We start from the raw sequence: 235,967 nt of genomic DNA, 5'->3' as shown, positions 1-235,967 counted from the left end.
CCCCGGGGGGTTTCTCCCGGCTGCATCCCCAGGAGGATGCGACCGTGGGGCGGCACATGTTGGGGATGAGCCTCCTGCTTCGTGGCACCAGGAGCGGGATCTCCCAAGTTGTGTCTTCGGCAAGAGCTGGCCGGGCTGCCTGGATGGGGCCAGTCACTCACTGGTGTTGCTGATCCAGCCCCCACAACGATGCTCGGGGTCAGAAATGTCTGAGCAGCGCTCTGCTACCAAAAACATTACAGGGAGCAGGTGTTTAAGCCCTCTGACCCTGCAGACTTGACCCTCCCGTGCCGTCCCCGGGACCTCTCGGGGTAGAGCATCCTTCTGCGCCTCCCCTCTGCCTTCTGTGGGACCAAATTCCCGTCGCCTGCAGTGGGTTGTGCTGCATGGCTGAAACCCTGGGCCCAGGACTCCAGAGACGCATCTGCAAGCTGATTCTGCAGGAGATGAGTTCCCCGTTCCTTTATCCTCATTACCTCTTTTACAAAAGCATGAAGCACGCTAAAATCCCTGATTGTAGCAACTCTGCCCAAACACCACGTGGGGCTGCCTCCGCTGCTGCTAATGGTATCCACACCAACAGAAACCTGGTTTTTCAGCCCAGAACCCAAAGCTGTGGGTTTTGCGAAGGGAGAAGCAGCTCAGAAACAAGAAATGAAGCCATCTGACCCCTGAGAGGGGGAAGCTGGGCAGCACGGCTCCTGGGGTCTGTCGGGAGGGAGGCAATGCCGTTTCTCTCTTACCATGTGAAAATCAAGACCAAGGCATCGGATTTTCTCAGATCCCACAGGAATCCGGTGGCTGGGGAGTCCCATCCCCGTGTCCCCCCTCTGCCAGGACCCGCAGTCACCATGGTGACAAGTGTCAGTGATGGCGTTTTGCCACGGACTGTGGTGACCCCGTTTTCTTTCCAGAAGAGCGACCCGGGCCAGCTGCCAGCGGCACATGGGGTCCGGCGCGGGGGACTCCACCTCCCCGGGTCCAGGGCAAAGACTTTGGCCCCGTTACCCGGGGCCAGGCTGCGATCCTGCTGCACTTGGCCCTTAGACCTTGCACTGCGGGTGGTTTGCTGGGCTGTAAACAACCTGCCCTGGGAAGGGGGCTCTGTCAAAGTCTCCAAAAACCGCAGCGGCTGCCCCGAGGACCCCGCACTCTGCAGGTAAGCTGGTGAAAACTGTGTGTTTCTGTTATTTATTGACCAGCGAGGCGGGTACCTCCTTGGCTGGAGCTGCAGGGGCAGCCCAGGATGAGTCCCTGGGGCTGCAGGTAGAGGAGGCAGCGCCGGTGCTCACGGGCCTTGGGTTATAAAACCACAGCAGATGGGAAGCAGCGCGGGTCGGGATGACTCATCCCTCCATCCCAGCAAATGTCAGCCCCGCTGCGAGCTGCCTTTCACAGCAGAGATGCTGCGCTTCCCCTTGCCCAAAGCAAACTGGGGACTAGAATTGATTCGTGCTGCCCAGAGCCAGGTCTGGCTGCGGGTCTCCATCCTCCCCCCCTGACGCTGCATCCAGGGATGGGACCCAGGCTGAGGTGACGTGCCCCGTTGTACCCCCAGCCCTTCTTTGAATCAGTCCTTGGTTCTCTCTGCCCACTCGGTGGCTGCAAGGCTTTTCCAGGCCATAAGGCAGGAAAGCTCCGTCAAGAGGGAAGAGTGAGGGGAGCAAGGGGGGCTGCAGACCCTCTTTGCAGCTGGTGTTTACAAACAGCAGTTCTCCCAGCTGGGGAGGGTTTGGGGTGCTGGCACAGCCACCCTCATGTGCCAGCAGCCCTGAGGGCAACAGCAGCGTGAGGAGCCATCCTCGCATTGCTCCTGGAAGACACCCGCTGTTCCCCGTTTCTTTCCTCCATGCCCACCTCTTGTCTCCAGCCCGTGCCAGGGGTTGGGGAGAATCAGGAGGGCCCTGGAGTGGTGCTGGGTCGCTGGGTGTGGAGGGCTTCCACCTCTCCCCGCCTGCTTGCCCGTGGCGTGCTGGCTAGCTGGAGGGGAGAGGAGGATGCCGATGGCTGTGCCGCTCTGTCCCACGCTGCCGCAGGGCACGAAGCAACCGTGGCTTTTTCTGCCAGGCGGAGGAGTGTGGCCGTGGGCAGCTGAGCCGCAGCTTTTCTGCTCGCCCGCGGCTACAGCGTGCCCAAGGGTAGAGCCAGCGATGTCACCCGGAGCACAAGGGCTGGAGCAATGGAGATACGTTCCCCTACCACCGTGGCAAACTACACTCCCTCCCCACCCGGGAATTCAGTCCCTGCTCAGCGCTGGCAGGTGTTGAAGGGGGGCTGGGAGGCTTGACAAGAAACACAAATGCTCCAAGAGCAGCCCAGCCCCTTCCCCGCAGCCCAGCTCTGCCCCCGCAGCAGAGCCGAGGCCAGCTCGGGTCTTGGGTCCCGGGAAGCCCCAACGTGTCCAAGCAGCCCCCCAGCCCCAGCGCTGCCCTCCAGGCGTTTCCCCGCTGCAGGGAGCCGGAGCCATGCGCGTGGCCGTCATCGGGGCCGGCGTGATCGGCCTCTCCACCGCCCTCTGCATCCACCAGCAGTACCACGGCCTGGTGCCCTCCCTGGAAGTGGAGGTCTACGCAGACCGTTCCACACCCCACACCACCAGCGACGGGGCGGCCGGCTTGTGGCAGCCCTACCTGACCGACCGCGGCAACCTGCAGGAGACGTAAGTGAGGAGGAGGAGGAGGAGGAGGAGGAGGAGGAAGAGGCTGGTGTCGTGTCCCCCTGGGCATACACGAGGCACTGAACTGCCCGGGCACAGCTCTGTGGGGCTGGCAGAGCCACCACTCTCCTGTTTCCATCCCAGGCTCTGGAATAAAGAGACCTTCGACTACCTCCTTGGGCACCTGGGCTCACCGGCAGCGAAGGAGATGGGACTTTTCCTAATTTCTGGCTACAACCTGTTTACACAGCCGGTGCCGGTAAGGAGCAAGTCACAGCCAGGGCTGGGAAGGGCTCCAGCTCGGAGGCTGCCCGGGGGTGGGCAGGGTTGTACTTCTTCCCAAACGATGCTCTGAATGCTCCCGAATCCTTCCAAGTTTGTCTTGTGACAGTTTGCCCAGGACACGGTGTTTTCTGTGCCCCCGATGTGATACTGGTATGAAGTAAGGGCTGAGCCCTCCGAGGGTGGGAGCCAGCCGTGGTGTGCCACAGCCACCCGCCTGCCCGTGCTCCTTTGGGGCGGGCCGTGTCCCCCCCACGGCTTCTGTCCCGCGATGGCACTGCAATTCAGGTTCATTAATGAGCTCAGACCTTTTTCCTGCTGCAGGACCCATCTTGGAAGAACATTGTCCTGGGATTCAGGAACTTGACACCGAAAGAGCTCGAACTCTTCCCTGGTTACAGGTATTTATCAGTCTGGTTTTTGGAGGGTCACTGATGAGATTTCCCCCCAGGCAGGACAGGTACAGCTGGATGGTCCCTGTCGAGGACGAGAAACTGTGGGCACCCAAGTGGCCTTGCTCCATTACAGCTGCTTCCCTTAAAATAAGCAGGAAACACCTCAAACAAACCAAAAAAGCAGCAGCCCAGCCTATAAACTGTTCCAGCCCCTCTCTTACTTCACCAGATATTGTCAAACTGAGGGAAGAAAATCACCAGGAGGTTTTTTATGCTGTAAACAGAGGGGAAAAAAACAGGCACTTGTGCGGAGGGGAAGCGGGGTCTGCAGCGGCTGTCGGGAGCGCCGGGCAGGAGGCCCCTGCTCCTGTAAACTCGTCCGTACAGTTTCCTCTCCTCTCCTGGTTTCAGCTACGGGTGGTTCAACACATCGCTGATGCTGGAGGGCAGGAGGTACCTGCCGTGGCTCACCCAGAGGTGAGTGAGGAGCTGCCCCAGCGCTGGGGCTGGTGTGGGAGGGCTGCTGCTCCCCCCAGTTTCACCAGCAAGACATGGGAGGCAGGCGTGGATTTTCCTCCTGCACCTCAAGTGTTGCCCCGGATCTTCCTCTCCTGCCAAGCTGGTGGCTGAGTTTAGGCAGCGCTCATTTTAGGTGGCTGTCCTGTGTCCTGCTCTGCTTCTGACCTGCTCAGCTTGAAGGTGCTGATGGCTTCCACGTGACGGCACCCACGGGGCACCCGAGTGTCCTCCCCTGCCCTCAGCAACCCTCACCCTGTGCCCCGCAGCACAGGGATGAGCCGGAGGAGAGGGGAGGCAGGGATGCATCCCTGGGAAGCTGGGAAAAGGGTCTGGAATTCCAGCTCATTGCCTCAGTGGGGTATCAGTCTCCCCACTTTCACCGTTAGCCCAGGAGTGGATTTTTGTGTAACAGAAATGAAAGTGATGGGACACTTGGAGCTGCATCTGAGCGCTTTGAGCTACAGGAGTGTTTGGGACTTGGTTTTGTTCTTGTCATTTCTAACGTGGAGCGGGTGCCCTATCCACAGCAGGAGGGCTCTGACACAGGGCTTAGCTGCTCGCCCTCGCTAGCTCGGGGCCGTTCGGGAAATGAGCCCGTGACTGGAGACCGTTAGGAACCGCTGAGAAGAGCACGGCTGTTCACGGCACGGAGCAACACGCCGTTCCTACTCTGGGTATCAATTATGGGTGCTAATTTGAACGGTACATTTGCTTTTAATTTGGTGGTCACAAATGAACCCGTTCTTCCCAGGTTAATGCAGAGAGGGGTGAAGTTTTTCCAGAAGAAGGTTGAATCTTTCCAGGAGGTGAGTGGTGATGTCAAGCCAGGGCAGCGGGCAGCAGCATCCAGCAAGCACGTGCTGCTCCGGGGTGTCCCTCGGCACGAGTTATCGGTCAGTGTGAGGTTTGTGGTTTGACTAGATGATCTTCAAGGTCTTTTCCAACCCGGATGATTCTGTGATTCTATGAGCAATAGGCCAGGGGACAGCGACAAGACTACACCAAGATCTAGGAAACAAATTCTACCAGGACAGATAAAGGCTCTTGGGCATCAAGAGGTGGCTGAGAGGGGACAGGGTAGAGCCTTTGGCTGACGACGCAGCCAAGCATCAGCAGCACAGCTTTCCTTAAAAACATTCTCCTTGCCTGCACTCACGGGGTCCCTGCAGGAGCCGGATCCGGCCCTTACGTTTATTCCTGACCGGAGTGTTGGACCGAGGCCTTGGCTTGACTTTGATGCAGGAATCTCGTGTCCTCTGTGCGCAGCATCCTCGGAAGCGTCGCTGCGTGTGCGCTGCTCACCGTGTCTGTCTCTCGGTAGGTGTTTGCCCAGGGCGTGGATGTTGTAATAAACTGCACCGGGGTGCGTGCGGGGGAGCTGCAGCCTGACCCGGAGCTACAGCCCGGCCGTGGACAGGTCATAAAGGTGAGGTGGGTGCAGGGCTTGTGTCCCCACTCTTTTTTTCAGAGGAGCCATCCGTTAGCCACCTTGGGGGCGAATCGTGGGCTTGTGGGCTGCACCCACGCTGGGCTCGGGTCCTGATTCCCAGCAAACGATGGTTGGGTGAAACCCTCGTGTGGGAGGGACCCAGAGCAGAAAACCTGGACCCTGTTTCTGGTTCAGCCATGGGGGAGCCCCGAGTCCCCAGCCTGTTTCGTTGGGTGAAGGTGCAGGGAGCCAGAGGCATAATGCTAATAATAAAAAACCATAAAATTCTTGGGGGAAGAGGATGATTATTTGGGGAAACACAGACTCCTCCTCCGCTTGCCTGCCTGCCCTCCTGCTGCCTCCCCGAGCTGGGGACCCCACTCTCCAGCTCTCCCTGACCCTCTCCCCTTCGTCTCCCAGGTCCTGGCGCCATGGGTGAAGCATTTCATCATCACTCACGACATCAGCTCTGGTATCTACAACTCGCCGTACGTCATCCCGGGGTAGGTGCGGGCGGGCGAGGCTCCGGCTGCCGTGAGCCACGCTCTGCTCCCACAGCTCCGGCTCGGGGGCAGCTCCCCGCTGGCATCTGCCCCGCTGCAGCCCAGGCCTGGGTTCACACCCGGCTGATTTTCTGCATAGGAGGGGAGTGGGAGGACGTGGCAAAGCGAGGGGGCTCCCTGGCTGGCACAGAAAGCGCCAGCTCCCTGCACAGACCCCGCCTCGGCTCTCAGGTGTGAGCGGGGCTGGGCTGGTCCTGGGCTCTCGGATCAGGCAGCACCACAGGGCTTCAAAAAAAACCATGGATACGAATGTAGAGACAAAAGATTTCCCCCAGAATATTGGCTCTTTAGAGGACCTGGCCAGGATTGGTGTTTTGCTTTGGTGGGATTTGCCCCTCAGAAAAGGACAGGACCAGGGACCTTGAAGCCCTGTGGTTTTTTTTATCAATAGTGTTGGCAAAACTGCAGCTCACGGTGGGGAAAGACACTTCCAGTTCATCCTCCCATTGAAACCAGTGCCAGGAACCCTTTTTACATGAATAAAAGCCTCCAGTAAAAAGCTCAGCCTTCCCCTCCCTGTTACCCTGAGCATGCCTGTGGCTGTTGGCGAGGCGTCTCCTGAGGGCATCTCAACAGGTTTAGCACCTCCCTGCCACCTCCCTGAGGGAGCCGAGGAGAAATCCCAGGGGAAAACCTTATTGCCATGTCCCCACAGGGGTGAGAAAGGCTGAAACAAGATCCCAGCCCCAAAAGCACCATCTCCCAAGCTCAGCGAGCGCCTGGGCAAAACCCAGCTTCCAGCATTTATTTTGCACTTTCCACCTGCTTCCCACCAGCAGCTTCCTCAGGGGAGTTGGGATCTATTGGAGACGGCAGCGTGTGCGTGTACCCAGGGAGCTAAATTGCAGGATAAATAAATACATGTTTGCTGTTCATCCCGCCTCTGTTTCCTCCCCAGAGCAGCCATCTACCCCTCTTTGGCAATGGCGAGGGGTTTTTTAAGCTGTAACTAAAATGCTGCATTTCTGGCACTTCCCATTGTGCTAATATTTCAGGATTCGGCAATAAGCCATTATGTAAATGGGAACTTTGAATGCTCACAGCCCCCAAGCAAAGTATTCCATGTTGATTTCTGATCACAGACGCAGCTACATATGAATTCCTCTCCCTGTGTTTATTTTAGCTTGAGCTGTCGTAGCTGGGCACCAGCCTCCCAGAGGAAGCAGCCGGCTCCAGTGCTTGCACATGGATTTCACCTCTTCCATGCTGGAGAGCTCAGCCCTGGGGCTCCCCTCCTGCGTGCCCCAGCCTTCATCCCTTTTGTCTTTGTGCTTCCCAGGTTTTGGAAGGTTTTAGAAGGGCCCAGCAGGTCCAACCACCCCCAGCTTGCCCCAGCCTTAACCTGTCTCTCATCCTCTGTTGATCTGCAGGAGTTTTGAAGCGGTGGCCGCAGCAATCAGTTTCCTTGTGTTCCTCACCACAGCATCCTCTTCCCTCCCGCTCTCTTCCCCAGCTAGGCAGGAGCAGACCTGTCTGATAGACGATGAAATCAGCTTTTTGGTTTCCCCAAGCAAGGGCCTTTTGGGGGCCGATAGTATTTAATGCCTGACTTGGGAACAGACTCGCAGGCAGGAGTTTCTCTGGCAGGAATACGTTGCAGGCTCAGGGCATAGCAGGATCCAGACATGACACCCACGCCGAGGGGGGTCTGGGGACACTCACCACCATTTGTCTCCTCTGGCTTTTGGTGCAGGAGTGAGTTCACCATCTTGGGAGGGATCAATCAACATGGCAACTGGAACGAAGAAAACAACGCCCAGGATCACAAAACCATCTGGGAGAACTGCTGCAGGCTGCTCCCCGCTCTGCAGGTGGGTGACCCTGACCTGGTGTCCACCACCAGGAGGTAGAGAGGGGGCTCAGAGAGCCCAGGTGCAGTCGGGCACCGAGGACAAAGCACAAAACCTCTTGATGTGAGGAACAGTTGGCACCTGAGCGGGCCGGGGGAGCCGAGGGGTTTGTGCAAAGCGGCTGTTGCTTACGCAGCGTCAGCCGCCGCGCTGAGAAATGTGCCAACGGTGGGTGAAGTGTGCACACAGAGTAACCCTGGGCTGTTTGTGTGCACCCCACGGCAGCACGTGGCACTCGGCGAGGGTAAATCCTGGGGGGTGGCACGGCTCGGTGCTTGTGTGGGCCTGGCTGCGTTTGTCATGGCACATCTCGGGCTCTACACGTGGCCGATTGGGGTCTGGGGCTTTTGAGACAAGGTCTGGAGGAAAAAGTAATTACTCATATAGCTGGTAAAAAATGAGAATGAAAGCTTTGGGAGGTCCCAGCCCTTTGGTCCTGGTGTGTCTCTGCATCAGAGACAGGCTGGGGCGGGTTCTTCAGCCCAGTCGCCCCTCGCAGCATCACGGGAGCCGGTGCAGCAGCAGGGAGGGGGGAGCCTCAGTCCCTGCTCCCCCCCACCTCACAGATCGCTCGGTGCCGCGACGTTTGGCCGCATAATTTGGAGAAACGTTGTGCAGGTGCTGACGTGGTTTTGCTTTCAGAAAGCAAAGATCGTAGAGGAGTGGAGCGGCTTGAGACCGACGCGGCCCCGGGTTCGCCTGGAGCGGGAGACCCTCCGCCACGGGCAGTTCCAGGCAGAGGTACCGTGCGCAGCCCCCGGCCGCCCAGCGCCATTAACCACCACGCTAATTGTGCATCAGTTGCTAATTGTGCCTCGGTTGCTAATTAATTGTGCATCAGTCACTGCGACCGTGGCAGCACAGCACCAACACCCAGCTCACACAGGGGCTCTTCAGCCCCGCGTCCAGCAGGGCCTCGCTCCCTCTCCCCTCCAATAATGGGTGAAGCTTTGAGACAGTTTCAGCCCAGTGTCAGAGATAAGTGTTGAAGATACTTAGTTTGGATGGATTTTATGGGGAGAGTGGGCAGGGAGTGCTCCTGCCAAAGGAAAACCTGCAGCTGGAGCTTAGTCCTTACAAAAAACCCATATGAGAGAAAACCTTGGCAGAGGCTCTGCTGCTCCCAGAATCACGCGAGGCACACGCAAAGCGTGTTTTGGTGTCAGCATTTAAAGTAGCCGCTGGCAGCCCATAAGTCTACAGCCCTTGTGCAGGTAAGCTTCATGTCTCTGTTTAATAAAACCCAATAAGCAGTTTTTAATGAAATGCTCGGAGCCTCCAGCGCTGACACCAGGTTGTCGGTGCAAAAAAGTTTGGACTTCTCGAGGTTCCTCCCAGTTTGAAGCTCAGCAGCAGCATGAAAGGAAACGTGGTGAAGGCTCAGGGGGACGCTGGTGGGGCTGAAAACTTCAGCTGCCTCTGCGTAGCTAAAGCTGGGTGTCTGGTGTGGAACCTCCCCAGGGAAATGGCTCTTCAAATTGCCGCGCTCTGCTAATATATCTTTTGAGAGAAAGGAGACTGGGGATGGCACGAGTTTATGAAAATATATTCTGTTTTCAGTCGGAAAGTCTCGGGGAGAAAACGATGTATTTAGGCCAAGCCCAGAGCGGTTCGAAGCGACGCTGGGTGTGAATTACCTTGTGGGTTGCTCTTGTTCCTTTACCAGCACAGGGGACCTGCGCTGCCCTGGCAGGCAGAGGTGGAGCTGTGGAGGGCAGCGAGGAGCTGAAGCGCTGTGATTTACCTTGGCAGGAACAAACATTTGGGAGGATGCAGCAGGTTGTGCTCCCAGGAACGCGGCCGAGAGCCCTGCGGCTGCCTGTGGGGGTGGCTGGAGCAGCGGGTGCGGAGGATGCTCCAGGGCCCTGCTGAACCATGCAGAGTTTCTCTTGCCTCCCCCAGTGGCTTTTGTAGGGAGGGAAAGAGCAGCGGGTCGCTGAGCTGAGCACCAGCAGCTCCCAGAACGAAGGGTCAATCGTGTGCTGCAGGCATTCACCAGCTTTGTTGAAGTTTTTTTATTTTTCTGGAGCACAGGTCTGCTGGGGAGCGGCTGGGGGAACTGGGGGGGTTCAGTCTGGAGAAGAGGAGGCTGAGGGGAGACCTCCTGGCCCTCTGCAACTCCCTGCCAGGAGGGGGCAGAGAGGGGGGATGAGTCTCTGGAGCCAAGGCCCCAGCGCCAGGCCCCGAGGGAATGGCCTCAAGCTGCCCAGGGCAGGGTCAGGCTGGCTCTGAGGAAGGATTTCTGTGCAGAAGGGGCTGTTGGGCGTTGGAATGGGCTGCCCAGGGCAGGGGGGAGTCCCCGGGATCCCTGGAGGGGTTGAAGAGTCGGGCTGAGCCAGCGCTGAGGGATCTGGGGGAGTTGGGAACGGTCAGGGGGAGGGTCATGGTGGGGCTGGAGGAGCTGCAGGGGCTTTTCCAACCCGGATGATTCTGGGATTCTGTAAAGACATCGAGGATATTCCCTGTCCCTGAGCCCCAAAGGGCTCCAGCGCAGCTTTCCCAGCACTGATCCCTTCTCTCCTCCCCCAGGTGATCCACAACTACGGCCACGGCGGGTTCGGGATCACCATCCACTGGGGCTGTGCCATGGCAGCAGCCAGGCTCCTTGGGACCATCCTCCAGGAGCAGCTGCTGGCTGGGCCGCCACAGCCCCGCCTCTGAGTTGCCTCCTCACCCCGGGATTATCATGACAGCGGTAGCTCAGAAATCGCAGCAGAAAGATGCCAATAACACAGCAATACACCCGGGCCATCCTCCCGCCAGCTCCAGCACTGCTTCCTAGTGTCCTGTTGTCAGGTTGCTGCCGTCCGCCAGATGGTTTTGTTCCCTCCAGCCCGGCCTCACACAGCCTCCCTAAAGGAAGTGCTTTAAAATACAGACTAATTATCTGTGGCAAAGCGCAACTTCTGTCCTGAGGATCAGCCTGCAAAGGGCAGGCAGGGTTCAGCCGAAATCCTGGCAGTCCCACAGTTTATCTGCGCAGTGGGACAGGGCCCGAAACTGAGCCGGTGCCACCTGAGGTCCTCACGGGCTGCTCCGACACCCAGCATGAAATTAGATTTGCAAACTTCCCCCAGGAGGCAAAAGCTCCTTAGTAGGAAGAAGCTTTGAAGCTCCCAGGGAAGTAACAACAGCTCCAAAAGCACGTGCTTCAGTTACAATAGCTTTTCTTACGCTCGTGCCAGGGCAAAGCACGGGTCTCCAGCACCTGGTTAGTGTATCTAGCAATAGACAGCAGCCGTTGCCTAAAATGGGCTTTCCAAATGATGTTTTTAGCAACAAAAGCAACATGTTCCAGCCCTGCGTCCTTGCCAGGCTCTATATATAGCAGAGAGCATACACAAAATAGCTGTTCTGGTCCCTAAAACTCCCACGGGCCCTTCAGTTTCTCCTTTCCTCCAGCCGTGAGACAGGGCTGGAGCAGCAGCTCTGAGAGGAGCCGCCTCGGGGCAGGTTTGTGCCTCCCGAAGGCCCTGGGGGCAGCTCCCAGGAGGGGGTGACTTTTCAGGGCTGTTCAGTGATGCTGCTAGGGACCCAAAGCCCTGTTCTGAAGATTTTTGGCCGATTTTTCCACGCCGTGTGTCCTTCCTGCTCTGAAATACACCATCACAGAGGAGATGCTGAATGGTCAAGAAGCATCAGCCTCAGACCCGAAGGCTGGCGGTTGTCCCGAGCCCCGCACACGGTGCCTGGCTCGCACTCCTCTGTGCATAAGCCAACTGTTTCTTACTCATCTGTGATGCAGCTTCTCTCTCCCTCCGACTCCACGTGCCAGAAGTAGCTCATCAGCCTGGTTTGTGATGTGAATGAGAGATGCTGCGGTGCAGCTGGGCTCATTTTACCTCCTGGCCATCTGGATTTAAAACAGTCCCGTGAAAAAGGGGCGTTTTCCAGCCACAGCCTGGCCCCGCCGTCGCTCTGACCCGTCTCCTGACGTCCTGCTTCAGTTTTGCCGAGGAAAAGAGAAACTCGTGAAGGTTTTGTAGGCAGCGATGAGCACTGGGTGCTGCTGGGGTCCGTGCACGGGAGAGCTGCTGCCTCGTGGGTGCACACAAGGCTGGTCTGGCTGTCAGCAGCGCCGAGGTCACCGTGCCAGCACAGCCCCTGCGAGACCTTCCAGCCACCTCATTTCCCACTGAGCCCTGTCAGACTGTTGTGTGCTTCTCCAGTTTACACCCCCCGAGCTTTGCTGAGTGCATCTGCTCACTGTCTGCCCGTTTACAAGAGCAGCAATGGTTAGTCTCACCCTAAGGGCCAGGATTTCTCAGCGGCTGCCGCCCAATCCCCTTCCCTTCCTCTCTTCTTTTTGTAAAGGCACGGGAGGGTCGTGTTTGGCCTCTGCTACGACCCCGCAGCGCTGCCAGAGCGAAGCTGCAGGGGGAATTCTCACGCCTGTAGCACTCGAGTCCAAGGCAACAACTTGCTGTCGAAGGCACCGAGGAGAGCAGGTGCTGAAGTGCCTCTGGCTGCGATTTTGGGCCCAACACCAGCGGCTCCTCACGACCTTGAGAAGCACAAAGCACTTTCTGGTTGTCGCTGGACTGCAGGACACAGTCACTTAGGCCAGGCCTGGGCAGCTGCCAGAGGTGACGGGAGACTCCGTGGGCTGCTGCAGTGTGGTGGCCCAGGTTCAGGCAGAGCCCTGCCCGTCCTCAGCAGGCAGCGGAGCCGGGGGGTGCGTTCAGGAGCCTGTCGTTGCCCAGTAGCTGACGCACCTCTACAGCGTGCTTAAAAAAAAAGGAAATTTAAAATTAGGAAAGTTAGGAGCCCCTGTCATGTCTAGTCTGTCTGTCAAAAGGGTTTCCCACTTTATCTGGCAGCTCACCTGATTTACTGCAGCCACGTTCAAAGGAGTATAATCATGAAAAGGATGGAAAAAAGAAAACAATAGCTGGAGAAAAATTACCATTAATTCATGCTAAACCTAATGGTCTGTGATATTGCTTCCGTAAAACGGCATCTGCTCCATTTCACTGATTCCAAATCCGAGCTGTTAAGGACCGTGTTCTCCTCCCCTTGGCAGAGCTGTCAATCCAACAGCCAAAGCGGTTCCAGAGGAGCTCCGCTGGATTCACGGGGGTGCAGCAAGTCACTGCCCAGCCTGTGATAAACCGTTGATTCTTCTGGTCTGAGAGCCTGCAGGAGCAGCTGTGCTGTGATCCGGCACAGCCTCTTGGAGAAACAGGCAGAAATTATGAGATGTGTGATTTTATTTGCAGGCTAATTTGGCTTTTTTTTTTCTAAAAGGCCACAATTTAATATGCACAATAAATGTAATATTCAGGTATCTTGTGCGTGATGCTTTTTCTTCTAAGTGATGGCATGGATAGGGCCTCGAGTACTAATTCCATAGAAACATCCCTCTAGATGGATCATTTCACGTGTCCGCATGCATTTTTCCTGCAGAAGGAAGAGCCGCCTCTTCAGCTTCTGAGCAAACGAGCCTGAAATACCATCCTGTGGTTACATGGTTGCCCACGTGGTGTTGTCAGTAGCCCCCGGCCCGTTGAGGGGTTGAAGAGTCGGGCTGAGCCAGCGCTGAGGGATCTGGGGGAGTTGGGAACGGTCAGGGGGAGGGTCATGGTGGGGCTGGAGGAGCTGCAAGGGCTTTTCCAACCCGGATGATTCTGGGATGCTGTGAACTCACACTCCCAGACAGAAACATTTGGGACTTTCTCAATGGTTTTTTTCTTGCTGATGACTCCGGTTAGAGTAGAGCAGCAGGAAAGGTGCTTTACACCGTTGGCAGCCACAGATGAAACACCTCGGGACAGAAGAGTCACTTCTGCAGCAAGAGGAAGGCAGGAGAGAGGCAGAGGGGTGCCTGGACAGCCACTGCACGCGTTTTCTTGACCAGCACAACCCGCCATCTCCAGCGGCCGGCATCAGCACATTTTACGAACTCACAGTTCCCAACAACGATTGCCTGTGACACAGAACAAAGCTGGAAATACATCAAGTATCAGTAAAGTTTTCCTCTGTAAGCAAACAGCAGCTTTGGCATTTTGGAAAACAGAACGAGCTTTAGAAATGCTCGAGGATGCCAAAAAGTTCACAGAAAACACAGAAAAATGAATATTCTCCCGAAGTACCACGATGCAAACCCTTCTGTACTCACCAACTGTTCCCAGAAATAAGACTCTTCATCCCAGCGGCCTGTCAGCGGCTGCAGAAGCTGTGAGAGGGAAGATGGATGCACGCCGGGATGAGAACAGGCTGTATTGGCACGCAGAGGATTTGCAGATCGTTAGTCACTTTGACTCAGACATGAACAACCTTATGTTTGTAAATCACTGCATGTCAAAATAAGGATATCATTTAAAGGGTGGAGGAATACAGTCAGGGTTCTGCACTTAATTCTATTTTGTAAAAACAAGGTAGGTAGAAGAAAAGTTTACATTTAAAAGTAAATAAATAGAAGGAGCCCTCCCTGCCCTGAAGTCTGGCTCCCCCCTCCCAACATGCGTTTGTGATCTACCCTCACATATTGCTAGAAATTACCCACAGGCAAGAAGCAAAACTGGTTTTTATTGTCCAAACTGAATGAAATGCAAAAAGCAACTAAAGATCTTAAAAGATCATTTAAAAAAATCTTCAGCTGTAGTTATCTGTGAGGTTAGTTATAATGCGAACGTGAATCCTGTGACTTTTTATGACCAAATGCTCAAAACACAGAAAAATGAGAGAGATCTGCAAAGTGCTGAGCCCTTGTGTATCCAGCGGAGTCCACAGAGCAGCATACACCTCAAATCTCTGAACACCAAGACAAAAAAGTTACTGACCCTTCGTAAAAGTTCCGTAAAACAGCCAAAAGCATTTTTACTGAAAAAACTATTTATTTGTTTAACATAAAATATCTAGTGTGGAATTAAACTATCCAATGTTGCATCAGTAACATAGGAACGAAGGGAGTATTTTACAACAAGCTTGATACACACAAAGTTTTTAAACATTAAAATGTATCCAGCTTAGAAACTGTACATTCAAACACAGGAAAACATTCAACGTTCTTTCGGCAAGCATTTAGGAATAATAAATCATTCCATCAAAGCACACCTGGAGAATTATTTTTCCCACAACCGCTTTGCACATTAATATATTGGACAGTTAGCAAAAATCTCTGAATCCCACAATTAGCAAATCTCTGAATCCCACAATTCTGTTTGCTCTGGATTTTAATTCAAAATTATCTCACTTTATTGTTTTAAATGAACGAGCTATATTAATTCCTTTATCGGTGAAAAATACTTGCTAGTGTGTAAAACAATCTTTGGAAGCTTATTATATACATCAATGGTGTTGCCATATAACAAAATATGACTTGTGATTATTTATAGGCTATTGTGTGTCAACCCAAACGTTCTTCCAGTTTTCCAGTGAACAATCTAAAATGTCCTTCCATTATCAGTAACACGCAAGGACCTGCAAAACCTGAACTTCAGTTTCTTCGGTGCCCAAGAGGCTCCCGCTGCTTTCGGCAGCGGTGGGATTGATCCTGCCTGGCCTCCTCTATTCAGCTGATCCAAAGCCCACAAATATCCACCGGGAGATTCTCCCGGACTTCAGTGAGCTTTGGGTGGTGCCTTAGGCACATGGCTGCCTCCAAATCAAAGACCCAGAGTATGAAGATGTCTCAGCAGGACCCATTTCTATCATTAAATACATTTTCAATGAAGAATTCGGAAAAAGTAAAAAGCAAAAATGCCTTCAATTTTTTTTTTTTTTTTTCACTACTGTAAATGTCACAGGTTAAAACTGAACTCCTCAACAGCATCAAAAGGTTTTGCATTACCTATAGATCTTTACCTGGGAAATATTTTCTCTGAAGTAACATATGTGCAAATTTATGAGACATAGATACTTCCCCTAAGCCCCTCTGAACGCACCCTTCGAAGGCCATCACAACACAGTCCTTTAAACCTGTTGAATATTGACTCAGAACAGAAAAGTGAAGTGATATGTGAACATTAGCACTGGAAAAGCAGAATTTTAGCTAAAGGCGCTCAATAACAGACACACAAACCTCACAGCTCAGCTGCAAGGGCCATTCCATCAGGCCAGGGACGTCACGTGCCCTGTATTCCTTCTCACCTCTAACAGGGGCTCCCGGGCGGCGGGACTGTCCTCGAGGCCATCCCCTCTGGGGTGTGCAAACACGGCCGACGGCGAGCCCCCACGGCGAGAGGTGTGGGCTGCCTTCCTCTCAAGTGCCTTCACCAGCAGGAGGAAGATGATGGTAGCACTGTCACTAAAGGGTGAGCGGGCCACGCCGTGCAAAGGCAACGCGGGTTTCCGAGCTCGCTGGTCACACGTGTGGTGTAAGAGCTGACCTAAACCTGTCCAGGATGGCCTGGGCACCCCTCGCCCATCGGAGGGACGGCCCAAGGGAAACAAGCTCATCCACCTCTACTCTGAGGCAGCCCACAGCGCACTCGGGAGGATTATCCAGCTACAACCTGACAGAAGGAGGTGAAAACAAATTTTTTACACCGTGAGAACCCTGTCTGTCTACTGGGGATCGGCTGGAGCTGAGCACAGGGGAGACAGAGACAGCAGAGACAGAGACAACCAAACCAGCACACGGCAACGGCCACCGGAAGGACTGGGAGTCTCTGGGCCACCAGCCACAGGCACGGTGGGATCCCCTGCCAGCTGAACTGCATTTCCCTGTTCCTGGGAAAAGGAAAGTTTCCCTGTCTAGACCAAACCACCTCAGAGTCTTTCCGTGCAGTCACCACCACCGAGTGGTAAACGAACGGACAGACATTTTGGTGCCTTGTCAAACTTGGAACTTTTCTCAGCAGAAGATTCCCCCACACAAAATATCAATAACCTCTTTGGCCTTTTTTTTTTTTATTTATTACTCTGAGTTTCCTCGGTTTCTTTAAGGAATTATCCGCTTCTAATTTTCCTTCAGTGCTACAAACAGACAAACACGTCTTGGAGCATTATACTGCTCTACAGTGCTGTAAAACCCTCCGTGAAAGCTGAACGCCGTGTCCATTTGTATTGCACGCAAACACGGACTCGGTGACCTATTCTGGCCCCACAGAAAAGGGGCCTGGCTCCCAGAATTCTTAAAATATTCTACTGTGCAAAAATTGGTTGCACGCTTACCTGCGTTTACGTGAGACAACTGATCACACATACTATAAAAATGTATTGCTTCCCACAGCCTCGTGATTAGCATTTAGTCCATCTCACCTACATTTGGTTGTGTGTTCCATCGTCTGGAATCCTGAAAATAAAACTGAGACGTGGATGAGACACGTCTCAGCTTCCTGATGCGTTTCCTCGCTGCACATCCACAGGCTCTGAAATCTGACTTCCTGCACAGTGACAGGCTTTGGATAAACAAGACAAACTTCTCACCTGAACTCTGCTACATTCTCTGACAGGAGCGGGATCGTCCACCTCGAGGAGCGACGTCTGAAGGAGCAAAGTTCCTCATCGAAGGATGATTGTGGTTCGGCTCTCCCCATGATTTCTGTCCCTTTATGACATGATGCCAGCCTCATCCCTTTGTCCCAGGCTCCACGTCGCAGTCACTGTGCAATCAGCAGCTATCACAAAGTTCTGCCCAGCTGTCGGGGGGCCAGGTTCTGCTGGGAGAGCCCTGAAGGCAGCTCCACCCACAGCGCTGCACCCAGCTGTTCAGACTGAGGCATTTTTTATCAAAGGTTTTGGCTACACCACTGTGAGAACACACTGAGGCAAACTGAGCAGAAACAGACCTGGCCTCACACAGAAAACCCAGCGAGCATCTCCCCACACCAAGAGACACCGGTACGGCCGCAGCGACCTTCACCGAGGCACAGACAGAGCGCCCAAGGACTCTGGCAAAGTTCGAGAAGTCAAATTCCGCTCCAAACTATCAGGATTTACATTTCTTAGATAAGGTTCCATCTCTGCAACAAACACCACTCCTCACTGACTCAAACTACCTGTATCGGATGGGAGAGACATTCAGAAAACCATTTCCCAGCAATCAGTGCCTGTTAAATCTCAAAGAACAGAACCCATAAGCAAGGGAACAAGAAAGCATTGGTTGGTTTGCCATTATCACATTTTGTTGTTGTTGATGGCTAAAAAGTGCAAGGCAGGCATCTAATTCAAAAAACCTATTCTGTAGTGTATGGAATCCACCGTGTGCTATGCCAGGTACACAATAAATATTAATCTTTTGTTTTTAGGCATCAAGAGTACATTATTTTAATTACAGCTTATACTGAGTTGCATTCAGTTAGCTATTTGCTTGACACGGGACATTTTAAGCTGAAGAGCTGACCATGCAAGCAAAACAGACTCAAGAAAAACCCTTCCTGCTAAACTTGGAATGATATCTGGATCAAATGCCTCTCAATACAGAAGTAAATTTTTTATGAGTGTGAGTAAAGAGCAGCAGAGACACAATTTGCTTAGGATCAACCCAAAAGTTCCTGCGGTTTGACACATGACATTGGCAGTGACAGTATGGTCAGCTTTCTATGCTCAGGGTTGGATTGTTTGTGAAAGATCTTGCTCGTATCATTCATTCTTTCAGCAAGTTTTCATGTCCCGTCATTCCTGTGATCCCGAGTTTGACCTGGTGACCCCTGGAGAATGAGATCCTCTCCCCACCATCTCCTGTCCCCATTCTCTGTGGCTGGACTCCTGTAAGCCACGACCTTTTGTCTCGATGGGCAGGAAGCAGGAAGCCACAGCAGCCAGCAGGCAACATCCACTGTAAACCACCAGAGTTAAATAGACTGAAGATTCCAACATCACCTGAAGAAAAAAAGGCAGAAGATACAAGATAGTACCCCTGGGCCTTAGCACAGAAAAAATACTAATGCAAGAGTAGAAATTTTAATTAAAGTATTGGAAAAAATGTTGAACGGGCGCTGCTGTGTGCTTTCTTTCCTCAATGTTAAACACTGACAGGACAGTCTGGATTACAGGTGCCACGAGGTGCTGCTGCCCTTACGTATTAGACGGGACTTAAGCAAATCACAAGTTTTCGACCCAGCCCTCTGCAGAGCCACTGCTGCTGAGAGTCTTCCGAGTCCTGTCCCCGCAGAGCCTGGCTCTTTCCACATGCCCTGAAGGTTTGTAGCCCCCAGCACCCCAGCGTGGGATCTCAAGAGAAAGGTGGCATTGCACCATGCACAGAAACTCCCCGCCTCTCACAAATCCCATCCTGGGTGGGGGCTTCCAAGGTGTCCTCACATCCACCCAGCAGCCTGCTTCTTGGTTATTTATCCCCCAGCCTGTAGAACTCTGGAGCAAGAGGTAAGTTCAGTGAACGAGCCTGAATTCTCCTCAGGGAACAGGCAACAACAACTCTCCTTCAACACGTCGTGCCCAGATCATCCTTGGTTTGGCCCTTCCAGAGGAAAAGCAGGTTCTGTGTCACCTTCCTGCGCCTTCAGTCTCCAAAAAAGGGGCTTTACCTGTGCAATGAAGGGGGTTATGAGGGCTCCCACTCTAGCCATTCCACTGCATGTTCCCAGGCCCAAAGCACGCGTGGCTGTCGGATAAACCTGTGAACAAAGCATCAGCCCATTAACCCCAGTGGGAAGTTCTCTTCCCTCCAGTCTCCTAAATCAATGGAAATTAATAAGTGGTACTACAGCAAGTTCTGTTAGACAATGACAATGAGATCATCAACTCATATCTGGGGTAAGGTCCATTGTGAAGAGGTCATAAAAATGACTTTCCCACCATGTTCTCACTCCCCTTAAATATTCTCATTACAAAAACAACCTCCTTACCTCAGGAGTGTAAACATAAGCAGCCTGAAATCCTCCTGAAATAAAAGCTCTTGCAATGAAGAGCAGCACAGTAAGAACATTTCTGTGAGAATAAAAAGGAGAGCAGTGTTTGGGATTGTTCTGCACAATCTAACTTGGAGGCAAGTGCAATAAAAACGCTAAATTTGTTAGAACGATTCCTTTTGTTTTTTAATGAACCCTTTGCATTTTTTCTGGACCTTTAGTATAGCAATGATGCCAAACAATCTGCATTCCCACAATCACATCAGTTTTCTAAGTGTATTCATTCTAACTGACAGCTGTGGCTTATTGAAACAAGCAGCAAACGCCTAAGCTTATCTAAATAAGAAAAATATATTCCACATTATGAACGGTGCTAACAAAAACCTGGCACACATGAGAAGGAAAAGAGAGTGCAGCTTTCCTCTTTAAAAAACACGAAGCTACGTACCACCTGGATAGTTGCAACTTTGTAAGGTTTCTTATTGCAAGGTTCCTGTGCTGTGAGGTTTTGTACGATGCCTGAAGAGGTTTAAATCCAGAGAGCTCTCCTCTGGCTGTTCGGGCTTTTCCTTCTCTGGCAGCCCCAAGGTACAGACATCATCGCCCGCATGTGGCATGAAGGCCAGAGGCAGTCAGAGGCAGACTCTCAGAGCTCAGCTGGAAATCTGCTACCATCAAGATTCAGGGCAGAGCTGCCAGCTGAGCTGTTCTTTGGAAAATCTGCATGAAGGACAGATACTGAACAATATAAAAATGTGAACCCAAGTTCTTCTGAAAGTCGGGCCCCGTGTATCTGCAATGCCAGCATCAAGCTCCCCCAGCCGTGCTGTATCCAACTGGGAGCTGGTGCCAGGCTGTGCCTATAGTTTCTCAGGGAATTGTGCCGTAGCACCCAGCCCACCGAGAGCTCACGACAAGTGGAGCAGCCAGAGCAGCTGGCTGGGAGGCAGAGGCTGGGCTCGGCTGAGAAGAGCTGCCCTGGTACAGTCAGCCTGGGGAAACCGAGGTGAGGAACGCCAGAGAGCAGTACAGGAACCAGCTACTGAGGCTCACGGCATCAGATCTGACTTTAAAATTGTCCAACGGTTACCTCCTACTCAGTCACAAGCTCTTATTTTCCCCTTGGCATTGTTCTGTCTGCAAGATTATAGTGAAGGATTTCTCCTCTCCTCCTTCTTCTAGTTTCTTTCCAAACTCTGATGAGAAAACCTAACATCATCCTTAATTCTTTCACCAGTTGAGCACGACCTTCTCATGGCTTTTTAATCCACCACTTCCAGTTCTCCTGCCATAATCAAGAGAGAACATGGATGAATCAGATATACCAGTTGTTGACTGTGTTTTACTTACCTTCCAACGCAGAGAAACAGCAGAAGACTGCAAAATGAGAAGACAAAAAAGGACAGGGCCATGGTTTTCTTGCGGCCTATCCGATCAATAATCCACAGTGTCACTAACACACCTGCAGAAGGACACAAGTCGACTGTTGGGAATTGCGCAAAGGTGGAGGCTGCAGCAGCTTTTAACACAGGCTGGGTTGTTTAGATTGGACATTTTGTTCTCTCTTTCTCTCAAAGACTCTGCTGGCAGAGGCATCAGGCTGGGGTGTAGAATGGATTGCCCAGCCAATGGTGCCACATGAGAACAGAAGCTGCGGGTCCTGGCTGGCGAGTGTGGCTCCCCTGTTCCCAGCCCCCCGGGGCCACACAGCCACAGGCTCAGGGCCCACGCGCTGACGCAGGAGTGAGCAACCCTGAGCTCTGCTCCCCACTGATTCCTGCCGCGATTACCAACGGGAATGCTCAAACTGCCTGACTTATGGCTCATCCAAACAACCCCTGTTCAACGGAGCTGGGGCAGGGTCCGGAGCACAGGTCTGCTGGGGAGCGGCTGGGGGAACTGGGGGGGTTCAGTCTGGAGAAGAGGAGGCTGAGGGGAGACCTCCTGGCCCTCTGCAACTCCCTGCCAGGAGGAGGCAGAGAGGGGGGATGAGTCTCTGGAGCCAAGGCCCCAGCGCCAGGCCCCGAGGGAACGGCCTCAAGCTGCCCAGGGCAGGGTCAGGCTGGCTCTGAGGAAGGATTTCTGTGCAGAAGGGGCTGTTGGGCGTTGGAATGGGCTGCCCAGGGCAGGGGGGAGTCCCCGGGATCCCTGGAGGGGTTGAAGAGTCGGGCTGAGCCAGCGCTGAGGGATCTGGGGGAGTTGGGAACGGTCAGGGGGAGGGTCATGGTGGGGCTGGAGGAGCTTCAGGGGCTTTTCCAGCCCAGATGATTCTGGGATTCTGTGAACTTCTGACCATTGTTCCCCACTCATGTACTACTGCTATATTTAAGGGCTCTTTAGAACTTCATGTTTTCTTTCCATTGTGTTATTTATACGCTGTTATCAAATTATTTCTCACCTGCTCTTTGAGAAAGGAAATAGATCAAGCTCTGTAAGTCTCACAACATTAACTATTCTCTCTTATGCAACTTTTCCAGATCCTTTTAAAAGCCGACGTACAGTAAGTGTGGGGAGTATTCAAAGTTCAGAGTTGCCAGTGTCATACTCACAGTTATCCCTGTTAATATTTCTTACCCCTACCTTATATCAGGATCAAATCAGCCCTTTCAGCTACAGCACCATGCTCGTTTCTGTCCCTGTCCACTGACACCCTTCCCAGAATGACTGTTATGCTGGACAGTCCTCCAGTCAGTAGTTCACTACTAGGTAGTGACGACACATATTTGTCAGTCATAGACTTATAACTTTTCACCAATGAAACAGCTTCTCTGAGCATTTTTCCCTGAAACTGTAATCTAGAACAGTGAAAATAACCTGACCACTGCCTTGCAGTATTATTTCAGATTACTACTGAGAGATCATCTTCTACATCTGAAGAGACACTGGCTATTACACACTACCTTGCTGTTCATTGAAATTCACTGAAAATTGGCTGAAAATCACGACTGAGGCTGGACCCAGAGCTTCAGGGAGCAAGTTCTCCATTGATCCACTATACCCATGATCCTTTTTAAATAGTAATTTAAAAAGTAATTTATGGATAAAAGTTCAAGTGATTCTGCCCCTTTAATTGTTACTCTTCCTCTGAATGTCTAATGAAGTTGCTTGGATAGAATCCATAGTCAGATGGGCCATTATAGCTTCACAAAGCAATTATCAGTGATTTTATCCGTAGTGATCACATGGGCAGCGAGGAGAGCTACAGCTCCTGGGTGTACATCCAGCAGGCCAAGCAAGGAACAGGAAATACATCGCTTCTACCAGAGAGAAGAGCCCACAACCTCGCTTCTACCAGAGCCCGTTCCAATCACACCGAGCCACTGGCCACGAAGAACTGGTGCTTCTTGTTGCCACTTACCAGGGAATTCTGACAGGGTTGTCCAGAGGAGATCAGTGTAGTCTTCTTCTGTCAGATACTCACAGGTCAGGCTACACTTTGCTTTAACTTCTTTCCTTCTACTGGATACTGTGGGAGCAAAAAGACAAAACCAAACATTTAGTATATTTAAGTAATCTCTTCTCACCTTCCTTTACTCCTGCTGTGTCTTTATCACTCTCACTGCTGAAAATGATAGCAGGGATGCAATGAAAAGACTCTGCTGCACAGCAGGTCTGTTCTACCTGGAAGGTAGAGCTGAAACTGAACAGTTTACAATGTTATTTGTGGCAGGATGTCTTACCGCTGCAACCATCCCTGTTGGAACGAAAGCTTACGCTTCCTTAGCCGCGATAATTTTTCACTCCAGGGCTCATGAGAGTGAACAGAAGTAACAGGAAGAATTCCGTTTCTCCCTACATAAATTGGGATACTATCTCATCTATACTTTGAGAAGACTGAATAATACCGTATCTTGGTAAAACCAGTATTTTTAAAGGCTGCATGCTCCTTTGTGGAGGCTAACCAGAGTCAGACCTCTCAAACAGCTAATACACTGTTGTACAAGCTTGGGATCTATGTCTTCTCCCACTGCTACCCATCCTCTTTCTATAACTTTCCAACTATCAGACAATTTTCACTAATTGCCAAGTGTTCTGAATACAATCATGCCTCCTCTGGGAAATCAAACTTTTCAAGGCTCTTCTTAATGCAGTCAAAGCACCTTTTTTTTAAAAAAAAAACAATAACAAAACCCACAAAAACCTGCCATAAAAAGGCGATGGTTTCCCACCACTATCTTTCTTCTCAGCAGGTCTTCACATCTTGAGAACCTGGGAGCTCCACAGCAGCAGCAGTTATCTCTATCTCAGAACTAATTAGGCTTGTCAAATCTGGAAACTTACATTTATTCAATCACTTTTTTCTCAAGAAGAATGGGTAAGTTTTCTAACAGGCCTCCCTTGAAGGTTGCCTTGCTGTTTTATATTTTGGGCTCAGAAACACTGCAGGACCTCTCTGCATTGTGCAGATAAGGAACAGTCTAACAAAAATGTTTAAAATAAGTAACCCTTTAAGTGGATGCCTTAAAATTCAGTCTGCCAGCCACAGTCCTTTCCAAACTAACAGCAGAAGGTGATCTAATAAAAGATATTCCACCACTTAACAGAGTATATTTGAAAAGAAAAGATGGACTAGTACTCACTGCTGCAGACGTCTCCTGCTTGGAAGAACTCTGTAGTTAATAAAACTAACCCATAATATGAAAAAGCATTGGAAAACCTGCAAGGAAGAAAATGAGAGAGGAAGTCTCAGCTGGTCAAACCTACAGTAAACAACATGAATCAAAACTGAACCCACTGCGTGAGGACTTGCACTAAGTGCTACCTCAAAGCTATTTCCCACTAGCATTTAGAAAATGAAAGGGCAATTAGATTGAGAATGCTAGTGATTGGGTGGTTTAATAAATTACAAATCAATACAGGTTGGGTTGGTTTTTTTTTTTTTGAGGAGGAGGAAGTTGCTGTATTTTAATGATACTGTAAAATACGTCCATTAAAAACCATTTAGAATTGTGCTGGCACGGAGCCATTTAGATTTCCTCTTACCATATAAACCAGAGTAACAATGTGGTCCATCTAAAATGGGGTGTAAAAAGGTCCCTCATTTTTCCTCGGTCTTCCTGTTGAAAACAAGCAGAAGTCAGAGGAGCAGAGCACTCACTGGTCCTGGACTGGAGGATGCAGTGTCTCAGGATGAGTGTTTGCTTTCAGCTGAGGGCTCTCTCTGAGGAGCTGGGATCCACGTAAAGAATTCCTCTGCCAAGGGGAATTCTCTAGGAGCATAACGATATCAAAAGCAGTTCATGCACAGGGCACACACACACTACTCCTCCACAAGGAAGGTGAGGACCTGTCAGAACAAGGTGGGGCTGGAAGGAGGGAGAGCAGAACTTTGCCAATCCACGGGTGGCATATGAGTCACGGGGCTCGGGGCCAGCTCCCGTAAATCTGAGCAGCCCCTCAGGGCTTCTGGTCTGGGGTAAGGTACTGAGGAACAGCCCTCCTGCCAGCAGACCCCTTTTAATCTGCCTGGTTCTTGGAGAGAGAGAGAGTGGAGGGCTCATCCCATAAACTTGTGGTTAAGGAAAAGCACTTTCCCACCCCACCCTGAAAACAAAACCATCCCAAACTTGGAGGGCGTTCTTGCGTGGCCCGTCGAAATTACTGACACTGAACCAAGCATCCGTGAAATGCACAGGAGCTCAAAACCTCACTGATCCAGACCTTAGAAAATCAAACCTCCAGCTCTGTAAGACGCTGTAATTACCAAGAGGCTCCTGCCTAGCTTTACAATTTTGCTCTCGTTCAAATCTACAGGTCTCCCTCTGCTGTCCTTTCTTGCTGGCTAACTTGATGACTTTCTTTTAAAAGTCTGCTCTGTTCTGTGGATGCAGAGCTGCTTTATGTGTTAACAGGGGTGCTGAAAAGTTGGCCATATAAAGCTGAAATGAAGAAAAATCCAATGCAATTCCTATAGTAACATGCAGCTCAGAAGTAACAGCCTGAATTATTCCATCCATCAGGACTGAATAGGAGCTTGCAGCTTTGCCACTCCAGAAAATCAGGATTAGATTAAAACTGAGGGACAGCTAAAGAGTCTCAAACTCCATCTTGTTGCAGGAGTTCGGATCTGAGAATTCTGATCTGAGTTCTTCGGTAGCCTCAAGGTTTGATTTTCCTTAATAATAGGGTCTTAGTGAAGTTAAATAACATTAATACCCACTTCTGACTTGCAGGATCTCCACGTAAATAAACTTGAGAAACTAACTCTTCCTCACTGTGAAAGAGGCATCTATGATCACCTGTCATTTTTTTTTATTACCGGTTGAGACACTGAAATTAAACTTAACATTGATTATTTGCTTATAAAAATACATATGAATGTGGCACAGTTTCATTATATCCCACGTTATTAATGTGCCTGTTACCTGTACATACCTGTCTGGAAATAATTAATTTTCCCAAAGGCATTGGAGCTCCATTTTCAGTTGCTATCCGCTTTAAAGTGGCAATTGCTTTTTCTTGATTTCCAGATAATACATCATACCTGGCACTTTCTGGCAACCACTAAGAGAGCAAAGCAGATCACATGCACAATGGTGTCAAAAACAGAGCAGTAAACAAACCGGGGATTTTCTTTGTGGGCTTACAGTGGGAAATCTCCGTGACCCCAGCAGACTACTCACATAAAACAGGATTACAGAACTAATCTTGAACAAGTCATCTTTCTGACAAATGTCTAACACCTCCTTAGGCCTTAAGAAACTGCAAAACCCCACCTTCACCATAAAGTCAGAACTCCTGTCTCAAATCTTTCCCTTCTGTTACTCTGAGTTTATTCTTGAGAAATGTTAAGCATCTGTGCAGGTGCTTTGCAGGACACCTTCCCAGTAGGGAAGGCAAAGCATCCAGGACAGATAACAAGATGCTCTAGGCATTCAAAAATTTGCATTTTAAGCTCCTTTTAAAAACAAGCATGTTATCTCCTGCATAACTGGAGGTATTTCTGAAAAACAATGTCAGTGACTAAGGAATAATAAGAGCTGCTAAACAACCTGACAAGGACATCTGTCTTTGAGAAGAGGGAGTGATTAGCAAATATATTACCTAAGAGTGCACTGAAGCTCATGTCTTAACTCATATATGTCTTAATTTTAGAATCTGACCTGCACTATGCAAATTTTACCCCTGGTTTAGGTGGATTTTTAAAGTGGATAGTAAATATAAAAGTTAGGATTTTGACAAAATTTAAAAATCTAAAGAGCAATCGGGGAAACAGCAACAGCTTTTAATAAAATGTTCATTCTACTGAGCTTAGTTGAAACAAAGTCATGAAATTGGAGAGGTTTCCAGGCCTGATTTGGTTTCACAAAATTCCAGCCCACCATTGTCCTCCAGCAATTACAGTCATATAAACACAGCTCTCACTGGAATGTTTTTACTAGCATCCTGTTGAAACAACAGCATTTTTTGTCATTAATTCAGATGTTTCAAAGAAGACACCAACAGAGAGCTCAAAACTGTCACATTTCCTTCAATCAGGTTACAGAATCAGGTCGAGAAGTGGTGGATTGATGGAACGTACATTTGTCTTTGAGAGAATACCTACAAAACATAGGACAGCGAAGAGCAGAAGTGGGAGGGCAGAAAGAATGAGAAGCCACCGCCAGCCAAGAGTGGGCATCACCAACACTGCTAGAAGGACTTCAAACACAGTCCCAATGGCCCAAAAGACCTGCCAGTGGGAAAAGAAACAGTCACAAATGAGAATAAGAGTGCTCTTAAGGCCTCCTTCTTTGTAACATTCCAAGACGTGCTCTCTAGGGACAGCTGGAGAGAGAAATGCCAGAGACATTTCAAATATGCACCACTGTATGGAAATAGAGTCCAGACATTTTATGGGGATTTGTTTAAATGTTGCAGAAGCTAAAATGATAATTTCTAAAAACCTGGCATCAACTTTCTCTAGACTCTCCGTGTCTAACTGCAGGTTATTCTCGTAAGGAATAGACTTAGCACGTGGTGTTTCTTAAGCAGAATGATTATTAATCCATCTCTCTATGAGTATTATTCCCAGCTACCATCATGAGATTTGTGGTATTTGTTTTCCTTACCAAAACCAACCTACCAAAGCCACAGAGTTCGGCTTGTAGATGAAAGAAGGAATTGATACCTTCTTAGCAAACACTGGAGCTGGCATCCTCTTGCATATCCTACCCATGCAGGATTATTCTCCTTTACATTATGAATCCACTCAGCTCATTTTTTAACACTCAGAATATATTTCTAACCCGGGGTTGCTCGGAGGCAGCCAAACTGTGGCAGAATAAAAGTGACACAGAAAGGAGTAATTCATCTACCAAATTCTATTTATGAAAAATTAATCAGCTGAATGTAGGAGAAGCCAGCAGATATCTTAGGAGACTGGTTTTACATTGAGGAGCTGTTTCAGTTCGGTGAGGTTTTCCACAAGGACGTTCCTTCCAAACTGACTGATGCAAACAAGCAATAGTTGTGTTCTCTGACCCTTCAACCATTAAAGGGCTGAGAATTTTGCCTTAAATAGGGCAAAATTCTGCTCTCTGTGGCTTAGCTACATTTGGATTGAATATGGGGAGCTGAATTTAGCCCTGCATTTACTGAACTGTCAGTTCTCCCCTATCCATTACTGAGTTGTAGATTAATTTCACTGTGAGATTAGGTGACACCCAAATGGTCCCCTGGTGCTAACAGCAGTAACCTCTGCAGCACTGGATGCGGGTGAATTTGCAACAAGGCAGATTCTACAAGAAGAATGGTGTGTGACATGAATGCTTTATGCTGCTTTTGGATCTGGGCTAGTACTAGTGTATGGGGGTAACCCCAGGTCCACACTAACTTGGACAATCAAGATTTGACTGCAGCTATGTGTGAGATTTCCAGTCAGTAGGATTGAATGGATGTAACCAACAGCAGAATTTGTCCCTCCAGGGACCAGTATGCACAGCTACACTGCTCACCTCTATTAATAAAATGCATTTTGCTCTGGCTTTCATTGGAAGGAATTCAGCATATAAGGTTACCCTGTAAAGAGTGAACATTGAGAAAAATGTCATGTTAGCACATTGAGAAAAATGCCACATTAGCACAATGAGAGAGGTTCAAAGAATTCGTTTGCCTTTCATTGAAATTGCCAAACCCACAGCAGTAACACAAAACCCTTCCTAGCCCTTCGAGTCCACAAGACTGCGGACACTGGTTCAGATTCCCCTTTCTACCTCAGAACAAACCCCCTTTAGTTCATCATTTCAGTGTGGGACAGAGTTTGCTCTGTGTGATTTATAACCCTATAGCTGTTAGCTAAATGTAGCAGTTCTTGATGCATATGTTTTCACAACTCTGCTCTGGTCTGGGACAGGCGTTACGCCTGTTATTTTCAGTGTGGTCCACCAGTATTCAACACAAACTCTTGCTGCGTAAAGTATTTCTTTAGGGCTTTACAACTGGCTCAGAGAATTTCACATCAGTCTGCTCTGCCAGGCTGCAGTTCTCCAAGAGGTGAATACTTTCAAGGTTTGATCCTGTACTGGTATAAAATAATTTGCATTCTTTTATTGTGGAAATTCAAAAAGAAGTCATCTAATTCTGCAGAGTCTTTGCTTCATACCTGTGCCAAGAGTAATGGTACAGCTGCTCTGTGAGTATTTCCTGAGGATGAACACAAGGCCCAGCAGCCACTCAAAAAGCTCTCGTCTTCTTCAAACTGTCTTGTGAGACTTGTCATTCTTTGCTCCTACTCTGTTTGCATTTCGTTGACTCACCCTGTTTCTGCCTCTAAACTCCTCAGGCTTTGTTTGATGCTTGTGACAAAACTTCTGCTAACTTGACAAATGGTGGATTGATCTCTAAGTAGCTTTCCAGAACTCAGTTCATAGAATGACAGAATAATTTGGGTGGGAAGGAACCTTAAAGCCCATCCAGTGCCACCCCCTGCCCCGGGCAGGGCCACCTTCCACCAGCCCAGGCTGCCCACAGCCCCGTCCAACCTGGCCTTGAGCCCTTCCAGGGAGGGGGCAGCCACAGCTTCTCTGGGCAGCCTGTGCCAGGGCCTCACCCCCCTCACAGGGGAGAATTTCTGCCTCAGATCTCATCTAAATCTCCCCTCTGTCAGTTTAAAGCCATTGCCCTTTGTCCTATCCCTACATGCCCTTGCAAGTTCATCGAAGCACAAAGCTGCACACAATATTCTATTAAATCAATGAATAAGAGAAGAAGGAAGTAAAATCACGTCATGAAATGTAGAGCAGTCCCCTATATACCGCAGCAGAAAACAGAGGCTGATTAATGCTGTAGAGAAGTATTTTCTTCAGAGAATACTCCACTTCTCTGCAAGTCTGGATGTTGGCACTGTGAATGAATAGTCATACTCAGTGCTAGATAATATCTCGCAGAAAATTCCCAGAGGAGGCTGCAGCTTCTCAGGTGCAGCTCCTACATGGGTGTAGATAGAGGGCTATCTGCCATAGTCAGCTAATTTATTACTGCTGGGTGCTTTCTTTTTAATAGCACCTTTCATAAAACTCTCTCTCTCATACCCATTATGGAGTATACAATTATAGAGACACCCGTGACATTCCACTGAAATTCAGCCACTCATCTCCAAAGCACTACAGCCTACTTAAGGATCTTAGAAAGGAGCTACTTTTCCTGCTTCATACATATTTACTCCTCTGTCAAAGGAATCACTGTTATAGTTAGAACAAGAAACAGACTCGGCAGCAATGGAATCCACTCCGAGTTCTGTAACCGGCTCTTCTTTGCCTCTTGTTAAATCACGTAGCCTTTGTCATCACCCACCCCTCTGTAAAAGGGCACTACTGTGCTGTAGCGGCTCCGCCGGGCTCTGTGGAACACCATTAGTATCTGTCTGCAGTACAAGGCATTATTAACTCTGATCCTTTGTCTTTGTTGCTCTCCCTCCTCACTCCAGTTGTGCTCGGTTGGAACTGCATGGCAGAAACTGCCCCACTGTTGGTCAAACACAAGGACTCTCCTATTTTACATACACGTTTCGCTTCTGTGCAGCTTCTAAAGGTGGGCAGGAGAGCAGTAAAAGAAAATTAATAATACTGTGATGTTCCATCTCAGCTCTGAATCTTTTATCTGGGAACGGTGATAGAAAAGACAGGATATCGACTTGCCTTGTGAAGAAGCCTATGAGCCACCAATCAAAGTTAGACTCTGACTACTCCGAAATAGCACCTCCATGGGGCAAAATATCAATTATTAATACAGATAAAAGACTACACAGAGAGAGAATGGCTATACTCTTCCCTTTACATTTATAATTAAAAGCCTAGACAGAGTTATTTATTCCAGGCAGAAAATTCAGAGATTCTCCTCTTCAGTAAATGGAATGATACAGTAACAGAGAAATACTCTGATGCCACCTTCTTATCAGAAATGTGTTGGAGCCATCGAGATATCTTCAGTGTTTGGGCTGGGTGGTTTTGGAATTCCAGCTCAGGTTCAGACAGGGAAGTTCAGGCTCTGACCGAACAATAACCTGCAATTTTACAATCAGGAGTCAGGGCTCTACTGCTAAATGCTGGCATTTAGGTCGTGACCTGTCTTGCAACAAGACCACGTCATCCCTCATGGACTCTGCCAAGACAATCCAGCAATGCTGTGCTTAGGCACAGCTACAAAACGCTGTCTGTTGTGTTTTACCCACTTCTAGGTGGGCTCCTTGGGCCTCTCATTTTCACCCTAGTTTACCTGAGGGAATGAGGGAAGCTTAAAAGCACTTAAAGCATATAACACATTACATTTAGGAAACCAGCTTGTTCACATAGAAGCCACTGTAAATCTGATTCACCTCAGTATTAGGTTTCTGCAAAGCCTTCTCAGAGTTTAATGTTGGTTCCAAAACGCTTAGAAAAAAATGGGTTTGGGACAACTGAACAGAGGCATGTCTTCAGTCTGACATAAGCATTTTTAAAAAAATTAATAGGAAAGAGAAAGTCTGGACTTGTGAATATTTACTTACGACTGAGGCACTCCTCCAATCCCGAAGCCCACCAGGCCCCGCAGCACCAAGATCCAGCTGTACACTGGTGCAAAACCACTGAGGATCCCATAATAGAGCGTCCACAACACGCTGATCTTTAGGCCCTGTGTTTAACAAACAAGCACGAGGAAAAGAAAGTCTCTGCTGTAACACATATTAACAAAATGTAAAGTAGAGCTTCAAACTCCTTTTATTTCACGGGAGATCAATTCTGGCTTTGCTTAGTTCTGCTTCATAGATGTGGACTGTGACATTTGTAACCATCATGCACTGAAACATCCACACTGTAGAAATATTAAAATATATTCTAGTAGGAGCTGAAGACTTACTGTTTTTCTCCCATACTGGTCTGAAATGTTTCCCCAGAGGGTGGAGCTGGACATCATTCCCACAAACACCACCTGTGAAACACCAGAAAAAAAAATCCTCCCCTTAACATCAAGACAAGTGAGAATTTCCATACGACAACAAACTTCACAGTGAAAGTAGAAAATTTCAGCTCTAACAACAGAGCAAAATGTCCAGGTGTTCTGGGTACAGTTCCTTAGCAGCAGAGACTATTAAAGGTAATTATTCATAGAGTGGGATCTTTCAAAAGTCACTCAGCATTAGCCTAACTTCACTTCCATTGGCCTGAAAGGGAATTTGCTGTTGCTCAGGAACGGGGATGGGTCTCAGCACTGTTCAAGCCAAGGTCTCTCAGCTTCTTCCAGTGGTGGGTCCATGTTCAGCAGTCACCTTGTTTTTGTTGAGGTCAGCAGTCTAAACACAACATCCATAAACCAAACCTCTGCCAGGCTACTTGTCATCACTCACCCTTATCTTACCGGATAATTTGTGAACTACTGAATTAGACCAGGGCTGAATAGTTTTGAGCTTTTGATAAATGGAAGAAAATAAATTATGAGAAATGACCGGAGAGCACAATTTGCCATTAAATGGAAATCATTGTCTGGTTTCTGGGTTGGGTTTTTTTTGCTGAAGGGTTTTCATAATCCACAAAAAAATCTTTCATCTGCTTCACAGCAAGGCCCCACGGAGAGTTTCATTAACATTACTGAGGGGACGGGCAAGTGGAGACAGGAGCAAGTGTCTGCTTTGGAGCAGGGAAGCAACTCGGCACCCCTCAAGGCAGCTTTGCAATTAAAAGCTCCATCCAGTGACAAACCAGTCTGACACTAGAATGTGCACTCGGGTATTATACACACTGTGAGTCCAGCCCTGGAAGATGCTGAGCACTCCAGTGCCTATGAACATATTCATGAATAAAACCTGACTGGTGTTGCTTGAGAGCTGCAAGGCAGAGCTGTTCCAGGAGCCCAGGGCTGATGCAGGACTTCTCAGCCAGCTCACCCCCAGTCTCCCATTGCCATTCTCAGCGGGTCATCTCAGATTGGGAGATAAAATTAGATCTTACAACTTTAGAAAAGTCTGAAAAAAGACCGAGGTGTCAAGGAAAATGTATTGTACCCTTTTCAGAGGTGACACCAAGAAGTATAGTTTATTCCTGTAGATGGAGGGAGAAATAAAATCCTGCTCAATGAAGATAACGGCAAAACCCAGCACCTTTCCCCCATCAGTGGACTAAAAACACAGGAATTTTGTCTGAGAAAGAAGTGCATACTCAAGCACTAAGTGGGGTAAGAAGCAGTTGTGTTTGTCAAAGCTTCTGTCTCATGTCCACCGATCCCTTCTCCTCTGGATTTTTCCCACCAAGAATAAAATTGTGCTGAGCTGAAAGAAGGAACAAGACCTTCCTTCGGATGGGCTGGCTGCATTCGGGCAGGGGAAAGGACACGATCTTAACTTAATTAAACCTACTGAGCATTTTGACCAAGTTACACAACACCACAAATGGCATCAAAAGCTGAAGGAAAAAGAAAAGTAGGAGTTAAAGTGCATGCCACACAACAGTGGTGTATGCTGAGAGAAGGGTCCCAAAACTAGTTTTCTTATCCCTAAAGGCATTGCATGTTTCCAGCATCACAGCACCATACTCCGAGGTGGTATCGTAAGAGCTCTGCTTGCAAAGATCACTGGATGATCCACCTCAAAAAGCAACTGCTTGCTCTCTCTCACGGCTTCCCAGCCTGTCTATGTACAAGCAAGATTAAATTGGTGAGAGAGAAAGATTTTCAAGAAATATAGTAAAAATTTATCAATCTTTTCAATTAATGAATTGGTTTGAATTTTAGGATGAGTCAATTCTAATACAGTTTCCTGAAACTTTGAACCTGAAACTTGCAAAATTTCCTCAGTTCTCACTGAGTTTCAGTTCTTGAAGCTCTGGCTTTAAAAAAGACTCCTATATTCTTCCGAGCCAAAGGCAATCTGCAAGGGCCATCAACAGATTAAACTCTGGGATATAAAGCATAATGTCTGAATAACAATGAGCGGAAAAACCTTACAGAATACAGGAGCTGTCGGTTATTTTTCCTACCGATGTGAGCAATGCAACCTGCCAGCTTGGTAATCGCCACTCACAATGAAGCTGAGGAGCTAGGATACTTAAAATCATCATTTCCATAGCATCTGCCATCTAGAAGGGTAAAAAAGAAACAAGAATAAGTAACTGCCTGAAAATTAGATTGACATAGCAGTCAATAATATTTCTTGAAATGAACCTTGTTTCTGCTGGTGCCATTCCCATTCTGCGGGTGAAACAAAACAATTATGTTCACAAGGGACAGTGGGTGCACATGGTGTAGAGAAAAAGGCAACAGGTGCACTTTTAAACTAATTTCTGATGGTCGTAATGTTTAGTAACACCAGCAGAGACGATTCAAAGAGCCAAACTGAAAGCTCTTGGTGTGTGATTTCGAGGAGGCTTGTCTGGTCAGACACCCAGGTTCACTCACTTCCACATCGGATGGTACAGGGCTGAGCTTTCAACTCTTTTACACACAGATTCAGTCAGAACTGTTAATTACCTTGTAACTTCCTCCCTTTCTCCCTTACACGCTACTTCTGGATTTGTATAAAATAAATTGATAGATCATCCATCATCCAAATTCCACTACTGATTTAGGATCTAAAGCATGGCAGATTGTAACCTTACACCTAGGTGATAGCTGGTAAACACAGGCTCCAGATATTACTACCCTCAAATATACCACAGTAGATGTAAAATATAGTGCTTCAGAAAGAGCAGAACAGTGAAAACAAAGCCTGTCTTTCTGTTCCTGATATCAGGGTTAAAACTAGAAGCACTGGGTTGCCGTGCACCTGAAACTGAGATTGCAGTAATACTGACTAATACAGAAAACAGAGATTGGGATGAATGTGGTAAAACCACTGCATGAAAACTGAGATCTGCTTCTGTAGGAACAGCCTAGTACCCTTTCCATTTGAACCAACCATTTGAAGTAGAGAATCAAAATGATTTACAAGAACTTCAGGGACAGAGAAATCAATCAGTTCCCCATTACCCCACATACCAAGTTTGAGTCCAGCTGTCATTTCAGAATTTCAAGTAAAATTCCTTCATTATTACACAATTATCTGTTTGGAGACTTTTTGCCAACAGAGAACGGCTATGTTATTTGAAATCACTGAGATTCTCTAACTGAGGATCATGCAGTTGACCTTGATAACAACTACTTGCCCATGCTAATCCAGTAATAACAGACAGCTTCCACTGGAACTTTCCAAATCCAATGGCTTCCACCGCATCTTCCACCATGAAAGTATCTAGAAAGAAAACAATTCTAGTGCAGAAGTGTATTCCTCTCCTAGTAAGAGCCATCCCTTGAGACAGCACTTTCTGTGAATTCAATTACTTATTGAGTAGCCTACTGAGTTTACTTATTACTTACTACCCTACTGAGATCTAAAATATAAAACAGAGAGCTACTTAGCTTTTACACAGTTCCTACTCAGGAAAATCTCTGTGTTCTTCAGGAATTGTGCTAAAGCCAAAATAATTCTAAACTCTCCTAGAACATTTTATTCCCATAGAAGTAAACCAGCGTAGCACCAATGACTCCAGAACGTTCAGTGTGTTACTCCTGGGAGTGACTCCACCAGCCACTGGATTGTAGCTTCCTCCGGTGAGAAGTATATAAGCTGCTCAACAGCACACAACACCACTATGCAAGTGATGGAAATGGCAGAAGAATATTTTACTGCATGCAGAGTCAAACTGTAATTACTTTAATCAAGAATTTGTCCAAGACTTGTACATCTGAAAACATACTTTTGTTAAAAACGTTGATGATTCTTGTTTCCCACACATTGTCATGACCTCGTTATCTTGTTCTATCTGAAGATGAGATATCTCAAATTCCTTTGCTCAAGTGCAAAATGAAATATACAACAAAAAACCATTTTGATATTCAAGATAAATCCATTTAAGTCTCAAAGTTTTAACACTTTCAGCAGTTTAAAAAGTACATTCACCACAGAAAAGCTTTATCTAGCTAAGAGTTGGACATCCTCACAAAGCAAAAGACAAAAACACAAACCAAGAAGAAATCAAACAAAATCTAACTGATAAAATGAAGCAGAGATGTCCTAAGCGCTCAGTTTGTGACTTCAGCTCAGGCATTTGATGTGATGGTACTGAAACCTGGCATGCTGGGCTGTGGCATCACTTGCTCTTTTAGGGGCGATGTGCCAGCTGAAATTCTACATGTACCTGCAGACTTGCACTGATGCACTGAGTCTCCTGAGAACTCACTGAGCTCATCTGTGGTATTCTGGCTTCCCAGAGCAGCAATATGTTAATAAATAAGTCCCTAGTAAACAGTCATCCTACAGAAGTTTAGCTAAGGCAAAAAAACCACTTCTTATATCTCCTAAACTGGTGTTACCTTCAGGGCAGCCGGCACTTCTCTGCTGGGCAGCAAGCAGAGGCGGGGATGTACGTTTGTTCTGTCCCTCTTGTCCTCTAGGCAAGGAGGAGACAGAACACTGCAGAGGCTTTAAGCTCAGCCTTGAAGGTGAGCCACGTCTGGCTGCTCCAGTAAAGCTGGCAATGGTTTAGGAGCACCGATCGTTTCTAAAGGAAACTAAGTCAAACCTCCTGTACAAAATAGGTGGTGACAACTGGATACACAACGCCCTAGAAGGGTCTGTTACTGGTAATATAAAAACAAACACGCAAAGCATCCCTCAGAGAACAAGGCAGCTAAAACATGATTTTCAGGTGTCACATAATTTGCCTGTGTGATTGTTTCCTTCTTTTATTTGGGGATCTTTAATTTCTCTAACACAAAGGTATTCAGCCTGGCTGCAACATGACTGAAATGAAGAGGCCAAATCTTTCTCCTTCAAGGAAAACAAGAAATCTACTCACCATCAGTTGGGTTGGCAAATTCTTTTGGCACTGCAGCTCCATCCTCTAGCTCAACAGGCTCTAGCTCTGTCCGAACACCCTCAATCTGGACTTCATGTTCTCCTGAAATGACATCCTCATCTGACCTCGAACTTTCCCCAGTGCGGCGAAACTTGACCACCCTAGGAACACAGAAACAAGGATTAATACTTTGGAGGGTCTTTTTCCAGGTCAAAGCTGTGTCTGGTGAGTCCTGAAGCCCTATTTGGTCAAACAGCAGACAGGTTTTTCCTCACCCTCCCGTCTCTGTTTCACACTCCCAGGGAATGCTGTGACTTTTTTCTGTATCTGCTTTTAGGTAGGGTATCCTGTTGGTGCTGCTGCCTTTGGGAAAACTGCAGAGTACATTGCTCTGTGACATAGTCATCATTTTTGTGCAAAGAGGACGTTATTGTGCTAACTATAGAGTTATAAAAACATACAAGTTATAAAATATGATGAAATTATACATATTTAATGATAAACATGTTTTGTGTGCCTAGACTTTTACTGTGAATTAGACATAGCTGTGTCATTGAATTTCAGGTGCTTTGTCCTTGCAGGAAGAGCCCAAATTCAGTTTCCCACATTGTTTTCATAAGAGTGATTTGTGTCTTAGGAGAAGCAGAACTCCTGACATCTGTCAGATTTTGAAACATTACTTAATGAAGTACGATTCATAAGACAATTCAGTGAATTGAATAACTTTTTTCCATCACGATGATGATAATTTTGTGACTGTAAGTACGACTGCTTTCATCTCATCTTAAAGTGAAGTCTTTAATATTATGTAATTAATTTAATAACTGTATTTTAAGAAACTATTTGATTTCCAATACTTGGTTCATCTTGTGCATTTTTTGACTCTTTGGTAACGCGGTGGGGCAGAATAAGGAAGTGAATCAAAGGACACATCTTTTTGTCATTAAATCCAAGTCAAGACTGAAGAGTGTACCTGCCTGCCAGTTGCAGCCCTGGCATATCAGATGATGGCTGTCACATGAGTGTCTTGCTCACAACTCTCTGTATTTTACATCATTTCTGGCACAAACTGAGAGCTAATTGTCTAATCTCTGCAGCAAAGCCACGGAGAGGATAAGACGTGCAAACAGAACTTTGCTAAATGGACACAACCTTCACATTTTGGTTAGAGTGATTTTGTGCAACACCTTGTGTATATAGAGAAAGTTGTTTCCTGTGACCAAACAAATATTTTGGAACAGATCTACCATATTTAATGTAACAGATGCCTCAGCTTCCTTCACTTCACCTGCAACATCAGTGTAACTTTTTCACCTTGGCAACTGGCAATTTCTTGGACTTCCGTGAAATAGTTTTTTGGAAATAGATTAAATTAGTCTTGCTACTACCTCTTCTGACTTTCAATACCTGAACTTTTTAATTCTACAATACAGATTAGCTGAGAGCCTCTTGAACTTTAATTTAATCCTTTGGTTTAAGTGTCAGCAAAACTAAACTATCAGCATCCTGGCCAATTGCAGCTGCAGCAAACTGACATGTATGACACTTGTAAAGGTGACCTGAAAGACTTGTCATATTTGGCAAGACCCCGATTCTTACTTTCTCTTACAAGTGCTGATGACAAAATCAGCACTTAATGTAAGGGTAAAGTGATGGGCAAGCTACAAAGCTCCTGTTAATGGATATTGGTCCAGCGGTGGACAAGATGACGGAGGAACCACCACCTCCATCACCCACGGGGGTTTTCACAAAGAGAGGAGTAGTCCTGGCCATGACCAGCCATTCAGTCCAGCTTAGAAAGCAGAGGGATACAAAACTTTTTTTTTTTTTTTTTTTCATCTCACAGTCCTGGCACATATATTATTTCCCTGACCACATCCCATCTGGGGAATTGCACATAGTCACTAATGATACTCTGGCAGTAACCTGGAGAGAGAGAGAGAGTACTGTGACCATTTTGTGAGGTTATCACTCATCCTTAGGACTGCCTACTTTGCAGGCTGTTGAGATGTTTTGGGATGATTTTTTCAGATAAACAGGGAATTCCAAGATTTCTATGGGGCAAATATTCCTTGGAATACTTCAGTAATGCTCTCACCTGCAGCAGGAAACTGAAAGCTTTTCTCTGGCCTTTATGTCTTCTTGGCAGACAAATAACAGAATTGCAAATTTTGTTTTCTAACATTTGAAGATCTTAAAGGTAAGAACACAGAACAAAACCCCAGGCCTCTTCAAAATGAACAAGAAAACTACCCTGAGGACAGCAAAACTAGGGTTTATCTCACATTCTGATTTGGGGTACGCAGGAGATCCTTTACTCAGTTATAAAAAAAGACAGAACAATGAAACTCGTCTGAATTCAGGTTCAGATTTAGTTCCACTGAGAAACTGAATTTTAAACTCTCTTCATCTGATTGTTTTTTTAACCTCAATACCTCCTGGTTTGAATTTTCTTTTGCTGACCCTACAGGACAAATACTAAAATTGTCAGTGAAGATAGAACCCTCATATGACCTACAAAACACATTCAGCAAACAAACACTGAAATTTGAGTGCCCATGAGATGACTTTTTTATTGCATAGGGCAATTAATATCAAAGTACCATTCATAGCTTATTTGCAAAAGCTCTACAAGAACCTGGTTTAACTCTACAGGAAGTAAACTTTTATATTTGTATTTTTTTAAAGGAAGACTATTACCTAACTTCAGCAGTCTCAAAGCCTGGTGCAAAGTTCATTGAAGTATATGGACACTCCTTCCTCAGATTTCAGGAGGTCTAAAATGCCATTACTCCATGGGATTATGATGGAAAATCATTCATCCAAACTATGCTGGTAACTGTTCAGTGTTTCTACTAAGCAAAATAAATATGTCAGCAAAAGCCTACCTGGCTTTAAAGTACCTGATCAAAAAAACCTCTATATTAGTTTCTTATTTTGTAATATTTGCTGAAGTAGACCTTCAGAACTGACCATTTTGGAGATGGTGATTCCAGACACTATACAAAGGCAGCAACTGATCTAAAAATTGTAAATACTTGAACAGCAATCTGAGTAGAGAGCTAGCTGGCCACATTCCTCATCACAGGAAATTAAAAAAAAAAAAAAAAAAGTTTATCACTTAGGAACCTATGAAACAAATTGACACAAATGAAGAAAAAAAACCCACACAATGATATTTACTGTTCCATACTTGCAAAATTCTTCACAGCTGAGACATCTCGGCTGCATTTGTTTGTAAGATCTCACAGCACCAAATATGTCTAATCACACCTACACTGAAAGGTACTTTAGAACATTTTTCTGTGTTTTGTTTTAAATATTAGGAAAAACGGCCTAATGAAATCATGTATTATTGTTTATAATGACAAGCTGACTGCATCCGATCTAAGTATTTAAAAATAACTGGAGTTCATGTCCATTTTCCCAACTTATTAGAAATGTTATGGGACAGTTTGCTCTGTCATTGACATGAGCTCATTAATATTTAAAATCAACTTTAAGCATTTATTCCCTGCCTTGCAGAGTCAATGATTCATAAACAGGATTATGTTTCAAAGCCCCTGATAATGGAGCATTAGCAGAAATGCACTTGTTTTTAAAGGAAACATTTTGCATTCATGAAAAGGAGAGGAAATACTGGCGTTAAAAAGCAGCAATGCTTTTATCACCTTTTCGCACAGATCCAGCAACCACATCCCAGCAGCAAAGAGTTCCTCACAAACAACAGCATTTTCCTTGTGCAGCAATGTTTGCTTCTCCAAACCATGCAGCTAGCAAATAATCCGCGATGCTCACTGCAAACACACCTTTGCAAAAAAAGGTTGTGATCTGCAATCGGTTCGCAGAATGAAGGAGGAAGCCGAGGAAGATGCCTTCCCTAGCACAACGTTATTTACAGATGCAACCCACCTTGCAAATGCAATAGTAATGTTTCCTCTCAAAAAAAAAAATAATCTTTTGGCACTTCCACGGGTTTATTCCACAGCTCCTTATTCCTATTACCACCAAGTTCATGCACAAAATAAAAATGAGTGAATTTATGTAACGAATGGATCCCTGCATGCCCTCAGGATGCTGAACCCAGGCAGCTCTATAAGGAAAATGGCCTGCTTCCCGGGGCCTAAGACACTTCCTAGAAATAATTCCCTTAAAAATCGCCGGGATTCCCAATGTCCCTGCAGGCCGTCGTGAAGGAGCCCTGCGCATCCCCGCTCCCCTGTAACGCTGCTACTCACGGCAGCTGTCTCAGCTGGAATAAATCATCCTCCATTGCCGGGCTGCGCCTGCAGAAGCTGCTCTCATCGCTCTCGCACGCCGGGGATGGTGGAGCTGCGGGCAGGCAGGCGCGGGCGGCGGGACAGCTCCGGCGCCGGCCAGCAGCCCGCACCGAGCGGCACGGGAATGGCTAGGCTCGGCTCGGCTAGGCTCGGCTCGGCACAACGGGGCGGGCAAAGGCGGCCGTGGCCCCGCGGCTCCCTCCCCTTCCCGTCGCCGGTCCTGGGGTGCTACCTGCCAGCCTGGCCAGGGCCGTGTCACCGCGGGTCCTCGGCCCCGCGGGGCTCAGCGCCTGACGGGCCGTGCGTCGGCAGGGAGCGGGCTCGGGGGATCGCGCTGCCTAGGAGAGAAGAGGAGGGGATGGAGACATCCGCAAGGAAAGCCAAGGCGAGCTGGCGGAGATGCCTCCGCTCCCAGGAGGCCAGCGAAGGGAGAACACGGCACCAGCTGAGCGCTGAATTTTGGCGAGGGGCTTCACAGAAAATGACATTACTACAGGGAAGGCTTCAGGAACCCAAGGGCAGCTCCTGTATGCAGTCTCTTGTAGTGACCCGGTAGGGCTTCCGAGCGTGCGCTCCTCGGACGCTGAACGGGATTAATTTGTAAAAATCTCAGTTACTTACCTGAAAAGATATCCTGTCACCCTGGCACACTCATCCCTGCAGGCCTTCTCCTTCAATTGGAAGAGACAGTTTATTTGTGCATACCCCTGCATTTACAGAAGAATCCTTTGCAGAGAAAGGCCTGCAGGAGAGAATGAAGAGGAAATATATGCTGGGAAGATGACTAGGAGACATCTGACGTGATTAAAATTTAAAATACATTTGATAAATGTCCTCAAATCAACAAGACAACATCAAATGAAGACACATAAAAAGCAGAAGAGGAATTAAGTTGTACAAATTCAGGTCAGGGAACAACGGATGATGCAAGAGGCTTGGGTTTAGCTATGACAAACCAAACACGCTTCAGTCTGTGAATGGGGGTTGTTCAACTATCACACAGATTTCGTTTGTGATTGCTAAATGTTGACAATGTGAGCAGGTTTTGGTATTTATAAGAAAGGACTCGCAGCTGACCTAGCTAGGGCTTCAGCTTCCTTAAAAAGAGTGAGAAAAATTGTTTCAGGAAGTATTTGTGGCCAGGAGGGGTATTTGATGCCTACACTGTAGGTAACTGTGCAGCTCCTGTGGCCTCCAGCTGTAGATGTGCACAGGACTGGCCGGTGGATCACACAGGACCATGTGGGTATCTCGGGCACCTCAGGGCTCTCTCACATGGCTCAAGATGCCTCTGCTTGGGCAACTGAATACCACCCAAAAAGTGTCATGAAAACCAACTTTAACCGCATGAATTGCATGCGTGTTCTGTAATACAGTCTCAAAAACATTAAAAAAAAGCCTTTTTCAGAGAACAAGTTCTGAGAACATGTTCGGGATGTGTTTGCTATCTACTTCTGCTCTCCCCTTTGTCACCTCTGTGGCCATTTTCTGCTTATCCTTCACAGACACACAGATTTCCATAACCAACATGACTCTTCAGTCACACACCCTGGTCTTTGAATTGGGTGGGGACGTGTTCGGGCTGAAGAATGGCAGAGTTTCAGCTATTTGTCACCATCAAGGAGCTCAGCAGTTTATTTGGAAGGAAAGGCAGCCTGGCCCATAACAATAAAAAAATGAAAGGCCTCAGTAGATAAAGCTGGTCTACCAACACCTTCATGATCTGCAAGATTTATGTTTCCTCTTCAGAAAATGTGGGTTAAAGAAACCATAGTTCAGTGCTTTATATGATCCAAGAATTCTGTTCTGTTTAATTGGGTAAAAAACCGTTAGAAGACGTCAGTATGGCAGGAGGAGTTACTGGACTGAAAGCCCCGGAGCAGAGCAGTCTTTGTAGGCCTTTATCAGAGCGGCTCGATGGAGTTCCAGAATGAGATTTATCCACAAAACACGAGTTCACAGAGGCTCTGGGTTGTTTCTCCCCAAAACTTGCTTGAAAATGGCATTTTATACATTCATTGCATGAGCAACAACTTCCTTTGTAGAATACAACAGCCATACTACTTTTTTATTAAATAGGGTCCAATTTTCCAGTAAAGGTGTGAGATTGGGTCCTCTTAAGCACGCTGCTTCCTTTGTCTCACATATTTCCTCAGAAGGGCATGTTGCACACTCACGCTGCAGCTGTCAGGATGATTTTCTTTCTTCACATCCTTCTTGTCTTCTGCCTGTAGCTCCCCTGTCTCCCTCAGCCTCTTGCTGTACTCTCGTACTCCCCAGGCTGCTCTCCTCTTACAAACAGCCTCCTGCACACGTGGAGCCGTGTCAGGCGAAGGAGAACTGAGCCAGCCAGACACTTTGCTAACAAAGGTCGTTAGAATTAATGTGGGGAGGTGTGAAGCAGGAGCCTGTTACCTGCCAGGCCCCCAGACACGAGCAGCAGCTGCCATCTCGAGGTGCTCTCAAAACCTGCATGTGTCAGTCATTCTGTCCGGATGCCTCCTTTCCTGGCATGGGCATGAAATCCTTCTTTATCTAAACAATTCCCACAGTGCATCAGTTAAAACAAAAAAAACCTAACAGCATGAAGCGGAAAGCAAACAGAGCTGGGCCCTCAAATCCCCGGCGCAGAGGGAGAGGGGCCCTACGGAGGAGCCTCGACGCTGGCGTGTGCTAGGTGGTGGTAAGAGCTGTTCTCTCTCCGCGGGACTTGGATGGTTTCACGGAATCCATGAGGTTGGAAAAGATCTTTAAGATCGCCGAGTCCAACCGTGAACGCCACGGTGCCAAGGCCACCGCTAAACCCCGTCCCTCAGCGCCACCGCTACACGGGACGGTGACCGAGCCCCTTCCCCGGGCAGCCTGTCCCGGTGCTGCACAACCCTTTCGGTGCAGAAATCTGTCCTAACAGTCAGCTTAACCCTCCCCTGGCGCCATTTGAGCCTGTGGGGTTTGCGTCCCACCTCCTCCCCGCAGCTCTAAGCCAACACCCGCCGTCCCCCCAGGAGGCTGCGCGGGGCTCGGTGTCCGTTACACCCGCCTTTCCCCGGGCGCGGAGCGGGCCGCTAACTCCCGTGTCCCCCCACCCTTCCCGCCCCGCCTCGGCCTTAACGACCAGGCGCCCGCCGCCGCCCGTTGCTAGGGGCGGGGTCCGCCCGCCGCCGCCCGTTGCTAGGGGCGGTCCGCCCGCTAACCGGCCCCCCGCTCCACTTCCGGTGCCCCCCCCTCAGCGCCCCGTCCGCCTCCGCCTGCCCGCGGGCCCTGGTTCCGGCGGCGGGACGGGGATGCTGCCCGGCGGGGCCCCGCAGGCGGAGGGGGCGGTGCGGCGGCTGCTGCGGGCCGGGACGGCGGGCAGGTTAGCGCGGGGGGAGCCGCGGCGGGCGGGGGGAGGCCCGGGCGGTGCGGCGGGGCCGGCCCTTCCCTTCTATCCCTTTCCCGAGGCGGTCACCGGGCACCGGGAGCCTGCTGGGCGTCCGCCGCCTGCCCCCGCGCGTCTGATACGCGTCTCGGCAGGCAGCGGGAGCGACTCCCCGCTTGTTTTTTTGTTTTGGTTTTTTTTTCCCGTTTCAGGTATAAAGTGATGAAGAACTGGGGGGTTATCGGGGGGGTGGCCGCCGCCTTGGCGGCGGGGCTGTACGTGCTGTGGGGTCCCATCGCCGAGAGGAAGAGGCGTAGGAAAGGTAAGAAGGGCCGAGGGGCCGGGAGGGACGGGGACACCCCCGGGACACCCTCGGGACTTGAGGCCGGCGCTTCCCGGTTTCTCCTGGGTGTTAGAAACGCACCTATTGCTGGTTTGGATTGTTAGCGCCTGTAAATTATTATTTTTTTTTCCCTTGCTAAAGCTTTTGGTCACTTTCCTGCTTAGAAATGTAACCAATTTAAAAGTACGAATTGAACGAAGGACTTTCGTCACTTACATAATCTATTAATTATATCGATTGACATCCCTCTGAAATTGTGACTCTGTATTTTTGTCCCCTGTGGTAAAGTCACGACTGAACTGCTGCAGATAACACGCTTTATTTTATTTTGCACTTTGGAATGCAAAATAAACATGCTCTTAGTGAGCATTAGCACAAGAGAAGCGAAAGTCTCTTGCTAAGCAGAGTCATACAGAAATACTTATTAATCCTTGGCGAGGGGGATTAAAAACCGGGGGTTTTCGTAACAACGTACTCACCTGAGCAAAAGAGCTTCACTGAGCCAAGCTGAGGCGTCAGCGCTGACCCCCGAGGCTGCTGGAAACCTGCACAGTAAGGGGCTCCCACGCTACATATTGTAACCAAGAGTTTTACAGTTTGTACAGTAACTTGCAGATAATCCTGAACCTTAGTGTTGTTGGTAGAAATTTACTCCTATCGGGGAAAAAAAAAAAAAAAAATTTAAAAACATTTTAGTGGTGTCTCAGAGCCCACCATGTGTATAAATGTTGGAGCAGGATCTCGTTTTCACTGGGTGCAAGTACCAAAGAGGTGGAAAAAAATTTAATTTTAATGCCTAACACAACACTTGCTACTGAAAAATTGTAAGGTTTTCCTAGACTTTATGGTATAAACTCTCACACATTTATTTGCAGGGCTTGTACCTGGCCTTCTGAACTTAGGAAACACTTGTTTCATGAACTCTTTGCTGCAAGGCTTATCTTCCTGCCCTGCTTTCATCAAGTGGCTGGAGGAATTTACAGCACAGTACAAGAGAGACCCGCACCAGTCCACTGAGCATCGATACCTGTCAGTCACTTTGCTGCATCTCCTAAGAGGTATTTGAACGTTTTAATGTGATAAACTAAGAAGAAAATACTTAGCATCGACATTATTGCTTCTAGCCTGCTTCCCTCAAGAAAGCAAGCTCATGTGGTCTCGTATTCTTCTCTTTTTAATCTTCCTGTACTCACTTTTGAACTCATTGGCCAAATTCAACTAACTTTCACAGAGGGGCAGCAATCCCAGAGGTATTAGGTTACTGTACTGAGCCTGAACAGCGCAAGGCCGTGTGTCCCCAAAGCTGTTTGTTTCTTGGCCAAGAGCTGAAGGGTTTCAGGTTTTGTTTGACTCGCCTGGCAATCGAGAAGCAGCCAAGCCAGCATCGTGCGTGTTGCTCCGAAGAAGCTGTTTGCCAACAGGGTGAACAAATCGAGGCAGAGGGCAACAGGGGTGCTGAAAATGTGGTTATGCCATCTGCTGCCACAGGCTGTGATGCATGTGCTGTTCACAGAATATTAATGGTTAAAACTGCATGAAACTGGACTCGGTAAAATTGAAGAAATAGGAAAATATTATCACAGTTAGACGGGCACTCAGAATTCTATATAAAAGAAAATTAATGCATTATAAAATAATTCAAGCATTTTTTTCTAAGCTTGCTCTTTTACCAAAAAATATGGACTATTTTTGGTAATACACACTTTGTATGATGTGGGATACAGATGTTAAAGCCTCTAAGCCCAGTTTGGTAATCTGTCTCAGACTTGCCCCCGTGTTAAATTCAGGTATTAGTTACATCCTCTTTAAGCATTTGAAATTTTTAAGCAATCTGCTGCCTCTCCCTGCCTTCCCTCACAGGGATTTGTTTTAAAGGAAATCCGTCGGACGTTTTCCTGTCTCAGGACATTGTTCAAACTAAAACTGTGCCACTTAAGTGTGTATTGATATAAGGATGATGGGGCATTAATACTGCGGTTTCTGTGACATGTAAAGTACCAATTTTTACCCAATCCACCAGTAAAAATTTGTCTTTCCAGACAGTGTTTATGTTGTTTCTGTATGAGCTGAGAAACCTTTCACTTTGCCTATGTATTAGGTGAGGAGAATGTATGCAGTCAGTTAGCCTGAGTCAGTTGAGTGGTAATTAATAAATACTAGTTTGATTGTCATTGCCTACCTGTCTTAATCAAGAGTAACTCCCTTGTCTTAATCAAGAATAACTTTGCAGTAATCAGTTATACAATACATAAGTAACGTATGGTCTAAAAGAAACAGATTTGTGTTTCTAACTGTTTTTTGTGGCTCCTTCTAACGTTTTTAAATGCAATGTCTCTAGCTTTATCCTGCCAAGAGGTAACAGAAGATGATGTCCTGGATGCAAGCTGCCTGTTAGAAGTTTTAAGAATGTACAGGTGGCAGATCTCATCATTTGAAGAGCAGGTGATTACAGAATTGAAGTTAGACTGCCTGCTACACACCCCAGTGCTTAGAGATGGAATGACAGAAAATTGAAGCTGTGGTACTAACAGCCCTGAGCGTCACATGGGAATCGTTGCTGTCACAAAAAAGTTTGCTTTAAAAAATGAAAGCCACCATGTGATTGATGAATGGTGTTTTCAGTTTGCTTAGATTAACGCGTGATGAAAACTCTGGCTGCTTCAGAAGCTCATAATTACCTTCAGGTTTGGTAGAATGGAGCCAGTAATATTCAAACAGGACAGCTACAGCCCAAACTTGGCTGTAGGTAAGGGCTCTGGGCTAAGGTGCCGCGCTGCATCGAGCGATGGACTCCTCTGACATTGCCAAATGTAGTTACACTTAACAAACCAGACGTCCAATTCTTGGTCTCAGTATTTTCAGCCCCTAAGTGTGTGCGGCTGGCCGACGCACTCGACCAGTTACCTCACTCGTAAAACATGGTTCTGTCTTTTATATTTCAGAGCCAAAGCAAACAGCAGAGATGTCAATTATGCTTTTATTGAAATCAAGGAAAGCAGGCATTTGTGCATTCACTTTTCTTTTTGCCTCCAAGCCTTTTAGTATCTCTTGAGTTTATAAGGCCCAGAATATTTTTAATGATGTGTGCTGTTACAAAGTTCAGCTGTATAGAAAAAGCTTTGTGGCAAAACGGCAGCAGATGCACAAATTATTACTATTAATACATAAGGTGAGCTCTAAGCAGTAATTTTCCCTTTAATTTCCTACTACAATGATGTAGTCATCTGTGTTATCAGTACTCCTGGCATGTTTTGATGTCTTTTGTTTTTTGCTTCCTCTAAGTCTTATGCCTCTATTTAATAGGATGCTCACGAATTATTTCATGTCCTTACCTCTTCGTTAGAAGATGAACGGGATCGTCAGCCACGTGTGACACATCTGTTCGATGTGCATTCGCTGGAGGTGACTTCTTTACCAATGTTATTTTGTTATTGGGAGAAGTTTCCATAGTCTGCCTGGATTCCTAAATGTGTCAAGTATAAAGTGACTGTTTAGAAACTGAAGATATTTTTGTTATGTTTATAAAGCTGTTCTTTAGTACTCTGATAGAAACGAATCAATAGGCCAGGTAATCTAAAGAATAAAAAAATGGGTTTTGTAGGCAAATGTATTTAAATTTATAGTGATACCACTTTCATGAGGGCTTTTGCATTCCTAAATCCCTGGAATATAGGGATTGAAATACTAGAATGGAACAGTAGTCTGTCTTAAGAAGTTACTCTTATCTGCATGACTCAACACATGAAAGAGGTTTGAAAACTGCAAAACGGACATTTATGGAATAGGCCATTTGAAGGTGAAATTTATCTTACCGTTTAGTAGTAAATTTCTTGCAGATGGAAAGTTTCTATCTCTTTTTGTCTAAAATATATCCAAAAGGTTTATAAAATCAGTGATGTTTTTGTTTTTGTACTTTGAGGCAAAGAATTCTGCAGATTAACCATTCATTTTATTAGAAGTGTTCTTTGTGCCAATTATAAATTTGTTGCGTACCAGGTTTTTTGGTCTTCCTCAAATATAAAGAGACACTAAAACTCCCACAATTGTTCTAATGTCAGAAAAGTTTACTGGGGATAAAAAATTAACATATTTAATACTTAATGGTTTCTAAGGTAAGGTTAATGAAATCTTTTATCTTCCTCTGTAGCAGCCAGAAATAACCCAAAAGCAAATAAGCTGCAGAACAAGAGGTATGCTTTTTTCCATTCTGAAATATGAATATTCATAATGTGGTCGCTTTGTTTATTAAGGAGATAATATTAATTGATTTTTGTCTGTATTGGACTGAAATATATCTCTTCAGCTGTAAAAACAAATGTCAGCAGGACAGAACACGTTTTAGAGCAGTTACTTTTGTTACTGTGGGCCAAAAATGTGGAATTGTAGTGATGAACAGAGATGTACTGAAAATAAAAGGACAATTTCAACTTTTTGTTTCAGGGTCTCTTCCCCCTGTGTCAAATCACTGGAAATCTCAGCATCCTTTTCACGGAAGGCTGACGAGCAACATGGTTTGCAAACACTGTGAACACCAGGTATAAGACTGCGTGTCTGGTAATATGTGTATGTGAAAAAGGATGTCTGGCACCCAGAGCCTGTGCTGAAACCACCATCCCTTGTTTCTGACACAGTGCAAAGGTTTGCAGGAGTGACAGCTTAGACTGTTACTCTTTCCCGTACCTGTTATGGTTTTGGTAACCAATAAGAATGTATCACTATATATACTGAAGAAAATGAAACGTGATCCACTTTGTGGGGATAATAGCTGTCTTATTATATTTAGTATTCAGTACCACTGCAAATCCACTCACGTGGGTAGTGTTTTAGGACGAGCTGTTCATTCAGCATGCAGTACTGAGATTGCATATGCAAAGTTGCAGTCCACTTATCCAGAGTAAGGAGGTGAAGGTAACCTGGATAAAGAAAAAACATGGAAGATAAATCTCATTTGTAGATCAAACCGTAAAGGCACGTTTATTACTTCGAGTCTTCAAAACCTTGTGAAGGAATTTAAGTGAGCAGGGGCAGCTTCAGCAGAAACAGGCGCTGTGCTTGGGAAAGTGGGTGGGTTTGACCCGATTCCACCAGATGATTGTGGACAGCAGAGGGCATGTGGTCATCTTCGGTGAGGCTGGTTGGGGGTTTGTTGGTTTGGGGTTTTGTTTTTTTTTTTTTTGGACTGTTATAAATTCCAGCTCACTGGGTATGTGGAATACTTCTCTGCAGAGTCCTGTGAGGTATGATACCTTCGACAGCCTCTCGCTGAGTATTCCTGCCGCCGTGTGGGTACGTATCCCTCGCTGATGGATGATCCAGCTGCTCTGCCTGTTGCCTTCTCGTCCCAGCTTTATCTTCACCAGTGCCTTTTTAAGATGCTACAGCCTAAGTGTAAATGAGTAGCTACAGTTTATTTTCTTGCCTTTTTATAAATGATCTTGTTGTGCTAATACAGTACCTTATCGCTAACATCTTGGTGCAAATTACCAATGAGTACAACAAGCATGACTTTGTTGACACCCATAGTTTTCTGTTCCTCCTGGAGGAGGATTGGGGCCTTTCTGTGTAATCTGAACAGACCAGATCGTTTCCCGAGGGCTGTTTCTGGCAGTCTTGGAAGGTGACTTTCGGGTGCACTGTCTCTGTGGTGATAGTAATACAGGCTTTTAGATCAAGTGATTTCAACCAGAAATTGTTTTCATTTCTTTTTGGTTCTCAAAAACTTCAAGTGACAAAACACTGTGGATTTGGGGGGCAAAATGTGCAGGATGTTTCTGAACTAGAACAGTTTGTTACTTTATGTCTGCTAGCAATTTGTCTTTCCAGACAAGCAGCAACTACTTGCATTCATGGAAACTCGTGATGCGTACCTACAGGATACACTCCTGGACAGCCAGGATTGGGATTTGGACACATTATTTTATTTTATGCCATCGTTGAGGATTATGCCCCTCGTACTCGGCAGTGTGTAGTACGGTTTACAAGGAAGGAGTGCCAAAATTCCATTAAATGCTGTGTTTCTCCTATGTAGAGGGGCAGTGTGCATGAAGTGACCCATGAAGTGCTGGAACTTTAGAGAAAAATATTAACAGGGCCAGGACTGGAGTTGAAAACCCCACAAAAGGAGTCAAACAGGGAGTCAGAGCTATTGTTCTTATCTGCAGGCTGCAGTGTTTTCCATGCTTAATCAAGGCTGAGGAAGAATCCCCATAGTTACATTATCACTGTTCTATATGCAAAGCCATTTTGTCAGTTTCCCCAAGAAATAAGTCTGCGATTCTGTAGTTTTTATGGAAGAAATGATGGAAACATCCTTTCACAAAATTAAGTGGTGCACACCCTAAAATTACTGCAAATAATTTTGTTTTTTTCATACTAAGGGTCGTCCTATGACGCTGGACCACTGCCTCCATCATTTCATCTCCTCTGAATCTGTAAAGGATGTTGTGTGTGACAACTGCACTAAAGTATGTCATTTTAATTTATATAACCTTCTAGCTCAGTTTTAAGCCTGCTGACAGAATCATGGCTTCAGTTTTCTAGTCCTTTCTTGGTGACTTCAGGAAAGCCTCTAGCCTGCCTGGGATTTTTTTATATTTAAAATTGAGTGAAGCTTTATTTATTACTAATATTACAAATAATTTGCTCCGTAACTACAAGGTATTATTTAGATAATATCTAGGATAATTTTTTTTGTTGTGGTGTTTTAAGCAGTGTTTTACAGCTGCTTGTCATATGATGATAGCACAGAGCCAAAGCTTGATTGAAGATGAACAGAAATGGCTTATGACTACACATAAACCTGGAGGCTGGGCTTTGTTCTGTAAATGCCCATTTCTGCTTGATTTTGGTTTAGAATTCTGATGCGTTAAGACAGGCCAACAATTCTTGAGAAAATTCCTAGAAAACTGTAGATAAAATTAATGCACTGAGCATAGTTCTAGTCAGACAATTGCTTTTGTCTGCAGTGTGCAGACCTGCACTATTATGCATAGTCTGATACAGCAGCTAATCAAATGACTTTATTTTTTTCCCTTTCATTTCAGATTCAGGCAGAAGGGACTCTGAATGGACAGAGCATAGAAAACCAGAGAACAACATTTGTGAAGCAATTAAAATTAGGAAAGGTGAGGCAAGCTAATCCTCCAAATCTATTTTTAAATCCTGTCATACAGTGAATTTTTTCTTTGATCTCTTAATGCCCAGTTCTTTGTATTAGACTAGTGTTTTACTTAAGTAAGCTCATACTTCAAATATTTGTAGGCACTGAGGCCTCAATTCAGCCAAACCTCAAACTCTATAGCTTAAAGAATGTTGAGTATTCTCCTGTTATTCAGCAAGTGAGTTTGGCTCAGTGGCAGTTCATGTGTCTCGCATTAATTCTTGATTTCCTCAGTAAGTGAAGTGATTCATATTTACAATATATAATATATATTAAATATACAATATATGTAACTACAATAATAATGATAATACATATAATTACAGTATATAATATATATTAAATAGCATCTTTAGCAATTGCACATTTCAAAGAAATGAAGATGTTCTTAATACAGCGGGTTTAAACAGGTGAGTATGGTGCTAAATACCAGGTGTAATTATATGAGAAGCTCTTATCATTTTTTGCTCTGTAATCATATAATGCAGAGGACAACAGGGCACTGGTCTGTAATTAAGAGCCTCCAGTGCCATGAATAATACTATGTACTTATTGCTAGAGGTTAACCCTGGCAGGACTTTGAATGTCTGATATTTGTAACTACTCGACTTTTTTTCCCCTGGTACTCTCACTGTGCAAAGCCATTACTTAGTGAGTATTAGCAAACGTCTTGCAACCACTCACTCCGACAGATTGCAGTCCTCATTTCTACCTCACAGATGAGATTGACAGGTGAGCTTTTTAGGAATATGCCTGTGTTTTTATCGATTTTTTTTTTTTTTTTTCTTCTTCTTTGAAGAAAACGATTCACGTTAGCTATCCTGCTGCCTAGGGAGCCAGCAGTAGCAGCATTATCAGAAATCTCAAGAGAGCTGTGAGTTGTGTCGTGTCCAAGGGACACTACTACCAATAACCTTACACACAGATAGAGCAGCACGCGAGGGAACAGGTCAGGGGTGCATTTCTTTAGCCACTAGACTTACCCATTCCCTCAGTATGCTTTTAACTTGAACAGCTGCTTCTCTTCACTTAATACGTATTTTGACTCTCCTTTTCTACTCAATGTTGCCGAAGCTTCCTCAGTGTTTGTGCATCCATCTGCAAAGACTGAGCTGGTCCAACCAAGGTGCTCCTCTGAAACGTCATGAGCACGTACAGTTCAATGAGTTCCTGATCATGGACATCTACAAATATCGCATTCCTGTTCATAAATCAAGCCAGAATGAGCTGAATCAGAAAAACTCTGAAGAGACAACACCTGGAACAAAGGATGGGACAGCAGTAAAACCTTCAGGTACTACTGAAAATAAAATATATCAGGTATTTCTACATTTCAGTGATAAACATTCTAATCTGCAGAATGAATGCAAAAGCAGTATCATTATTGGGATCTGTGCAGAGAGGACAGGGGGAAATTCCTTTCCCAGCAAGCATTAGGATACCTCGTTCCACATTTAGAGTTCCGTTTTGATAATTTAATTTGATTCTACTAAATATTAAAAAAAACTTAAACAAACAAACAAAAAATCCCAGATGGCACAGAACTTGTGTATTTTACGTCCAAAGGGTAAAGGAATGTTGAACTCGGGAAGTCCTAGGGATTATCTTGCTAGTGGTCTCTTCTAAGGCTTCAGGACAAGCACAGCAAGAATGGGAATGGTGACTTCTTAAAAAACTATTAGAAAAATCTAGCTGTAGTAGGTCTACCATTTAGGCAGCTCAATATTCTGTTTAGTTTGGGGATTCTGTAAATACGGTTACTTTCCTATTTGTCATGTAAAAACAGTTAGCAGGCTTTGGATAGTATACTCCTGTGCATCTCTCTAAGGGATTGTAGAATGTAATGAATTAAAATAAGTAAAATACCTTCATATTCTTTGATGAAAGGTACGGCAGGAACAGAAGCAGTTATTAGCATTACTAATAGTAGCATTTCAGTTAAATGACTGAGTGTCTACTTCCTCTTGCAGATGCAGAACAGCCATCTGGTCCTAAACCACTCTTCATGAACGGTGCCTGCTCCTCTTCGTTTTTAATGTCCTCGGGAACTTTCCCACTGGCTGCATTCCCTGAATGCAGGTAAGTTAAGAGATTGGTACCCCATCTTCTAATTTCTGTCCCTTCAAATTACGTCTTCCTTTATTCTGTCTTTATTTTGAGGCTGCATAGCCACAGAATTTAACGTCTACCCTAGTTCCTGGGCAGAAATTTTTTGCTTTTTTCCTGGCTGATTTTTAAGGGTTCTCTTTGGCAGGAGTGGAGCACATTACAAGCAAAACTCAAAGTCTTCTTTCTCTGGTGCGTGGTGCAGTAGGTCATCCTTCTGAATAGCCATATTCTTGCTGTTTTCTTCTATTTTTTTCTCTGACTTTAAAACTATTGCATAGATCTCTTACAGATTATTTTCAAACACTTAACAAGCTTGATTTAAGTTGCAACTGCTGTGACTCTGCTTAGTAAATCAGCCTTGATTCTTCTCCTGCTTATCTGTTCTCTTGGCCTTTGAAAACACATATTTTCATGCTGGTGGCCAATATATAGTTAGTTCTGTACCATTTCTTCTATTGGCTGTTGCATATTTTCCATGTGAGGAAGACAGTTCCCACAGTCACTGTGTGAAATGAGAAGCCTGGAAGCATTTTGTGCCAAATGTTTGTTATGAAGACAGTTGTAAAGCAAGTCCTTGAAAGCGCGTCCATTGTTATCTGTGGGTTACCCACTGCAATTTTACTTCTCTTCAGTTAAAAGCACATTCTGCTGGAATAGTTTTTCTGTCCAATAACAGTGCTTTAAGAACTAAACACCGGCACATTGGCAGATTGGATGGAGAACGCTGTTGCAAAATTCAATCAGTTATGCTGTACAAAATAGTAGCCCTCTGAAGCATAAACTTTTAAAATAGTTTGGTTTTCTTGATAATGGAATAAGGCATCACTGCAGCGAAGACCCGGTGCACTGAAATTGCAAGGCGGCGTGTCTGTTGCTGAGCTATCTGCTCTGAAAAGCAAGTGGGGCTGCTTCTGGTATGTTTTGCCCACGAGGGCCGCTGACCCTTTTCTTTTTTTCTCTTTCCTCCTTCAGCTCCCCCGTCTACCTTTACCGTCTGATGGCAGTCGTAGTGCATCACGGGGACATGCATTCTGGACACTTTGTGACTTACCGCCGCTCCCCTCCTTCTCCCAAGAGCCCCCTCTCTGTCAGCACTCAGTGGCTCTGGATTTCGGATGACACCGTTCGCAAAGCCAGTCTGCAGGAAGTCCTTTCTTCCAGCGCTTACTTGCTTTTTTACGAGCGCGTTCACTCGAGGGTACAGCACCACAGCTTGGAGTTGAAGGCTGAAGACTGATTCAGAGAGCAAAAGGACAAAAACTGATAAAATTCCTCTGAGAGCTACGTTGCACCTCTTGTCTGTTATGCAAATAACCCACCACAGGCCCTTTAACTTTCCCCTCCCTCTATGGCAACGGCTGGCTCCTGCTGGGAGTTGTGTTTTTGTACCAAAATTACGCTGCCCAAAGTTGGTCTGCTAAGGTTGTGCAGTCCAAAGTATATCTGTGTTAGAGAAGCATTTATTCTGTTAGGTAGTAATTTTGTCAACATCACAGCTCTGAAACAGACATTTCAAACAGACTTCCCAAGGCTCTTTTCCATATTCTGACGTGTATGTAAATTTTCAAAGAGAGATGCTTAATCCCACACATTTCACCATAGACGTTTTGGAACAGGGGAGCCCCAGAAGCGGTTGACGGGAAGCTGCTGTTATCAAAGGCAATGATTTAAGAAACAAAGTGCCTTGAGCTTATTTGAATAGCTACCATACCACTGTCTGAGTCCACTGCATGTCGGTTGCGTTCTGATAAATGTCTCAAGATGACGGGATGAACTACTGACAGAATCAGATCTGATACCCCAGCTAATTAATAAAGTGAGGCATCTCTACATAACATGCACCGTCCAAAAAACAACTTCCCTGTTCACATCATTTTCCTGGTATTTTAGTTCTTTATACATCATAGCAGTACTTCTGATTCAAAGTGCAGTTCCCCTTTTCCAGGAGAAAAGACAAATTTAAGAGCCAAGACCCTGATTCATTGCTCGGTATCTTCAGAGTATAGCTGAAATCAAGAGACAGAAGTGTGTGCTAGCAATCCGTATTGTAATTTCCTTCGTCACTGAAACTCTTGAATACAGTTGCTTGTAGTACTAACTACAACTTTTAATGCTGTGATTGCAAGGCTACTGTAATCGGTGTTCCTTCCTATTTTAATGCTCAAAACTGCCATTTCTCATCAACCCTCCCAACACACGCTGCCTGGCTTGCGACTGAGCCTTAGAGCTTGTACCAGCTGTGACTGAGCAACCCCAGCCCCGTGTTAACTTAGAGCATGCTCAATGGAATCAGGACTGTCCTGTGAAGTAGTACAGCAGCCTGAAAAGACCAGTGGCACTGCATTAGATACAGCTTCCCATCTGAGTAAAAGTGTCCCTTGTGGCTCTAGATTGTTTGACATGTCAAAAAAATAAAGGCCAAACAAAGCGTGGGAGGGAGAAGCAGGAACAATTATCCTTTTGACGGCTTTTAACCACCAGGAATAAAGTATGTAGGCTATATTTAGCTCTTTTCTATCCTTGTAAGCTTGGAGGGGAAAAAAAAGACTTAATTCATCAGACCAGATTTTTCAGTGTAAAACAACAACTAATTATCAAATGGTAACAACTGGCGGTTTTTAGGGCAACTTTGTACCTCAGATATTCATATTGCTGCTCACAGGTGTTCAGAGTTCCTTCACGGGAGGCTCAAAACCAGCCAAAATAGGAGCAGTAATGGATGTATATGCAAAACTATTTACACAAGTCATCATTCCAGAGTATGGATCACAATTCCTGCTCCAAGCGATGCTCATTATACAGAAGTCTTTATAAACCCACCGATGTACTAGTTTCTGAGAAGTCTCTCTGTGTTAGGCTAGCAGTAGTGTGGTTTTAACCTTTCTATTTTAAGTTATGGAAAAACAAGAAGAAAAAAAAAAAATCCCTAGAAAGATGCAAAAATGCCAAAAATGGCCTGGCCACAGAACTAAGCCCTAAGGGACTCACAGAAGATAGAAGCTCTCCGTTCTGGGCGGGAGAGCTCTGTAAAGCAGCGCTGAGAAAAAACATCACGCAAAGCATCTGCGTCCAGCAGCTCTACCATTTGTACCTCAGAACTTCAAAACATTTCCACTGCCAGCAGCGTATATTCTGCAGTACCTATTGTCAACAGGGTCTGTTTAAGGCTTTTAAGGCTGAATTTTTGTGAAGTTCATCTGAAGAGGTCACTTTGTTTAGAAAGCAGTAATGCTGGAGGTGGGTCAGAGCATACGCACACGACAGACTAAGTCTTAAAACTCATCAGCTTGTAGCAGGGACATAAAGCCAAATATTACTGCGAGCTTGCATGTTCAATATATATTTTTCTTTTGCATAGAGCTGCTTTCCAACAGGCCGGTCTGATGAGGATGAAAGCACAGTCGTTGTAGAACACTGATAAACTGCTCAGTTCCACTCAGCTGCAGATTTACTCTGAAAGCTTCCTCAAGGGCGATAAAGATGAGGGTTGAGTAAGTCAGCATTTGTTCTAGGTTTCCCTGTTAGGAAGGAGTAGATGGTCTTGGCTTAGCCCTCAGCGTGAGGAAGGGAGCAAGTATCAAGCACTGCAGTCCTGGTCCAGAGCTGTGCCAGATACCCCTGGGAGCACCAAAGACCTCTGCAGATGTCTGCCACCAACCCTCCCCTTTGGAAGTCTCTGGGCTCTCTGCAGGCACGTGAGGCTCATCAAATGCTGTCACGTGTTACTCACAAGCTTCCATGGTGGAGAAGGTGTTTAGAAGGTTAAAAAAATATCAGGTAAGACCTGCGGGATGACATCTCTGTGTTTGGGTTATCCTTGTCTTATTTTGTGCATTATTTAAAAAAATGTATGATATTCTAATCAAACCACTGCACTGCTGTTTGTGTTTTCACTTCAGGGTATTTTTGTAACTGTACATTAGCAATAAAAGAACAAACTTATTAGAAAAAGTAGCTGTCCACATGTGGTAGTGTCTTGAAACAAAGACCCAGCTATAAGCCAAACTGCGTTCAGTATATATGAACTTCACATAATCTGGATAAGCAGCGTTCATGAGAAGCTCTTCACGCTAAATACAGAATTTTCTGGTAGCGGGGAAGTACCAGCTCCAAATTTATCTAAACAGACATTAATTCCTACCGGCCCTGCTGCTGAAGGATACAGCCTGTGACTATTCCAGATGCCTGTAGCCTGGTTTTACATGGGGATCAGTTCACATTCTCGCTCAGTACTCACCACTGCCCGGTTCTGCAAGACCTGTTGGTGATTTTGGATGATCTCTCCTCATTCCAGCAGGATTCACTGTCAGCATGGAAGGTGATGGCTGTCAGGTAGCCACAACGGAATCCCTAGGGATAATTATTCAGAGAAACAGACACTCTCAGAAGTTACAGCCTTTCACACTGCATTGTCCATATAAATGAAAGCACCCAGTCCTTCCCCAGGTCACCTTATGCTCTCTGGCTTCTGTTCAGACAAAGGACATGAGGAAGAAGGGGGCCTCCCCCTTCCTCCCACCCCACCACGCTACCGAGCGAAGGAACCCAGTCTCCCATGTCAGCAGAGGAATGTAAGCACAGAAAAAGCACAGTGACTGTAAAAGATGCAGCCAGCCATGTTGCACTCACTCTATTCACATTTTAGTGCTCCTCTTTTTCATGTCAGTCTCATTAGTATTTTATTTTTTTAAAAAACAAGCAAACCATAGCCCATTGACAGAGCATACAAGAAAAGTGTCACCTGTTGAACAGTATCAGCTTCCAGGCTCACTCTGCATTATCACATCTTGTACTTTTATGGTATTTATAAGCTATTTCACCACCATCTCAAGGATATAGAGTATTTTGATCTTTTTGGAAAACTGGATTAAGATCAGTTGAGAACAAACTTCTTCTGAGTAAAACTAGGATATTATTCATGAAAAACATGTATCAGCAGGACTACAGCAACATTTCACGGAGAAAAAGGATTCTTGGCATTTAAGATCAGTAGCTGCAGTCTTTATTAGCAAATTACCAAGTACACTATCATGGCTATCATCTCCTCTCCTGGTTTAATTTGTAAATCTTGTACTTTGGATCATCAAAGACAGCGTTTGAATGAGAAACGTCAGGGAAGAAAGCTTCTATTTTCAGAATCAAAAAGCCTGGTGCTTGATGGCTGAGTATTTCACTTCTTGGCTACAGTCATCACTTTCCGAAACGTGAGGTTGATTCTTGGGGCAAGTACTCTCTTGCGGGTGGGCAGGCTGTGGTACCAGTACACGTTGGTGGGGTACTTCATCAGGAGCAGGCTGCCGTGGGCGAGCTGCAGCTTGATGGGCTCAATGTGGCGCACTGCGTTTTTCCCTCTGGAATCACAGTGCCTGAAAACAAAGTCCCTGCAAGCTCCAAAGGAGACGGACGCGATCGGACTGCGTGGAACCAGTTCTCTCTCATCATCTCGATGCTCACCTATGTGGTCCCCACCATCTTTATATCTGTACATAAAACAGATTAATTAGTTCTTCTACCAATCCAATTAAACGAGTGTAAAACAACTTGTCAGTGACCCGTCAATAGTGTTGCACAAGCAATTTTTCATTTGAACAAGTTGCTTGATGCAACAGGAAAATGGACATACCTGTTAATAAGAACAAAATTAAAAGTATGTCCCGTGTCCAAAGTGACCCGGTCTCTGATACGGTTGAGAACTGGGATCCACGGCTTAGGAGAGAAGGTAACCCCTGAGTAAGTGTATGTTAACTCAGGGTCTCCATAGGTTACCTGCCTCCTCGGAATGTCGTGCCATTTACCAAACACGTGCAATTTTGTCATTTCGCCTGTTTAAACAAGAGATGAGAAGGATCAAAACCAACTCTGTATTGCCTCTGCAGTTCACAGCTTCAACAGCCTCCTTGACTTGGAGCTTCTGTGAACAGAAATGAGGATGCTGATGACAACCCAAAAGCTGTCAGCCACATTCAAGTGTTTCTGTCCCAACTAAGGACGTAACCCTCAAGCCTGACATTGCTTTACTATCCCATTTGAATGTGATGAATGGGACAAGCACCCCCATCATATTCTGTTCAGTTAATGCAACCAGGGACGTCTCATATACTACATCTACTAACAAACTCCTGTCACCCTTCCAGGCCTACCCCTGCTCTTTGGAAACATTAAAACGTGACTGAAACCACTTGAGACACGTTTCAAGCTAAGCAGAATTAACCAAGTGGGATCAGACCCTGTGCTTGCACTTCACTTCTCAGGGCCTGATTTTACAAACACCAGGCGCCTGCAGAAACCTCTCCACCATCTGGCAGCTCTGCCCAGGCCCTGGGAATCATTCTGGGACCCGGCCTGAGCCGGCCGGGCAGGGAAACACTTCACCGGGCAGGGGCACGGGGGGCTGGAAGCCGGGTCCTCCAAGGCCGTTACCTTCGAAATACTCCACCTCCTCCTCCAGCTGCTGGAAGATCTCGTCAGCCTCGGCCTTGCTGAAGAGGAGCCGGTAGTCGCAGCTCAGGCCCTCCGCGCGGATCTCCTGCCAGAGGGGCTGCCCTGAGGCGGGCGCCTCCGGTCGAGGCCTCTTCCCGCCGCCCCCCGCCTCCCCAGAGGGGCGTTTAAGCACGTATCTGTCCATCAGCACCCGCTCGGAGGCAGCGGGACGGCAGGGGGGGTGCCGGTCTCCGCGCAGACACCTCCCGGTGGAGAGGAGCGGCCGGTAACGGGAGCGGCCGCCTGAGGGAGCGCGCAGACGGCGGGAAACGCCGCCGGCGGGCGGGGAGGCAGCGAACGCGCATGCGCCTGGGGAGGACCGCGCCGTGCCCCGCCCCTCGCCGGCAGGCCCCGCCCTCCTGGCGCGCGCGCGCGCTTCCTTTGGCGCCAAACCGCCGTCCCGCCGGCTCGCGCGGCACCGCCGCCATGATCGGGCAGAGGACGCTGCACTCCTTCTTCAGCGCCGCGCCCGCCAGGAAGCGCGGCCGCTCCCCGCAGCCGGGCGGCGATGCGGAGGTAACGACGGGGGAGCGGGGGGCGCCGGCGGCCCTGGAGGCACGGCACGGGGCGGGAGGGGGGGATGGCGGCGTCCCGCAGCGCTGGTGGATGCTGAGGCGGGGGGGGGGGGGGGGGGGGTCACGCACCGCGCGGCCGCTTCCAAAACCCCCCGCGCTACCGGCGCTGCCTGCCTGACTTGTCAATCGAGGCCAGCGCTCCGCCGCTGCCCAATGGGCGCTGAGCACCGCTGGCGCGTCACGGTTGCTAGGCAGAGCGGCTCTCCGCTGGCTGCGATCAGCCAATAGGACGGAAGGGGGCGCTTTCCCGCTGGCCAATGGGAAGCGGGAGCTTGCGCTGTGGGCGGGACCCGCTTGGCGCAGGGGGCGGTGCCGCCGCTGTTTTGCCGCGAAATCCCCGCGTGCGGCGGCGCCGCCCCGGGCGGGGCGGTGCGGGGCCGGGAAATGGCGGCAGCTCGGCTCCCGCTGCTCGGGCTGCGCCTGGGCCGCGCCGCCGCCCCCCGCCCGCTCTGCAGCCGCTTCTTCGCCCAGGTCAGCGCCGCCAAGAAGGCCAAGGCGTCGGGGGATGAGTCGGGCGAGGCCTCGCCGCTGAGCCCGGAGCAGCTGGAGCGGATCCGGAGGAACAAGGAGGCGGCGTTGCAGCGGCTGGCTGAGCGCAGCGTGCCCCCGGGCTTCGGGGAGAGCTGGCGGCGGCAGCTGGGCGAGGAGTTTTCGAAGCCCTACTTCATGGAGGTGAGCGGGGCCGGCCGGCCCCGGGCGCTCCCCTTCCTCCCTTGTGCTTCACATTTGCTAGTAGTCGTGGCTACTGGTCGTACCAGGAATACAGTTATTAGCCATATGGGGACAGTTTCGAGCTCTCGAAGCTTGGTCAAGTGAGATGTTGAAGCATGGGGAAGAGCGAGGAGAAATTCATAAAGAATAGGCTTTGGTCTCCAAACCCTAGAAAATACGTAAAAAGTTATGAACCCTAAAGAGAATGTCTGGGATTGTGCTGAGTTTATTTGACAACTTGGCAAAGTGACTGTTTGGTTCGTTAACTCGGCAATGAAACTCACTTTTGAGCGTCCTGCAAGTGAATTACCTTTGTTATAATACCAAAAAACACACCCACGGGTCAAAAAGACCCCCCCTTGCCCAGGTTAAGACCCTTTCCCTGAGCCTGCATAGTAGTAAAATCATTATGTAAGCCATATTCTAATTGCATGTTAATCACTAACAGATAGGTGTGTTTCGAAAAGTACCAACCTCTGATTTTCTTTGTGTATAAAAGGAGCATGAACACCTGCTGTTTGGGTGCTTGGTTTGTGGGAAAGTCCACGGAGTGCCCAGGCCTGAATAAATAGAATAAGTCTCCTGAGTGTGTTAAAATCGCGTTATGACGCACCAGGCACGAATCTGCTTTTTGGGTAACACCCTCATTTTCCTCCCTTTTTCCCCTGCAGCTGATGGCATTTGTAGCAGAAGAGAGGAAGCGCTACACGGTCTATCCACCCCCTGACAAAGTCTTTACCTGGACACAGATGTGTGACATCAGGGATGTGAGTAGGGGTGGGGGATGTCTCACCAGCTGCTGGTGCGTTTAAAACGATGAAAACGTGCAGTTGGACACAAACGCCTTCACTTGGCATTTGGTCTCTTGAGGATTAATCCTACCCACGTGATGTGGATGCCGTTGTTTCTCGAATAACTTGGAAATCCTGGCTCCTCTTTCATCTCTGATACTGAGATGTGGTTTTATTATTTTATTACCCTCCTGGCCACAGAATTTCCTTTAAAACTTTAGTTGGACTTTTGACCTTACTTCCAGTTGACCATCCTAACATAGGACTTGTTTTCTGGATCTCATACATCTCTTGTTTAACTGATTTGTAATGAACTATAATTTTTAAAAAAGACAGTGTTTAAGCTAATCCCATTGTCAATAAGTTGTGTCCAAAATATCACAGCAGGTGTGGTGTAAAAGTAAAAAGTGAGGAAATTTGCTTGGAAAGTACCTTCACAAGGTGTTTTATTGTGGCTCTTTGAAAATGTTGGTTTTCTGCACTGAAAATATCTTCATCATCTTAGCAGCAAAGCTGTGGTGATGTTAATTCTTAGCGTGAGGTGGGGACGGTGTTCTTGTTTATAATGACATGTCAGTAATTTGTGATTTAACTTCAGTTACTGGGGTTTGGTGTTTTGTGGTTTTCTTTGTGTGCTTGTTTTAGGATAAATCTGTTATAAGTTGGTTTTTTCTCTCTTTTGGGAATAATACTGATCATAACTCGGTGCTAACAAAGGTTTGCTTTCAGGTAAAGGTTGTCATTTTGGGACAAGATCCATATCATGGACCTAATCAAGCTCACGGGCTTTGTTTCAGTGTCCAGAAACCTGTTCCGCCTCCCCCCAGGTACAACAGTGCTCAGTTTGCAAAATCCCTTTTGTTTATAAATTATTTGCAGTTCTGTGTTACTTAGGGCTGTGAGTGAGGGAAGTGGTGGCAAGTGTGTTGCAGCTACTGAAGTTTGAGTTGTGTGTTGCCTAGAAAAAAAAAAAATCACTGCAAAATTATGGATAATTCTATATAGTTTGATATTCTGAAGAGCATGCTGGAGATAAATTTGCATTTTCAGTTGTGCTGAGACCTCATTAAGCTTCTATCCAGGCACACAAAGGGATGGGTCCTTGTTACCCTGCTTCTACAAATGGGTTTATTATCTTAACTGATTGAAATCAGTATTCTTCTTGCCTAGTGTAAGAGCAGTAAGTGGTGCTGTTTGCTCTTATCTTTAAACATGCACATTTAAAATCTTCTGATGTTTCCGTCTGCAGTTTAGAAAATATTTACAAAGAACTGTCTACAGATATTGAGGACTTTGTTCATCCTGGTCATGGTGATCTAACTGGCTGGGCCAAACAAGGTGAGTGAATAGACACTGTAGTAACATGCCCACTACAGGGCATGAAGAAACCTAGCTAGAAAAAAGATCCATGGTTGGAAACAGTCCATATGTAAAAAAAATTTTAAAAAATAATTCAGTTTTGAGTGCCTGTTGCTTAGCAGGTACCTTAGGCTGAAAATTTAGGGTTAGTGAAGCAGGAGAAAGCAGCTAATGCTTGATTTATTTTTTTTCCAATTCTTTTTTCTGTTTGTTTCATCCTCTGTGTGTCTGCTTGGGTTGCTAGGAGTGCTCCTACTCAACGCTGTCCTCACGGTTCGAGCTCACCAGGCCACTTCCCACAAGGAGAGGGGCTGGGAGCAGTTCACCGACGTGGTGGTGTCCTGGCTCAACAAGAACTTGCGTGGCGTTGTCTTCATGCTGTGGGGAGCCTACGCCCAGAAGAAAGGCAGCTCCATTGACAGGGTACAGGTTCCTCCTCATCTCTTCCCTCTATTTTTTTTTTTCTTCAGTTGGGTGGACACTAGAGGGCACTTTCCTTACAGAATTGGGGTTTTCTCCCTGCTTGAACTCTGCTGTCAAATTCAGTTGCCTTTCTGTTCCAGCTTAGCCTTTGCCAGAATTAAGCAACAGAAGTGGAGCAAGTGTAACCTTCTGTTGTCAGAAAAGTGTCCAGCTGAGGACAGAACTGTGGTTTTGTTTTTTTTTTCTAGGAAAAGGCTCATGAATAAATATAAAATTTGCTGTTAGGATGCCAGCAGTTGAAAAATGGCCAGGTCATGACTGCTGTTTTCTGTAGTCCATCCTCCTCTGCTCAGTGGGATAAAAGTCTCAGTCCTCAGGGCCAGTTCTTTGTGTCCTGAGGCTGGTGGCTGAGGAGGTGCCGAGGGGAAATTACACCTGCTTGGTGGGGCAGAAGCAGCCAGCCTTGCCCAGGGAGCTGAAAACATGCAAATCTAACGGGCCGTTTCCTCTAACGCTTCACAGAAACGCCACCACGTCCTGCAGACGGTTCATCCCTCGCCTCTCTCTGTCAACAGAGGGTTTTTTGGCTGTCGGCATTTCTCGAAGACGAATGAATTGCTCAAGAAATCCGGCAAGAAGCCCATCGACTGGCGAGCGCTCTGAGCTCTGTGCAGAAGCTGGTGGGGTCTAATGGTTGGAAACAGCCCCAGTTTCAGGGGTCGTCTCGTTTCTGAAAAACTTTTGTTGGCCTGAGAATTAGTCTTTGGATGTTGATCAAGGAACAAATGACCAAACTTTCAGAGATGTTACATTATTTTAAAAAAATCTTTTTTTTTAAAGAGCATATTGGAGTGTTAGATGGACAATTCTGCTGTTTGAACAGGTCTCAGCCTAGTTTGAAGCACAGAAGAACCCCACCAGAGTTCTCTACTCATTTGTGTTTGTTGTTGTAGTGGGAATATATTTTCAGGCTCTTGTGAGGGGAAGTCACTTCTTACAGGTGAAGCTGTTTACCTTTTGTAAATACCCTGCCGTGCCTCCCATTTCTTTGCCTCCTGCTCTGCAAATCCAGATTTCCTGTCCAGGAGGTGTGGAGCTGACTCCAAGGTAGAAAGGCAGATGCTTTTGGTTTTAGCTTTTTGCTACAGATTACAAGATTTGTCAGAAATGTGGCCTCTTGGGACTGCAGAGACCATACGCTGTCAGAAGTGTTACTTGGTGTACCTGTACTCTCAAGATTTCAGGGTAAATCCCCCCAGCAGCTGAGGGGAGACTGCGACCGAGGCTCTGATCATGCTCTTGAGTGGTTTTGTTGGCATTTAGAGAGGAAAACCTTAAATTTTTAGATTCTTTCTGGGTGTGTTAATCACTTAGGTGAGCTGTGGTAACTGAACTTTGTGGCACCTGCCGATGGCAGCAGCAAAGGTTTATTCGTTGAGATCTGCCAGTTGATGGGCCAACGGTTGCAAATTAAAGATCTTTTAAGATCTTAAACCAGGGAGTTCTGTGCTTTGCATTCACAGGAGCAAATCGAGGTTTCTAGCCACTGTTGAAAATAACTGTTGGGACTTCAGGATGAAGGCAAGGTTGGACTGGGCACTGCTGGGTTTTCAGTCCATCTTGACTTTGTAATTTAAAGGAAGTGAAGTGCCTTGTTTGTTTGGAAATGTTGTTTTTTTATACATGTAAAGGTTTATAAAGGTAAAGGTTTACCCCTGTAAACCTTTCCTTGGTATTTGTTCCAATAGGTAACACTAGTACAAGTGAAGTTTATTTTCTGTGGCTGTGTTGGTTTTTTTCTTGTTTGGTTGTTGTGTTTGTTTTTTTTTCTTCTGCCAAATTGAGTTTTAAATAAAAATTACTTTGTTTATATTGTGGTGTGATCTTACACTGGGAGGAACATGCAGAGAGGGAGGGGGTGCCTGAGGTGAGGCCCTGATTCTGCCAGGGGTGCTGGTTTTGGGGGGTTCCCTCTGGAGGAGGCAAAGCTGTGGGTGCGGGACCTTGTCCTTGTCCCCATGACCAGGCACGGGGCCAGGGCACCTTTGTCCCCCAAGGATCGGGTGTCCTGGCCAGCCATGCCCAGGCCCCCCCTGCTGCTGCTTTACACCCTCCCCTCCAGCAGAAGTTTTCCAGGCGCGTTAACAGGGAAATATTTCTGCTTGACGTTACCGTCACGTGCGAGAGCACAACTGTGCTGCGGCCGCCGGCGTCAGGGGAGGCTGAGGGGGGGCCGGGGCTCCCCCCGCTGTGCCCCTCACACTGGGGTGGCTTGTGGACGGAGTGACCGGCCGAGATCAGCGTGACCGGGAGCCACGGTGCTGGCACGGAGGGGCTCGGCCCCCATGGTGAGTGATCCCTTTCCCCGGGGCAGGGGCTGAGGGGAAGATGGCGGCCTGAGGCGGTTCTCCCTCACCGCCCCCCAGCTTTAACCCGCTTGTAGAGATTTGGGGGTTTGGTTTAAGGGCTCCCCCTCTGCGTGGGGCCAGGGCTGGGGTTGGTGGGGTGCCATCCTGAGGATGCTGCGAGCAGCTGGGGAGGCGGGGAGTAATTCTAGCCCCCTCAGTGCCACGGGAATGCGGAGCAGTGCCGTGCCCCCCGTTATTCCCCCTCCCAGAGCTGCTCCTGTTTTGGGGAGTAAAAATAGTTCTGGCTGAGTCTTCAGTTGCCCCGGCTGAAGGGGGGGTGGCTTGGTGTTGTTAGGGCTGTGGTGTGGGGAGCAATGGGGAAGGGCCTTGGTGTTTTGGGGGGCTGTGACCTTGTCTGACGGGGGGGCCCTTGGTACTCCCTGACAGAGCATCTCCCCCCGCACAGGTGAATGCTACTGGTCACCTTCCTGCTGGTATCGGTGCTGCTTGTCTGGGCCAAAATGTCCAACCCTCAGCCCGGGGAGGAGGAGGAGCTGGAGCAGACCCCAGCAGAGCAGCCGGTGGCTCCCGCCATCACCAAGCCCCCGGCACGGCCGAGCCCCCCGGCCCCCAACCCGCCGCCACGGGCCAGCAAGTGTGCAGTGGGGGAGCAGGAGCAGATCGCCGTGTACAACCCCGCCGCGCTCCGCCGGCCGACCCTGGCCAAATTCGTGCTGGGCTCTTTTGACGACAACTCCTCCGACGATGAGCTGGTCGCCACGGCCTTCAGGGTGGGCAGCCGGCGCAGCAGCCTGGTCGGGGCGGGGGGCACCGGCGCCGAGCCCCTCAGTGTGACCGCGGTGCTGGAGCCCGCTGCTGGCATGAGGTACGGCACGGGGGGTCGGGAGCTGCCGTGGTGCAGAGAGGCCCTGTTTGGGGCGGGCAGATGCTTTTCCTTGGGTGTGTTTCTCAGGGACCCTGTTGATAAAATTGGGGTATGTGTGTGGGTGCTTCTCAGCACTCCAAATTGATGCCCCTGTCCTGCCTCATTTGACTTTAGCATCTCTATTGATGATCTTGATAAGGACATAGAATTCACAGATGACACCAAGTTAAGCAGGAATGTCGATCTGCACAAGGACAGGGAGGCTCTGCAGAGAGACCTGCATAGATTGGATCCGTGGCCAATGTCAATGGGATGGGCTTCAACAAGGGCAAGTGCCAGGTCCTGCCCTTGGGCCACAACAACCCCCTGCATGGCTACAGGCTCGGGGAGGGGTGGCTGGAGCTGTTGGGAGAGAAGGATCTGGGGGTTCTCACTGAGCAGCAGCTGAACAGGAGCCAGCGTGTGCCCGGGTGGGCAAGAAAGCCAACGGCATCCTGGCTTGGATCAGCACTGGTGTGACCAGCAGGAGCAGGGAGGTGACAGTCCCCCTGTGCTCGGCACTGGTGAGGCCACACCTGGAGGGTTGTGTCCAGGTTTGGGCACCTCAATCCCAGAGAGATCTGGAGGGGCTGGAGCGAGGGCAGAGGAGGGCAACGAGGCTGGGGAAGGGCCTGGAGAATCAATCCTGTGAGGAGCCAGGGAAGGAGCTGGGAGTGTTCAGTGTGAGGAGGAGGAGGCTGAGGGGAGCCCTCATCCCTCTCTGCAGCTCCTGACAGGACATTGCAGAGAGGCTGGGGCTGGGCTCTGCTCCCAGGGGATCAGGGACAGGACAAGAGGGAACGGCTGGAAACTGCCACAGGGGAGGGTCGGGCTGGGCAGGAGGAGAAAATGTTTCCCAGCAAGAGTGGTCCGAGAGTGGAACAGGCTGCCCGGCATGGGGAGTCCCCATCCCTGGGGGGGTTTCAGGGCCGTTGGGATGAGCTGTGGGGGATGTGGGGTAGGGGAAAACTTTGTGGAGTTGGGCTGAAGGTTGGACTCGATGATCCCAAGGGGCTTTTCCAACCTGAATGGTTCTGTGACTTGGTGCCACATGAAAAACCCTGATAAAAATATTAACAGCTGCACCCCGGGAAGAGCAGACACTGACAGCAGCTCCACGTGCACGAGCGCAGCAGGGACTGGGGCAGGGGTTGCGCCGTTACTGGGATTTTGGATGTCAAAGAACGGGGTGGAAAGTGCTTTTAGTTCCTTCAAACTCAATTCCCAGCACTGCAGCCAAATGGCCCAGTTGCTCCCGTTTTCTCACAGCTTCCTCTTGCGTTTTGCTGATTCTCTCTGTCCCGGCACCATCTCCCGGTGCTGGGAAAGGCCGTGCTGATGCGCTGGCCGGAGCTGTGGTTGGCACAGGATTGGGGGGCGCGTTGGAAGTGGGGATTTCCTTGTGTGACAAGATGAAATCGGGGTCAGTTGAGGTGGTGAGCATGTGGACAGGCAGCAGCGGGTGCTGCTGATGTTTTCCCTGCGTTCCCCATCCTTCCACGTGCCTGTTCGGTGTATGAGCATTGCTGGGGGCATTTCACGGGGTGTATGTAAACCTGTAAGCTGAGCTGAGCCTTTTCACAGGGCACTTGCACTATTTTTCCACGCAGGTGTTGCTCGGTGCCCGCAGGGCTGGATCTCACAGGGACCCAGTTCGCTTTGCTTCTGCTACAGCTGGGGGGGGGGATGCTAGCACACCCCCTGGTATTGCGTGTGGGGAGGAGTGGGGTACATGGGGTGCTGCTCCTGCCTTCCCTCTGCCCCTGCAACTAATGCAGATAAATTATCCAAGGCAGAAAAGCAGCTCTTTAGTGTATTTGCTATAAGTTGAGATAAAATAGATGAGCTTTGCTCTGTGGGTGCCTTGACAGCAGCTTCTGCCCAGCAGTGGCAGGGCTGTGGGGCAGCTCGCCGCCGTCTGCAGCGGACGGCCGTTACAAATCACTGAAAACAAAGCGCTGCTGCCCAGTTCCTCCTGGCTGCTCTGCTCTGAGTTAAAAATAAAAGACCTTTGGCTGCAGGGACGTGTTGTGAAAGTTGTCAGGCCGGCGGTGTCGCCTTGCCCAGCTGGGGCTGTGGGTGGTTTCCCGCACTGTGCTATCGCTGCTGCTCCACTGGGCTCTAAGGGGGAGGAATTTCCTCGGTCGCTGCCCGAGTCCCGCCGCGGTCAGTGCGGGATGGGGCGGGTGTGCTGGCACCTTTGTCTTGGGGTTCAGGGTGGCAGGAGGGAAACGGGCAGCGGAGCCGGCCCCGGCAGAGCAGAGCAGCGCGGGGGATACGCCGGAGTGCGATAAACCCGATGCAGTGCTCCGGCTGCATGGAAAATACTCTGCATGGAGAGATTGGGACATTTCCCAACCTCCCAGGGGGGTTTGGCGCATTTCCCCTTAAAATAAATGTGTCAAGTGCTACTCGTGCAAAATCCGTTCATTTGGAGGGGGGTTACACCTTCTTCCTTTGCTTATTTATTCCATTCATCCCTGGAATAACAATCACCAGTTCAAAGTCTGGCTGAGTTATGAGGGGTAGGGGGGGGGAAAATGTGAACCTGCTAATTAAAATAGTTGCTTAAAACTCTGGGAAGGCACTTGCCTGGCTGCCAGGGAGGTCCCTGCCTGCCTGCGATGGGCTGCCGGTGTTGCCAGACCCTCCCATGCCGGCCGCTGCCATGCCAGGAGGTGGGAGGCGTGGGGGCTGCCTTATAGCACTGCTGGGGCCACAGCCCTGCCGAGGGACTCGTCCCGCTGCCAGCGGAGCCCGCTGTGACCTCCGGGGATGTGCGATGGGCTCTGAAGCAAGGCATAGACTCCGGAGGGCATGGGAATGCCTTCAGTGGAAAACCACTGGAAGGGTGAGTCTGGCCGGCAGCGTGGTGAGCTCAGGGAGGTGTTCTGGGGTTGTGGATGCTGGGGAAGGGGTGCTCTGTGCCATCCCGTGTGCCTGGTGCCCTTCCTGCCACCCACCCAGGCGTCCCTGGGGGACGTCGGGGGTAGATGCAGCTCTGCAACAGGGGTTGGTGTGAACCAGGAGCTGCACGGGGGCTTTGGAGCAGCCCTTGGCCACTGCAAAGGGGCGTTTGTGCATGTAACGATCCCCACAGCATGTGGGGGGGGTGTCTATGCTTGGTGCTGCATTTTGGCCCCCGGGGAGCCTCCCTGTTCGTGCCCCTTGGAGCAGAGCGCGGTGCACTCCCAGCTGTAAGGGGCATGGCCATGCTGCAGCAGTAGCACTGCTCTGGGCACGGTCCCACACGCTGGCCAAAAACCCCCAGCAGCTCTTTGCTCCCTAAAAACCCAAACCCAAAACCCTGGGGCTGCTGCAGCGGGGCCTCGGGCTAGTCCCTGCGGCTGCAGATCCACTTGTTGCGGTGTTTGAATGAATGTTGGTGCTGGGGGGGGGGTGTGGGGGTGTGTTTTAATTGCAAATCACGCTCTGTTCACCCCGAACTGCTTGCCCCCTATAACTCAGCCGAAAGTTTTCCTCTGCAGTGTTGCAGTGGGTGTTAAATGTCGCTGGGGAGATCCTGGTGTGTGACAGGGAGCTGGTAGCAAGGGAGGTGAATCCCGGTGTCCCCTGCGTGTGCCTGCAGGGTGAAGGGTTTTATTGCTTTCCTCAGAAGAAACCGTGGAGGGGGCACAGCCCCCCTGCTGCAGGCTGCCGGGCAATCTGTGGCTCCGGGGAAGCCCGAGCCAGCAGCAGCACACGTCGTCGTGCCGGGTGGGGGTTTGCTCACGCAGACACGGGCTCGCTGACAGCTGTCGTGTCCCTCCGCAGGCCTAGTATGTCCGGGCTGCACCTGGCGAAGAGGGGCCGCGAGCACAGGAAGATGGATCTGCAACGGGATTTCACCGTCGCCTCGCCAGCAGAGTTCGTCACCCGCTTCGGGGGCAACCGTGTCATCGAAAAGGTCTTTCCCCGCGCGCCCCTGCCTTTGCCCGGGTTGGGGGTTGTTGCTTTTCACGGCGGCATCCATGAGCGTTGTCCCAGTCTCCCGCGCCCGCCAGGCTCGGAGCGATGACAGTCTGGGGCAGCTCAGAGCTGTTTGTGTCCCGGCTTCACCCGCTCTTGTGGGCTGGGAGAGGGGAAACCCTCCCAACACTGCCCTTGCACTGAGGCTGCTTGCGGTGGCTTTGCAAAGGAAGGCCGAAGTCCCCCCCTTCGTTAGCCCCAGTGCTGCTGTTGAGGAGCCTCCTGCTCCTCCCGCACGTACAGCCGGCTGTTGGGAAGCACCCCGTGCTAGCGTGGCTCCGTGCCCAGCCCTCACCTCCGTGTTGCCATCCCTTGGGGCCACACACCCAGCCCTGTACCCCAGCGGCAAGGAGAGGTTTCAACCTGACACCCCACACCCCCCTGTCCCCCCCAGGTCCTCATCGCCAACAACGGCATCGCCGCCGTGAAGTGCATGCGCTCCATCCGCCGCTGGGCCTACGAGATGTTCCGAAACGAGCGCGCCATTCGGTTCGTGGTCATGGTGACCCCCGAAGACCTCAAGGCTAATGCGGGTAATTCCTAAAAACATCCCAGCGAGGGAAGTTCCCTGCCCCGGGGCTGAGCTGGGGCAGCTCTTTCCTTCTCCCTGCGCTGCTGCCTGAGCCGTGGGGGGGGGGCTATGCACAGCGCAGGGTCACACGCTTCCCTTCTGTGCATGCAGATCCAGGGGTAATTAATTTTTTCCCCCCTCCAGCCTCTCTGGGATGGAGCATTTGGGGAGGGGGGTGCAGAGGGCAGCATGTGAGTGGGTCACAGCTCGGGGGACTGGCTCCCCCCGCCACCATGTGCTGTCTTGCAGAGTACATCAAAATGGCAGATCACTACGTGCCCGTCCCCGGGGGCGCCAACAACAACAACTACGCCAACGTGGAGCTGATCGTGGACATTTCCAAACGGATCCCAGTCCAGGTAACAGCCGCTCGCGGGCCTCCCACCTCTTTGCTGAGGGAAGCCGCTAGGGCAGACGGGGCACTCGGGGCGGGGGGGACACATCCCTCCGTGCGGAGGAGCTGGGCACGATGCTGCAGCTGGTGGGAGGATGCCAGCACAGGGGGGTAAGGACTCACACTGCTCCTTCTCTTGTGCCAGGCGGTGTGGGCTGGCTGGGGACATGCCTCGGAAAACCCCAAGCTGCCCGAGCTGCTGCAGAAAAATGGGATAGCTTTCCTAGGTAAGGTCTTGCTGCCTTCCCTGTGCCAGAGGGAGCAGCCGGCGTTGGGCTAGCGTGTGCCTCTGTGTGGCTGGCGTGGCAGCCCTGCAGCGTGGCACTCCTCAGGCCTGTTTTCTGGAGCTGTCCCAGGAATTCTGCTGTTTTCAGGGTTTTCCCTGTAGTTCTCGTGCTGATGCAGAGGGTATTGGGTGGGAGCGGACCTCGTGGGCTTCCCAGCCAGGGCACAGCCAGGGCTGCTCTCTGGAGAAGGGTTGAGCTCCGTCCTGAGCTGGGCAGTGGGTTTTGGGGGGGTTTTCCACGCCCCCACTCTTTGCAGAAGGGCTCATGGGGCCAGCTCAGTGGGGAGCAGCTTTCTGCAGTGTCTGTGCAATGGGGAGGGCCCGCTGGCCCAGCTCACCCCTTTCCTTCCTCTTCAAAGGTCCTCCCAGCGATGCCATGTGGGCGCTGGGGGACAAAATCTGCTCCACCATCGTGGCTCAGACAGTCCAGATCCCCACGCTGCCGTGGAGCGGGAGCGGTAAGTGCCTCCCCCAAAGCCCCACACACCCTCCCCACTCCCTCATTTCTCTCCTCCCTGCCTCTCCTTCTCCCCAAAACCAAGCAGCAGGGTTGGGGTCCCCGGCTCAGCTGGCTGCAGATATCAGGGACCCCACTGCAGCTGAGCAGCTGCTGGTTTGTGGGGGGGGGGTTGGACATGGGGTGCATGGAAATGGGAAATGACATGTGCCAATGTCCCCAGCTCCCTGGGCACAGCCAGCCTGCCACCCCAGCCACGTAACCCTGGTGCAACCCCTGTGCCCACAGGTCTGGTGGCCAAGTGGTCCGAGGAGGCCCAGAAGAATCAGCAGACGATCAGCATCCCCCTGGAGACGTACACACAGGGCTGCGTGAAGAACGTGGAGGAAGGCCTGGAGGTAAAGCTGAGCCCGTGGGCACCTGGTTGTGTCGTTGCCCATCGTTATTTCTCCTTGGAGCCTGCGTGCCCTGGCCCTTTTAGCCTCCCAGTCCACGTAACCAGGAGGCAAGGCTGTTCCAGGGGAAGTTTGTCCCTCTGCATGGACGCACCTCGGGGCAATCCTGCTGGGGGGCGCACGGGGCTGGGGCAGGGTGGACTGTTGGGGTCCAGAACACTTCAGTCACCCCTGTCCTTGTCCCCCATCAGGTGGCCAAGAGGATTGGTTACCCACTGATGATCAAGGCAGCAGAAGGCGGCGGGGGCAAAGGCATCCGGAAAGTGGAGGCAGTGGAGGAATTTGGCACCTGCTTCCGGCAGGTGAGAGGTGCCCGGAACCCCCATCCCCGTCCCACCCTGGGCACGCAGCAGGGCCTGCTCCTCCCCAGGCATCTCACACTTCCCGCCTGCGCTCGCCGCAGGACCTGCCTCCGTCTTGGGATGGATTCTGAGGGCTGATGCCAGAGCACAACCTTCTCCCCTGCTGCAGGTGCAGGCGGAGGCGCCCGGCTCCCCCATTTTCCTGATGAAGCTGGCGCAGAACGCGCGGCACCTGGAGGTGCAGGTGCTGGCTGATGAGGATGGCAACGCCATCTCCCTCTTTGGCCGTGACTGCTCCATCCAGCGCCGGCACCAGAAGATCATTGAGGAGGCCCCCATCACCATCGCAGCACCGTCCGTCATCGAGGTGATGGAGCAGGTGGGTGGCCCTGGTCTTGGGGCAGCACGAGGTTTTAGTAAGAAACTGGTCTGATCCTTGCTGGGTTGATTGTGGGGTTTGGCACCCGAGGCTCCAAAGGAAGAAGGGAGGGACCCCTGGAGCTGAGCAGGGAGCCCAGCCCTGCTCGTCTCGGTGGGTCCGTGCAAGGACACTGCTGCTGGGGACACCCCGGCTCCGGCGCAGTTGACCAGAGGGTCACTGCTGCGCGCGGCGGGCTCGCCCTCTCCCGCAGTGCGCGGTCCGGCTGGCCCAGACAGTGGGCTACGTGAGCACGGGCACCGTCGAGTACCTCTACGGCCAGGACGGGAGCTTCCACTTCCTCGAGCTGAACCCGCGGCTGCAGGTGGAGCACCCTTGCACGGAGATGATCGCAGATGTGAACCTCCCTGCTGCCCAGCTGCAGGTACCTGAGCGCGCACGGGGGATTTGGAGGTGAAGCAGTTTTGGAATTCAGGGTGAAGTGCTGGGCTGGAGCCTGGTGGAGAGAAGCTGCCCCAAATACCAGCATTAGGGTGCAGGTAGAAGCAGTGTAGCAGCCCTCTTTGCCGCTGGCTCCCCCCTGGGAGCAGCTGCCTGCAGTGTGGTGCCTTTTCCCCTCGCTCATCATTCAGACCATCTATTGATATCTCCCAGTTGTAATTTTGATGCTAGAGTCTTGTTCTGGCAGCTAAAATCCTCCTGGTTTCTCGTGCAGATCGCAATGGGTATCCCCTTGCACAGGATAAAGGACATCCGGGTGCTGTACGGGGAGAGCCCCTGGGGGGATACACCCATCCTCTTCCACAGCCCCACCAACACCCCCGTGCCCAGGGGCCACGTCATCGCCGCCCGCATCACCAGCGAGAACCCCGAGGAGGTGGGTCGGGGGGTTGAACCGGGCACGGTCCTGCGCACCCAGACACCCTTCCTGGGCCTTGATCCACATGTAGAGCAATAAACGACACGGGGCTTCCCCTTCCCTGTCGACGCTGCGTGAGTCTCAGGCCTGGTTTCTCCATGTCTTCTGCTCTGTCTTTGGTCAGGGTTTCAAGCCCAGCTCGGGGACGGTGCAGGAGCTGAACTTCCGCAGCAGCAAGAACGTCTGGGGGTACTTCAGCGTGGCGGCGGCCGGGGGGCTGCACGAATTCGCCGATTCCCAGTTCGGGCACTGCTTCTCGTGGGGAGAGAACCGGGAGGAGGCCATCTCGTGAGTGAGGCGGGGAGCGGGGGTCCGTGGGAAGACTCCCAGTCAGTGCGTGAGCTGGGAGAAGTGGTTTTTATCTGAGAGGAACCAGAATGGTGCTGCTGTGCTGTGCAGGGACTGTGTGGCCAAAACTAAAATGTTTGGACTTTGGTGCTGCAGCCCCAGTTCATCAACCTGAACCTTAAGAACACATCACAGTGACCTGCCAAGCACGTGCTTGGTGCCAGCGAGCAGCAGTGTTCGTTCATTCAGTAATTAAGCAACATGTATTGAGTCTGTCTTCCACATTTAAGTGTTTAAATAAGTCAGTGATGACAGTGGGGCTGTTTCATCCAGGTGTGAGGGCACCCAGGGCTCGGGACCTCATCACCCCAGTCCCTGCGTTTCCCTGGTTTCCTCTGCCGAAATCTAAGTGCCACCTCGTCAGTCGTTAACGGAGAATTTTGCTCCCTAAAAGGAACATGGTGGTCGCCCTGAAAGAGCTGTCTATCCGCGGGGATTTCCGGACCACAGTGGAGTATCTCATTAAGCTGCTGGAGACGGAGAGCTTCCAGAACAACGAGATAGACACCGGCTGGCTGGACCATCTCATCGCCGAGAAAGTGCAGGTGGGGGAGCCTGGCTGCCCCGGGCTCGCTGCTGCCCTTCGGGTGTAAGACCCAAACCCTGTTTTTTGCCCCCCCCTGCAGGCAGAGAAGCCAGACACGATGTTGGGTGTTGTCTGCGGTGCCCTGAACGTGGCAGACGCTGCCTTCAGGACCTGCATGACCGACTTCTTGCACTCGCTGGAGAGGTGCGGAGCGGGGGCTGCCCCGGCGTGGGGGGTCACAGGGATTGCGTGTCCTGGCAGCCCCCGTGGCTCTCACAAGTCAGGAGACCTGAATTTTTCTCTCCCTGGGCCATCTTCCTTCCCCTTTTTGCTGCAAGAGCTTTGCAAATCCAGAGGCAGTGCCTGTGGCATCACAGCAGCCTGGGAAACGGGGTGGATCTGCTGTGACCCGCAGCTCCCGCTCCTCAGCTATTGCTTTATCTGGAGAGGAGGAGGAAAAGTTCCACACTGTTGGGAAAACAGCTCTGAGGGGGAAGCGGCTTGGCTGAACAACAGCTTGTGTTTGGCTTTGCGCTTGAATGCCAAGGTTATTCCTCCAGCCTTGGAGGACGCCCGGGGCTCTCCCCCACGCCCTCATCGCAGCGCGTTTTGCCGGTGTCTGGCCCGTCTCCAGACACGTTTTTACAAGGCTCTCACGTGAGTCATTTAAAGCTTGTCCCCTGCAGTCACCTTCACACCGTCCCGCAGTCAGCTCCGAGCCCACCCAGCCTGACCCCGACCCGGCAGTGCCCCTGGCGTCTGGCACACCAGGCTCCCCGGTGCCTGACCCGGGCGCTGTGTTTCAGGGGGCAGGTGCTGCCCGCAGCCTCCTTGCTGAACATTGTCGACGTGGAGCTCATCTATGAGGGTGTGAAATACGTTCTCCAGGTGAGGGCTGGGCCCTGCTGCTCCTGAACCGGCCCCGGGGACGTGTGCTCCTGCCCCGAGGAGAAAGATGCAATAGATACGAGGTTGTCCTTTAAAAACGTGCAACCTAAAAATGAGGTTAATAACCTCATTTTAACTAGATGGATGTTTTCATACATCCTGTTGCCCCGAGTCTAATAAAGAACCTTTTTTTCAACTCAATTAGTTGAACTTGATGCAAAAACTCCCTACTCAAAATGAAAGCAGCAGGTGAGCTGTGAGTTAAATGAGCTCTCTGGTGCAGCCTGAGGTTGCTGCCTCCCACCCTCCCCGGCACAGCCCGTCCTGTGACAGTCTGCTGCTCCTTCACCGCTCCTCGCCCCGAGCACGGGAGCTGCTCCCCTATCCCCCCACCAGCCCCCGGACAGGCCCTTGCACATCTTTCAGAGCCCCCGCTCGCTACCCGCAGGTCGCCCGCCAGTCCCTGACGACGTACGTCATCATCATGAACCACACTCACATCGAGATCGACGTGCACCGGCTGAACGATGGCGGGCTGCTGCTCTCCTACGACGGCAACAGCTACACCACCTACATGAAGGAGGAGATTGACAGGTACCTCCTCGCTGGGCCCCCACCGGCCCTCCCCGCTGCCCGACAGTTGGTTGGTGAGACCTTTGCCTCTCCTTAAGGTACCGGATCACCATCGGCAACAAAACGTGTGACTTCGAGAAGGAGAAGGATCCGACGGTGCTGCGCTCGCCTTCCGCGGGGAAGCTGCTGCAGTACACGGTGGATGATGGTGGCCACGTAGCCGAGGGGAACGTTTTTGCGGAGATAGAGGTAAGTTTTGCAGGAGAGCCTGGGGGAGCAGGGACGGGGAAGGGATCCTACCCCTGTGCTCGGCACTGGGGAGGCCGCCCCTCGCTGAATGGGTTCAGTTCTGGGCCCCTCACCCCAAAAAGGCCATTGAATGACTCGAGCGTGGCCAGAGAAGGGCAACGGAGCTGGGGCAGGGTCTGGAGCACAGGTCTGCTGGGGAGCGGCTGGGGGAACTGGGGGGGTTCAGTCTGGAGAAGAGGAAGCTGAGGGGAGACCTCCTGGCCCTCTGCAACTCCGAGGGGGCAGAGAGGGGGGACAAGTCTCTGGAGCCAAGGCCCCAGCGCCAGGCCCCGAGGGAATGGCCTCAAGCTGCCCAGGGCAGGGTCAGGCTGGCTCTGAGGAAGGATTTCTGTGCAGAAGGGGCTGTTGGGCGTTGGAATGGGCTGCCCAGGGCAGGGGGGAGTCCCCGGGATCCCTGGAGGGGTTGAAGAGTCGGGCTGAGCCAGCGCTGAGGGATCTGGGGGAGTTGGGACCGGTCAGGGGGAGGGTTGTGGTGGGGCTGGAGGAGCTGCAAGGGCTTTTCCAACCTCACTGATTCTGTGGTTCTGATTCTGAGCTCTGTCCCTGCGACGCTGGGGGACAGCCAAAAGGAAACCCAGCGGTGTTGCCGCAATGCTCGAGGTGCTCCGCAGCGTGCGGGTGCCGCTCACTTGGTGACCGTTTCACCCGTCCTCACCCAGGTGATGAAGATCGTCGTGACGCTGGCGGTGGAGGAGGCCGGGCGGGTGCACTACGTCAAGCGCCCGGGCGCGCTGCTGGAGGCGGGCTGCGTCATAGCCCGGCTCGACCTGGACGATCCCACCAAAGTGAAGCCTGTGAGTCTGCTGGTTCCCGGCCGCGCTGCCGTCCCCTCCCATGCAGCATCACGCAGGGCACTGGGGGATGAAACAGGAGCTGTGCTGCCCGGGGCAGCAGCAGGGAAGCGTCCCCGTGCTGGTGATGTTTGTATGGCTGTGCTGCGTCCCGCGGCCGCCTGCGCTGGGGCTCCCCTGGCTGCTCCACGTGCTGCAGCGTTGCTCTGTGTAAGCATCCCGTGCACACTGCCTCAGCGGGCAGAAGCTCACCTGCAAGTTTTGAGGGTGTCTATAGCACTCCGTCTACATCTCCAGTTTTTCCGCATTGTTTTCATGATGGGACACTGGCAGAGACATGAAGCTGAATGTTCCTCTGTACCTAACCAAAAGCAGAGACTGGAGGGGTTGTGCTGGTTTCTCTGGGGCAGGTCCCAGGGGCCTCTGTCCCATGTCGGCAAGGACCTGGGCCAGCCCACCTCTTTCTGCTCTCTCCAGGCACAGCTGTTCACGGGGGGGCTCCCAGCCCAGCAGACCCTCCCCATCACCGGCGAGAAGCAGCACCAGGTTCTCCGCAACGTGCTGGACAATCTCACCAACGTCATGAACGGGTACTGCCTGCCCGAGCCCTACTTCAGCACCAAGGTGGGTGCTGGAGGCAAAGGCCATCCAGGCGTCCTGCCCCGTTGCCTCACGTTTGCCCGTGACGCTGAGATGGGTGCGGGCAGCACCAGCTTCTGCTCCCCACAGGTGAAGGAGTGGGTGGCACAGCTGATGAACACCATGCGGGAGCCCTCCCTGCCCCTCCTGGAGCTGCAGGAGATCATGACGAGCATTTCGGGGAGAATCCCTCTCTCCGTGGAGAAGTCGATCCGGAAGGTGATGGCACAGTACGCCAGCAACATCACCTCCGTGCTCTGCCGCTTCCCCAGCCAGCAGGTGAGCAGCGTGGGGGCTGCCCCCCCCCCCCGGCTTGGCCATCGTTTCTTTTCTAGCTAATTCAGAGTTTCTGCCTGTATTTAGCCCTGCTAAGAAATATTAGAAAAATTCAAATGAGCAAGGGAAACATTTGTGGTTTTACGCTTGTGCTTTTATAGTTGTGCTTTCATATTTATTTGTCACGTTGCGCTTTTCATTTGGGGGGAAAAAAAAACCCAAACCCAAACAGAAGGCTCTGCGGGCAGCAGCGCTGTCCCCGGGCAGCCGGCAGCCCTGCGGCCACGGCAGACCCTGTGCCCTCTCCTCGCAGATCGCCAACGTGCTGGATGCCCACGCGGCCACGCTGCAGAGGAAGGCTGAGCGCGAGGTCTTCTTCATGAACACGCAGAGCCTGGTGCAGCTGGTGCAGAGGTGAGCCCCGCGCTGTCCGTGACACCCCCCCGGTCCCCTCGCTGCCGCCTCCCCGCAGCACGCTGGGCTCTCCGTTCCCCAGGTACCGCAGCGGCATCCGGGGCTACATGAAGACAGTGGTGCTGGAGCTGCTCAGACGCTACCTGCAAGTGGAGACCCAGTTCCAGCACGGTGAGGGCTCGCGGTGGGGGGGGTCTGGGGGGCTCTCTGGGGGGGTCTGCAGCGCTCACCATGCTCTGCCCCGCAGCTCACTACGACAAGTGTGTCATCAGCCTGCGGGAGCAGTGCAAACCCGACATGACCCCCGTGCTGGAAAGCATCTTCTCTCACGCCCAGGTGGCAAAGAAGAACCTGCTGGTGACCACGTTAATTGTGAGTACAGCCCGTGTCCTGAGCCACCAGAACTAAAGGCTGGTGGCAGGGAAAAGCCCGTAAGCCGAGGCGAACTGCATCGCTGTAGGACGGGACGCGGCTGTGGGTGGCTGTCACAGCCCTCTGCTTTCCCCTTGGAAGCAGGAGGACACCTGAGAAATCACTTTCCTGCATCCCCAGGGTTTGGGGTTTCCATTCAAGTGTCTGTTCCTGCCTCATTGCGGGGACTTCTCCCCTCTGTAGCATTACACTGCAGCACTTGGTTCAAAGAGCAGAATTTTGCCCCTTTATCACCTCGGCTCTTGTCCCTGTTGCCCGTGTGGGGTTGGGGTGAAGCCACCCCGCAGCGAGGGGCCCGACCCGAGCCGTGGGGGGTGTTACAGGACCAGCTGTGCGGCTGTGACCACACGCTGACGGACGAGCTGACGGCCATCCTCCACGAGCTGACGCAGCTCAGCAAGACCGAGCACTCCAAAGTGGCACTGAGAGCCCGGCAGGTCAGCCAGCCCGTCCCTGTCCCTGTCCCCATCCCTGTCCCCGTCCCTGTCCCCTGCTCTCCCAGTCTCTTCTCTCTCCCCTTGCAGGTGCTCATTGCCTCCAGCCAGCCCTCCTACGAGCTGCGACACAACCAGGTGGAGTCCATCTTCCTCTCCGCTATCAACATGTACGGACACGAGTACTGCCCCGAAAACCTGAAGGTTGGGAATTGTGTGATATTTTTTTTTTTTTTTTTTTTTTTTTTTTTTTTCCCCATAGAGGAAATTTGGCTTCTGGATGGCTTTGGTGAGGAGGAGGAGGTCTAGCTGCAAGAGACTTAGCCTTAAAAATAGCCCAGATAAAGCAAGCAAAGCCTTGCTGCAGTGTGTTGCTGCCAGTCCCCGGCTCCTCACCCCCTTTGGTGGGGACTGACACGGATCCACGTCTGGGTCCGGCGCTGTCCCCGTGGTGGGCTGGTGGCCAGTCCCACACAGCCCCACATTGAGGGGACCCCTCTGGAATGTGCCTCCCCCCATCCTGCAGTAGGGCAAGGCAGGGATCCCGTTTCATCCTTGCCCTAAATTTTGCTTTCTTCCCCCAGAAACTGATCCTCTCGGAAACCACCATCTTCGACGTGCTTCCCGTCTTCTTCTACCACACCAACCAGGTGGTGCGCATGGCAGCGCTGGAGGTGAGAGCTGGGGAGGGCCACGGGGGGGGCATGTGAGCCCTTGAGGGGTGGCGTGGCTGTGTGGGGGGGCAGCAAGGCCACGGAGGTAACCTCCTGCCACCCCCCTCCCAGGTGTACGTGCGGCGCGGGTACATCGCCTACGAGCTGAACAGCCTGCAGCACCGGCAGCTCTCGGATGGCACCTGCCTGGTAGAGTTCCAGTTCATGCTGCCCTCCTCCCACCCCAACAGGTATGGGGGCCCCCCCCGCGCCTGTCTCACTCCCCTGGACACGGTTCTTTTTGCAAAACTGTTGGGTTTGTATCATCTCCTCCGTGGGGACGCTCAGAGGGGGCTGCCTGCCGTGCTCTCCCTTGGCCAGCGGAGCGGGTTGAGCCCTCTCCGGGTCAGGGCCCCGTGGGGGACCTGTGTGGTCCCTGTCGGACCCAGGGGCAGAGCCTCTGCCCCCCGCCGATGGCTGCCGTGCTCCCCCGTGCAGGATGTCTGTCCCCATCAGCGTCTCCAACCCCGACCTGGCCCGGCACAGCACCGAGCTCTTCATGGACAGTGGCTTTTCTCCCCTGAGCCAGCGGATGGGAGCTATGGTGGCCTTCGACAGATTTGAGGACTTCACGAGGTGGGGGTGCAGGGGGACCTGCCCAGCTGGTCATGCACGTGCCTTTTCACAGAATCAGAATCCCAGAATCATCTGGGTTGGAAAAGCCCCTGAAGCTCCTCCAGCCCCACCATGACCCTCCCCCTGACCCTTCCCAACTCCCCCAGATCCCTCAGCGCTGGCTCAGCCCGACTCTTCAACCCCTCCAGGGATCCCGGGGACTCCCCCCTGCCCTGGGCAGCCCATTCCAACGCCCAACAGCCCCTTCTGCACAGAAATCCTTCCTCAGAGCCAGCCTGACCCTGCCCTGGGCAGCTTGAGGCCATTCCCTCGGGGCCTGGCGCTTGTTTTGGGTGCAGCTGCAGTCGTTAGAGAGCAAAAGAGGGTGGAAGAGCCAAAGGTGGCAGCATCTGGGCAGCACTCGGGGCAGCTCCTGTTCCAGCTGGAGGCTGGGGCTGGGTTATTTTAGGGTCACAGTTACCTGCTGGGGATGTGACCTCTTTTGGGGAGCCTGGGGGAAGCTGTCCTGGCATGGGTTAAGCGTCTCTGCACGTTAACCCAGCAGCACTCAGAGCTGTGACTTTGCTGTGGGCTGGCAGAGCCCGGCTGAGCTGGCACGTGCCCCCAGGCCACTGCGCCAGCACCTGCGGGTCCCTGGGACTGTCCCCTCGGGCGGGGGGGGACACAATGCACTCACCTGTCACCCCATCCCCACTGTTTGGGCAGGAACTTCGATGAGGTGATCTCGTGCTTCACCAACCCGCCCTCAGAGAGCGTCCTCTTCAGCGAGCCGCGAGCCGCCGTCTACGAGGAGGAGGAGGCCAAGGTGGGCGCGAGGCTGCGGCCGCCCCTGCGGGTGGTGCCGGGGTGGCAGCGGGGCTGCTGCTCGGGGTTCACTGCGGGGGTTTTGTTGCCAGAACGTCCACGAGGAGCCGATCCACATCCTCAACATCGCGCTGCGCTGGGCTGACCACGTGGAAGATGAGAAGCTGGTGCCCATCTTCAGAGCCTTCGCCCAGTCCAAGGTCTGTGGCTGGGGCCAGACCCCCCCCCCCCTGCAGACCCTGCAAGCCAGGCCACCGCACCCCAAGGCGCTGCCTCATCTCCACGAGGTGCCCCCCAAAAGCTGCACCCCACAGCGGCCACTTGGGTTGTTTGTTCCCTCGGTGGAGATGTTTATACTCTTGTGACCAGCTGAGTCTTCTCTTTCCATGTAGAAAAACATCCTCATGGACTGTGGCCTCCGCAGAATCACGTTTCTCATCGCCCAGCAGGTGAGTGCAGGCTGAGCCCTGAGACCCTCTGCCTCCCTAAACCACCTGGAAACGTCTAAAAGTACCTGGTAGATGTAGCACTGAGTGATGGAAGTACCTACAGTGCATCAGGAGTTGGGAATTAATTAATGAGGGATTCGACGAGTGATTTATCTCCGATATTATCCTTTATGCTGCCAATGTCTCCAGTAACGTCTGGTTCCTGTGTGGGTGCTTGATAGCTTTAAGCTGCCTTTAAAAGCTGTTGATTACTCCCAGCTCTTTTCCCTTTAGGGGAGGAGGAAGCCTGCAAGTTTGGGTATTTTTAATGAATTCACTGAAAATCGGAAAAATCCTCAGGATGATTCACACTGTGTTCTCTCTCTGTTTTCCTCTAGAGAGAATTCCCAAAGTTTTTCACGTTCAGAGCCAGGGACGAGGTAAGAGCCGTGGTCAGGGCAGAGCCCCCCGGGTGCTGGCTGCCCGCCCGCTCGCCCACCCCTCCCCGTGCTGCTCCAGTTTGCAGAGGATCGCATCTACCGGCACCTGGAGCCGGCGCTCGCCTTCCAGCTGGAGCTGAGCCGCATGCGCAACTTCGACCTGACGGCCATTCCCTGCGCCAACCACAAGATGCATCTCTACCTGGGGGCTGCCAAAGTGCAGGCGGGCGCCGAGGCCACCGACTGCCGCTTCTTCATCCGCGCCATCGTGCGCCACTCGGACCTCGTCACCAAGGCAAAGCGGCGCCGGGGTGTCCCCCTCGGCCCTGGGGTGTGAGGGTGGAGGTTTGAGAGAGTTCTGGGTGCAGGGGTTGCTGCGGGTGCCTCTGAGCACCCTGTGGTTGACTGCAGGAGGCTTCCTTCGAGTACCTGCAGAGCGAGGGTGAGCGGCTGCTGCTGGAGGCGATGGATGAGCTGGAGGTGGCTTTCAGCAACACCGCCGTCCGCACCGACTGCAACCACATCTTCCTCAACTTCGTCCCGACGGTCATCATGGACCCCTCCAAGGTGTGTTTCTGGGTGTCCTGCTTCCCGCTGTCAGCGTGTTGCTGATCTGGGGGTGGAGGCTGCGTTATCCCCCGTGCTCGGTGCTGCTGCGCAGGCAGGCAGCCGCCCCCCACGCTGGCTGTCAGCCCTGGTCCTGTCCAGTGCCCACCAGACGCTGGATGAGGGATGCATTTGACAGCCCCAGAGGTTCCTGCAGCTTAATTGCTGTGTCAGACCTTCACTGTGGGCAGTTTGCTGGGGGGGATGCTGAGATTTCACACTTTGCAATGATCAGGGCTTTTTGTACAGGCTTGGACAAGCAGTTTGCTGGAGAGCAGGAGGGTGAGCAGCAGGCTCTTCCCCCAGGCCATGTGCAGTCTGAAGGAGGGGGGCTGTATCCCTTCAGGAGGGGGGCTGTATCCCTTCAGGAGGGGGGCTGTATCCCTTCAGGAGGGGGGCTGTATCCCTTCAGGAGGGGGGCTGTATCCCTTCAGGAGGGGGGCTGTATCCCTTCAGGAGGGTATGAGGCACCATCTTTCCCAGTCCCCGGTGGAGAGGCTGGATGGTAGCACCAGGGGCTTGCCCCAAGCAAATCCGAAATGGCTGTTTGGGGTAGAAACACAACGGGGCTGCTCCAGCCTTGGCTTAAGGACAGCGTTGTCCCCGGGGCCACGGACCTGTCTGTGCCACCCCATGCCCAGATCGAGGAGTCGGTGCGGTCCATGGTGATGCGCTACGGCAGCCGCCTCTGGAAGCTGCGGGTCCTGCAGGCCGAGGTGAAGATCAACATCCGCCTGACGCCCACTGCCGCCGCCATCCCCATCCGCCTCTTCCTCAGCACCGAGTCCGGGTACTACCTGGACATCAGCCTCTACAAGGAAGTGAGGGACCCCGGCACCGGCAGCGTGAGTAACCGCAGGCGGCGGCTGCGGGCGGGAACCCAACCACGACTGCTTGTGTGAAGCTTTGGGGTGGTTTCTGAAAAAAATCCTCGAGCACCTGCAAGGCTGGTCTGTCCCAGAGCCCCCGGGACTGCAGCAGCGTTCCCAGGGCTGGCCCAGTTTCACTCCCCTCTGTGCTGTGTCCAGTTGGGCACCTCAGGGTGATGTTTATGGCCTTGAGCTGCCCAGGGCAGGGTCAGGCTGGCTCTGAGGAAGGATTTCTGTGCAGAAGGGGCTGTTGGGCGTTGGAATGGGCTGCCCAGGGCAGGGGGGAGTCCCCGGGATCCCTGGAGGGGTTGAAGAGTCGGGCTGAGCCAGCGCTGAGGGATCTGGGGGAGTTGGGAACGGTCAGGGGGAGGGTCATGGTGGGGCTGGAGGAGCTGCAGGGGCTTTTCCAACCGGGATGACTCTGGGATTCTGTTTTGCTCCCAAATGGTGCTGAGCCCCAGGGGTGTTGCTGGTGTGTAGTCAGGCAGTTTTTGGCTTGAGAGGTGAAGGTAAAGGTTAGGGCATTACCAGTCCTTTCAGCACAGTGGTGTTGCTCTCCATCCCCTCAATGGCAAAGAGCAGGGTGGAAAATCATGTTGTTTGGTCGAGAAGAGCCACAGGCACAAGTATCTTGGCCAGGCAAAGTTCAGCAGTGCCCCAGCCTGGCGGGGCTCTCGCACTGCAGTGTTGCGGAGAGGACTCGCCTGCCCGCCGAGGGACGGCAGCCAACGCTCTGCGCTTGCCTCCAGATCATGTTTCAGTCGTACGGGGACAAGCAGGGGCTGCAGCACGGGATGCTCATCAACACTCCCTACGTCCCCAAGGACCTGCTCCAGGCCAAGCGGTTCCAGGCGCAGTCCTTGGGCACCACCTACGTGTATGATTTCCCAGAGATGATCAAGCAGGTGAGTCTGGCTGAGCAGAAAGAAGCTCAAATTATTGCAATTTCTTTTCCTCCCCACCCTTCCCAGGTATTCCCGTCTGGGGAAAAGACTCCTCTCCCCTGAGCTGGCAAATGAGAAAAAGAAAAGAGCCCAAGCGCCAACATTTTGGGTTAGATGAACCATTTCTAAACTGATTCCAAGCTCTTGCAAATTGCCGTAGTTGCCCTCCTGGAGGATGTGAACCAGAAAGCCCCGTGTGAAGGAGGCCTGCAGCAGGGTGGAGGCTCTAACAGAAAGTTTTGCCCAGCCCAAGTGCCAGCCAGCTGCAGGAGCGTGTGTCTGCGCTCGGCAGTAGCCTCGGCGCTGCCGCAGCCCCGCGCTTTCAGCTCCTCCTGCGCGTGGTGTCTCTGCAGGCTCTCTTCAAGCTGTGGGGCTCCTCGGAGCTGTACCCCAAGGACATCCTGACATACACCGAGCTGGTGCTGGACTCGCAGGGGCAGCTGGTGCAGATGAACAGGGTCCCTGGAGGGAACGAGGTACTGGGGGATAATTTAGGAACAAGGCAGGGGGAGGTGGGAGTGGCTGGTGGCTTCCCCGGTCTGGCCGTGTTTAACGCCCGGGGGATGCTCCTCAAGCCAATGTTTTGTCTGTCACCTAACTCAGTCTCCAGTCTGACCCCATTTCCCTGGAGGAGCCCACCCCGTGACCCCGTGCTGTTTTGGGGCAGGTGGGGATGGTTGCTTTCAAAATGAAGCTGAAGACCCCCGAGTATCCACAAGGCCGGGACATCGTGCTCATCTGCAACGACATCACGCACAGGATCGGCTCCTTCGGGCCGGAGGAGGACCTGGTCTTCCTGCGGGCCTCCGAGCTGGCGCGGGCCGAGGGCATCCCCCGCCTCTACATCGCTGCCAACAGCGGCGCCCGCATCGGCTTTGCCGACGAGATAAAGAACATGTTCCAGGTGGCCTGGGTGGACCCTGCCGACCCCTACAAGGTGTGTGAGCACCTCCCCTGCTGCCATCACGGAAAACGACAGAGGACTTGATCTGGGGAAGGACGGATCACAGCTAAACTGGGACATACAACGCTGGGATGGGTGCTGGGGGGTGAGCCCGCACCCAGTGCTGTGGAGACGCTTCCCTCCGCTTTCCCCAGTGGCACGGAGAGAAAGGTGCCAGTGCTGGCGTGGCTGCTCTGCCCATCCCTGGTCCCCGATGCGTGGGGTGGGTTTGGAGAAGAGCTGCATCCCACAGGAGTGTGTACATGGGGGGCTCCACTCCTCCTCCTCCTCCTCCTCTTTTTTTTTTTTTAGGGGTTCAAGTACCTCTACCTGACTCCCCAGGACTACACGAAGATCAGTGCCATGAACTCGGTGCACTGTGAGCACGTGGAGGAAGGGGGCGAGTCCAGGTGAGCTCTGCTCTCCCGGGGGGTGCACAGAGCCAGGCCCTGCCCTAACCCTCACCAGGATGCAGCTCCCACGTCCCGGCTCAGCATCCTGCTACGCGCCTCATGCAAGCGAGTGCTTCCCTCTGTCCTGCCCACACCACCGTGGCTCTGCTTTCCCTGCAGGTACGTCCTCCTGGACATCATCGGGAAGGACAATGGGTTTGGGGTGGAAAACCTGAGAGCTGCTGGTACTATCGCCGGGGAGTCCTCTCGCGCTTACGATGAAATTGTGACCATCAGCATGGTACAGCCGTGGGCCCTTCCCCTGCTCCGCTCCTCCCCTCTCTCCTACTCGCTTTTAAGGTCACCCTGTGGGGAATAACCGGGTACAACAACCGGCCTGGTGCAGCCTGCCCGTGCAGAGCCCTGCAGAGCATCGTCCTCCCAGTGCTCGCGGGCTCTGCTCCAGCTCTCTCCCCAGTAACCCCCCCGTGTCCCCGTGCGTGTGCCCAGGTGACCTGTCGTGCCATCGGGATCGGCGCGTACCTGGTGAGGCTGGGCCAGCGCGTCATCCAGGTGGAGAACTCCCACATCATCCTCACCGGGGTCACGGCTCTCAATAAGGTACCGCGCTGCGGCGCTGTCCCTCACGCCGCTGTCTGCGTGGGCTCCTGCCCTGGCCCGTGGGAGCGGGTGGCAGTTCCCTGCGGGTCACCTCATGGAACCTGCTGGAGGAGCTGCAGGGGGGCTGCAGCCGTGCTCATCCCGCTGAGAACTGAGAGAACGTGACCCCACGGATCTGCGGGGCCGGTTCATGGTGCATCGCTCCGGGGCGGGGTGGCAGAGCTGCCACGGGGACTGTTCAGCTCCGGTCCTGGGGGCACGACCCATTTCTGGGCAGAATCACAGTGGTTTGAGCTGATTTGAAACCTGCTGAGCTTAAACCAGCGCACTTGTGGGTCCCTTTAGGTGTCTAAAGCAGAGTCCTTTCATGTTGACATCACCCTGGTAGGCAGAGGTGGAAATTCAGCCTCAAACCAGACGGAATGTGCCCGTACAGAGGTTTGATTTAACAGAGAGGGATCTGTGTTTCTGTTAATGATCCTGCCTAGGTGTTGGGACGTGAAGTTTACACCTCCAATAACCAGCTGGGAGGCGTGCAGATCATGCACAACAACGGTGTTTCCCATGTCACCGTCCCGGATGACTTTGAAGGGGTCTACACCATCCTGCAGTGGCTTTCGTACATGCCCAAGGTAGGAGGGTGCTGCGGGACGGCGGGGTGGGCCGTTACCCCCGTACCTGCCTGGTGACCTGCCCTGTGGGCTCTCCCCTGCAGGATAACCGGAGCCCCGTGCCCATCACTGCCATAAGTGACCCCATCGAAAGGGAAATTGATTTTGTCCCCTCCAAAGTCCCCTACGACCCTAGGTGGATGCTGGCAGGGAGACCCCATCCGTGTAAGTGAGGGCAGCCTGAGACCTCTGCAGCAATGCCCCCAGATGCGTTGGGTGGCCACAAACCCCCCATTCTGGCAACAAAAGGTGCTTCTTGCTGTGGGTTGGTGCGCAGGGAGCCCTTCCCACCGTTGTGCCTCTCGGCTTCTTCCTGTGCTCTGCAGCTCTCAAGGGGACATGGCAGAGTGGCTTCTTTGACCAGGGCAGCTTCCTGGAGATCATGAGGCCGTGGGCTCAGACCGTTGTGGTTGGCAGAGCAAGGTACGGCCGGGAGCAGGGGATGGAGCCCGAGGGTGGAGAGTGAGCGCTCAAACCCTGGTCGTGGCTCTGCTTTTGGGGTGGTGGAGGGGGAAACACCTCTCTGGAGGGGCTGGGGTGCAGCACGGAGGGGAAGTGGCCTTTGCTGAGACCACCCTGCCTTGTGCAGGCTGGGAGGTCTCCCGGTGGGTGTCATCGCTGTTGAGACCCGCACCGTGGAGGTGACGGTACCCGCGGACCCTGCCAACCCGGAGTCGGAGGCGAAGGTGCGTGGGGAGACCTTCGTTCAGCCGAGTGGCTGAGGAGGAGCCTGGAGGGGAGAGCAGGGGAGCAAGCTGAGTGTAATCCTTTGGCATGTCTTGATTTTCCTTAGAGATGTGAAACCAAGGGTGCTCGGTCAGTTTTCTTCCAGCTCTTGCACACCACATGCCACTAACCTGCCAGGGTGGTGTGCTGGAAGCGCTGGCACCACTCCTAGCACTGCTGCTTGCCATCTTTTGCAGATAATCCAGCAGGCCGGGCAGGTCTGGTTTCCTGATTCTGCTTTTAAAACAGCCCAGGCTATTCGGGACTTCAACCGGGAGCATCTCCCGCTGATAATCTTTGCCAACTGGCGAGGCTTCTCCAGCGGCATGAAAGGTACCTGCGCCTGGGCTGCCCAGACCCCCGTGCTGTGACATTCTGCCGGCACTGCTGCCACCCCACGGGTCCTGGGCTGAGCCAGCCTACCAGGATCCTGCCTGCACCACGCCGAGACGTGGGCTTGGGCTGGGGAGGTGATGGGGCGTTGCCAGGAGCCGGGTCCCAGGGCTTGGTGGCTTCCTGCTGGGCTGGTTTTGGGGTGCTTGTTTGGTTTCTGCAATGGAGAAGGCAGCTTTGGGCTACTAGGAGGAGGCAAAGGGCAATATCCTGGCTCACAGCACACCCAGCCACTAAGTCCCTTTGGCTTTCAGACATGTACGACCAAATGCTGAAGTTCGGCGCCTTCATTGTCGACAGCCTCCGGGATTTTAAGCAGCCTGTCCTGGTGTACATCCCACCGCACGCGGAGCTGCGGGGAGGCTCCTGGGTGGTCATCGACTCCACCATCAACCCCCTGTACGTGGAGCTCTACGCGGACAAGGAGAGCAGGTCAGCGTCCAGAAAACGCGTGTGGAGATGTGAGAGCCTCTGCTTGGGGTCTGCAGAGTCGTAGTCCTGCTGGCGGAGACCTCCAGTCACTTGAGATGGGCGTTCTTTTACCCTTGAGTTAATCAAAGCCATCAGCTGAAAGTTCTGGGGCTCTTTGCGACCGGCGTGGCAGGTATCTCCTTGGGGATATCCTGCGTCCAGCGAAGGCTGCAGGCCAGTCAGACATGGTTCTGGGGGTCAGGAGGCCTTTTCTCTAACCTGAATTAACACATTGGAGCAAGCTGCAAGGAATGGGAGGATAGACAGGAATCCTAGACGGAAAACAAAACCCTTTTAGGTTTTCTGTCTCCCTAATTCTTAGGAGAGAGAGTTGCCTGGACCTCTTGTCCCAGGATTTATTCTCCTGTGCAGATCAGTCCCTAACTTACCAAACTTTCCTTCCAGGGGGGGCATTTTGGAGCCTGGAGGAACAGTGGAGATCAAATTCAGGAAAAAAGATTTGGTGAAGACCATGAGAAGGATCGATTCAGTGTGTGCCAAGCTCGTTGAGCAGCTGGGTAAGGGAAGGGTGTTTTGACTTAATTGGGCACTGGTCATGGTAAGTTAAAACATGAGGCCCAAACAGCCCAGTGGCAACCAGGAAATCCTTTAGTGTTCCTCTGGGAGAATTCTGTGTGGCTTTTCTGAGGGCGGAACCTGCCAAGAGGATGTGGTGGTACTTTAAAACACCTGGATCTCCTGGGGGGTCCATGAACGGTGCTGGACTTTTCTCCCATGCTCTGAGATCGAGAATGGTGACAGCCACGCTGATCAGTGCCCGGTGAGATGCCGCACAGTCGTTAGAGCTGCTCAGCCTTTAACACGCCCGGGGCTCCTCTCGCCCTGTGACCTGCCTGCAGGTCTGGTGGGACCCACATGGTCCCACAAAGTCCCTGTGAGTGCCACCTCCCGCCTCTCTCGTGGCAGGGCCGAACACGGTGCAGCCCTCCGTGGCCTTGGCCCTCCGTGGCCGGGGTGTAAATGCACCGAAGTGAAGGGCCGTGACGCCGGGTGCCGCGTTTCCTGGTGGGGGTGGCTGATGTAGGAGCGCGGAGCGGAGCCCACCCCCCGCAGTGGCCTGTGGGCTCCCTCTGAGGGGTGACGGGTGGGCTGCTCAGCCTGGCGTGTCCCGCAGGGACCCCCGAGCTGTCCGAGGCGCAGCGCAGCGACCTGGAGAAGCAGCTCAAGGCCCGGGAGGAGCTCCTCCTGCCCATGTACTACCAGGTGGCCGTGCGCTTCGCCGACCTGCACGACACCCCGGGGCGCATGCAGGAGAAGGGCGTCATCACGGTGAGCCGGGGCGGCGGCGGGAGGGGGCTCCAGGCAGTGGGGTTTGCAGCAGCATGAAGGCAGGAGGCCGAATCCCCTCCCGAGGGGCTGGGCTGCAGCTCAACGTCCTCCCCGGGCGCCGCTCCCTGCCGCAGCCCGGCAGAGCTGCCTTCAAACCTGCTGCCCGCCAGCTCCCCTTCGTTCTGCGGAGGCAAACGTGGGCTGTGTCCCCGTTTCTGCAGGACATCCTGGAGTGGAGGAACGCCCGCTCCTTCCTCTACTGGCGGCTGCGCCGGCTGCTGCTGGAGGAGGTGGCGAAGGCGGAGGTGCTGAAGGCCAACGGCGAGCTGAGCCACGTCCACATCCAGTCCATGCTGCGGCGCTGGTTCATGGAGACAGAAGGAACCACGAAGGTAGCCCCGACCCCGGCTCCCCGCGGCATCCCTGCGGCCAGGGGGTCCCCGAGGGCTGTCACCCTGCTGCCCCGTCACTCGGCCACTTCGTTGGTGCCTCCTCGAGGGTTTGAACATGCGACGTTCTGCAGCCCGCGCCGGGGTGGGCGGCCGAGCAGCGCCGGGGCTGTCTCTTCAAATCGGGTGACCTCAGTTGGGTGCTGGTGCTCGAATAGACATTTTCTACCATCAGATAAAACTTCCCAGGGCAGAAGGAAGATTTGGGGCCTTTGCATTTGAGCTGCTCTCAAATGCAGGTGCCGTGACACAGCATCGCACTGTCAGTCCTGTGCTTGCTGATCTGGGAAGTGAGGGTGTGCAAAGGAAACACGTTTTTCCTTAACTTCTTACGTTTTAAACAATCCATGAAGGTTTCCTGAGTTTCAATTTTCAGATCAAGCCTTTTACCCAGTGGCTGTTACATGGGAGGGGGGGGAGTGTGATGTGCTGTGCCATGTGTGCAGGACTGAGAAGAAAAAAATCCTTTTGCCTGGTTTTGTCACGGGAGGAGAAAGCTGGAGGCTGCAGCAGAAAGGGGGGGCTCGGGCTGTGCAGGCAGCAGGACCCCCTGCCCACAGTGCTGCTCCCCCCAGGGCTACCTCTGGGACAACAACCAGGTGGTGGTGGAGTGGCTGGAGAAGCAGCTGCGGGAGGACGACAGCACCCAGTCGGCCATCCGGGAGAACATCAAGTACCTGAAGCGGGACTACGTGCTCAAGCACGTCCAGAGGTGAGCGCGGCGGGAGCCGGGATGCGCAGGGCGAGGCCAGCCCCTGGGTTGGGGAGATGGAGCAGCTCTTGCTTCAACCTCCGAGGCAGCTGCCCTCTCCCCTCTTGCCTTGCAGCTTGGTCCAGGCCAACCCCGAGGTGGCCGTGGACTGCATCATCCAGATGGCCCAGCACATCACCCGCGCCCAGAAGGCCCAGCTCGCCCGGCTCCTGTCAGCCATGGGTGACGACGGCCCACCTTGAGCTGGGGGTGGGCAGGGGGGGCACCAGGACACGCTGCTGCTGCTCAGAGGCCAGACCTCCCCTCCCCACCCAGTTCCTCAGCCCCTGAGCTGGAGCCTTGGGCTTGTACTTGCCTAAATCAGCGTTTATACGGTCTTGCCGCCTGTGCAGCGTCCCCTCTGGCGCTGGGTGCGTTCCTCAGAGGGGCAGCTTGGCAGAAGATAAACTTGTCCCAAGCGAAGTCTGGTGCAGAAGTTTGGTTTTAAAAAGATTCTAAAAATCTTTCACTGTGTTTTAGTTGCAAGCCCTGGCCTTAAACTTTAAAACAAGCACCACGAGACTGGTCAGAGCGGGAGGTACAAACCGCCCGGCCCAGGCACCCCGGGGGAGAGGGACGCAGGCGGAGGGTCCGTACGGCCGTGTGGAAGCTGGCCAGGCACTGGCACGAGGAAGTGTAACCCTGCTTAAGAAGCAGTCTCAGACTGACGGTTTATAATAAACTCAGGAACTGTGAGTTGGTCTCATTCTTCCCCTTGCTGGGGAGCGATTGGTAAATGTGACTAGGAGGAGCTGGTAGCCCAGAAGAGGCACCGGCGAGCCACGCTGGGAGCTGTTCCAGGGGGAGCATCAACGGATCCACCACGGTTTGAGTGACCCGACTGTTCCTCTTGCCCATCTCGTGTCCTTCCCGGCTCCCACCGCAGCTCCTTCGGGTGTTTTCAGCCCGTGGCTCCTGCGGAGGATGGAGAGGAGGGAGGACGCGGCTCGCAGCGACCCGGTTCCTCCGCGGAGGCAGGGTGAGCTCTGGCTGCTCGGCCCTGTCCCCTGCTCCACCTTGGCTCACGGCAGGGGACGCCGAGCGTGTCCTCGCCAGTGCGTCGCTTCGCCGAGTGGCGGGGGAAGGCGTCGGACGCCTGGGTCGAGGCAGGGTGTGGAGATGTTGGGCACCTCCCTGCTCCTGCCTGGGCTGAGGGGGTCCCACCCGGGTCTGCGGGTGGTCTCCCTGTCCTGAGGGGGTGTGGGAAGGGCCTGATGAGATGATTCTGGTTTCAAAGGTGTCACTGCACTTGATCAGGGAAGGGGGTTGGCTGATGCTCGCTGCACGGGAGCCAAACCGCGCCTAAAGCGCGCGCAGCTCTCCAGGAAGCTTTCCTGACCTCTCCTCCTTTCGCCAACATCTAACCGTGTGGATCTGAGCCGCCTCGGCCGCTGTGCAGCCCCCGCCCCACAGAGGGCAGCTCCTGCCAAGGCCTCTCCCTGAGCCAGAGCTGGGGATGCTCAGGGACCGGCCAACAGCACCCAGAAAGGTTCGTACCCGTAAGCTCTTGTTCTCCTGGAGGATTCGTGCCGGGGACAAACCCTCGCCGTGGCCGTGGGGTTGTGCCTGTGCTGGCCCCAGAGCCTGGGGGAAGCTGCTCTTTGAGTCGGGCACTTGCTTCCACTTGCAGACGGGTGCTACAGACACTTTGTGTACCGGCGAGATGCTTTTCTGGCCGTGGTGGCGCAGCAACACCCAAGTCCGATTGGAGCGAAGGGCCTGGAGGCGGCGGCTGCGGTCACACACGTCTGAGCTGTGTCCGTTTGTCCCCCTCCGGAACCTGCGTGAAGCTCTTCCCTCGCTGGGTTGGATTTCCAGCAGCAGATGCCTGGGAACTGCTGTTGAAGGCCGAGGTGCAGGGCAGAGGGGTGGTAACGCAGCACAGCGAGAATGACCCAGGCTCAGCGCTAAGAAATATTTATTTAAAAAAAAAAAAAAAAGACATCACAGATGACACCAGTCCCAGCAAACGATCACTAATCACATTTGTCCTTGAGCAATAAGTTAGGTGGCGGAGCAGCGTGCCCTTTTGGGAGATGCAGGCACAGGCGTTTTCCAGCCCCTGATTTTCAGCGGGGGGGTTCCAGCGTCCCGCACCCCCGCGGGGTTTTCAGTCCGTGGAGCGAAGCTGGAGCCACGTTCTGCCCCCAGCCGGGCTCTGCGGGGCGGGGGGAGCCGGCGAGCACGGGGGTACAACGGCGGGAACGCGCAGGAACAGGCAGAACGTGGGAGAGAAATATCACTTCGTGGTCACAGAGGTGTAAGTAAACTAAAGGCTACATTCCAACATACAATTTCCGTTTTATATTTGCAGATGTTTCAGTGTGTTCTTTGCAATGTTGTGATACCAAGTATAAAGCAGGGTTTGAAAATTTAAACTACATTAGAATCAATTTGACTTGGTTAATTAGGAAAAACTATTATGAATCGGTATGGTCCAGCTACAATATTTGGTCTCTGAATTTTTTTAAAAAAACCCCATGAGTTTCACAGTATCAAAAGTGCTTATTTAAAAGAAATGTAGTGTAACAGCAGTGATTAAAATTGTTTCATTTTTGATTATGAATAATTTAGTGGGTGTAAAACGGGTTACTGCAGCATTTTTAAAAATTGAACAGTGCTCAGTTTACATAATTTCTTTTCTCTTCATGACAATAAATATAAATAAATTTACAAATAGTAATACTGCCTAGCACAAGAATAGACAGAAGCACAATACACAAGACTATAAACAAATCTAATCTTTTTATAAAAAAATCCTAAAAATAGGCATAATTCCTAAAATCTTCTAGCCAGTGATCAGTTTAACAGTAGTACCGCTTCCTTCTTGGGGTGAGGACTTTGTTTTTAAACCTAGATGTAACGGTTGTCTGCTATGGGTCTGACTTCTCATTTTTTAGTATTTTTGCTCCTTTTTTTCCTACCTCATAACAATAAATTAGCAATAGTTACGTCAGAAAGGTGTTAGTGGTGCAGGAGCCTCCAGAAACCGCGTGAGGTCTTTGTTTCATGGCGACAGTTATTTGGCAATTTAAGTAAAAAAGATCTACACGGTACAGGATCAACCGTTTTGGACTCCAACTCAGTGCTGACCGGCCCGTTGGCTTCTCTGGAGGTGGTGGCCAAACTGTTTCCACATATAGTCCAGATCACAGTGTCGATGAAATGTATTTACCTCAATCCGAGTATTTTTTAGCTCGGTTACATTCTAGTGAAAGTTCCTGCTGACTGATGCCTTCCGGCTCCTTCCTGAGAGCTCACCAGTGCTTCAGCCAAGTGTCTGTGCCCCTTCCTCAGTCTTGCCCTGGGTGAAAGCGGTTCGACTAGTAGCAGTTTGATTTATTTTGGCATCACATGCTTTATCCTGGTAAACAGCCCCCACGTTCCACATGTCTGCAGGAGGAGCTTTTTTTTTTTTTATTGCTTTCAGGTCGGATTTTAACAGCTGGGAGAAACCGTCCCCTGCGTCAGAGCTCCGTGGAGCGGTGCAGGACTCAGAGCAGAGCGATGGGTTTGTTGCCCTGGGGGTTCATGTACTGGGCGGCCGCCACGTTGTCCAGCGTGGTGTAAGTGGTGTAAAGGCCGGTGACCTGCACGTCTGCGAAGGAGCGGTCGCTGCCGCTGGACACCGGGGTGAGGCCGGGGGGACCCAGGTCACAGTCCGAGAGGTGGAGCGGCGAGTTGCTGAAGGCGCCCAGCGTGTCGAGGCTGAAGCTGTCATCTTTCATTTCCTCCCATATGTTACCTTTAAAAAAAATTAAATTCTGGTCACAGTGACACATCCAACCCACCCGGGCACTGTGTGTCCATAACTAAGGGCCTTCAGCCCCCGCTTAGGCCCATTCCTGCCCGCAGATGCTACCAGCTGTAGCACAAAGGCAGTAAGAGAGTCTGGTCCCCCAAATCCCCCTGATTCCAGCGGGAGTCCAGACCTTTCCAGGCAGCATCTACCTCCCACGTGCTAACCAGAACCCCAGGGGCCACACTTGCCATCGCCACGAGGCAGGGAGGTTCTTCTACAGAAGGGGGAAACTGAGGCACAAAAGGAGCTGTGGTTTCCCGGGGCAGAGGGATGTGGTGTCCCAGGTCCAGGGCCGCCCCCACTCACAGCCGGCTCAGCGCCTGCCCTTGAACCACGCAGGCAGCTGCTTGTCATCTAGCAGAGGGCAGAAACGCCCTGGGCAAGGCCAGGGAGGTCACGCCGCAGGGACCAGCACCAGGTTTGAGCTGTTCCATCCCACCCCAGAGCATCCTGGTTCTATATTCAGTGATTCCCCTTTCTCCCTTACCTTGCAACGCAAAATCCATAATGCTTGGGTCGAGAGCATCCACCTCGGTGCTCATGTCTGCCGTCACGTTGAGGAAGTCGGGAGGTGCCCGTCCCAGGGGGTGGTGGGGCAGGGGGCTGCGGCTCACGTCAGGCAGGGTGTGGAGAGGAGGCGTCTGCGCGGGCGCCGGCGAGTCGGGGGCGATGCGAGCCTGGGCCTGGATCTGGTGGTGCAGGGGGATGGACTGCAGCGAGAGCGTCATCACGGGCTGGGGCTGCAGCTGGGACATGGGCAGCCGGCCCTGGGCCGCTGCCAGGTGGTTCAGGGCCGAGACCTCCGGCTCTGCCTGTTTGCTGGGCCGCCTGCAGTGCTCGGGTCTGTCGGTGATCAGCTTGTCTAGCTCCCCTGCACAAGCAACACCACGTCCCGAGGGGGAAAAAAAAAAAAGAGATAGTTTAGCCCATTTGTTCAAGCAGAGCCCGGCCAAAGCGTTTCACAAATGAGCACAGCCACGTGCCTTTGCCCTAAAACTGAGGCAGCAGCGTCCATCACCGGATGAGATGCAGCACAGAAGGCAGAGAGCAAAGAAACGCCCCCACTTCCCCACCCTTAGCCCTTACCCTCGTTGCCTTCCACGCTTACCCCTACCTGAGCTAAAGGAATGATCACACGAGACTTAGACAGGGCAACCAGGGCACCACCGACGGCAGCTGACCCGCAGCTGCAGCACTGAGCATCCTCAGCAGGTCTCCAGCTCATAGGGCTGCTCAGAATTCTGCTTGTATCGCCAATAAGAGTCATACGAGAGGCTCCTGACAATTTCAGTGGCACTTTTGTTTTTAAGCAAAGGAGAATGTAGTTTATCACTGATGGTATGTTACAAATTTTGCCAATATTGAACTCCTGAAAGCTTCAGAAACACGTGTCTTTACTACGACTTTCTCATTCTTATTTATAAAGGGAGAGTTTCACAGAGGAGCCGGCAAACAAACTGCATCAAAACGTGACGCTATTAAACACTAACACTGGAGGCAGCATAACTCCTCAGGAGGCCTTGAACATGCTACAGAGGTTAGCATGGGGGAAAAGGACAAGCTGTTTTGAAGCTGGGGATGGATTTGTGCTGAGGGCCCCTGAAAAGAGCCGTCAGTTCTGTTACCTCCTCCTGTCATCGCCCTGTGGTACAGCCTCGGGGCAGCAGCAGTGACTTGGGTGTGGAGCATGGGGTGTTTCAGCTCGAGGAGGCGCAAGAGCTCTGCACTAGCCAGCTCTGTTCCACAGAACTTATTTCTTAAAGATTCCCGTGTTCCTGGTCAACCAGCCCTTTGTCCCCTTGCCTCTCACGGGCACAGCGAAAGCGTAACGCCAGCCCTACCCGGGTTGGCCATGCTCCTGTGAATAGCAGCTAAATCCTTCCGCTTCCACTTCTGCATCTCCTCTTCCATCTTGTCGATCTTGGCAGGGTTGAGGGCCCACAGGCACCCTTTGCGGGAGGTGCCGCTCATCTTGTTCTCCACCTTCTCAAAACACTTATTCAGAGACAGGTTGTGGCGCACAGAGTTCTTCCAGCCATCGGGGGCTGTCTGAAAGGTGCAGGAGGATGTTTTAGTGAAAGAAGCCATGAGTAAAGTTTCGGAGGTGTTCTAGTCCCCCCCCACCTTCAGGCAGACGCGTACCTTGAAGTAGGGGAAGTGCTCCTTCATGAAGCTGTAGATCTCGCTCACTGGCAGGCTGCCTGTTTTGCTGTTCTTCAGTGCCATTGCAATCAGACAGCTACAGGACAGAGAAATACAGGAAAAAACAGACTGTGTCTGCTGAGCCCTCATGCCACCTTCTGGTCTAGCAACCCGGGGCCTGTCTCTTAAGACACAAACACCTGGCTGATGGTGGGATCACCCTCCTCAAACGCTCAGAAGTCACCCTGTGATCCTGCAGGTTTTACTCCCCTGTGGAATTACTCTACCCCTGTGCTGATGTCCAGGAAACAGTTTGCTTGTTCACTCCCGCTACCCCTCCGAGGCAGCTTCCACGGAACTCCTGGGCGGAAGATGGGACTTTTGTTCCCTTTGAAAGGAACCAAACGCTCTCGTGCTACCACACCCACAGTGTGAGAGCCAGCCCAGCACAGGCTGGAGGTAAGAAGCTGTTCTGCTCTCTGCTCACCTATACGAATAGATGGGCTTGGGATAGTGCTTTGGCTGCAGTTCCTGGGCAGAGTGAGGAGCCAGGCGTGGCTGCGCATAGTGTGGCTGAGTCCCGTAGGGCGTGTTGTAGATTGCTGCTGGGTTACACTGTATGCAGAAGGAAAACCAGGAAAACGTCAGATGCAAAACGTCCACGGGTATGGAGGTTTAGGGATATTTTACGGTTTTTCTTTTAAAAGGGTTTAGACATGATCTTGGAGGGTATTTCAAGACACGGACCACAAGAAAATAAGAGTACCTGTTGTGTGTTCTGCGCCAGGGCAAACACTTGCTGCGAATGAGGAGGAGGAAAGAGTTGTTGCTGTGTTTGTAAACTGGGAGATGGCTGCCCACCTACAGCGTACTGGCTCATCTGCTGAGATAAAGACAGCAGACGTGTCAGTCTGGAAACTACCAACATCTTTTCCTAAGAAGTGTTGCAGTAATAAGCCATCGAGGCCTGCTCTTACATTTGCTCCGTGTGTTGAAATAGAATTCAGCCCCAGGATTCCCTGTGGCAGGCTGGCCTGGACATGAATCATTGCTCCAGGTGCGCCTGTCGAGTGCATGTTGCCTGCCACAGGACCTGTTTTGGAGAAAGCAAAGGCAAAGAATGTTCACGTGAAAGTACACTGCAGAAAAGAGAGCTGACATTTATTTTTAATAGACGCAGTTGAAGGCAGCTAAGCTCTGGAGTGGATAATCACATCTCTCTGTGGCTTTCCATCCCAAAAGAACCCAGAGCATTTCACAAACGGCACAGATGACATCAGCTGCTTCTAAAACTTGTTATGCAGGGAATGAAAGATGACAGCTGTTTAACAGTCCACAGCGGTGTTACAGACACAGCATCTTACAAAAGGAAAAGAAACATATTCAGCACTATCTGTACCCCAGAAGGATTTCTGCTCCAAAGCAAGCGGGATGATACGCTGAGGTCTCTCAGCAGAATGCCTTAGGGAATGAGTGTGTTTACCTAAAGGATGTTCACAAAGGAAAGAAAGGCATTCAGTGAACATGTGCTGTAAATCTAGATGAAGCAAACAGGGATGGGGCAAATGAGATACTCTTCATTTTATCAGTGTTGAAACAAACAAGAAAAACTAATTACCTAATTTCAAAGCTGTTGAAAGCCTCTGAAATGCAAGTCTTAAATACCTTGGCCCAAGTTCACGCAACAAGGCACCAGCAACTGCACAGAACAGAAAGGCCAATCGGATGCTAAGATCTCTGTTGTCACTGCTAGGGTGCTCTGCCTCTTGACGTGAAGGAAATGTATCAGCAACAGCCTTATCAGAAGACAACAGGCTCCAGGTCTTCTGACAGGAAGCAAAATGCACTTAAAAGGAATCTACTAAGAGGAAAGCTAGCCTGGGGACGGGGGGGAAGAAAGGCCGTGTGGTTTAAAGAGCGGTTATTTAACATCCTCGCAGTTTACCTGTCTGTTGTAGCATGGCGTTCTGGGCAGCAAGGCTGAAATCCATTCTTCCACTGGCCATCTGTTGTAACCGAGGAACATCAACAGATGTCAGCCACGACAAGGACTGTAAGTCACTGGGGAGGTCATCTTCACTCAGCTGGGAGGGGTCAGAAGCTAAGAGTCTGCAAAACAGCACGAAAGGTTAGCAGAGAGCGGGGATGCTGCTGCACTGTCCCTGGTAAGAGGGGAGATGACTGGGATGCCGAAGCTCACGTAGGTCAGCGGGGAAAACACGTCAGGCTGGAAGTGAGTTTGCAGAATTCAGGCACGACCTTTGGTTTCACAGCTGGCTGGTTACTGTCGCCCTTCACCTCGTCATGTGGTCCTTGGTACAGCTGGAAACATTTTGGTTAAGAAAACTTCCTGTGCAGTATTGGTAGGGGAAGAAGGCATAAGAACCTGGAAGAGAAACTGCCTAGAAACAAAACCAGAGCTGATTCATTATTTTCACATTTGTCAGAAATTTGCACTTGCTTGGCCTTGATGTAGAAGAAACCTGCCAGGACTTTTTACTCTGATAATTTTGCATTAACCCTGAAATCTCGTGACCAGCAGCCTTGGAGGGAGTTTCCGTGCCCCACTCCTCAAGGACCCGTGTGCTGGCTGCACCACCCCGAGGGGGCTCTTCCCAGGCACCGCATCCCGCCGCTGCGGGTGGATCAGCGGAGAGTTGCTTCACGAACAAAACTTTACAGGACGATGTCTTTCCATTCAGACACCTGAAGTTACCGATACTTAACAAGGAACCTATTTCTTTTAACAAGGGAGCAATTTCTGAGGCAGTTTTTGACATACTAAGTGATCAGAATGAAAAGCTGGTGGCTGAACGCACGGTAACGCCCAGCCTGCCTTTAGCAACAAAACTGAGGCATGACAACGACAGGCTGGTTTTGGTTTGAAGCTCTGGTTTTGGTACGTTCTTCATGCTCCATCCCACCTGCTTTATTTTGCTTCTGATCGAGTGCGTGGTACAAAACTGAAATATGGAAATATATTTACAGTACTCAAAGATTCCTGTGTGGTCAAAAACTCTCAGTTAAAGTCACTAAAAGAGCGGTCACAAATAAAGGGCTAAATTAATTTTACTAATATTAAACAGTATTACACAAGTCACGGGTATCTTGAGGAGTAAAGCGGTAGTTAGAGCATGTCGGGAAGTTATCATTAGATACCCAGGGTAAATCCAAAGGGATTCAGGACCAGGGAAACATCTTTCTTTTTCAGAAGAACATAGTTTAGTTGGATGTAGTTGGTTTTGCTTTCAAAACAAAGGTTTTAAAGAGCTCTCTCATAGATGTGCTGAAGCCAGCTGCGTGGTACTAATGCGTGTTCGTTGCCAAATGACGATGCAGAAGCCTTAAATAAATCTGGTCTCTTGCTAAAGCATCTTTTATGTTTTACACGATTCTAAATCAGCTTAAATGAACAAGGCAGGACTCTAGTGCCTGGCTGCCCAGGAGCTTTCAGCTCCTCTATTCATGATTTCCAGAAACACGTATCAAAGTTCCCTAAACTATTATCTGGGAGATCTTTAAAGCAGAATGTAATTTATTTGTTTGTGAAAAGATTTTGAAAAGATGAAAAGGAAAAAAAAACCCACAACACCTGACCAGGAGCCAAAAGCTCAAATCCTGGCCAAAAAACAACTTCAAATCTCTCTCCCAGCCTACCCTGTTTTCTCTCTCCTACTGTAGTTATAGTGCAATAATTAGCATTGCCATGGTTACCGCTGTTCAGTTATTTTGTGAGGCCTGGGACTTAAATACATAAAAAGACTATCAGGTGATGGCTCTCCCGGCCCCGAGATTGGCTGGATTGGAAGTAAACAAGAGCATTAAATGATTTGAAAACTGGGCAGGCTCATGTCGTTTGCAACAGTTGGGCCCATTCATGGGAAGCCGATAACCCATTGTGCGGCCAACGACTGCTGCCCGGTGGCACGTGGCCTCGATTGTTTTTGAGATTCTTGCTTAATTGTTTTTTTTCCCCCCCCCCTCCTCCTTTTTACAAACTTCACATTAATCTGGCTGAATGACAGCCGACACACAACACACATCCACATGCCATCTGGCACCCCCAGTCCCTGCCAGTCCTCCCAGACAAGTCAGCTCCTTCAACAAATAACGGGGTCAGATGGGCGGCGAGGGTCAGCGCCCACTGCACACGCCTCCTGTCAGGCCATGAATCCGCCACATGCCCTCGCCGCTGCTCCGCACGGGACGAGCCTCCCCGCACCGCGGGACTCGCCGGGGGGCTCCGCAGCCTTCCCCTGGCTTTCGTTTTTGGGGAAAACAAGGGCGTCTGCTTCCCATTCAGCCTCGGTGCCCTCACGCTGGTGCTCTCTCCAGGCGTGGCAGTGACTGGCCGTACCCTGGGCACGGCTGGATGTGCCCTCGGAAGCTCGAGCTACGACTCTGCTCCTCGCCAGTGGGTATCGGGCAGCCTTCCCCGCTCTGCAGCCTCGGGGTGCAGAACCTCCACGCGCCCTCCCTCTCGCCAGGCATCCAAGGCGGGGGAAAGGAAGGCGACTGAACTTTTCAGTGGATGCAGCAGTCATCAGGCTCCATCTTAAACAGATGTGAAGACGCAGTAATACGTAACAGCGAGACAAGCGTGTTGTCTTTTTCCAAGACAAGGCTGTTTCCTTCCCTTCCTCATCCTCACATGGCACGGCTCTTTGAATTTGAGCTTACGGTTCTCTTAAAATCACCTCTGGCTCTTCACTTACACATTTTTTTCAAGCGGATTTGTTAGAACAACTATTTCCATTAAAACCGGGGAAAAAGTTATATTTAATCAGAATAAAATATTTCACATTTAAGGATTATTCTTCGGGTTGTCTTCAAGACCAATGTTGAAATTTCATAGATCTTAAAGCAGGTGAAACCCCTTACAGCATGCCCGTTGCTGTCTGACTGAGGTGTTTTAAATGCCCAGATATATTCTGCAGCATAAAACCAGCTTATCTGACAGCACGCAGGCTCAATGTGGGTTCTGCTTGTAGTGAAAAAAACACTAATCTAACTGCCTCTGGAAAGAGAGCTATCCCTAATTTTAATTATGTTTTAATCTTACAGGGTTCAATCTTCCTGACCTGAAAGACTGCCTGTGCCGAGCCAGCTACAAATATCGAAGTACGTACTGTAATATCATGTGTACTTTGATTCTCTTCCCCTCCACCGCCCTTTTCGTCTCACGTTTGAGGGTAAACTTCAGGAGTCAGAGATCCTGTCTTTAGATGGGTGTTCACAGCCCCTGGCACAATGGGGCACTGTAGTAAAAGCAGCCATTTCCTTTCAATGCATGTAAATGAGATAAATAGTGATACGCTATAATTAATGCACACTACTGAAAACGTCCCCAGCTGCACATTCCCCAGGGCCGTCTGGTACAGACGCTGAACTACTAAACCCCTACGAAGAAAAGGTTACAGTCACACCAAACGTGTTGCAAACATGATATTATTTTTAAAAGGTGCGGTGAAATGACGCAACTCCGTTTTTTCCCCCACCACCACTCTCCTTTCAAATCTCTGCAGGAAAACTCCCCCTGTTTCTATGTGTTTCTATCCTAAAGGCACCTGTGTTAGTGCGGATCCACGTGACGCTGTGGATGTGTGTCTTGGTTGTCTGTGAAAGTGCCCCGAGAGCTGTGATGGGTGATACAGAAACGCTCCGTGGTGTCTTAGTCTTTGTTTTCTGCTCCATCATGCAGTGCTCAAAATAATTACTTAGTCAGGGCAATAGATCTTGGCCACCAGCCCGCCCCCATGAAGTTTACTCTTCCAGAATCAGGGAAAAAAAAAAAAACAACAAACCTTTCCAGATCTCCTGATACTGAGCACCAGACTTTCCTGCCTGCAGTCACCAAGAAATCAGACTCCTGCACATCTGACCGAGCTCACTAGAGCCTGTCAGCAGGGCAAAATTATCTGTTAGACATACCCGAAGATATCTCTACATTTTTTCCCCCATCAAATACATACTGCTGGCACAACAGCTAGCTAGATGGGATGAAATTCATTCCTGGCATAACCTCGTGGGAATGTGCAACTAACATCTGGGCTGAATGTAAATCTATATCCATAGATCTAGCTTTACCATCGTTCCTCACACTGAGCTGTTCTAATGAGCTGGACCTAAGGTAGTTCATCACCGCAGAAACTGCTGTCGAGGTGAACTATCCACTTCTAGACCTGCAAACGCCACTGTATGATGAACTTCTCACCAGAGGCTGTAGGAACCATCTCTTCAACAGTGTCTCAGAACAGTCTGCCAAACAAGTTTTTTAAGACTGAAGGAAAGCTCGGCAATGACAAGCATACCTGAAGATATTTCATCTCCAGATAGGTTAGCCAATACCTGGGGATTCCAGTTCATGATTCGGCATGCAGAGTTCCAGATTTCTATGCATATTGAACCATTCACACTTCAAGGACCCTGTCTGCTTGCTTGCTCTGGAGTCTGTCCCCAAGGATACAAAGCACTCAAACTGGTTGATGTTGTAGGGCGAATCTAATCCTAGAGTGCATCATCGCCTCCATCCTGAGCAAAGTCAGACCAAAACATTGTGGTTGCATTTGGCATATTCACCTTCAACCGTAGATTTAAGATGTCTCTCACTCAGTGGACAAGTTTTATTACCATTGCCAGCACTGACATCTTTTTGTTTGTGCTTAAGTAATACAACTGTTCAACAAGTAGGAGCAATCAGGGGTGATAAATTCTCAATTAGCTGTTTGCAATGGTTTATCCAGTGTGAGTGACAATTGAACAGGAAGAGTCCTAAGAAAACCTCTTCTTGAAGTGGTGATGAGAAACTGTTTTCTTTTGTCCGGGCTTACGTAATGCCCTCAGAACAAGCGTGGTGATTTCTCATGTGTGAAACAACTCAAGGAAAATATTTATGTTTGGTGACTCTTCAGCTGTTTCCACAGTGAGAAGTATTCTCTGTTTTATTGAAGGAGCCAACGTCACCGTCTCCTTTTGCTCCTCACTCCACCCACTCTGCTCCTTCCCTCTATGCGCTTCTCTTGCCATCTTCCTCCCTTGCAGGTGCTTCTCCCCTCACTAGGTTCTGTTTTCCACACTCACAACTACCCGCCTCTCTCCTCTCTTGCTTCAGCCAGCTGCTCTCACTGCTGCTTTCCATCTGTGGTTCCTCTTTGCCTCTTGAAGTCACAACCCCTATCCAGTCCCAAACCACCAGGTCACCTTTCTCCTCCCTGTCTTCAAGTTCTTTGAATAATTTCTGGCCTTGCTGGAAATAAGAACAGAAATTAGGCAGCTTTCCAGGGACAACCAGAAAGTCCCTCCTCAGCTGCAGCTCAAAAAGCTTTGGATTACAGGAACCAAAACTAGTGAGGAAAAAGCAAATAACACGATTACCCTGTCAGGTGTTGCTGTTCTCCTTTCCTTACACCATGGTTCAGAAGGGAAGAGGATTCTTCAGAAACCTTCTGCAAAGGTACTTAGCGCTAACAGAACAGGCTACAGATGTGCTCCTGGAGACTTTTATACACTTCAGCTCCGGATTTCACAACGCCTCATTACATCATTTTGGTATGAGGTGAAGGGAAACTGAATTACAAGTGACCTACATGATTTGCTTAAGCCTGAGAGGAAGTTAGCAGCAGTGTCAGCACTGCTCTCCCAGCCACTCGCTCCCTGCTGTGCCTTACCCACATAACCACCCCTAGGTTTGGATTTGCCAAATGCAGCCAGTATCTGACTCTGCAACCTGTTTTGTTAAAAAAAAGAACACCACAAACAACCCACACCAAAACAAAACCTGTGACTAATGGCCAAATAAGCCTCTCCTCGATGCAAAAATGTGTTGGAGTACCTGGCACTGCTGGAATGTTTTCTCTAAAAACCAGTACCTGGAAAGCTATTTTTTCCTTTAGCATTGCTTCAGGTGCTGTTTATTAGCACTGATTTACTTGCCTGGGATCTTGTGTAGTTATTTACTCCAGTGTAAAAGGGATAGAAAATATACTATCCTTTGTTTTGCACTGTTTTAAGAACACGTCTGGCTTGCTGTCTGCAAGAGCACGCCAGCAATTCTGCTGTCCGCCCATATGAGACTTCTTCAATGAGTAAAATAAGAGTAGGGTGCCCTGAGCATCTCAGATCTCACAGGAAGGCTGGAAAAGTCCACGTTTCTTTTCTGCTTCCTTGTTTTGAAGGGGAAGTCAAGTGCCTTTTTTTGAGGTAAGACATGAACTCTGTTCTGGTTTCATTGGAGGCAGACGAGCCTGAAGCCTGTAAGATATCGCCCGGGTGCAAACCAGTCCTCCCCATCTCTGCTTGTAACTGCAAGACAATTTGAGGAGCAAGGGCCACAATTTTTGATTAATACCGATTAGCACATTTCAGGAACTGCATAGGAAAGAGTTGAGCTAATCCACTTAAATCAATCCACAGTGGCCTGAGTTTGACTGATTCCTAGGAGGTTTGTCACATTTTTTTGAAAGAATGAAGCAACTACTGTGATGAAATTCCTCCGACACATCGAGTCATTATCTCACTCCCTGTCAGACACACATGGTGTCAAGGGAATGGACACTGACATTTTCTTCAGGAACAATTACGGTTTCGTTAGTTATGCATTTGTAACCCTTTGTCTGTAGAAATTTCCTTCGTGCAAACTCCCAGACCCCGTCCATCTCCAGAGGTGACAGTCAGGAGCCCTGAGCTGTAGCTCGCTCTCCAGAAACCAAAGTGCAAAACCAGATACGAGACTACTGCTTAGGGCAGCTAACGTGCTGTGTGTCTTCAAGAGAAAGGCTTTCCACATTTTTCACCACTGTAATGCAGTCACGTCTGGAATGTATGGAATACAGCCATTGCATGTTTATGTGCCTATGCTTCTTAATATGATTTTTTGCTAAACTAGGCTAGCATAGTTAGTACCAAAAAAAATTAATCAGACTATCTAATCAGCTGATGAATATAGACCAATTTTTTAAGAACCAGAGGGACAGTTAAAATGGGGTGAAGGAGGATGTAGCCTACTAATATGTAATATTGAATAACAACTTTTGATCAAAAAAATATCTATCTAAAACCAAATTCCTGCTTAACGTGTATAGAAAATGCATTGCAAGGCCTTCAAAATACTACATAAGGCTTCTATCAACTGGAAATACATAGTGATATCAAAAAGTAGAATGTGGTCCGTACACAAAATATTGAGCTGCAAAACACGAAGATAGTTTATCTTGTTGATCTAGGGTTAGCTTTACATCTTAAGTTATGTTATTTCTTCAAATAGAATTATATATTTCAGTTATTTCCTTCAAAATACAGATGCCACACTTTTACCCAGAGCGATGATTTGATTCGTTAAATTTGGATTTTCACATATGCCAAATAATCCATAGCAAGTTACTCTTTGCCTCCCTCCTAATGGCCAGTTTTTCATGTCAGAATTTATTGTATGATGTATAATAAACCACGCTTAACTGTACCTAGTTAGGGAAGGGGATAGTCCCTGAGAAAAATAAGCACGCCGCTGCATTTGAAACCCCAGAATGTTGAATTAGGATAATATCGAGCCTTTTTTAGGAGAGAAATAAAGGTCTGTAAGTGTTTTTACAGTCTTAGTCCGGGCCCACCTTGGCCTCACATCTGCCTCCCTGGGGTTTCTACTGCTCAAGACCTGCAGGTTAAATCTGATTCTGCAACTTCTGTGTGCCACAGTAGATCTTGTACTTCTCTCGCACCAGTTACGTATGTCAAATCAAATCAGACTGCAAAAGGATAGATTGCAGATTTCAATTCAAAACACTGCATTCATGGGCTGAAGAACCTCATTTCTCAGAGATCACCTCCAAGCCCACTGAAGGCCATGGGAGCTCTCCCCTGGTTTAGTAGCCTTTGAGTTGGCTCCTATAATTTATCACCATTTACATAGCTTTGTGCTGAAATAACCACAAGAGAACCACTGCATAGTAAACTTGTAGTCTGCCTACTGCTTTGATTTAAACATCAAAATATTTATGCTAAAACGTAGTGTTAGATTGTTAATTATAATTAACAAGAATGCAGTGTTAAGGGTTAAAAAATCCCAGTGTGTCACAATTCTCTGCTTTTATCCCCTGAAATGTAAAAAGAACTCATTAGAAACATTTGCCTCTACTACAGTTATGAAAATATTGAAGGTAGTGGTATTTTCTTCAGCAGAGTGAGAGGCATTTGCTAATATGAAGTATGACTTTGCATTGCTAGCCAGGCAGTGACAGCGCCATAAAAACTTAGGTATCAGAGAAGTTGTGATGGCCCTTAATCATTCCCGGACAACGTGATGGTTTATATCCCACGGCTGCATTGGTGGAAGGGATATTTGTCTAAAATCATTTTACTACGGTGCAAACAGTCCCTGGACTTTGCATAGCAGTCTGATCCCCATCACTGCTCTATGTGCTACATCAAATTCACTACAGATGCTTTGGATCCACAGAATTCACAGATCTGTTAAAATCAGGGATTTTTTTTTTTTTCCTCGTCCATTAAAAAAAAAATTTAAAAATCCTATAGTTTCAAACTGTAAGCATAAGCTGGATGAAAACTTATTGGTCTTTGGTGGTTTGATCCCCTGCTTCCACGCCCACGTGCTCCCTCCCTTTTCAGTGTTTCCTCCTGCACTCTCGCAGGAAAGCCTGGTCTCCTCCAAGTCCCACTGTCCCATTGAAAGATTCCAAGTGAGACAGAAGAGTATTCTCCGCACAGCCCCAGCCTCCCACTCACTAATTGGAGGCCATTCCCCATTTTGTGGAGCCTTGATGCTCCCCCATGGAGAACTCGGGACTGTGGGTTCCAGTCTTGGACTGTGGTGACAGCAGGAGAGTAAACAGAGCTGATAGAATTTGACAGGTCTATTCTTTTCTTAAAATCATTCAGTCTAAAAGATTTTCTTTTACATAATCCAAAGTGTTTTCTCATGAAGTAGGACAAATACTGCTCTGCATTTATGGTGCAGTTCAGATTTTATGCATTTTTATCAGAATTTGCCACTATTAAATGAGGTCAAATAATTCATTTTAAAGCTGCATTACAGAAATCACAAGTGGGTTAAAAACTTTAGAGAACTAGGATCTTTGAGTGCAAAATGTTTAGCAGAGATTTGAAAGTAGTTTTTTAAAAGCAGCTGATTCCTGAATAGAAGAAGAAACTCTTACAAGTCCTTTACTGCCAGTAAGATAAATCCTATCTTTCTCCCCCCCAAAAGAGAGGGTTTTTTTTCTGCAGCTATGAGTTAAAGAATAGTTCTCTCCATAAAAAGGGTCTTTGTTAAGGTGGTAAGTTCCTCAGGGCACTGGAGATACAGACTTATATTTAAGTACCCAGAAGTCTCTCTCATACACACCCTTCATTAAATACTGAATAATTTCTTTCCAAATATTTACCTAGCCAACAAAAATGCCTACAGCAAACAGCGCTTTAATAAACAGCAAAACAGAGTTCCACAAACCTTTTTCCTCAGTGGCTTCAGAGGGTATAACAAATCACTTGTTGAGCTGCAAGAGTCTGCAGCGCAGTGTTTGCATTTTGAATAGAGAGAGGCTGACAGAAGAATACCTGCAGCAGACCACTTTTACCCGTAGAAATGGGTAAAAAAGACCCTCAGGCTGGGAGGAAGGCGATAGTGTCTCGCTCCTCATTTTAAAACAAGACATTTTTTAATTATTTTTTTTTTTTTTTTTTACTGTGAGAACTGGATCATGTTCTGCTGTTCTGTATTTCTTGGAACTTTGCATCATGTGACAAGATGTAACCTAACTTAACCCAGCGCACTGTAATTCATGCAGAACCATCCCGTGACTTGTAACAATACTTCTAAACAATAAATGGAGGCATAGCGGTATAGGTAAATTATCAAAGGCTGTTGACAAGTCCTGGTTTGTTCCCACCGATATTAGAAGACCTTTGACATGTCAGTGCTTTGGAGTACTGCAGAAATACTTGTTTTAATGAAAAGGCTCTTCTACTGTCTATTGCACTTGGTTTAGTCTCTCCGTGACTGCTTCACAACAATGCAAAATGTGATCCGAAAGGGAACTTTTAAATAATTATTATTTAACGAGACTATCCTTCTCTGGCAACACTCATACAGCAGAGAGAGCTTACTGGAAGGTCAGCCCCAGGCTCTGAAGGTGTATTTATCAAACATAGTTTGGTATCAGAATACTTTCAATAGGAATGCTTCTAAATAAGTAACGCATTGTAACCGGTCACCAGCTTAGAAGTCTAGTTTAGAGTGGAGAAATAACGCAGTTAACTTTAAAAAAAAAAAAAAAAAGTTGATTTCTATATGTTAAGGGGGATTTTTTTAGGAAATAATGACAAAACAACATCAGTTAGCAGGCTGTGACAGTGCGGCGCGTATTTTTGAAACCGAGAAATGCCTCACCTGTACTCCTGCGAAGGGTGGTGATTTTGCCCTGAATTCCTAATGATTCCTGACATTATGGACGGGATATCACTCTCTATCATCTCCTTGGCAAAAGACAAGAAAACAGAGAGAAGCCGTTCAGGCAGGAGTAGCTATCCAGCACTTCAGCAGCGGGCAGGGTAGCTGAGGAGGGGACCAACACCCCCCCTCCAACCCGGGGCTACAGGAAAGCCAAGCCCGATTTATATTACCTTTCCCTCCCACTGGTTTTGCTTGGGCCAGGCAACGGAGTAAAATGTTTTACGGGGGAAAAATAAAATTAAATTGAAAATAAAATAAATAAAATAATGCTCAGGATGAGAACTTTGCCCCGATGGAAGGAGCATCTACCGCCTGCGGGCACGGCGGGGCAGTTCGCGTGTCGGGAGGCTGCCGGTACCGGTAGCACCGGAGGCGGCCGGGGAGCGCTCCCGCCTCGGGGCTGCTCTCAAACTCCCCGAAAAGCACCCGCGTAGCGTTTAGGAAAAGCGACCTGCGGCAGCGAGCGCCGGCCCTCCCTCCCACCGGGGGGAGCCGAGCCCCGGTGCCGGCGGAGCTGCCCCGGGGCGCTCCCGAGCCCTTCACGGCGGCGGCCCCGCAGCCGCCCGCTGGTAGCCGAGGAGGATCCCCGCGGCCCCGCCGCCCCCCGACACCCCGCCCCGCGGCCTGCCCGCACCTCCCGGCCGAGAGCTCCGTGCTCCTTCCACAAACCTGACGGGCCGGGGCCCGGGGGGGGGCCGCCCGGAGCTCCGCGGCTGCGGCCCGGCGCGGCGGGGTCTCCCTCTGAGGGGGAGCGGGGCGGGAAAAAAAAAAAAAAAAAAAAAAAAGAAAAAAAAGCGGGGGTGGGGGGGTAGGGGGGTAGTGTTGGAGCTGGCCCTGTGAGGGGGATGATGGAGCCGGCGGCGGCGGCCCGGAGCCGCGGCGAGTCGGCGGCGGGGCCGGGCTCCAGCCCGTTTTTAAATTTCCCTCTCAGGAGCTGTCCAGCCTGGAGCATGCGCGGCCGCGGCCGCCCGCGGGGTCAGGGCCGGGGCAGGGCCGGGGGAGCGCGGCGTTTCCCGGCAGCCGCCGCAGCCCCGACCCCCCCGCACCCCCCCGCTCCTCATCCCGGCCCGCCCCGCCAGCGCCCGGGGGAGCGGGCTGTGGGGAGGGCGAGCGGGCCGGGGGGATTTAAAAGCAAAAGAAAGCCCCCTAAAAATATATAAAATAATAATAATAAAAAAAACCAACCCACAACAGACCCAGCCAACTTCTTGCAACTTTCCAGAGGGAGGACGGGGAAGGGGAAGGGGGAGGGGGGACCCACCCAGCGCGTTCAAACGGGCACCGGCGGTTGGGGCGGGCAGCGGGGGGGACGTGTGAGGGGGAGCGGGGGCAGCGCCTCGCACGGAGCTTTGCGCCGGTGCCCGGTGCCCGCCGAGCCGCGGCGGGAAGGGGAGGGGAGGCAGCGCCTGGGTCCGCCTCTCCCCCGCCCGCCCGCTGCTTTCCCCGCCGCTGGGCCCGCCGGGCCCGGGCCCGGCCGCCACCCCCTGCCCCTCCGCGGGAAGGTGCCCGGGAGCGGCGGCGGCAGGATTCCCTCAGGCGGGCCCGGCGGCGGGCAGCGCCCGGGGAAGGGAGCCGGGGCAGGGGCCGTCCCGCCGCCGCCTCAGCGGTGAGGGGCCGCGGCGCTGGGCTGCGAGGAGACGGCCCGGCGCGGGCTGCCGGGGCGGGGGGCGAGAAAATGGCGGGGCGCGGGGGCGAGGAGGAAGCGGGTCCCTGCCCTCACGGAGAGGGGACGGCTCCCCCCGGGGGCCCGCGGCCGCGGGGGCCAGAGGGTTTTCCTCGCTGTGCGGTGGGCAGAGGCGGAGGGGAAGCGCCTTCTCCCTGGCGGGGAGGGAAGGAGCCCGCGGAGCTCCCGGCCATCCCGGGGGACTGAGGGTGGTGCGGCCGGGAGAGCCCTGGGCAGGCTGGGGACCGGGCTGCGGGGTGCCTGGTAGGCGTGGGCACCTTTATTTACCTAAATTAATACATAAACAACAAATCGGAAATAGAAGGATTCTGACAACCATACTTCACTTACTTTTTCACCAGAGGATTTTAAGTGCAGTCTGGCAGTACAGGCGTGAGCGCAGGGCAGCGTTACCTCCAGGTACCAGAGAGACGGGGTCAAACGCCTGCACCGTGGTCAGACCTTGTACCAGCGGAGGGTCAGTCCCAGGAGCTTGCTGGGTCTTCTTGAGACCAGATTTTTCTTCCTGTTAGCCCATCATCAAAACAGGTACCGGCCCGACTTGCCGTGAAAAGTGGCCTTTATGTAGAAGCGGTTTGAAATCAGTGGTGAAACCAGGTCGTTTGGACCCTGCATAGCAAGGCGTAAATGTGGAAATACTTTAAAATACTTGCAGAATGAAAACCCAGAAGATCTCGTGAGAAATTTATTTCCTTGTGCTTGCTAGTTTACCTCATGGTATAGAGGGAACGAAACATGAGGACAGGGGAGATGCTTTCTTCTGCTGTTAATAAGAATCTGTTTGCTCTGATGAGCATCAGATCCCTCTCTGTTAATTACTGTCAATAGAAATTGAGAGTAATCAATACTTCTCAGCATCAAGGCCTATACCAGGCACATCTGAAGAACCAAAAAGCAGAATAAAAGAAAAAGTCAGAGTACTGCTAGAGCCTAAGGCATAGAGTTTGCACAGTTGCAAGTGTTCCCTTAATTACAGTGATTATGTTGTGTTGTTTTTGTAACATGACAAGGTCATCATACAGTCATTATATACTTACCTTGTAACTTTAAAAACACTTTTTAAAAAATGCATTCCTGTATCTTAATATTTGCAGGAGGGGTAAAGGTAAAAATACACTATTTCTTTTAGACTTTCTTGGAATCTGCTCAAGCCGTTATGTTGAACTTTTTGCTCGACTGGTTTCCTTGTAGCAGGACGTTGAGTGCAGGGATTCGTTTCTCTCGTTCCGGTGATTTGCATGCCTCCTGCTTGGAGGGGCCAGATTATAACAGGTAAGGAGTGGAAGGGTGGCTTTTACCCGTCTTGTTCGCTAGGGGAGCTTAAACTGAAACGTGAGGGGATAAAGAGCTTAGTTCTCCAAACAGAAGGTTACACAAGTTGCAACAAGGGACGTTCTAGTTAAAAATGACGAAGAAATTTTTCGCAAGGAGGGTAGCTCAACACTGTGGCAGGGCGCAGAGAGATGGTGAGTCTCTGCCCCTGGGGATATTCAGAATTTGAGTGGACAGAGCTCTGAGCAAATCGATGTTTGGCCCTGCTTTGAGCGGAGGTTTGGAGCAGAGGCCTTCGGAAGTCCCTTCCAACCTAAATTACTCTGTGACTCCGTAACGGTGGCGTGTGGTACTTCTTGGGAGACAGGCACATGGATATTTGTTGTGACTCCTTAGCAGAGCAGGTGGTGGAGTCTGCCAGTTGCCAGCTAAAACAATGTTAAAATTACCAAACAGATTTAAAAGCAGAGTTTGCTCAGTAAGCAGCAGGCCTTAGAAGTTACCGTGCATGTTTTTGCTGTTACATCCCATGTATTTTTTTCAGAAATTCTTTTGACTGTTCAGTGTTATGTCACCTCAGAGTTTGAATACAGGTAAACTGCAAATGGATGATTGGCTTTAGAGAGATCGACTGTAGCCAGTTTGTCCTTGTTTTAGGTGTTTTCTCGACAGTTAATGTTACACTGGAGCCGTTATGCTGTCCAAGAGAATAGTATGAAAAGGAGTATTAGTGTGTCTTGTTTTCTTACAGATGTTAGCTAGGTTCCTTTATGTGATTTAAAATGAGAGAATACAAGATATCATTTATAGTCTTGTCTACATTAAGGAATAGGGCAAATTCACCTGATGGAACTGATGTCATTTTTACAATGAATATTAGCAGAGAAATGTATGTTAGATATTTCTATTCATCCAGTTTCTACCTAATTTATTTTGGTGGCATGTAAAGACACACGTAGTCTTTAAGATAACATAATGTTCAGCAATTAAATTCTTCCTTTCTTTGGAGGTACTAGGTTGTAGCAAATAAATAATGCAATAAAACAAGAGAGGCAAAAGAGGGATTTGCTTTGTAAAGGCATTGACTTCCTTGTGTATGAATTTCTCCTAAAATTACCTTGAATTTCTATAGACTATCATTGAAACTGTAGTAGCTTCCCTTGGATGATGAACTGAATTCATTTTGCTAGCAGCTGAGGTCATTGTAAAACAAGTTTGTTTTATTTTCCAAGCTTTCAAGTGTGCGTTGAGACAATTAAAAAAAAAAAAAAAAAAAAAAGCGCAGGAGAGTTGAGGAACCCTCAAAAGCAGAGATTTATGAGAACTCTGTGAAGACTTTGATGATCTCCGTGTTCCATCTAGTCAGGCTGTAAAATCAAAATATTTCCCCCACCTCAGACCAATTTGGACTGGAACTTGTAGCTTCTATGTTGAACTCAGTGTGGCTGAAAAGCAGCTTCATGTTTACTCAGCATCTTTTTTGTCAAAGGACATTAGCGTGTCCTGACCCTCAATCTTCTTACTCCTCACTTGGCATGTTTTCTGATTATAGTTTTCATCCTTCTTCAGCTGAGTATCTAAAATGTGTGGAGAAAATAACGGTGTGAATGAAGATCAGTGCCCTCTAGTGAAACAGGGCGCTTCCAAAAGCGGGTAGTGCTGCTTAAAAAGGAGTAATTTCCTTGCACACTTCAAGCCAGCTTTGTTTTATGTGAAAGAGTGGATTCTTTAGCTCCTCCTTTATTTACCCAGGGCCTTTACAATTCATCCCTCCATTCCCCTCTGTACAAAAGCGAAATATTCTATTTACACTTTAAACGGCAACTTCATCGCGCCTATTCTCAGTGCCTGAAGAAGGTGGGAAGTACGTTAGACTTCATCCCCCCCACCAGCGCACAGATTCTGAGTTGGTGTTTGTATTCTTTCCCTCAGAAATAAAAAGCAGCTATTTCAATTACCCCAAGGTTCTTTTCCCAAGACATGTGCATTCATATCTGAATGAAACTAATGCGCAAGCGGATTCCCTACAACCCATTTTAAACACAGGAAACTTTACAAGCTTCCTCCTTCTATTACGATGCAAAAGCACTGACCGTTTTTTTTTTATTATTTATTTATTTTAGAATACTGTATCGTAACAAATTATACTTAAAAATCATTTAGTGTGAAATTGCAGATTAATCCCATGGGGATGGGGTTTTAGCACTCGTCTAGCCACTTGGGAGCATACAGATGGTGAATCTGAGTTGTACAAAAGGCACAATCACTGATTACATGCATGGATGTAACGGACAAAAAGGCCTTCCTCACGGCTAAGGTAAGGAAAACATGCTGGAGGTCCTAGTGCCTGGCTTGTTCAGAAAAAGCTGCATTCTAAAATGCCTTTATTGTTGAAAATATTCATAACATGCACCACAAACAGAGGGAAACCTGCTTTTTACTCCTTTTAGGATCCCATTTTTACTTTCTAAGGCAGTTACTCTTTTCTCACTCTTTTGTTGCTGTTGTTTTGTTTTATTGCATCTTTAGGCAACAAACAAATGGTGATTCCTTTAGATGGAGTTTGGCAGCTTCTCTCGCTGTCCTTGTTACTGAAACTAATGCCTGCTGTTCTCTGTTCAGCAGGGAGAAAGCTGTCATGCTCTGATTGAAGTACTGGGAGTCTGCCCCGTAAGAAATTAATCTTCATCCTCATGAAGATGATACTGCTGCCCTGTATAGCCGTGAAGTTAAAACTGCCATCTGACCTACTCACTGATTTTAATGTGAAATTGTTAACACTTAGGAACAAAATCCATCATGCTGTGTGATCCATCATAGTGCGTCCGGGTTCGTTAGGGTAAGGTGTGTCATCAGAAGGAGAAGTGTCTTTGCTGGTATCCTGACTTCATTTTTCTATGGGTTAAGGTGTAGTTTTTAGAGTGCAGTGTTACTGAATAATTCTGAATTTTAGGAAAAAAAAAAATAGTTGGGGATGGCTGCTCTGTTTACCTCAACTCCTCTCATTATATGTCTTTTAGAATTTCTGTAAAATGCTGAACAAAACTATGATTTATAATGTCTTTTGAGGCTGAAACCATCTCCCTGCTGTACATTTGCAGAGTGCCTGGAAAAATGAGCCTGGGGCTTCTAAATACCCCTGTAACACAAAAAATACAGAGCCGTTGTGATGTGTCTGCCTTAAGAGCTGGCAGAACCACAAAACCAGACCCACTAGGACACACAAAGCCCGACAATCTGTTTATAATTTAGCCACTTAAACCTGAGCATAGCACAATTTTATCTTTGTGAGTGGTCTACAAGAATATTTTGCCTTGATACGTGTCTATTTTGGGGCGAAACGTAGTTTATAGATAGTGTAATTGTGCAGCGCAGTGGTTATTATATACAATATTACGAAGCAAGTGTTGTGACAGGAGAATTCTGGTTGGCTGGCGTGTTTTCCACCACTTCGAATGTCCAACGTAATTGCTCTTATCACAGGCTGTTAGCAAATTTTAACCCTCAAAATTTTATTAAGGAGAAAGTGATCTCGGAGAAATGTAGTTTCAGTATATTTTTACTTAGCCTCCAGCAAAATAGTTACTTTCAGGAGTACAGTGCCTAATGCGGGATTGTAGAAATGAGAAAAATTAGGACCGAAGCTAAAATTGCTTCCTTGAACCATTCTGTTGTCTGTAGATGTCGTGTATGACAATTAGTATCAGCGTGTGCAGGAGGTAGTATCAATATCCCCTTCGTAAAACATGTAGGTGTAAAAGGTTGGAATAAAAACCTACTCTGACCCTTAAATTTTGATGGCCTAAATTTAGACAGTGAAGTTAGAACAAATCCCTGTACTATATAAGCACATTGTTAATGCTTTTATTTTGCGTTTTGGGGATAAAACTCAAACTTTTACAATGATCTTTTTTTCAATTCTAGAAGGAAATCAATATGCTGCTGACTGAGGGATATAATTTATGTTGTCGTTGGAAGAGACTGTTTCAGCAACAGATGATGCTGCGCACAAAAATGTTAGTTTTGATCTTACTCTTCCTGCAGGCTGCGGTTTATTTACAGCTGAAGAACACTGCAGAGAGTCATGTGTAGGTGTCACCTATTTCTTCACCGTAGTAACGAGCTTGTCCTAAAATATATATTTCTGATTGTTTTCAGCAAATCTGCGTGGATTGCGTTGTGCTGATAATGGCAGTGAATGCTTTTATGTATACCTACGCTGACATAAAGTTTTTCCTTTTTGTAGATGAAAAGATAGGGAAGAAGAGAAGAGGAAAACTTTGCAGCTTCCTGCTTTCAGCTTTGGGTAAATATACAACTTTTTGTCATAGAAGCAATGAGTGTTGAGCCCATGAGTACTTTGGGAAATGCATCTCTGAGGGGCCGTTTGTTGCCTCAGTTGGAGACGCAGCTGAATCTTCAGCCCTTGAAAGATTAAATGGGTTGTGTCACAGAGCGATGGACACCCAGAGCATGACTGATTAGTGGCAGAGAGCCCACTTTGGTCCACCTTGCCTCGCAGCAAGGCTGCTGTGATGTCAAACCTTGGCGGAGCAGAATTAAGTTTGCCCAGTCCGTTAGGCTGAGCCTCACGGAGAGGCTGAAGATCACAGTCTGGCCATGCTTAAACCGATATTTCTTACATAGAAATGCCAGCGACAACAGCTAGAGAAAGGCCAGAGTCTAGCTTGGGATTTAAAGTTTTGCAGAACTCAAATCTCCTTGATCACATTAGGCTTATTAACCATGACTGGGAATACTCAGTGGAGTATTCTTCAAGGTTTCTGGAGAAAAACATTAATAACAAATACACCATTTTTTCTTGGTTTCTGCAATATTTTCAGCATATACACTGACACGTTTTATCTCAAAAGAAAAATAACACCCATAGGATGTCAGGGTAATACTCTAAATACGTAAAGCCCAAATACAGTATCATAAAGAACTTTCATAATCCGTGACAGAACGATTGATTTCCATTTTCTTCCTAGCTTCTGTAAATCTTAGGTGAACACGTAACTAGTTTTACACGTGTATCGTACCTCATCAAAGCAAATCTATTTTCCTGCCAGTCGTTCAAGAGCATCGGGTGTTTTCTGGGATTCCTGGTTCTGAGGGTGGAGTATTTGCATAATTTTACAGGTGGAAGTATCCTGCAGAAACCCACACTGTGATAATTCCTTTGAAGTCAGCGAGACTATCGACAAGAGCGAGGATAAGCACATACATATTTTTCTCAGGACCTAAGACTGAAAAGTTAAGATTCCTTCTCTTAATAAGGCCATCATCAAATTAACATAATCAAGAAGTAGTCGCTTCTATTACACACAGCTTCTCTAGCAGGTATCCTGCTACCTCAGCATCTCTGTTCTAAACAGTACCGCAATTTAGATGAGTGTTGTTTCACATTTACAGAAATCTAATTAAACCATTTCTGCACCTTCCCTGACCAAAATTCTTAATTTCAGTAATTAGAAGACACCACAGTACAGACACGCTGTTTCATCAGATTTTAGGCTATGAGACTTAAAACTAACATTTTCAAAAGCATTTCATGGTTTGAAAGAATGGTCAATTAACCTTCGGTTTCCTGTGGGGAACCCTGCAAAGAACTGTCAACAGTTCAGTTTAGAGAGATTTGTCCAGTGACCTACAAGGCCACTAAGTTCACGAATGCATGTACCAGTGTCATCATAGATTTGTTTCCTGGGTTACTATCACGAGAATAAACCAATTGTTCAGCAGTTTCTGCTACAGTACGTAGGTGACCCACTGAACAGTGGGAAGTGCCTCGGTGCTACGATGCCCTCCAGTACAGCCTGTTCAAAGCTAGCACAGGAAAAACGAAAATCTCTGGTATCTTCAAGATGAATTATGTGTCTCTTCCTTCTTCCTTCCATAAGGTTCTTTTTTTTTTTTTTAAGATGAGGCCAGGGGGGAATTCATTGACTGCCTGCTGAGTTTCTTTGTATTTCGAATTCTCTTCAAATGGCAGTGTAAGATAAACATCTGATTATTCTAGTGGTGACAGTCTTCAGATTTAAGTGATAGCAACATCTCACTTCTTATTCCAAATTAAGGGCATTCTGTGGAGCAATAGGAATCGATTCAGGGGATGCACATGCTGAAGAAAGTCGGGTGTACCCATTCTGAGCCCTGTAAGAAAGATTACACCATCAAACTACAGTGAGCTGATTTTATTGTGAAATTGAAAAGAAACCAAGGGTCTAGTCCTGGCCACTGAAGCCAAAGAATTTCTGGTTTCATGGGGGCAGAATTAACCATAAATAAAATTATCTCCTGTGTAGGATTTGATACATGGAAGTTGAAATCTAGCAGCTGGCATTTGGCTTTGCTTTTATTTCAGCGCCCTGTAAGTGCAGGGTTGTAGCACCGTTTTGGAAGCTGCATGGAGAAGTGATTTTTTTTTTTTCTTTTACTCAGCATCAGAATGTTATCCCTGGCCAACTTGGCAAATGGATTTTGATGTATTTGTGCTCATCCTTACTGGTTGCCAGTTGTGTGGATTATTTCAGTGCTTTCCTACGCATGACTTTGAATGCCATGAATCCTTCTGTGAAGCCAAATTTAAAATACCAGGCAATTCAAAATGATGGCACTCTGCCGTCGGGTGAAATGAAAATAGTTCAGTGTCGTGTGAAACGTGGAGTTCCGACATTAAATCTGATTTTCCTGGCTTTTGTTATTTTGTCACACCCTTGGCACTTACACAAGCGTTGTTGGATTGTTGGAGTTGTTGCTTCATGATTGTAACTTTCTAGAGTACAGTTTAAAACACTTGAGTTGATCCTGTGTGATGGTCCAAACTTAAAATTTTAATAAGTAATCAGGGGGGTTTGCTTAAGCATCGTTTTGAATGCACATCTATATCTTTCTTTGAGATTTTCTTCATCGTAGTATGCACTCTTGCCTGAAGTAGTTCAGTTTATTATACAGGGCTCTGATTAGAATATATATTGTCATATTTTATCCATTAACGTAGGAATGGAGCAAGAAAAGGCTTCTTTAAACCAGAAAATGTTTACATTTTAGTGTTCCCTAAAAACTAAGAAGTTTCACAATGTTTGCAGAATGTCTTTTAGTGTGTAATGTCAGGGTTTCATTACCTTCCTTTCAAGTTATGATTTTAAAAAAGAAATCTAGTCCAAATGCCTTTTCTTACCATCTTTTTCATTTTTTCATTGTTTCCCTTGAATATTGAGAACTGGTGCCAAAGGTTCTTCTTACTCCCTCCCATATAGCAGAGGGTCATTTTTGAGCAGCTGAGGGAATCGGATAATTCATCCTTTCTCATGGTTTTTATCTTCGATATAGGAAAAGCAGTTCTGAAGAATTGGGACTCCGGGCATGCTCTGGTCTCTGGGGTGCAGGGGAGCAGCTTCCCCGCCCCTGCCTGTGCCACCTGCTCCGATCCCACAACATCCCCTGTTGCTCGCTCCAGGCTACCGCCCTGCACCCCTCCTGTGGGAAGCTGCTGCCAGGCAAGTCTGGAGAGCTGGGGGGAGCGGGATAGTGGGAAAGGAAATGAGCTCTGGAATAAAGAGCAAAGATAGAGCTGGAAACAGAAGTTAAGTTCTTAATTCAATGATTGCAAATAACGTCACAAAGTGTATGGAATACCAGTCGTGGGTCTATTAGAAACAATCAGATTTACAGCATGGTGTTGAAAATGTAAACTTTGATCCCTCAAATGTTTCCTATTTGGAATTTATCACTAAAATGACTGATTAGTTCTGTTAAGCAGATAGTGCCATAATGTGGTTGTCAGTGCGGTGGTCAGCTCTTCTGTAAAACAGGTAACACCCCTTTCTTTTCCTATGCTAGGGCTTCTTTCATTAGTTTTTATAAAACTTTCAGATGCCTTGATGGAAGAAGCTGTAGAAATGAAAAATGTCATCATCATTTGCTATTGCAATGAAGGAAAAAAAATTAAATTTCCTCACAGAAAAAGAAGTCGTTGTATGAATTCAGCTTGGCCCAGTTCCACAAATCCTGATGATCACTGTTCAGAAAAATAGGCTCTGACTTTGAAAAAGTTGCAGAAAGGGATCTGTAGGCAACCTCTTCCAGATCAATTGTCTGGGAAATGCGACATCTTTTTGTTATGAGTGCCTTGAACTCCCTTCAAAGTTGTGAATTTAATTCAGCCACGTTTTAAATCTTCAGTATGCTAACCCGCTTTAGATTTCTGACATAAGGAATTGAATGTCATTGTTAGAGTTTTTCACCATGCTTACATCTGTCTTTCAAAGGTGCCACATACCTGTGCGACTCACAGGATGAGACCAGGACAGAGGGATGTGAAAATTTCACAGAACACGCATCTTGGCATTGACCAAAGTCATAGGGCTCAAGTGAGAATCAAGTTAGCAAAACATTTGATTCTTCCAGTGAAAGGTGCAAAAATTAATATATTCAATAATACTTGGGAGGGTTTAAAATACAGAGAGAGATGTGTGTGTTTATCTATGTATGCAGGTGTATGAGGACAAGGCCACAGAGATCCCTCTGTAAGTTATTAGTTATCTTCCACAGTCAACAATTTGTGTAAATACGGATATGTACACAGGTCCTTGCACTCATACCCCTGAATTCCCACCAGAGACACACAGCTGTGCATCCTAAGAGCAGTTTTTTACTGAGTGCAGGTAACACCTGCTACAAGTAACAGAATTCTCCAGACCTTCAGTGCTTCTGTTTTCCCAAGTGCTGCAGGACGTGAGCTGGATAGACTTCAGACTGAAGGAAGTACAGACATTCTTCTATTAGTTTTTTATAACTGTCATTTCTGAGGACTGTGATTGAAATCTACGCCCTGTTCTTCTGAGTGCTACACAGATGCAAAGGTAGTCATGGCTCAGGCACCAAAGATCTTCCTGCCTCTGTTGGTTGATTCCCATCTGAGTGTGGCCACTGAGCAGCAGACAGAGGTACAGTCAAGTGCAGGAGGTTGTCACCCAGAGCGTGGGGTGACTGTTTCTCGGTGCTTTCAACCCAAAGGAGACACTGGAGGAAGGGAATAGTTGCTCCTCCGTTGTATTTTAGCAGTGATGTGTTTGTGTTGTTCTAATGTGGCCATAGAGAGTCCCCTCGTCAGGTTCTCTCTGTACAGGAAGGGAAGTGTGAAGGAAAATAATGGGTCAAATTATATATTTGCACATTCTTTCAGAATAAGTCACGCTGGGGAGAAGCTGAAATGCTCAACTGTTCTTTCTTTCCTCAGAAGTCACAGAGAACAGATTTAAAATGCAAAGCGTGACTTTGCAGGCCTGTACATGTCAGGGGGGAGGGGAGCAGGGGATAAAATGCCATTAGCGGCACGTTGCGCGAGCATCGTTAGACATTGAGAAAGATATCATTAGATTAAAAAAGTGTCTTCACAGAGAAACAAAAGGCGAGCCAAGGCACGGGGCGTCAGGATTGCCCAACTCCAACTTCAGAGTCATCGCTGCTGACAATAGATGCGCAGGCAAGCTTCGCCTGGGAGAGGCTACCAGTCCCAGGCAGGGTCCACGCCGTGCTGACAGACACTGACTGTCATTCTAGCCAAATAAACAGTCAACAGGGCTCCACGTCTCCCCCTCGGTTCAAGATTAATTACTCATCTAAAATGACAGCTACTGTCTAGTGCCTAAAAGTTGTCAGGCGCCGTATCGCCCATTCATGTTTCTTCAAGGACAAATGGTTTCATTTCTCTTGGGCGCGTTTCTGAATTTGTCTGACTGTTCAATTACGTCTTTGAAAGTGCTTAGCAAAAGCTGACAGATTTCTCCTATTTTTATTGCTGAGGCTGAATAGGAAGTAATCTGTTCATCATCTGTAATGTCTATCAAGACAGCTAGTTTCTTCATACATTCAAATTCTCTTTCCCGGATTTATTTTTTTATAACACTTAAGTAAAAGAAAAGCTCAGCAATTTTGCTACAATCCTTGGAGCATTACCTAAAAAAAAAATACTGATCCTGCTAAACTCCTGAAAATTGGCACTGGAATAAGAAGTTGGGCACCTATTTTTCTAGTTCTATTTTTGTCTTGACGAGTAGATATAACCTTCTTGCATTATATATTTTGTTGGTCTAGAACGGGCCGTTTAATGGTTAGATGAATTCCAATATACGGGTGTGCAACAGAAAAAAAAAGAATCTGTTGGAGTTATTCATGTGCTTTTGGATTTGATTTCCTTCCTACTTCCTTATTTAATAACTAGGTTCCTTAAGACTCCTTAAGCTTGAATGACCCATGTTTTGTTGCCGGGTCTATTCCAATGACCCCTGCCAAGACCCCTGCCCCAGTTTGTCTATCAGACAAAAATGAATCTATTCCAGGAGCTATCAGTTCCCATTATCTCTAATTGAGCCTGACAGGTGGAGACAGGCCTCATTATTTTTAATTGGGCCCTATAGTTCTAGAGTTAAATTAAACACAATTTAATGCAGATAGCTCATATACATTGGTATGACAGAGTCAAATTGTATTTTAAGTTTAATGAAACAACAGTTTTTGTTTCCAGGCTTTGCTTTTACATAGTTTTACAGCTTTGAGCTCTGCGTTATTTAAAACTTGCCTATTGCATGATGACACGTACATTAATTAGAATCTGACCTGATCGTGCACCCGTTGAACCTTTTCACTACACACACTTTTATACTTTTATACATAATGTAGGCATAAGGTGGGGATGAGCAACTCTTTACTCTCTAATAAGCTCAGACTGTCTGAGATAGATGGCCAAGCTAGTTTGAAACAGATTTACAGTCACTAGCCGTGCGAATATCAGAAAGCTTTCCCAAAACTCCTGAGTGGAAGTTTTATTCAGAATCTAAACATGAAGATACCTCTGTATACCTCAACAGGGGCATTTTTTACTGCTTCGTAGTGGAGCATCTGGCCTTTTTCTATCATGAAGCAAACATTTTTGTCACTATTAGGTGGTGCTTTTCTGCAAAGACACCCCTGAATAAAGAAGAATTAGACAGTTAGACAGGTGCATGTTGCTCTAAATATTAGAGATGAATGACTTCTCGTTGGAAGGACCATACCAATCCATGCTGATGAGGGAGCCAGTCTCAGCCCTGCAAGAGTTTGTAAGATCATTCTCTGTGCTCTTTCTTTGCAGTGAGTCAGCAGTGGGCTGCAAGACAAAGTCAATTTTTATTGCATCTTTAGCTTTGCCGGAGTTATTGAAGCAGGTAATCTATCAACGATACTCCTCTTTGGATTAAAGATCGTGGAAGCAAGTTTCCTAATTACAGAAGGCTTTGATTAAATATTGGATTTTCAGATGCAAGTTTCCCTTTACACAGGTAAGGTTAACAGATACTTCTTTCAAAGGACATTTCCTTTAATATATTTTCATTTGCTGTAGCTCCCTCTTCAGCTTTGCTTGAAGGTCACGTAAATAAACTACACCACTTCTCTAATGAGATGTGACACACATAATCAAACTGGACAGTTTTTCACAAAATGGGTGTTTAGGAATCCAAGACAAGTATGCTTCTGTTTGGAACGGCAGGAACTCTAGCCTTCTTAAGAGCTCAAACAACTTGCATTTAGTAATTACATATTGTGTGTTTAATTAACAGATACTTAATCATGGAAATTCTGTGTCATCAAGCCTATAGGCTGGGATTGTCCTGGATAAAAAGGATGAGGATTACCCAATGTTTATATAGCCACTGTACCTTTCTAACTGCTTTCCTTGGCCTGAGCACAGGCATCCTTTCCAGACCAAAAGTCAGTTATGGCTTACTTCTGGCTGTCTCTAAAGTTTCTTCTGCAGCATAGAGTAACATCTGAATGAGTAGTTTGTTCTACTGGACTGAATCTCTAGCTTTTTCTCCCTGCATTGCTTTTTTTGAACAAAGGTGCCATCATAGATGAAAGGGCTGCTCTACCTTCATTTTTCCTGTGGGGACTGACTGTCACTTTCAGGTGGTAGATACCATTTGATTTGTTTTTCAATTTATTAATTTGCAGGGAGGCACTTTATGTTTTAGAGCAACAGTAGGGAATATTTTCCATGCTGAAAGTCTACTAGGAATCTCAGGTAGTACTGTTGTGACATACTGTCACACCCTTCTCCCACCTGCAGCTCTCCTGGGAATGCTCCTCCACTCCAGGGGCACACACTGCATTCCCAAACCCCAGCCACAAGGCAGGGTTTCTCTAACTCACTGCATCCTTCTCCGGAGGTGTAGCCGCATTGCACAGAGCTCCTCAAACCACCCCATCCTCCCCCCCTGCGAATTCACTGGGGTCAGTGATGGGAAGCTGGAAGGGGAGTAGCTCAGACAGGTGGAAACTGTGGTATGGGGGAGAGGGCTGGAGATTAGCAGGGAGAAAAACCAGTGCTAGAGAAAGGAAGGGAAGAGTCAGACCAGAAGCTTGCAGGACACAAGTCAGTGATGGTGTTCAGGCTGTAGGACAGAATCCCCTTTCCCCCATTCCAGGGAGAAAATGGGGATGTAAGGGAATGGTATCATTTCTCCCCAAATATTTTTAATTGAAGTAAAAACAGTTACCAAAATAGTATTTTTTTTTTTAGTCCAACCACTCACTTGAAGGTATATCTGATAGCATCTCTAGAATTAATTTTTCATGCCCACATTCAGTATGCACATTCTACTTTAGACATAGCTAAATGCACGAGCTTCTCAGCTCTTCTACTCATTAGGTATTTTTGTTAGCTTTAGCTTGGCCAGCAGAAAAACCCTCTTTTCCTAGCACTGCAGGAGGTCCCTGCTGTGACAGGCTAAAATACCAAAAGATACAAGGGGTCTGTCATATGCTGTTGTCCTTTTGATTGAACTTGGAGAGAAAAGGCTTTTGTATAGCTTGTGGCCAGTTAGCCAGCACACTCCTAATATTATAGGCACAGATTTAGTGACCTGCATGAGAAGTGAGATTGAAATAGATTTATTACAGCTTTACGTGCCCCTAGAAAAACCTTGTACCTATGTTGGGGATTTTTAATGGCTTCCTCATACATTAGCATGTGGGCACTGCACAGCAATTTATATCTGAATATTCACAACAGCCGAGCAAGGCAGAGGGAGTATTGTGAGTCATATTTTACAGATGGGGAAGTGAAGCTTTGAGGGTGTATTTATGTGATGGAGTACACTGCTGTGGAAAGATCGAGATGAGGTAGACCTGAGTGGCTTGGATCCTCGAAGGCAGGCTGGGTTTTTACACACATGCTTGCTTTTGTACAGCATTACTGTGTACAATAAGCATTTTCTGGGTAAATTCACACTAGAGGCTTGTGTGCTGCATCCAGGTGTCACAAATCCTGACCCACCCTATCAGTCCCCTTTCTGTGCAGACATAAGCTCCCTAGATCATTTATTAAATTATAATAAATGGATTTATCATTCCCAGTTATTATCGAAACATATTTGAAAATCGAATTTTGCTGCTCTGTTTAAGCCACCTGTTGGTTTGTTGTTTTTTTTTTCTGTCCTCATGAAACTATGATGCCTGGCCTGCTGAGCCCTTCTGGGCTGCCAGGCAGGAGAGCTTGTGCACAGCAGCTCACGCTGGAGCCGCTGGCTCCCGAGCTGACATGCGTAGAGCCGGCAGAAAGGATGCAAGACACCTCCTCTGGGAGCATAATGACCTCTTTCAGCTACAGAGCTAAAATGCTTCACGTGTCACCCCCTCTGTTGTTAGCAGTCGAGCAAAGTTAACAAAAATATTACTTCCATATCTGTTGTGCTAATTAACTTCCGTGTGTTCCAGTACTCGAGTCAAGTCACAGCATTGCTTGCTTGGGAAATTTCTGTCTGAATGCTTCCCAGTTTAGGGTGAAACTTTAAATCCTTGTTCTAAGAAATTCCTTCCAATTCCAAGTGCAAACAGAAGGATATGCTCATTTTAAAAGAAGTGACAAGAACAAAGGTTGATTGTATTGCATGGACCAATGTAAAAGGTATAGACAGCACTTTGTCAGACATTATTTTTTATGTTTTTTTCCAGAATGCCAAATCCACCAGAAGACCATGAGACCCAGGCCATGGGAAGGTGGATTTTCCTGTTCCAAATACTTCTCTGAGTGATGCCAGTAAAAATTCAAATGTAAAACGAGGCCCCTTTTACAGGTAGCAAAACTGAGGCGTTCAGTGACTTGTTCAGTAGGCTGTATCACATTGGCACGATTTCTCATTTGCCTTGTGAAGATGAACTTTTTAATGGGATACCTTCATCATACCTACACCCCCTTGTTGCTACCCAAGTTTCATGGATTGTCAGGGCCATACTGGATTGATATTAAAGAATTATAAGAAGAAAAGGCTTCTGTTTATAACAGCCCCTTTCTTCAGGGTTTTAAATCTTAAGGCGTGCTGACTATCCAGGGGACTGCCCTGGCTCTGTCAAGTAGTTGTGTCTATTGATGGCACATCTCCTGCTCAGCAGTGCTGAGATTGCTGGCTGGGCCTTAGATGCAACATGAAAATAACGTATTCTAACCTTAAAGTGACAGAAGAGCCTTTGCATCTGGAAATATTCGTCCTTGTGTGACTGTGCTGTTAGTGAGGCGCGGCGTGGTTTGGGGAGCCTCACAGAGAGCAGGTTGCAGGTTTGCTGTATTTTACCCGGATCAAATCATCTCCTGTTCCCTCTGGGGTTTTTTTGTCTGCTTTGTTTGTTTCCTCTCAACTGGCTTGAGAAAGAATGTGAGTTATAAACAAAAGATGTCAAGGATTTAATTTAGCTAGTCAAAAAATACTCTTTTCAAATGGTAAAACTGAGGCTGAAAGAGGGGTCTGAGCTGGCAGTTTGAAAGGACTTTTTCTCAGTGCTGTTTAGCCAGCACTGGCCCCAGCAGGGTTGGGAGAGACTCGGGTCTGAAGCTGATGAATCTGCCCTGTGCTACCTCTGACACAGCACCACTATTAGACCTTGTCTGCTAGCCTGCTTTCTTCTTTAAATAATATATACCGGGAAGCCCCACAAAATTCACTGGCTGGCCTGCAGTTATGTGGAGAACAGATTAAGAAGGAAAACAAAAGTATTTTGGAATTTTTAACAGAGCAGAAAAGCAGTCCTGTTTATTACTTGGGATGTTTGGAATTAATGAGTTCAGGGGTGAATAATTGATAACCATTTTAACACAAGCAAGAATTCAATTAAATATGAAGAAGAGGAGGCTGGGCATGGGGTAAAGAATTTCTCTTTCCCTTTTGACTGCAAACAATCCTTTCGGATCTGGTCACTGAAGACAACTGACAATGAAATGGGTGTGTGAAAGAGGAGGAAACCAGATATTATGTTACTTAAAAGTCATTCATCATGTCACAGACAGGCAGGAATCTGAACTCCTGAAATAAATAATCACTGAAGGTGATCTCTCTACACAAAGGTACTGCAGCATGAAGCCACTTCCAACCACTAAAATATTCCTTCTGTAATTAGGCCAGGTACCCAAGTGCTGTGCTTGCAGTATGTCTGAAGAAGAACAGGACACGTTAAAATGATTTCCTGGGTGAGACACCTCTGCAAACTGTCTGCAGAAAGGAGCTTACTGCTCTGTCGTGCAGGTGGGAACACAGGGCAGTGCACTCATCTCTGGTTTTGCCAACGTGGGTGCTGGAGTAAAGCAGGATTCTGGGTTAAATTCTCAAGCCTGAGTTGCAAAGACTGCTTGAAGAGCCCCATTCCTATCTGCCCATCGTAGCACCGTGGCTCCAAGTACAAAATTAATTGTCATTTTGCATTTGTCAGCACAGAATATTATTTCCTTTTGTCTTTTAATTCCATACTCGTTTTTTCACATCAAACAGTACAGGCCAGTTTACTGAAAATAGTGTCTGTGTAAAAAGAGAGTGACTTTGGGATGAGGATGGGCACAAAAACTTCTGTCAGGAAAATAAGTGATTGTGAGGGATCAATACAGCACGTGCTTCCCGGAGTTTGGGCATCGTGTTTTGGTTTTCCATCTCTCACAACGCTCAGTGGTACACCCAGCTCCGCGCTGCTGCCTAGCCCTGCAGGAACTAATGAATTTTCCTCAATGTTTCTGCCCTGAGGCCAATAATACACCTTCATATGCTTTTCATCTATGTATTATACTGTGTCATATTATATTAATTTTTTAATTTTCCTCTCGCTTTCCTGAAAGGTGTCTAAAGATCTAAACTGAGTGGCTTTGCAGTGTTTGTCAGCATTTCCTATGGTGCAAGTGTACGGTGGGGCTACAGAGGTTAGTCTGTGGGACTGTTAGCCTGACCCTTTGCTGCTGAGTTTTCTGACGTTAGCCCTCCTCACTCTTTGTTCTGCACAGCCACGTGCTCTGCGGTTCACAGAAATACGCACGTGCACTTTAGATGCACCACACGATACATAATGGGGAATGAATTGCTAGATAAACCTGAAAGAATTTAATAAATGTTCTGTCTTTATTTAAGCGGCTGTAGGAACTGCTTGAAGCTCGAGGTCTACTTTTTCATCAGCTAATGTGTGTGGGACTGAGCGTGAGGACGGTGCAGCGAGGATGCCAGCAGAGGTAGGACTGCCTCTCCTTAGATCTGGTTACAAACGCGTCAGGACCCTGTGGAAGAAAAAAGGAGAATACATTATGTGAACGTGAGAGTTGAGTATTCATTCTAACACTGTTTGGAGTCCGTTTTCTTTACGTTAGGTCTGTATCCATGCCTGTGCCCTACGGCAGGGAATGGCACATTGCACAGTGGGGTGAAGAGACGGGAGAGGCTGCAGCAATGCAGGGAAGTTAGTAAAATTTAGTGTGTGAGCTGGAACCGCATTAAAGATTAATATGTAGTCTTAGCACCTGTTCCTCCTTTGTAGGATATCTGCACTTTTAATTTTTAAGCATGTCTTAGCCTCAGCCTGGGAAGAGAGATACTATAACCAAGAGAATATACATTATTAACCTTAAAGCTTTCAGCTCGAGTCAGCTCCTACAGCCTCTAACATTCCAGTTTCTCAACAAGCAGATGAGCACCCACCACCGGGTCTGCAACACTGGCACGGTCCTGGATTGGGCTGACTCCAGGGGCAGTTTTAATAGAGCAGAAGGATGCCCTCACTTATTTCAGTAGTTCGTAATTAACATATAATGCCTATACCAACTCATCAAAGATCACTAGTGCCTGCAACGTAATCTCAAGGAAGATACAGTTTCTAGTTCTTATCTTGGAAAAGCGGCCACTAAATGTATGCAGGTACCATAGGACAAAGTCCCTGACTCCCACAGTAAATTATTGATGGTAGTCATTAGGGTGAGAACGTTGTCTCCTAGCTAACTGCACAGTGTTACGAAGGACCTTAAACAAGTTCAAAGCACCTTTTGAATGGTTTAGCTGGAATAATTGTTAACAGCTGACTTTAACAGCATTCAAGATGGATACCCAGGTAACTTTAATTATTAGTGGCTGTAGTGATAGATGTATTGCAGCTAGCTAGAGATGTAGTTCCATATGACATTTCTGTTAACTGCATTAGTAAATATTTGAGTAGTGCATTTCCATAGGCTAGATGGTGGTATAATGATTTTGAAATAATACTTTTTATAAAGCACACAACTGATAGAATTCAGTCACAAATATCTAGACTCATTTCAAAAACTTCCTGGTGCCAAAGTGTGTGTTGCGTTTAGCTCGGACAATACGCCTTCAGCAGTAAGAACGACTTTTATCCTTGATGCCTGTGTATTCATAAATGTTCACTTTCTGTCTCTGCTGGCTAATTTAATTTAGTGGACTTCGACAAAGAAATTTCTTGGAAGCTGTGACAGGGGTGACATCTCACTTGCATGCTAATGAAGCCTTGACAGAGGAGATGACAGATGGAACTCCAGGATCAAACCAGCTACTTTTCTCCAACAAGATATTAAAATTCAGAGGTTTATAACAGCTCTTGCATTTGAGGTGCAGGGTTCTCAGTGTCTGCTGATGACTTTCTCTTGCCTTAGACTGTAGCAAAACTTCCAGGGAAAATTCTGTAAGACCTCTGTCGCAGTACTGCGTCACTAACACAGACTGTTTTCTTGAATAGTCCCGTTTAGTCTTTCTGAATTCTTAGGAAGTTCTGAAGCTGGCCACTCTGGTCGCATTCTTGGCGTGACACTGACTCCAGTGATCTCCATCGAATTTCGTCACAAAACCTGGTGACAGTTTCTGTAGGACAGACATGCAGGTAACATTGACAGTCTTGGTCCAGAGCTGACTCGTAAGCGGATGAATGACATGGTGAAATTCTCCTGATCTGCTTGACAAACATTCCACTCGCTGCAAAAAAACTTGGTTAATCCTCCATTGATTTATTACGCTTCAGTGTGTGGAGACCTGCTCAAAGGAAAGAAGTTTTCTTTGCACCTCCTTTTCTCCTCTTCCCCACAGGAAATTGTTGTCTGTGTTTGGGAGGGACACTAGAGTTCCCACTCACGATGCGTTTCGTGAAGGTCAGTTGTGCAGCAGAGGTGGTGTCTGCAGAGGAACCGTGGTTGAAAAGCTTGGCAGGGAGCTGCTCCATCAAGTGACGGGGCTGGAGAGAGTCAGCTCGGTACATGAGGAGGAGGAGGCCCTTGCAGGCTGGGGGGGGTTCCGGGAAGGAGTGACACTGAGTGGCTGGGGAGAGGCGCTGGAGCCAAGGTGGTCAGCTGGGAGCAGCGGCAGCGGCACGGAGCAGAGGTGGGAGCCAGGCTGGAGCTCTGCAGCTGGCACTGCGAAGCCCAAATGACAGAGCTCGATGCTGAAGCCAAAGAGAAGTAAGCAAATTATTCCCAAATAGAAGGTGACCAGGGCAGAACCTAATAGAGCATTTGAGCTGCAGATAGCAAGTCAGAGAGGGAAATTCAGTGACCAAAGGCAAGAGAGGAGTTAATTTTTAATTAACCATAATTAATTCCTTCCACATCTTACGTCTGGCGATAGCACAGAGTGAAAGGAAGCAATAGTGGGTTTGCTTCGATGTGTCATAGTACCAGAGAGGGAGGCAAAGGGATCTATTTTAGTGAGTCAAAGTAACGACTGCCAAACTCGGAGGTGATGTGGGTGTCTGGCTGCACAATGATCCTGTTAAGCCTGTTGGTGTTCTGCTTATTGCAACACTGAGGGTTTTTTTTTACTTTGTGTGTGATTTTCAGTGTTGCTACTCACTAGTGTGTGGTTTAGCTGAATGGGAGACAGCAGAGCCCCCTCGTTCAGTGATCCAGGCTTAAATACAAGAACAGCCCACGGGATGTCCTAGGTAGCTTGCCACTGAGGCTTTAAACTCATATAGGAATGAGGGAATTTCTTTTTAATAATAGTTGTAGAAGGCTCAAAAATAAATCCTCCTTAGGAAAAAAAAAGTATTTTATCGGATTAAAAAAAAAAAGTAATTCTTATCTTTCGCTTTTAATGTATATTTGTTTGACAGATCCAGACTGATTAACAGCTTTTAGTAGCTGAGGGCTTTTGCAACCTTGCTGTGAAAGTTTTTCTTCCCACTGTTATGTTACAGTTATTAGGGAAAAAAAAATCCCAAATGTTCATAGAAAAACTCATTTGCTCTTGCCAGATAACCCCACGCAGCTTCTTTAGCCCTCCTGGTGTTAAACCTGCTCCTTCTTTATTCATCCTCACAGAAAAAAAAAAACCAGCCAGGACCTGCATTTCTCCTTTCCAAAAAACCCAAAATGGTGTTACCCTGTTCCTTCTCAATTTGTCCTTTGGAAGGTCAGCTTTAAAGACCATAAAATCAGCACGGTAATCCTAACAGGATCCGTGAGTAATTCCTCAGGCAATAGCTTTGTGTATCCGCACCCCATGTTTCCCCAACTCTGGAGCCCTCGCGTTGTGCCAGTGCCCGGGTGTCCCCAAGCCTCTCGGCAGGCCACCGGCTCCTCCTTCCTGGAACAGTTTATTAACTGGCCCTAATCTGTCGGGGACAGGAGCAACATCCTCCTATTTGCTGAGCACTGAATTCTGAATTTGCAAAAAGAGCTGCAAGGCGTGGAGGAATTTCTGCTATTAAAAATCCAGCTTGCTTCCCTCCCTGTCTGGTGTCAGCGAGCGCTGCGCTCGCCGCTCCGCCTGGGCTGGGACACGCGGGGCTCTTCAGGGAGCAGGGGGGGGGGGATGTGGCCACCTGCCATGGAAATGGAGATTTTACAAACATAATGAAAGGCAAAACAAAGAAAACATTATCTACAGTGTGAGCTGCTGAGAAGCAAACAGCAACTTACATATGGCTTGGGCTTGGCACGGCCTTTTATTTTTCCCCTTCGACAGGACTCCCTATCTAGTTATTTACTGTATTAATGACACGAGACAGAATTACAGCAAACAGGCCCAGCACATTCCTCGCTGGGATAATTGTCCTTTCCTCCGGGGCTGGGACAGCCGAGTGCTTGCCCTGAGCCCGAGCAGAGCGATGGCTGCAGGTGGAATGCCAGAGCAGCTCCTGGCTTCTCCTTTCTCCCCACTTACGCAGCTTTTCTTCCACGTCCTCTCTTAGCTCACCTCCTAACAGAAGGGAAATACTCACTTGGATTGCCAGGATAATTTTCATTCACTGTAAATAGTCCTCTGTGAAAAGAGGTGTTCTTAGAGGAAAGATTTACAGGTTCATAAAGATGACACAGACTTTTCCTCCAGACCCCCCCTCTGTTTTATTTTTTATACGTAAAGCATTTACCTCTAAATCACTGTAGTTATTCCCACTTCCTCAAATAACATTCAGCTCCAAGTATAAAAACCAAGATAAATAATGTATAAAGCTACTTACACCCTTGTATGCAACTCTTTAAAAGAAGTTGTTCATTTTAGACAGATTTAATTTTCAAGTCAAGGAATATATACTTTAATACTAACACTTTCAGGTTCAAACATGACCCTCCATCCAAGAATTTCATATCCCCTAATATGCAATATAGTAAAATACAAAAGCATCTGCTGATATATTGGGCTTACATTTGTTAGCCTGCAATGTTACCATCTAACTTTTGACAGCAATTACCTACCCTGTTTGGTGAGGGTTTATTTTTTAAAAAATTCAAGTGTTCTATACAAAAATTTTCTTGTAGCAGAGTATAGATTTCTGTATATTCATTCTTCTTTTATCATTGTTAAGCACAAATAAAATAATTTCATATAGAAAACATCATATTTTATTCTTAAATACTGCCAGCATATTCAACCCAAACTTACTTTCTTCCTATAAGAGGAAAGAGGTTTTACAGCAATTGCACTGCTGTAGTTATTTTGTTAAAGTCTAAGAAGTGATTCATGTTTTGTTGCTCCTTTAAAACATGCCTCTTCACTTACCTGTTTTACCTATTTTAACAGGTTTTCCCCGTTTCAGATGATTAAGTTTCCCTGTGTCAGCCACTCAGTAGCCTTTTAACCATAAGAGCAAACAGCTGAGTCACCTCTGCCTCCAGCCTGCTCTGCTGTGGTGGCATATCATACCCACAGTGGGTAGGTCTGTGTTTCAGGAGGGGGGGGTGTTTTTTTTCTCCTCTTTCCTGCTTGGTTTGCTCTAGGCTACCCTTTTGTAGCAATACGGAGGAAGTGAGGGTAAGTTCAGAGCTCTTTGTGAGGTTTTGTGCTTTAAAATGAGGACTTCCGACTAAATGAGGAGAGAGAGGTGTCTTGGCAAACTAGTACCTGATTTGCATTGTGTAGGTAGCAGTGATTTTCTGCTTTCTCAAAGGAAGAGTGGTAGAACTGTTTCTGGGGTGTTTTGGAGAGAATAGTGTGACCAAAGGAGGAGGGAAGGAGTTGCCTTTCACCTGCTTGGAGAAGAGAGGGATTTTGATTTTTTTTTCTTAGCAGTGGAGAAGGGGGCTTGCAACATGCACATCAGAATACCTGGTAACGTCAATATCACTGCTTGAGAACCTTGATCCTCATCTAAAAACCAAAACCAGAATAACTGCTATTTGGTGATTGATGCACACAGAATGCTGGAGATCCCCCACCACCACTTTTGTACTGGCTACGGAGTAAAAATAACTTAAATGCTCTAAGAGGGATCACTGTGCTGCTTCATTTTCCTTCTTCTCTGCCCCCATTGCTGTAACCAGTCAGCATCAGAGTACTCACCTTTTCTCTCACTTGGTTTCAGAGCTGCAGGCAGTGATGGAAGCTCCTCACAGGTGCTGTGACCAGACCTTACCCTCAAAAATTGCTTTTGTGTGCTGGAAAGTATCATGAGGGGTAGTAAAAAGATGTCTTCTGAAGATAAGACCCTATCTTTCCTTTGCATACACTTCAGTGTTAAATCTCTCCAGGCTGTTTGCTGCTTAATGCTGCAGGTGACTGCAAAGCAAATCTGTTAACCCCTCTGTGAGTGTGGGCTGTGGCGTGCGAGAGCCCCTCCTGGGACTTCAGGTGGTAGTTTCCAAATGAAGCAAATATATGGCCTATGGGTAATGTCTTTGTGCTCGACTTTTGAATTTAAATGCTTGTTAGCAAAGTGTGCAAGGGTGTCCAGGAAAACTAAACCAAGGAGGGTCTGATGAAGATGTTTTCTGGATCAATTTGAAGGCTCGCTGTTTATTCCCAAGCATGTTTCCCGCTCCGTTGTGGCTGCCTCTCTGTTGAAATACTACACTTGCCAGTACATTTGCAACTGGGTAATGAGTCTGTGCTTGCAGCCTCCCCAGATGCACCCTCTGAGTTCCTCCTACCCGCGTGCAAAACTGCAGCCTTGGCATCTGATGCTACTTCAAGCCTGACAGACCAGGCCCAGAGCAAGTGCGTGTTCTAAATTAATGTGAGCATTTGGGTGACCTTTGCTGTAATCCATGTGAATCAGACCTTGAGTTGCAGCCTCTGCAAGTTACTGTTACCAAAGCAGCCCCTGGCTTTTTGGGGGGACTCTTGTACAGAGATAAAGACTGGCTTTTGCTATGGGAACTTGAGTTGTAATCTTGTTTTGGACAGCGGTTTGTTGTCCCAGGTGATATTTGTCCCGTCTGCTTTTGACAGTGGCTTGTCACCTCCTTGAGAGGAGTGATTACACAGGCCAGCTTCTTCTGGTTTGCTGATGCCTGAAGGATTTTATCATCAGGCTTTGGAATGTTGGAATGCTTCTATGGGAGATGTGATACCAATACTTACTTTATCAGTGGCCTTCTGGCTGCGTTCAGAAGTGGGTATTTGGGTGCAGTTTTCCTTTAGTTCTCTCTTGTGACTGTCTTTAAGACTTGTAAATACCATCAGGGTGAGTTCACATGTGTTTCAGTAAAACTTAGTGCTGCGCTAAGAGGTCATGAGTTTTTTCTTTTTTTTTTTTTTTAACCATCTGGAATTGTAGTGTAAGGATGCAGATTTGTGATAGTGAAAACCTGAGCGTTCAAAGTGTGAGAGGTGGGTTTTCTAGACTTCTGCGCAGCTGGTGCAGGTGTGCAACCTGGCTGGAGGGCTGGACCTCCTGCCCACACCACCACGCAGCTGGGAGAGGTTGCTCTGCCTCCCTTTCTTATGCCAATAATGATGTGCTTGCTCTGAGCAGCCCAAGCCCTGGTTGAGACCAAACAAGCAATAATTATAAATGCACATGGACTTCAACCTAATCCAGGCAGAGGAAATAACTGTTACATCTTCCACGTAGCTTGGTTAGGGTGGGTTGGTTGAGGTTTTAAAAATTTTTCTGGAGGCGGCCCTGTCCTGCTCTGTGTTCTCTGTAGTTATTGGAGCAAAATCAAGGTCTGAGATGTGCTGTGTCCAACACAGAAGGCATCTTAGCAAAGTGTTGCTGTTCATCTGCAGGACTCTTGAATACGTGAGCTTACTGTTGTTTAATGCTACTCTCCCTGTAACATAGGGACTGTCCGATACTCAGGGACTGTCCTTTTCCTTCCTAGAAGTTGAATAAATCTGCTCTCCCTTATTTCAAGAAGCTTTAACTCTGAATGTTGGCTTTCCAGCTGGGAATGCTGTGCTCTGTTAGCTTAGGAATATGTTTTATGGAGCTTATCAGCAATCTGTGCTTTCTAGTAATATGTCCTATTCTGCAATTAGTAAAGATTCAGGATTCATTAAGGAGCTGCCTCTGGTCCAGCAGCAGCCATAAATCTAAGCGTGTCAGTGCTGAAGAAAACTCTGTCATTTTTATCTCAAAAGTGATCACTGAGAAAGCGGTTAAGTGTCTGTGTTCTGGCCTGACGGGATGTGTAACTGGATTTTACATGGTCTTAAATTTCCCGAGTGAGGTGCAATTGCTGTCGCTTTCCTTGCTCAAGCTAGCAGGCCTGGGGTGCAGGGGCCAAAGCAGAGCTTTGGGCAGCAGCTCGGCTGCATGCGGAACAGGCTGATAAAGCAAAACGATCTTTGCGAGCAGTTGTTAATGGGTTTGTCAATTAAAAGGTTATAAAGAAGCGGTTTACGCTTTAGGTCAGGTGCCTGCTGACAGCACTGGTGTAAACTGGAATCCTGGAGGTGAACTGGGAATTTTAGGGCGAGGAGAGCTGGTTTTACTATCCTGGTCCAGAAGAGCAGGCTCCCTGGCACTAACACAAAATTTGAGCTGCTCATATTAACCTGACAGGCAATTGTTTTATTAAAGCTGACGTGCTGAATGGGACTCTTTTAATGATATTCTTTACCTGTCTCATTGTGTTAAAGTGGGGAGAGGGGAAGGGGGGGGGAAGAGGAGCGAGCAGGGCGAGCGATGGCAGGTGGAACTGAACATCAGCACCGGTTTCATGCCTTGAACCGCCCGGCGCAGCCGATGTAGACCCCGCGTAACAAGAAAGAGTTGCTAAGAACAAATCTCTATTGTTCCCCGTCATCTTTAAATGAGTGTCAAAGTAGGCAGGGGGGCTTTGACCGTTAACCGCACAATTTAGCCTGCCTGTTGTGTCCGGCAGCCCCCACCGCCTTGGAGTTTCTCGGATGAGAAAAGGCGGCCTCAGCCCCTTATAAATGGGCCAACTCTTCTCCTTTGTGTGCAGACTGCCCAGTGTGAAATCTGCAGTGACGTTAAATGTTTTCTAATGAATAATTACTGAAAGGAAATGTAGGAATATATGTGTAATGGATTGTAGCGCATTAAAATGTTTTATTTTGGGCACAAAAATGTTGTCCTTCACCAGCGCTGCGATTGTTTCAGGAAGCCTTTTGTGGGGGTTTGATTCTCAATGGATTATCTGTGAGCGCTCGCATTTCAAATAGAAATCAAAAGGGTCCTTTGGCAAACTAATGTTTTTCAAAATGGCAGCCATGAAGCCCATTTAGTATTTAAAGTTTGGGTTTTAAAGAAATGTTTGAACTCTGGAGATTTTCTCACTTTTTTTCTTTCTTTTGATTTATGAAAGTGAAGTGGTTCACCTCGACCTCTCCTCTATTGAGAAAGACAGACAGTCACCCTTTAACAAGTCTATAGCAGACTGTGCCCTGGAGACAGACAAGAGGCCTTAAGAACTGTTGGCATTTCCCTAGGCTGTTGATTAACCTTAAAACCCTCTTATTCTGTATTCTTTTGAAAAGAAATTAGGTTACAATGTGTAAATTTTTCTGCAGTATAATTGTATTTATGAATTCTGTTGCCTTGAAAAGTGTGTACAGTAGGGCAAGACAGCCCAAGTTCCTCGTTACAGACCCAAGACATCATTTTTCCACGGTGGTGCTGCTGCTTTTTTCAAGCACAGTCAATACATGGCATTTCAGTTTCGTTACAAACGGGGAGGAGGTTTCCAGGGGCCAGTCTCGCTGAAATATCTAAAAATCATCTTGCCTTTTTGTTGACTTTGCAGTCGAATGACCGTAACTTGGTCGCTTGGTGGAGATCTGGTCTGCTTTAATCTGGTTTATGTGCAGTTCTCATTTATCTGCAAATTACCCTGAACAGATTAATTTTTATGAGCCGCACCAAAGTTTTCACAGGAGGAGGGAAGTATTTCCCCGTCGCCCTGAGCTCGCTGTTACTGTCGGGTGATGATGTATTGCTCCAAGCCCTGTTGCCAAGCATATACCTCTTTGATGGTTTGAGTTCTCTTTGGGGATGAAGGGATGGGGTCCAGGCTCCTCCTGGAGCAGACACCATGCAGGCAGCTGCCTGTAGCCCCCTTCCAGCAGCCCTACGGTATGCTGTGATCTTGACCTTGAGGTCACTGCCGGAGCTGAAGGAAGAGACGTGACTGCCGGGGCCTGTCCGTGCTCTCCTGCTGACCTTGCTGGGCAGGCTCTTGCAGAACATCTTTCTTAACCACTTTTTATGGTCAAGCACTGTCACTGCCTTTTTGGCCAACTTCTCTCGAGAGCCTTAGGTGGAGCAGAGCCCAAGGGGTTGGTTTCCTTGTAATCCTCGCTGTGCTGCTGTCCAGTTTTCAGGCCTCTTAATGAGCAAATTCCTGTTGTGCAGAAGGGTGCAGGGCTGGGTCAAGGAGCGCTGCTTCTTGCAGTAAATGAGTATTTCCAAAACAGAGCTCTGACATTTCCAAAGGAATCTGTACTAGCAGTGTTGCTCCAGGCTCATCTGCCCTGCACAAGCCTGAGACTCTCATGCTTATTTTAAATCTCATGCCTATTTTTCAATCGGATGTCTCCAGAGATGTCTGTTTACTGTGCTACGTTCCTGTGGCACAAATTCTATTTGTTTACATCTCAGGGGTGTAACAACAGGAGAACAGGCAAAAAGGTCAAATGTTTGGTATCGCAGCAGATTTCCTAGGATGCCAGCTGGAGACAGAGCCAAACAGGCAGGCTGAACTGCGCTTAGGATCGCTGCGTGTGGCGTTAGATAAGGCTCTGAGTTTCAGAGGGGGTGGGAATGGGCTGTTTTGTTGCAGAGGTCATAACACGTGTGCTCTTGTGGATCTTTCCATTATCAAAACCTGGTTCTGTTAGGAAATAGATGGTTCTGAATAAGCTGTCTGTTAAACAGATGTTTCTTTCCCCTTTCCTATGGAAGTATACCTTATTGAGGTGGGGTTTTTTTATTAAGTTTTGAATGTTCTTGTTCAGAATCAGTATTTGTTAGCTGAAGATAAGTCAGAAGTGCCTTTGCCTGACTCAGCTCCTTGGATCATACTCTTTGCCTGTCTTCCTCAGTGACTCTGAGCCACGAGGTAAGAGATCTAATTTCTGAATGTTGCTGTAAGACCAGGGGAAGATATCTTGTGGTGCAGGAAGGGTTGTTCTTCCACTTCTGTAGACCCTGATCTCACTAGGAGTCCCTTTAGGAGGACACTGTCATTATTCAGTGAGGTTGGACTTGGGAGTGAAGTTTCTTAAAACAGGGAGATCTTTACAGGATTGAAAGCATCACCTGGAGGATGGTTGAACAGAACTGAGAGGTCACTTGCTGCTGCTCGTGGACCACCAGCTACTCGAACGGAGGGGTTTTATTTTGTTGGCAGTTGTTTATGCAGAGAAGCAATCATGAGAAAATATTGGTTGTTGTCTTTGGCAGCTGGGCAGGGGGAGAAGGAGCTGGCATCCTTTGGGAGTTAGCAGCAATCGGAGTCCAACCTGAGAAGTCATTTTTGGGGAGAGAAACTGGCTGTTGCAGATGAAAAAAGAAAAAAAAAAAAAAGGATAATCCGTGAAAACTTCAAACTGCAGATTAAAATGGGTTTTGCAGTGACCTCTAGTGGGGAGCCAAGCCGGGAAGTGAGGATTCAGTTGAAGAGTGGTGGATATTTGTGCCTGGATTTGCTTAAATTACCCATCAGAAAGGTTAGAGTCCATTGCTTGTCTTCAGTCTTTTAGCGAGATCTTAAAATCTCATCAAGCGGTGCCGTCGGCACAAACCTCCCAGCGGCTGGAGCGCTGACAGCGTGTTAGATAATTCATTAAACGCGAGGATGTTAGCATCCCTGCCCAAGGAGGGAGGCGAGCAAACAGCCCGACACATGATACTTGGTGTCAGTGGGCCTTAACTTCAGCCCTGTTAACTCTTTACGGAAGAAGCACGGGGTGGAGAAGGATTGACGGGAGATGGCACGCTGCGGCGGGGGGCGTGCAGGTAACGGAGGAGGCGTGTGTGAAATAAAAACATCTCTGAGTTTGTAGGGTGGTGATAAGGAAATCCAGCATCTCTGGCAGGTTGGGATGGTTTTTGGGGAGGTGGGATGGAGGATCCCTGAGAAGACTCTTTTTTTTTTTTTTTTTTTTTTTTGTCCCCTGCTCTTCTCATGGGATTTGGTGGCCTTATGGGTAGACTCAACACATCTGGAGTTGGGTGGCTTGTGTGGCATTTTGCTATAAATAAGGGTGCTCGCCTGACTACGTGGGTAAAAGGCTGCTTGAAAGATATGCTGGGTGAGGTAGTGCCACCCGAGGCTCTTGCCTCGTGTTTGTATTTGCATGTAGCATGGTTGGTTTGTGTGTTCTAGTGCTTCCAAAACAGCAGCGGCATCATAACTGATCCTCCTCTTCCCCTGTACATTAATCTCTTCTATTCTGTGGTGTTAAACCAAAGAAACAGTGACAGTTAACTTTGGAGCCTGTTGAAAAATGAAGTTCTGAGCCTCTGGCAAAGATAAGTAATAATTTTTGCAAAGCTTTTTTCTTTTTTTTTTTAAAAAAGATGTTTTTCTATCTGTTCCTTGCCAAGTCTTGTTTGTTTGTTACAAACTGGTACAAACTTTGTCAAAGAACTAGCCTGTTGCTTCTGACCTTATTTTAGCCCTTTTTCAAGAGCTGCCTATCTCATGAATTTATGTTGTGATCTGACAAAGTTCCTTGTAGTTTCAGTGTTGAGAGACAAATCCCTGTGGGAAAAGGAAAAAAAAAAAAAAATCCTCATTGTAGCGAGGGAGAGATTTTCTGATAGAGCTTGCATCTCAGTAGGCAAGAAAGAAATCTCCTGACTCTTAAGTGTTGAGGAAAGGAAAATAATCCTTTAAAAAGAGCAGTGTCTTGCTGGGGTAATGTGCACTGATGAGTCCTGGGGGATATCTCTTACCGTTGGTGATGCCAGGTAAGCACAAAACTTCGAGTAAACTTCCGGAAATGGGGTGGGGGACAGGCCAGTAAATGGTACTGGGATAACAAAATTGCCTTACCTCAGCAACAGCAAAATACTGTGGAAAATCTGAACACAAAGTAGCCCAGAAAAGAGTACGGGATTTTTGTCTAACGGGGAACAGTGTCACTTACCAATTAACATACGAGTGAGAGAATTAGGTTAAGGAAACCTGATCAGGTGGATGGCCACTGTGGTTTCAAGCTTATTCTTTCATGCTTCCTGGCTTGGAAAGAATGTAAAAGTCGCTTGTCCTGAGTTCTCTCTCAGAAAGGCAAACCCACCTTAAGTTGTTTATAGTCCATCTTTCTTGTAAAATGACAAACTCTAACCTTGTCAGGCAGCCACTGTCCTGTGACCAAACTGGAGTGGAAAAAATGAGTATCAACTGTTTGAGGGGGAAAAAAGGGGAAATAGTTCAGACTGTGATATGGTTTGAGTTCTGTACTGCCTTAGGTCAATCTCAGTTTAAAGTTTTCAGTTTAAATTCTTTGTTTGGCCTGGTCCAGGGTATCTGTAGAGGAAGGTGGGTTTCGGGGCATTATTATTTTGATTAATACCGTGTGTATATTTTGAAAGTGAAGCTGTTCACGTGTTCTCTTTGCTTGTAGTAATTCTGCCAAAAAAACCTGCTTTACCCTCAGGAGAAAAGATCAGATGATTCCTTACTCAGACTGTCAGAAATAACTGACAGCTGAAAGAAAGCAACAGTCGAGAAAGACAAAGAGGCTTCATATACCATAGCCCTAAAAGAGGTGATAGGGGATGCTCCAGACGAGACTGGCACGTTAACGTGGGGCAGTCGGACACCGCGGGCATATGCATGTGGTGTGGCAGAAACGTCTGGGTAGGTCTAATTCAGGATGGAGTAGCTCTGGTGTGTTGATGCTGGTCTGGTGCTGGAGGCTGCTGGCTCTGAGCAGTTGCCACGTGTGCCAGGGGTAGGTATCTTGATGCCTTGCTAGAGAAACACTGACTGTGCGCAGGGCAGAGGGTCTGTCGGAGGCCGTGTTCCTGCAGGCAGGCCAAAGCCTCTGCTTTCAAAACGGATTTGCAGTTAAAGACATTTCTTACCTGGTAAAACATGCTTAAGTTTGAGAACTCATTCAACAGCCCTGGCTTCATAAGTTTGATTGCTCTTAATTCTCTGTCACTGGATACTGATTTATTACAGCCTGAGCGTGCTTCATTTGAGAGATGCACGTCTTTACTGGTCTGCCACGATGATAAATTCCTTCTGTTCCTGACCCGGAGCTAACAAACAGCTGCTCTGCTAAGCCTGATAAATGCTCATGCAGCTTGGTCAGGCCTTAAGAAGGTTGTGTGCCCTCCCAGCCTGGGCAGGTCAGCCCTGCTGGTAGGGGCTGGGCTCCACGCTCGGCTGCCCTTGTAGTGAGATCAAGAAAGTCAGGATGATTAAGACAGAATTTTCCCCACTAAATGATGAAGAAGGTATTGAGGCAAAAGAAATAATAAATATCTGTCTCTAAACTTTGGCATTTTATTTATGAAATGTATGCTTGTGTTTGTTAGATAATAATATTAACCTCACAGCAAATTATGTGGAGTAGATAAAGTGGTTTTTAGAGGAAAAAAACCCCCCACTTGTCTTTTGGTAACAAAAAACCTGCAGACTGCACTGCCAAATAATATTGAATGCTACTTGGATGGGATAGACAGTTAGCAAAAATGATTCCTCTGGTAATTTGCACTATAGCTGCCCATTTGTCTCATTTGCCATACAGTGAAGTTGCAAGATTGCTAAAAACGTTCACAGAATAGATTTTTTTTTTAATTGGATATTACCATGGCAACCATGCTCAATACAAACCCAGGTATGACTGAATGTTTTGTCATCTGTATTAGTGCAGAACAGAGAGACTGAAATGATTACTATTATCCCACTTAATACTGCACCCTGAAAAGCCATTCTGTCAAGTCTTCCAATGGTTTTGCAAAGCTGTAATAATCTTTTTGAGAGATGTCACGACTACTGGGGTGACTAGTGGTGTGGGAACACCAGCACTAGCAAGTATTGGACAGGCCACTTGGTTTAGAGGCAAGTGTTTAGAATGAAAGTTGTAATGACCGTGACTAGTAGTGTGAATACCTCTTAGATTCTTGAAGTTCGTAGAATCAAATTAAATGTTTAATAGGACAGTGAATAGGAGATTATTTTTAAACTCTTTCCTCCCTCCCCTGTGTTCTTCCCCATGTAAGTAGTGGGGGCTGCACAGATAATCAGTTTGAGAAGCTAAGTCACCCTTTATATTGTCTTCCAAACCAACAGAACCTGAGCTAAGGACTGGCGTAACAAATGGATAAAGTATGTCATGTGCAGAGGAGAGGAAAAAAAAAAAAAGGCTATTAATATTAAAAGGGAAAAATGTAGGTATCTTTCTGTCCTCAGAAGGAGGAAGTGATCACAGTCTGGCTGTGGAGGAATGAGGGATGCTGCCTCTTCAGCCTGGAGCTGGTAGCACAGTCACCTGGAGGCAGTGGATGTAAAAGGCAAAAAAGTAATTGCTCGTATGTGAAGTTAGTGCATAGGTATGATTTATTTTGAAACTATGATAGGATTTAAATAGTATGCTTTCAGAATATCTTCCTCTCTGGAGTATTGTGGTGATGTTACTGCCGAATCTAAATCTCAAAGCTCAGATCTCTTTCAGTGCGATAAACAGATGAATGTAAAGAACAGGCTGTGCTAAAAGTGAGACTGACATTACAATTCCTCTTTGAGCTGACTCTTCTGAGGTTCGCTCAGTCATAAAGAATATTGTGCTTTGCTCTTGACTGTAGTGAAACCCTGCTTCTAAATCCACCAAGCCTTAGTGTCCAAAGTGCTTTCGTCTTTTACCAGTGCTGTGCAGGCTCATCCCAAAAGCCTAACCCCAGAGTCAGGGTTTGCCAAAGCTTAGCAGAAACATTGTGCCTATTTACAATTTGAAAAGCTTCTGCTTAAAAAAAAAAAAAAAAGGCGGGGGGGGGAGGTGGGAAGTGATGTGGCACTGCATAAACAGGCCATCACCCTCCTTTTAATGCTTGTTCAAAATTTTACACACAATCACACAATCTTCTTGAGCAGTGGAGCAGCAAAACATAAAAAGCCAATGTCATGAAGGGCAGGATGAGAATAGCAAAGGTGCTGGGCTTGTGTGCACGTCCCTGAGCCCAAGGAGCTGCTCTGTGTGTTCAGCTGACGGCTGCTCAGCCAAATTTCTCTCCCTTAATTTGCAAAGCCTGGGCACTCTAAAAGGTAAGCTGCTCAAAATGTCTTAATTTCATTTCGGTCGTAAGGGAAGTATTTTATGCGTTAAGGTAGGAATTTTTCTCTGAACTGTGTAATCTTGGTGTCTTTAAGAAGCAAACAAAAAAACACAACTGAAAACACCATGACACACTTATTACTGTAGAAAAAAGAATATCCTGTTTGTCTATTTGCTAGCATGAAATTATCAGCTCGATTAAATTGAATAAAAAGCATGGAATATATTCTTACAGCCTGGGAAACAAGCACTCGATCCTCAGCGGTGACTATTTTCAGGATAAGGTCAACTTCCACCATAAAGAATGGGCAGTGGAGTGTGCAGAAGAGTTACGTTTTGTCAGGGACATCCTTTTTGCATCTTTCAGCCTCTTGAGAAAGAGGAGGTGGTGTGTGTACTAGTAAAGGTTTAGCTGGTTCTCCAAATTGCTTTTTGATTAGTTTTATCAGCTTGGTGGCCTCGCCACTCCCTGCCCAGGTCTCTCGCTGGCGTGTGGAGACATCTGCTGCCCGACCCTGAAAGCTGACTTCGATCTGCTCCTGGAAGGCAACAGGAATAATGAAGCAGTCTTGTGCAGAGTGGTACTCTAGGATTAATCTTTTTTTATTTCCCTAAAGGTCAAGTCAAATGCAGCTTTTTCTGGAGAGTCTCCGTTTCTACAGCTCTATCTGTATGAAGTAATTGCAGGTGGTGTTAAAAACTATTTGTCTGGCATCTTCCACTGTTAACTTCCAGCTTTGTGCTTGCAACTGCTTTGTCTTGGCTGAGTTAGTGGAGTGTCCCAGATAGTAACTGCACATTCGGAGCTGGGTCTGTCTCAAACAACTGTTGTGTTAGTGAGGGTGCCTGGAAGCTGTGGTCTTCCTCTCAGGTCATGGGAGTGAGTCTCAGACATCTTGACTGTAAAGAAGCTGGAAGGCAGAGTCTCATGGTGTGAAATTGTCCTCTTTGGGAAAGGTGTTGTGAACAGCTTGGATAATAATCTTCTGGCATTACCCCTGTGCAAGGTTGATCTGGCCCTGGGGTGTGGGGAAGGACTTCGCTGACCCTTGGCGTCCTGATCTGCTCTCTTCTAATTCTGTACCATACAACCTGTGTGTTGTAGAAAGAAGAAGTGGAAGATAACACTGATGAAAACATGGAAGGGGCTCTGATAGCCCGGGACAGAGTCGGGGTGCAGGACTTTGTGCTTCTGGACTCCCACACCAGTGAAACTGCTTTCCTGAACAACCTTCGTAAGCGATACCAGGAGAACCTCATCTACGTAAGTGCTGGTCGTGTTTGTTTTCGGAGCCGCTGGCAGTGAAATGTCTCCAAGTGTGTGTGGGGGGTGTATACATATATATAGATATATAAGAAAAAAAATTGTCCATCTAGATGGGATGCAAATGAAAACTGCAAGGGCAGGAGGCACTATCAATACAGGGAATGCTTTCCCAGCTTTGGTTTTGTTGTGCTCTGAGACACATTGCTACGTGTCAGTAGTACTCAGCAGAGTGATCACCCAGTAGTAGTCTGACTACTTTAGCTAATGAAAATACAGTCTCAGCCTGCTGGGTTGCCTTGCAAAAATCCAAACTGTATTCAGCAAATAGCATTTCACTCTCCTGTTCCCTTACTACCTTTGCAGGCAGGCAGCACTGAGCGTGGTGTCTGACTTGTATGAGAAGTGCTGAGTACTCCACGGTGTAAACTAAGATGACTTCACAGCCATGTCTTTTTTTTCTCAGAAGCCCCAGGGTTTTATACCTGGGCTTACAGGAGTGACAAGTAGTATCTAAACACACCCTTTGTCAAATGAAGACTGATATTTGTATAGCACTAATGGAAATAATTGAAAAGAAGGTAGAACCAGGAAATTCGGATATGCTGAAAATGTATTCACATAAGGGGAAATGTAATGTGTCCTGAAACGTGTTATTTAATCACCTTTCACAGTCAAGAAGGAATTTTCTCTGTTGCACAGCTGTCTATGGAACAAACATCCTACTTGGCTTTCCTTCACAGTGTTAGTTATTGTGATTTTTTGTGAAACAGAGTTGGGTTAGTAAATGCATTATGATGTCAACTTTAAGTAGGAAAAAAATTAATTCCATAAGCATCATGAGATATCAAAACCTTGTATATAGCAGACTCTAAGCTTGATTTTTATTGTTCAACTCCACTCTTAACTAGATTTGGCAAGAACTTTGGTGTTCGCTTTGAAGCAGTAACACCTGCGGGGTGGCTTTGCTTTGCTTTTATTTTTCCCCTCTCTCAACAAGTTCTGTACCATCTTTTTCAGTTGTTCTTGCATGCTGTCATGATGTAGTTGGCCCCTTTTTTTTGGGAGCTGTTGTTGTGGTGATGGAACAAGTTTCCCACCTGTATGTGTTCTTTCCCCTACAGACATATATTGGTACTCTTCTTGTATCTGTCAACCCTTACAAAGAGCTGGATATCTACACAGTGACACAGATGCAGCTTTATCGAGGGGTAAACTTTTTTGAACTGCCACCACATCTGTAAGTAGAACCCTGAGGATTTCAGCTTATATTGAAAAATTGGGTTTTTTCTGTACTGCTGCTTACTAGCAACAAGGATGTGTACCCACAGTCACTAGGTCTGGTGAATGCTGATATTCTTATCTTCCTGTAAGTAAGGATGTATTAGTCTCTGTCTTCTAGCTGACTGTGAGAATGAAAGGGAAACAAAAGGATTGCAGGAGTGATGTTGGGGAGAACGCAGGGGAAGGGTTATCTTGAGGATAACTGTCCAGACTAGTGCTCAGTGTGTCCTCCTTATTACACATGGTCTAGTCCAACCACTGCCTGACTGTGTCTCTGTAAGTCAACACCTTTTCCTTCAGTTGTCCAAAACACCAACCACTTTGCCTCGTCCTCTGAGGCCCTGTGTTGGTGCAGGCAACCACAGCACTAGTACAGGGCTCACGCACAGCCTCTCCTTGGACTTCCCAGGAGAGGAAGAAACCTGAGCTTCTGAACTCTGAGCTGAAAGGGTTGGAAGTTCTTGGGTGGTTTGCCAAGTAGGTTTTTCTTTCTTCTTCCTTTTCCTGCTTTAAGTGGCATGTTGGTGAAGGCTCTGCTATTGGTTGTCATTTTATCTGTCTCTATCAGCAGAAGTTGAAGTCTTCCCTTTACTGGAATCAAAAGTGGCTCCTCTGTTTGGAAGAGGGAGTCCCTGCTCTGTATAAACTGTATTCACCAGGAAAACATGCAGCCTATATAAATCCTACAGTAACAGTGGGGGGAAAAAGAACAAGCCCTGTCAGTCCCTCAAATACAGACCAGGATTTTACTGTGAGACCTTGAGTAAGACCTGCGTTTTGAGCTCTGCTTTCCCGTCATATCCAATACTTGTAATGTTAGATGAGGAGTAAGTACTTCTGATACCGTGCCTCCTGTTGCAGTTTCTAATGGATGCTTCTCCTCTGAATACTTCTTGTGATCCTTGTTCAGATATGCCATAGCTGACAATGCCTACCGGGTGATGTGCAGTGAGTACAACAACCATTTCATCCTCATCTCTGGGGAGAGTGGAGCTGGGAAGACAGAAGCATCCAAGAAGATCTTGCAGTATTACGCAGTAACCTGTCCAACCACAGAGCAGCTGCAGATCGTCCGTGACCGTCTCCTACTTTCCAATCCTGTTCTCGAGGTAAAAACTAAAGGGAGGTACAAAATGCAGGAGAGTCGGCAGTGATGACCTCACTGTGCAAGACTTTTCATGCAGGTCTGCATGCCTGCACCCAGTAATGGCCTCCTGTTTTACATGGGTTTGCACCTGCATGTATAACACAAATAACAACATAGATTTGACCTCTTGGCAGCACAACCTCTGAGAGAATGCTTTGGATTTAATAACACTATATGTTTAGAAATTTAAGCCTGGGCTTTGTAATGAAGGATAGCTGGAACCTGGGAGTATAAGAAAACCACAGCATACAACAGTTCCTCATGGCTTCAGTTATAGGTCATACAAGAAAGAGCAATAATTTGTTTAGCTGAATTCCACCTTTAAAACTAGGGAAATACATTTCAGAATCATAAAATCATTTAGCTTGGAGAAGACCTGAAGATCATTCAGTCCCACCATAAACCAAACACTGCCAAGCCTGTATTTCTTTAATCCCACTAAATGCAGTAGTGGGACTCAGCTGATGCAGCAAATCTTTATTTCTGGAGCTTTGGCCTACTGTGGGTGTCAGGTTCTCAGTAGGTGTGAAGCACCTTAATCTATCTGTTTGTCCATAGGCTTTTGGAAATGCAAAAACTCTGCGTAATGACAACTCGAGTAGATTTGGGAAATACATGGATATCCAATTCGATTTTAAGGTGAGAACAAACTTAATGGACCGCTATTAAAACGAGCTGTATCAGTGAATCTCTTGGACACTTACCAGGCAGCACAGGATTTATTAAAACTTACGCTGCAGATTTCTGACCCTGTTTTTACAGGCGTTGCATTTTGCGAGTAAAGTGACTTGTTATAGATCCTGAAAGCTTCCTACATTGCTGGCACTACCGCTAGCTCTCGGTAGAAAGCTAATATAAATTGTTGTAAAGCACAAGTTACACTAGAGAGACAGCAAACGCTTTAGATACAGCTTGTACTGTTGTTGGATACTAACTCTTAAACACAAGATGGCAGATGAGTAACAGCAGAAACGTGCTTCTCCTGACACTGCTCCTTGTTCCTAGATGTGGAGGAACGGCCGTCACAGCGATGTTATTTTGTCTCTTGGTGCTGATCTGACTGCTTTGTTCTGCCAGGGAGCTCCAGTGGGAGGGCACATCCTCAGTTACCTAATTGAGAAATCCAGAGTTGTCCACCAGAACCACGGAGAAAGGAATTTCCATATTTTCTACCAATTATTAGAGGGTGGAGACAAGGATCTTCTTTGCTGGCTTGGACTGGAGCGCAACCCCCAGAAGTATGCATATCTCATCCAGGTCAGTGAGAGCTTCTCCCCCCTCTCTGTGTCTTACATCTCAAACTGTAGGGATTGCAGATGCAGCTTTCCTCAAGTACTGAGCACACTGCTGAGCTGCTAAGAGATGTCATGTTACAGCAAAACTGCCACGCAGGTTGGTTGCAGACACATTTACTCCGAGGTTTCCGGACACCGTTCTACCCTGGGTGCTTGTGTGGCAGATGTCCTAGCTGTGATGGCCTAAGGATGCAAGTGATAAATGGCTTATAAGGGGTAATATCTTTTATTGGATCAGCTGATAGAGTTGTGGGGGCAGAAATAAGATTTTGGGCAACCTGACCCAGTGACACCAAGTCTGTCAGAATTTAAAAAAAAAAAAAAGAGAAAAGTCACTTTCACCAGGTCTCTAATTAATTGTGTGTTCCCCATGTTCTGCGTGTGCAGAATGGCTCTCTGCTGCCATCTGTGCTGCTGCTGGGAGGATGGAAACTCCCTTAAGCAAGTGTCAGTAAATCGTTTGATGACCCAGGTCCCTCTGCTGTGGTCAAGACACCTCCTGACTCGTTGAGCACTCTGAGCTACTAAACAGCAGAGCACTATCTCTCTGCAAGTTCTGCTTTGTATAAGGGCATCTCTTCTAAGTCTCCTCCGTCAGGACCTGGATTCTCAGGATTTATGGACCTCATGTTAGAGAGGTTTACAGGTGTGGTTATGCCGTGTACAGCTCATTTCGTAGCAGTGCTCTGTTTCCTTTCTTCCTTGGTAATGAAGAAGACCTGGGCAGAAGATGATATTGCCATAAAAATGGCAGATGGCTATAGGCTCAAGCTCTTCACAAGACACAGCCATTTTATGGTAATCACTATCCAAGCTCAATGCTTGAAATTATCTAAAGCTTTAAGTGTAAGCTGAAAGATCTGATCAAATGAGCCACTTCCAGGATCAGCAGGAGTGAGATAAACTTTCTAGCTAGTTGCAGACTGCATCTATACAGCCTGGAAACTGGAAATGAAAGTAGTATGCCCAGTAGCTTGCTATGTTTGTTGCTGACAATAAAATTGCCTTGCCAATTAATTGTACTAATTCATCTTTCTCTTACTCTATAGGGTCGATGTGCCAAAGTGTTTTCTATTAATGACAAGAATGACTGGAAAATAGTCCGCAAAGCTTTTTCTATCATTGACTTTACTGAAAAAGATATAGAGGTATGCTTGTTAAATGGGACTGAGCCTACCAAAGGGAATTTAACTCTTTCCTTAAAAGTGATGGAAGCAATCTTGCTTGGGAGAGGTGTTAGGGATGGAATAGGATGTTATTTTGGGGGGATTGAGGGAGTGGGTGGGTGAAGAGCTCTGTCCCTTGGTACAGCCTGATGGCACCTATCTCTGAAGCTGGCTGGCTCGTCTCCTTCCACCTAGCCAATATTCTCTTTATTAAGGTGCATAGCAAAGGTTAGCCCCATCCCGTGGAGCTGTGGGAACCTCTTTTCTAACGGCGTATCTCTCGTTATTAGCATCTCTTTGGAATTGTTGCTAGTGTGCTGCACCTCGGGAACATTCAGTTTGAAGAAGATAGCAATGGACACGCCATCATTCGCGACGGCACGCAGATCAAATGGATTTCAAAGGTATCTCTTCTGAGATAGTGTCGGTATTACAAGTGCTTTGAAGAGAGCCTTAACCTTGCTGTGTTTTCCTCTTAAGGACAAAAACATCTGTTCCCAAAAGCAGAGGGATTGCTCTATAAATAAATACCCAGCTCTTGTTATAAGCTGTCTTGAATCACTGGGCCCCTTCACTCTGTAGCACATCTCTGAAACTTCCTTACTTACCGTTGCTCAAAGATGAGCGTAACAGGGAATGAACTGGGGAGTTACACCCTACTGATCACACAATACTGCTTATTTAAACAGTGTCCTGCTGGCTGTACTCTGAGTGCAAGTTTTTTTTGGGTTTTTTTTTTTTCAGCTACTGGGTGTGCACTTGTCCATTCTGCAGGAATCTCTCACCCATCGGAAGATCGAAGCCAGATCTGAAGAGGTATCGAGTAGTTCTGTGTAACCCCAGGCAGCTGGGAGCCCACCTGGCTAGTGGTGGTGACAGAGGAGGAGCCCTGTTCTTAGCAGTGTTTCAGTCAAAACAGATCACTCTGGCTGTCTCTCTCCTGTGTATCCCCTTCTCTTCTAGCCTGAGACATTGAACTAAAACATATTTCCAGTATTAAAGTTTTACTACTGAACAAGGTAGTAACTCTGAAAAAGCTAAGAACAGGGACCTGCAGGCAGTCCTATATTTAAGCCAAACAATTTCCTTTTGTTCAGTCCCTAGAGTGCTTCCTGGGAAACTGGGCTGCATAAACAGAGAAAAGCACTGGTAAAAACTGTTCTCAGAGTAATTTGTACCAACTGTAATAAAATAAAACTGAAAGGAAGTCGGAATCCTTTCCCCACTTGTCGAAATTGTGCTTTCCAAAAGGTAGTAGCACAGTGCTGCTGGCACGTGGCCGTACAGCTGACTGAAGTAAGGCTGGTGGTGAATAAAGCTGTAGGCAGCTGCGGCTCAGGCTGAGCACTGTGCTGTGGTACACAGCACTACGGCTGGTTCTCCGAGCCACAAGCATGAACTGGCTTTGCAGAAGTTTGCTCTGATCAGCTGTGGCGTTTATCATCTCTGTCATATCTATATTTTTAGGTCCTAAGCCCACTGAACGTGGATCTGGCGTTCTACGCTCGGGATGCCGTAGCCAAGGCGATTTACGGACGAACTTTCACTTGGCTAGTCAACAAAATTAATGGCTCTCTAGCCAACAAGGTTGGTTTCTTGTCTAGTGTCCTCCTAACACGCCAAGTACTTTCTCCAGTGAGGCCTTACAGCACCAAATATCTTGGACGCTTGATAATTGATGTAAGGGCATCCCACAGCACTGAGCTGGAAAACTAGTTAGGTGTGGAGGGTGGTATGGTAAATAGTTCTAGCTGTTCATTACCTGCTTTAAAGTGGCTGCTCCCTTGGCATGTGATACAAAGCTCTTAAAGAGAAAGCTTAAAATTTAGCTGAAGGAAATAACATGAAATACACAGGGAAGAAGCATCAGCTGAAGCAGCAGTTCCACAGCAGTGGTGTCTTTAACAGGATTCAACTCGGAAGACAGTCATCGGCCTGCTGGATATCTATGGTTTTGAAGTGCTGGACACAAACAGGTAACTGCAGTTCCTGAGGCTTGGGGTAACCTGTCCTCATGCTGGCGGGGCTGTTCGCTGAAGTCCTACATGGCTTCTGGAGTGTACTGTGCTCCCAGCAAGGTGAGCTACTGGTGCCTGCAAAATCTGAGTGCACTGGGCTGACTGAACGCCCTGGTGGAAGCTTTAGCTTGGACATCTGGCCTGGATTTGAGCCACTGGCACAACGGTGTGGGAGGAGTGTGTGGGTTTGATCTGCATAGAAGGGGGTTCTTTGGCTTGAAAATGGTAGGTAGTGGTGGGAGGAGTAAAACTGTCCATGAAACGAATAAAAACTAACGTGCATTTAACCCCTCCGAAGCTTTGAGCAGTTCTGCATTAATTACTGCAATGAGAAGCTCCAGCAATTGTTGATTGAGATGACCTTGAAAGCAGAGCAGGAAGAATATGAACTGGAAGGAATAGAGGTAATTATTATTTTTCCCTTCCCCTTTTTTCTTTGAACTGCTGTTACAACTGAATGCTTTAGATCATCAATGAAGAAGGCATCCTGCTTTCTTTTTTTTTTTTTTGGTTGGCATTATTCACATGGGAAGTATAAGATAGACATGGGTCTCATTGTGTACCTCTCTTTGAAGTGTAATTTGGCCTAGACTTAATTTACATCATCTGAGAAAGGAGTAGGACATTCCCCAAAACTCAAAAGGCCCAGCTGTGACCATGTTCCTGTAGAAATGAGGAGCTCCAGCAGTGTAGACCTGGCCAGTGGAGTGTGTTAATGTGCAGAATAAGGGGATGGTCTGGGCTGCTGAGAGCAGGAAGACTATGGGGTGGGGTGGAAGATCACTGTGGTGTCTCTTTTCCCCAGCACCTTGGTTAGTCCTCATTCACCACACAGATCTTTACTGGGATGGGAGTGTGGCTCTGAAGAACTTACAAGTTGAGAGGAAAAGATCTTCCTCTAAAACTTTTCTTTCTTGTTTTCTCTTACTTCCAGTGGGAACCAATTCCATATTTTAACAACAAGATCATTTGTGACCTGGTTGAGCAGAAGCATAAAGGGATAATCTCCATTCTGGTAAGAACAGAGTTTGTGCTGCTTAAATTAAAATACCTGCTTGTACCCTGCTGTAAGTGTCCATAAATGGTATTTTTCCTCTAATTGTGTGATGACACTGCATTGTGCAGAATGTAAACAAATAGACCTTGTAACCAAAGACCCAGAAGGTTAAGGTAGAGGATCTGCTTGCTGGAGAGCTGTGGGTTTTAAAGGAGGCGTGCTGCTTCCACAGCAGCTCGGAGTGCTTGAGAAGGCAGACCTGGGCCATTCTCTTCACTCTCTGCCTGGAGACACTGAGATGTAGAAGGAGGGTACCTGCAGCAACCTGGCTGGCTCCATCAGCAACAGGGATGGGACCCTGGCATCTTCAAGGACTGTTGGGGTGACGACAGAACACAGGAGTGCTTCTCCATAGCCACCTGAAGCCAGACATCCAGGCTCCTGCAAAGCTGAAAGAGAATTCCTGCCATCTGTCTGCTTCTGTGACTTGCTGGCCTTGACGTCTGGTGCTTCAGAAGGGCTCAGCTAGGGGAGAAACCTGAGAGCTGCCTACCTCTTCTTGAGCTGTGCATCCTCCTCTTGTCTCCTTGCCCTTTAGTTGGGACGGCTCCTAAAACACTGATCTAAAGAAAATCCTCTTTGTGCCTTCATAGGGATGGCAGGAGAGACGGGGGAGGCTGAAGGCAGCTCTCTCCTGAGCCTTTAACACGGAGCTTGTTCTGCAGTGCTGTCCAAGGATTTTTGCTTTGATAAATGTGCGGTTCCACGGAGAGGAGTCTGAGCACACAAGCTCAGATGATACCAGAATGATACTTTCTTGAATGCAAACCCGAATTAGTAAGAAACGTAGTAATCTTCCAGTAGAGACTTGTAGCCAAACTTGAAGTTGAGTTGTCCCTTGCCACCACCTCTGACATGTCCACAAAGCTGAGAATTATCACCTTGGTGTGGGAGACAGAGGATTAGGATGCCGTAATCCAGAGAAGGTGCTGCTGAAGCTCAGCATTAGCTTCACATTGCAATGGATTGCCCTTTCCAGCAGGACTTTTCTACACAGAGTACAACTGGGGGAGCAGAAGGGGTTGTAGGAGTTTCTTGGGTTAAAAAAGGATAATCTTTACGCTTGTCTTCCCCCTCCAACTCTGCGATTCATGCAGACCAAGAGTTCTTCAGGCCCTTCTGAATTTTAGTGTCTAATGATGTAATCTTTCTCCCTGATTTTGTTTAAATGAACTACAAATAATAAAGGACAAGGCAGTGCATTGCCAGATTTGGAAGAAAAAAGGCAGATTTGTCTTAACTTGATTTACCTTGACAGTTCTACTGAAAACAGATAAACGAAAGCTTATTTAACTAGGAAGTTGCTTGTATAAAATAGAACTAATCTCAAATTATAACCAAGCTCTTTGGTTTTGCATAACAAATTTACTAGATGTTAGCAAGGAGGGAGCAGTCTGTTCAGAGCAGCATTTGATCCAGCACCTGCTGTTTCAGGATGAAGAGTGCTTACGGCCTGGTGAAGCAACTGATTTGAGCTTCTTGGAAAAGCTGGAAGAGAAAGTAGGAGATCATGCCCACTTCGTGACGTATGCATTTACACTCTGTATCCTACCACAGAGGAAACTCTTCCCATCTCTTACCCGTGACAGATTACTGGGGAGGGAACAATTTTTGCTTTGTACCAAAGAAAATCAAGCAGCCCATCTGCTGTCTGGTATTGTAATGTGCTATGTGGGCAGAATATGACCTGGGGTATTGGGGAGGGGTTGGGGGGAATCCTGTCTCCTTTAGTTTGAGTCTGGTTTCACCCCACGCTAATTTTAGGGACTAAAGGTTAAATGGCTTTGGCCTGGGGAGGTTAGATGGCTTTGGCCCCCGCTGACTCCAGGGGAAGCTGAAGATACTGCAGAAAGGAGCCTGATGCCCCAGGCTGGGAGGGGCACCTAAGTATTTAAATCCATCTTGATATGTGTGAGCTTTGGGTACAAACAGGGAAGAAACATGCTCCTGCTCAGATCTCCCAGATGAGTGGCATTTTGGTTTAATACTCATTTGTCATGTTCATCTGCCACCAAAATGGAACCCGAAAACATGTTGGCGTTGGGCTGTTCTGGCAGTTCCCAGCAGAAGCCCACTGAAAGGCTTTGACGAGTTGTCAATTCAGAGTCACGCTGCTGAATTGTCACCTTCTACATCTCTGAAGTTCATCACGGCCAAGTGGAAAATTTGTAGCCAACTTCCTTGTCACCACGATGTGCCTTAATACTGTTCTGCCTGATTAAAAGCTTTAAATAGAAGTGCTAGAGTTACTTAAATGGGATCTGTACTTGGTGATAATTTTGGAAGGAAACATTGTAGTAATGTGCTGTTGTGACACACAACTCTGCTGTTAGTGACTGCTTATAAAGCTGAAACTTAAACTGTTAAGTTGCTCTTTTTTTTTGCTTTTGCTTTTCTTTTTTTTTTTTTTTCCTTCCCCTAGGAGTTCTTGCTTTCTAAAATGTTCCTGCTATTCTTGAATTCTTTTGATTCCTCCTTTGTATTTGGGTTCTTGTTCTAGGGAAAAATATCTCAAACAATCCTTCTCCCTGGTTTCACTTTGAAATTGAGGAAGCTGGTGATCTTACTCCCATGTAGGTAATGAGGATGTATTTAAATGAACATTACAGGAGGAAATCTTAATACTTCTAGAAAGGGTGATCATTGCCAAATGGCAGTGGGTAGGTCACAGATATTTTAAGGAGTTTATTTAGCTGACTTCTGTTCTCCAGCACTGAATTTTGCTGTTAGCTGTTCAGAATGGGCAGATAGATGATAATTTGATTATTGCCTGTAGCTGCATAGTCAGAGCCATGTTGATAGAACAGACATTAGACAGACTCCCAGCTCTCCTGCAGCTGCTTTTTGTGCAGGTGACTTGCTACAAGCTGAAAAAGCCCATTTGCTGCATTTTTCTCTTGATGTTTTTGTTTTTTTTTCCCTGCAGTCGCAAGCTTGCAGACCAGAAAACACGGAAATCGATTGACTGGGTGGATTTCCGCCTCCTTCACTATGCAGGAGAAGTCACTTACTGTGCTGTTGGTGAGTGTGGGCAAAGTGCCAGTCTAGAAGTTACCTGAGCTTTTAAGCCGGTGTCGTAGGTCATGACATGAAGATGAATCACAAAATATCTGCCCTCTGGAGGTGCTACCTGAAAATCTCAAACATGCATGCGGTTGTGAATTTTGAGGATATAAATTTTCAGACTTCGTGCTAAAGTGTGTAGCCTCCAAAAAGAATCAAACTTTTTTCTTTTAGGATTTCTGGAGAAGAATAATGATCTCCTGTACAGAAACCTGAAAGAGGTAAGAACAAAAAAGGGAGGCCGTTCTCTTAAGCTACCTTGCTTGAAGCAGAGCTGTTTTGCAGAAGTGTTTAATCTCCGTAGCAAACAAGGGCACGGATTTCTCCTTAGCAGTGTTCTTTAGGGACCTGCAGGTGTGTCCTTCCAGCTGAGCTGCTCAAGTGTAGAAGCATCGCAGCAGGAGCAGCAGGCATGAGAGATAAGGCAGCTTCTCGCTTCCCCCGTTTCAGGTGCTGTGCAACTCGAAAAATGGCATCATTAGAGAATGCTTCTTGCTGTCAGAACTGGACAACAGGAGGAGACCAGAGACTGTGAGTTTCATCTTTAGTCTCAACTTGCAACCACAAACTCAACTTCCCAAATCTTGATTGAACCGCTGATCCAGTCTTTAGTCCTGAATGCAGTGGATTTTTTTTATTTTATTTTTTTTTTGGCTGGTGTTACACCCCTGCTAGCTTCCTGGTAGTTGAACAGTGACGTTGCTGAGACAGCAGCTAGCAAAGTGACGTACCTTAATGCTGTAATTAATGAATCCTTCTAAAACGAGCCCTGTGCCTAGCATCCAACAGTAGTTAGTTTCCGAAGGGCTACCTTGCGTGTCCGGCTGTCTGGCAGGAGTTCAAACCTTCCAGCACAGCACTCTGTCCGGGTAAGTTATGGCTCACTGTGCTCCAAAAGCCTTGTGGTACTAATGCCTTTGTCAGCGTTTTACTTACAGTTTAAAGGTGGGTGCACAGGGAATGAGTTCTGCAGTGATGAGTTCCAAAGCTAAGAAAGTTCTTTCAATGTCATCTTAGGTTGCAACCCAGTTCAAAAACAGTCTGATGAGTCTTATAGAAATCCTGATGTCCAAGGAGCCTTCTTACGTCCGATGCATTAAACCAAATGAGAACAAGGAGCCTGGTAAGGCTTTGGGCTTAAGACACAGTTGAGATAAAGGAATGAAGCGAGGGAAACTTTAGCTTGTAGCTACATACAGCACATGTATATGTTATATATACACACAAAGCATATATACATGTAAAAATCTTAGTTAAGCTAGCAGTAAAGTCATCATCACCTTGGGTAACTGCGGATTTGACTCCTTCTTTATTTGTCCCAATACACACACAAGTGAGTGTGCTTCCACAGGCTGTTTACCAGTGAATGTGTGTTCTTCCTACAGGGAAGTTTGATGATTATCTGATCCGACACCAGGTGAAATACCTGGGACTGATGGAGCACTTGCGGGTGAGACGAGCCGGCTTCGCGTATCGGCGGAAATATGAACTTTTCTTGCAAAGGTAAATGGAACTGTTTTGCCCTCTAGCCAGGTAAACTTGCCCTCCCACGAGGGCTTCAGAGCAAGGTTTGTTTAAATGTCAAAGTCCCAGTGACAGGAGATGTGGAGGTGTCAGCAGATACTCTTCTGCGTCAGAGATAACCTCTGTATGTGTCTCTTGTCTCTATCCATTTTGATCTGCTTTGGCATCTTTTGCCTTGAATAAAGCAGAGGGATTGGCAGGGGGTGGGGGTGGAGAGTCTCAGGAAGGGATTCCTCAAATATCAAGTTATTTGTGTTGATGTCTTGCTGATGTTTCAGGTATAAATCCCTCTGTCCAGCTACCTGGCCCCACTGGCATGGGCCAGCGGCTGAGGGGGTGGAGAGGCTCATCAAGCATATCGGTTACAAGCCTGAGGAGTACAAATTAGGAAGGTAAATTTCTTTTCTCTGGCTGTGATCTCTGCTGCTCAGGTGCAGGGTGTTTGCCATGTTCAATCCTCTGTCCTGTCTGTGACCACAAACCCTGTGGCCCTTCCCGGAGAGCTGCAAGATGTAGTGGGGTGAACAGATCCTTCTTCCTTGACCACATGAACTGGGCAGACCCTGACGGCTTTTGGGTAGTGGCTTCCTTAAAACAGGCCAAAGTAACCTCAGCCCACAGGTATAAAGTGCACAGCAGCCAGGAGACAGATGAAAAAAGCCCAGATGCATAAATTTTCTCTTTTTTTTTTCCCCTTCCTGTTTCTGTGGAAGCTCGATCCAGCTGAGTTTCTTCCATCCCTGGGTTAGGGGAGATGGGTTGCCTTGCTTCAGTTCCAGGTCTCCCTGCTTGCTTGGGCAGCCAGAGGCAACTTGCCTGGCTTAGGCCTGGGTTCTTTTCTTAACTGCCTTTTGCAGCCACTCCTGAACCACAACCTTGTCCTCCCTGCTAAGGCACAGGGCAAGGCAGGGCTCTCTACTGCCACCTTCAACCTGTGGCTGTCAGAATCCGTGGGTTATTGTCCAGGATAGTAGCTAAGACAAGGAAACCTGTTTCCCCTGGGTTTCAGCTGCTTATCCTGAGCTCCACACCTCCTGGGGAAACATATGAAGAGTGGTTATGGAAGAAGATGTGGCTCGTTAGCAGTACAGCTGGTTGGAGGACTCTGAGCCTGGTTAGGGCAGCTGAAACAATGGCTCACTAGGAATAAGCTGTTCATTTCTCTTTTTTTTTCAGAACTAAAATATTCATTCGGTTCCCAAAGACTCTGTTTGCTACTGAGGATGCATTTGAATTCAGAAAGCACCTGTTAGGTATGGTTCCAGTTCCCTTTATCTGTGTATAGACTAAGAAGCAGAGCCTGGGTGAACTGTGTTTCTGGGCTCCAGGTTCATGCAGCCAAAGCACCGTGGTGAGAGCAGAGCCCCCTGGTCTGCAAAGCTCTGGAGAGCCCAAGGAAAAACTCAGTAATCTTGTCCCAGGGTGGGGAGAAATCACCAGCTCTATTGCTTGAGTTCTGGATATATTATCTCCTTGAGAGCTCCAGCAACTGGTGATCAGTGTCTAGATGCACCTTTGCCCTGGGATTGGGATCCCATCTGTCTCCTCCTGGTGTTACCTGTTTGTACCTGCTTGAACTGCATGGAGCTGCATTTACCTACAGGCTGCTTCTGGTCCTGGCAGTGTTTTGGCACCTTTGTACCTCAAAACCCTCCTGTGCCTCAGCCCGCGGTGTGAGTGCTGGGAGCACAGCTTCTGAATGCTGGGATCCTCTGGATACGAGCAATGTCTCTGCTTTTTTTTTTTTTTTTGCCAGTTTCAAGACTACAGGCCAAATATAAAGGATGCCTTGGAAAGAGGGAGTACCAGAAGAAGAGAGAAGCAGGTAGGAGCTGTGGAACTGAGGACTGTCTCCTCGAGGCTGTGCTTTCCAGTAGGAGTTGTTGTTTTGGGAGGTTCCTCTGGCTTGCATCAGCACTAGCGTGGCCAGCAGGGACAGGGAAGGGATCTGAGCCCTGTGCTTGGCACTGGTGAGGCCACCCCTCACCCCAAAAAGGCCATTGAATGACTCGAGCGTGGCCAGAGAAGGGCAACGGAGCTGGGGCAGGGTCTGGAGCACAGGTCTGCTGGGGAGCGGCTGGGGGAACTGGGGGGGTTCAGTCTGGAGCAGAGGAGGCTGAGGGGAGACCTCCTGGCCCTCTGCAACTCCCTGCCAGGAGGGGGCAGAGAGGGGGGATGAGTCTCTGGAGCCAAGGCCCCAGCGCCAGGCCCCGAGGGAATGGCCTCAAGCTGCCCAGGGCAGGGTCAGGCTGGCTCTGAGGAAGGATTTCTGTGCAGAAGGGGCTGTTGGGTGTTGGAATGGGCTGCCCAGGGCAGGGGGGAGTCCCCGGGATCCCTGGGGGGGTTGAAGAGTCGGGCTGAGCCAGCGCTGAGGGATCTGGGGGAGTTGGGAACGGTCAGGGGGAGGGTCATGGTGGGGCTGGAGGAGCTTCAGGGGCTTTTCCAGCCCAGATGATTCTGGGATTCTGTCCCGAATCCATATTGCTGCAGATAGCAGCTTCCCTGCAGGGATGTGGGTGATGGCTGTGTGAAAAGCATTCCCAGGGGGCTGTTTAGCACCTCACCCCATTGCTGCCACCCAAACATCACCTGTGGGAGCTGCTCTGTGCAGCGGCAGCACCCTCTGCTGCACACGTGGGGATGTTCTGGGGTACTGAGGAGTTACTCAGCTGGGAGGGAGCAAACCCTCTCCCCACGGTGGACAGGCTGATGAATAATGCTGCAGGCTCAGGGGCCTTTGCTGTGTACACTACATTGTTGATGAGGTGATGTTGAGCTCTACAGTGCAGGTAGTGCTGGATCAACCAGTCACGACAGAGAAGAAAATGTTCTCAGCTTCATCCTGTACAGATCAGCTGATGGAAGAGCTGCCAAAGAGCTGGTTATAATTTCTGTTATGTGGCTGTAAAGGATAGGATGGCACAGGACCTCTGATACTAATACAAGGACCTGATTAATTCTTGCAGCTATCAAGCTGGAGGCTTGTTGGCGAGGAGCACTGGCACGGAAGGAGGCCAAGAAGAGGACGTGGGCCGTTGAGATAATCAGGAAGTAATTAACACTGCGTGGTGGTCGTGGGGAGGGTTGTGGGTCCCAGCCTGGTGATGGTCTCTGCACAGTGAGTCAAAACCATCTCCTTCACGCCTGTTTTTAAGCTGTCATGGCAGTTAGGAGGCCCGTTGCCAGGTGGGGTTGTTCAGAAACACCTGTCACCTCTTCAGGAATTCTCTGACTTGCACCAATTCTTGTTGCTCTGCTGGTTTGTACTGGTAGAAGGGATCTCCAAACCGATCCTTCGTGTGCCTGCCTGATCTCTTCATAGATGCTCCTCCATCTCCCCTCCCTTAAACCCAGCTCCTGAATACTGTGCCACAAGTAGTGCTGATCCTCCTTCCAAAGCACTGTATTTTGGTCAACGAAACTTGAAAAAAAAAAGGTAATGTTTGGAATATTATAAAAACTTCAGACTTCCATGGCTGTACCACAGGTGACAGTGCACCTGAGTTAATGTCGGTGAGCCTGTTGTGTGTCTTCTGTGACTTGCCTTTGCATTTCTGTTGATTTCTGAAGGTAACATGTAAGTTCTGGTTTGGATGTGTTCTGCAGATTCATAAATGGCTTCATCAATCGGAAGAAACCCCTTTGCCCAGAGAACATTGAATTTGTGAAGCTTGTGCAGTACAAATACTTCATGAAGCTCAGAGACCACGTTCCAAAAAACGTCTTGGATAAGAGCTGGCTTCAACCTCCTTCCATCCTGGAAGAGGTGAGGGTGGCTGCAGGCTTCTGTTCCGTGGTCACCTGCGTGCGCAGCTCGTGGAGGGAAGAGCAGTGATCTCTGGCTGGTTTCTCCTCTGTTTGGGCACGATGGCAGAGCCTCTGGAAAACCTTGAGATCCTCTGCGTGAGCAGGAGGGTGGGAGTGGGAGGAACGGTGCTTTTGCTGAAGTTTCCAAGGGAAAGGAGGGAGCTCGGTGCTTTTGTTTTAAACAATAGAAAGATGTACTGACAGAAAAATGAGCCTGTTAAAAACAAAATGAATCCCACCATGTTTTAAGCTTGTGGCACAGACAGACCTGGAGCTTTTCATCTCGTCTGGGCTTTGGCAGGACAGGTAACCTCGGTGCTACTGCACAGCTCTAATGGCTTCCAGCAGCATCTCAGTCAGAAACAGCCGCTGGCATTTGTTATGGCCCCTCTGGTCCTGCCCGTAGCCATCTCACTCCTGTGCTGGCTGTGGCCAGTGCTCGGTGGGCCGGGGAAGTTGAGAGCTCAGACCGAAGGCCAGGGGAGGAGCAGCGCTAAGGCTACGACCCGTGCAGTGCCACAGCCTCCTCGGGGGTGGCACCGGGGGGGTTTGCTGCTTGTGGTGACGCTAGTGAGGACTCGGCCTTGGTGTTCTGCATCCTCCAGCTGCTGCTGGGCATTAACCCTCCTTGGTTACCTTTGATTAACAAAGCTCTTTGGTAGGTGGGTCTGTGGGCTGGGGGAGCTCAAAGGGAGTTGTGACTAGATGTTAAAAACAGCTTGCACCAGGCAGGTGTTTGGTAGGGCTGCAGCAGGAGCTGTTTGCACAACTTCACTACTTTTTTTTTTTTTCTTCTTTTTTAATGTAGACATCTGAGATGCTGCATAAAATCTGCATTAGGAACCTAGTAAGGAAATACTGCCGAGGTGTTCCTGCTGAGAGGAAAGTGCAGGTATCTAGTAGGTGGAATACGTGTGAGTTACAACATGTTGTGATCTCTGCTCTCTGAACTGTCTGAAATGCAGCTCCACCTCCTGACAGACCACTGCTCCTCTGGCTGAGCAGATTCCTGAGCCTGGAGTCAGGTGTTTGTTTCAGTGGCCTGTGTCACAGGCAGTGCAGTTCTACAGACACATGGCTCTTAATCTTACGGCACTAAAACTGCCCTTTGTATCATTAGAAAAGATCCATAAATAAGAAAAATCTGTAGGGCTGTTTAGTCTCCACTACCCCTTTATTTGATGTAATACAGGAATAACCTAAAGATGCTGGAAGAAATGCAGCGTGAGTCGGGTAGATCCCGCATGAGTGAGAGGATGATGCTGTGTGCGGTACCTGTGTTGTACCTGCTGGTATTGCTGATGGAGAAACTCCAAGAGGGTAAAAGCTGCTCCTTCTCAAAACAGTTACAGCAAAAAGTGGTAGCAAGTGCTGTTTTCAGAGGGAAGAAGGAGGGCTACCTGCAGAGCATAACCCAGCCTTTCATGGACACCCGGCTAAGTGAGTACACAACAAACCCCTGAACTGAAGGACCCAGCCACGTGCTCCTTGCTCAGGAAAATTCTGTTTGATGAAACAGATTATTTCTAAGAGAAATTCCCATCTGACAGAAGCAGCATCACCTGCTGTGTTTGGGCCCTACCACTTGAATTCCCTCGCCCCGTCATGTCTAGTGGCACTAAACGTGGCGATCCATCTGCCAGACTCAGTTCTCAAACTCGGGGTGGCACCTGGAGCCCCTCCTGGGACAGAGAAAAAAAAAAAAAAAACAAACAAAATCCCCTGTGGGCTGGGGCAGGACCCACCCTCGCTGTGCTGGATGGAGCGGGGAGGCTGGGTGGGGATCAGCTGTGGGGATCCCATCCAAAGGCCTGGAGCTGCTGGGAAGGAGAGGTGTGAATTTGGGGAATCTGTGTAGCTGGTGTTAAGCATGTAAAGGTGTGAGGAGAAAGCTCTAGCAGTGTCCTGGCGGGGCAAGAATCACTGGAGTGGGTTTAGGAGTAGCTGGAAGTGAACACGCTCAGTCTCGAGAGTGCCGAGGGGACAAGGACGAGACAGTTAACGCAGCTCTCTGGTGTTTTGCTGGTGGGAGTCTGTCGCCTACACTCAGTTTATTTTTCTGCTTTGCTCCTCAGAAGAGAACGATATAAACCCCAAAGTACTGCAGCTCATCCAAGGTGAGAAGATCAAGGTAAGGGAAGCGCAGGCGGAGCTCAGCAGCCCTGGAACCGGCTGAGCCCGGTGCTGGGCTCCACGTGGGCTGGGGGGGGCCGTGATGCCCCGAGGCTGCCTTGCAGCTGGGCAGCATAGCAAGTATTGCCTCGCTTTTAAATTGGAAACAGGTCTTAAAATGCACCTGGACAAAAATTCCTTTTAATAAATGCTTAAAAAGCATCACTGACCCTGTTTTGGGCTCTAAGGGGCCGGAGAAGCGCAGGTGTGTGCACTGCACTTCCCCTGCTTACAGCATAGAGGGCACAGGTAAACCATCTGTCTCCAAGCGTGATTCTGCCATCTCTCAATTTCCTCGTGCAAAGGAACCGGATGGTTCCAAGCAGAGGTGGTCTGCGGGGTGCTTGGGGTCTGCGGGGTGCTGCTCCCAGCGCAGGGCCCCGCGGCAGGGAGAGACGCTGATACCACCTCGTTGTTTTCAGTATGTGACCCCCGTGATAAAATATGACAGGAATGGGTTCAAACCGCGAGACCGACTACTTGTTCTGACCCAGTCCTCGGCCTATGTGGTGGAAATGGCCAAGATCAAGCAGAAAATAGACTACGCCACCCTGAAAGGTAATGGTGGAGCTGGGGGACTCCCCTTCCTGCCAGAGACCCTGGCGGGGGAAAGATGAACTTGGTCTGTCAGAGATATTTGAAGCAATGATCCACCTGAGAACGCTTTTTCCTGAGGGATGGATAAAGGGTCTGTGTGTCAGCGTGCAGTTCCCTGAAGTATAAATTCTGAGTAAGAGGATGCAGTTCTTTGAAATGCTTAAATGCAGGAGAATGCCACTTTCTGCTGACAGAGGGGGGAGAGAGGGGGAAAAAAAAAAAACCCAAACAAAACTTTCCTACCATTTTGTAGGTATCTTAATCCTGCCATTGTCTGAACTACAGGGGTAGAATATATACTTTCTCCTCCCTCCCTTACTAAAAGAAAGGTATCGTGGACAGGTATGGAGCAAACAACTAACACGCTGTGATTAAATAACCCCTGTTGGGAATGTGTTATGGACACGTGGATGACAGCCACAGTGATCTTCAGCAGGATTAATTCTTCAAAACGGTCGCTTTGTTACATTTTGCCCTAAGTGAGGGGCTGTGCTTTCTCCCACTGGGTACAGTCCAGAGCCCCCCATCCTGAACCAGACTCCCTCCTGTAACCTGGGCTGGAGTCGCTGCCCCCGCGGGAACAGCACCCTGGTGCTGGGAGGGTGATGGTGGTGCTGTGGGACTCCCTCTGGTAGTTTTTCCTCTAATTTTTTGATTTCTGTCGAAGGTATTTCCACCAGTAACCTGAGTGATGGGATTGTAGTCATTCATGTTCCCGAGGACAACAAACAGAAGGTAGAAAACTGTGATGTAGCTACTGGGGGCTTGTGGTTAGAAGCTTGTGGCTGACACTTCTAGTATCTTCCTATGAAATACTGGGTTACACAATTACTGATGGCTAATAATTCTGTCATCAGCTAGACCTTTGCATTCTTGCTTTCACTTTCCTTTTTTTTTTTTTTTTTTTTTTTAGAACCACAGTTGCTCTGAATCATAAATAGTCCCCGGAAGGGGACCAGACCTGTATGTGACCTGTAGTAATTGCTGTGTTGCTTCTGCACAGCCATCACTACTCGGGCATTAGAAAGGAGTTTCTCTGAATGCACGACTGCTTACCTGCTGGGGCAGTGCTAGATTTTATGCCTTTTTCTTTCTTTGTTTGTTTCTTTGTTTCAGGGAGATGCAATCCTTCAGTGTGAGCATGTCTTCGAGACGGTCACTAAACTCTGCATGCTGGCCAATAAGCAAAACCTCGTGAAAGTTGTGCAGGGAAGGTAAGGCAGGAAGCTGGATGGGTACTGTTGTGCAGGCTGTATTTTATGGAAGAACCTGCTGCAAAAACTTCTAGGCCTGGCCAACTTAGATCAAAACTATTAACATCACCCCGGCAGAGGGTGCCCCGAGGTGATGAGGTCTGCTGCAGTAGCACGGTGGTTTTCATGGTTTCCTTCTGTAGGGAACAAGATGGGGCTGCACTGGAACAAGAAAATACAATAAAAATCACGACACCCTCTTCCCCACGCTACCAAAGCTTCCACGGTGCTTGGGCTTGCACCTTGCAAACGTGCTGCTCTGCTCCAAGAGCTGCCCATCACCCATCTGCCTAAAAACTTGTTTATAGGGGACTTGTGCTCTAAAACCACTTTTTTTTTACAGGCTTGATGTGACCTGGTGGTGGGTTTAGTGGTTTCACAAGGGATCTCATTAACGCCAGCTCTGAGGAAACCTGCTGGGCTGAGCCTGCGGGTCACTTTGGGATAAAGGCTCCTCTCCCTAAAAGCCTGAGAGGCCCTGAAATGCGATTGCTGAGCACAAGAACCGCCTCAGTCACGCCACCGAGCTAATGGCAGGTGGATGCAGTCTGTCTCTCAAATCTCTACGTGAATTGGAAGTGGCATATGAAACCTGTACTTCTGCCCCAGCTTTTCTCTCTGGCCTTTGCATTTCAATTGTAATTAGATTCTGTGTGTTCAGTGGTTTTCTCCAGGTCAGATCTGCTTATCTTCCAGTGCTTAATTGCACCAGGAAAATTCGGATGCCTGGACCGGGCAGGCATGCTCTATTCATCAAACCCTTCTGGGTTGTGTGGTATAATGCAATTGCGGAGGAAATTTACCTAAGCTGGAGGGCTCTGATCTTCTAAACTAACGAGATTTGCCGAGGGAACAGAAATAAAGGGGGCTTAGAGTAAAGCCTCTTGCGAGGAGAGCACCTAACGAGTAACCGTGTGTTTGCAGCCTTCAGTTTCGCATTGGCTCTGGGAAGGAAGGGACGATGGTGTTCACCGTCGGGCAGGAGCCTCAGGTCTTCAAAGCCAAAAATGGACAATTAACGGTGGTAAGGCCTCATCCAAGCGCCGGGGATATGACTTGTGCTGTCTCCTTTTGCTCAACCCCTGCGGAGAGCAACAGCCGAGTTCTTGCGAGGCCTTTTGTGTGAGCTCAGGACTCGATTGCTCTTAGGGAGCAGGGGGGGGCACGACGTAACTGCCCCGTCGGTACCCACCTCTGTGAGATAACGCCCGGCGCTGATCAGTGCTGCGGTGGGGGCTGCAGCTGCGTGCCCTGCCTGGGGATTCACTGCTCTCAGGCTCGTGGGGGGAGAGGGAGCAAGGCCCTCTCCTGGCAGAGTCACTCAGCCTGAGCCCGAGTCCAACCTGCAGCTGCAAAATGAGGGCTGGGGTGGTGACGTTTGTCACCTCCTGTTGCCTCCCTCAACCAGGTTATTTCTGAAATCGGTTGGGGAGTGGAGGGAAAGCAGTTCTGTCAGCCTGGCAAAAGGAGGGAGGAACGAGGGAAGATAATGGGGGGGCTTCGCTGCTTCAAACCAACTGTTGGGCAGAAACGACCCAACCTCTTCCCACAGCCAGGACACCTCCGGGACTATCACTTGGACTCGGTTTAACAATTCCTTCCTTTTCTCATCCCAGGTGTCAACCCAGGCAAAGTCTTGATGAGAAACAGTTCCTGTTCCTGGTCCCTGTCTGGGCCTGGAACAGAAAGGAGCCTGCAGGATGAGACCAGCACTCACATCTCCCCTGGAATCTTTGATGCCATAGGGCTGCTGTGATTTGAGAGTTTGCTTGCATCTTTTAGGCTCTTTTTTTTTTTTTTTAATAGTTTAAAACTATTCGACTGTAGCTAAATAAATTCCATTATGATGCTGTAACATTCCAGTGAGCACAGATGCTCATCACACTGTCACAGGGAAATGTTTAAACCAAAAGTTGCAGTTCCACACCTAAAATGTCTGCCTCTGTGTGCTTGGTAAAGCTGGGAGCTCTGACCAGTTAGGAAGGATTAAGATACAGCTGGTAAAACCATTTTTTTTGCTCTACCAGCTCCCCAGAACTGCCTCAAGCACAGACCAGGTCTGAAAACACCTTTTCTCTCAGGCAGATGGGAGGGATGGTTAAATGTGCAGTAGGGCTGGGGCTGGTGTTCTTGTGACGCAGAAAGCTGCTTGTTGATTCTGACACGGGGGAAAGATCTTTGCTTTTAGCGTAACACTGTCCTGGTTCTCCCTGCACAGCAGCTCCACACGGTGCAGTGGAAGCAAAACCATAAATGAGGGAAGGGCTGCCTTGGAAAAACCTTCACCTCCAGCCCTGGGAACGGGCTGCTGCCTCCTCCCTGGAAGCTGCAGCTGCACAGCCCCTCACCGTGAGGCAGGCCTGGGGAGCTCCAGCTCGGGTTAGGCTGAACCTCCAGCCTGCGGAGTCTCGACTTGCTGCCCTGAAATCTGGGGCTCTGCAGGGCCCTGAGAGCTGGAGATCAAATTGAGGCTGACGTCTGATATTTCTTCCTGAAAGTTCCTTCCAGCTCCATGGACCCGGAGGACAGCACCTTTCAAACGAGTAATAAAGTGACTCACATGTAAATATGAAATATCTTCTAATTTATTGTGTTATATTTTAAAAAAAAAAAGTAGTACATATTGCAAACAACCATACACAGAAATCCAGCTTAAGCTTTTTTTTGTGCATAAGTACAAAGTGGGAGGGAATGATTGTACAGAACAGAAGAATCTGCTGCTACTGCCTTAAGCCTGAAAGGTCCTGCCCCCCCTTTGCTGGAGCTCGGAGCCTTCCCCAGGGGTGGGGGGGGATCCACATCCCCCCGTGTAAATACAGGTGCAGCTGCTCTGGGGCTACAGCTCCACGGACAAAGTGGGGGGGTGAAGGCCCCGACCACGAGCTTGTGGCAGCTCCTGGGCAGCCCAAACCGTGCTCCACACTGCGGATTTTAGTCCAGCTTCTCAGTGTTGTGCTGATGGGCCAAATCCTGCAAGTGAGCTCTTAGCTCCGTCAGTGTCAGTTGGGGGGTGCTGGGGAGTCAAAGCCACCCCCTCTGTGCTCCCCATTACCAGGTGCCAGTCCCAGGGCACCCACAGGGCTGCCCAGGACCCAGGAGAGGCAAAACCAGTTCCCGGAGCTGGGAGTGTTTGTGCAAGGGCCTTGCCAAAGCCGCTCCCCGCCCCGGGAAGGGCCGTTGGCCCAGGACAGCAGCGCGTCCAACGCCGGCACGGCGAGGTTCACTCAGGTGTGTAAGGGCAGAGTCTGCCCCTAAACGCAGGAACAAAACTGAAACCTCCTCCCACCCTCCCGCTGCGCCTTACCAAACCGATGGCTCTATAAACCGCTGTACGAAGAGTCAAAACAACCAGTCACTGGTTTTTTTAAGACCTACATTTGCAAAACCTGAAAGAGGAAACGTCGGAAGCCAGTTACAAATCTATTTACAGAGAAGTTAATGCCAGCGCTGCGCTGTCAGGGGCTTTGCTGCTGTCACCCCCCGCCCCCAGCACAGACCCCTCCGAGGGCTCAGAATGCCACAACCAGCCCCAAAACCTGCCTGTGAAGGTCAAAGTCCAGAGGGCTGGAGCACACGGAGGCTTTTCCTGCTGCTCCCTGGTTAGCACGGAAGGACGGGAGGGAGAGACGCTGGGTCCTTCACCACAGCAACCTGCACTCTGGACTTCACAAACCCGAAGCGTGTTGCGAGCACGTGGAAAGGCAGCTTAAACTACAAGCCCGGAACTGTCAGGATGTCACTGAAGCTGCTGAACTACAGGGTAAGGGTTCACTGTTGAGCTCTTAGTAGCTGAAGAAGAAAGAGTAGAGGAGATGGGTACCACCAGCCCATCTGCCACAGACAGCAGCTGCCTGTAACTCAAAAAAGTCTTTGGCTACTAGAAAGATGACCTCAGCCTAACTTTGAAATCATTACAGCTTTACTTGATGATCCACAATTGTACCACTGAGCACTTCATGCTTTATTTTAGTGTCTACAGACAAGCTAAACATCATCTAGGGGTGTAACTGCTGCACGAAATAGAAGCGTTGGAGTAACGGAGCTGGTGATGTTGGCAACACCTTTGGTTTTTAAACTGTTCCGGTGAACAGCCCTGAGGCAGGAGTCGGAGTCCTCGCAGCGGGCAGCTGGGCAAAAGCAAACACCCACCTCGCTGAGGAACAGGCGCACGGAGCTGCTGCTCTGGACGGGAGGCCAGGCCCTAAGGCCAGCGCTAGACAGCCCAGATGAAGGGCCAAAAAAAAGCTCCAGACTAGGCCACAGTCCTCTGGGCCCTGCCAAGGTGCCGGCCCGAGCGCGAGTTTAAGACTTGCTCCATGGGGCTTCTCTCCCCGTCAGGGTTTGTTACATGAACCGTTACAGCCGGGGCTCTGCTCGTTACCACCGAGTAACACCCGATCTCCCACTGCAACTGTTACTTGACTCCACAATAGGCAACAAGAGATGAGGAGGTAGATAAAATATTCATAATAGAAAAGTACGCGTAGAAAACTAAACCACGGAGCTCTCCTCTACACAACACTTCAGCTCTGCCCTTCCACACACAGCTGCCATTTCTGAAAAGACTTGGAACACGCTCAGGATGAAGCTGAACAAGGAGTAACTGCTGCTGGGCCCCCGTCTACTCCTCCTCCCCGCGGTACTCGTGCTGCCCTCGCTCAGAGCAAGACGATGCTCCTGGATCAGTTACAGAATGACCCGGGGCCGCGGGGGGCGGTGGAACCGGCAGCGAGTAGCGCTCTACCTGTAGTAGAGAACGTGCAGCTTACTGACCCCATGGAAATAAACTCCCCAGCTGAGACCCAGCGTCAGGCAGAAGCACACAACGGTACCAACACCACCCTAAGAACAGCAATTCCATACAATTTGCTCCCGACCCTGCTTTTGGAGAAATTTTAACATCCTCCAGCCTTGAGCTGCACTGGGTGGGGCTCCAACACCCAGGACCACAGAAGCTCCACTGAACCCCTCGAGGAGCTGGAGGGAGCCACAACCAGCCGAGCTCAAGCAGCTCCAGGGCTCCCTCTGCCCCCCAGCGCTGCAGGAATCGAGCCAAGACGTGTCATTTGTCCTTTGGGGAGTCACCCCCGAGCTACCAGCCCCCTCGCCCCCACGCCCAGGAGGAGACAGGGCCCACGAGTGCCCGGAGGGAAGAGCTACGGCTGACCGACCTTTGTTTGTTCTTGTTTTGTTTTTAAAGTGCAGAATAATTACTAAATCCAAAGGAAGCCAGCCCTCTTCCTCTCTAGCCCCAAAATAGCAAAGACGAGTGCTAAAAATTCAGGGCATTTCTCCCGATGCTCAATAGGTCCTTACAGTGTCTATCACATGCCCAGCAACCTTATTTATTCTTGTCCTAGAACTACTGCATTTAAATACCCCAAATAATCTAGTTTGTTACAAAACATAATTTACAGACTTTGCTGAACAGAAGTTAAACCGCCTGGTCCTCCGCTGCAGGGGACGGGTCAGAGGCAGGGCAGCCCCCTCCGGGCAGAGCTGCGCAGTCTGGGGCTGGCCCTGGGCTCACTGGTGCAGGTGGGCCCTGTCATCCGGGCGTTTGATGTGAATCCTTCGCACGCGCTCGATGCGCTCCCGCTCCTCGTCCTCCTCCAAGTGATGGGAGCGACCAGCTGCCCCTCCCGTGGCTTCCAAGAGCGCGTTGTCGGGGCCCCTCCCGTCCTGGGACTCGTAGAGCAGAATGTTCAGTGTCTCCTCGTAAATGCGGGCCTCTGGGAACTCCACCTGCCCCCCGGGAAAGAGAAGGTCACGCTCACCCACTGCCGGTCACCGCAGGCACCGGGTTACCTCATTTTTAATTCCCAGTATCTTTCCGGTTTTAAAATTTCTGAATTGCACCCTAACCACAGAAATCCCTCCTAGCACAATCATTTCAATTCTATTATTTGCTTTCAGCTTTTGACACTCAGCAACCAGGGTGGGTTGGTTGGTTGGGTTTGGTTTTTTTTCAGAACTGGCCAGCCCACAGGGGCAGCTTCAGACAGATTTCTCCTGGGAAAAGTAAAAAGGCCCAGGGAAGGGATGTCACTGCTCACCAGGATGTGTCTGGACACAGGGGCATAAACCAAACTTGGTTAAATGTGTGTTTGTCTGAAGATAAAGAACTGGACTAGACTTGCAATACGGAACATCCCAACTGCCCTACAGGAGCTGCCCCCGCCCTGACAGACCCCCAGGATGAGCCCCACTGCGCTGCTCCCCCTCTGAAGGCCGTTGATTACTCTACAGAGAAGCTAAACAATGAGAGGAGTGTTCAAAGGGGAGCAGATGTCAGGGTGCCGGCCTGAGAGCAGCCGGGCCCCTTGCTGGAAGCACTGGGGGTTTACTCGTACCTTTGTCTGTTTTTTCTCAGTAGCATAAACAATGGAAGTGCAGCAGACTTCAGCAATCTTCCGCCCCTGCCCGTAAAAAGACCAGCAGCAGATCTCATCTCCAATCACGTCTTTTATAAAGAGCACCCTCCCGTTAAACCGCAGGGACAGCTTGTCGAACAGCTCGATGTTCTTCAGCATGTTGTCGTCGGAGTTGCTGCGGGAGGTGAAGGAGCAGGGTCAGGCCAGGGCAGCAGCCGTCAGGCGGGGACGGCGGCGCACGGGGCAGGAGGGGCGGTCGGGCAGCAGTTCCCAGCCCACACGCCCGTTTCCTGACTTACTGCATCGTTACCAAGCCGGTATCCAGGACTGCAGCGGGTAACTCATTTTGACTAGTACAAGCAGGAAAACCTGCTGCTGAGGAAGCAGTAACACACCAGCAGTACAGGGAATAACACTGTCCGAGGCCACTTCACAGAATCCCAGAATCATCCGGGTTGGAAAAGCCCCTGAAGCTCCTCCAGCCCCACCATGACCCTCCCCCTGACCGTTCCCAACTCCCCCAGATCCCTCAGCGCTGGCTCAGCCCGACTCTTCAACCCCCCCAGGGATCCCGGGGACTCCCCCCTGCCCTGGGCAGCCCATTCCAACGCCCAACAGCCCCTTCTGCACAGAAATCCTTCCTCAGAGCCAGCCTGACCCTGCCCTGGGCAGCTTGAGGCCATTCCCTCGGGGCCTGGCGCTGGGGCCTTGGCTCCAGAGACTCATCCCCCCTCTCTGCCCCCTCCTGGCAGGGAGTTGCAGAGGGCCAGGAGGTCTCCCCTCAGCCTCCTCTGCTCCAGACTGAACCCCCCCAGTTCCCCCAGCCGCTCCCCAGCAGACCTGTGCTCCGGACCCTGCACCATTTTGTTTGTGTACAAAATTCTATCACCCAAATAAAACCAGTCCTAAGCTCAAGCTCAGCACCAGCTGGATGGGAACAGCATTATGTCATGAAACACCTACAGACATAAGGAAAGGGGGACAAGGTCCCAGACTTGATGATTTTACCACTTATTGAGAACAGCACGCCACGGAAGGCTGCCGGTATTCAGCCAATGTGCCGCAGCCCCCAGGGAGGGCAGGTCAGCAGCTGGGCAGGAGCCTCTGCCAGCTGCACCTCAGCGTTAGAGGAGCTCCTCTGGCACAGAACCAGCCCACGCTTAGCCTGCCACTGATGACAGCAGGCTCCCTTTGGACTCAGGTTTGAAATTAATTGGGAAAAAACTGAGCGCACGCCAGCACCAATCTGTCATTGGTTCTGAGTGAAGAAAAAGCAAATGCTTAACATGGATTTTAGTCTATGAAAACCTTCAAAGAAGTCCAGCTGAAGTCATTTACCTGGTGTAGGAATACTTGTTGTTGCTTCTGTTATATAGCAGCTTCACTGCTGGCTGTAAAACACAAACCACAGGTCAGGGACAGGAAGAGCAGTAAGGGCTGGAGGCCCAGCCCAGCGCAGACCCCTCAGCAGAGAAGCTGCGACCTGACACGACACCATCGGGCCCAAGCCTGGTGGGATTTTGTTGTTGTTGCTACAAAACTGTCCCAGACAGGTTGGCAGCGGGGCTGCAATCCCTTCCGACCCCTTCTGTGACTCGACCACCCTCTATCCTCACCCGCCCTCTGCCTTTTTGCCAAGGTTAATTGTTGTCACCAGCATCCTCCCCTCTCCCTGCCACGGCGAGCAGGCTTCCAGGAACAGGAGATTCACTGACTCACCTTGGCTAAAGAAAGCACCTGTCGTTAATAACCAGAGCAGAGAAATAAACTTAAGATCTAACAGTCCTGAGGATCTGCTCGGTCAGCCTGCTGCTGCCTATGTGCTGGTTTAATACCTTAAATGGAGAAACACACAGCCAGGCCCAGCCTGAGCAACATTTGACTTTGAATTCAGAAGAAACGTTTAGTCTGCTGGAGGTTTTCAGGGCTTTGCAGCTCAACAGTTGAAGCGTAAGCCCGTTGATGAAAACTAAAGACCATTTTCTACAGAATACCTGGGCCAAGGTCCCAGGCAAGCCCAGGGCCACAGGCCAGCACCCTCCCACCCCACAGCCCGGCCTCTCTCACCTTGTTAGAAGTGGCTATAAGTTTTTGCTCCTCTTTGGAAGACGTGATGACTGGTACCTTGCAGAAAGGTTCATACGCATCTTTGTTCTGCTGAAACAAGAATCAAAGAGCAGTGGAATGTAAATAGGCCTTAGGGCACCCTCTGAGCAGGCAGGGCCTGCACACCCCGTGCTGAAGAGCTCAGCGTGCTGTTGGTCCCTGCTGGTCCGTGCTCATTTCTGCTCTCTACGACTCTGCAAACGCAGGGACTCGATGGCACGGGCCAATTTAAACCGTGGGACTGGAATGTGGCTTCCCTCGGTGAGGGCACCAGCAACGGTGGCTTCAAACCTAAGGTGAGCACCGCGGAGGAAAACAAAGACTCGCAGCAGCCTGTGGCCACAAGAAGCTGCTCTGGTGTGGCCCAAGGACCTACCCCATTCTGGCTGATGCTGGAACAATTAACTTTTGTCACAGAGCTTGCGCTGATGACGGATCATTTCACCAGGTGAGATCCTGACAGGAGCAGAGGACACTGCAGAGGAGCCAGGCTCCTGCTCCTCACACACTCCCCGGAGTCAGCAGAGGGAAGCGAGCAACTGCTCACGTTGAGAACAAGTCGGTACGTTTTTCTGGATGTGACCAGGCTCCAGCAGATCAGTCACACGAAACATTTCCATTTCATCCCAGCCTCAAAAAATGCACCAAGTGGAGAAGACCAGCAGAAAAATCTTGCTCTGCCCAGATGCTCTTTCCCACCCAGAGCAGCCTCCTCAGAGTAACCCGAGTCCTCCTTAGCTCCGCGACCTACCTGCAAGGCTGCCTGGCACTCGTCCACCAGCCCCTGCACCAGGTAGTACTTCGCTTCCGCCAACAACTCTTCGATCTCCCTGCGGCTCTCGGGGAGCGGCACAGCCCCGTCCCGCAGGTAGTTCAGTATTGTCCCAAAATGTTTTCCACAGCGGTCGATCAGGATCCAGCCTAGGGACAGAAGCAGACCACAGTGCAGGAGAAGCAAACGTGGCAAAAGGCCTTGACACCCGCCTGGGACTGCTGTACCGAGCAGGCTCCTGCCAAGAGAGGCTAACTCCAGTTCCTTGCCTGAGCTGGCGAGCAGAGGGGCAGAAAGCACAGAGAATTTACTGCTCCTCCTGTGTTTCAAGCACAGAGTTAGTGGGAGTAAGGTAGAAAACCCACCTGCTCCTCACAGTTCCCCAGTAACAAATGATTAAGTGAAACAGAGGAACGACTCCTTCCCATTCTCAAACCAACCAGCCCTGTTCTCCCTCTACTCCCCAAGCCCTGACAAATTTTTATCTTGCCCGCTCTCTTAGGGCCCTGTTACATACATGTGGGGCTGTTTCTTCCAGAAGCCGACTAAAACCAACCAGACTTGACCCTGTAAAGGTTGTGGCACCCGAACACAACGCGGGGACCCACTGTGACCCAGGAGATGCACAAAAAGGCCGTCAGGGGAAAGGCAGCACAGACTCAGCAGCGTCACAGCAAATTGTTTCAGTCTCTATATTCCCCAACTGCATTAATGTGGTAGAACAAAGCAGTTATTAGCACAATGCCTCAAACTGCTGAAAGACGTGACACGGCAGCAGAACGTAACGCACGGCCCCTGCCCCGGAGCTCCCCAGCACCGCTCTGTACTGACACCGGTGTGAAGGAAAGAAAACAGAGCTACAGCCACGATGCTTCCCAGCTAGCTGGCGGTCAGAGCCTCTGCACCGCACCTCTCGCTGCCCGTCTGTTGCCTGGATCAGGCTGGACCCTGAGAAATGTTAGGCAACGTCGAGGCTCGGGTTTCCATAAACGAACAGATGGCCACTCTCACGGGCTGCGGCTCAGGAATGCAGCGAGGAAACGCTTGTGGGGAAGGAGTCATATTTTGGACAAATAAGGAAAGTAGGTTAAAGCAGACCCTGTATGTTCTGCATGAATGGAATTACTAGTAAAGTCTGAACATTTGGTTTAATTTGGAAAGTGAACACAGCCCTTTCATGCTGTTGTGTGGAAAACTGAGAGAGTCTCCGGCAGTTTACTATCAGGCTTTCCATCTCCCTCGTTACCCTGCTGTCTGCAGAAAACACAACGTGAGCTCGCTGTTGTAATTTTACAGACTGTAATAACAAACTGGAAACCTGGAGGCAGAAGAAATCAAGTAACAAAAGCCTGATCCAGGCTAATGAATACAGTAAAGCCATCCACCCAGGGCAGAAAAAGGCCCATTTGTCACTGCGGAGGTACTAAAGCCAAATCTCCCGTTTTAAAGAGACGAGGGAGCCCAAGACAGCGTAGGAAGGACACCCATACCCCACAAAGGCAGGTGCTGACAGAGTTTATTAAGAGTACACCAACACGTAGGGAGGGAAAGAGCAGAACTGTGATCCCCAAACCTCACTGTTATCACCTCCACTATGGTTCCCTCCGCAGGCTGTAAAAATCTGCTGCAACTTGATGGCGAAACCGAACCAGAATTACTCATTTTCATGGCGGGGGATGAGCGAATATTTCGAACAGCATTGCAAAATACAAGCGGCTGCTAAAACAGCTTTCGAAAAACCTTCGAAACAGCCAAGTGTGGAGGCAAAGCGAGATGACTCACAGGAAAACGACCCTCCTGCCACTCTCACAGCTGTGCAGAGCCTAAGAAGTGGGTTTCAGCTACAGTCTTTTAAAGCTGTTTTTTAATTGCAGTGTTACAAAAATGTCCTGTGATCCATTTACTGAGGTAGCAATACATAATCCATGAGCTGTAGGTACACACATTAGACTTTCAGGAAATTAATCTTTTGTTTTACAAGAAGTCTCAGGGACGGCATCCAAACGCTCAAACTAATCCAGACCATGTTTTCTGACCAAGCCTTGACAGATGAAAGAGGAGCCTGACACCAAAGACTGCCTGATGCTCAACAGTCTCTCTAGCAGCTGAACAAAACCACACATCTCGATCAGCTGGTTAACAGCAGTGGGGAGTGAGGGGGGGGGGGGGGGGAAAGAAAAAAAATATCATACTGCAGAGAAGAAAATTGGAAACAGATGGATGCACCTGGAAAACGCACATCCTTCTAGCTGCTCATTACCATAAAAATATAAATTTCCAAATACGCTGATTTGCTACAGTTCATGAACAGTTTCTAAGGGGAAAATAATCATCTGCCACCCACGGCCAGAGAACTCCAGTCCTTTCTCCTACGGCCCAGCCAGCAGCGTGCTGTAATTGTTGAGTTTTGAGAAAGAGCTGGGGAGATGGTGCTGGGGTCAGAAGAATGCATCGAAACAAAGAGGAGGACCCCTCGTGACACATTCCACAGACTGTTTAAAAACTTCACTCTTTCCAGTTTTTCTGCAAGTCTGGCTTCTTTTCCTAAGGAACATTTTGGTTTGTGCCAGATTTTGGGTGTGACCAATTAGCAGTATTTTGAAGAATTTCAGATAAAAAGAGTTTCCTTTAACAGCTATAATGCTATTGTCCCAGTTTCCAGCACCACGCCGGGCAAGGGGAGATAAAGCAAGAACTCCTGCGATGGGAGTGTCTCGGTTACAACCTACAGGAAGTATCAAATTCCTACTGAAACACAAACCAGCTAAATGGAACAATCCCACACAGACACTGTGGGATTCACAGCAAAATAAACTGGCGGTTCTATGTCTCAAGCATGATATTTTAGCAGATTAAATGCCAGTTACCCTCCTGTTAGCAGTAATATTGGCAGCTGCTCTCCCGCACACCGTCCCTGCGCGGGCTCAGGGCCTGGGGAAGGCGAGGTGCCAGCCCCGGAGGAAGTGCTCAGACCACGCCAGGCTGGGCTTCCAAAATTAATTTGGAATTTCCAACCCGTTTCCAAACTGAAGGACTTGGGAAGTCTCAAATTACCCAATTCTGTGAAACACGGGAGGGAGGGGTGGGAGGATACCACTGGAGCTGTCTGGGGAGAGGTCTTCCATGAACTGCTGCACAGCCTTTCCACTGGAACACCCCCCCAGTCTTCCCAGTAAGGGTGCTGATGCCCATTTGACAGGTTTTCTTTTTCAATCTGACCCACAGGCTGGCTTTTTTATGCCACTTGCACAGACCCCAGAGACCCTTTGATCTGGAGCCCGCAGTGCCAATGTTGGGAGGGCTGACACTTGCAAAAGGCACGGGGTAACACCTCAAACAATGCAGCTTTTTACCCCCCAGCTTAAATAGAAGGACTCCTGGCTAAAACAGAAATAGTCAGATAATTAGGTTGTATTTTTTACAATTTTTTCCTCCAAATCCACTTACTCCTGTCTCAAGAAAGCTTATCCCAAAAGCCCTACTAAATCCCTCACTTGTTCCACATGACCTCTAAATGCAGACTGCTCTAAAGCACTCAAAACTCAGTCCAATTCATCTGATACTACATTTTCTATGCTTTCAACAAGCTCAAACAAAAATTTCAAGTGATTAACTAGTCACAAGAAAGGTGTTTTGAACCCTCAGGCTCAGTGATGCAGTACCTATAGTTAAAGTTAAGGTATCCAAGGCCATAAACACAGTTATGGGCAAAATGTCAGCGCACAAATAGAAAGCTGCACTTCCAGTTCATCTCAGTGACACTCCCACAATACGAGAATGCTGATATAAAACTGTGCTACCAGTTGCAATTATCACAAACGCATTTTAGCTATATTATTAATTTAAAAATCTTTTATAGGATCTCATAAAATCAACATTATCCAGTAAGAAAGTAAAGTATTTGAGTACTGCTCCCTTAGAAAACTGTAGTTTGACATACTGCACGTTCCTTCCTTCCAGACACAACGTGGAGAGACCCACTCGCTAGCTCTCTCCTTTTTCTGTCAGTAATACTATGGCAAATTTTCTAAAAATGGTACAACTGGTTCTGTTTTAGCGAATCCAACATCAATACTTTCACAAGAGACCAGTTTCATTTAAAAAAAAAATAAAAATCAGCTTTTAGCTCATAAATCCCCTGCGACGTTGAGAGCGAATTTTAGACTTTTATTTGAGGTAAGGAAACAAGATGAGGGAACGGCCTTCTGAGCTTCAAAGTAAATATGCAAGTCCTGACTCATAGTTTCTTAATCACCATCCCCACCATTTTCCATATGCTTAAGAGTGTGAGTATTTCAAAAGAAAAAAGACAGCCTGGGCTATCTGGGCCTGCCAGGAGCCTCAGGACCTCCTACTGCCTTTCTCTTGGTCAGACAGCTACCCCAGCCACACGTGCCCTCTGTTCCACACCTTTTCTCACTTGTGTCAGCTACGAGTTTTAACAGAAATATTTGGGCCTGCAATTAGATGTTCCTTTCTGTTCCCTAACAGTTTTCTCCAGCTCCTTCCGAGTTATTTTCACCGAAGAGGAGGCGCGAGGGAGCAGCCCCTTACCTTCGCTGTCGGTCAGGACTTCCATTCGGCCACTGAACATGGCCTTGAGCATGGTGTCCTGCTTGGTCAGGGTCTGCATGGTGGTGTAGTAGAGGGCACCACCAATGTTCAGTTTGACGTACTTGGAGCTCGGACTCGTCCCTTTGAAGGAGGTCGTGCGAGTCGCAGCCGCCGGCACTGCTGAGCTCACCACACTTTCTCCCGACATCTCTTCCTGCGAGCGAGGAGTTACCAGTTAGACCCGCAGCTCCGCTGCGTGACACCCAACTTCGTGTCACCATCAGTTATTTTATACAGAAACAGCCACAGATGTGCTGGGCATTATCAGCCTCGGCTCCTCTCTGCCTCACTGTAAAGTTCTCAAATGTTTTAGGTGTTTGTCTTCTGACAGTGATGTAAATCAACCAGAGAACATAAATCAACTCAGCCAGGGCAGAACGCTGCGAAAGCTGAGCAGCACTTCACGCTGCAAAAGCCAGTGCTTTCCCACAAAAACTGCACTCATTTCTTTCACAACTTCTAAAGCTTAAGCTCTTACTTCATCGACACTCTGGTATGTAATTGGGCAATTCCCAATACACAGAGCTTGAGCAGATGATTCCTGTGTGTTAAAACGCAGACCAGCTACAGATTTTCTTGAGGCTTTTTCTCTTCAAAGCACACACAAGCTTCCCGCTCCCTCCCCTGCCCTCCTACATTTCTCAGCAGCGTCCAACCTCCCCCCCTACCTCTGCCCGCAGCCCCCAAAGTGGACGCCAGCCCGCTAACGAGGTCACAGGCTGTAACAGGAACACGTTAGCTCAGCACCCTAAATGCCCCGAGAGCCGCTAACGATAAATCCTTAATCAAGCTGCGTCTCTGTGGTCAACTGCTTTGCCTCACAACGTGACAGGATGGGATGATTAAACCCCGCCATCTCAGTGGGTCTGACAGCTTCCAGAGCACGCGGGCTGACTGCCGTACTGAATGAGGTTTGTTCCGCTGTCGTGAAAAGCAGAACTATGGGATGGCAAATCTGAACGGAGCTGTAGTTTCACAAGGTGAGGAAGCGGGATGGGCAGAGGTGGCCGCGGGGGACCGTTCCCTCTGCCACGGAGCCTGCCCAGGGCTCTCTGGTGTGCAAAAGCCCCAGCCCCACGCTCCGGGGCTGAACAGCCGCAGCGCTCGGTCGGGAACCACACCCGGGGACCCTGAGCGGGATCCTGCGCTGCAGGGAACAGCCCAGCACCCTGCAGGGCACAGCCCAGCACCCTGCCACCCACGAGGCACAGACCCCCAGGCCTGCCCTCCCCAAACCACGCCGGCCTCTGGCCAAGGGCCAGCCAAGGGGGGAAGCCCACCCTCCCCTCCCGCATGAAGACCAGACCGCGGGCACTCCTGGGGGAGCCGGATCCCACCCAGGACCCCTGTACCTGCTCCTCGGAGGCCGGCTGATCCCCCACACCCCACAACCTCCCTCCTTTTCCCCACCACCCCACCCCTGGCGACTGAGACCACCCAAAGCCCGCACTGCGCCCACCCCCCGCGCGCCCCACCCTGAGGGCCGGATCCCCAAACCCCCCTCCGCTTCCCGGCGGCTGCAGCCGCACCCGCGCACCCCGACCGCGGCTGACCAGCCTCCCCCCGACGCACGCACCCCGCAGACCCCCCGCCCCGCGGCCCGGAGCCCCCCGGCCCCCCCGCGCCGCCTCACCATGAACGGCGCAGCGCAGCCCCACGGACCGAGCGAGCGGGAGCGCCGGGGCGGGGGGAACTTCCGCCCTTCTGACGTCACTTCCGCCACCGCCCGGGTGCACCCGCCAAACCCTTCCGGTGTCCCGCCCGGCCTCCCCGGGCGCTGCCGCCTCTCTGGCTGGGCCTGGCCCGGCTAGGCTTGACTCAGCTAGGCTCAGCCTACCCGGCAGAGCGAGCCCTAGAGCCGGCTGCCCTTTTCGGGCCGGGCCGAGCCGGCGGGCGGAACGGCAGCGGCAGTGCGGGTTGCCGGCCGGACCCGGAGCGCGGACGCGGGGTACGAGGCGGGGGCTGCCGGGCAACGGGGCTGCGGGCCTCGGCGGGCGGTGCTGGGCCCGGCCCCGCGCTGCCCTGCCTCCGCCGGCGGTGTAGGCCATGGCGGGCGAGGGTGAGGGCCCGGCGGGCTGTGGGGGGCGGCTGTGGGGCCTGAGGGGGGGGTGCGGGGTCGGTGCTTGGGCCCCGGGGGGGGGGCTCTGGGGTTCGAGGGCTCTGGGACGGGCCCGTGGGGTCTCGTGGTGAAGTGGGGGGGCGTGGGGGTCCCGAGGTGAGTCCTGCCCCGGCTCTGGTGAATTAGGGAACGCTTGCGGTGGGGCGGCTGCTGCTCGGGGCTCGCCCGCACGCCGGGCCCTGGCAGGGTTGAGGCTGGGCTTTGCTTTTGTCACCCATCAGGTTGGTTTTTTCCCCCACGCTGAAGTGTCGGGAGCTGCGTGTACCCGTGGTCACAACTGAGCGGTGGTGCTGCTTCTCCTCTCCTGAAGCTTTTCTGACTTCACAGTTTCTTGAGGGTGTAGCAAGAAGTAAGTCTGGTCAAAAAACCTTAGATCTGCAACGGTAAAGACTAAATCTCAGATCATGTGCTTATCTGTGCAGGAGCTGCCTGGAGCCAGTGGATGAGGATCATGTTGGTGTATAAATGATTTTCATACAATTCTTCTGAAGAAGTAAGCTCTCAGGTGAGTTCACTCTCAAGTATTTATAAAGCTGTTGTTGACTCTGTGCATTTTGCCTTGTTCAGTGGCAATAAATCAGCTTCTGTGTGTGCCCTTTCTCTCTTATCCTTGCCTGTAGGATTGTTCTTATATGTTATCTCTAAACAAGAAAATGAGAACAACTAAGACTGGAAAGGGAAGTTGGAGTACAGGGAGTCAGACACAATGACAAGACTGATTTTTTTTCCTCTTAAAATCTACTTGCCTGCATTAGGTTGTGGGTTTTGCTGGAATGATTCTGATTATTGCAGTCCCACTGACGAGTAACCCTGGCTTTGCCTAGGCTGTATTTTGTGCACTCGTCTTTCTACACTGTTGGGTACTCCCACTTCTTAAATGTTGGGTGCAGGTACTCAGTTCAGAACTGATCTAAAGAATTACCCTTGCCTGTGCGTTTTGTCCACTCTGCTCCCAGTTTTCCAGGCGTTTGCTGCAATGATTCTTTGTTGCCTTAAATTTACTTTTTGGTAGGTTACAAAAATGTTCAGCGCGAGCCAGTCCTCCAAAGCCCAGTTCCTGGACAAAGCACGCCAGGCTCGGGAGGAGCGGAGGGAGCTGAAGGAGAGGGAACGTGCTGCAGTCCAGGTCCAGGCTTTGATCAGGAGATTTCTCTGCCGATGCCGCCTGCAGAGGGAGATAAGGTCTGTGAAGTTCTACCTTCCAGCTTTGCTCTTATCTGGAGAGATATGCTTGATTTTTTTTGACTATTGATGCTCGTTTTTTTTTCTCAAAAGGAGAGAAGTGGAGGATTTCTTTGGGGCAAATGAATCCAGCTCAAGTAAAAGGAGTGCTCTTTCTGTCTTCAGAATTGCGAGGAAACTCCTGTTTGTATTTAATCATAAAGAAGACAAAGAGGTGAGGTTGCTACTCTGACATGCTTTTCTTCTTTTGACTATTTAACATGTTAAATGCCTTTAATTACTTATCTAGTGGTCCTGTAGGTTCCTCTGATATATTTTTGCCTTCAGAAATGTGATCTCTGCCTCCCCAGCCCTTCTTGGAGAGATCTGCCTGTAGGAACGAAATAGAAGAACCGTTGAGTTTTTTAGCAGCGGTTCCATATTCAGGGCATAGTTTAACAAATGTTTTTCCTGGTGACTGTGCCAACTCCAGTAATCAAGCAGTGCCTTATGATTTTGTCAGCTGCATTGGTTCCCCGGGCAGGTACGTTGTGGCCAGGTCCCAAGAGCTGTCCTGGCAGAGCCTAGTGCACAGGCTCTTTGTGTCACAACTGCTTTTCTGACCGTGCCCTGAATTTGTGGTTTCTGAGTGAAGCCCTTTGCTGTAGCGTGTGTGAAATGATGATGCCTACCCCAGGAAACTGTGAGGGATAATTATAAGGAAAACAATGGGAAAATGAAAAGCTATATTTAAATTGCAGCAGCAGCGGGTGACTTTTTTTTAATCTCTGTTCCATCAAATTCCCGTTGATGATGGTGCAAGTGCTACAAGTGCAGTCTTTCTGTATGTACAGCATCAGAAAACCAATATGTATATTACATACAAATTTCTTAAGTGCCTGGCATCCGTTTGAAGTTTACAATAATCGGGTGCATTGCTGAAATATGTCTGTTCTACTTCCCCTTCTTCCCCTTCCAGCAGCAAGTCAGTCCCTTGCTGGGCCGAGGACTAGACTGTGCTCGTTCCCGCGCTGCTCTCCGTTAGGATAACCACAGCACCCACAGAATGACTTTGTAACTAGCAAGCGTGTGGCAAATACAACCGGATGAAATCATAATTCAGGAGTTGTGGATGTGATCTCCCAAGTTCAGCTTGAGTTTGGAGCACGCTGCCGCGCTCGTTAGCATTAAACTCCTCTAGCTGAACCCCAACAGGAAGATGCTTCTGGCTTCAGCCCGTGCTGTTGAGGGAGTCAGTTTAGCAGGGAAGGCTGAGCAGTTCCTCCTGTTGATGTGTTTGAGGAGGGAACTTCTGCAGAGCTGCAGCGTGACGTGTAGCTGCACTCTCAGGGCAGGACCCATTGGCGCTGTCTGCAGGGAATGTGTTCGGAACATTTGTTGTTTTGATACAGAGGTATCTTGCTCCCTCTGCTGAGCTGTTCCTGGTGCTTTTCCAGAATAGCCCTTCCTGTAGTTAGAACTAATGCTGCCTTTCTTTTTTCTCTTTTTTCCCCCAGAGATTTGAAAAGCTGTGCCGTTGTATTCTGAGTAGTATGGATGTTGAGAATGAGCCCAAGGTCAGCAGGGTGTCCTTTTGTTTGGGGGTGGGAGGGTTGGATGTTCTTTAACTCTCTGTGGGGGGATTTAGGTTGGTGATATTTGAGGTTTTAGCTTCTAAAAACCCCTGAATGCTGCTGAGATTCCATGGTGAAAGTTTGGACAAGTTCTTCAGTATTCCTCAGATATTTTAACTCTGTGTACAGCTATAGGAGTTAAAGGGCAATTTCTTTCTGTGGTGGGTAGCGTGCTTTGACCAGTGAATTCTGGGGGGAGAAATAACAGTTCTGCTGCCAGTTCAGTGGGCGCTGAGGAGGTCGTTTTGTCACAAAGCTTCCTGGCAATAGTGTATTCTGCCAGTCTGTGGCAGGGATACTAATCACCACTCTGTTCGTATCCTGCCTTCCCCAGGTGTGGTACGTGTCACTGGCACTCTCCAAGGACCTGACGCTCTTATGGATCAAACAAATCAAAGACATTTTGTGGTTCTGCTGTGAATTTCTCAAGCAGCTTAAGGTAAATATTTTCTTTGTGTTTTTGTCTCCCTGCATAGTAACAGTTCTGTAGTGTGGCCCGGAGCTAATTTGATTTATTAACGCTGGTGTTTGTTACGGCAGCCAGACATCTTACAAGACTCCAGGCTGGTCAATTTGCACCTCACAATGCTCGTCACCTTCACAGATACTTCTACGTGGAAAATCCTTCGGGGAAAAGGTTGGTGCATCCAATTCAATACTTGAAACCACTGCTCTGGGATTTGCTGTTAAAATCTACTGAACGCCGTTTCTGCACATTTTCTTCTCCCCATGCTTACCACAAAGATTCATTATGCTTCTGTGCTTGCACAAAGCATAGAACGGGGGCAGGAAGGATTGTCTTGAGATTAGACAGGCTGTTTCCCTTAGAACAGCAACAGTTACAACATTTTTGTAATGCTCTAAAATCTCACGCGCAAGAAGTGTTCAGAGGATAATGGAATGTGGTTTTAGCTCTGGGGTTTTGTAGAAAAGGCAGACAAATACCACGAGGAAATAATGACCTGAAACACGACTTGATGCGAGATGCTGCTGAAATGGTGGGTTTGCCTATAAGGTGAAGACTTTGTGCAGGAAGGGCTTATGAATTGACAAACTGTTTTATAGTTTGTAAGGAAGTAAAGAGTGGAGCTGTGACGCTGAGTGAGTAACATCTGTTTTAACCCGGAAGGTGAAACCCTGAGGCCTGCCATGAACCACATCTGTGCAAACATCATGGGACATCTAAACCAGAAGGGATTTTATTCTGTGCTGCAGGTCAGTCTCGAGCTGATACAGTTGTGTCTTCCCTTTATTCCAAGCAAGCCCCAGTCCTGTGCTGTGGTCCTCGTTCTGGGGAAGCTGTTGTGATCTCTGTGGTGGTGTGTTGGGGAGAAGCTGGTTGTGGAACGCTGCCGATGTGCGTGCAGGCATATTTTCCTTCAAAGCACTTGAGACCAAATACACAGTCTCCTTTATGTCACTATGGCTGAATCTAAATCCTACTTAATCATCTCATAATGAGATGGACAGGAAGGACTCTTGAATGTTTTTCCAAACTTTGCTGCTGCCCTTTTGTATGGATTTGGTTTGTTTACTGTTCTGAAGGGGAAAAGAACTGACGTAATTCTTCTAATCTTTTAAATGAGAACGATATTACCAGACAGCTATGAGTCTTGCCTGTAAATTTCAAAAGACCTGGGAACCCTGAGTACAGATCCTAGAGAAATAAGTACTGCAGAGTGTCCAATTTGATTTCAATTTCTCTGTTATGCCATTATTAACCTGAAGCCCTTCTAGTTCTGCCAAATGACTTGTAGTGACTGGTTTTTGGGTGGTGTTCTTTTTCTCTGCTCTGAAAATAAACACGATGTTTTTCAGGAGTAGTCATAATCTGCCTGGGGTTTTTTGGGGGGTTTATTGTAGTTTGTTGGTTTGGTTTTTTTTTTTTCTTTGTTCCAGATTTTGCTAACTAATGGCTTGGCGAGATCCAGACCTTCCTTGTCCAAAGGCTCTTTAACCGCCGTCTTCTCTCTTGCCCTGCGGTAAGGCAGCCAGAGCTGCTGGGCGTGCTGTGCAGCTCAAGTTGTGTTTCTTGTGTGTTTGAAGACTTCTCATTCTGCCAGTCTCTGTGCCATTGTGTATCACCCTCACGAAAAAAGCTGCTTTAGGCAAATAACTGACTTCCCTGTCATCCTTTTTCAGATCAGAATGCTCCTGAGTCAGTAATTAGTGTTAGTATGACTAACGAGACTTTGGAGTGCAATTCCAGTTCAGAGTACAGGATTTTTATGTCTTTCTGTTAAACCATCAGAAGGGGTTGGAGTTCTCTAGATAAATAAGGTTGTGCCTCTTCACGATGAACTGCTGATGCAGATAGACCTGTTACTCAATTTATGGGGGCAAAGTTTGTCCCTGAAGCAAGATCTGGGTGCAGGTCTTCCTAATGGTTCAGTCTGTTCTCTTAAAAATAAGAGAAGTATGCTGTTGCCCTGACCTCATCTCTGCAGAGCCGGTGCCTCTTCGCTCTGGAAATCTTGTAGCCAGTCACAAGCATTCTTGTAAGCCTGCAGGGGTTAATTGTGTGCCAGTTCCCTTCTGTAGCTGTCACTGCTGGGATGATGGGGTTGTGATGTTCAGTAGAGTAGCAGTAGAGTAACTTCTTCCTAAGGAAAACAACTATTTAATTACTGATTTTATGGCACTGGGGAGAAGGGAAACTTGGGAGAGGAATTGTAGAAGCCTGACAGTGCTCTGGGTGGTACAGATGTGCTGTGTAAAAATACATTGTGCTGTGAATGGTTTGGCTTGTGTTCCTTTGAGTCACAAGCAGTTTTGTGAACTTGCTACGATAACAAAAGTGTAAGTGAATGTTCTTTTTCCAGTGATGCTTCTTGATGAGGGTAGAATCAGCAGCCAGCCCTGAATGGCTCGGTTAAAGACTGCTCTGGCTTTGCTAGGTCAGGTTTCTTGCACTGAAGTATTCCTCTCTCTCTAGCCCTGTGGTTGCTGCACAGTTTTCAGACAATCTGTTGAGGTCCTTTCTGATCCATATCATGTCTGTGCCTGCTATAATGACTCACCTTGCTACTCTAACACCTGAGGTAAGTGGGTGATGTAATAGTACCAAAAATCCACCGAATAAGACACAAGACCACTTGCTATACCATTTTATCAGCTCTTGAAACAGAGCGTTGGCATTCCTCTCTTCACTGCCTCCAGTGCTGCTGTGGAAGGGCTTGATCCCTGCACCCTCCAGACACTGGGTTTCCAATACCACAGATGTTGTTAACACCAGTGGGATGATGGGCTGAACTGCCCTAAAACAAATAAATAAAATAAAAATAAAGGCGTACGTGACACACAGCTTCAATCTCTGTGTGTCCTTATTCTTCAGTTTCTGTAACCACAGACAGAGCCAAAGCACAAATCGGTCTGTTGCGGGGCAGAGAATCTGTGATGGCAGCTAGTAGAGTGTCCACTCGTCTAATTTAATTTGACTGCTCCTCTGTGTCGCTTTGGTGCCAACAGGCAAGTTTTGTGCCAAATGGGTGCTCTGTGTTTTTGCAGACAGACAGTTGCAAAGGTCTGTCTACAACTAGAACATGGCCTGTTCACCTGGAGGGTTTTTCTGATTTCCTAGACCAGCTTCACATCAAAACTCTTCAGTGTAACAGTCTCAACTTGCTGCTTTATTTGGAAAGAAAAGACCACGTGTATTGCTGACAGCAGATCGGGTGTGGTTGTTGTGTGTGGTGCTTCTCAGCCTCACTGGCAGTTAAATTCTCTCTTTCAGCGTCTGGCAGTGATAGAATCTCATGATCTTTTCCGCAAGTTCATCCTCTTTTTGAGTCGTGAAGCACAATGCCGAGATGTCTGTGTGTGCTTAGAAGGAAGTCACACTCTTTGTTTGTTAGGTAAGCACCTGTAACACCTCTCTTTTTAATGTGCTTGGAAGAGAGCCTTGAATCCAATCTTCTTGGGTCAGAGCTGCCTCCAACTCATTAGTTTTTATCCTTATTTAGATGGCTTCTAAATAATAATTAAGATTTATCTGGGGATATTGCAAACATGATTTAAGGCCCTTGCAAATGGAGGAAGGGTTGGAGACTTGCTTTTGTATACATGTCATCGTTTCTGAAGTGTGAAGTATTATCTCTGCTAGCTTTTCATTTGGACACTGGGAAAGTCTTGCAGCGTAGCAGTTTTGAATCTAACTTCCCTAAATGGATGTGCTATTGAAATATTTACGTTCACGTTACTGTAAAAGTAGCAAGAGGAACAGTTGGAACTTGGGAATAACCATGGATCTTCTGCTAGCTTATGGTGCTTAGTCAGAGGTGTTGGTGTGACACAGATGAGAAGGTGGCCAAAGTGATGTGCCACCTTAGTGGCCGATATGTGCTGGAAATGGCTTGCTGCAGGGTCACCTCTAGTAGTCATTCTTCACAGAAATCCTCTCCTGGATTTGAAAAGGGGTGTGAGGTCATTTAGTCTGGTATGTCTGTAACCACTGTCCCACAGGATCTGTTTCTCTCTCAAGTCTTCCTGTGCTGGTCATTCCGCCAGGTAATCTCGTGTACCTGGGCTCCCTGAATGATAAAGTTCTTGAGGAGGAGACAGCTCATTTTGTGGGTGTGCTCATTCACATGCTCTCCTACTGCCAGAAGTACGTTTCACAGAAAAAATCCAACCTCACCCACTGGCATCCTGTTCTGGGCTGGTTTTCACAGACTGTGGATTATGGGTAAGTGAGGAGAACCTTATGCTGATAGATGATTAAGCTTTTTTTTTTTTTTTTTTTTTTTTTTTAAATGCTGCAGTGTGTTTTTATGTTTTGAGAGGAACGGTGTGACCTTGTTCAGAATAACTTCTCAGATATTTCAGGTTATATCTGCACAGTATAAACCGCTGCACTCATACAGACTATTACATGCGGAAATTAATTTAGTATAGTTAGACTGGTAAACAATTAGACTGGTAAACAATTAGACTGGTAAACAGTGGCCATGCTGGTACACCTGATACAGGACCTGTATATCAGCTCTTCCTGGGAGGACTGTCTGTAGGGTGGACACATACTCCATTTTGACTCTGAGTTAAATGTATCAGAGTATCACTGTCGGGTGTTTTATTCCAGCCTGCCTTCTAACATGTCTCTCTTGACTTTTCTTTTAGCTTGAATGAGTCCATGCCTCTGCTGACAAAGCAACTGCAGCATCTCTGGGGAGTCCATATGATCCGCATCCTCTTCAGTGATGTGCTCAGCAAGAAATTGCTGGAGAATCAGGAAATAGCTCAGCTGCCAACACAGCCAGTTTCCCCTCAGAACAGCCTTCCTATGAAGAGTCAGTTCTGGAGGGTTGCTTTTTTTTTTTTTTTTTTTTTTTGTGTGTGTGTGTACACATGTCTTTCTCCCAGGCTTGCAGGGCTTTGACTTTTCCACTTATGCTAAAAGCTCTGAGTAATTACTTGCAGCAGCTGCTGCTGCTTAGGTGGGGCTATGGCCTGTCCTGTTTGTAATTCCTGCTCAGAATGCCTCTGTGACCTGGGGCAAGTCTCTTACTTTGGTGCTGTGAAAATATTTGCTTATTTTAGCAGTTTTGTTTTTTTTTTTTTTTTTCCCTATTGTTTCTCAAGTAGCTGAACTGCTTACTGCATAAATTAATAGTTCCTAAGGCAAGATGGGAGGGCAGCTTCCTGGGTGAACAGCAAGGTGAAGCGGGCTCGTGGACCTGTGGTGTGTGGTGATTGTGGAGAGGAGTGGTTGGAATGCAGTCGCTGTAATCTAGCTCTTCCCTAGCTGCTGCCTGTAAAGCTAGATCCTGTGGTCATTAGTTACTGCTGTTCTGGCAAGGTGTTAAGATCTAGACTTAGAAACTGAAAATATGCTTCCGTGTTGCTAGCAGCCGTACGCTGTTCTGCCAGAAAAGTCCACCAGAACCTGCTGTCTGTGTAATGACTTAGTCTGCTTAAAATCCCCTTTATCACGTGCCTGCCGAGTGGCTGAGGATGAGCAGTTTGGAATAGCGCTGCTGCGTCCTGAGCCAACGTCTCACATGCTTCTCTGCCATCCAGATCTTTTCAAGAGAGCTTTCCAGAAGTCTGCATCTGTCCGCAACATTCTCAAGCCCGTGGGAGGCAAGCGGGTGGACTCAGCGGAGGTGCAGAAGGTGTGCAGTATCTGTGTCCTCTACCAAACCACCCTCACCACGCTAACGCAGATCCGCCTGCAGATACTCACAGGTCAGGGCACATCTCTGCTTTTCAAATCACTTAAAATGGGGAGAGGAGAAGAGAAAAAAAAAAAAAAAAAAGATTTTTCTTATTAAATTCTGTTGACTTGTTGGTAGTTTTATTACTGACAACAGTTTATTGACTGGCTGGGTGGAAGGCTTGTTCCATCCCGGATCATACATCTGATCAATAACATTCATCACTTCTTTATCAAGCGTTAACTCTCCAGAATACAAATTGAAGCAAGTTTTCCTGTAATGAAACCTTGCTTACTTCATATCAAACTCCAGACTGAGTCAGTGTTTTTGAGAAGCCTAGCAATATTAATCTTTATGTGGTGGAAGCACTGAATGCTTTCATACATCTTAAGAACAAATTACCTGTCTTAGGAATGGATGGAGGAGGAGATAAGCACTGCTTTGGTCGAGTGGCTAGAGCAGGGGAGTGAGGCCAGAGCCTCGGATGCTTTGTCTGTGGCTGTAATGGTGACCACAGGTAGAACCCTGTCCTTTGTGTTCTCATCTTGATGATGGCTGTAATGGTGATCAGATCACAGCAATTAATTCTTTTCTAAAGCTGCAAAATAATTAGCAGGAAGGGGCTTCAGATGTGCAAACGATTAATGCCTCCTTAAAAGCCTTTTTTTTTTTTTTTTTTTTTTTTTTCCTTTCTGCGTTCCTGGGGATTGTACATCTCCCGTTAATGCAGGCAGGCTTGGGAGCTAAATGTGATGCTTATGTTCCCTTCAAGTGTTGCTTTGCAAAAGGGTCTTTCAGCTCCAAGCTGTTCATCTCTTTGAGCCTGCATGAACAAGGAGGCAGAACAAGTTTCACTGAGTGTGCTTTCTGTTTTTCCACTGCTAGGCCTCACTTACCTGGATGATCTGTTGCCCAAATTATGGGCTTTTATCTGTGAGCTGGGACCACAGGGTGGGTTAAAACTCTTCTTGGAGTGCTTGAATAATGATACGGAGGAATCCAAGAGGCTGCTGGCCATGTTGATGCTCTTCTGCGACTGCTCCCGCCACCTTATCACGTAGGTAGCAAGCAGAGGGTGCTCTCTAGATTTGTAACGTGAAGCTGTTGTGTTCCTTACATTTCAAGAGGAATAGTTAAGGCATTGCTGCCTTTGCATAAAGATAACTAGGCAGAGTAAAGCAAGAAGCTTTTCAGGTAGAGTCCTGAGAAATAAAGGACTTCAAAAGGACTTTCCCCCTCAGCCACGTGCTGCTTCAGCAACGTACAGCTGGCTAAACTGGTAACAAAATATTACAGCACTGGCTAGGGAAGGGGAAAGAAACATTTCTTCTGCTGCTTGTGGACAACAGTTGTGTCAGTCCAAAGCAAACACTTCGATGGGTCCAGATAAGCTTTGAGGAAAAAAATTTTTAATAGTGCTGCAAGAAAACTCCCCAGCTTATGTTCTTCTGTTTACAACTCCTTTGCTGTCTCACTCGCAGACTTACACAACACAAAGGATGGGAGAAGCGTTGGAAAATTGCCCTTGCTGATCTGCAGAGACAGTTTTCTTAGCTTGAATGATGAAGTTGTTTTCTTGGAGATGAGTGCATAGGTCCTTTCAGCTATGAAATACTGGCTTTGCTCATATCTCAGGCCTTTCATACTGTCTTCTGTTAGGGTCAGCTAGCGATCAAAATCAATAAATAAGGTTTAGTTGTTTATGACTTTAGGTCCTCGTGGGTGTCAGTTGTCATAGAAATAAGAGCTGCTGCTAAAGGATAATGTGCCTTTATGAAAATTTCAAAAGGGAATTAAATTTACATTTGTGCATTTGCATTTGTTTTCTCTGATAGGATTCTTGATGACATAGAAGTCTATGAAGAGCAGATTTCATTCAAACTGGAAGAGCTTGTTACCATCTCATCTTTTCTGAATTCCTTTGTATTTAAGATGATCTGGGATGGAATTGTAGGTAAGTGCTTTTAGTAGCTTGAGTCGATGTTACAAATGGCATTAATTCTGGAATGTGAAGCTTCTGCTAATTATTATTTTGCACCAAAAAAAACCCCAAACCATACTACGCTGTGTGGCATGAGAATATGTCCCAGTCTTTTGGCATCTAGATGCCACTATCATGCTTGGCACCAAATACAGTGAACTTTTCTATTTCCAGTGAGAATTTGGGTAACAGACACGACAGGCATGTTGGTTTCTGCCAGACACTAAGTTTAGCATGACTGGGCCATGTGTTGGAGGAGAATGTGCTTTGGAAATAGTGCTTTGACAGAGCAGAGCAGGCTTGCTAGCATCTCTGTAGCTCTCTAGTGTGGATCTCTGTGCTGGTATAATTGGGGTACAGCTCAATTCTGGTCATTTGATGAGATAATCCATTTCCGTTGTGATGGCTTTGATGTGGCTAAGAGTTTTTTCACTTTGATCAAAGAAGAGACTGTCTGCCTTCTGGAAGGCACGAAATCTCTTCCTTCCCTCTGAAGGCAGTGGGGGTTAGGAGAAACCTGTCCCGTTAGCGTGGGGCAGATGGTCCACGTGTTGCTCTTGGACGCTCCTGTTGCCTAGGGTGCCTGGACATTGCTGCTTTGTTCCTTTTGTTCAGAGAATGCCCGAGGGGAGACCCTGGAGCTGTTTCATTCCGTCCATGGCTGGCTCATGGTCCTGTACGAAAGGGACTGCCGCAGGCGCTTTGCTCCCGAGGATCACTGGTTACGCAAGTAAGTGTGTGCAGCTCTGTGCTTGTCCCAGTGCAGCGGCTCCCCTGCAGGGGACTGGTTTGGGATTCCTTACTCTAAACGGAGAGCCTCTCATTCTGCCTGGGAGATCGAGGTCAGAACTGCTCCCTGGGTTGGCGTTTAAGGACACCCCTCCTGCTGTGCTTCTCCTCTGCTTTGTAAGGATTAGCTGCTGCTCCTGGAGGGTGATGCTTTGAAAACTGACTCAGCACCTAACAGCTCGAGTGTCTCTGGCCTTCTTAGATGTGTGCACCTGAGCGCTTAAGTTGTCTTTGAAATCATTACAGGTTTCCTCTCTCTCCCACCCCCCAGCTATTTACCACACCTGGGCATTTCTCAGGGATCTCTGAATCTGTGCCTTTCTTTGTAAAGGGACCTCAAACCCAGCGTGCTTTTCCAGGAGCTGGACAAGGACAAGAAACGAGCCCAGCTGCTCCTGCAGTACATCCCACACGTCATTCCCCACAAGAACGTGAGTGGGACGGGGCAGAGGGTGGCAGCTGAAAAGCCAGTGACCTGGCTGGCCTGGGCTGGAAGGGATGTGTGTCCTGAGCTTCTGACTTGGAGCTTGTGATTGAAATGCCCGTTGAACAAAAGTCTTCTCCTTCCCCCCTATTCTCCCCAATATATTTCCTCTAAACTGTCTTGATTTCTCTCATTGAGAGAGAGCTTATTTGTGTGGGCAGCTGCACAGAGTCATCCAGCAGCGCGTGACGTGGCTTTGGAGAAAAAAGCAGAGTGTCTTTTTGCAGGTAGCAAATCTGCAGAGATGACAGATTTTTATCTGGCGATAGGAAAGGTGCTTTTGTTTTCAGTATTGTCAGCACCCTGTCCCTACCAAAGCAGAGCTCCAAGGAGTTCTCTGCCCCGCTGGGGAACAAGGATGGAGATCCCACTATTTCTAGTGAGTAGGTGACAGCGGCATCGTTGGGCCTAGCTGGGAACAGGACAACCAAGAGGTAGTTCTGGGTGTGCGTCGGGAGTATCTGAAAGCCCTGCTGTGTGGGAGGATAAGGAGCCTTGTGGTTGAAGACTTGTATTTGTTTTCTTTTGAAGAGGGTGCTGCTTTTCCGAAACATGGTTACAAAGGAAAAAGAGAAGCTTGGGCTGGTTGAAACCAGCTCGGCATCGCCTCACGTCACACACATCACTATCCGCCGCTCACGTATGCTGGAGGTGAGTGATCTGGCTTGCAGAAGCCAACCAACAAGGCAGTAACTTGGCCTGACAAGAATACGGAGGGTTAATAAGTTTTTACCTTCCCTGTGGGTGCTGAGGGACCCGGTGCCAGTTCTGTCTGCTTTTGTACGAAGTGATGTTGCAGGAAAATGCTGGCCCTTAGTTCAGCTCAGGCTGCTGCAAACCTACAGTTCTGACTAGGAAAAATGTCGGTCTTTTGGGATACAAAATTCAATGGCAAATGCAGATTTCTGTGGGGTGTGTGTGTGTCTGGTCTCTGCTGGCGCGTCTGCATGGGTGTTTGACGTGTCTCCCAGCACGATTGTCCTCTGGCTCTTTGGTCTGTGTAGGATGGATATGAACAGCTACGACAGCTGTCCCAGAACGCCATGAAGGGAGTGATCAGAGTGAAGTTTGTGAATGATCTGGGAGTCGATGAGGCTGGTATTGATCAGGACGGTGTCTTCAAAGAGTTCCTGGAAGAGATAATAAAGAAGGTGTTTGACCCCGCACTCAACTTGTTCAAGGTATGAGGCAGGGCTGCAGGTGCTGGCTGTGATGGCCCCCTGCAGACAGAAACAGACTGGCTCACTGCTCTCCTCTCTATCTGTGTGCAGACAACCAGCGGTGATGAGAGGCTCTATCCATCCCCAACGTCCTACATTCATGAGAACTACCTACAGCTCTTTGAGTTTGTGGGGAAGATGCTTGGGAAGGCTGTGTATGAGGTGAGGGTGTTGTCGCTGCTGCTATAGCACCGCTCAGATGTAGCTCTGTGATGGTGCCTCTTGCTTCAAGAGCATCTCTCGTGTGCTTGGGGGGGATGTTACTGGGGAGGCGAGTTTGGGAGAAATGCCTTGAATAAAAACATTGGTGGCAGAGCAGTCTGACACTTCAGGTATGTACTAAAAATAATCTTGGAGATAAAACCTGGGACATACCTTAATTGTTCTTCTTGTTGCTGGGGACCCTAGCTGGAACAGTCTGCTATTTCAGTGTTATAGTCTGTTGTTTTGGTGTTAACACCTTACAAGCATCCCATTTGTTGATACTTTACTTAAAGGGACATGTGGCTAAAAAAGGATGGAAATGACAGAACAGCCCTCTCCACGTAAGGCAGTTCTTTTAAGGGAAACACAGAGTTCCCCTGTTGCCTTTTTGCACCTGCTCCACAAATTAATGGATTTTAAGAGGATGTGGTTTCCTTAGCTGATTTCAGTGCCTTGCATCTTTGCACTTGTTCCACAACACGTGATCTGCCCGCGGGCCTCAGACAACCAAAGCTGTTGCACGTAACAAGTGTGCGGCGCCACCTTACCTGCACGTTCTTGTCTGTAGGGAATAGTTGTGGATGTACCATTTGCTTCCTTCTTCTTGAGTCAGCTGCTGGGGCACCACCACAGCATCTTCTACAGCTCCGTGGATGAACTTCCCTCCTTGGACTCTGAGTTCTATAAAAATCTCACTTCGATTAAGGTTTGAGCATTAACTTTTCCTGTTGTTCAACTCCCTTATTGCTGGCTGCTGTTAGAAATAATAGATTTGCCAATGCCTTTGGGGTACTGATCATCTTTAAAAACACCCTGGAAGTAAGTGGTGGGACTGGGGCAGGTTGGCAAGTGCCTGTCCTGTGTTTTCAGTGGGGCTAGCAGGGATGAGACAGGAGTCTGAGTGTAAACCTGGAACTGGCCATGGGGATATCCTGACTTTTAGCTTCAGCTCTTGTGCAGTCTCCCCATAACCTAGAACAACTTGTATTTGTTGTGCTTTGGGGCCTCCTACCTGCTGGGGATCACTTAGCGGAAGAGTAACACAAATACAGAGCTGCTGTTCCTGCTGCTAAACACTGACTTTCTTTCCTTTTCTCTGTTGTTCCTCTAGCGTTACGATGGTGATATCAGTGACTTGGGCTTAACGCTGTCCTACGATGAAGATGTGATGGGTCAGGTAGGTTTTTGTTCAGTGACTGTGGTAGATCTTCTCTCTGCTTTGTCCCAAACACGCTCTTCATGCTAGGTGGTGACGAGCAGAGTTCTGGGCACTGATAGAGCCCACAGCCCTGGCTCGGGCAGTCCCTCTTTCTCCTGGTTAGATCCTAGCTGCTCCGCAGAGGTGCATCTCCCTCGCTGGTCTGGCTGATGCTGCCAGGAAGAGCCTTTGAAGCTCTGAGAGGGGTCCTGAGGATCGTTGACTGCTGCCGTGGGAAAGCCTGTGGTGCCAGAAGTGGTGGGTTGTGAATGTAAGCAGTTGGCAGCAGAACGAGGTTTGACTCCTGAGCAGGGGTGTCCTGGCTTTCATTAGTGTCCTTAGAGCAGAGAAGCACACCCGCAGTCTGACTTGCCAGCAGAAGGCAGCTGTTATTCTCTTCTGAGCTTCCCGAGAGCTGGTCTTGAGCCTCTGAAAGCCAGGCTGGCTGTCCGAGCTCGTGCTGCGCAGAGTGCTTTCTACTCCGGTACTTGTGTTTCCCAGTATGTCGGGTGGATGCTCTCTGTGGCCCATCTGAATGAGAATCCTGAGGGGACTGAGTGGTAAATGACCTTGTGTTTGATTGTGGTTAGGGCTTAGCTCTGCTCTCCTTTTACCAAAAAAATGCCTGTGTTGAAAGGCTGGCTCACCTTCAGAGCTTCTCTGAACTCAGCTGTAGGATTCTGTGGCTTCGTTCAATATTTAGCTGTGGGCAGAGAACAGTTTTTTTCCACAAAAAAGATTGCCCTCTGACCCTTCATTTTTCTACTGCCAGGGTTTTTTCCTTTCTAGTTGAAAAGCATTGTTTTGTGCTTTCCCTGCATAACTGGTCTCCCCTCTTCTAATGAGAAGATTCTCTGTGAGTAGGGAGGAATTCCTTTTCTTCAGACGTAGCCGTTTCTGTCAGAGGAACTTGAAGTGGGTCAGGAGGTCTCTTGGCCTTGAGAAGAAAAGGCTGTTTGTCAGTCCTTTATGAAACCTTGAAGGCTCTTGGTCGCACTTGTGCCTTGGGTTCTGCGAAGCTGTGTGTGCATAGCTGGAAAATACAGATAGATAAGATAAAAATGCCTTTGCTGTCTGTGTATGCTGTTGCTGCTGCAAATTCTGTGGGGAGGCCCCAGCTAGTCAAAGCCTGAGCACCCTTAGCAGTGTAAATCTGATGGCACGGAGCTCGGAGACCACAAAGTCGTGGAGTGTTTATCCGGGGCAGCTTGTCCTTTGGAGTGTCTCACGCTGCAGTTTCTTACCCCTATGCCAGTGTAGTTTAGACCTAGCTTGGGTACGTCCGACAGCAGCAGCAGCAAATGCACCCGCAAAGCTGCGAGGGTGTCTGGGAGGGCAGCAAAGTGGTGATCAGCCCTGCTCTGCCCGAGTGAGAGGTCACATCCAGCGCGCAGCGGGTTGAGCACCTCGCTGCTGCCTCAGGATTGCTGAGGTTTCGGCTTTGAGGCTTTTTTCCGCCGGAAAAATGAAGGTAGGAAACAGCATATGAGAGCCAAGCATCAGATGCTGAAGGCTGCAGCGCTCAAAACTTCAAAATAAACCAGGGGACTCCTGTTTTCCAGGTGAGGTAACCCTGTGGTTCCTGAGTGAACCTGTGTGTCCCCGCTAGGTGTGGGGACAGGGGAGCTGAGCTCTGTCCCTGTGCTGGGCTCCCTTCCGACCTTGGAAGTCACCTGGAACTGAAGCTCAGAGGCCACCGTGGTGTGTGAATAACGACTTTCTGCCTCTTGGTGCAAAGATGAGTCACGACTGTCGCTGTAGCGAGCGCCCGGCGGGTCCCCGCCGCTGTCTCCGAGCGGAGCTGTCGGCTGAGCGCCAGGCCCTGGCCGGGCAGGGGGGGAGGAGATGCTGCTTCACAGCTCCCTGGCGTCCCGAGCTCTCCGCTTGGAGCCTTCTGGAGCGCCCAGCTTGTGGGACAGCCAGCTCCGGGGAGCCCTGCCACGCGGGTGGCCCCAGGTGAGACCTGTGGAGCAGAGAGCTTTGGATTGTGCTCTTCAACCAAGCTGTGCCAAGGCTCGGAGCTTGTTCAGCCTCTGGATTCTGGGATTGTGACAGTCCCCCGGGGCTCTTTGAATTGGTTTGTGTGCGGTTCAGCAATGATGGATCAGACTGGAGAGGAGGCTTCCTCGAGAAGGGCTGGCTCCACTGGTGGGAGAGTCACAGGTCCCTACTGTTCAATTACTGTGTTAATAGTTAAGTGAAACTGGTTCAAGGCAGAAGCAGGATTATTACTTAAATTTTAAATCCTACCGTTTTATTGTAAAAATAAATGTTTTATGGGGAGATAACAGCTTGGCATGGCATTTCTTTCCGTTGTGGTTCCAGGCAGTAATTAGCAATACAATCATTTCTTCCCTCAGCTTGTTTGCCATGAACTTGTTCCTGGAGGGAAGACCATTCCCGTTACCAATGAAAATAAGTAAGTACAGCAATTAGATTTTTAAGGTCACCACTGCAAAATACTTTATTCTCGTTCCTTGGGCTTGCATCTGGAATGAATTGAGATAGATTGGAGTAGAAGGAGCACATAAATATCTTAATAGAATTTACTGGTTACAGTTCATCGGCAGAAATTGTATTAAATTCAATTTGCAAAATAAAAATTGACAATTTACTTCTTGAAACAGCGCTTCTGAGGTCAAAGGCACACAGTCTGTGAGATTCTGCAGGATTTAATGACGGTGATAGATACGGACAGATGGATTCAAAGCAATTCAGGCACACAGTCGTGAACATAGAGGGCACAGATGCTCAAAGACACCTTGAAGCAGACAGATCTTCTCAGAATGATAACATGTGGCAGTTGTATAAAGCACTGTTCTTCAGAAGAGACAGTGGTGAATTCAAATGTAGTCGACAGTCATACTTTAGACACAGGAAATCAGAGGAGACACCGAGCCCTGTAGCTATTTTCACAGATAACCGGCTTTCAGATAGTTATCGTAAATGTCAACTCCGGAGCCTGAAAACCAAACCCACCTTTTTGTTCCCTTCATTTTTTTTTTTCTTCTCTGTACCCTTCAGTGATTGTAAAAGCAGGATAAAATATCTATTAAGCAGATGTGTGTTTGAACTGGTAGTCTGGGGGTTGTTCTCTTTAATGGCAAGTGAAAGCTGGATCCTACCTGAGGATTTGTCTTTGTTAGTCGTGCTCTGCAATCTGATGTTCCCAGTCTTTTTCCTTCTTGAGCTCTAACCGAGGAGTTTGCATTTGAAAAGATCTTGCTCTGGTTTGTCAGAAGTCAGCTCAGGGAGAAAGTTGAAAGTCCTGGGTGTTGCTCTACTTACAGCAGAAACTTTGAAGCTTTTGTGCAGATGTGCACACAAATTGGCAGTTGGGAGGGAGCAGCAGAAGCGCTGTAAGTGGGAGCAATCTGGAAAGAGTCTGGTAATGGTGGAGTGAGGTTACCCGGCTGAACACCCAGTCGATGGGGCTGTGGGATCTGCCTAGGAGCAGACTGATGAAGCTGTTCTGCCTCTTGGTGAGAAGGGGAAGCCTGATGGTGCCTCCCTCTAATAACCAGGGCACCTCTTCCATACGCCTGGGATGAAGTGGAAATCTCCCAAGTGGTTTTTGGTGTGTTGTTTCTCCAGCCATGGGTTTTGGTGCAGGTGGCATCAGAGCCCAGAGAATTGGTTTTCAAACCTAGAGGAGTGCCTGTGACTGGGAATCTGATCCTTTAAAGAGCAGTTAGACGCATGCTCTAAGGATGATCAAGTGATTATTAGAGCCTGCTCGTCCCTGGGTCGGGAAGGAGCTCTATGAAATGAGCAGGCAGTCCCAGAGACGGGGAATGGGGCAAAGTCTGGGCAGAACAACAGCTCTTTCTGCTTAAATAAAGAGCAACACCCTGGTGGGGGAAGTATGATGCACCTCCAGGCAGTGCTAGTCCCTTCTGGGCTGGAGAGCCAGGTCAGCGACCTTGTTCCTGCACTGGCAAGGTGGGTATCGCTCCCTGCCACCTCCCCTGTCACCCCCAGGATCAGCTACATCCACCTCATGGCTCACTTCCGGATGCACACACAGATCAAGAGTCAGACAGCAGCACTCATCAGTGGGTTCAGGTCGATCATTAAGCCCGAATGGATTCGTATGTTTTCTGCGCCAGAGTTGCAGCGGCTGATCTCCGGCGACAATGCTGAGATTGACCTCGAGGACTTAAAGTAAGTGAGCAACTCGGCCTGCTGGCCCCCTCGCTCAGCAAGCCAAGCCGTTTTAGTACAGAGCTGTTTGGAGGTTTGCAGGAGACTTTCACGACATTCTGCTTCTCCTGACTGAAATTTGAGGAGCAGACAGGAACAAATGGAGCGGAAGAACATGTTCCTTAAAGCTAATTTGGACAGAGTAGTAATGAATTGGAAGGATCCTTTCTTTCTGCTGGTTCCTGAGAGCAGAGTTTCTCTCTGCCCTCCCTTTTTCTCTAATCACGTGCCCAGTGAGCACTGGGGAGGGCTCAGTACTGGCAGGGTGTGCTGTAGCAGTGAACCCGTGGCAGGTATTGATCCTTCCAGCACTTACCAGCTGTGACCCTCCTGCTGTAGTGGGACACCAGCCTGTCACGACCTTTCTCTCCCCAGAAAACACACGGTGTACTACGGGGGCTTCCACGGGAGTCACCGGGTCATTATCTGGCTGTGGGACATCCTGGCCAATGACTTCAGCCCTGAGGAGAGAGCCATGTTTCTCAAGGTAAATGCTGCCGTTTCAGCCCAACCTGGGATGGTGGGGTTAGTGCTGTTCTCCTCCAGTTAGTCGGTAGGAGTATCAGAATGCTTGACACCTTAAAATCTGCACCCTGCTCCCCAGCAGCGGGGCAGCCCGGGAAGCAGAGTTCCTACAAACACTTGTGTCACTGTGAATAGTCTTGCCCAGGTGGCAGTTTCCAAAGGGCCCGAGAGCTCAGTGGCCTTGTGCCGTGGGGCGTTCAGGTGCCTGCGGCTGTGGCTGTGCTGCCCGTGTGGCCGGTACAGCCAGGCTGCGCTCGCTCCTGCCACCTTTCACCATCCATCACCTTTTCAGTTTGTTACCAGCTGCTCCAGGCCTCCACTTTTGGGCTTTGCCTACCTCAAGCCTCCTTTTTCCATCCGCTGCGTGGAAGTCTCTGATGATCAGGTAGGCTCCCTGCTTAACTCAATCTCTCGTGTGTTCCCTGCCAGGCTTCTGGCAGCCCCCTTCCCTGCCCAGCGTCCTCTGTCTGACCAGGAAACTCTAAAACATAAAGGTTTACACTCTATAGGGCACAGCAAAACCAACCTTACCCTAATAGTGTGTATATGGCCACACCTACCTCTTCCTACACGCAGCAGCACTCGGGCTGTCTCCAGGGTTGTGTTTTCTCCTCGGGACCTCCCTGTGTCTCTGACCCCACTCCCTGCACACCCTGTGAAGGGACCTGGGGTGCCTCAGGGCAGTTGCAGTTACAAGAGAAGCTCCTTTCGAGCTCTTGTGGGGGTCGAGGCTTTGAGGGTTGACTCTCCCTGTTCCCAGCAGACAGGTTTTGTGTTGGCATCTCTCTCCCGTGTGTAGGTGCCCCGTGTGTAGGCGCCCACCTGGCAGGGGCACAGCAGAGGAGTCCAGGGGGGGGATGTGTTTCTGCCCCGTTGCAGGACACCGGAGACACGCTGGGCAGCGTGCTACGGGGCTTCTTCACAATCCGCAAAAAAGAGCCAGGCGGGCGTCTCCCAACCTCCTCTACGTGTTTTAACCTCCTCAAGCTTCCCAACTACAGCAAGAAGAGCATCCTGCGGGAGAAGCTGCGCTACGCCATCAGCATGAACACTGGGTTTGAGCTGTCCTAGTTGCCGTGGGCCTGGACTCTGCGACGGGGGCTCTCGGAGCCGCTGACTGCTGCTGGAGGTGGAGGCCCTCGTGCACGGAGGGTGGGTCGGCTCCGCGGGGGCTGCCTGCTCGCTCGAGGGCTGGAGAGATGCAGCTGCTAGGAGAGGGTTACCAGGAAGAGCTTCTGGGCTAGACAGGGCTGGCTTTTCTTGGGCACGGCTCCAGGATGAAGGAGGTGATGGGCCTGACCCAATACACTTCACTTGACACCCACGTAAATCGTCTTTAAAAGCAAACCCCGGGGGAGCATAAAAGGAACATTAAAAGTGCCAGTCAGATTAGTGACCGTAATACCCCCCAGCAGGCTGTGCAGTCTGGGCAGCTGCTGCTGCGGGAGCGTTTCTTTTTCCTTTCCCAGGAGATGGTCCAGTTTTCTTACTGGGTGGAAGTCAGTCTGTGGGAAGCTGCACAAAGGCAGAAACATGACAGAGCCCAGGACAAGGAGAAAAGCAGGAGGCTGCGGCGTTGGATGTGCCACAAACGGGCACCGTTTACTCAGGACAGGTACTGCGGGGGCTGCCTGGTGCCCTTGCTCCGTGCGAGGCCCTGGCGTTTGGAGGAGGACGAAGCACTTGCCCAGACTCGAGAAGCAGCAGGCTAAAAGGGAGCAGATGGGCCCCGCCGGTCTCAGGAAGGTGTCGGAGGGCTGTGGGTTAAGAGCTCACGCAGCGGGCCTGGGGGTCAGCGTGCTGAGCCAGCTGTGCCTCTGCCAAGCTCTTGCCCGAGCCTGTGCTTGGGGCAAAAAGGGTGGTTGTCTGAATTTGCTCAGGAGCAGAAAAGGTTTCGTTTTGTTTCGTTTCCAAAGGACAGGCGCTGGCACACGGCGCGGGCAGCCCGCACTTCCCGGCACGGCGCTCGCGCTGGGCAGGTGCCCCCCGTGATCTCTGGCAGGGGACTGTGTCGGGCTGCCAAGGGCCCTCTGGAAACTGCTGGCAAAATTCCTCTCACTTGGATCGAAGTTTCACTTTGTTTGCGGGCTCTTTTGTTAGGGAGATGTGCTGTTTCAAACCAGGACTTGGCTTCTGTGTAACAGCCACATTTGCTTTGTTGCCAAATTATTTATTTTGGTCGCTTTGTCTCTTTCTGGCCTTATTTTTAACAGTTGCTGGTTGCCTGTAGCAGGCAGCTTTTTCAGGTTGTTCTGAGAGGCAGGGTATGAGTGAGGGGAGTGCGTGTGTGTGTGTGTTGGGAAGGTGTGGACCCTTCCCTGCCATTTCTTCTGAAGTCCAGAGCCTGATTTCTCAAGTGTCTCTGCAGTTTCCCAGCTGTGGGCCCTCGTCCTGCTGCCAGTCCTGCCTCAGCCCAGGCTGGTGCTGTCTCCTGGGCTTGCTCTGTCCTTGCTGGGCTTCTGGCACAAAGAAAAGCCATCGACGTTCTCCTGTTTGGGACAGGATTAAAAACCTTCTCCCCTTCCCCTCTTGCTGCTCACTGATAAAACGAGCTCCCCCAGAGGCTGCTGGTACCTCCCCTGGGCTTCCCCTCCCCTCCTGAGCTCCCCGTGGCGGTGGTGCCCCCCGCCCTGCGCTCTGGCCCCCCTGCACTGCCCAGGCAGACCTGCTGGGAGCCTTTTGGTGCACAAGTGGGCTCGCAGCAGCCGCCCTGGCGCGAGGCTGCCGTACCCTACCTCATCCTCTGGCTCGCCCTGGCCCACCCGCAGGGAGGTCTCCGCACAGCGCAGGCTCCCTGGGCTCCGAAGGTCCCTCTTAACCACCATATATTGCACATTTCAACCAGCCCAGAAAACCCTCGGCACCATCCAGCCGAGAGGACAGAGATGGTCTTTGCTTCATCTTTCTCTTCTGGCTTTGCTTCAGCTGGTTTTCAGAGGAGTAACCCTTTTTTTGTTTTTTTGGTTTGTTGGGGTTTTTTTTTGTACTAATGCCTGGAAATGCATCTGGAAAGCAACGTCACGATCCTTTTTCTCTGTCAGCTCAGTAATATTAAACAGGAGCGATCAGAAGTGTTAGTGAGGATGGGAATACTGGATACAGATACTGGACTATGAGCTCAGAGAAATTAAAGATGATAGTAAATTTCTTTTTAATTTTTTTTTAATAGAGCATTTCAGCATTAACCAGTTGTTGACTGTGTAGCTGAGAGGTTCAGGCACTGACTTTAAACAACAGTTTAAAATATCACACAAGATATCTTTTTTTATCTTATTATTATTCTAGGGAAATGGAAGTGTGTCTACATAGAGCACAATGATTGTTCAACCAAGTGAGTTGTTGAACACAGCAACATAAAATCTTTGCTCCCCTTTTTTCCTTCATTCCTCAGGAGTACAATCCCTAGAAAAGATCCTAAGGCAGACTTAGCCAGGTCCCTCCAAACCTGGCACTATTGCACTACAAGACACTACATCCCATTTTGTAGCTAGCGTGTAAAACGTCTAGAGTAAACGCCCTGGTGGCTCCGTGCGCAACAACGATATTTCTCTCGAGTAGCTGATTTCTGTGTGAGTGGGAGGCTTTAATACGTTTTTACCTGAGCAGGAGGCTGTGAATGTGTGGTGTCCCTGCCCGCACTGCTGTATTCTGCGCGGGTGTTCTTTGTAGGGCAGGGGTGGTTTTGCCACGGGAGATTAATGACTATTTTTTTCTATAGAAGACTTGCTGCTGTGGAGACCTTGGTTACATCCCGTGTATCGGAAATGCAGGGAAGAGAAAAATAAACCTGGTATGAATAAGATGATTGGATGTCTCCTCTTCCTTTCCCCTCGGGGCAGGGAAGGAGCTGGGGGTAACACTCCTGCTCAGAGCAGAGGGGAGAGCAGAGCTCAGGGGTAGTGGCACCTCTTGGTACCTCTGCCAGGAACCTGCCAGGCTGTGGACAGAGCTGCTGGTCCCTCAGAAATCTTTTTTTTTCCAGACTGGTTCTTGGCAGGCATGTGCAGGTGCCCCTGAGAGATGGGCTCCTTGGGGTGCTCCTTGGGGTGCAGAAGGGGTGGTGCGAGGGCCTCTGAGCCTGAGGGGACCTGGCGGTGGCATCTGAAGCAGGATTTGTTCTTGTGTCTTGGAATACGAGTGGAGGAGCACTGCTGGGTCCTGCAGGATGCTGTGACTTCAGCCTTTGGTACCTTCCGGAGCGTTACTGGTGCTCCTGGGATGTAACGGGGGGAGCCTGGCCTGGGGCAGGTGCTGGGCTTCACAGTGCTCTGTACGTGTCTCGTCAGCAGGGAATGGTGGCTGGGGCTACTGGGGGGAGGGAACCACACTGGGAAGCTGAGCAAGACCCCCCCAGTGCAGGAGAGTGGAGCAGTGTGTGTGTCTGTGCTCAGGGCGGCCGCCCCATCGGGCCAGAGCTCTTCTCCAGCAGCTCAGCTGTGGGCAGGAGCTGGTGGCAAAGCTGCCTGCCCTCAGGCTCTGCTGCGGGCGCTGGAACCGGGCTTGGGCGGCCAGTGGGGCCAAGTCCGTGTCTTTGCACCAAGGAGTCTTATGTTTCTTGGTGTAGGGAGATGAGGATTTGTGGGGCCAGGCTGCGCTTTGTGTCCTAGAAGCTGCTCTAAGCACCAGCCACCAGCTGACGTGGGGTTGGTTATTAATAATAACATAAAATCCCAGAATCATCCGGGTTGGAAAAGCCCCTGAAGCTCCCCCAGCCCCACCATGACCCTCCCCCTGACCGTTCCCAACTCCCCCAGATCCCTCAGCGCTGGCTCAGCCCGACTCTTCAACCCCTCCAGGGATCCCGGGGACTCCCCCCTGCCCTGGGCAGCCCATTCCAACGCCCAACAGCCCCTTCTGCACAGAAATCCTTCCTCAGAGCCAGCCTGACCCTGCCCTGGGCAGCTTGAGGCCATTCCCTCGGGGCCTGGCGCCGGGGCCTTGGCTCCAGAGACTCATCCCCCCTCTCTGCCCCCTCCTGGCAGGGAGTTGCAGAGGGCCAGGAGGTCTCCCCTCAGCCTCAACCCCCCTGCTATTTCTGACACAAGCCAGGATGCCGTTGCCCTCCTTGGCCCCCTGGGCACACTCTGGCTCATTCTCACCCCCCAGGTCCCTCTCTGACCGGCAGCTCTCCAGCCACTCCTCCCCAGGCCTGTAGCCCTGCTGGGGGTTGTTGTGGCCCAAGGGCAGCCCCCGGCATTTGACCTTATTAAAACTCCCCCAGTTGGCCTCAGCCCATGGCTCCAGCCTGCCCAGGTCTCTCTGCAGCCTCCCTGCCCTCGAGCAGATCAACACTCCCACCCAGCTGGGTGTCCTCTGCAAACAGGGGGCCCTCGATGGCCGCCTCTAGATCATCAGTGAAGATGTTAAACAGGGAGGGGAGAAGCGCAGTGCCTGTAGGAGGTATTGTTGTGCTTCTCCCCTCGCTGGCTCGGGGAGCATCCCTGTAGGAGTGAGGAGCTGTGCCCGCTGCTGCTCCAGCTTCCCCCCCAGTTCAGGTTCGGCACGTGGCACCGTCGCTGACCGCCTTCCCCCACCTTCCCCCGGCTGCCGAGGCGCGGCACGGCCCCCCCGCCTGATCCCGACGGGCGCTCGGGCTTCGCTGGGGAGAGGGAGCTCGGTGGGAGCGAGGGAGAGGGCTCCCAGTCAGTGTGCAAGCGCCATTGTTTTGACACAGAGGCATATGGCGCCGTCAGAAACAGCAAAAAGAAACCCCACAGCAGATGCTGCCAAGGCAGAAAGCTGGCAGCGAGCAGCCAGGCCTGCGAAATGCCTGCATCCGCGCGGCGCCGGCGGGCCGGGGCTGCCTCCCTGTGCTGCCGCCTCGGGGCTGACCCAAGGGAGCGTGGCCGAGGCGCTGGGAGGGATCGCTGGAGCTCGCTGGTGCTGGCGGGGGACACGCTGCTGCCCTGCAGGTGTGTTGGGGAGCCAACAGCTCTTCTCGCTGCTCCCCCAGCCTGTCCCAACCCGCGGCTCACCGCGCACAGACGTGTAATCCCTCCGGTTGCTGCCGCTGCTTTGTACAACCCCTTGGCCAGGGCTGGTTGCAGGTTCGGGCACAGAGAGGGGGGAAGATGTGCCGAGCTCTGGTCTCCACATCCCTCAGCTGAGCGGGGTGAGATATTCCTGCAGCTTGTTTCTGTCTTTGCTCGCGTTTACGGAGACTGCAGTGTGTTAGTGATGGAGTGGTCAGACCTACGTTGGCACTGGCTTGGCACCGCTGCCTCTCCGTTCCAAAATGTGTTTCTAAGGCCAAATTCTTCTTCTGCAGCTTCCCCCTGGGGCAGTTCGAGCACGAGCTGGGACACTCTGCCTCTCCGGGCAGCGGTAGCGGGGACGGGGAACAGAGCTGGGTGCTTTCTGCTTGGTTGCAGCAGACGTAGGCTGAGGGGCTGAGACAGCCCTTTCCTCAACGCAGACGGGCTGAATCTGCTTCCACCTGATGCGGGGACGGTGCCTCTTACCCCGGGGTGTGTAACTGCACGCCTGCCCCTTCCTAGTCAGGTCTTGCCTTGCTGTGGCACGAGCTGCTTGGGTGGGGAGGGTTTTTCTTTGACCACGTCCAGGCAAACTGGGTATTTCATGGCCCTGCGCCTGCGGAGGCCTTGACTTGGTGGCAGATGTGGTCCCTTCTGGCCCTCCAGCATGAGAGGAGCAGCACGGGACTGCTGCTGGCTGCCCAGGGCTGGGGCCGTGCACCCCAAAACTCACCTTTTGGGTGCAGCACCATGGGCTGGGGGGGGCCAGCGCATCCTGTCGAGGTTGGGAGCGCACAGGGACTCGTCCTTCCTTCTGTGCATTCGCAGGAGCAACGCTGCCTTGTATAAATTTACATATGACTTGGCAAAATGTACGTTTGTGTCATTTCTGCAAGAGCAGCAGCCGGCTCTGCTGCTTACACATTGTGGCGGTAATAGAGGTGCTTGAGTTATAGGGAAACTTATTTCATTTTACAGCTCCTACAGCGTTAACAGATGTACAGGCGTCTGATCCAATCATGCAGCAAGAGATTTTGGGGCCAGTTCTTCCAGTTTTGACAGTGTGTAAGCTAGGAGCAGCCATACATTTTACAAACAAGAATAAACGACCCTTAGCAACATATGTCTGTGCTGGCAGCTCCAACGTAATCATAAATAAGGAACCCTGCTAGGCAGGAATGTATCTGGGCTCCGCATACGGTCAGGACGGACAAAGCATCTGCCTTCTTCCTGTTATATTAATGAGGTGCAGGCACTGGAATCCCTACGCTTGTACGGCTGGATGTTGCTGGGTGGGGACAAAGGACTTGGAAAAACAAACGCTAACCCGCAGCAGCGGAGCTTGATTTGGTTTAGAGCCCGAATTTCCTTCTCGCGACGCCTCCCTCCCGCCCGCTGTCGCGCCAGGCTCGCCCGCACGTTCCCGCACGCCGCTCCCTTCGCGCAGGCCGGCTCGGCCACGCTGGAACTTCACTGCTCCCAGCCCAGCGTGGGGACAGGATTCAGGGCTGGAAGGTCCCTTCCCGACAGCCGGGTGCTGCACGCTGAGGTGGTGAAGCGGAGGACGCCCGCGGTGAACTGTCTCCTGCGGAGCCCGGCGCTGCTCTGCTGAGCTGCAGAAGCTCCCCGGGGCTGGGGCCAGGCTCAGCCTGGTCTCTGGTCGTTCCTAAAGCCAAGCCCTGGGCCTCTGCGCCCGCTTAACCGAAACAGCCGGGTCCCCCCAGCCACCAGCGTCCCTCCGCTTCAGCCCCCCCGAGACAATGGCACAGGGGGCTTTGGGTGGAAAGGGAGAGGGGGGCAGCAGGAAGCTGGGCGCACCCTCATAAATTTCATCTCTACATCGCATTAAAGTGTAGTAGCTAAATTTATTTCTCCTCACAATCAAAACAATACCAGCTTCGGTCCCAAAACAGGAGTGAGATTTCTTCCCCCCAGATGGAAAAAAAGAAAATACTATAAATCCAGCCCAGAGCTGATTTATACAGCATTCATGAAGAATTTATATTGCAAAGAATTTTATTCAATTAAACTTGAAAAGCCTCTAGATTCCTAAGGTTCAATAGTGATCACTGAGACAGAGCTATCATAAAACTGGATGGCCTGTCTGGAGCAGGCATTGAGAAAATGTCTGATGTGACATTGCAGCTGACGGTACAGTCCAAATCAGGAGCATTTGTCATTGGGATGTGTTACAGGCTAAGGCTCGGAAAATTACTCTGTGAAAAATGTGCATTAACAATAGCCATGAAATATCTGTTTAAAAAAAAAAAAAGAAAAAGGGTGAGTAATGAGACAGCGATATCTATTAGCACTGGGCATTCTTCACTCTGACCCCACTCTGATTAAAAAGTTAACACAAAAGCCAGAGACTTTCGGGAAGGAAGTTTATGGTTGTTTTACTTAAATAAGTGAAGAGAGGGAAGCTGCACGACTGACTTAAAGCTCCCACTGCTACAAGGGGCAGCCTTGGTGCAGGACAAGGGCCCTGGATGTGCGACCACTCCGCTGCCCCCAGGCTGCCCTGAGGCGAGGAGGGGAGGATTTAAACTGCTGCAGGCTCGTCCCAGTTCTATTTCCAAGCTGTAAGTGGCTTCGACTTCGCTCTCAGACTGTAGCTGCCCGTATTCTCCACGCAACGTGGGTAGGAAGGTGCGAACTCATTCAGGTGCCTGTAGCTTACACCCTGGGGATGGTTTTTGTCAGTTTTCACTCCACCGAGGAGGATCTTTTCCGCTGGAGTTACCGTCACCTGCTGCAGGGAGGTTTGCAGCCAGATCCCCCGAGCTCCGGGACAGGCTCCAGCCCGTGCTGGTGCCTCTGTGACAGCGACGTTCCCCAGGTCGGTGTGGATGTTAACGTGCACCCCCCTTGGGTGTCACCTCCCTCCCCCAGCCGGGCCCCTGCCACTCAGCACAACCCCTTTATCTGCGAACTCAAGAGACTCGGAGAATCCTCCTGCCGGGGATTTGGCCCTTCCTCCTCTCATCCCTCTGTCCTGTGCCAGCCCCGTTCCTGGCAGGGGACGCCCCGGGTTGTCAGCACGGAGACGTTCTTCACCCGCAGAGAGAGAGGCAGCCGAGCCAAAGAACTGAGCGTGTTCCTGTAAATGTACACAGCTCAGCTTCAGCTGGGGCTGATGGATTGAAAGCAACTTAAAAAAAACCACGCTGGGCTCACTATTAAAGCACGACAGTTAGGGGCCCTTTGGTACAAGTAAATCACGTTTATTATTTCAAAGCCTGTGGACAGTTCCTCCGTCTCCGTGCAGTTGCTGTTCCGCACGAGTGTTGTGACTTACAGAGGGAACCCGATTGTTTTCCCTTCTTCGTTCCTCAGAGCCCTGTTCAAGCCTTCCCGCAGCACCTGCCCCTGCCCAGGGCCATGAAGACACCCCCAGAATCCAGCCGTGGTTCTCCGAAGTCTCCTGCCTCACCCCACCCAGGGCCCAGCACCCCGACGCCGCGCTAACCACGGGCTGGCAGGACAGGGCCCAGCGCACACAACAGCCCCGCTCCCCACACCAGCGATGAACCAGGTTCTCGGTGTTTAAGCTGAAAGTTCTTGGCAGCTCACGTTTCCAACCCAGGCTTGTTCTCTTTCCATTCCTTGACGGGGTCGAGCAGTCTGCTGGATTTAGCTTCCCGTGATCAAGGAAACAAACATTCCGGCTCGCAGTTATGCTTCAGGCTTTATATATATTTTCTCTTCCTTCCCTTCCTTCATCGCAGCGTAACGCGCCAAAACGAAGAGATAGTCGCTCAGTCTGGAAACCAAGGGAAGAGCAGTGAAACGCCTTTCCCACATCAGGTGTGTTTGTACCCAGCAATGGACAAGAACCGTGGGTGAAGGAAAGCAGAGAGAGACCACCCAAGAGGAGCTTTCCAAAACAGCTTCCTGTAAAAAAAGTCGGAAGCGGCGTCTGCAAACACGTGGCCCTCGCAAGAATCCCTTTTAACGAGCTGCTTGTTGAAACTTCAAAGATCTTACTCTAGAAGGGAAGCTTCTCGAGAGGTAAAACCCTGCAGCTTTATCTCAAGACTAAAGGAACACCACCAGGTGCACGGCAGTAGCACACGGTAAGGGTTTGGGATTTGATTTTTTTTTTTACCTGTTCAAATATTTGGCCACGTTTGGATCTGCTTCCCCTGCTTGTACTAAAGGAACCACGCTAGAAAAAGAGAAGGAAGATTTCAGTGTATTTAACTTTCTAGCTCTGAATGCACAAAGAGCTGCAATTTGTCAGAGCACCAGCCTCCACGCCCCAACCTCACCCGAGCCCCCCCTGTCCGAGTCCCGCCAGCAGGTGTGAACGCCCTCCACTGCCCCGAGAGGAGCCTTAACACAACTGATTTCTGTGACTGGAGGAGCAGCTCCACTCTAGAGGATGCTCATCGCTGAGCATCACTGAACAACGGGAGAGGTTTGCAGGACCGTTATCCTTTCCTGCAGGTAAACAGGGACCCTTCTTTTGTTGAGGGAACAGAGCTGTTCCGTGCGTGCCTCCTGACTGCTGTACAGCCCTCATTCGAGCTTCCTTTTGACAAGAAACCACTGACTGTGACGTTAGTTTTTTTGAAGATCACACGGCTCTGGTGTATCTTGTCAGAGCAGCAGTCCTCACAGCGGAGCACATCCACAAAAATCTCTTCCTGCACATCAGGGGCTTCAGCAGAGCACCCCCAGCAGCTTGGAACTTTGCACGGAAGCAATTTATATAACAAGCAGGCAGGAGTTTTCTTCTCTGGGCTTTACCACGGGAGTTTTCATCTCCAATAGGGAAGTGGGACAAGGTAGGTGTGGGCAGGAACATCTTCAGCTTCCCTGGCTCTCACACCTGCAAGTGCCCCAGCTGCCTCGTGTGCCTACAAAATACATTCAGCAAACCAGGTACGAGCTGAACACATGGATTCATCTCATCATAAACCTGGCTGGTCTTTCTGAAGGTCTTGGCTCGGATGACCCAGTTAGGGAGGGAAGAGAGACTTTGCTTTTTGCTGACTGCATCCCTGGAATTTGACTAATACAAACACAGGAAGCTTGGCTTGAGCTCTAGCCGAGCGCACAGCCATGGCTGACTGCTCTGACCACAACGATTTGCTATTGTTACAGCATTCTGATCGCTTTTTATCAGTTTGATGCTGTTACACTACAGCCAACACTCACCACCTTTCAGCTCTGCGGCAGACAGCTCGGGAAAAATGGAGAGCAGCACTGCTTTTACCTCCTGACTGAAACAACAATGAAACAGCGCGTCAGTGTCTGCCAACAGCAGATACAGCCATCCACCTTATTGTACCACTGCAGCAAAGCTTATCACATCTCGCACACACGTGCGGCTGAGGCCTGTATTGTGGCCAGGAAACTGAGAAGAGATATCTGAATGCAGTAGGATGTGGAAATTTAACTTAATCGGGTTCTTCTCTCTGCTTTTCTTTCGGTATTTGTCCAGGCAAATAATGGCCTCGCAACCTGTTTCCCTGCAGCAAGCGTGGAGCAGATTTAGCCTAACCAAGTGAGCCTCCTCCAGTCAGCGAGGCAGGAGCAGTACCTACGGGCAAGATGAAAGCTCTGAGTGGAGGAAGCTGCTCTGAGTAACTGTCAATCCACTGCTCCAGCTCCAGAACTGGCTTCTTACTGAACGATGTTCGTTCTACAGAAGGAAAAGAAGAATCAGCTAAAAGAGAGGCAGAAGTGATTCGGTTTAGAGACAGAGCTTTACTTTCGTATTTCTTGGGTCAGCGAGTCCTAAGAAAGCATCCCAAAAAGATACCCCCCAGCCAGAGCAGGGCTGGCTCCCCGTTCAGCAGCCACAGCTGGGTGTCAGTGCTGAGGCAGCGACCGCGCGTTCCTTCAGGACCAGAGAGGCACCGCGGAGCAGCCCGGGGGCAGCTCTAACCCCACACCCCCAAACAATCCTCTCTCTAGGAGAGCTGCGATTCAGGAACCCAGGAAAGGGACCGTGGGGCTTACTTAAGTGAGCCTCCCTGGCTGAGGAGAGAGGCGTGGCGATGTTGGAGCCCACATCCTGCAGCATACACTGGACCTAGATGTGGCAATCAGGACAAAAATAAGAAGCGGTTCCATTAAGCAGCCTTTGATGCTCCGGTACAACTGCAGCAAGCTCTGGGAGGCGACAGCTGGTTGTGCTGATTAAAGAAGATCCTACCCTTGTTGTTCATCATCCCCCAGCCTGCTGGCAGGGGGGATCAGATAAGTGCTCCCTAATTGCTTTATGAGAAGCCAGATTAGCGCATGTACTTGTTTTCACTGGCACATTAAACCACCCTGGCTGACTTTGCAGAAAGCAGGCTGGGGAGCACTCACATAATCCCTTTGCTGGTAGGACACCGAAGCAGTAACCTCTGGAAGAAAAGCAGTGACAAGCACAGCGCTGGCCTGATGTCACGTCCGCTTCCACGAGGGGCATCTCTCCATCCACAGCCCAGGGTACTTGAGAGGCAGCTGGGGAAAGCTTTATAAAATCTCTGACTAGCTCCTGCAGTGTTCCTGGGCACGGCAAAGCTAATTAACAAAACTCACAGACTGCCACAGCAGGACCTGTCTCCCACCATTTGTGCCCACGTGGTTACTCTGCCACCGTTTCAAATCTGAGGCTACATGACAAGACTTGTATCCAGAACTGTGTACAGCAATAGGGCTGAACAACCTGGAGGTATGTTTGTCTGCCCACAACTAATCACTTGATCTACCAATTTCTTCCTTGGTTAAAGAAATTTATTTCTTAGAGAGAGTAATAAAAGATCAGAGTCTTAAGCAGCTATTTATTTTAATACTAAATTTATTAAATTCCCATGTGTCGGTGGGAGCACCGTGTCTAAAACTACAGACTTTAAGAATAGCACAGATGAAGTGACTGCACTGCGTGGGGTTTATCATTAATACTCACTTTGTGAAGCTGTTCCACAAACGCGTGGCCCTTTTCACTGCTAAATTCACCGGCGAGCCTAGGTTAAAAAAAAAAACCACAACAGAGTTAGCTAGAAATGACAAAATTACCATCTGAAAAACATGGAATTTGGACACGGCTGGCTGTTTGTCAGTGCAACCCTCCAGAGAAGTCTGGCCCACGGTGTGTCCCCTTTCCTCTGGCTGGGCGGTGGGACTGGGAGAGCAGCTCCTAAGGGAAGAGGAGGCCCAGGAGACCCCCCGAGAAGGGGGCTGGGGCGGTGTCACAAGGCCTTTGTGCGTGCGAGGGGCCTGGGGAGGGCCAGAGCCCCCCGGGCTGGTGGCCAGTTCCCCAGAAAGCTGGGCCACCCTGGCAGGACACGGCTGGGCCGCCACGGCCCGGCAGCAGGACGGGGTCCGGGGCGGGGGGGGTTACCCGATGGCCGAGCTCAGTTCGTCCGTGGCTCCCAGGGCTTCGAAGATCCGGTCACCCTTCGGCCTCCGCTCCCCGGTGAAGGTGCTGGAGAAGCCTTTGGGGAAGGCCCGGGGGAGGCGCTCAGAAGCCAGGCCCGGCCCAGCGGACCCGCGGAGGTCAGGCCGGGCTCTGCCCGACCCTCGGTGTGTCCGTCCGTCCCCCCCCCAGCCCCGGGCACTACCTGCGTCTCCCGTCTTCGTGTAGATCTTCGGGGCCCGCTCGCCGCGGGGGCCGCCGCCGGGGCTGCGGAGACACAGGCCGTGAGAGGCGGCGGCGGCGCCGGGCCCTGCCCTGCCCGGCCCGGCCCTGCCCTGCCCTGCGCTCACCTGCCCGTCCCGCTCCGCTGCCGCCCCGGCGGCCCCCGCAGGCCCCGGCCCAGGGCCGCCGCCCGCCGCCACATCCCTGCCGGCCGCCGTAGCCGCCGCCCCTTGACCCTCCGCGGCCGCCGTCCCTCCCTCCCGCCCACGCGCGCTGACGCGCGCTGACGCGCGCTGTCACCCCAGCGCCGCACCACTCCGCGCCGCCGCCTTCCGATTGGCCTTCCCGGAGTCCCGCCCTCTGAGAGATCCCGACTATTGGCTCCGGGGTAAGGCGGGCGGGGCAGAGTGCGTCTCCTATTGGTGAGGAAGGCTGTCCATCCGAGAGGCTGAGTTGGGCGGCTGAGGCGGCCGCGGGACCCCTGAGCGGCCGCGCCCCGAGATGTGGGAGCGGAGCCTGGTGCTGTCCGCCCCGGGGAAGGTGATCCTGCACGGGGAGCACGCCGTGGTGCACGGCAAGGTAAGGAGCCTGCCGCCGCCGGGGGCTCCCGGGGCTCCGGCCCGGCTGCCCTCCCTCCCCTCACGCCGCTTCTCCTCGCCCGCAGGTGGCCCTGGCCGTGGCGCTGGACCTGCGGACGTTCCTCCGGCTGAGGCCCAGCGCTGAGGGCAGGGTGTGCGTCCGCCTGCCCGGCGTCGGCGTCGTGAGGAGCTGGGACACCCTCCGCCTCCAGGCCCTGCGGAGGGGGTTTGCAGGCAAGAGCTGGGAGGAGGAAACCGCTGCCCCTGCGCCGTGGGGGGCTCTCGGCCCTGCCCGGTCACTGCGCTGGGACCCCCGGGGGGTGTCTCTGCTGTGTGTCCCCCCCCTGGGGGGTTATTTGTTCCCGCTGCAGACTGTTGCTGGGCCTTGTTGTCTCTGACCACGCTCCGCGTGTGTTGAACTAACGTGTCCCTGCACACTCACACTCGGGCACCCGCACCCCCTCTGTGTGCCTCTCCTGACCTGCCTGACGCTCTGGGACCTGTGACTGGCCCTTGCCGTGGCTGTCTCCTCCTGTTTCAGGTTCCCGTGGGTTTGTCCTAGAGCTGCCGTAGCTCAGGGCGTGTTGTAATACATCCAGGAGCCAGCCAGGCACCACATCCAGGTGTATTGCTGATGGGGGGCCAAAAAAAAGAGTCTCTGCAGCTGGTCTGATTTGAGGACTCCTGGGGAAGGCAGGATACGGGGCCTGTTTTCCTGCCTCTCTGCCCCATGCCAGCCCTCGCTGGAATTGCTGCGGCGTCTGCGTGGAGCCCCTGACTGGTGGTTGTGCCATTTTCCACCGGAGGACCTGGCGTTAACTCCTGTGACCCTCACGAGCACCGTTTGCATAGCAGAAGGCTGAACAGTCTGCTGTGTCAGAGCATCAGTAACTTCTCTCAGCACTGTTCAGTTCTCTTATGCTGATGCCAGCTCCTGGCCTTTTGGAGTTCAGACTCGTGTGAAGTGCATGAGAACATCCACATTCTTAAATAAAGAGTGTGACTTGCCAAGTTCTACATAGTGACAGGGGGTGTGCACTGGAAGTGTAGGCAGGGAGAGAATTGCTGTCATACAACGTAGGTGTGGGGTGTGGAAATACAGGGGTTTCAGAGTGGCTGGTGGAGACTTTGCTTTTATTTTATCATGCACCCTCAGGTAGAAAGTTTGTAGGTGAGATCTGGAATTGGCTCAATCCGTTTCTTCCTACTATAACAGTTGTTCTTGTGAACTTGTTCAAGTTTAAAAATTCCCTGGTTTCTAAGTGTTTAAACTCTCCCCTGCTTGCTTCCGTAGCTGACTTTGATGAATCTAAGCCCCCCAGCGTAGAACAGCTGGATACACTGAGGGAGTTTGCTGGAATCGCTGCCGGAGCCTCAGCTCCCGAGAGCCTTGCTACTCTTGCCTTTCTTTATTTGTGCCTGGCTATTTCGGCTAAGTATGGGTAAGGCTGTCTTCCTGCCCCAAAACAAACATGCTGTCGTGAGTGTTGTTCGCCATTATTTGCTTCTACAAGGTCATGGGAAGACACCAAATCTTTGAGGCCGAATAAGAAATTACAAGGAATCTCACTTCTGAGCACCTCAGGAGACCTCCTTCAGAGCTGAACTGTTTGGGTGGGTCGGGTGCCCCAAGCAGGGGGGCTGGGAATCATCTGCTCTCATTTTTTAGGTGCTTAAGTCAGAGCTGTTCATCCCACCCCTCTGCGCAGTCAGCAGAAGCAGAGACAGACACCCCTCCCTCCAGCAGGCAGCTCATTTCAACCTGGCTTAGGTTAGGAAAATCTGTGACAGAGATGAGCTGTGAATTCATTGTCTGAGCTAAGTCTGATCCCTCTTGTGGGCTGAATCTCCCTAAAAATAGGAGAACTTGGGGTAACTGCAGCTGAGGGCTAGTTTCTAGACTTGACTGGCGCTGCTGATGGTACCAGTAAGTGCCTGGGTGCTCGGGGCAGCGTCCAGTACAGCACTGCTTGCTGTTTTAAACCAAGTCAGAACCCGACTTTAATATTCGTAGCAAAGGAGTAAAGGTTAAAGGATTATGATGGGTGTCTTCATCGTGTTTTGCTTTGCGGTCTCCGAGTTGCTTGTTGATAGCACTGGTGGGGCTGTCATCAGCCTGCTCTGAAACCATCGGGTCATAGTTCATGTCACTCACCAGCCCGTGAAAAGCTCCTGGGTTTGATGTTAGAGACTGTAACACAACCCGGATGCCTTTGGTGGAGGAAAGGGGCCCCTGGGCATGGATCTGTGTGTGTTTCATCTTCCCCATCAGCCTGTCGCTCCAGTGGGATGTAACTATGCAGTTAGGGATTTGGGCTATTTATGCTTTATTTAGAAATGTGTTTAAAATCATGTTTACAGCAATCTTTGAAGGGTCTCTTTATGGTGCTACTCAAGTATTTAGTTACTAAGTGCCCCTGCTAGTAGCTTGACAAGCTGCGCTAATCATAGATCCAATTCAGCAAGGCTTTGTTCTAGTACAATGGCTTAGCAAGGCTACTCAGCTGTGCTAACTGAGCACTCGTGAAGCCCGTGTGTCTCCGATGTGTATGCATGTGCTGATGTTGCCAGTTTTCAACCAGCTTTTCCCATGATGAGCCCTAATTGGCATCTTTTTTTGCCTTTGAAATGTTGCCTCGAGATGGAATTCAGGGTCGTTGTGATACATCCTGCCTGTTTGTGTTTCAGAGATGTTCCCAGTGTGGACATACTGGTGTGGTCTGAGCTGCCCACGGGAGCTGGGCTGGGTTCAAGTGCTGCCTTCGCCGTGTGCCTGGCGGCCGCCCTGCTGACAGCGTGCGGAGCCATCTCGTGCCCTCTGAAGGAGGGGGAGCCCACAGCCAGGTAACGCAGCATCGCTTGGGGGAGCCTCCCGGCTTTGGGTGCATGGCCAGGGGCAGCTCTGCTCTCCAGGCCCCTGTTTTTCCTTTCACCTGCACAAATTCTGGCACGGACACCTCTTTTGGTCTCTCTGGCTGAGTCCTGGGCTGTGGCCGCAGCAGTGGTGCCCTGAGCCCAGCTCCTTCCCCTTCCTCTCCCATCACTCGTGCCCCCTCCCATGGCTCTGACCTGTGAATCCCGGCTTTACGATTTGCTTCTTCTGGTAAAAGCAACTGGATGCAGAAACTTTGTAAAAATTGCACCATTTCCTTTGTTTAGTGTGAGATACGCATTAAAAAAAAAAAAAAAGTGCTTTATTTTGCCAAGCAAATAAAACACACACTTTAACGTGAAATTTTTTTTTAACCTCAATTTCCTTTCTGGCCCTGAGCATCTTCCAGATTTTGTTTGAGTCCTCAGGGAGTCAAGGATCCTTCCTGGTTTCTCTGCATTGTCACGTGAATTTTTTTTCCGCATGTGGTACATTTCCTCCCGATCTCCTGCCTGAGTTTCCCCTTTATCAGTGGCTGGTGAAAGGAACTTTCTTTCCTTCTGCCCTTGGGTTGCTTTCCCTTGGAGTTCAGTCTTGAAAAACTGGTCTGCTCTGCTGTGTGTCTGAGGAGGCTCTGTTTAAAGATGCGTATCACAGCTGGAGTGGCAGAACCCTCTATTGTGCGCTCGGTGCCAGGTGCAACCTTTTATGGTTGGCTTCTGTGGATTTTCTGTGGGACTGAGACAGCAAGAGGGGGTGACTGTGCTCTGCTTCAGAAACAGAGTTTGCAGCCTGACCCAGAAACACGTTCCTAGAGCAGAGCCATTTGTGTGCTGTGCTCAGGCAAATCTCCCAAATAGTCACACGGCACGAGAAATGAAAGGCCGGTTCCAAACGAGGCAGCGAGGATGTCTTCATTCCCTCCTCATGCTTCTTAGCTTCAGCTTGAATACAGTGTAATTTTTTTTTTTTTCCTTCCAGCTGGCATGCAGAGGGGTAAGTGAGAGATGGGGGTGTCAGACTTCAGAAGGTTTTTGCTTAACGTCGCAAGAAAAGAACAGCGTGATATAATGACTCCTGTGTAGAGAAGAATCGCAGCCTCTCAAAGAGGATTAAAAACAAGTGGTTTACAGCAAACTGCGCTTCTATTTTGAGTAGCGGTGGTGCGAGCTGTTTTCCTGAATGCTTCACAGATTAAATATTGGCAAGGGAAATGAAAGGTGTGTAGAGATGGATAAAGACATTCAGCTGAGGCCCGGGGAAGTGGGGAGTTACAGGAAACAGCTTCTACATAGCAGGTGGCTCTCAGAATTTCTGCCTCGCCTTAGCAGCAGTCAGTTCTTGTTATTTTATGTAAGGCTGTGTGATGCTTTTCCAAAGTCCATGTTTGTGCTTCTGCTCCATCATGTAATACCTTTTCTGGGCCCCGTATTGTAAAGACCTGTCGACTGCACGTTCTGGCTGCGCCAGACGCCGGCTCTGAGCTCTGCAGAGCATCGCTGGGAGATCCCACACCGGTGTGCATTGGCCCCTTTGAACGGTGCCTTGGAGCCCACGCTCTGTGTCTGGACTGCGAAGCAGGCAGTGCTGCGTCACGGGGAGGGTCAGAGATGAGTGTCCGGGTGCCCACGTGAGTCCGAGTGTGGCCCAGGAGGGTGCGGGAGGGCTTGTGGGCTCCCTGTGGGCGCTGAGCTTTCCTTGGGGCGCCGGGGTTTGGGAGAGTCCGTCAGCGTGGAGCCAGGAGTGGGTTTGAAATGGGCTGGGGGGCTCGGAGGGGGGCTGTGTGGGTGCGTGCCTCGCAGGCCCAGAGCAGTGGGGATTTGAGAGGCGCTGGGGGAGAAATGGCTGTGCGGGAATTGCGGTCAAGTTGCAGCCAGCAATTGCTTTGTAACTGGCAGCTCTGCGTTTGCTTTTTGTGTTGCTGCAGCCCATTAATTAGTATGTTCAGTCAGGGGCCTTGATCCTTGCTGAGTCTGACCCAGCACCAAACTCTTTGTGCCAGCATTTAAACTCTCAAAGCACTTACCAATTTATGTGACTGCTTTTAAGACAAGACCTGGTTTTGTGTTTTTAGCATAACACCTTCTGGATCTGCATTTGGTTCCCTTCTGTGCTCTAAGTGCCAGCACCCGCTGTAGCTTGAAGTGTTAGGAGTTAATCCCTGAAAATCAAAGTCTTTGCTGGAGACAGTAAATCAGTTCTAACTACACCTTTTGACCCAATTTGTGAGGCTTCTGTAGCTGAGCAGCTGGCAATCAGAGGCTGAAGCTGCACGTGTGAAATGCAACTTTTATGTTCTCTTCTCACGTTGTGCCTTCTTCGTCTATAAATGTGCCGTTCTGCCTGTTGGTGAGCGGGATCTCGGGCCAAGATGTGTGGTAACACGGGGAGTTGGGGATAGGTCTGGGCTTGCGTTCGGTTAGACCTGATCTAGCTAGGCCAGGGCTAGGATCTTCTCCCTCCCTCGCCGCGGGCCTGCTGCGGGAGCCCTGGGGAGCAGTTGCGCCTCTCCCCTCGTGCTGTCTCTGGCCGTGCAGCAGCGTGGGGACTGGGGGTGTTGCTCTGTGCTGCCGTGCAGAGAGGGTAAGGTGCTGGAAACCGCGCTGCCCGCCCTGTGCTGAGAGAGGGCACAGGGGGACTGGCAGGACTGGGGCTTCCCACAGCAGCTGGTACGCCGCCCTCTGCTTTTGTACCTCCTGCGGCCTCTGGGACTTCTCTCCCTCCACGTGTGCTGGTTTCGGTTGTGTATTGGAGTCATTTTCTTGCCTTCCAGGTGGACAGAAGAAGAGCTGACTTTGATTAACCGCTGGGCCTTCCAAGGGGAGCGGGTGATCCATGGCAATCCCTCGGGTGTGGATAATGCTGTTGGTACCTGGGGTATGTGAGCGTTTGCTGCTCCCCGGCACTGAGTGCGGGTGCTGAGGGGAGGCTGGCGGGGTGGCAGAGCAGCGGGTGAGGTTCCATGCCCCGCTGTAGAGCACGCATCAGCTGCGGGAAGGTGGGGAGCAGATGCCACAAGTTGCATTTTTGGAGGTGGTAAGGCCGGGTTGGGGTTGCTGCAGGGACACTGGATGCCTCGCTGCGCTGAAGTGCAGCAAAGGGACCAGAAACTCCCCAAATTCAGGTCCCCACGTTGACCCAAGTAGAGGTAATCCTCTTCTGTCGTGTTTTGCCCCATCTGCAAGCTGGGACTGGGGCCAGCTGGGCTGCTGGGGACTCACTGCAGTAACACCAGAGATCTGCATCCCCCAGGCAAGTGCCGTGGGGCAGTGACCCTGCTGCAAATAACTGATATTTAAACACTCTGGCATGAACAAAGAAACCTAATCCTGTCCCAAGGATAATGCAGTAGAAAATGCAGTTGGACAGCTGTCACTTAGTTTCAATTAGCAGAGATTTCCAAGCGTTTTGGAAGTGTCCTTGGAGGCTTTTAATAATCTTTCTAATGAGACCTAATCGCGATGCCTCTGTAAAAGTAGGAGTCAAGTGAAACATTCCTTCTGGACAATGAAATTCCGTGCTGAAGGACGGCTGCTGACATGAGTGCACACGTTCAGTCCAGTTTGAAACCTGCGTGCTTGGCTCTGCCCCAGGGAATCGCTGCTTGATTCTTGTTTTCAGTAAAGATTTAATGCTGGCCAAACTCTTTGCCTTTTAAAAAAATACTTAATGTGGTCCCAGAGTGGAGGAGTCCAAAGGGAAAGGCGCTGGGTTAACTACGTCCGGCCAGAGCCTCTCATTAAGTCAGCAGGGTTAGGCAGATTCATGCTTTCTGAGAACATGGTTCATTTAGCTGGCGTGCCTTGCAATTACTGTCATATGCTCTGGGTGAGGTTCTAAAGATGAAAAACCTTCTGTCTCTGACGACACTGTTATCTCTCAGCTTGCTGTGTACTGAGACAATGCATGTATTTTACTTTAGGTGGAGCCCTGAGATACCAATCAGGAAAAATCACACCATTAAAGAGGTAATATTCCAGTTTAAAAATAACACTTAGATGCGGTGGGTGGAATATGTCGAAGAGGCATCGGGTGGATCTTGTAGGGTGTGAGGTGGATGGGAGATCGCTGACAGCGTGGCAGGAGGGCTTTGTGGCCAGATTTTGCTGTGGGTGTGGGTAGCTTGAGTGTTGTCTTGGTTTGGGGTGGACGGGAACAATGAAATGTTTGGTCATTATCTGACATTAGATGAACACAGCGCAAAGGATCAATATTAATTTCATGGCATTATGGGCAGCGGGAACAGATCTGCTCCTGGCAGCAAATGACATTGTGGGGAGGGGGAACTTTTTCCTTACCTGGTGGTAGGACTGAGTGAAAACCGAGCTGCAGAGACGAATTCAGGTCCTGCGTGTTCCCTCTGCCTCCTGCCAATGAAGTATAATCTGACTCCATTAAAATCTTTCACAGTGCATGAAATTGCTCTATTAGCAGTTAATGGCTACTGCTGGCTAGTCTCGTAGATAGTATTTCAAAGGAAAAATTTTGCTTGAAAAACAAGGATTTCAGTAAATACGTTACAGTCCTATTTATAGCGCTATTACAGTTGTTCCTTTTATCTAAGAGGAACAAGCCTGAACCCAGCCAGCACGTAAGCACCTGCTTAACTTTTTAGAAACTAAGAGACTCCTTATCTTGGGTGACTTGCACAAATAGGCCTTTTGAGGCAGAACAAACCGTAGCTGTCTGGGCCTTGAGAGCTGCTGGGGGACTGCGAAGGGAAGAGGCGAGGAGATGTCTCATCTTGCTTCCAGGGTGCCGATGCTGAGGATCTTGCTGACCAACACAAAAGTCCCTCGAAGCACCAAGGTCCTGGTGGCTGGTGTCAAGGAGAAGCTCCTGAAGGTGCGGCGGTCGCGGGGATGGAGATGCGGGCTGGTGCAGGGTGGGGAGTCACCCTTAGGAGCTGGGGTCTCCTCCTGTGGGACTGCAGGTCTCATGGGGATCCCTCCCGTGGTCACTGCAGTCCTGCCTGCTGCTGGCGAAGGCCCCTGGGAATGGGGGTTCAGCTCTCACCGCCTCCCTTTCTCCAGCATTCGCAGGGCTTGCCACACAAATCACCAGCTTGCAACTGTGAAAAGAGTAGTTCCTTCCTCTGGCCTGTTTCCCCCCTCTTCCTCCATTTTCTGCAGGTGGGAGCAGCTTGCCATTGCCCTGCCCTGCAGTGGGTTTTTCTGTGAATGAGTAGCTCCACATGGGGTGGGGAATTGTCCAGCTCAAGGAAACTGGGGCCGGTTTCATCACGGTGGTATCGGAAGCCTAGCGAGCTGTCTTCTCACATCTTGCCTTCCCCCTTTCTCAGTTCCCTGCTATAATGAACCCCGTGCTGGACTCCATCGATGCAATTTCTCAGGAGTGCCAAAGTGTTCTGGAAGCGATGCCTGCAAATCCATCACCAGAGTATTACCCTGTGCTAGAGGTAAGGGGCTTGTCTAAAAATACTGGCGAACACTGTTACTGTTGAACATCAAAATGTCATTTAAAGAGCGTTAGGTCTAAGAAAAAAATTTGATAGCAGGAAATGTTCAGTTCTGAGTGAAGCCATGGTATGTATGTGCTGCTCTTAATGCTGTTCCCGGAGCCAAGGGACAGAAAATGCTGGTGGTGTCTCTGCACAGCAGCACGCGGGGAGGGAGGGAGGGAGCGGGCCTGGTGCTTTGTGGACCTGTAGCTCTGGAGGCTTTGTTTCCCTTTGCTAAGAAACGTGGAGTGATTTCAGGCCGAGACATGGCCTCCCTGCGCCGCCGGCCAGCCACGCTCGCTCTGGCAGTCGCTGCCTGTGAAGCAACTGCTTTGTCACTGCCAGGGCTGGAATGAGGAGCGGAGAGCCCAGCAGCCACTGGTCTGTGATGGGCTGGTTCCGAGCCAGCTCCCATCGCTCTGCACTCATCCTGGCTCCGGAGGATTACAGACAGAGTTGTGCCCAGAGCTGACCTGACATTGATGCATGAGGTGCATACAAAGATCTGTGTTTGTCTTGGCTTTGTCCAGAGTCGGAGAGGCTGCCGTGGTGGGGGGAAACACGCTTCCAAATGGAAGAAGTTTATCGCTGAGAGCACTGTAATACCAATTCGTACGACCGTGGGGTAGGGATGTGTGGCAGCATCCCAGCTGGGACAAACCTGCCCTGGCCCTGGGTGCCAAGGGACTTGGACGATGAAGAGCCATTTGGTACCAGTGGTGTGGGTTTTTTGTTGGCATCTGGATCCCTCCCCTCAGCTCTCCCACCAGGACTTCTGCTTGTCCTTGCTCTAGCTGGCAGGTTGTCCCCTCCACAGCCACCAGAGTGCTCTGGAGGTGCAGGAGAGGGCCCTGGGGTGGGACAGAGCCGCTGTCCCAGCTCACCCTGTGGCAGCAGTTAGCAGATGCTTGGTACAGCCGCCTTCTCCTGGCTTCGGGCTGTGGTAGCACCCCACCGCCCGGGGGTGAGGCGCTGCTGGGACTGCGGGATTCAGAGCAAAGACCTTCTGCTCCCTTTGCACCTAGAGGGTGGTGGGTTTCTGCCCCCCTCAGGGTGGGCTGATGCTAACGAGGGCTGAGCTGGTGTCAGCGGGGGGAGATCTGGAGCCTCTGCAGTGCCACATCAGACAGCTCCTCTCCACCGTAGTGTGTATTGCTCAGAGTGGGGGACAGCAAAGAGGTGTGCTTTGAGATCCTCGCCTGAAAAACACCACAGCAGCCTCGTACACAGTGCCCGGGGAGCAGCACTGCAGTGAGCGGGTTTGTCTTGAATCTGTTGTTTTGTCTCGGGTTTGAATTGCCCGCAGAGGCACGGTTGATTATAGATGCAGCGTATAGAGATATGTTGGTTTGTTTTTTTTTTGAGGGGGGGCTGTTTCTGAAATGTGCAGTTCTGGACAGCATTGTATTTGAACCATCGAACTAGTCTACTGTGTCATAAGCTGTCATCCGATTCCTGGCAGATTTTGGATCAGGAGATGACAGGTGTCTTGGATCATCATAGCCAGTGCCAGGCCCTCGCTCAGGCATATAAAGAGGCCTCTAGATGGGCGCCTGTCCGACCCAGCACAGAACTTGGGATATACGCACTCTGCATGCGACAGGCTAATTCATCTCCTCGCGTTTGTCTAAACGCAGTACAGAAATGCTCTGGAGTGGGCAGGGGGAGAGGGATTATTTCTACATTGTCCCCTCCAGCGTGGTGTTGGCAGGAGACCTGTGTGGAGCTGAGGGAGGGTGACGTGGCTGACGCCCGCCGTGCTGCTGCGCCCCTCCCAGCTCACCGCACGATGCAGGCAGGGAAGTGTTTGGTAGCACCAGCTGGAGGAGGGAGCCCAGGGCTCCTGTCACAGAGCTGGTCCCATCTTGGCTGGCTCCCTGCTTGTGACACCCTCCGGGACAGCGAGGGGAAGAGCCGCCACATGCCGGGGAGGTGATTGAGTCCAGACCAGCGTTGCTGAGAAGGAGCTTCCTCCAGGGATGGTGCTGATGAGCTGGGAGGGCGCTGCCATGCCTGGGGGCCTGGTGTTGGTTCCTGGCCCTGCTCCAGGCTCTGAGTGCCAGCCAAGCCCTTCCCTCTGTTCCGTAATTCCTCACCTCTAGTGCTGGAAGGAGAGCAGCTGTAAGTCCCACCTCTGTGTGGTGTCGTCCATCCCTTGGGCCATTTGGACTTGGCTGCCGGTGGCGGCTTTCCCCAGGAGCAGCGGGGTTTGTGGCTGGCTGGGCCAGCGTGGCAGAGACGTGCTTGCCACTCATCAGAGCTGGGCAGCTCTGCTCGGAGGGCAGCCTTGCTTGGAGAGGGGCTTGTGCTGCCCTCCCCCGAAGGAGGGACCCTCTCAACCCGACTGGAGCTGGGTGCCAGATTCCCAGCGTGGTGCTGGTGAGAGGCCCCTTGGCTCGCAGCCCAGGCCCTGCCCGTGAGGAGGGAGAAGTGCTGCACAATGCAAACAAGGGGAGGGAACTCCGCGTCGCCTCTCCAGCGATGCTGTTTCGGACTTGGCTGTGTCAGAAGTCCCCTGGATTTAGTTACGCTGGGTGGATTGCAGAGCAGGGCAGGGTGACAGCCAGGAATGAGAGGCGCTGGCTCAGCGCCCTTCCCACGCCAGCGCGGGGGCTCACACAGCCTCCTGCTCAACCCTCGTGTGACAGGGGAGAGGTGAAGCAGTGGGGAGGCATCAGGAAGCTCTGATTTAGTGCCTGAACTAAACGCCTGCTGTCAGCTTCACAGAATCTTCTTGGTTAGAAAAGCAGTTGAAGCTCCTCCAGTCCAACCTCACCCTGCCCGTTCCCAACTCCACCACGTCCCTCAGCGCTGGGTCAGCCCCGTGATCAGAACTTTCTCAGGGGATCCAGAAGCTGTTGTACTGCTGTCATGGTGGTGGGCAGCAGCAGAAGTCATGAGAGGGATGGGGACAGATGAGCAGCCAAGGGCTCAGACTCTGGCCTTGACCTCACTGCCCAGTGCTGCTGGGCCCTGAGATGCTGGTGGCCAAAGTCCCTGCAGGGAGGGTGGCTGGGAAGGCAGGGCAGCTCCCCGCGCCGCGAGCCACAGCTGCCAAGAGCCTCTGTCACCGTGCGTGCTCATCTGGTGTGTTTGTGGTTGCTTTTAGGAACTCTTTGATATAAACCAGCACCACTTAAACGTGATCGGAGTCGGCCATCCCTCCCTGGACAGGCTGTGCCGGGTGACGGCGTCCCACGGCCTGCATAGCAAGCTGACGGGGGCCGGCGGGGGCGGCTGTGGCATCACCCTGCTGAGACCAGGTCAGTAACCCTCTGCTCGCCCTGGGCATCCTTCCCCGTTCTGGGGGCTCGCGTTTGGAAGCAGCAGGATGCGATGCTGACCCTCGTAGGGCTGTGGTGGGGCGTGGAGCCGTGTCACGAGCGCGGGCTGGTGTCTCGCAGAGCCGCCTGGCAGCGTGGTTTCATGCAGGGGTGATTTTGTGCGTTCGGTTATGTGTGTCAGACCTTCAGGGCCTTGGCCCTGTTCCCCGGGGCGTGTGTTCCAACATGCAGTGGCCCGTTGCGGTCTCCCTGCAGCAGCCGAGCTGACTAACTGGCTGCTCTTGCCTTCCTCTTGGCAGACACCTCCCCGCTGGCCGTGGAAGCAGCCAAGCGAGACTTATGTGCCTGTGGATTTGAATGCTGGGAGACCAATATCGGGGCCCCCGGAGTGACCCTCCACTCCTCCTCGTCTTTAAATGCCGAAGTGCTGCACGCGCTCTCCAAGAGTTAAGCTTCTGCCTCTGGCAAGACTGAGCTCTTGGCACCGTGTCCTCAGCGCGATGGTTTTGTGTGCCCCCGACTCCTGGAAACTTCTCTCCTGCTCTCCTGTGCGGCTGAGGGCCTCTAGACGTGGGTGTGGAGCCAATTTTGGGCCCGGTGTCTCGGGGAGTGGGGGCTGCGGTGAGGACCTGGGAGCAACCGCTTGCGCTCGAGCGAGGTGGGCATTTGACCCAGGCTCTCAAAATCCTGTTTTGAATTTCCTTACTCAACTGCTGTGCTAATCCCAAGGGGCAGGAGGAGAGGGTCTTGGCTGGATTCCAGCGCAGATAATGACACTTTGCTTGGTTCTGCTGCTTCAGATGCATGTGGTGTCTCTTCCCTTCTCCCCCGGTGTCCTGTGAGCCGAGGCTGGCAAGGTGGATGTGCCGAGCGCTTTGACATTTTCGGGTGAAAAGCATCGTGGCAGCTCAGGGCTTGACACTCAGGTCTCTTTCTCCTGGACTGCAATTCACGGTGGAGAGGAAACCTTTAAATGCAGCTCTTGCTTGCTACTAATTAAGAGTTGTCTAGTTAAAATGGAACACACAGCACAATTCTAATGAAATTATCACGGTTTTCACTCGTGCCCACAGTCTCTGCCTGGGCTGGTAAGCAGGGTCCCGTAGCCAGACTCTGGTTTTTGTTTGTTTGCTGGAGGTCTGGTTCAGGCAGGAGCTGTCACCTGCGAGGAGGGTGCCTAAGGACAAGGGCAGTCTTAAAATTTCTACTTGCAATCGCTGTTCTGGGATCTCTCTGGCTTCAGTCTTAAATGAGCGTGCCCTTGACCTTGCCTGTTGTTGGGTGTGTGAAATGTGCCACTGTGCCGACCCCCCTCTGCCCCCCTGTCTCCCCCCACCCCAGGTGGGGGGAGACAGGGTGGCAGAGGGGGGTCGGCAGTGGGAAGAACACTAATTTGATTTAGTTCAAAGTAATTGTTTTTTAAATAGGGAAAAAAAAAACCCCACACGACAAAAACCACCTCCTCAGAAGTTGACCATAACTTGGAATTGGCAAACTAGAAAAACCTAAAAGCATCTCAACTTCTTACGCAAATGTAAATGCAGTTTTTACTTGTGAAATTTTAATGAATTGTATCACGGAACTAAAGGGAATTGGCAGGTACGTGTCTGAAGCCAAAGTATCTTGAAGTAATAAGCTGACTCTTAGTGGCTGTGGTCTCTTCTCTGCCTGCCAAAGAGATTTTATCCTTTTCTGTTTGTCTGGGGATTTTTAAGTGTAGCTCTGTTCAAGAATTGCTTCATTCAAAGCTGAGTAATAAATTGACAGAGGTGGGGGAGCTCACCTTCCTCTTCCACTGCAGGAATAAAAAACCAAGTGTGAGAAGTCAAGATGTACTAGCTCTAAAATCCTGACATCGTGATGACCAGCTTTAGTTCACTGATCGGATGTAAAACTGTCTCTGGTTTTAATAAATTGATGGGGTTTTTTATGTGCAAAATGTTCTTTGATAATTATGCTGCATACAAAAGGAAAAAAGTACCTTACACCGCTTCAGTAAAAACAGGTTTCAGATGCTGGGTTTCTACATGTCTAATTACAATTCCAATTTGCATCCAAGAACGGCTTTACACTAATCACAAGTCAGAAAGCCTGATAAATAATTCACCGTTTTCTAATACAGTGTAATCAATGTGAATATCTGGAAGCGTGTTGACTCTATAACCGCTTAAATGTGTCTGTAGTTCCTCCTGGTTAGCACAAAGAAATGCCAGATTCGCTGCGAAGAAACTTCGCTTCAAAACGACCTGTCTGGGGCTGATCCTCATTAGCTGCTTTCCTCGAGAACAGCCTCGCAGTCAGCGCGCGGCTGCTGGAGCCGCACGGCGGCAAAGACCCCCATCGAAATCTCCGTGGGCTGGTTTAAATCGTAATTAAAATTAGGGATTTAAATAGACCAACTCTTGAGGCCTTGTGGTGCTGGGCCGGGCTCGAGGGCCGTCCTGGGGGAGCAGGGTGCTGCAGGGCCCAGAGCTGCCCAGCTGAAGCCAGGAGAGAGGGGAGTTTGGGTTGCCCCCCTGTACCCCGGCTCCCTCGCAGCCTTCCCAGGGGCCTCGCTGCCACGCGCTCACCGGAGGGACGTTGGGCACATCCCTCACCCCAACTTTTGCACGGAATCTCCCCTTTGCTTGCACCGACTTCCACTCCGTCCTGCCACTCCTTGAGCTCTGCCGGGGGTCGGGGGGGGGGACACGGGACAGGTGGGGGACAGGACGTGGGTTCCCCAGGACTCCGCTGCCCCCACGGGGGGGACGCGGCGGGTGCAGAAAGAGGCGCGGCCGCCTCTCTCCCTGCACTTTGCTGTTTCGGGAGGAAAATTGAAGCACAAATGCAGCTCAGCAAGCGGGTTGTCCCCACGGAGGCATCCCCTCCTCTCCCCCAGCTGCCCCCCCGGCCCGCCCGCGCTGCCCCGTCTGCTCTCCCCGCTCTCGTTTTACGGATGTGCAGCGGAGCAGCGATTGCCGCTGAAGGATTAGCCTGGTAATTTGGCTAATTTTTCTTGAGCTTCATTTTTCACATTATGAGCTTTGCAGAAAGACTAACGATCCTGGGTTTGCCTCTAATAGCCAGCGCGGGCACAGGGAGGGGAAGCTGCGCTCCAGCTTTTCACAAAAAAAAAAAAAAAAATTGTGGCAGCGGGGAGCGTGCTGGGCAGGCTGGTGTGGGCGGCCTGGCTGGGGGAGACGGGGGGGGCTTTCCTCTACTGGGAGATAGAAAACACTTTGTATAAAAAAACCTTTCCAAAATCTTCTTTTTCCTTCGCTGCCTGCAGCACCGGGGTGTCTCACACTGCCCTGGGAGGGTTCCTGTCCCCCCCGACCCGGGGGGTCTCCCCGAGACCTGAGACCACGCCGCTCGCTGCCTGTCGGGCCTGGTGGGTGCTGCCCGTCCACTGCCAGGCACAGATGGGGGGGGGGGGTTTGTTGTTTTTTTTTTTAAATCTGTGTCAGCAGAGGCTTCTTTCTGCTCCGGTGAATAGATGCTGAAGAGGCAGTGACATTATTTGAGATAACGGAGAGAACAGAAAAAGGGTCAGTGAGAGAGAGGAAATGTCAGCGCGCAGTCACGGAGGGGCCGGGGGGCTGCTGGGGACCCTTGGGGCTCCCCGCGGCTCCCGGGGTCCTTCCTGGGCACATTTTGGGAGGGGAGCGGGGTCAGGGGCCTCCCCAGCGCTGCTGGCAGGGCTCTGCTGCTGCGCTCTGTGCTCGGCTCTGCACAGGGCCCCCGGAGCGCTCGGGGCAGCTGGGGGTCCCCCCTCGGGGTTGGGGGTGCCCCAGCAAGGTGCTGGGCGAGCCAGGACACCCCCTCAGTGCCATTTTAAGGACGATTTGGAGATTTTTGCGTCTGCTGCTGCAGAAGGGCTCCCCGTGCCCTCCACCACCCCAGCACGGGGGATTTCCAGGCTCCCTCCTTCCCGGGGTCTGCCCAGCTGCACCCCGGCCCGGCGAGCGCCCACGGGGAGCCCGTCCCCCCCGTCTCTCCCTTCCCTCTCCCCTCCCGGCACGCTGAAGGTTTTGAAAGTTAAGTATTACCGTCTGCTTTGTTGTTGCCTAACTACGACAGACAAATTGAGAACTAGTTGTCAAAATGTCAGTGCACAACAAATCAACATTCAAAATGAGTCTCAGCGCTATGTGGTGTATAATTAAAAAAAAATCCTTTTTAGAAATTTCAGCAAGCGTTGGCTCCGCTTTATATTTGTCTGTGTGATTAATAAAGGCAGCTAATTTTCAGACTTTAAAAACAGCTAGAAAATAGCTCCTAATTACATATTAGGTTCCAAGCGGCCCCCGCTGAGCGAGGCTGGTATTGGTGGGCCAGAGAATTTGGCAGGGGCTTAATTACATTCTGAGCATCATCTAATTTTAGTTAAATGTAATGTAATCAGCAGCAGATGTCTGAAATAAAATATGAATTATGAATATGATGAAATTTCATTCTTGAATAAAAAAGTAATTTGCTATTTAGTTCATTAAAGTCGCAGAGGTTTATTAGGGAGCAGGTATATGGTGCGGCTGGGTTGTACTGAAATGATATTTCAGAGAGAGTAGGAAATTGCATTAAAGGTGCTAAAATATTCCGCCAGGACGGTGTGCCAGTTGGGAATTAACATTTACAAAAATAACGGAGCCTCTGGGCTGCCGCCAGCACCCGGCGCCGGCAGTTGGCTCCGGAGCTTCTCGTTTACTCGAGGTGACGTCCCACACCCCGGGATGGTCCCTGGGAGCCGCCTCCGCTGTCCTGCCCCCGGCACCCCGGGTGCCTCCGGGCTCGCCAGGCTGAGCTCAACCCCGGGGTGCCTCCGGGCTCGCCAGGCTGAGCTCAACCCCGGGGTGCCTCCGGGCTCGCCAGGCTGAGCTCAACCCCGGGGTGCCTCCAGGGTCGCCAGGCTGAGCTCAACCCCGGGGTGCCTCCAGGCTCGCCAGGCTGAGCTCAACCCCGGGGTGCCTCCGGGCTCGCCAGGCTGAGCTCAACCCCGGGGTGCCTCCAGGCTCGCCAGGCTGAGCTCAACCCCGGGGTGCCTCTGGGCTCGCCAGGCTGAGCTCAACCCCGGGGTGCCTCCAGGGTCGCCAGGCTGAGCTCAACCCCGGGGTGCCTCCAGGGTCGCCAGGCTGAGCTCAACCCCGGGGTGCCTCCAGGGTCGCCAGGCTGAGCTCAACCCCGGGGTGCCTCCAGGGTCGCCAGGCTGAGCTCAACCCCGGGGTGCCTCCAGGCTCGCCAGGCTGAGCTCAACCCCGGGGTGCCTCCAGGGTCGCCAGGCTGAGCTCAACCCCGGGCTGCCTCCGGGCTCGCCAGGCTGAGCTCAGCCATCTCCCCCACTGTTTGCTGGGGACGAGAGTCCCCAACGCGTCCCCTTGCCACGCGAGCGCCAGGCCCTCGAGCCGGGCTCCCTACGCCTTTTTTTTTCCAGTTTGACCAGGAGAGCGAAGCATCGATTTGCCCGTGGCTCCAGGGCCGTGGCGGGTCCCCGTGGGATGCCATCGCCTGGACATCTCTCCCTGCAGCATCCTCTGCGGTTTCAGCTCTGAAGTTTAAATTGCTTTTCTCTATTCCTCAGTGGCCCGGACTGACAGATAAGCATCTTCTGGAGAGGGAGAAAGATGGCGTGTTCATTATTTCCTCGGATTACAGATGCTGTCATTTTAATCCCTCCTGGATGCCGGCAGAAAGGCTGCGCCGGGGCGCTGGTCTAGAGCCCTGCCCGCGTGTGCTCCCCCACGAAAACCCCGCGGCCGGTTCCTCCCGCAGGCAGCAGGCGGGCGTGGGGGAAAGCCCAGCTCAGCGCAGCGGCCCCGTAGCCCCCGCGGCTGCCAGGGCCCGGCGGGCCCAGCTTGGGCAACGATGCTCCTCGGCGAGCACCGGGGCCAACGCAGGCGCTTGTGGTGGAGCCGGGCCGCTGGGCTCGCTCGCGTGGGTTAGCAGTCCTCCCTCTTCTATTCATCAAGGGCATGACAGCTAAAATTCATTTGAAGATGAAGAAAGTGCCGGCTAATCCTTTCTGTGAGACAGTGATAGACTAGCGGCTCGGGAAGAATTGCACAGCAGTAATGAAATTAGGCTAAAACTGCTGGCGGATAGCAGATAATTGCCCTTGTCTGTCACGAGGAATAACATCTCCCAAATCCAACATAATGATTGTTAAAGTTGCAGGAATTTATTTTATTTTATTTATTTTATGGGTTCGGCTTTGGCTTTTCCAACAGACTTTACCGGAAAAAAAAAAAAAAAACAGCAGGAGCTTGCGTGCTCACCTCCCGCCTTCCTCAGGCAGCTCGTTAGCCTAACGAAGCAGGCGCACAGCAACCATCGCCGTGACGCCGAGGACGCCCCAACACGGGACCTTGCTGGGGGGCTGTCCCCGGGGAGCAGGAGGTGACCCAGCCAGCAGCACAGCTTCAGGGGTGCGGGGAGCCGGCGGCG

General features: G+C 49.7%; 12 protein-coding genes and 1 long non-coding RNA gene across 48 annotated transcripts; 7 read left to right on the top strand and 6 right to left on the bottom strand.

Moving 5' to 3' along the window:
* Window positions 1–1,077: 1,077 nt before the first annotated feature.
* Window positions 1,078–12,937, top strand: DAO (D-amino acid oxidase). Its single transcript, XM_074921073.1, has 11 exons — window positions 1,078–1,159; window positions 2,454–2,659; window positions 2,801–2,915; window positions 3,263–3,339; window positions 3,745–3,810; window positions 4,604–4,670; window positions 5,186–5,278; window positions 5,702–5,784; window positions 7,538–7,655; window positions 8,337–8,435; window positions 10,224–12,937. Exons 2-11 carry the CDS (start codon window positions 2,466–2,468, stop codon window positions 10,353–10,355), a joined length of 1,044 nt encoding a protein of 347 aa, XP_074777174.1. The 5' UTR covers window positions 1,078–1,159; window positions 2,454–2,465; the 3' UTR covers window positions 10,356–12,937.
* A 1,604-nt stretch (window positions 12,938–14,541) lies between these two features.
* SVOP (SV2 related protein) lies at window positions 14,542–41,744 on the bottom strand. 3 transcript variants are annotated; one of them, XM_074921362.1, is made up of 17 exons: window positions 41,634–41,744; window positions 40,971–41,350; window positions 36,733–36,893; window positions 35,041–35,126; window positions 33,877–33,975; window positions 31,766–31,837; window positions 31,416–31,540; window positions 28,387–28,450; window positions 26,997–27,122; window positions 25,826–25,954; window positions 24,434–24,507; window positions 24,031–24,107; window positions 22,809–22,916; window positions 20,801–20,912; window positions 19,448–19,529; window positions 19,127–19,216; window positions 14,542–18,461 (listed from the first exon to the last, which is right to left on the bottom strand). In XM_074921362.1, exons 2-17 carry the CDS (start codon window positions 41,003–41,005, stop codon window positions 18,255–18,257), a joined length of 1,647 nt encoding a protein of 548 aa, XP_074777463.1. In that variant the 5' UTR covers window positions 41,006–41,350; window positions 41,634–41,744; the 3' UTR covers window positions 14,542–18,254. The 3 variants fall into 3 exon arrangements, with proteins under 3 accessions (XP_074777463.1, XP_074777464.1, XP_074777465.1); XM_074921363.1 differs by lacking the exon at window positions 28,387–28,450 and having other exon boundaries at window positions 33,921–33,975; XM_074921364.1 differs by lacking the exons at window positions 35,041–35,126; window positions 40,971–41,350; window positions 41,634–41,744 and having other exon boundaries at window positions 36,733–36,887.
* A 1,857-nt stretch (window positions 41,745–43,601) lies between these two features.
* On the top strand, window positions 43,602–57,907 carry USP30 (ubiquitin specific peptidase 30). 3 transcript variants are annotated; one of them, XM_074920701.1, is made up of 13 exons: window positions 43,602–43,695; window positions 44,583–44,692; window positions 45,589–45,771; window positions 47,052–47,155; window positions 48,017–48,115; window positions 48,861–48,903; window positions 49,154–49,248; window positions 49,940–49,999; window positions 51,091–51,177; window positions 51,757–51,837; window positions 52,947–53,166; window positions 53,843–53,951; window positions 54,954–57,907. In XM_074920701.1, exons 2-13 carry the CDS (start codon window positions 44,593–44,595, stop codon window positions 55,216–55,218), a joined length of 1,446 nt encoding a protein of 481 aa, XP_074776802.1. In that variant the 5' UTR covers window positions 43,602–43,695; window positions 44,583–44,592; the 3' UTR covers window positions 55,219–57,907. The 3 variants fall into 3 exon arrangements, with proteins under 3 accessions (XP_074776802.1, XP_074776799.1, XP_074776800.1); XM_074920698.1 differs by lacking the exon at window positions 43,602–43,695 and adding an exon at window positions 44,244–44,367; XM_074920699.1 differs by lacking the exon at window positions 43,602–43,695 and adding an exon at window positions 44,244–44,367 and having other exon boundaries at window positions 48,864–48,903; window positions 54,954–55,232.
* LOC141967200 (uncharacterized) lies at window positions 45,269–53,843 on the bottom strand. Its single transcript, XR_012634666.1, has 6 exons — window positions 53,739–53,843; window positions 52,856–53,130; window positions 49,960–50,095; window positions 49,525–49,626; window positions 48,046–48,176; window positions 45,269–45,367 (listed from the first exon to the last, which is right to left on the bottom strand). It is a non-coding gene; the product is annotated as an uncharacterized LOC141967200 (long non-coding RNA).
* ALKBH2 (alkB homolog 2, alpha-ketoglutarate dependent dioxygenase) lies at window positions 55,955–60,719 on the bottom strand. 3 transcript variants are annotated; one of them, XR_012634665.1, is made up of 5 exons: window positions 60,402–60,719; window positions 59,605–59,803; window positions 58,723–59,461; window positions 58,219–58,331; window positions 55,955–55,987 (listed from the first exon to the last, which is right to left on the bottom strand). XR_012634665.1 is itself a non-coding variant. In XM_074920704.1 (3 exons), exons 1-3 carry the CDS (start codon window positions 60,604–60,606, stop codon window positions 59,152–59,154), a joined length of 714 nt encoding a protein of 237 aa, XP_074776805.1. In that variant the 5' UTR covers window positions 60,607–60,719; the 3' UTR covers window positions 58,504–59,151. The 3 variants fall into 3 exon arrangements, 2 of the variants coding, with proteins under 2 accessions (XP_074776805.1, XP_074776806.1); XM_074920704.1 differs by lacking the exons at window positions 55,955–55,987; window positions 58,219–58,331 and having other exon boundaries at window positions 58,504–59,461; XM_074920705.1 differs by lacking the exons at window positions 55,955–55,987; window positions 58,219–58,331; window positions 59,605–59,803 and having other exon boundaries at window positions 59,309–59,461.
* A 98-nt stretch (window positions 60,720–60,817) lies between these two features.
* Window positions 60,818–66,211, top strand: UNG (uracil DNA glycosylase). 2 transcript variants are annotated; one of them, XM_074920703.1, is made up of 7 exons: window positions 60,818–60,991; window positions 61,513–61,708; window positions 62,419–62,514; window positions 63,268–63,365; window positions 63,788–63,876; window positions 64,142–64,320; window positions 64,843–66,211. In XM_074920703.1, the coding sequence occupies exons 1-7, from the start codon at window positions 60,888–60,890 to the stop codon at window positions 64,981–64,983; spliced, it is 903 nt and encodes a 300-aa protein (XP_074776804.1). In that variant the 5' UTR covers window positions 60,818–60,887; the 3' UTR covers window positions 64,984–66,211. The 2 variants fall into 2 exon arrangements, with proteins under 2 accessions (XP_074776804.1, XP_074776803.1); XM_074920702.1 differs by having other exon boundaries at window positions 60,822–60,977; window positions 61,508–61,708; window positions 64,843–66,210.
* Window positions 66,212–66,518: 307 nt separating this feature from the next.
* Window positions 66,519–93,738, top strand: ACACB (acetyl-CoA carboxylase beta). Its single transcript, XM_074921575.1, has 53 exons — window positions 66,519–66,668; window positions 67,135–67,554; window positions 71,368–71,500; window positions 71,957–72,095; window positions 72,383–72,492; window positions 72,673–72,754; window positions 73,173–73,271; window positions 73,559–73,668; window positions 73,917–74,027; window positions 74,197–74,406; window positions 74,660–74,830; window positions 75,122–75,283; window positions 75,450–75,613; window positions 76,068–76,218; window positions 76,300–76,403; window positions 77,006–77,087; window positions 77,536–77,681; window positions 77,759–77,909; window positions 78,629–78,763; window positions 79,238–79,384; window positions 79,490–79,678; window positions 79,989–80,089; window positions 80,172–80,260; window positions 80,337–80,461; window positions 80,845–80,958; window positions 81,046–81,159; window positions 81,540–81,629; window positions 81,741–81,859; window positions 82,107–82,244; window positions 82,950–83,049; window positions 83,141–83,248; window positions 83,441–83,497; window positions 83,875–83,916; window positions 83,996–84,211; window positions 84,328–84,483; window positions 85,164–85,367; window positions 86,141–86,296; window positions 86,689–86,811; window positions 87,003–87,272; window positions 87,591–87,688; window positions 87,851–87,971; window positions 88,181–88,291; window positions 88,780–88,923; window positions 89,007–89,127; window positions 89,289–89,385; window positions 89,552–89,648; window positions 89,886–90,021; window positions 90,336–90,513; window positions 90,958–91,070; window positions 91,688–91,842; window positions 92,064–92,234; window positions 92,867–93,003; window positions 93,119–93,738. Exons 2-53 carry the CDS (start codon window positions 67,139–67,141, stop codon window positions 93,243–93,245), a joined length of 7,140 nt encoding a protein of 2,379 aa, XP_074777676.1. The 5' UTR covers window positions 66,519–66,668; window positions 67,135–67,138; the 3' UTR covers window positions 93,246–93,738.
* Window positions 93,739–95,777: 2,039 nt separating this feature from the next.
* On the bottom strand, window positions 95,778–111,469 carry FOXN4 (forkhead box N4). Of its 2 annotated transcripts, XM_074921305.1 has the most exons (10): window positions 111,387–111,469; window positions 107,827–107,836; window positions 100,932–101,079; window positions 99,964–100,079; window positions 99,753–99,866; window positions 99,474–99,601; window positions 98,987–99,083; window positions 98,686–98,893; window positions 97,332–97,715; window positions 95,778–96,787 (listed from the first exon to the last, which is right to left on the bottom strand). In XM_074921305.1, the coding sequence occupies exons 1-10, from the start codon at window positions 111,467–111,469 to the stop codon at window positions 96,537–96,539; spliced, it is 1,539 nt and encodes a 512-aa protein (XP_074777406.1). In that variant the 3' UTR covers window positions 95,778–96,536. The 2 variants fall into 2 exon arrangements, with proteins under 2 accessions (XP_074777406.1, XP_074777405.1); XM_074921304.1 differs by lacking the exon at window positions 107,827–107,836 and having other exon boundaries at window positions 100,932–101,095.
* A 1,422-nt stretch (window positions 111,470–112,891) lies between these two features.
* On the top strand, window positions 112,892–170,836 carry MYO1H (myosin IH). 13 transcript variants are annotated; one of them, XM_074920761.1, is made up of 41 exons: window positions 112,892–113,055; window positions 113,475–113,661; window positions 114,325–114,405; window positions 117,028–117,249; window positions 118,652–118,711; window positions 121,741–121,907; window positions 125,543–125,729; window positions 128,404–128,525; window positions 130,833–130,930; window positions 147,721–147,879; window positions 149,004–149,119; window positions 150,074–150,272; window positions 150,869–150,949; window positions 151,388–151,567; window positions 152,655–152,753; window positions 153,062–153,175; window positions 153,516–153,587; window positions 154,239–154,358; window positions 154,680–154,747; window positions 155,088–155,193; window positions 155,724–155,804; window positions 157,281–157,346; window positions 158,347–158,423; window positions 158,773–158,867; window positions 159,084–159,130; window positions 159,360–159,440; window positions 159,927–160,032; window positions 160,295–160,412; window positions 160,712–160,825; window positions 161,610–161,686; window positions 162,190–162,258; window positions 163,400–163,484; window positions 164,040–164,199; window positions 165,049–165,132; window positions 165,587–165,680; window positions 166,316–166,371; window positions 166,835–166,970; window positions 167,677–167,744; window positions 168,126–168,223; window positions 169,187–169,286; window positions 169,879–170,836. In XM_074920761.1, the coding sequence occupies exons 9-41, from the start codon at window positions 130,919–130,921 to the stop codon at window positions 169,900–169,902; spliced, it is 3,162 nt and encodes a 1,053-aa protein (XP_074776862.1). In that variant the 5' UTR covers window positions 112,892–113,055; window positions 113,475–113,661; window positions 114,325–114,405; window positions 117,028–117,249; window positions 118,652–118,711; window positions 121,741–121,907; window positions 125,543–125,729; window positions 128,404–128,525; window positions 130,833–130,918; the 3' UTR covers window positions 169,903–170,836. The 13 variants fall into 13 exon arrangements, with proteins under 13 accessions (XP_074776862.1, XP_074776859.1, XP_074776864.1 ...); XM_074920758.1 differs by having other exon boundaries at window positions 114,263–114,405; XM_074920763.1 differs by lacking the exon at window positions 117,028–117,249.
* KCTD10 (potassium channel tetramerization domain containing 10) lies at window positions 170,832–183,854 on the bottom strand. Of its 3 annotated transcripts, none has more exons than XM_074920772.1 (7): window positions 183,762–183,854; window positions 182,069–182,282; window positions 177,494–177,663; window positions 176,704–176,793; window positions 175,975–176,027; window positions 174,616–174,811; window positions 170,832–174,007 (listed from the first exon to the last, which is right to left on the bottom strand). In XM_074920772.1, the coding sequence occupies exons 1-7, from the start codon at window positions 183,762–183,764 to the stop codon at window positions 173,789–173,791; spliced, it is 945 nt and encodes a 314-aa protein (XP_074776873.1). In that variant the 5' UTR covers window positions 183,765–183,854; the 3' UTR covers window positions 170,832–173,788. The 3 variants fall into 3 exon arrangements, with proteins under 3 accessions (XP_074776873.1, XP_074776874.1, XP_074776875.1); XM_074920773.1 differs by having other exon boundaries at window positions 176,704–176,790; window positions 183,762–183,853; XM_074920774.1 differs by lacking the exon at window positions 183,762–183,854 and adding an exon at window positions 182,797–182,905.
* UBE3B (ubiquitin protein ligase E3B) lies at window positions 182,981–207,593 on the top strand. 7 transcript variants are annotated; one of them, XM_074920751.1, is made up of 29 exons: window positions 182,981–183,108; window positions 184,469–184,596; window positions 184,670–184,752; window positions 185,260–185,429; window positions 185,523–185,643; window positions 186,926–186,985; window positions 187,377–187,481; window positions 187,583–187,679; window positions 188,172–188,257; window positions 188,942–189,024; window positions 189,978–190,083; window positions 190,776–190,896; window positions 191,549–191,726; window positions 192,158–192,327; window positions 193,058–193,225; window positions 194,080–194,251; window positions 195,030–195,148; window positions 195,791–195,905; window positions 196,296–196,395; window positions 196,980–197,099; window positions 197,453–197,629; window positions 197,720–197,830; window positions 198,441–198,578; window positions 198,984–199,049; window positions 201,431–201,489; window positions 203,052–203,234; window positions 203,649–203,760; window positions 204,091–204,183; window positions 204,678–207,593. In XM_074920751.1, exons 4-29 carry the CDS (start codon window positions 185,269–185,271, stop codon window positions 204,867–204,869), a joined length of 3,213 nt encoding a protein of 1,070 aa, XP_074776852.1. In that variant the 5' UTR covers window positions 182,981–183,108; window positions 184,469–184,596; window positions 184,670–184,752; window positions 185,260–185,268; the 3' UTR covers window positions 204,870–207,593. The 7 variants fall into 7 exon arrangements, with proteins under 7 accessions (XP_074776852.1, XP_074776855.1, XP_074776854.1 ...); XM_074920753.1 differs by having other exon boundaries at window positions 182,985–183,108; window positions 184,494–184,596; XM_074920750.1 differs by lacking the exon at window positions 182,981–183,108 and adding an exon at window positions 184,076–184,187.
* A 5,379-nt stretch (window positions 207,594–212,972) lies between these two features.
* MMAB (metabolism of cobalamin associated B) lies at window positions 212,973–217,587 on the bottom strand. Of its 4 annotated transcripts, none has more exons than XM_074921407.1 (9): window positions 217,481–217,587; window positions 217,336–217,397; window positions 217,116–217,209; window positions 216,681–216,738; window positions 215,744–215,816; window positions 215,326–215,423; window positions 214,937–215,001; window positions 213,882–213,941; window positions 212,973–213,536 (listed from the first exon to the last, which is right to left on the bottom strand). In XM_074921407.1, exons 1-9 carry the CDS (start codon window positions 217,552–217,554, stop codon window positions 213,449–213,451), a joined length of 672 nt encoding a protein of 223 aa, XP_074777508.1. In that variant the 5' UTR covers window positions 217,555–217,587; the 3' UTR covers window positions 212,973–213,448. The 4 variants fall into 4 exon arrangements, with proteins under 4 accessions (XP_074777508.1, XP_074777509.1, XP_074777507.1 ...); XM_074921406.1 differs by having other exon boundaries at window positions 213,532–213,667; window positions 214,937–214,997; window positions 215,322–215,423; XM_074921405.1 differs by having other exon boundaries at window positions 213,532–213,667.
* A 197-nt stretch (window positions 217,588–217,784) lies between these two features.
* MVK (mevalonate kinase) lies at window positions 217,785–232,195 on the top strand. 5 transcript variants are annotated; one of them, XM_074921171.1, is made up of 11 exons: window positions 217,785–217,931; window positions 218,017–218,164; window positions 219,225–219,372; window positions 220,619–220,774; window positions 221,784–221,798; window positions 223,576–223,679; window positions 224,725–224,770; window positions 225,557–225,647; window positions 226,105–226,221; window positions 229,373–229,526; window positions 229,847–232,195. In XM_074921171.1, the coding sequence occupies exons 1-11, from the start codon at window positions 217,854–217,856 to the stop codon at window positions 229,996–229,998; spliced, it is 1,209 nt and encodes a 402-aa protein (XP_074777272.1). In that variant the 5' UTR covers window positions 217,785–217,853; the 3' UTR covers window positions 229,999–232,195. The 5 variants fall into 5 exon arrangements, with proteins under 5 accessions (XP_074777272.1, XP_074777276.1, XP_074777273.1 ...); XM_074921175.1 differs by lacking the exon at window positions 221,784–221,798 and having other exon boundaries at window positions 219,225–219,366; XM_074921172.1 differs by lacking the exon at window positions 221,784–221,798.
* The last annotated feature ends 3,772 nt before the right edge of the window (window positions 232,196–235,967 follow it).

The sequence above is a fragment of the Athene noctua genome, chromosome 17, assembly GCF_965140245.1.
Source record: "Athene noctua chromosome 17, bAthNoc1.hap1.1, whole genome shotgun sequence".
Classification (NCBI taxonomy): Eukaryota; Metazoa; Chordata; class Aves; order Strigiformes; family Strigidae; genus Athene; species Athene noctua.
This window is presented reverse-complemented; position numbering and strand designations above follow the sequence as displayed.

What these genes read in the sequence shown, in the direction of transcription:
- KCTD10 (XM_074920772.1), bottom strand. An exon ending in AGTGCCAGGCAGCCTTGCAG is followed by an intron (nt 176,794 to 177,493) that starts GTAGGTCGCGGA and finishes TTCTTGTTTCAG; the next exon opens with CAGAACAAAGATGCGTATGA. An exon ending in TTATAGCCACTTCTAACAAG is followed by an intron (nt 176,028 to 176,703) that starts GTGAGAGAGGCC and finishes TGTGTTTTACAG; the next exon opens with CCAGCAGTGAAGCTGCTATA.
- MVK (XM_074921171.1), top strand. Translation starts at nt 217,854, where the DNA reads ATGTGGGAGCGGAGCCTGGTGCTGTCCGCCCCGGGGAAGGTGATCCTG. An exon ending in AAAATCACACCATTAAAGAG is followed by an intron (nt 224,771 to 225,556) that starts GTAATATTCCAG and finishes TCTTGCTTCCAG; the next exon opens with GGTGCCGATGCTGAGGATCT. An exon ending in CATCACCCTGCTGAGACCAG is followed by an intron (nt 229,527 to 229,846) that starts GTCAGTAACCCT and finishes TCCTCTTGGCAG; the next exon opens with ACACCTCCCCGCTGGCCGTG.
- DAO (XM_074921073.1), top strand. Translation starts at nt 2,466, where the DNA reads ATGCGCGTGGCCGTCATCGGGGCCGGCGTGATCGGCCTCTCCACCGCC. An exon ending in GCCGTGGACAGGTCATAAAG is followed by an intron (nt 5,279 to 5,701) that starts GTGAGGTGGGTG and finishes TTCGTCTCCCAG; the next exon opens with GTCCTGGCGCCATGGGTGAA. An exon ending in GGCTGCTCCCCGCTCTGCAG is followed by an intron (nt 7,656 to 8,336) that starts GTGGGTGACCCT and finishes TTTTGCTTTCAG; the next exon opens with AAAGCAAAGATCGTAGAGGA.
- MMAB (XM_074921406.1), bottom strand. Translation starts at nt 217,554, where the DNA reads ATGTGGCGGCGGGCGGCGGCCCTGGGCCGGGGCCTGCGGGGGCCGCCG. An exon ending in GAACTGAGCTCGGCCATCGG is followed by an intron (nt 216,739 to 217,115) that starts GTAACCCCCCCC and finishes TTTTTAACCTAG; the next exon opens with GCTCGCCGGTGAATTTAGCA. An exon ending in TTGTGGAACAGCTTCACAAA is followed by an intron (nt 215,817 to 216,680) that starts GTGAGTATTAAT and finishes TGCCACATCTAG; the next exon opens with GTCCAGTGTATGCTGCAGGA.
- ACACB (XM_074921575.1), top strand. Translation starts at nt 67,139, where the DNA reads ATGCTACTGGTCACCTTCCTGCTGGTATCGGTGCTGCTTGTCTGGGCC. An exon ending in TGCGCATGGCAGCGCTGGAG is followed by an intron (nt 81,630 to 81,740) that starts GTGAGAGCTGGG and finishes CCCCCCTCCCAG; the next exon opens with GTGTACGTGCGGCGCGGGTA. An exon ending in CGTTCAGAGCCAGGGACGAG is followed by an intron (nt 83,917 to 83,995) that starts GTAAGAGCCGTG and finishes GTGCTGCTCCAG; the next exon opens with TTTGCAGAGGATCGCATCTA.
- USP30 (XM_074920698.1), top strand. Translation starts at nt 44,297, where the DNA reads ATGCTGCCCGGCGGGGCCCCGCAGGCGGAGGGGGCGGTGCGGCGGCTG. An exon ending in GAGGAAGAGGCGTAGGAAAG is followed by an intron (nt 44,693 to 45,588) that starts GTAAGAAGGGCC and finishes ATTTATTTGCAG; the next exon opens with GGCTTGTACCTGGCCTTCTG. An exon ending in GCAAACACTGTGAACACCAG is followed by an intron (nt 49,249 to 49,939) that starts GTATAAGACTGC and finishes ACTTCTCTGCAG; the next exon opens with AGTCCTGTGAGGTATGATAC.
- UBE3B (XM_074920751.1), top strand. Translation starts at nt 185,269, where the DNA reads ATGTTCAGCGCGAGCCAGTCCTCCAAAGCCCAGTTCCTGGACAAAGCA. An exon ending in GCCGCTCACGTATGCTGGAG is followed by an intron (nt 197,100 to 197,452) that starts GTGAGTGATCTG and finishes TGGTCTGTGTAG; the next exon opens with GATGGATATGAACAGCTACG. An exon ending in AAAATCTCACTTCGATTAAG is followed by an intron (nt 198,579 to 198,983) that starts GTTTGAGCATTA and finishes TTGTTCCTCTAG; the next exon opens with CGTTACGATGGTGATATCAG.
- UNG (XM_074920703.1), top strand. Translation starts at nt 60,888, where the DNA reads ATGATCGGGCAGAGGACGCTGCACTCCTTCTTCAGCGCCGCGCCCGCC. An exon ending in CGAAGCCCTACTTCATGGAG is followed by an intron (nt 61,709 to 62,418) that starts GTGAGCGGGGCC and finishes TTTCCCCTGCAG; the next exon opens with CTGATGGCATTTGTAGCAGA. An exon ending in AAGGCAGCTCCATTGACAGG is followed by an intron (nt 64,321 to 64,842) that starts GTACAGGTTCCT and finishes AACGCTTCACAG; the next exon opens with AAACGCCACCACGTCCTGCA.
- MYO1H (XM_074920764.1), top strand. An exon ending in CCAGAAGAAGAGAGAAGCAG is followed by an intron (nt 162,259 to 163,399) that starts GTAGGAGCTGTG and finishes TAATTCTTGCAG; the next exon opens with CTATCAAGCTGGAGGCTTGT. An exon ending in CTCCTTCCATCCTGGAAGAG is followed by an intron (nt 164,200 to 165,048) that starts GTGAGGGTGGCT and finishes TTTTTAATGTAG; the next exon opens with ACATCTGAGATGCTGCATAA.
- FOXN4 (XM_074921304.1), bottom strand. Translation starts at nt 111,469, where the DNA reads ATGATAGAGAGTGATATCCCGTCCATAATGTCAGGAATCATTAGGAAT. An exon ending in CAGGAGCATGGCCAACCCGG is followed by an intron (nt 97,716 to 98,685) that starts GTAGGGCTGGCG and finishes TTGCTTGTGCAG; the next exon opens with GGGAGCTAGACAAGCTGATC. An exon ending in TATGGATTTTGCGTTGCAAG is followed by an intron (nt 96,788 to 97,331) that starts GTAAGGGAGAAA and finishes TTTTTTTTAAAG; the next exon opens with GTAACATATGGGAGGAAATG.
- ALKBH2 (XM_074920704.1), bottom strand. Translation starts at nt 60,606, where the DNA reads ATGGACAGATACGTGCTTAAACGCCCCTCTGGGGAGGCGGGGGGCGGC. An exon ending in GGAGGTGGAGTATTTCGAAG is followed by an intron (nt 59,804 to 60,401) that starts GTAACGGCCTTG and finishes TTGTTTAAACAG; the next exon opens with GCGAAATGACAAAATTGCAC. An exon ending in AATTTTGTTCTTATTAACAG is followed by an intron (nt 59,462 to 59,604) that starts GTATGTCCATTT and finishes TTTTATGTACAG; the next exon opens with ATATAAAGATGGTGGGGACC.
- SVOP (XM_074921362.1), bottom strand. Translation starts at nt 41,005, where the DNA reads ATGGAGGATGATTTATTCCAGCTGAGACAGCTGCC. An exon ending in TTCCAGCTGAGACAGCTGCC is followed by an intron (nt 36,894 to 40,970) that starts GTGAGTAGCAGC and finishes CTGTGTTCCTAG; the next exon opens with GGTGGTCAAGTTTCGCCGCA. An exon ending in TTGTTACTCTGGTTTATATG is followed by an intron (nt 24,108 to 24,433) that starts GTAAGAGGAAAT and finishes TCTTCCTTGCAG; the next exon opens with GTTTTCCAATGCTTTTTCAT.